Genomic DNA, 288,358 nt, shown 5'->3' on the forward strand with positions numbered 1-288,358 from the left:
TAACTGATACAGATAGTGTGCTCAGGATATGGAAAGAACATTTTTCCAAATTGTTGGTATCCGATAGCAGTGAAGACGGCGAAGATACCACAGATCCAATCCCAGAAGATGGTATTGAATGTATACCGCCCAGCCAAGATGAGGTAAGGACAGCAATAAATCTGCTGAAGAATAATAAGGCAGCAGGAGCCGATGGCTTACCAGCCGAGCTGTTTAAAACCGGAGGCTTCGCGCTGATAAGGTGTATGCATCAGCTAGTTAGCACCATCTGGCAGGAAGAACGCGTACCCGACGATTGGAACGTGAGCATCCTATGTCCAGTCCACAAGAAGGGTGATAAGACTGTGTGCTCCAATTACAGGGGCATAAGTCTGCTCCCTATTGCATATAAGATAGTATCTGGCATATTGTGTGAGAGACTAAAGCCTATGGTCAATGAAATTATTGGACCCTACCAGTGCGGCTTTAGACCTGGCAAATCCACCATTGACCAGATATTTACCTTGAGACAAATCCTGGAAAAGACCCAAGAAATGCAGATCGACACCTTCCATCTTTTCGTCGATTATAAAGCAGCATTCGACAGCCCTATACGTTCAAAGGTGTTCCAAGCCATGTCTGGTTTTGGTATTCCTGCAAAGCTCATTCGGCTTTGTAGAATGACATTAACTGAGACGAGATCCTCAGTTAAAATAGGAAAGAACCTCTCCGAAGAGTTTATTACCAAAAGAGGTTTCAGACAAGGAGACGGCCTGTCGTGTGATCTATTCAACATCCTGCTGGAAAAGGTCATACGAGACGCGAAGGTCAAAAGAAATGGAACGATATACACGAACAGCCATATGTTACTGGCTTATGCCGACGACATTGACATCATGGGTCGATCGGTAAAGGAAGTAACTGACACCTTTGCAAAAGTCGAAAGAGAATCTGCTAAAGTTGGTCTGGCAGTAAACGGCGAAAAAACCAAGTTGATGGTATCAACGCGTAATATGTCCACAAACCCCGCACCATCTGTGAATGTTGGTACCTACAATTTTGAGGTAGTAAAGGACTTCGTCTACCTCGGCACCGCCATAAACACAACAAATAACATCAGTTGTGAAATACGAAGAAGAATAGTGTTGGCTAACAGATGCTACTTTGGGCTGAGTAAGCAGTTTAGGAATAAAGCCACCTCTCGTCAAACAAAAGTAACACTTTACAAAACACTGATACTACCCGTGCTAATGTATGGTTCCGAAGCATGGGTACTTGCTCAAGCAGATAAGGCAGTGCTTGGTGTGTTCGAGAGAAAAATTCTTCGAAAGATCTACGGGCCAATCTGTGTTGACGGCGAATATCGGCGTCGTGTGAACAACGAGCTGTATCAACTATACAATGACATCAATGTAGTTGAACGAATCGAGATACAACGATTGCGATGGCTAGGCCATGTTATAAGAATGAGTGATGATGAACCCGCAAAAAAGGCGTATAAATACGGGCCGCATGGTGGTTCTCGCAGATCTGGAAGGCCAAAGCTTCGTTGGAGCGAACAAGTGAAACGAGATATCAGAAAGTTACATATCCCAGATTGGGAAAATACAGCAGCAAACAGAGAGGATTGGAGATTTTTTCTTAGTTCGGCTTATGGAACAAATGTTCTGTAAAAGGCCAGCTAAGTAAGTAAGTAAGTAAGTAATTTTTATAACTACAACAAAGCAGATTGGAACAAATATCGGCAATGTCTATCTACAACCTACATAACAATCCCGTCCTTGAGGAAATTGATGCCAAAATAAATAGTTTTTCGCAAATCATAAAATCTGCATGTTGAATAAAGTGTTCCAAAGAAAAGACCTAATTATTCCATAAACACAATACCACTTTTTATTAAAATATTAATTCAACACAGGAATGTATCGGGTATGTTCTGAGACACACTTCACCTCTCACTTCACTCCTCCAACATTTTGTTCAACCAATTAACTAATATTTTTGTCTTGGCGCTATGAGTCATTAGGGTATTTAAAAAGAAGAGTACACCCTAGTCCGTCCATAAAATACTCGAAAAATAAGCGTAAATGGGGTGAACAAAATGCTTGAGGCGTGAAGTGAGAGGTGCAGTGTGTCTCAGAACATACCCGTATATTCCCGAAACTTTAAACGGTTTCGTTAACCAGATGATCGCCGTCAAATGAACAGGCTTAATTCGGCAATCCTGTTGTGTAAAGTTGTGATTTTGTGCGCTCTACGTTTAACTTACTTGAATTACAATTTTTAATTATTTTAATCAGAGTTAAATTGTGATAAATTGTGTTTAAATCGTAGATAAGTATACCTAATTTAAGCGTACTTGTTCGTGCATTTGTTTATCAAGTGAAAAGTAATAAATTATTGCCTTCTTTAAATTCCATCTAATTGGAAAGTTCTCTTCTTCTTATTTTTCCGTAATTGATATCTTGTAATTTCTCTCTCTTTTGTGTTACATTTCTGTGTTATTTATATAAAACAGAGTTGCCATCCCATAATTTTCTGTTTTCAATAAGACATTGAATACTGGCATCGGATCTTCTACCAACTTCATTTTTGCTTTAAACTTTTAATAATTTAAAATTTATTGCTTCTACGATAATTGCATGAATCCAACTGATTCCGACGGAACCATTGAGTGTTGGCTATACCTCAATCACTCGCATGCTACATGTGCCGGGATTGATAAAAAATTTCTGACTCTCTCAACCACGATTTCAACGGACTCAGATAGTGTTGTGTAAAATGTAGAAATATTGATATTGAATTTTATAATTTTGCTAAAGATCTATCAATTGAAATATCTGAAATAAATAAGGAAATCTGGGGGGTTACTCTGTATTGCGATGCGAATGCAAGTTCGATGCGAAAGTTAAATGCGATAAGTGTACAATTTGGTACTCTGTATCATTAACGTAAACGCTTTCGCAAAACAAATAGAAAATAAGGCAACCCTGGCACTACAAAGTAAAAAAAACGAAGAATGACAAAACGAAATGTCAAAAAATTGTAAATAAAAACATTTTATACAACATTTTTGAGCGGTACGTCTGTTTTTAAAACATTTATTAACAAAAATAATAATAATAATTCGGTAGCGTTATGGTTTGAGGAAAATGAACCTGAAGAACGAATTACAAGAAGAATTTTAAGAGATCGATCCAATATACTCTCCCTAAATGACCGCGGGTAAGAAAATAGAAGTACGAATTATGTGACAAATGTTTTCAAATATTTAATTTTTATAGATCTATACAAAATTTTCGTCTCAATAAAGATGCGTTTATGTATGTATTAAACTCTATTAAAGACGACCTCGTCATTCAAAAAAGATCCACAGCAATTCCAAGCGCAATAAAAGTGGCCGCTGCTTTGAAATTGCTTGGACAAGGTGGTTATCAACACCAAATCGGCCAAGACCATCTTTTGGGATTATCACAGCAATCTATGTCGCGTTGACTAAAAGAAGTTTGCGAGGTGATCGAGCGAATACTTTGTCCCAAGCACATACAATTTGAGGTAACGGCGGAAGAGGAAATTGAAATAAAAAGAGGGGTTTTCCATACATGTGGTATTCCTGGGGTGATTGGGGCAGTTGATGGCACCCACATAGAAATGATTAGACCGGCCAGGAACGAACACCTATACTTCAACAGAAAATTAAAGCATAGCATGAACGCTATGGTGGTATGTGAGTTTTTATGTATAAATGCGGCTTACTAAATATTATTTTCCCTTTTTGGTAGATATGTGATCACAAAATGAGAGTTACATTTATAGATTGCCGGTATGGCGGTGCTAGCCATGACTCACATATTTGGGCCCTTTCCAACGCAAAGCAAAAATTAAAAGAACGCTTCGAAAGAGGAGAAAAGGAGTTTTGGCTCCTTGGTAATAAACTTAAAACGAGTTTAAATGCGTTTTTTTACTTATTTTTTAATCATTTAAAAGGTGATTCGGGCTACCCACTGGAACCCTGGCTACTTACCCCATACAGGAACGCGACGGAAAATTCGCCCGAGAGTCGTTTTAATAAAAAGTTTTGCAAAGGAAGGTCCATAATTGAGAGAGTGTTTGGTGTTTTGAAAGGCAGATTTCGGTGTCTGTTAGCAGCCAGAGAATTGCATTACGTACCAGAAAGAGTGGTCCAAATAATGAACGTTTGCTCCGCCCTGCATAATATTTGCGTAGATTTTAATTCACAACTGGCAACACACGAAATTATTGAGACAGAAAGTCTTAATGAAATTGAAATGTCTGTTTATAGCAATACGAACAACAGCGAAGAAACAAATATTGCTAAGGAAATAAGGAATAATATTAGAAAAAATTTGATTTAAAAAAATAACATTTATTTATAAAAAACAAATAAAATAGGAATTCATTTCATTGTAGTGTAATAAAAAATAAAAAAAAAAAAACATATAATCTAAAATGATAAAGCTTCTATATGGCGATTTTGAGATCTTCAAATTCATTAATCAGTCGTTCTTAAACTAGCTTGCCTTATAGGCATATTATAAAAAATATCGTCACATATCACAAAGTTTTACTTAATTCTAATTCTAAAATTTTCTTTTTTAATTCTAACTTTTCTATTGCATTTTTTTGTTTTTGCAGTTTGTATTTCTTTTTGTATTCAAATTTTTCCTTACAAAAAGCAAGTTCTTTTTCTTTTAATTCAAAAATTTTTCTATTATATCTTACTAGTTCCTTCAAGGAACACTTAATATCGCCCAAAAGTTTGGTGGATTCTTGGTGAAATATCCCTTGGGTTTCCACTTGTGTCCTTAAAAGGCTATCACGTTCGTTTTGTTGTGACAGCCGTGAACGTTTGGCAGACTGTAAGCTTTCATTCAAGCAGTTATGTTTGGCCGCTGGCGCTGGTTCATTTTCGTTTTGGGGCGATAACAAAACCTCTTCTATAAGATCATTGATATCTGAGACAACTTGGCTAGTATTTGCACTTGTTCCGAAGCACGTTGATGATGGCAGTCCGTTAACGGCTTCTTCCATATGAAGAAGATTTATAATTTGTTCCTCCATAGAGGAAAGCGGGCAATACTGTGAGACACCACCACCCGTGCTGGAAATACTCATTTTGTTTCTGCGCATCTTAACCTTTGTATGATTTCTTAGGTCAGACCAAACCTGTAAATATGTACATATAGTTAGTTTCACATTTTATATACAAAATATAAAACATTACCTTTTTCCAACCAGCGATATCTCTTACAGGAGGTCCATTTGCATTGAGGTCATCAGCCAGTTTTGTCCACAAATTGTTGGCGCATTGTTTCGCATTTGCACTCTGCAACTGTCCCTTGGCCAAATCGCTGTGTTGGACCATAAAGTCTACCAAAGTTTGGAACTGACGTTGCTGTGTCTGTAACTATTTTGGCTTTTCCCTAAAAGAATAAACAATTTAGATACGAATATAAAAATTTAATTGTGCTTACTTACATGTTTGTTACTTTGCAATTGCTATTTTGTTTGCGCAAGATTTTTGCGATTAACGAACGAGTTTGACGTACGTTTTCGTATTACAGAGTGCGGTGATGCCAGATTTGCGAAAAGTAGATGCGAAAGGAGATACGAAAACGAATTAGAGAGTACCAATTACTCGATTCGGTACAATTTTTCTTACGCATCGCAATACAGAGTAACCCCCTGGAATGCGTATTTACGAATGTCTCGTTTTAGTTCGATTTTTGAAAAATATCCAAATTTGGATGGATTTTTGCCATCTCCCGTCGTATCCCAACTGAAACGTAAAAGGCATACAAAGAGGACTTCAAACAGATCGAAATCTTCTGATACACCTAACGTTTCAGTGGGTGGGTTATTGTCCCCCTTATATCTGCTAACTTCGTTACGGAATACGGGAGGACGAAAACCGACACCGCCACTGTGTCAGACCCAGCTCTGCCAACTACGGCAACTAACAAAGAAATGGTCAGGGGCTCTGTTAATCCTCCGAGTGCAGCGAGTAATTCCACTCCGACTCTGAGGAGTAGGAAAGCCCTAAAAGATTCAACATCGAATACTGGGACCAATTCTGTTCTCACTAATAAAGATGTTGAATCTGGACAAACAGAGTTAGTTCCGCCACCCTCGGCTGCCATCGTTGAAGTTTCTGTGGGTTCTGCTAATCCTTTTAGTAAAAAAGCCCAAAAAATTCTACATCTTCTACGAATGCAGCGAGCTCATCGGCTCCCACTCTTAGGAATGTTAAATTTGCTCAAGCTTCTAAAAACGCACGCCCTCTGGCACCTGTTCTGACACAAACTCCGCGAACCATCCATAAGCCGTTGTCAGTAGTTCCCACCATGAAAACGGTTTTTGCTGCCAGGTTTGCGCCAGATACGACGATTATATTTGACTTAATCGTATTAAAAGATTTTTGGCCTCCTAAAACATTTGTTAAAGAATTTGTTGAAAAATCACAGAATTTAGTACACTTACCTCATAGACCGGAGCCGACTTCAAAAAACTAAAAAAACTCAATTTTATTTTGCTATCAGAACGTAAGGGGCTATATACAAAATTGTCCCGACTGTTCACCGATAGTTTCGATCCGATCTACGGAACGATCAGGATCTACGTTAGATTACTCCAATTATTCCGTTGCTAGATCTAAATACACCATTGAGTCCCACAAGTCATATAAAGCTTATATTGATAGTATTAAGATAAATATTAAATCTGATCCAAAATCATTTTAAGACATTGTTAATTTAAAACGGAAAAGTACTCGAAGACCTTACTTATTAAAATATAATAACGAAGAATTTGTTAGTGATCATGATATCGCTGAGTGTTTTGCAAATTTCTTTGCCTCAACATTCTCATATAACAACAGTTCCTTGAATATTCCATATCCATATCAGTTATCTAACATGGATAATATTTATATGTCGCTTCTCTCAATGGAAGATTTCTCAAAAGGTTTAAGTTGCCTCATACCTACAAAAAGCCCTGGTCCCGATGGAATCACCAGCATAATTCTTAAAAACTGTCACAACTCCATAGCTATTCCATTATCTCTTCTTTTCAATCACTCCTTAAATCTTGGTTATTTTCCCACATTTTGGAAAAGGTCTTATTTCGTAGCTCTTCATAAATCTGGCAGTTTATCAGACGTATCCAAATATAGAGGAATTGCAAAACTGAGTGCAATTCCAAAACTATTTGAGAAACATCTTTGTGTTTATTTCAGCTTTAGTCCATATTTTGTTGTAATTCAATTGTTTGAATAACAACAAAATATTTTAAAGTGGATATGAAATTGATTAGTTGCGGGCGAAGTGTAGGGAATACTATAGTTTCAGTTGTCACCAAACAACTTCATCAGTTCCCTTTTTCGCCGACTCTGTATCGATAAACAGGTCAATAAAGCCATCTAGCAAATTAAATAAAATGAGAATTTTGCTGTATGGCCCTAAAGCTGTTTACCCTACAATTTGAGTCGAACTAAAGAATTTCATATCCACCACTGTTTTTATGTCGTCTTTGCTTCGCAAAGAATACGAACATAGGAGTGTTGCTTCAATAAGCGGGGGAAAAAACAACAAGAAAGTTGTTTTTGCATTACGCATTGGTCAACAAGGCAGTGCTGATGCCTATTATTGTTGTTTGCGTTTTTTATTGTTGAACTGCAGAATTTTACATCTTTGTGTTTATTTCAGCTTTAGTCCATATTTTGTTGTAATTCAATTGTTTGAATAACAACAAAATATTTTAAAGTGGATATGAAATTGATTAGTTGCGGGCGAAGGGTAGGGAATACTATAGTTTCAGTTGTCACCAAACAACTTCATCAGTTCCCTTTTTTATTACTGATGTAATTTCCCATAAAGTCCAAAACACATTAAGCCCTTATCAACATGGTTTTCGTGGTGGACTATCCACTGTCACGAATTTAGTTCAATATACCTCAGAGGTCATTAAAGGTTTTAGTCAGAAAAAGCAAACTGACACGATCTATACCGACTTCAGTAAAGCATTCGATAGAGTTAACACCACAAATTACTAATTTACAAATTAAATTGCATCGTATTCAGTAAAAACTTATTATCTTGGGTCTCATCTTATCTGTAAGATAGATCACAAGTGGTTTTATTCGAGGATTGTTATTCTAAATTAATAAATGTTCCATCAGGCGTTCCTCAAGGGAGTCATCTGGGTCCTGTACTGTTTCTATTGTTTGTAAACGATTTACCAACGTCAAAGTACTTATGTATGCAGACGATGTTAAAATTTTTATAACTCACAAATCTCAAGAACATCTCAACTACTTCAAGAGGATTTAAATAGCTTCTCCCGGTGGTGTGATATTAATGAAATGGATTTAAATTTAATGGATCCCAAACTAGATTTTAAAAATCATGTAATATCGATGGCTAATAAAACTCATGGAGTTCTAGGATTCATCTAGTAGATACTATCGTTTCTGTCATATTAATGTTCATCGCACAAATTATGCATCTGGAGAACCAGAATGTGCGATGATTTTAATTCCTTATATTTTATTGTAGACTTAGGCTTAGATATAAATATTACACTGTGCAACATTTTCGAGGTAATTTTGTGCAAACAATTTCATATGCGGTTCTTATGAAAGTACAGACGCAATAGACAAAAACCCTCTTTGGATTTTGTTTTGTTAGATCGGGTTCGGATTTTATGGCCCTATCTAAACATGGCTATATATTGACTTTTTAAAGAAAATCGGGGCTATATCTTTGAAACCAATGCGAATCTTTCCATGACATCCGCAGCAAACTTGTAAATAAGAACAAGAAGAATATATTTGGAAACATAATGAATACGAATAACCCCATTTATTGTCTCAAATTTTATAATATATCTAAAATTTCAGTGATTTGTATATGTATCGCAGCGTATCTCCAAAACCGTTAAATTTTCCTTAATGTTATCTTTAGGAAAAATATTCACTGGAAAGTAATACACAACTCTTCTGAACATATCATTGTTGTAAAATTCCTCTATCGCGTTGTTTGTAGCATATTATTCAACGACAATTTGATAAATATATCAACAATACATTGAAATTTCAAATATGAGAATAAACAGCCTGTGTGAACGTTGTTTGAAATATGTTTTGTAGAAAGTATGATATGAAATACCGCCTAAACAACATGAAATAAGTGTTTTACAGTTTCAGAATGTTCTGAAGAATTGCTAAGGACATTATTTGGAAAGTTGTTGCGAAAGACTATTTGGTTCAACTCTCAATAGTTTGGCAGTTACTGACCATAATTCCAGAAATTATGTAATCTTTCCTATATTTTTATCAATTTTGATGCGCTATATGCGGTTTTTTGTAGTTCGTATCTCGGTCATATAAGATCTACTACTTCAGGACTACAATATTGCTGAAGACCGCAAAGCAAAATTCTTATTAGTTGCTGAGATAATGCACGAATAAATTAAAAAAGGGTCGTTTTAGTCCGGTATAGATGAGGCCATAAAATCCAAACCCGATCTAAAAACACGAAACCCAACTAGGGGTTTTGTAGTCTTAATATGTACTTTCAGAAAATGCCCACTAGAAGTTGTTTGCATTTTCAGTGTTGCACAGTGTTATTAAATCTAGAATAATTTCGTATCTAAACGAGTAGATTATGCCTAATGTTAGTACAGGCTGTTGAAGAATATTCTGTAGCTAGTATTCAATGCTCACTTTTACCCGTCATGCTCCGGATCACGATGTGTTCGCGATCCCTACGTAATGGGGTGGTCGCCCCCACGGTCGGAAGGGGTGGGAAAGAGTGGCGTGGGAACGTTCGAAACAAAAAAATAAATAAACGTATAAACGAAGAATTGGCAAAGCATAGAAGTAAGTCCTGGAATGAAATGTTATCAACATTAGACAAGGGCTCGAAACCGTTTTGGAATATTACTAAAGATAAAAAACAAATTCCTACCATCATATATAATACGTCTCATTTTTCATCTAAAGGCAAATATAATGCTCTGGCTGAACATTTTCACAGAAACTTTTCTCTGATAAATCACATGAGTGATGCCAGTGAAGTTAATAAAGGAGTTTCAGAATTATTTCCCCTCAACAATTTGGATTTAGAAAGGAGCATAACACCATACAACGTTTGTTTAAAATAAGGGATATTGTTCACGATAACTTTTCCTCTGACAAGTCCACAGGTATGGTATTACTTGATATTAAATCGGCTTTTCATTCTGTCTGGCATAATGGGCTAATCTATAAAATGTATAGAAAAACTTTCACATGGAAATCATAAAAATTGTGCAAAGCTTTTTGCACCAAAGATCATTCGTTGTGACAATAGGATCTTCTTACTCTGAAAGAATGTCATTGCTGATTGTCCACAAGGATCTTGTCTATTACCTATTTTGTACAACATCTATGCGTCAGACATTTCAAGACTTCATGGTCGTACAACTTCAATTTTTGCTGATGATACCTCTATTCTTAGTTTAGGTACTCTAGCAAATGATATAATTTCTTGTCTTGAAGCTGCGTTACTGGAGCTAACAGTGGTTGTGTCTTCGACCTTACGTACATACATATTTGGGACCCGGGACCCAAAGACTTGACCACGCTCACCTTGTCATTATATGAAATAAAACGCGAAAAAATGAATTAAACGTAAAGTTTTTTGAACAGTACTAATGTCTGTATAAACGTTTTTATTGCAATAGATTTAAATTTATTTTCAAAACAAAAACGAATACACACAAAATACAAACATAACATCGCAAGACGTCCGTCGCAATCAGAAAAAATTGTTATCAGATGGAGCTCTGTTGTACCTTTTCGTTGTACAATGGGCCTATGTGGGTTATTATTGGTGTAGGGTATAAATACATTGTTGTAATTGGATATAATACTAATGGCACCAGGTATTATCGTAAAGGCACTTGTAGTAGAACCATCGCGTCATCCAACTATTGAGTTTTGTCATATTTTGTGTTATCACATTAATATCAATGGTATTGGGGTTAGTCTGCAATTTTAAAATAATCATAATAAAAAAAACAACTTGTCTTTGTTCTACTTACAAACGGCGGAGGAAACAAGCGTTTCATATTAACTTTGTGGAGGTGTTCCATATGTGCTCTTTTTAATATGTCATATTCGCTTCCTCTGAGGCATGGTAAGCATAAATCACATTCTTGCTTCTTACAAGACTTATCACAGCCATTTGATGCACATTCATTCAAGTTTGTAGAAAGGTTTTGCTCTGTTGTCATCATTTCGTTTGCATCATTCAATCTAAAAAATAGGTAATGTAGAAAACTCGAACATACATAAATTTGTATTTATATGGGGTAAGATATGTGATTAATAAAATATAATACCATTTGTTGAGTACGAGGGCTGCGCGATAAATATCTGGCCTAACAATGAAAACGCGAATAGTTACCATCAAAAATAATTAATTGCTTTCGTAAGTAGTCTCCAGCATGATTTATACACTTTTTCATGCGCTCAAACCAACTGCTGACTCACTTTTTCCACTCCGATTGAGACACCTCCAAAACGTGGGTTTTGAATCGTTGACCACGACTTTTGTTCTTGATATGCTGGAATTAAATGAAGTCATTAGATCCCCAGTCAGAGCTGTACGACGGATGACCCATCAATTCTACGTTTTGTCCGGTCGAACAGGCGCTGGTTTGAATTCATGTGTGAAATCTTGCATTGTCATGACTTTCGATTACTGGTTTGTTTCGGGCTCCTAATCTTAGATCCAAGATGCTTCGTCTGTGACGATGTTATAAACGTCGTTTTTATTCATAATTTCTTTTTTGCTAGATCTACGAGAAAAATCCATTTTTGCGGCCAGGTGTTCATGCCTCTATCTCACGGTATATAACATGGCGATCTTGCATTATCCGTTCAAGCACGGCTTTATGTTTTTCTGGCACAACGGCCGATTTTGGGCGACCCTAACAACCTTCGTTTTTTGGCGAGTGTCGGCCACGATTGAATTCATTAAACCAGTTTTCATAGTGCTATAGGATGGCCCTTTATCGCCCTCTTGCCGTGATTATCCACATAGTTATCCAGATAGTTTTCGTGCAGCCCTCGTATTATATTTTACTACATTTGTTTCAAACACGTAAAAGAAAAGGAGGTAGACCCTTACTCACTTTTGTTTGCCGACATAGAATATCATGTCTATGTTTTTATTAATTTATTTCTCAAATCCTATTATTTGTAAACTAATTTAGCTTAATCTCAGTTTTGTTTTCGCGAAATGTGAGAAGACTATAGTTGCGGATATAACTACATATCCTCATCAGTAGTGGGATTCTGTAACGTATTTTTTGGTTACCGACAAAAATCGGTAAAATGAAAATGCTTATAATTTCGGTAGTTAACGAAATTTGTCGTTAATTTAGCAACCAAAATAAATAAAGTTGTCGCTAAGTCCTACCGATATCTACAATGTTGTCAACTTTATTTACATTTTTAATATATAATTTTGTATTTTAATTTTACCGAGTTTTGTCGGTAACCAAAAAATGCGTTAGGGAATCCCACTACAGTTCTCTTAATTTTTTAAACAAAAAACTCATCCCCGTTTTTATATCGAACCGAACGCAAGAATAAGTGTGACTGATTTTATTTTAATGAAAATTTCCCAAAAAATCTCTAATGAAAATATGTGGTAATGTCTAAAACTATAGTTGTCTATGCCTTTCCAGAAAGAAAAACAATATAATGTGTATCTCTAATTTAAAAAAAACTTGAATGAGAAACCTTTTTATATCCTACTATCTGAAACTGGCGCACTTCGCTACCCCAATAAAACTTAATACATTTGAATTACGTTATATGACATTAATATTTAGACTAACCAGTTAGTTATTTTGGATTTTAATACATCAATATAGGAGAGATAAAAGCTTCGTTCCAGAACTAAAAAGTTTTTACACATTTCTCCCCAAAATTCGTTCCCGTACACCAAAAAAGTTGCAAAATGTTCACTTCTCTTTGAACAAAAATGGCGCTGAATAGCTTTCTCTTTAGAAACTTTTTACACGACAAATTTGGGCGAGCAAAAATGTGCAACATGTTTGCCGCTTCTGATTGGTTGATTCGCCGACTTTGACATTTGTTCCAGTTTTTTAACGTTTCTGCCATTTTTCCGTTCCCGTACATTTTGGAAAAATGTGTATGTGGGTCTCATATTCGACAGTTTGCTCTTTATGATCTGCTTATTGCTGCCAGTAATATGGAACTTCATGGTAGAATAAGAAAAGGTAGCAGCAATACACAGCTGACTGAACTGGGTTGTAACGTTAGTGTCAAATTTCATATGACATTTTATACATTTATTTCTATTTCGATGTACATTAGGGACATATATTTTTTGAGAAAAAAAAATATATCACTCGGAAAAAACCATTTCCCAGAAAGACTTCTTCATATCAATGATATGTAACCTCCTCCAAGTTCGAACGATAAGCCGCGCAGTAAATCCACGCTTGTAGAGGCGATACAACGTTTGTTAATATGTGAGGTATTTTGTTAAAATTAAAAAAAATAAAGCCCTAATAAACATGTGCTTCTTTGATTTCTAAAACAAAACATTGAAACAGCTTCTCCTTTTTCTATGAATTTCCAGCGACCCCAAACTTTTCTGCAAGAATTCTACTTTCTGCGAGAATTTATGCGTTTAGTGGAATGATGTGGAAACATAAAAATTGAAAATGTAACGAATTTTCATTCATGTTTTCCAAAATATTGAACCAAATGTGAAAAATTATTAGTTTTTTAAATTCCAATAATTAATAGACATTTCCTTGTTTTGTTTACAAATACAACTGGCAGTAACGTTACCAACAAAAACAAATTTCTTTGTGGTTGTTGTTCGAGTTGTATTTGTTGTAGTATTAACTTTACCTTATATTTGTTCTACCATGATGGAACTTATTGCAGAGTTTAAAGTGCAATTAGAAAGAAAATTTCAGTTATCACAATTTGGAGAACTGAGGTACTTTTTGGGAATAAAGGTGGAAAAGACCGCATCAAAAATAACGTTATCTCAAGAAGCGAACGTAAGCCGAATATTGGAAAAATTCTCTATGCAAGATTGCAATCCCGTAAAAACGCCAATGGACAAAGGTTTGAAATTACAAGTTAACACAAGTGAAACAGTATGTGATAAACCATACAGAGAATTACATGGAAGTATGATGTACGTTATGCTTTGTGTAAGGCCAAATATTTGCTACCATGTCGGTTACATGGGACGTTTCCAACAAAATCCTTCGGAAGCCCATTGGCAAGCAACTAAAAGGGACATTTAAACCGAAATTGTATTATGAAAAGAAAACTGATGAACCTCACCCCTTGGAAGGATTTGGAGACGCAAATTGGGCCGGTGACGAAGTTGATAGAAAGTCAGTAAGTGGTTACTTTTTTAAAGTATTCGGATGTACCGTATCCTGCCCAAGTGAATATGTCGCATTGAGTTTGGAAGTCTCAGAAGCAATTTGGTTACGTGGCTTACTTCAAGATTTTAATATTGTTCAAAATGCTCCTGTGATAATTTACGAAGACAATCGGGGATGTATATTCATGGCATCAAATGCCGAGACAAAGAAATTAAAGCACAAAGACATCAAGGATCATTTCCTAAGAGATTACACCGATAAAGGAATTGTCAATATAGAACCTATCGGAACATGTGATCAATTAGCCGACATCTTCACGAAATACCTGGATAATAATTGATTTAAAAAACTATCAGAATGCATTGGCTTATATGATTGAGAAGGGGTGTTGTAGAAAAGCAATCATAGTTGTTATTATTTAGTTGGCCATGTTAATAATAATAATAATTGCAGGCTATGTATTTAACTAGGCGTTTACACTAGACAGTTTGTCTTCAAATACAACTCTGATTTACTAACACATACATGCATTTGTCGTTTGTCTCCCAGCTGTCCATAATTTTTTCACAGACAGAAGGAAAGATAAATTTTTGTAATTTTTGTAAAAATAAGTGATATAATAATTGAATATGTTGAAAACAAAATAATATGAACAAAAACAAAATATGTGAACGGAAAACAAAAAAAAAAATCGATGATTTTCATTCAAAATTTTACAACTGTTTTTGCACTTGTCGGGACGCCTATGTCACACAGGCAAGTTGTGGGATTTTGACAATCAATACATGTACTTAACTGTCCTGTCATTTGTAAACGCAGGGTTAATGTTATATATACTAATATGTTTGTTCGTTTACTCAAAATTTGTACAAATTGTTACTGGATGTTGTTCGTTTACTCTACAGTACAATGCAAAAGACCTTAGCCGATTACAAGAAGTTACTGAACTTGTACAAATTTGTACAAATTGTTGAGTAAACGAACACACCTAATGTTTCATGAAATATGTATTCAGTCTTCTCTCTGTTTTTCTTGTCAATAAATATTCTTCATTATTAAACTTTCTTGTTTGAACCAACGAAGTCAAAGTTATCAAACTTATACAGGGGCTATAGGAAAAAATGAACCCAGATTGGTTTTGGATTAATATTCATGTATTGTCATCCAAATCTTAAAGTGTGAAAAAGTTTTATTTCGATTGGTAAAATGCAACTGTGTTAAAAATCAGTTAGGTGCTGGCAGCCACTCCACTCGGAGACCTTGAGGTCCATTGTGATCATCCTGACTATTGAAATGTGTGTGTTGTAGAGATGATGTTGTTGTGATGTGATGAGGTGTATGATGGGTTATTTGTTTGTGGATGAAGAATGTGGCTATGTATATTGTTGAAGAGGTGTACCGGTTGTGGGTTTGATGATGGTATTGAAAAGGTGTAAGATTCGATGTCGGCTATGGATGAGGTGATTGTGGATGCGGCTATATGGTGATGTGTGCATTGTGTGACTGATGGGTATATAGTGATTTGTGCAAGAAAAATAAGTTGTGATGCATGTTTTGAATGGTGCTGTGTGCCTGCAGATGATGATACAAGGCTGTTGATGATGATGAAGTGTGCTGTGTGGGAGGAGATGGTGGATTAAGTTGGAAAGATGGGAAAGGAGGGAAGTAGAAAGTGATAAGACAAGAAAGAAAAATAAGAAGAATGAGTAGTTGCAGAGGAGAATAACAGATTGTTTTAAGAAGAGTGATTGATTAGGAAATATTTTCTAGACTGTTCTAAGCCTATACTGACCCACCCCAGAGCCACTTTAGATTCTCGCAGTAAACTACCAGGACAGTAGGGTCAATAGAGGAGAAGTAAGAGAGAGAGTCAATCACATGTACACCAAATAGTCTATGTCTTTTGACCATCAGTCTGGGATATCTACATAGAAGGTGCTCGATTGTCTCCGTTTCCTCCTCCTCCTCATCAATGTTGTTATCATCCCACTTACATGTCATAGATCTTATTCTACAGTGGCCAGTTATGACCCCTGTAGCGATTCTGATTTCCGACTTGAAAAGTGAGAGAAGGGATGCAGTTCTACGCCCTGAGATTGCCGGCCAGATTGACTTCGATACCTTGCAACCAGAATTCCAAATTCTTACGGTTTTCTCTACGTAGAACTGGCAGAGTTTGCCAAGGAAGTAGCAGAGCGGTGGCTTGACATAGTCCTCCACCATAAGGTCAGAGGACTGGGAGCCTCGCCTTGCTAAATTCATCAACAATGGCATTCCCTTCAATATTGCAGTGCCCTGGGACCCAACAAAGGTTAACGCTTACATTACAAGCTCCTGTAAAAAGAAGTGAAGCAGATCTTTGCACAGTAGATTGCTTAGCCAAATTGGACTTGCTATACAGGGCCTGCCACCAAACGAGACATCCATAGGTCAAAATGGGAGATACCACTGTCATATACAACCAGCTCTTACCTATAGAGTTCTTACAGGAGTAGAGTGCAACTATACCCCTCTTAGTGCGCTTCTTTGTGTTCTTTTCCATCTGAGAAGATGATCAAGAACCACTCCCAGGTATTTCGCCTCAGTAGAGAGCTGCAGTCCATCCAGTGTTGACGGTACGAACTCGGCGGTTTTTCTTTTTCTGGTAAAAAGCACCAGCTCTGTCTTTGCCGGATTCACACCAAGGCCGTTGATGTGAGCCCAGCGTGAGAGTTTGGCAAGTGCTCCTTGCATTAATTCGGTCAATGTGTAACGTGACAAATTGATCACATACATAAAACCAACGACAGCGCTGCCCCACTACCACAACAACATTACAACCGGCCAACGAAGAACAGCAAAGCCCCACTACCCAACAGCGTCACAACCTGCCAATCCATACTAACTGTTGGGTTCGCTTGCGTTTCAGTGGGATGTGTGTGTTACAGTGCAATTTTAGGCAAGCGACAGCATAGCAACTGCAGAGTAATTCTCAAATGCTCTGTGCGACTGTACACACTAATATTCCACTTTCGTTGGCGAAAGACAGGCTTGCTACTGCAGGGAGCCAGCCATACGGGCTTGAGTACAGTTGTGTGTTCGTGGTCCGCCAACCGACACGGGAGTGTAGAGAGGTTGGGAAGTATTTTTGAGAGCTACCCCTTTGCGCGGTGGCTAATACATTCACTCCACCTCCGGGTGTTGTTCCACTCCACCTTCGGGTGTTATGCCACTCCACCTCCGGGTGTTGTTCCACTCCACCTTCGGGTGTTGTTCCACTCCACCTTCGGGTGTTGTTCCACTCTACTTCGGGTGTTGTTCCACTCCACCTTCGGGTGTTGTTCCACTCCACCTCCGGTTGTTGTTCAACTCCACCTTCGGGTGTTGTTCCACTCCACCTCCGGGTGTTGTTCCACTCCACCTTCGGGTGTTAGTTAACTAAGAACTAACACTCACTTACGACGACCCGAACAACCGAGCCGAGTGCTGAATCACCGAGTGGCCGAACACCAAACACGGAATCACCGAGTGGCCGAACACATACGAACTCCGAGAGCCCGAACATCTACAGCACGAATCACCGAGTGGCCGAACACATACGAACTCCGAGCTCCCGAACATCAACAACACGAATCACCGAGTGGCCGAACCCTGAACACCGAATCAACGAGTGGCCGAACCTCTACAACACGAATCACCGAGTGGCCGAACCCCGAACACGGAATCACCGAGTGGGCGACCAAATACGAACGCCGAGTGGCCGAAAATCTACAACACGAATCACCGAGTTCCCGATTATCTTCAAATCACCTACTACAGAACAACGAATCATCGAGTTCCCGATTATCTTCAAATCGCCTACAACCGAACAGCGAATCACCGAGTTCCCGATTACCTGCAGATCGCCTACTACCGAACGGCGAATCACATCATCATCAAATCAATCGCTGAATCCAAGTTGCCGATCCCCCAGCCAATTATCCTCCTTTAAACATCAGTAGATTATAAATTAGTTTTACATCAATAAATATCCGATTTAACCCCCAGGAAAGGGAGATTACTCGTCTTATTATTCCGTAAGGTTTAGTGGGTCCTTATGGCGACCCTGGACACGACTAAGTCTACCCCAGCCTACGACAAAACCACGTTACAAATGTAGACAAAAATGTCCCACTAATCAGGATAACTACATCATCCGCGTAAGCAACTACCTTAGTTCCTAGTTTGTCGAATTCCGTGAGTATCCCATTAATCACCAGTAGCCAGAGTAAGGGAGATAAAATTCCCCCTGAGGAGTGCCTCTGGTAACAGATCTCCTAATGGAGCTCTCCCCAATATTAGAATTGATTAGCCTGCTTCCAAGCATGCTATCAATCCAGTTTATTAGGATAGAGGGAACACCCAGTAATTCTAGAGAAGAATGGATGGACTCGAGTTTCACATTGGTAAAGGCGCCCTCTATATCCAGAAAGGCTGAAATTCGAATCATCCAGATTCTTCCCTGTGTATCCTACGACACTATGTAGCGTTGTTTCGGTCGATTTCCCTTTAATGTAAGCATGTTGTGAATTGCTTATAAGGTCTTGGCCTATGAAAGTTCTTATTTCTAAATCAAATAACCTTTCTAAAGTCTTCAAAAGGAAGGAGGAGAGACTAATCGGCCTGTAGTCTTTCGGCAACGAGTGACTTGGTTTCCCAGCTTTGGGAATGTAGGTCACTTTTACCTCCTTCCACAACGCCGGAATGTACGATAGTCGTAGACATGGCCTAAAAATCTTCTGTAGAACGAATATCAAGATTGCAGGTGCGTTCTGGATCATCGCTGGAATGATACCATCCGGTCCAGAAGATATGTAAGGCTGAAAAGTACTAATGGCCCATGAGATTCTATGATAGACTTACTAGTCTGTCAACAAGTGCCAACTCCTCTGGGGTGTGGGTCCTTCTCGTGTCCATACAAGATGTACCCGAGCTGGCGTCCTCACTCCCAGGAAAGCGGGTTCCTGTCAGCAGATCTAAAGTCTCTAGAGCGGAGTTAGTCCGGGTGCAGTCATCCCGCTTGATGCTCCCAATGGGTTTAGGATCCTTTGAAATCACATTACGGAACCTAGCTGCTGCACTAACACCCTCTATAGACTCGCTGAAGCTAATCCACGAACTTCTCTTAGCCTTCCTGATTCACTTTTATACCTGTTGAAGCTTTCTCTATAGAGATCCCAGTCGACATCAACTTTAGTGTTATTAGCTTTATTATAAGCTTTCCGGCTGATCTTCCTAAGTTTGGCTAACTCTTTGTTCCACGAAACTGGTTGAGTTCTCCTATCAGGATAAGAAAATGGGCAAGACTTCTCATAGCAACCCCGAAGGACATGAGTGAGAACTTCAACTTGTCCATCAATTTCCCCCGTTGTACGTGGCTCAGAGAGTTTGCACAATCTCGAGGAAACTAAAAAGTTGTAGTTTCCCCAATTTGTCCTCCTTGGGTTCCGATGAGGCAGTTGCCGTTTACACCCATAACAGACTCGAAAATGTATCGCTCTGTGGTCCGAAAAGGAACACTCCTCGGATACTCTCCAGTCTACTATGGATGTATCTTCCATATTTGTAAGGGTTAAGTCAATGACTTCCTCCCTTACCCTATTGTGGAAGTTGGCAGTATTATCCCTATTACATACTCGAAGATTATTAGCTAAAATAAAATCGAATTAGACTCACCTCTCGCATTGGTGTCACTGCTTCCCCAGTGGAAGTGGTGAGCATTCGCATTGCAGCCCATCACTAATCTGCAATTGCCCGTCATCTCCTCCACTAGTTTGCGCACCAATTCGTTTGGTGGGTCGGGGCTTCCTACGACATGTAGACCGAGGCTAGTACTAAACCCCTACCGGTATCTTCGTCCAGCCTCACTACAGTCGTATCAGCATAACTGTAATTGTAGAGTTGAATAAGATTTAGACTTTTCTTGGCTAAAATACAGGTTCTTTCTTGCGAAGAATAGTGAGAAGCGCTTATCGTTTAGCCCAGAAACCCTATTTTTATATAAATAGGGTTCCTAGACCAAAGCGATATCTATTTCAGAGTCTGTGAGGGAGAGGAGTTCGGCAGTCGCAGCCTTGCAATGATGCAGAACCTTACTTCGACTTCGGGATCCGGAGCCGAAGTCCACCAGAACCGAAGTACAGCACTCCCCCACAGTCTCTAATGTAGTTTGCGCTCTCGCTATCTATGGTGAATCTCATCACCTTCTTTAAAGAAGTTTTGCAACCTCCAGTGGTCGATGAAGAGACCTCTATTTTGTTTCCTGATCATCTTTATCACATCCTCTACGTCGGAGTCTGGATTAAGCACCCATGTTGTGGCTACGATCCTTCAAGGTATCTCTTCCACAGGAACCGCGGCCAACCTGCAGCCCTCCCAGAGTTCACCAGCGCCCTCAATCGTTTGGATGAGGAAGTCCTTCGATTCCTCGTCCTGACTTTGATGCCCCTGTGGACGACTGCCCTGCCAAAGCCGGTCTTCCTAAGAAGACGTTCCACCGTGAGCCAGTGTGCATCGCTGATCCTCCCATCCCAGATCAGCTCTGTCGATGATCGCCACTCGGATATCATCCGAAGCGATCATCTTATCGGAACCCGCTGACACCGGTGTCCGTTCGACAGAAGGTTGAGGGGGTTTCCAACCTTGGTCGGCCTTCCCCGGTTGAGCCTTCTCTACCTTCTTTTGAACGGTCACCTTTGCGAAAGACTCCATATGGTTGTTCGGCCGATGTTCCACCACCCTTTTAGCAACAGGATGGGGATCTTCAGAGGACCTAAACCTGTTAACGCATTACTGCGCAGACGTCCTTGAAGATCCGCTCTGTTTTGGGCACCGAGGTCGATGGGCCATCGCTCGAACCAGCCACATGGCTCTTCGTAGTGCCAGTCCTGTTCCACGCTCCACCCTTCTTACCTCCAGAAGAGTGAGATCCATCAATTGCAGACGGTTTTGCAATGGTCTGTTGACCAGTCCTTTGCACAATCGTCGCCCCTGATCGCTCTCCGCCCTTCTTTTCCCCTACAGGTCCGACAGCAGCCACCGACAAAGCAGTCGAGATAGGCGGTACCTTTAGCGGCTGATTAGTTTGCGGCTGCGTCCTTCCCTGCGCCAGCTTCGAAACGACAGGATTCACACCAGTGATTCCCGAGCGTTTCGACTTGTTAGGGCCGATGAGGTCGAGCTACCTGGTCCTAACGCAGTCATCAAAGATGTCCGCAAAGAACTCGAGCAACTCGGCACCATCGGTTTTGCTGTTTTCCCTGTAGAGGATGCTTTTGTCACAGCCGCTGAGCTGGAAACAGCATCCTTTACATGGGTCGGAATCCGGTCAATTGAAAGGAAGAGCTTCTCAATGTGAGGATATTTCCGTTCGAAACGCCCCACAAATTGAATCTTCAGTCCAATTTACCTGAACTCCGCCTGAGTTACCTCAGTTGGGTTTCTGCCAATAAATTTTGTGGAGTAGAACGCGGCACTCCTTCCTTAGCCTGGCCCTTTTTCTCTTGGCTGAAGTGGACATGGGAGAGGCCGTCGTCGTTTCCTCCTCCACGGCCTCTTCCACCAAGGCATCTTGCCTGCACAAGGAAGGCTTGTCGGATCCGACCGACGCTTCAGCCCCTGAGGGAGCAGGTTCCTCGACTGCAAGGTTGGAGCTCTCCAGGGCACATGAGGAAACTTCTTTGGCCGACTGAGGTGGGATAATTTTAATATCCATCTCATCGTCCTCCCAGCTCTCCCAGTCCCATGGAGGGGGCTCTCCTGACTGAGTCGGAGGGTCTCACTATCCCTCAGGAGGTCGAGCAACTCCCTGCTCTGCTGGTTTATGGCGTCACTAACTTTGTCCGGTGTCGTCTTGTTGTAGTCCCCGCCCAAGGATTGGGTCGTACTAGCACGAGGTGCATCATTGTCCATTTTCATTGCAGTGGTCGATAATGAGGGTGAATCGGAATTGGGACTTTTTAAACTTTCAAAATTTTCATCCATAAGAAAAAGACTTTATGGGGGATCTGAGGCCAATCATGGCATAGCCCTCCACTACTATGACTAGGGCTACAATACTCGCTGAGGCGCCCAGGTATCAATCGAGGCTCCGTTCTAATACAGTTGGTACCCTAACTGCAAACCTTGGAACACCGATGGGCACGAGGACGCTTAACACCCCGGTGTTAGGGGATCTTCCTTGAGGTGGAAGATCAGTAACCTGGAATAACCTTTGGTCGTACACAGCTTCCTATAAGTCAGGACAATGTACTTGGAAGCAGAATATGCATTAGAAGTACGTTGCCTAGACAAAAGGAGAAAAAGCACACTTAAGCCCCCACATCGCTTCAAGATGAGTTACTAGATTTGAACTGAACAGACAGACAACAAAGAAAGTTAAATAAAACACTGTAAAAACGGCTTTCACAAAATGAGAGCTTTGCCTATGATTATCGAGTTTGCATTATTGCAGCAAGGTAAAGCTGTGTACTGTCAGTTTTGAATGACAGCTTTGCTCACAGTGTGACCTTCCACCAGACACCGAAACTATCCGTAATTATGTATGGATCTGAAGCAAGTACCCTTGCGAAAGCAGATGAGGCAGAACTTGGTGTGTTTGAGAGAAAAATTCTCCGAAAGATTTGTGGAGCTTTTGAAAGTATTTCTCAAGGTAGGGCCAAAACTCCGATGAAAATACAAAGTTGAAGCTGATATAACAAAACAAGACATCCAAAACTGAAAACGTAAAGTTGAAGATCGGCGCGTTTAGAAATTTATTCTACATAGTTCGGCTTATAGAACATAACGTTATGTGTAAGGCAGTCGGAAATCGATAAAAACTGACATTTAAAACTGACTGACTTTACTGACCGCTTAAAGAGGGCATTAGTGGGAAGTTTTCACACCGTGATTGATAGGTACAATTCCCATTTTATCTCGAAAATTTTCAAGGAAGATTTACATCCTTTAAAAGCCCTAAACGAACAATTTCAGTTGGTTTAATTCGAAGGTGAGGAAAAACCATCAAAATACCTGTATTCCATATATGTACATAATATGGCCAATCTTCCTGAAAATTGCTACTAACATTAAATAGCTTATAAAATCGAGTTGCAACATTGTTTTCCTTAAGCGCCCCATACACTATCAAATTTTAATGTCAACATTTGTAGTAATATGTGTACATTTTTTAAAATATGCGAATGTGTGTGTATTTTATGGATTGAGGAAAATCAAAATAGTTTTGATTTTCAAAAGGAAACCCAATCAATCCGATGAATATGGTTTATTTTCAAAATTGTCAAAAAGAAATTTTGAAAAAAGAAAACATTAGTACTGTTCCAGTACTGCAAGAATCTACTAATTTTTACTATTTTTTTCGATAACATAAAGGAAAAATTGTTATCGTAGTAAAAAGTAGGAGCTTCTTGCAGGTTCTGGAACACAGCAATTGTGTTTGGAAAGAAATAAAAAAATTTAAGTTTATTTGTTTTTGAGAGGCAAATTTGAAGATTTCGATTGCAGATTGAAGGCTGATTGAATGCTTTGCTACACACTTATCAAGCACACACGTACAGAAGGAGTTCATCGGATGGACAAGCCAATTTGATAGTGTATGGCCCGCTTTAAAGTTTTTTTGAGTTTTTTGTTAATATATGCTTTGTTCCAGAACCTGCAATAAACTACTATTTTTTACTACGATAACATTGTTTCCTTTATGTTATCGGAAAAAATAGTAAAAATTAGTAGATTCTTGCAGTTCTGGAACAGACCAATAGTTATAAGGTTTATTTCATTCAATTTTGACTTAACGTGAAAAATCTTCAATTTAGACAATAAAATCGTCATTTTTCAATTTTGGGTCAAAAGATCGTCAAAATGACGCTAAATCGTCAAATTCGGCAACACTGTATGTATGTCCTATTTCTATGAGATTTAAAATGTGTGACGAAATTTAGTCAAGAAAAAGATGTGCCAAATTATATCGAAATCGGATCAGATTTGGATATAGGTTCCATATATATTTTCGACCGATTTCATGTATTTGATGCACCAAACACCCTGTATATGTGTGATATCAATGAAATTGGAGGTTTGTGATGGAATTTGGTCTAAAAATAAATGTGCCAAATTATATCGAAATCGGTTCAGATTTTAATATAGCTCCCGATTTCGTGTATGTGAGCACCAAACACGCTATGTACATACATATGTCTAATTTCAATAAAATTTGGAAAACGTAGCGGAATTTGCTGTATAAAAAAATGCAAAATTGTATTGAAATCGATTAAATTCTGGATATAGCTACTATATATTTTCAACCGTTTTTATGTATTTGATGCAGCAGAAATGCTATATATGCCCTATTTAAATGAAATTTGGAATGTGGGACGAAATTTCGCCTAGAAAGAGATGTGTCATATTATATAGAAATCGGTTCATATTTTACCCCAAGTTTTTGTAACTTATTTTTGTTCGTTCGTCTATATTCGTAATAACACTGTGCAACACTGGAAATGCAAACAACTTTATATGGGCATTATCTGAAAGTACATATTGAGACTACAAAAACCTTAATTGGGTTTTGTGTTCTTAGATCGGGTTTAGATTTTATGGCCTCATCTAAACCGACCTAAAATGAGCCTTTTTTCAGTGATCGGACCTTTACCTCCGAAACTAATAAGAACTCTGCTTTGCAGTCTTCGGCAATATTGTAGCTATTAAGTAGTAGAACGTATGTGTCAAACATATGAACTAGGAAAAGCTGCATCTAGCGCATCAAATTCGTTAAAAAATAGAAAAGTTTACATAATTTCTGAAATTCCGGTCAGTAGCAACTAATCTGTTGGGAGATAAACTATGTAATCATTCTAAAAATATTCCAAATAATGTGACCATCAATTCTTCAGAACATTCTGAAACTCTAAAATGGTTATTTCACGTTGTTTAAGGGGTATTTCATAACATAGCTGTTTCAAAACTTATTTCAAACAATGTTCACACAGGCTGTTTATTCTCATGTTGGGGATTTCAATGAGTTATTGAAATATTTACCAAATTGTTGTTGAAAAATTTGCTATAAACAAGGCGATAGAGGCATTTTACAATGATGCAATGTTCTGAAGAGTTGTGCATTACATTCCAGAGAATATTTTCTCCAAGGTAACTTAGAGAAAAATTTAACAGTTTGGGAGATACGCTGAGAAATATACACAAATTAAAGAATTTTTAGATATATTATAAAATTTGAGACAATAAGTGCAGTTTTTCGAGTTCACTAGTCCTCCAGATATTTTCTTTTTGCTCTTATCTACAAGTTTGCTGCAGATGTCAAAACAAGATTCGTACTGGTTACAGAGATACAGCCCCGATTTGTTTTAAAAATTCGATATTTAACCATGTTTAGATGATGCCATAAAAACCGAACCCGATCTAAGAAAACAAAACCCAAATATGGTTTTTGCCTATTGGTCCTCTACTTTCATAAAATTCTGGACAGAAGTTGTTTGCACGCGATTGGCTCAAAAATGTTGCACAGTGTAATTTAGGTATTCATAGCTCAGCCCCCAGATGACATACATATCTAATTTTTAGTATACCCGTTCCATATATCGTTAAGGATTCCTCATTTAAAAATCAGCGCTCTACATTTGCGCTAAAGCGAATAAATCGATCTACAAAATTTGACAACTCGTGTGAGAAGAATAAAATTTTTTACAAAAACTGGGGGTTAATAATGCTTCCATATATATGTAGTTCTGTGCCTCGATTCACTATCACAATTTATCGACACTCATGTTGTTTAAATTTGTTAACCATATTTTTATCGACTTTGGTATTCTGAAACATTTTAAACAACTTTACTCATTGTTATTTGAAATTTTGTCGATAAATAAACGGCAATAAATTTTGTGTTGTTAAATTGCCGCCGATTTATTGTTATTGAAGATGGCATTTGAATAAGTTATATATGTTCTTAGGAACAATTTTATGAGAGAACCGGCAATAAGCAGGACATTGTTTCGCGACTTGGACAATCGCTTATAACGACATACTGATAATAACGGCGAAATTGAAACGTCAAAATTTCTGTCCGGCCTATATTATTTAAACGAATATGAACTACAGAGATTATCGCTTTTACCGACCGAATTTCATGGATTTTTGACCGTTATTATAGACGAAGTCTACTGTAGGTTAACAACCAAAATGAAACAGAAGCATGTTTTGCGTTTTAAAATGTATATTTATTAATGCAATTATTCTGGTGCTTTCATCGCAACTTTAGGTTAAACCAAGATCTATGTATGTATGTGAACATGTATGTATATTGCAATTAACATGAAACATATACTATCTGCATTTAACCATGAACCTTTGACCGTAACTCTTCTATTACTTCATGGCGTCGCGATCATTATTTCTGAACTTTTTCTGCTTTCGCCAATTCGGTACCAATTTGAGGCGCCATTCTACAAAAAGACCTTTGTACGTAAGCAGTTCTTGTTTCATTGCAAAGCATTTACACTTACGTGGGCATTCACTCCAACAGTAGTTTTATAAAAACTGCGGAATTTGCGTGGGATATACGTTTTTATATTTTTCATTTCTTCGTTTTTATATTTTCTTTATTTTTGACAACTTCAATTTCCAGAGATACCATTTTAAAATATTTATTTTCGATAGTCTTTTAACATAAGTTACTGAATAACACCATCGTTAGTGCAAACCCCGAAACCTGCGATAAAAATAACAACTCGACTGTCGTTAAAAAGTTACAGAATAGGCCCACTGGGCGATTTCATAAAATAATATATAACATTAATATTTCATAAAATGAATAAAATATATAATTTCTGGTACAATATTCAAGGCAAAGACTTCGAAGTCAGTAGTTAAATTAATGTTAACACTATGTGATGTAATTTTAGCAAATATACTGATATAGGTATGTATTTGTGAATGTTATATTTACCTCTGGGCTATGGGATTCTTTTTTACTTCATTGAGGTTTCAATATTTTCCCCTCCGCATACATCTAAAAAATAATTCCTATCGTTTGTGATTTTTTTTTTTTTGTATTAGCCAATTCTGTTTCGTTGTCTTGATTCTTTGGCTCGAAAGATTCATCTTCCTGAGGTTCCCAATTGTAGGAACTTTCCAAGCTAAAGTCAGGGTCGCTCATATCTAATATATAAACCGGTGTGTGTATTTAATACAAGTAACAATTTTATTACAAAATCAACAAATGAGTGGTACGATGATCTGTTCCAGAACCTGCAAGAATTTACAAATTCTTACTGCGATAACAATTCTTGCCAACAATTTTTTTCTGGAACAGACATATTATTTTTGATTTTTGCCTATTACAATTTGTAAATAGGTTTGAATCGTATCCTGCCTAGAAATGTGTATTTTTATAGACTAAAGTTACTATTGATATTTGATTGTTGACCAATTTCAATACTTTATAAGTAGATGTTTGACGGGCTTTTTTAGTCAGTGTTTATTTATTTATTAATTATGTGTCGTGTAGTCTAGTTTTTAATAATAATAAGTAAAAATAATAATTATATTTAAATGAAGTAAGTTAAAATTGTGCAAATTTCAGAACAAGAAATTAAATGTAACCTCTTTTTTGTCATCAGATATCCAAAATAAACACAAGCTCTTGAAAAGGTTGGAAAAAAGCCAACGAAACGTTGAGCACAATATGAAATAAAATTCGTTTTATTGTCATAACTAAACACTGACCAAAAAAGCCCGTCAAACATCTACTTATAAAGTTACTATTGTTTCTTTAATTTTTAGCATTATTATAACATTCTTTGCGACAATGTTGTATCCACACAATGTGAAGATCACACAGAAGTCATTTTTTTAAACAAAAATCGGAAAAAATAATCGTTATTTACATTTCTGTTTAAAATCAAGAAGATAGATAAATAAACTCTTCCAATACTCCTTTTGGGAAAGCAACAGAATCTTTCAAACCAAGGAATTCAAGACAAGGAAACAGATTGGGTTATTACAAAATTTAAAATTTAAGGAGGGGGAGATGTAGAAGGAGTAGTTTACTTCTTTTAGTATTATATAATACAACCTCAATTAAGTAAAAGAGAACTCAAAAAGAATTCTAGAAAGCAAATATAACTATAACTTTTATTCACGAATACATACCGATATATTCGTTATAACTACATCACTTAGTATTAACAAATAAATTTAAAACATCCAAAAATCAATATTCGTCGCTTGTTTCTTTTAATAACAACTAAAGGTTTCATTTAATTTGGAAAACGTTTCCTTTCAATGAGAAAAGGTTTCATTTCAATTGAAAAATGTTTCATTTCAGTTGGAAAAGGTTTCATTTCCGTTGGAAAATGTTTCATTTCCGCTTTAAAAGGATTCATTTAATATGGAAAAGCCTTCATTTAATTTGGAAAAGGTTTCATTTAATCTGGAAATGGGAGGGGGTGGCATATCTAAATCGATATTGGAGAACAAATTGTCAATACAAGTAGGAGTTATCCAAAGAGTAATTTACGGTGCACAATAGGCGGAAAAAAATTAAAATTAAATAATTTACAACTATCCTCAATCTTAAGGTACTCAAACTTAGTGTTATTCGACCCCCCTGGGGAGTTATACTTAAGAGAACGTGAGGGAAAGCTGAATTTCGGTTCAGGATGGGTTCGGTTTCGACTGAGTCCACCTCACGAAAAACAGTAAGGGTAGGGAAGCGGCAAAGGTTGCGCATACTGCAGATTAATCTGCACCATTGCAAGGCCGCTGCCGCTGAACTGCTCTTGTCCCTCACGAACTCTGAAGTAGACATTGTCTTAGTCCAGGAGCCTTATATCTATAAAAATAAGGTTTCTGGACTAAACAATGCCAACTTCGACATCTTTGCCGCGTCCGAGGGGGACAAGGTAAGGACTTGTATAGTAGGTAAAAAGAGTTTAAATCTAATCTTTCTATCTAATTACAGTAACGGTGACATATGCACGGTCAGGATGGAGCATGGAGAAAGCAAGGCCACGCTGCTGTCATCGATATATATGCCTTTTGAGGCCCCAGACCCACCCAACCAGTGTGTCCGACGTCTGCTTGACGAGATGATGGGTACCTGTAACGTAATCCTGGGTTGCGACGCAAACGCTCACCATTTCCAGTGGGGCAGCAAGGACACCAACAAGAGGGGTGAGTCCATATTCGATTTTATTTTATCTTATAATTTACGGATATGTAATAGGGGTAGTGATCCAACGTTTAAAATTAGGAACAGGGAAGAGGTCATTGACCTAACCCTTTCTACTTTAGATGACTCTGTCCTGAGGAATTGGAGGGTATCTAAAGAATGTTCCTTTTCGGACCATATGAAGATATTCTTTGATGTCTCTCTGGACAGAGGTCGCCAAATTCCTTATAGAAACCCACGAAGGACAAACTGGGACAAATACACGGAACTAACGAACTCGCAACTGACTCCTAATATTAGTACGGAAACAGTTGATGACCTCAATGGAACCGTAAATAATCTCACTGATGTTCTTCTTCGTTGCCATAAGGAGTCCTGTCCACTAACATATCCTGGGAGGAAATCTCAGCCGGTGTGGTGGAGCAAGGAGCTTGGCGAACTTAGGAAAAACACTAGACGACTGTATAACAGGGCGCAGGAGACTAAACTCGATAATGATTGGGACTCCTATAAAGTGAGTTTCAATAAATATAAGAGTGAAATCAAGCGGGCAAAGAAAACATCTTGGGTTAACTTCTGTGAGTCGGTAGAAGGAGTTAACGACGCAGCTAGGTTTCGACGACTACTCTCCAAGGACCCCAAATTCATTGGAAGTATCAAGAAACAAGATGGTGCGTGGACAGACTCCGCTACTGAGACTCTTGATCTCCTTGCGGAGACCCACTTCCCAGGCTGCAAGGATGAGGATACTGTCAACAATGAGCGTGACGACTTCCGAGTTCAAGAGCCTTTGGATTTGGTACTCATTGACAGGGTGGTCAACAGAAGTAGAATTAAGTGGGCGGTCAGCACTTTCAAGCCTTACAAGTCTCCTGGGCCGGATGGCATAACGCCGGCGATGCTACAATTTGCATCACCGATCTTATACCAAATCCTGGAAGAGATTTTTAGGGCGTGTTTGACTTTCTCATTTATACCGGGGCTGTGGAAGGAGGTAAAGGTAACTTACATTCCCAAAGCGGGAAAACCTAGTCACTCTGCACCTAAAGACTACAGACCCATAAGTTTATCATCATTTCTCCTTAAGACACTCGAAAGACTGATCGACCTGGAGATAAGGAGTCATGTAGACACCGTCTCTATAAGCAACTCACAGCACGCCTATGTTAAAGGTAAATATGTTGAGTCTGCCTTGCATGAGGTGGTCGGCTTCATTGAGAAAAACATGGAAGACTCAAATTTTACCTTGGCTGCCTTTCTAGACATAGAAGGAGCTTTTAACAATGTAAAACTTGAGTCCATCAATCTCTCACTGAAGAAAGTTAATGCACCTGTAGTGCGATTCTGTAACTTTTTTTAATAACGAACCGACATCGGTAGTTAACAAAAATATTCGGTTGAGTTAACGAATGTGCTATTCTGTAACTTTATGTTAACGATTGTAGAAATGTGGGACTTCGGTGGATTCCTAATTTTTCAATGTACCTATTAGGTCTAAATAGCTCAACTCGAAAGAGAATTAATTCAAATATCACTCTAAAAATGACCTTCGCCTTAATAAGGCAAAACAAAAAAATGATTTCAGCATGAGCCAGGCTGGTTCTAAGCCACCATCAACTTGTCATTCCGATGACAAATATTGATGATCAAAATCTTCTGATACAGAAGAACAAATAAAATAAAGGTGGAAAAAAGCTGCCTTAGTATTTGTAATAAAGCATTGAAAAATAGGGTTACCAGCCAAGTCGGACTATAGGAAAGGTTTGGAATTAAATGACTAACATTAAAATAAATAAATAATTCGAATATACAAATTTCGAATGATTTGTGATATAAATGCTAGTCTCCAAGCTTAGCCTTCGTCCACCCACTAAAAAACACCATTCAATATGCCTGATGATCGGTCTAACCACCCGTGAAACGTAGCATAGTGGTTGAATGTGTGGGACTTCGGTGGATTCCTAATTTTTCAATGTACCTATTAGGTCTAAATAGCTCAACTCGAAAGAGAATTAATTCAAATATCACTCTAAAAATGACCTTCGCCTTAATAAGGCAAAACAAAAAAATGATTTCAGCATGAGCCAGGCTGGGATTCGAACCTGGGACCCCAACAACCAAGTGACACGGTTGCAGGCGTCTTAGCGTTCTAAGCCACCATCAACTTGTCATTCCGATGGCAAATATTGATGATCAAAATCTTCTGATACAGAAGAACAAATAAAATAAAGGTGGAAAAAAGCTGCCTTAGTATTTGTAATAAAGCATTGAAAAATAGGGTTACCAGCCAAGTCGGACTATAGGAAAGGTTTGGAATTAAATGACTAACATTAAAATAAATAAATAATTCGAATATACAAATTTCGAATGATTTGTGATATAAATGCTAGTCTCCAAGCTTAGCCTTCGTCCACCCACTAAAAAACACCATTCAATATGCCTGATGATCGGTCTAACCACCCGTGAAACGTAGCATAGTGGTTGAATGTGTGGGACTTCGGTGGATTCCTAATTTTTCAATGTACCTATTAGGTCTAAATAGCTCAACTCGAAAGAGAATTAATTCAAATATCACTCTAAAAATGACCATCGCCTTAATAAGGCAAAACAAAAAAAAAAAAATTGTAGAAATCGTTTGCATATACCGACGAATATCGATGGAAAGACAAATTGTCAAATATTATATTTTGATATTTATTAATGTATTTTTGAATTAAAAATATTGTTTCTTCGCAAATACAGGCAAAAAACGCGTAAGGGAGGAAGAAAGGTCCACTTTTTGAAGAAATGCGTCTAACATAAGTATCTGCAAGTATTCCAACAATGCGTAACACAAGTCTATTTCAACTTCTAAAGCGTCAAGTGTGTATGTATGCATGTACTTCTAGGAGGTAAATAAATCTCATAGATTTTCGTGGTTTTGTTCCAGGATATGAATAAACGTGTCATTCGCATCCACGTATTAGCTCGGCAAGGCATTATAAGTTTGAAGTGGGCAGGACAGTGTAATCAGAATCATTGGTCAAAACGTAACTTTGAAGTTAATTGTATTTTTATGAATGTACAGATAAATAAATTTTTAACACCGCAAAAATAAAACGAAGAGTTATTTTTGCCATATGAATATTTAGCTTTGAAATTTGACATGACTTAAACCCCTACAATGATGTACGTGGATCCACGTTACCGTCATTTGAGTTTATATATTCACATATTCAATTCACGCCCACATCATAGCGTAGTGTATAATAAGTTCGGAAATCCTAACATATACGACATTTTTAGCATTTTGATTATTAGTGATGCTGAGTTTAAATCTATAAGATTATCACAGAACAAAGTAGGTTATAGTAATACTATTCACGTGTTGGACTCAATGCTAAATTAAAGCCAACGAAAGCTTCCTAGAAAGATAGTGTTAAGGACATTGGTATAGGCCTTGAGTTCTTTTGAAGATTTAGGTAACGGTTTTCCTCTTTAATAATAAGGAAAGGGTAGCATGGGGCAGCTTCGCCACTGTTGCGCTTTCGTCAGCGCCGATTTAATTGATGCTACATGTAGATCCTCTAAGGGAAAGTTATGAGTTAATCGAAGATCTACAACTTTCTCTTTGATGATCTTTATGCAGCTTCAATAAAATCGGCGCCGGCGAAAGCACAACAGTGGCCAAGCTTCCCCCTGTTATCCTACATAGTTAACCCTTATGTAAATGCCTTAAGAAGATTTTTCTCAATACGGCGGAATATACCTTGTGTACCGCCTTTATTGACATAGCATATGTTCATATAAAACGCCGTTGTTAAAAGAATTCAGCAAAATATTGCAATAATGTACTGTCGTTAAGACTTAACAACTACTTTTTTTTGGTTGTTAACTTAACAATAATTTTCGGTAATTAACGACAAAATTTACCACAAAAATCGTAAAAATTGGTATACAGAATAGGACTTACCGAAAATTATCGTTAACTACCGACATTCGTCGTTAATTCTGTCGTTAAGGAGTTACAGAATCGCACTACTGAACCCCTAACGTGCTGGATTAATAATATGCTTCAAAGCAGAATTATAAATTCTAGCATTGGGGAGGTAAAAATAAGGAAAACAGTGACTAGAGGCATCCCTCAAGGAGGTGTGCTCTCGCCATTACTGTGGCTCCTTGTTATAAACAATATTTTGATGGAGCTGGACAATCAAGGTATCAAAGTTGTTGCTTATGCTGATGACGTGGTACTGCTGGTTTCCGGTAAATTTCCGTCAACCATTTCGGAGCTTATGCAGGGAGCATTATCGACTCTATCACGCTGGGCCAAGGCTAATGGTCTTGGGGTTAACCCAACGAAGACGGAACTGGTAATGTTCACAAGAAAGCGTAAGCTCGGCGCCTTTGTTCCACCAACACTGGATGGGGTGCAGCTCCAACTCTCCCCCGAAGCAAAGTACCTTGGCACAATCCTTGACACAATCCTTGAATGATTGCACTTTATTCATGTAAGAATTCCATTGGGAAAAGCTGGGGACTAACTCCTTCGATTATACGCTGGCTGTATAATACAGTGGTTAGACCCATCCTATGGTTCTCTCGTTTGGTGGCACTCATTGCGTCAAAAGTCAACATCCACTAAGCTTGATAAGGTACAAAGAGCCGCCGCAACTCTTATTACTGGAACTACCAGGAGCACGCCACAGGCTGCACTGAACGCAATGCTGAACTTAAGACCACTGAGTATCAGCATTAAGTGTCAGGCAACCAGGAGTGCCCTGCGGCTTCATGAACAGGGTCTTTGGCGGGGTCGTACCTATGGGCATGGGTGTATCCTGAATGAATCAGGTATTTTTGTGAACCATTGTGGCAAAATAAGTGACTATATATCACCAGTCTTGAGATTTGACGATATAGAAGTCATTATAACTAGTAGAGACGACTGGAACCGCAGTAACCCCCCTCTGGGCGGTCTGGCTATATATACAGACGGCTCCAAGATGGAGGAAGGTACCGGTGCCGGTGTCTACTGTGAAAGTTTATCACTTGAACGCACTTACAGGCTAGACAGCAACTGTAGTGTGTTCCAGGCTGAAATCTTCGCGATTTGGAAGGCGGCGGAATTGATTAAAAATCTGGATGCAGAAATCTTGGAACCGGTGACTATCTATGTAGATAGTCAAGCGGCTCTTAAAGCCATCAAATCCTGCAACATCAAATCCGACGTCGTCCTCAAGTGTAGAACAGCTCTGTATGCGCTAACTAACGGCTTTCGGCTATGTTGGGTAACTGGACATCGTGACTACCAGGGTAATGAAAAAGCAGATGAATTAGCTAGACGAGGATCACAGTCCGCTGATCTAGCTATCACTGACTCTATCAAACCACCCATCTGTCACTTTTTCCAAAAAGTCGAAGCGTTCTCTGACGAAAGAGCCAGTGAATTGTGGCACAATGAACCTGCATTGTGGCAAGATCCATATGGCCGTCTCTGTCAGCCAAAAGAACGAATTTGCTGTTGAACCTGAGCAAAGCGGAAGTGAAGGTAACGACGGGAGTCATCACTGGACACTGCTATGTCAGGGCCTTTACCATTAAATGGGATAGGGATGTTAATGACTACTGCAGACTCTGTGAGGATGAGGAGGAGTCGGAGTCGATCGAACACCTCCTGTGTCGTTGTCCAGCCCTGGCTCGTAGACGACACAGACTAGTGGGTGTTCGTTTTCCGCCGTCTCTAACCTTCTACTCAACTGTGGAACCTGCTGTAATCTGCAACATCGTTAAAAATCTAAAGTGGCTGGGACAGCGCAACCTAAACGCGTAACGCTTTGTTTTTTCGATGATTCTGCCTACCTTGTTTCTTATTTGTTTCTTAATTCTTTTTTATTCCTATTTATCTATTTATTCTATTATTTCTATTTATCTCTCTTATCTATCTTTATCTCTCTCTCCACTTTTCTAAAGGATGATCACAATGGACCGTAAGGTCTCCGAGTGGCGCAGTCACAATTAGTGGCTGCACATCCTCTAACCTAACCTAAGTCCCAATTTACATTGGGCGAGTTTACTTGCGGCAATTGTCATTTTGTAGGAGAGAGAGGTGAGGCATATGGTAACCCTTTGCCTCTCAGCACCCTCTCTCACCCACAAACTGACAATTGCCGCAAGTAAACTCACCTAATGTAAATTGGGACTAACCTAACCTAGTGTTATTCCTAATATTTAAATAATGGTAACCTTTAAAGTTAATATAATTATTGTCATTTCTTTACCCTGCGTTTACAAATGACAGGACAGTTGACTTCATGTATTGATTGTCAAAATCCCACAACTTGCCTGTGTGACGTAGGCGTCCCGACAACTGCAAAAACAGTTGTAAAATTTTGAATGAAAATCATCGATTTATATTTGTTTTCCGTTCTCATATTTTGTTTTTGTTCATGTTCTTTTGTTTTTCAACACATTTCAATTATTATCTCACTTATTTTTACAAAAATGCCAAAAATGTGTCTTCCTTACTGTCTGTGAAAAAATGATGGACAGCTGAGAGACAAACGACAAATGTATGTATGTGTTAGTAAATCAGAGTTGTATTTGAAGACAAACTGTCCGGTGTAAACGCCTAGTTATATTTTAATTTCAAGCTTCTACGTTTAAAAATGCTCCATACTATAAATTTCATATAACCCACATTATTTGAAAATGAACCAGCAGTAGTGATTACTGTAGTCTTTGATATTTGCAGCAATTATAATGACAGAGGGAGGGTTTATTGCGCTCATTACGGAAATGTATAATTTCTATGGGGGTCAGATCCGGTTATTTGACCTGAAAGTCCAGATCAATATTCGGGTTAGACCCAGTTCTACTGAACCGATTACTACAAAGTGGGTATCATTTGAAGCTTATGGAAATACCTATCACATGAAGCTAATCGATTCACCACATAATGCACTTACGCGTCTTATTTCTCCATATGTGTAATTTGACTCTTAGATCACTTCTCGAGCGATTTTTCCTCAATACATTGCACACAACGTTGTAAGCTGCAACGTCGTCTCATAAAGTTACTATTTCCTCGAACTTTTCTCAGTGTATGTCCATTGTCATTAAATTGCGTGCAGTTGCTGTTGCGTGGACTGCAGGAAGTCTGGTATTATGATGACGACTACAACACACTGGGTGTTCACATAGTTCCATGGACGAGTCAGAGCGACCACTGATGTGCTAGTCAGACTGGGAATTGAACCCTTACATTGCTAGTCTAAAGTCCGCTTAACTGCGTAGGCCAATAAGTCTGTTGTAAATTGATTATAATATTTCATTTGTACTACACCATTTTCACATGTACATAATTCGAATAATTTCAGTTGTAATTCGCAACATTTTACTTGTAATTTGAATTTCGAATTATTGCATTTGTAATTTGAGAATTTCATTTGAAATTTGAATTATTTCATTTGTAATTCGAGATTTTCATTTGATATTCAATTTCAATTTAATTTCAATTTATTCTTTTGTAATTCGAGTTATATCATTTGAAATTTGAATTTTTTCATTTGTAATTTTAATTTTTTCATTTGTAATTCGAATTATTTAATTTGAAATTCGATTTTTTTCATTTGTAATTTGAACTTTTTTCATTTGAAAAAAACTTCGATTTACAAATAGAAAAATTCAAATTACAAATGGAAAAATTCGAATTACAAATGAAATAATTCGAATTACAAATGAAAAACTTTATTGTTGTAAAATAATTTCAGGTCAATCTCGGGTTTTGTTGTTTTTAAATTTTTAAAACAACAAGTTTTATTTAAAGTTGGATGTAGTTAAAATTGATTTAATTTCGGGAAAGGCAAAGAATACTAGTTTCGTCCAACACCACATGGACTCATCAGTTCTCTTAGTTCTTTGTATTGAAACAAAGAACTCTTCCCCAATTTTATGACGACCAGAGCTCAAGAATAAACGTAACCGATGAATTCGGTTAAGTGCGAATTCATCAGAAACATTTAAAAAATCTCGTAGCATTGCGAAGAAACGCATAACAAATTTTGATGGTTTGTTGTAAACAACAACAAACTGTATTTTTAGATTCACTTGTATTGTTGTAAAATAATTTCAGATTAATCTCGGGGTTTGTCGTTTTTAAATTTTTAAAACAACAAGTTTTATTTAAAGTGGTGTGTAGTTAAAATTGATTTAATTTCGGGAAAGATTAAGCTGAAATTATTTTACAACAATAAAATAATACACATCTCAATAAAACTGACAAAAGTGAATCTACAAATGAAAAATTATAATATCAAATGGAATTCTCAAGTTACAAATGAAATAATTCGAAATTCAATTGGAATTCTCAAACTACAAGTGAAATGTTTCGAATTTCAATTGAAATAATCAAATTACAACATGTGAAAATGCACAATGGTCTCAAATCAAAATTTTCTGGCCATTTTGTATTGAAATTAATTAATATTTATAATGTATGTGTACAAACAGCAATTCTTACGTTTTATCGACCAAAGTGACCAAAAAGTGCCAAAATTTGTAGAACAGGGTGGTCCCGTTGTGTGGGGTCTAAACCAAAATATTGACCTATGATGTTAATAATTTTTGGTACGAAGGATTCATATCTTCCAAGAGGTCGACATACCAACTTTCAGCCGAATCGGCCCTAAAGTGTCACTAAAATCCACAAAATATCTTAAATCGGACGGTACTTTTATGTACGGGCAATGACAAAAAATGGACCTATTTTCAAAAAAATTATACATACTTGTTTTCTACACTCTGAAACCCTTAAATATGAAATAGAACGGTTTTTACCGTTCTATTTCCATTGGATACTACGCAAAGTCACAACAGGTATTTACAAAAAAATTTTCCCATCTTAAAATATAAAAATCCACTTTATTTTAACTGTGGCAAATTTGATCAAGATTTGACTTCTGAATTTATTAGTACAGACCCCCTGCTAGCTTCCAAATTCGATTTGTAGGTGGAAATATTTGGACATTTTTTAAAAGTTTAAATGTATATAAAAAATATTTGTAAAAAATATTTTTCAACATATATAAAAACATTGATTTTATTACGCTAATTTAACAAATTTCTTCGTTCCTTTTGTAACAGCTTCCCGATTTATAATAAATTTGGTCTCACTTCTTGTATTTATGCAGCGACACAATACAACAAAAATTTTTATTGTGTAAAAATAAAAATTCTGTTTTATTTTTACATAAAAAAGTGTCAACACTTTGGTACTGCGCCCATCAACGGAATCTAACGGTATTTACAAAAACTGATTATTTTCGGTTGACTTGATGTGTTTTTAATTATTCTGAGCAAAAACCAGTTAACATTTTGAAACCTCAAAAAAATAGTTTGACCAAAAAAATCCTGCTTGAAACCATAGTGAAATGGTGTAGTTTCTTAAAATGTATACCCAAGAAATTGTGGGTCAGGCCTTTTGGCATTTCAGAAAAAAGATAATACCGAAAGACGTAACCCAAACAGCTTCAGAAATTCTGAAAAAATTAACATGCATTTCTTATCTATCTTAAGATATGATGCAAAAATTTGAGATATTTTATAAAACAGTTTTCATTTTAAAACGTTTTTTGCTTCAGGTGACGATTTGTAGCCTCGGTCAACCTATTACCACTATAAGCATGTTCATTAATGACATTGTGGAATCTGTAAATGTTGGGAATTGTAATCTGTTTATGTATGCGGATGATGTCCACATTTTGCTGAGAGGACCATGACTGCAGGATTTGGAAGTTGTTGCAAGTTTGGTGTTACATTCTCTTTCTTCGTGGATTTGCTCTAATGGACTAATCATTAACTGGAATAAAACCAAAGCTATATTGTTCAACAATTCTGTTTATGACTCTTCCTTTCGGATATCTGTTAACTCTGTTACCGTAAAGATTGTTAACAGTATGAAGTGCTTGGGTGTTGTTATTGATAACAAATTAGACTTTAAATTACATATTGATTTACTTTTGCCTCGTGTTAGATTCCAGTTGCGAAGGTTGTACAGTCTCGAAGCTTATTTGCCGTTCCCTGTTAGGAAAAAAGTTGCAGTGGCTTTGCTTATGTCACATGTTAACTATTGCTTGGAGGTTATCTGGTACTTCATCCGTTCAAATCCAACGCATTGCAAGAGTTGTCAATTCTATTTTGCGATTTGTATATGGTCTTCGTCGCAAGCATGTATCGCAATTTGTTGATCATTTTCTGGGATTACCGTTTCTGAAGTACATTAAATTTCGTGTACTTCTATTGCATTATAGTCTTATGACTGGTGTTTCCTCGTGTCTCCGTGGAAATTTTTTATATAGTAGTTCCTCTCGTAATCCCCAGATAACTTACCCTAGATTCACATCATTGATTGGTGAGAGGTCGTTTGTTGTAAGGGTCGCTAGGTTGTGGAACCAGCTCCCTCTGTCCTTACGAAAATTTACTTTTCCTACATATTTATACAAAAGAAAGTGGTTTGAGTTTCTGCAGGCTAGTTCCTAAATGATTTTCTTGTGCTTTTTGCGTATTGCTTGATATGGGTTTCCCTTTTTTTATTATTGTCATTTTTCTTTGAGGCTGGGGAGCCTTTTATATTTTATATGAACTTTTATGCTTTTTGAAGTAGTGGCTAGGTCTGTTCTATTATATAGACAGGATAATAGCATCTTCTTGAAAGGATTAATACTTCCTATTCTTACTGATTTTTCTATACTCTGGTTTAGATACATATGTGAGGGTAGGTTTAGTTTATATATCCTTGTTTCCTTTTATGGGGTTGCATATTGTTCATTTTTTTTTTATTGTTTAGTTTTAATGCTTAAAAACTCTTGTTTTGAGGGTATATGTAGTAAGTTAATATAAGCTATTGGCCATGTTGGCTTATTTATATTACTATGTGAATTTAATAAAATGAAAATGAAATGAAAAGCACACACGAACCATAATGATCACCACTAACTTTAAAGGCTCCCCTTTAAATAATGAATCAAATATCCAAAATTGAATATTGGCGTCATATTGGGGATACTTATCTTCTATGTCTACCCGCGTAATATTTTCCTAATACTGTAATTGTTTGAAAGGCAATCTCATACTACTTTGAATAATTCCACAGAAATAGTAATTAACTAGCACGATATAAAGCATTTTTGTCGAATGTTGGAATTAAAAATATTTTAAATATTTGATGTTATTAAACGCAGACATACATGATTCCACTTACCTGCAATCATTTGTCATTTTTATTGGAGTCCCGATCCCAACCAAATTTAACACGTTATAGAGTATCTGTTCGTATAGAACTGAATTTGGCTTGAAGTGCGCTGACGAAAGATTTGGGGACATATTTGCTTCCATTAAAAATACTTTTAAATTTTCATCCACTATGAGGTCAAAGCGCATTAAATCGAAAAAGTTTTGCGTTTTGTACGAACGTAGTATATTTACAATGTCGCTTTCTTTTTCCAGAACAGTACGTCGTACTATATCCTCAACTTGTGTCCAAATCCTGCTGGGGTCCATCTGCTGATCTCTGACATAAGCATCGAAAGCCGCTCTCATGCTACCGCCGAATTGTTTGTAGTATTTGATCAAAGAAGGTACTTTCCATGTTGGTAAATAATCATCACCAACAACGTATTTATCAATATTTGACTCATTAAATGGATGATACTTAACGGGGCAATAACGAAATAAAATGTCTGCATTGTACATATACATCCTTAGGGGATTAATAGACGTGATAACTACATAAACACCTATGTCAAATTTATAGCCATCAACTAAGAACGGATTTTGGATATATTCCTGGACTAAAGAGTTATTCGAGTTCAAATTGATTTCTTCTGGAGAGCGTATAACTATATGACGATGTTCATTGTGTTTTTCGACAAAGCGAGTTGATGGATTTCTTTGGGAGTATTCCAAAAATTCTTTCTTCTGTGAAGGTAATCGAAAGGCACGGGGAAGAAATGGTAGTGCAGACGTTGATAAGTCGACTTTATTCGTTAGGAATCCACAACCAGGAAAGTGATTTACTACTTGAAATTTCTCCAAATTCTTCATGCGTTCTGGCATCTTTAAGAAAGGATAATCATGTGCCCATAGTAATTGCCACTTGTTGTCTAAGTTTACTCTAGTATAGCCCAGGCTCGCCAAAACGTTGACGACATGTCTCAGGTGATCTTCATTCCTGCTTTTACCATAAATAGCGTAAGTTCTGTATGTGCAGATGTTTGTACTTGTATTTGTAATTTTCAATTTATTTTCACAAAATGTTTTACCATTTATTGGCAAAACTTCTATGATAATTGAAGTAAGTACTGAAACTATTAAACATATAAGCACAGAGGCACCTCCAGTTAAAACAGGTTTTTGTTTAGTTTCCTATAACAATGTAAATGCACACAAGTAGTAGAAGTGAAAGTTTAAATGTACGTCTACATACAAATACAACGATGTCTGTCTTACCAGTTCTTTTTTCAGTTCCTCCTTTTGCAAATCTTTTTCCATTTCATTTATTGAGTTTTATATATCGATATATGTATATCTTTTTTTCTTATTATGATTATTAAAATAATATTGCAAAATACAAATAACTAGGAATGTAAATATACCGCCCTATATTCAAACTGCGCTTTTGCAATGTAATAACGTTGTGTGTAGGGATTCACACACCAATTTTAATCGACATCTTAAGGGGTGTTTACACTATCCACAGTACAATTACTTATGGTCTGTTCCAGTACTGCACATTTCTACACATTTTTACTATTTTTTTCGATAACATAAAGGAAAAATCGGTTATCGAAGTAAAAATGTGTAGAAATGTGTAGTACTGGAACAAACCATTAGGTAAATGCCTCAGCCCAGCTGATCGAATCTAAAACGTTAAAAAACTAGGAATTCGCTATGAAAAATCAAAACAAAAAACCATATGATTCGAGCTCTGTTCCTTTACGTGCCTGTGGTTACCATTTTTAACCAGCAAAGCCATGGTAGAATAAGAAAAGGTAGCAGCAATACACAGCTGACTGAACTGGGTTGTAACGTTAGTGTCAAATTTCTTATGACATTTTATACATTTATTTCTTTGTCGATGTACATTAGGGACATATATTTTTTGAGAAAAAAAAAATATATCATTCGGAAAAAACCATTTCCCAGAAAGACTTCTTCATATCAATGATATGTAACCTCCTCCAAGTTCGAACGATAGGCCGCGCAGTAAATCCCCGCTTGTAGAGGGGATACAACGTTTGTTAATGGGTGAGGTATTTTGTTAAAATTTAAAAAAAATAAAGCCCTAATAAACATGTGCTTCTTTGATTTCTAAAACAAAACATTGAAACAGCTTCTCCTTTTTCTATGAATTTCCAGCGACCCCAAACTTCTCTGCAAGAATTCTACTTTCTGCGAGAATTTATGCATTTAGTGGAATGATGTGGAAACATACAAATTGAAAATGTAACGAATTTTCATTCATGTTTTCCAAAATATTGAACCAAATGCATGGTACAATTACTTAGGTAGAAACATCGGCGAATTGCTACAACAAAGCAACTTTTTTTGTAATGTAAACTGCATGGTACAATTACTTAGGTAGAAACATCGGCGAATTGCTACAACAAAGCAACTTTTTTTGTAATGTAAACTGTCAAAATTTTCGCCAAATGGTTTCTTGTTGTCTCTTTTTATCGCTTGTGTTTGTACAGTGAAGTGAACATATGCCATCTCTTACTTACCGAATCATATGGGTTTTGTTTTGATTTTTCACGGCGAATTTCTAGTTTTTTGACGTTTTAGATTCGATCAGCTGGGCTGAGGCATCTACCTAAGTAATTGTACCATGGTAAACTGTCAAAATTTTCGCCAAATGGTTTCTTGTTGTTTCTTTTTTTCGCTTGTGTTTGTACAGTGAAGTGAACACATACTATCTCTTACTTACCGAATCATATGGTTTTTTGTTTTGATTTTTCATAGCGAATTCCTAGTTTTTTGACGTTTTAGATTCGATCAGCTGGGCTGAGGCATCTACCTAAGTAATTGTACCATGACCAAATGTGAAAAATTATTAGTTTTTTAAATTCTAATAATTTATGGCCTGTTCCCGTACTTTATAAAGTGGTAAAAGTCGTAAAAGTTGTAAAAGTCGTAAACGATTTTCATATAAATTTTGTGTACGGGAACGCAAAATGTGTAAAAGTGGTAAAAATTGTAAAAACTTTTTTTTTCTGGAACAGAGCTTTATAGACATTTCATTGTTTTGTTTACAAATACCATGGTATAAGTAAAGAGGTAGATTTAAATGAAAAAAATCTATAGAACCCTAGTTTTTCCTGAATTCATAAAACTTCAAAATTAGTAAACAAAAAGGCAACAAGTGGGTTTGTTTACAAAATACCAATTTTGAGCATTTTATAAAAACGCGAAAAATGTATGAAGGGCCAAGGTTTCTCCACATAATCGAGTTGTGGATATGATAAAATGATTGTTTCAATAATAAGCTGAAGGATTTCTTCCATAAAAATGCTCTAAAAACAATTTTGAAAATCATTGAATTCGATTGTTTTTAAAATTGTTGGCATATTATTCAAACATCACACACACATACAAAGATTGTGTATATTGTTTTGAAGTTTTAGGAACAGTCGAAAGAAAAAAAAAAATAAATTGACAGGAAGCTTTAGCTAACCTTTATTATTAAACCATGACAAATACAACTGGCACATGGTACAATAAGAAAGGTAGATGCATCGGCGAACTGCTACAACAAAGCAACTTTTTTTGTAATGTAAACTGTCAAAATTTTGGCCAAATGGTCTCTTGTTGTCTCTTTTTATCGCTTGTGTTTGTATATAAAGTGTAGACATGCTATCTCTTACTTACCGAATCATATGGTTTTTTGTTTTGATTTTTCATGGCGAATTCATAGTTTTTTGACGTTTTAGATTCGATCAGCTGGGCTGAGGCATCTACCTTTCTAATTGTACTATGAACTGGCAGTAACGTTACAAACAAAAACAAATTCCTTTGTGGTTGTTGTTCGAGTTGTATTTGTTGTAGTATTAACTTTACCTTATATTTGTTCTACCATGCAGCAAAGCGTTCCTTTACTTTAAAAAGCATACAATTTATATGAGAGCTGGGGCTGGATTCTTGTTCTATGAACATTTGAAATGAAAAATATTTCCTTTATAATGTTTTTCATTTGACAGTTTTTTCCTTTATAAAAGTTTTCACTTCACATTTTCATAGAAACAGAATTGAGCCCCAGTTTACCACTTTTACCATTTTTTGCCACTGTTACCATTTTTAAAACTAAAGGAACAGACCATCGGTAAGTAAGAGCATGATACAATTCATGGTATTTACAATTAGAAAGGTAGATGCCTCAGCCCAGCTGATCGAATCTAAAACGTCAAAAAACTATGAATTCGCCATGAAAAATCAAAACAAAAAACCATGGTACAATAAGAAAGGTAGATGCATCGGCGAATTGCTACAACAAAGCAACTTTTTTTTGTAATGTAAACTGTCAAAATTTTCGCCAAATGGTCTCTTGTTGTCTCTTTTTATCGCTTGTGTTTGTCTATAAAGTGTAGACATGTTATCTCTTACTTACCGAATCATATGGTTTTTTGTTTTGATTTTTCATGGCGAATTCATAGTTTTTTGGCGTTTTAGATTCGATCAGCTGGGCTGAGGCATCTACCTTTCTAATTGTACCATGCAAAAAACCATATGATTCGGTAAGTAAGAGATAGCATGTCTACACTTTATAGACAAACACAAGCGATAAAAAGAGACAACAAGAGACCATTTGGCGAAAATTTTGACAGTTTACATTACAAAAAAAGTTGCTTTGTTGTAGCAATTCGCCGATGCATCTACCTTTCTTATTGTACCATGGCCCAGCTGATCGAATCTAAAACGTCAAAAAACTAGGAATTCGCCATGAAAAATCAAAACAAAAAAAAACATATGATTCGGTAAGTCTGTGTTTAGACACACAAATTTCTCGGGAAAGTAAATTGAGTTTTTGGGAGAGAGCGGAGAGGAAAGAGCTCCTCAATACTCTTTCCTACCCCCTATTGCCTAAAATTGAATTTACTTTCCCGTGTGTCTAAACACGGACTAAGTAGGAGATAGCAAATGTTCATTTTATAGCCAAATACATGGTACAATTAGAAAGGTAGATGCCTCAGCCCAGCTGAGGCCTTCCCATCACCAGTTCAGCTTTCGACATGGACTCCAACTCCACTCCATTAAAAATGTCCGTCTCGTGAATTTCCGCAAAAATATTCGCAACTTAAGTTGTTATTTCTTTATTTTATACACTCTTGTTTATCTTTTGAAGAAATGTGTAGGGATCAACCAACTGTTTTTTTTTCTGTAGGGATCTCTACAGCAACTGCTTATAAAAAGTATCGAACGGAGTGACTTTTTCATAACTCTGTTGGACTACATCGAAAGATGTTGTGAAATCATAACTCCAATTGCACAACTTCCGAAATTTTTTGCTGGGTTATTTTATAACAAATTCTCCGAAATGTATACACTCTTGTTTGTCTTTTGAAGAAATGTGTAGGGATCAACCAACTGGTTTTTATCTGTAGGGATCTCTAGAGCAACTGCTTATAAAATTTATCGAACGGAGTGCATTTTTCATAACTCTGTTGGACTATATCGAAATATGTTGTGAAATCATAACTCCAATTGCACAACTTCCAAAATTTTTTGCTGGGTATGAATGAATGAACAAGAGAGTGCTCAGCTAGGATGCACTCCATTTTGCTTCCACAGCACACAGCTGGGATGAAGTCCATTTTCGATCCAAATCACTGCATTTAATGCAGAATAAATAAAATGTATTTCTTATTTGTTTAAAACAATAACATTAAGAACTTTATTACATAAACATAAATTATACAAATTCTCCGTTAAATTTAATCGCGACCGAGTCATATAAGTCTGGCAACTTTGCAACGGTATAGACGTCATTTTCGGTGAACAAATTTTTACTGTAATAAAAATTAGTTTTTGCATTTAAAAACATAACAGTTTATTCAAAGAATATTGAAAATATAAACAAGAACTAAGCCTTTATTTGTGAGTGTTGAAGAATGCCAGGAAAACAAAGAAAAAGCTTAAACAATATCAAAAAGAAAAAAGTCGTTTGTTTACTTTGTAAAACAGAAATCTTGAAGAATGATGATTGCTTGCAGTGCGATGGGTGTAAGAAAAGTCTCCACTGTCAATGCACATTGCTGAATAAGGTGGAGAGCGATAAACTATTGGACGATAATTCTCTCCCATTTAAATGCCAATTCTGTGTACCAGCGAATGACGACAAAGCAGGTATGAAAGCGTTGTTGTTGGAAATGAGAGACATAAAACAAACGATGAGTTTCATGTCTACCCAATATGATGACATTTTACAAGGTGTTAAAAGAAATACAAAAACAATCAAGATGTTGAAAAGAGAAAATGCGAATTTGAGAGAAGACGTAAAGAAATTGCAATCAACTGTGTCTTTTTTGAACGACATTCGTGTTCAAAAAGATTGTGTTATAAATGGTATTTCAGCGGATGAGAACACAAAGCCATTGGATGTTGTTGTTGATGTTGCGAGTAAAATTGGAGCTCAAATTAGAACTGATGATATAGAGGAGGCCTATTTTTTGAAGAAGAGAGGCGAAACTAGTGCTAATGCTGTTGTTGTAAAATTTGTAAACAAAAGAATTAAAGCAAAATTGATGCAGGAAAAGAAGAAACTTAGAGAGCATGCCGAAACGAAGGCAATATACATAAATGACTTTGTATCTAAAGATACGCTCGAAGTTTTTAATCATGCAAAATCACTTCGATCAGTTGGTTACAAATTTGTTTACACTAGTGGAGGAAGAGTATTTGTACGAAAAGAGGAGAAATCAAATAAATTAGAATAAATACGCTCAATGATGTTGATGATCTTTTAAAGCAAACGGTGACTAAAGGCAAAACCGTTCGTAAATTAATTGAAGTTGACATTAGCGATGATAGCGATGATGATAATGATAATGAAGATGATGTCGAGGATGAAGAAAATGATGATGAAGATGGTTTTCACTCACCAAATTAAGTAGTTTTTTTTGCATAAATACATTTTGCATTAGTTTTTCTTTATTTTTATAATGGATTCTCATTATTTTAATAATATTGATTTATATAATATACCTCTATTGGCAATAAAGTAGAAAGGAGTTTCAATATTGTTTCTGTAAACGTAAGAAGTGTGTCGTCTATAGAGAAGTTTAACAAATTTAAAAATGAAATTCCGATGCTTGGAAAGTTGCCAGATATCATAGCCATTCAAGAGACTTGGTTCAGCAGCCAATTTTTGAATTTGTACCATATTGACGGTTATAACGTTATTAATTGTGAAAGATCAGATGGATATGGTGGAACCTCGATTTATATAAATTCTTCTTTAAAATACAGAACGTTATATACTCAAAGTGCAGATAATGTGGAGGTTATTGCTGTTGAATTACCTGATATTTGTTTCCGGAATTCAAAACTAATTTTCTCATCGATTTATAGATCGCCAAGATGTAAGGTGGATACATTCCTGAGAAAAATGGAAATGGTGATGCAGTATTTCAATACTGGGTTTAATATAATGGTTGGTGATATGAACATAGATTTATTTAGAAGAACAAAATACCAGAAAAACTTGGTTGATAAATTCAATTCATATGACATGCAATCTTGTCATAGTCTCGTTACTCGTCCTGTATCTAAAAAATGTTTGGATTGGGTCTTTAGCAACAAAGGCAATAATGTTGTTGTTTACAGCATTGAAAGTTCCTTGTCGGACCACAATATTTTGAGCTGCTTCATTAATATGGAGGTGCAGCATATTAGTTCCATAGAAACCATAAAAAGGGTAGACTACGCAAGGTTTGAAGTGTTTTTGGACCAAAACCTACATCTTTTGTCAAATATAGCGGATTCATCTGAATTATGCAAAACATTAGTTGATGTTCTGCAGACAGGTCTTAATCAGAGCACTGAATCTATTATAAAGACTGTAAATAGACGGCAGAATATGGCTCCCTGGTTAACAGATGAACTCATATCTCTAATCAATTATAAACACAAATTGCTTTATCTGAGGCGAAAGCATAGAAACGATTTAAATATTACTAATCGATTAAAGCGGGTAAGCAACGTTATTAAAACTTGCAATAGAACGTTAAGGGATAATTACTACAAAAACAACATTAAATCATGTAACGGAGATAGCAGAAAGGTCTGGCATTTTTTGAATAAAGAAATGGGTAGAAATAAGAAGCCTTTGGAGGAGATCGTTGATGAAGATGGCAACACTTTGACGCAAGATATTGACAAATCGAACAAACTGAATCTTCATTTTATTACTTCAGTAGAGCAATTGAGTAATGAAATGCAGCATCAACCAAATGATAACATTAATATGTTTGGAACACTAACAATGGCAACCAGTCAGTTTCGTCTAATCGAAGTTGACAGGAATCGGATTTTAGAAGAACTTAATGCTTTGAATCCAAAGAAAAGTTGCGGCTCAGATAATGTAAAACCTAAGATGTTGTTGATAAGGAAAAACGAGGTTGCCGATATATTACTAAAAATCTTCAATAATATGATAAAGTCTGGGAAATATCCGGATATTCTTAAAGTCCACAAAATAGTTCCAGTACCCAAAAAATCCAATTCAAGAAATATTAATAATTTTCGACCAGTTGCAGTCTTGTCAGTGCTAGATAAGGTATTTGAAAGGATTATTTGTGAACAAATAACGGCATATGTGGAGCAGAAGAAGATATTATTTGAAAACCAGTTTGGCTTTAGAAAAGCTTCCGGTACGGATGAAGCTGTATTTAATATTATTGAATACATATGCGGTGGTATTGACTCTGGATGCAAAGGAGTTGCAGGAGTATTCTTTGATTTTACCAAGGCATTCGATCTGGTTGATCATGACACCTTGATTAAAAAGTTGCATTTTATTGGTTTTAAGCCGGAAACCTTGCTGTTTTTCCAGAATTTTTTAAGAAACAGATACCAATATGTCAAAGTTGGTAATGCCCAAAGTTCACGTGTGCCGGTTAAATATAGTGTTCCGCAAGGAAGTGTGTTGGGCCCTCTGTTATTTAAAATTTATATAAATGATTTGAAAAATATGCCTTTCTTTGGAAAACTTGTTGTGTTCGCTGATGATGTAAGCCTGTTCTACAAATATAAAGATGAAAAAGTTCTTCGAACGCAAATAGAGTATGATGCAGCGTTACTGGCAGAATATGGAAGGTTGAACCACCTTTTATTGAATTCATCCAAAACTAAATTTATGCGATTTAAACTTCATGCATAGGATAGTATGTTAGTGTACATAAATGGAGTCTCCATTACTGAATCGAAGTCTATAACATATTTGGGTCTGACTATGGAGAATAACATGTTTTGGAACTCTCATATAGAAAAATCAAAAGTCTATTCAGCCACAGGAATTCTTCGGAAATTTAGTCGACAATTGAGTTCAGAAAGTCTGCTAATGATATATCAAGCGTTAATACATTCCCACCTTACATATCTGCCTGGAATATATGCAAGTAAAAACACTGGATATTTGAAGGACTTGCAAAGAGCGCAGAATACTGCACTGAAGGTAGCTTTACACCTACCCAACAGATACCCCACATCTACGTTATACAGGGAGAAAGCCAAATCAATTTTGCCAGTACGTGGCTTGTACAAGATGCACGTTTTGAAATACGTCTTTAAATCCATTACATTGAATAACTCTAGATCAATATCATTCCCTGCTAATTTTCAGAGAACTTCACGAATTACACGTCAATCTAGACAGTTGCATATAGCGAGGTGCCGTTTTGAGACAACAAAACAAAGAATTGGTTATGCTGGACCAAGTGAATATAACAAGCTGCCAGTAGAAGTAAAGAATGTTATGCGTATTTCTTCTTTTAAAAATAAATTGAAACACTATTTACTATCTGATATCGATTCACTTCTAACGTAAATTGCATTAATTTCCTCTCCTTTTTTTCTCTTATAATGTACATTAAAAACTGTATATAATAAGTAATATTAAGGTTGTCAGTTTTGCCCCTACAATGCCTTATGGCGCTGGGGCATTTATATTAACACTTGAATAAATAAATGATTGAGAAAAAAAAAAAAAAGTGTTCACTTCCTCTTCTCTGCATTTTATGTCATTACAATTAATTTTGCTTCATCACCCAAAGGGTTTTTTTATACACATTGTCCCCCCACTCCAGCTCAGATTTCGAAATTTACTCCATCTACACTCCAAAACTAATTTCCGTCTCGTGAATTACCGCAATGTTCGCAACTTTAGTTTGTATTTCTTTATTTTTTAAATAAATTCTTAAGCGCTCAGCATGCGATGCGTTGAGCGTCGCGGTACAACAACCACATGAAAAAAGTGTAAGTGATGCCTTGTTTTTGGCTGACGCATTAAATGGTCTGTTCCTTTACTTTTGAAAATGGTAAAACCGGCAAAAGTAGTAAAAGATGTAAACTGCGTCCATATGAATTGTATGGTGTCTGAAGTAAAGGAACACTTTTCGAGTAAAAAGTGGTAAAACTTGAAAATTCTTGAACGTAAAGGAACAGAGCTAAAGTTAAACATAATTTAATGGGTACTTTACAGGTATGTTTTTTACATATGAGTTGTTACTTCTCCCATACAAAATGTATATGCAAAGTGACAACTCATATGTAAAAAAACATATCGTGTAAAGTACCCATAAGTGTTTTGGGACAACGCGTGTCCCAACGTCTCACTAAACGGACCGTATGTGCCGATGGCTTTAGAATTTTAGACACTCTTTTTTATATTTGGAAAAAAAAGACTGCGACGTCAAAGATGTCAATATTATAAGATAGGAAAAGTCAATTGTGAAAAATTAACTGTAGGTGGAGTTAACCTCTGTTGCTACGACATCATAGCAACATTCTGTTAAACGAAAACTGTTATTCATTGGAATATTGACAAGAAAAACATTAAAACTCAAGTTTGACGGCATTCGCTTTTGATTTTTTCATTGAATGAACAATAAAAAAGAAAAGAAATAAATTTCAGCCACAAAACACGACGTCAATGTTTTCTGCCGCGAGAAATGGGAATCAAAAACGATTGGCATTGCTGTTATCAATTCCAGTGAGTTGTGTAGCCATCTGTAACCAAAATGTGGAACTATTAGCATATGTTTTTGGAAAATGCATTTCTTCTAGTCTTTATTGCTATACGTCTTTGGCGACGTCTTCTGTAGGGATCAACAAATTGGCTTGTACCTGTAGGGATCTTTAAGCGAGTGCTTCTAAAATGAATCGAACGGAGTGCATTTTTCATAAATCCGTGTGGACTGCATTCAAAGATGCTGTGAAATCATAACTCTGCATTGCACTACTTCCGAACTTTATTGCTGGGACTATAATGCTTGGTTTACATTTACGAAATCCACTCCATTTCAACTGTCAATTCCATAGCTCTAACGTCAAATGAAATCTCATCTGGATTTCATTTGACGTTTAACCTATGGATTTGACAGTTGAAATCGAGTGGATTTCGTAAATGTAAAGCAAGCATAAGCGTACTGTAATGTTGATTGGGACTGTGGTTTTACGTTTTACGCTTATAATGTAATACGTTATACGCTTGCAATTAAAACAACTCGTCCTACTATTTCTTACGACTCTGTCGTAACACTGGGTTGTTCCATCACTGATGAAATTCTCCAACATTTTTGTCTTTTTTGTTTTGTTTGCGCTTCAGTTGTTTCAGTTTTGCTTGATATCTCTTGGCGGTCGGTTTGAAGGTCGTGTTGGGTCTGGTTTATTGTAGTGTCCGCGTTTACAACGAAAATAATTTATTATTTGTGGAAACAGGAAGTCACAAGTTTGACAATATGTGCAAATGCTTGGGTCAAAATATTGCATGCTGGTGTGTTTATAGTATTTCATATGATTTATGCCGTCTTGTTCAATTTATTTGTAATAGTGGACAATGAAATATGAAGGAGTTTAACTTCTCCAGTAGTTGACAACTACAGTGGCTCACATTAGCTCTGTTCCTTTAGAGGTAGTTTACACTATCTATCAATGTCATATGACTCGAAATAAAAACATTCCATATCTACCCACCCAGGCAATGTATAGACGTAATTTTATTACATTTTTGCTGGCGTGGACGCACAAAATAAATGGGGTAAGGAAAATCCCCAATATTGCACATATTAGCGACTATATAATGATGGAAAATTTCATGTCATATGACATTTACATATAGTGTAAACTACCCCTTACGCGCAGGAATCTTCAAGTTTTACCACTTTTTACTCGAAAAGTGTTCCTTTACTTTAGACACCATATAATTCATATGGAAACAGTTTGCAACTTTTACTACTTTTGCCGGTTTTACCATTTTCAAAAGTAAAGGAACAGACCAATTGAAAGTCGGGCAAACTATGTGAAAAATTGTACACCTCACAAAAAAGTTTTTTTAACGTTCTCGGAAATAGTTTTTAAAATTAAATAAAGCAACTTGCGTGCGCTTTCCTTAACATTTGCTTTCAAAATGTCGAGATAAATGTTTTTATCCATTATACCTTCTATAAAATGAAGGTTTCCGACACCTGAAGCTGACATGCAGCCCCACACCATCAATGATAAGATTTAGCTCTGTTCCTTTACGTTCAAGAATCTTCAAGTTTTACCACTTTTTACTCGAAAAGCGTTCCTTTACTTCCACCACCATACAATTCATATGGGAGCAGTTTGCTACTTTTGCCGGTTTTACCATTTTCAGAAGTAAAGGAACAGACCATTATGTACATACAGTGACACAGAAAAGTATACATACACCCTACAAAAATGCAGTTTTGGCTAAATCGTTGGGTTTTTTACAGCAACAACTGCACTGTGTGGCTCCTTGGTGACAAAATAACCATAATTACACAAATTTATTTTAATCTAATACTTATATTTCATACAATTAAAGAAATTCAATTTTCACAGCACAGAAAAGTATACATACACCCCAAGAAAATACGAGTATTATCGTAAAATTTATGGAATTAGTAGCAAAATTTATACATTTTTTAGTTCTGGCGTATGTCTCTGGATGTCTGAGATATATTTTAGAGAAAAGAAAATAATTTTTGGGGGTCAAATGCGGTTATTTAGGGTCAAATTTCTTATATACCTTGTTAAAGCTGACCCTTGCTTAATTTTTTGCGTTTTTAGCTGTTGTACTATATAAAAAGCACAAAATTCGTATCAGATGGCAAATCTGGAGACCATAGAAGGCTTTGAAGTTGTTTTTGTTCGAAATATACCTTCCTGAACGTCGATAAACGTACGTTTTCCCTCAGATTTCTCAGGAAGTGAATAGATTCCGCAGAATTCTTGGTGCAAATTACATATAGATGGCCTTGAATTGCCTTGTAATATTGTCGGATACAATCCTTGGGCATCAATTGACTCAGAAATGTACAATTATACGAAACGTTTCGCGCCTATTGTAACGGTAATGATCATAATACGAAAACGACATTGTTCACAGTACAAATTTCATGCTTTTTTGCTAGTGCTTATATTTTGTTGCTTTAGAAGCTTTGAGAACAGGTTTGTAACAAAATGTCACATTTCTGATTCAACTAATGCCCAAGGATTGTATCAGACCCTAATACAAGGCAATTCAATGCATTTTGTTTGTAATTTGCGCCAGGAATTCCTAGGAATATATTAACTTCCTGAAAAATTTGAGGAAAAACGCGCATTAATCGACGTCCAGGAAGGAATATTTTGCTCAATAACAACTCCAAAGCTTTCTTGGGTCTCAAGATTTGCAATCTGAAACTAATTTTGTGTTTTTTATAAAGTACAATAGCTAAAACCGCAAAAAATTAAGCAAGGGTCAGCTTTAACGAGGTATATAAGAAATTTGACCCTAAATAACGGCATTTGACCCCCAAAATTTATTTTGTTTTCTCTAAAATATATCTCAGACACCCAGAGACATTCGCCAGAACTAAAAAATGTATAAATTTTGCTACTAATTCCATAAATTTTACGATAATACTCGTATTTCCTTGGGGTGTATGTATACTTTTCTGTGCTGTGAAAATTGAATTTCTTTAATTGTATGAAATATTGGTATTAGATTAAAATAAATTTGTGTAATTATGGTTATTTTGTCACCAAGGAGCCACATAGTGCAGTTGTTGCTGTAAAAAACCCAACGATTTAGCCAAAACTGCATTTTTGTAGGGTGTATGTATACTTTTCTGTGTCACTGTACATATGGTATGTTCCAGTACAGCAAAAATCTACTAATTTTTACTATTTTTTCCGATAACATAAAGGAAAAATTGTTATTTATTTATTTATTTATTTCATTTTATGCAATATAAGCCTATAGGCCGATTAAAGTTCAATTGCATTTTGAACTACTATATGGTAATTACAATTCATATAACTTAAAGTTTAAAAACTAAAATATAAAATATATATACAGTCTGTTTAAAAAAAGTAATAAACTACTCCGATGCATAAATTTGACAATGTGTATGTGACAGATTGAGAACTACTCCAATAACATTTTTTAGATAAAACTCTCTGGATAAGTATATGACAGGTTGAGAACTACTCCAAGTTATCATAGTAAAAATTAGTAGATTCTTGCAGGTTCGGGAACAGACCAATAAATATGCTGGATAAGGCCGACAACTCATTGCAGAATTTAATTCTAAGCTTTAGAAGAAAAAAAAATTGGGTTGTAGCAAAATTCAAAATTTTGGGAAAGACATAAACTAATGTCTGTAATAAGTTGGCGGCTTTCAAGGCTTTCACCTTTGGAAAGGTTCCAAGAACGGTTACGCGGTTAATTGTTCCCTTATAAAATGAAAAGTGTTTCCAACACCCGCTAGTTACAATCAACTTACTCATTCCACATAAAATATATTGTAGTTTTATTTAAATTAGTATTTTAAATTGTGGTTATGCTTTATATGTGGTTATAACTAGAAAAATAGCTTGTATATTTAGACTAGCATCTGAAATGTTGTTCCGTGATATTAGGTCTGTACAATAAATCAAAAGTTTGTACAAACTTTTACAAAATGCTGTTCGATAACAAATTTGCAAGTAGTTGCAAGAACTTGCAAATATTTTTTACATGCGTGGTTATCGAACAGGCCTATTAAAAACTAAACTTTATTTGAAAGTATTTTGCGTGCATCCCATACAAAATAATTGCTCTGTTCCAGAACCTGCAAGAAGCTACTATTTTTTACTACGATAACATTTGCTCTGTTCCAGAACCCGCAAGAAGCTACTATTTTTTACTACGATAACATTTTTTCCTTTATGTTATCGAGAAATATAGTACAAAATAGTAGATTCTTGCAGTACTGGAACAGACCAATTTTTTCCTTTATGTTATCGGAAAAAATAGTAAAAATTAGTAGATTCTTGCAGTACTGGAACAGACCAAATAATTTTTACCCCCATTATTAGGTGTGTACGATAACTTTCCCAGTGACCTCTCTCAGTGAATTTTACTCTCTCAGGCATGAAAAATTGCAGAAAGTTATCGAACAACATTTTGCAAAAACTTGCAAGTCAGCTGTTTCCGAAAATGTATGAAATTTGTTTTTGTTTCTTTTGATATTATAAACCAAACTGAACAAAAACATAAATTTTAAAATTGCAGTTTACTTATTTAATACTTTAATCCTATCCACAACACTTTAGAATCTAAAAAAATGTGCAATTGTAAAATTTTCTTGGTCAAAAATGTTAACATTTCGAGTTGTTTACATTGAACAGGTGATTAAAAGTCAGCTGATCAGACTTGCAAATTTTTGTTGGACAAATTTTCCCAGCAAAAATTTGCAAGTCCTCAGTCACAAAACTCCAAAAATCTCTCCAAACTCGCTCTCTTTTGCTGGATAATTTTGTTATCGAACAGCATTCAGTAAAAATTTGTACGAATTTGTACAAATTTTTGGGTTATCGTACGGACCTATTATAAGTCTCCTTTTTTTATTGTTTGTATTTACCGAACAAATTTATAGCGTTCCGGTTAACTTAAAGTTAAAAGTGATGATTGAATTTCAAGGAGGAGCATCAAGTCATTAAATTTCAATGTGAAAATTATTTTTAATGCCTCCAAATTAGTTTACACTGCACTCCGGTTAACTACCTTTCATAAAATTCCAAAAAATTGGCGTAGTTATGCGGGAAAGGCAGTTACGAAAATCTAGCATATCTACCTCATGTGGGTATTTACAAAAATCTCATCTCAACCTTACAAAAAATGACAACAATTAGAAAACAATAAGTCAAAAAATAAAACCAAGTCTAAGAGTATAATGTAAGTTATATTATCAATGAGAAATTTATTTATATGTGATCATAACACCATAACATAACACTGGACGTCTTCATCACAATTCACGTAGTCATCGAAATCGATTGTCTCAGAAATATACCATTACTGGTAATAAACCGAGAAAAGTATTAATAAATGTTCTTTTTGGGAAAATATTTGTAGGTAAATATCCGAATTGGGTACTTATAGAAAAGTAATTAACCGGGACAGTTTGAACTCATTTATATGAAAAACTTTTGGGGATTTAGATTATGAGGCAATTGAACGGGAAAGGCAGTTAATCAGGGAGGTAAATAACCGGGGCGAAGTGTATTTTGCATTTTCAAATCCATCAGATAGTAAAATAACAAATGTAATAATGGCATGGCCCTTAGCTACAATTGTTATTGAAATAAGTCATATTGTATTCATTAATTAATATTATTGGGTGCCACCGTGGTGCAATGGTATGCACAACCGCCTTGCACGCAGAAGGTCGTTGGTTCGATTCCCCAGGCAACATCAGAATGTTCAACGGTGGCAAAATACCCCTCAGTAATGTTGGCGAGTAAGACACGCCGTTCGGACTCGGCGATAAACAGTAGATCCCATATCATGAAGCTAATATGAATCGAATTGTGGAACAATTGTTATATATAATTAATATTATTATTTGGGTTGTTACAGAACTGCAAGAATCTAAAGGGATAAAGGGAAAATTGTATCGTAGTAAAAATGAGTAGATTCTTGCAGGTTCATATTATTTATATATAATGTATTTAATTGGAATGATATTATCCTCTATTATAATAAATCCCAAAAAGTGTGTAAAGTCCAAAAAAAAACTATCACATATGGAAATTAAATTCCTACTGGAGAAGCTGGAAATACAGTATGTTTGGGTACTATATTCTATACCATCCAGCTCCATGGATGGATGAGGAACCCATACTGAAGTAATCATCCCACAAGGAATTTCAGCAACGCTAATAAGAAATCGACAGACTCCTTATTCTCACAAGATGGCCCTCGATTTGCCGCCTAAACTTAGAGTAAATTTTAGATAGATGTTAAGATTAAAATTGCCAATTAAGCACAATTGGAATAAGTTAACACGTGCTACTGGGGCCTCGAAGTTATGAAAATCTCGTCTCTCTCGGCGACCCATATCTGTGGAACGGTTAAAGCTATTGGCGCATATTATGCATTAAATTAAAGGCTATTCTGTTCATTTTATATTCAAAAGCAAAATACGTAAGTATTACTGAATTCGAGATAGAAAGCCAGTGTCCCGAAAAACGTGACTAAGTATGCCTTAGGGCGAAAATGGAGTCTATCTGGGTTCAACCGACTACTTGGAGAACGCATTGTTTTAGTTGTTCGTCCTTTGTAATTAATTCGTTGTAATCTGTGGTGAGCTCGACGCGGAGTTAATGTTTAATCTCTTGAGCAACAAGAAGTCCCACTTTTAATTACGCCAGGTAGACAGACCTTCTTAGGAATTTCGACAATTGTTCTTTTGTAAGTTTGGGTCGAATATTTCCGGAGAAGTTTCCATCTTCGCTTTGTTGAGATTTTTGTCGCCATTTGACTCTTTACGGTGTTTTGTACTGTCGCATCAAACAATGCCAATCCACCAAAATCAGGACTAAGACACCACAGGTGATTTATCATTTTGTTATTTAATTTTTATGATACTTGTTTGTCTATGTTTTCGTATTTCACTAGATTTTCAATGAGGTCTAGGTGTTGTTTTGATGCTAAGCGCTTCCTAGAATCTGAAGAACCATCTGTCCCAAAAATAATCCAGCGCGGCTTCAACAGGAACTCCTAACCATGAAATTGTCATTGCTGCTGGACCCCTGTAAAGTGCCCTATAGAAACGTTAGTCGTATCATTTTAGCTACAGTAGAAGCTCTCGGAGAGGACCCAACAACTATAAGATTTAAAAGCTTTATTCGTTTATTTCGGAGAACAAACAGTGAAAAATACTCGCAACAACTTCAATAAATGGTTAAGATACTCCAAAACAAGGTTATTTGCGCGCACTGGCATGAAAAACTATTACCAGGTATTCCCAAAACAGAGCAGAAAGAACTGTTTGCAGTTCTGGTATCATCTGGTATGGGGGTAAAGAACGACTCCTGGGCGTTCCTGAAACTGACAGTAGTTCAGGGGAGAAACAAGACCTAGCACTGTAAGAATGCCTAGAATAATGGGATCTTACCAGCTTGAACAGATGTTAGGTCGAGAGCTTCTGTACCACCGTACAAACTTGTTAGAAAATTGTTGAGAGGGATTTTTGACTGCAAGTTTGGAAGCACATCCGGACATCAAGCAAACATATTCACGTGATTTCTATAAGAATAGTCTGCTATTGACAAATCCAAGTTCGACGTAGGTGAGAATGTTTTAAAACTACTTCTCAGCTGACTTCCCAAGAAAAAGAGGCCGTAGAAGCACTTTGTGTTTTCATCTTTCGAGCCTGGTTTAACGCACCAGAACGTGTTTTATTTTGTTTATTTATTTTAGAGCACTGAGTGTTAAAAATGAGAGTGTGGGTTATTGATTATACAAAACGTATAATGAACAAGATAATGTTTATATAGATTGGGTAAACATAATCAATAGGTTGGAAAGGGTTATAGACAATAGATTGAGTTTAATACAAAAAATAGTGAAAACGATATTCAGAAATATTTTTTAGGTCCAAAATAAGACCTAAACCGAATTGAAGATTTATTGAAATACGAAACAAATATCAGAACAAAATGATAAATTATCTGTGGAATCTTAGTCCTGAACTTGTTGGCCTGGTATTGTTTGGTCTGATAGTTCAAACCACCGTAAAGAGCCAAATGCGATAAAAATCTTAATAAAGCAATCAAAAGAAGATGGAAAAAAAACCAAACTAACATAGGAACAACTGCCGAAATTCCTAGAAAAAGTCAACCAGACGTAATTACAAGGTATACTTACTTGTTGTTAAGAGATTAAGCATTAACTCCGATTTTCTTGAAAAAGATCCTGCAACTTGGCCACAGAGCATCAATAACCAGGAGGGGTAAAGGATGGTAAACAACTTGAAGTTGTGAACGACATATTAGAGCAAGGAGTCGAGTTTATCACAAAGTAGTCATCTTTACCCAGATGGCTCCAAAACCACAATATGTCAGTCCCTTAAATAAATTTAAATATGAACAAAATGTAAAAGACATTAGTTTTTATTCACAAAAATTGATAATATGGGAAGAAATAACAAATAATTAAAAAAATTAAGTTACAATGTATAAATGCACTTAAAACTAGAAAAAAAAATTAATGACGGATTCTCTTAAATAAAACGCTTGCCGTTTAATATTGTCATAATTTTTAATTCAAATTCAAGCGTTTTATTTGAGGGATTTCATCATTAAAAATTATTTTCTAGTTTCAAGTGCATTTGTAAATAATATACTGTTACTTAATTTTTTTAATTATTTTTTACTTTTCAGCAATTAATTTTTTTTTTTGAGCACTGAGAACCTCAAAAAAAAAAATTATAGCCAATTTAGGCCGAAAATGTAGATAAAAACTTTAAAATACCTGAAATTGTGTTGTACCGTTATATAGGGGCTATACCAAAACCTTGACCTGAGTCCAACAGTTTTGGTGAGGAAGTTTCTGTACCATTGGGAACTCCAAATGCCAAGTTATAGTCAATTCGGCCTAAAAAATAAGATAGAATCCTTAAAATACTTTAAATCGGGTGGTACCGCTATATGGAGGCTCTAAGAAAAATGGACCCATATTGGTTTTGCTTTCATATTCATGTATTGTCATCCAAGTCTGAAAAAAGTGCAAAATTTTAGTTCGATTGGTCAACTGCAACTGTGTGGAAAATAAGTTACTAGATTTGAACTAAGCAGACACCAAAGCAAGTTAAATAAAACACTGGCATTATTATCTCGAATTCAGTGATGCTTACGTATTTTGTTGTTCGGCAAGAAATATTAAGAATAGTATGACATTTAATTAATTTGCAAAAAGCTTTAACAGATATGGGTGGCTGATGTCGTCAAAAATCATGATTTTCATAATTTCGATGCCCCAGTGGCATGTGTTCATAATCCAATTGTGCTCAAACTTTAACAATCTTAAAATCTAACCAAACTAAACGCTTTAGGGGGCGCCGCATAAAAAATCCGACGTCGATGTTTTCCTTTTGAGTTAAAACCAGACTAGTGCAACAAATTGAGATAAAGAAAATATTGAATTTTACATAAAATACACTGTGCAACAAAATTCAATTTTTTTCAAAATGATGGGAAAAATCGAGTAGATTATGAAAGTAGAGCTAAAAATATGAGACACGTGTATCGGCGTTTTAAAAGTTTACGTCGGAAAGTAACCGAAATAGGCGGGGCAAGTTCCGCCCATTTTTAATTTTTTCGAAATATTCGAGTTAAGATGTCTTTGAATCCTTACATTTTAGGTATATAGTGTCTTTGGCAACTTTACAGAGGAGTATGTGGGCAATATTTTTGTTAAAAATTTTAACCCTCATGCGGTTCCTCAAAGGGGTCTTTTTTGTCCTTTTTTCAAAAATCTTTCAAAAACTCCTTAAAAATGTGATTGTATCAAATCCAAATATTCTACAAAATTGTTCGCCATAAAATTTTACTATAGGTCTCAGAATACACCAAATCTGTAACTCTTGTCTAATCGCCAGAAATCTCTAAAAATGAAAAACACGTTTTAGGGTTAAAGTCGGACTTCATCTGAGTTTATTCAAAATTGTCCCACAAAACATAATTTTAGAGAGATGATGTCAGAGACAGAAATATTCTTCGTCAAATTTCACTAAGGGTCACCAAAGAAATAAAATGTCTATATATATTTTATATCATGAAAATATCAGTATCAATTTTGCTGAAAAAAACATGAAAATATTTCCCATTTTTTTGATGAAAAATTTTTCCTTCTTTTTTTGAGTTGGTACATGGAAGTAATATGAAACTTGGTTATAGGTGAAATGTGTCAAAGGATGAAAAATTCTACACAAAATTTCACTATGAGTTTTAAAATAAACTATATATCTATGTATACTATTTCCTTAACAAAATAGATTACAAATGTATATATATTAGGATGAAATTATATGTTTTAATTTTGGACTGTTAATTTTACATAATTCCATACTGGATCAAAATCTAGCAAAATCCTTTACTTTTTGGGAATATTGTTAAAGAAAGAAATGTTCCAAATGAAATTTCGTTATGGGTCTCTGAATAAAAGAAATCTGTAACCATAGCATATAACATTCTTAGCAGCACTTGTTTTTGGTATATATGTTTTAGGGCCATATTTCCCAATTTTCATATCGATTGTCGTTGTGATTGGATACTGTAAATATCATATTGATGGTTTTTCGTTGTGATTTCATACAGAAGATGTTTTACGTTCCATTCATAATGCTTTTGAAATATTTGTGGTGCATATATATTTGGAATATAAAAAATCCACCTTGGACCTGCCCAAATTGCGTATTTATAGTACTTTCAACTTAAATTCCGTAGTTTGGATAAGCCATTGGTTGCTTATATTGTAACTGAAAATACATTAGAGGTCTACGGCTATGGTCAAGTGAAAATATAGGTGTCATATGGGCTCTCACATGCACAATTTGGTGTGGTCCAAAAAACAACAATGATGGGGCTAACTCCTACTTTGGTGGCATTTACGGAATTAACACTAGCATTTGACATAAATAGCTGTATCGTGAATGACCATAACGAACCCAGTTACGATATAGTCATTTATGTCAATTTCTAAGGTTTATTCCGTAAATTCCACCAAAGTAGGAGTTAGCCCCATCATTGTTGTTTTTTGGACCACACCAAATTGTGCATGTCGGAGCCCATATGACACGTATATTTTCACTTGACCATAGCCGTAGACCTCTAATGTATTTTCACTTACAATATAAGCAACCAATGGCTTATCCAAACTACGGAATTTAAGTTGAAAGTACTAAAAATACGCAATTTGGGCAGGTCCAATGTGGGTTTTTTATATTCCAAATATATACGCACCACAAATATTTCAAAAACATTATGAATGGAACGCACAACATCTTCTGTATGAATTCACAACGAAAAACCATCAATATGATATTTACAGTATCCAATCACAACGACAATCGATATGAAAATTGGGAAATATGGCCCTAAAACATATATACCAAAAACAAGTGCTGCTAAGAATGTTATATGCTATGGTTACAGATTTCTTTTATTCAGAGACCCATAACTAAATTTCATTTGGAACATTTCTTTCTTTAACAATATTCCCAAAAAGTAAAGGATTTTGCTAGATTTTGATCCAGTATGGAATTATGTAAAATTAAAAGTCAAAAATTAAAACATATAATTTCATCCTAATATATATAAATTTGGAATCTAATTTTTTTAAGGAAATAGTATAGCTAGATATATGGTTTATTTTAAAACTCATAGTGAAATTTTGTGTAGAATTTTTCATCTTTTGACACTTTTCACCTATATCCAAGTTTCATATTACTTTCATGTATAAACTCGAAAAAAGAAGGAACAATTTTTCATCAAAAAGATTGGGAAATATTTTCATGTTTTTTCAGCAAAATTGATACTGATATTTTTATGATGTATAATGTAAATAGGCATTTAATTTCTTTGGTGACCTATAGTAAAATTTGACGGAGAATATTTTTGTCTTTGACGTCATCGCTCTAAAATTATGTTTTGTGGGACAATTTTGAATAAACTCAGATGAAGTCCGACTTTAACCCTAAAACGTGTTTTTCATTTTTAGAGATTTCTGGCGATTAGACAAGAGTTACAGATTTGGTGTATTCTGAGACCTATAGTAAAATTTTATGGCGAACAATTTTGTAGAATATTTGGATTTGATACAATCACATTTTTAAGGAGTTTTTGAAAGATTTTTGAAAAAAGGACAAAAAAGACCCCTTTGATGAACCGCATGAGGGTTAAAATTTTTAACAAAAATATTGCCCACATACTCCTCTGTAAAGTTGCCAAAGACACTATATACCTAAAATGCAAGGATTCAAAGACATCTTAACTCGAATATTTCGAAAAAATTAAAAATGGGCGGAACTTGCCCCGCCTATTTCGGTTACTTTCCGACGTAAACTTTTAAAACGCCGATACAAGTGTCTCATATTTTTAGCTCTACTTTCATAATCTATTCGATTTTCCTCGTCATTTTTTCTGTTGTCGCACAGTGATATTTGACAATTTAACAAATTTTATATTTTTAATAGGCTAATAATAAAAAATTCTATTACAATATACATACATATGTATAACCATATTTTTATATCTTACACGCACTGTGGTAAGGGGTCTCAATAGCATAATAATCTGCTAGATAAGCGCCAACAATCTTAATTTAGGACACTTTAAAGTTTTTGATGATTTTTTTTTCAACTTTAATTGTCAATTTTACGACTTATGACGATTTTCGGCCAAAAACGCAAAAAATATGCAAAAAAAAAATACAAAATATGAACCTGTTATTGAATTCAGATTTCTTTGAATGAATTTTGATCCAATCAGAACCTTCGTATCTTTATTATTAAAATGTATGCAAATATGCAAAATCCGATGCCTAGTAATTACTGTAAATATAGAAATAGGATATAGGGGAAGTACCCGGCCCCCTCCGAAATTCAAAAAAAATTTGTAACCCATTTTAACCGGGGCCATCCCTGTACATTCCCTGACAATTTCAGAAAAATTGGTTCAGTAGTTTTAGTAGAAAAGATAAAAATTAAAAATTAAAAAAGAGGGCGTAAAAGTGGGCTTGGTCAAATTTTCTTTGCATAAAAACCTAAGTCGGTCCAGCCGTTCTTAACTGATGACATTACCAACGAACGACATTTGATTTTAATTTATAAAGATTGACGAACCAGTACCATTAGAGTGTAACATGTCGAGCCTTAATATTCGGTTTTGAATGTACCAAGTGGGTAGACAAGTCATTCAGAAACACAACTTTGGTAATTCTCTACGTTTGCAAACATTTTGTTGTCCAACTATATGTCAACCGCTGTATCTGATATAAAAATACAGACAATACACTAAAAATTACTTCGCCGCATTGCACCTTTTCGCTTCTGAAATATTTCGTAAAATAAATACAATTGTTGTTACGCAAGATATTAAAAGCTAAGGCAAGAAGTCTTGAAAGATAAACTGAATAGCTTATCGTCGTCCGAAAATAAGATAAAATGTTTACTTTATTTAGATGTAGATGGAAAATACACAAATATATGTACATAAAAACAATTGAATTAACAAATACGTATATTGTTTTATATCATCATTTGTTGATCTTGGCCTTTTGATGGATCGAAAATTAAAATTTAATAATCATGTAATTTCTATTGTTAATAAAGCGCATGGAGTTTTAGGATTTATAAAAAGATGGGCCAAAGAATTTTCAGATCCCTATATAACAAAACAACTATTTACGTCACTTGTAAGACCTATATTAGAATATGGTTCTGTTGTATGGGACCCTCAATACGCAATGTATTCTGATAAAATTGAATCAGTGCAGAAACAATTTTTGCTTTTTGCACTGAGAGGTTTACATTGGAATAGCGATTTTGTCTTGCCTTCATATACAAGCAGGTTAAAATTAATTCGATTACCTACATTAAAGAGTAGACGCACAATGTTAAACACTATGATGGTGCATAAAATTTTAATGGGTAATATTCCCTCGGATTTCTTAATATCATCTATTAGAATAAATGTTCCTTGTAGAACAATTAGAAACTATCAACCTTTATTTAGAGATTTCCACCGCACGAATTGCTCTATGGGAGATCCTATTAACAAAATGTGTGTAGATTTTAATTCCATGTATTGTAATGTAGACTTTGGCATGAGCCTTGACCTTATAAAATCTAACATAATTTTATTTTTAAATGAATAGTATATAAAAATGTATTAGTAAGTAACTAACTAGCTGATGAAGTAAATTCTGTAGCTGGTTTTCAATTTCCCTCTCATACCCCATCATGATGCGGATCATGGTGTGTACGCGATCCCTACGTAAAAGGGAGGTCGCCCCCTCGGTCGGCAGGGGTGGGAAAGTGAGGCGTGGGAACGTTCGAAAAAAAAAAAAAAAAATATTACACTAGGTGAACCCGTAGCGCTTCGCAAGTAATATTATTTATATATACATACATATATGCATTTTTATTACACTATTATTTTTGTGTCACCAGTTACTGTGGATTTTACATACATAATAGAGAGATAAATGCGTTCTGTCTGTCCCGGTTCAGTGGTTGTGTAGGTAGCTAGTATACCCTGTAGGGACTGAAACTGATTTAAAATTAATTTAAAACTAGCTTTTTTGTAAATATATCTGACTTTTTATCGATTATTTTCCCTTATGCCAACTGACTTCTTTTACAAGACGAGGAGCACATAAGTAGTCTGTATTGTCCATCGCTAGATTACTTTTCGACTGATTATAAATTAACTTTTTTAGACTATTTGTAGTCAGTTTAAATCAGCGATGCTCGCCCTCATATTCAAAAGTGTAAACAAACCACCCGTATTCTCTCTTTATTTTTGAGGTGTCATTGTTTAGCAATGGAAAGAGTATATTACCACTACTAGTACATCAACTTTTCTGCGCACCAATGGTTTAAATCAGCGTCGCCCATAATATTTCCATCAATACTAAAGCAGGTGTCTATGCATGGGTGAAAAACAACAACCACATGATGTTCATCGTTTATTTATGTACACGTACACTGTACGTGAGAGAGAGAAGCAAATGCAAAAACAACTCAGTGAGCGCCTCACTATACTGCCTTTGCAAAGAAGCGCGTCCCTGGTTTAAATGATAATGTGAAAAATAAACAATTTTTGTTTTTGTGTGCTTTTATGACTTGGACTTTTCATATTCTCTCTCTCTCTCTCTCTCTTTCTGTTAGGTTTTGTTAGAGAGAAGAAGAGGCTAATTTGTATATTTCCTTCGTGTTCCTTTTTTATACCAGAACAATATGAATACTATGTACGAATATGTTCAGTCCATCAACACTGGCTTCTATTATTGGATGCTGCATTTATATCAAAGTTATTAAGAAAATGTAAATGTGAATTATTTAAATAATTTCACCTTTTTTCTGCATGCACAAATACTTTGCAGAAGGTACATGTTCTTGTTTTCAAAGTGGTTGATCTCAACCAATTTTTTCTGCTCAAAGTGGTTGATCTCTAGATGACTTATCAACAAGTTTATAGTCAGTTTAAAAATAATCGATTTATTATTAATTATTTTATCAACTGGTTGATAAAAGTCCGACAGGGTATGGTATTTTTGTATATTGTGTCTACCCTTAACCCCCCGTTTACACATGCAAGTAACTTGCAGACAGTTGTGTATACATATTATAGTCGAAACTTCAATTTTTTCGAACTGACACTTGCATGTGTAAACGTTCGGAAAAAATATGAAGTTACTTTCAAAGCACTTACATTGATTACTGACAAGGAAAATTTGTCGGCAGTGAGGTTGTTAGTTGGTGTGGCAGTGAATATGTGTGAGTGTATTGGTATTTTTCGAACTGTCACTTGCATGTGTAAACGGGGGGTAAGTATGTAAGTAGTGACATTTATTTTTATAATTTACTCTTAGGATAAATCCTTATATTATTGCTACTCCAATAATAATTCAGCCTTTTTTTCTTTTATGGCAACATGTTGGTGCTACTCCATGATTTCTTTATGGGAACGTGTTACTCATGAAGTATGATATACATGTAACATCTGTAGCCTTAGTTTCTGCTTTCACCTTATAACTATACGCGCACCTTAATTAATGATAAAACAACATCTCAAAACGTTGAAAGGTTTCTTGCGCTTCCGAAGTGGAAAAAATCATTTTCTGTTCATGTAAAGTTTAAAGTTTAAATGTGTTCTTCTTTGACACAGCGGTGCCGAAGTTTTTCGGCAATTTACACACATACGACCCGAATGCATAGAATGAGCGTACGAAAAAGAGATAATGCTTTGATTTGTTTTTGTTTTGTAGCGTGCGTGCATAAAAACACACTAACACACAGTCATAAGTTGCCAATAGTTTGAATACATTCACATTTTGGGCTGTTCTCTTTTTGGTCACGTTTACATTGTAAACACCTTCGAAACGAAAATCTATGCGAACCACAAGCCATACGAAATAACACGTAGAAGCACACTTTTCCATGTACTTCAGCCAAGATCACCCATATATGTACATACGTTAACGTGACTGCAACAACGACATATGTTCTCTTTATTCTCATCTGTCGTGGTTTAGCAAAGGAAAGACTCGCTCAGAGAAACTAATGCACAAAATATTTTGAACACCGATGTTTATGTATTTCGAAACGACTGTCTTTTATAGAAAGAGAATGTCAAAATCACTCACTTGCTTTGTAGTTATCGAGTAGAATGTAAACTCGCGAATAACACTGAAATCTTAAATCAAATTTATGCAACACATTGTTGAAACAAAATAAAATAAAATGTACATTTAAATTAGTAGTTTTTCGCATAGTATATGTAACGGCAGTCGCACGATAGTTTTCGAAATACATGAACGCCTTTTTAGACGGAAGTGAGTGACTGCTTTCCTTTCGTAGTTTTCGTGCGACATACATCAACAGGCTGTTAATTTTTAGACATGGCAAAGGGGTTTAATCGGCCCATACACTATTAAATTGGCTTGTCCAGCCGATGAACTCCTTCTGTACGTGTGTGCTTGATAAGTGTGTAACAAAGAATTCAATCCGCCTTCAATCTGCAACCCAAATCTTCAAATTTACCTCTAAAAATGAATGAACTTAAAATTTGTTTATTTCTTTACAAACACACATTGTTCTGTTTTTTTTTTTCAAAATTGCTTTTTGGCCAATGTTCTATTTGAGAAATACTATCACGGTTTGTGTTTGAGTAATAAAACTACAACCGTCTCGTTGGGTTGTAAATTCTATTCTAATTTTATTCATGATAAAATGAATCTTAAGAACTAAGTTACAAAATAATTCTTAGCCTATCTTCTCTTATTCTATGCTCTTATCACTACAAGAACCTGCTCCCTTGCTGAGTGCATTATCACTTGGTCGATGCCTTTATTATCAATGCACCCCAGCCGTTCATATAAACTGCTATCTCTTATGCTCTACTTATCTAAAATACATAGATTTTTATTGCCTAATGCACTTAAATATTTTATGATCAAACGTATTAATAGAAAATGTTGCTGCTGGAAAAACTGACTGATTAAAATATTTTCCAATATTACACGAGTTCCCCAACAGCACAACCATTACTAAATCATGTACAAATAATTTGTACAGTTTGTATGGTTGGTTAGCTACCAACATCATTTTGTTATGATGCCTTCGTTGAAAATCAACGACACATAACAGTGGAAAAGATTTGATTTGTTTCGCAAACACTTTCGTCGGAGTTGTGTGAGGCTGTCAAAGAAAAACTTCTCATAGAAGTTTTTTCTTTGTTCAGCTTTATACTTCGAGCTGATGATTGATGTTTGGGTACAAAACGTTTTTTGTTAATGAAGTTATTGAAAAATAACTTCGGGGGAGAATATCCACAAACAAGAAACAAGGGAACTGATGACATCCAGTGGCGTGGATCAAAATTAGTCTTCCCTGCCTTACCCCTTGGCGAATAATGCCAAAGTTTTTCCACTAATAAATTAGTTGTTTTAAAATAATAAAACAACAACAATGGTATTAAGCCAGACAATTTTGAAAAAACAAAATTGTATCAGCTTTCCCAATAAAAACGATGCCACCAATGTTCTATTTGCAAAACTATTTTGATTTTCATCAATCCATAAAATTCACACAATATTGACATCAAACTTTGATAGTATATGGGCCGCTTTACGCCAACACTGAAGAAGGCCTGCTGAGCTTCAAAGTAGAATTATTTTGTACTACATGACTGATATCTAAACAATTTGACGGTCAAAAAAATTTAATTTTTGATCCATCAAAATGCCAAGATCAACAAATGATTCTACAGTTGATAATTGAAAATCATTAATATTGTATTGCCTTATTAAAGAAGAAGATCTGGAATAACACATATGCTTACATTTGTTTAAGTTTAAATCCATAAAATTGATTTTGCACCATTGAAAAAGACTATTTAGATCACTCTGGAGAAGATCAGATTGCTTCTCCGAGTTATGAGAAATGAACAACTTGATATCATCAGCGTACATCAGCAATCTAGAATGCGCTATCGAATTTGGCAAGTCGTTTATAAATAACAGAAATAGAACCGGTCCGAGGTGACTTCCTTGAGGAACACCCGATGGGACGTCAATCGATTTCGAGACACATCCATCAAACAAAACTGTCTGTGATCTATTTTGTAAATAAGAAGATATCCATTTCACTAAATTAGTATTAAAACCAATAGAATGTAATTTATACAACAAAAGCTTGTGGTTGACCCTATCAAAAGCTTTGCTGAAATCTATATATATTGTGTCAGTTTGACTGCGTTGAGTAAATCCAAAGACCACTACGAAAACCATGCTGATATGGACTTAGCATGGGTTGGATTTTATGGGAAATTATTGTAGTAATCAATTTTAATTAATTGTAGTAATCAATTATAAAATTAATTTTAAGTCGTGGAAAGTTAGTGACCAAATGAAGTGGTATTACATGATGTCATAACAATGTAATAAAGTCGGACCTCAATTACCCGCGATGGTAGGGACCGGAGGCATTACGGATAATCGATTTTCCTGGATAATGGAGGCAATGTATTATGCAGTTTTTGAACATATTTTTGAGTAAAAATGGCACAGTATAGAGCAATAATAATAAACTATGCAATTTTAGTTATATTTGTTCAGGTAATCTACCGAATTTTAGAAGGATACATCATAATCATTATCAGATTCATCTGAATTGACTTTGCCCCATGGTTTTTGTAATACCATAAATACAAAACTTGTGTAATACGGAAGAATTTCCACTTTACTTTTGTTTACCTTTTGTTTGCTTAATCAAATTTTTTGGAAAGTGTGCTTTTACTCCCGGATAAAAAAGATTATAACGAAAAATATAGGAAATGGAAAAAATAACAACATTTCTTTTCTATCCCGGATAATGGAGCTTCCCGGATATTCGAGGTTCAACTGTATACATATACACATAGCCCAGAAAGTCTGCGTTCACCTTACTACTTTTCAAAAACGATGCTAAAACTTTAATAAATAGGTAAATGAGATCAGTTTTTCTTTCATAAATATGTTATTGTGACTCTTTACTACCAGAATAAAAAGAAAAATTCCAGAAAATATATTATTACAACTGCTAAATTAGAGCCCCAAAAAGTCTGCGTTCACTTTGTATGTTGCAATAATATCGTTAGTTTTTTTTTTGAATTTTTTTGCAGTTTTCTCCCATTTTTAATCAATATTGTCACAACTGGTCATTCTGTGAGGTCGTTTGCACACTTAACTTAAAAAAGTAAAGTATTTCAAGAATGGAAAACAAGGGCAAAGAAATTGGCATCGATAAAAGGACAATTCTAGGTAAATAATGGAAAAAGCTATCGAAATATTGGCGAAACTGTAGGTAGAACATATAAGTCTATACATAGAGTGATAATTAACTATAAACAAATCGGAATTTTGAAGTCAAAGCCCAGATCTGGACGGTCAAAGCTCAGTTTTGACGGTCAAAAATATTATCAGATCGGGAGGAGAGTAACATAACTAATATAGTTTAAACAAACAGTCCGATAATTACTTCGAAAATTGTTGAAAATGTGAAAATGGCATCCAAAAAAAGTATTTGTGCACAAACCTCCAGAAAAATACTGCATAAAGCTGGATATCACGGTATAGTCGCACGGCGAAAGCCGTACATATCACTAGTGAACAGGCAGAAGCATATTGAATTTGCTAATGAATACATAAACAAGCCTCCAGTATTCCGGAATCAAGTCATATTTTCGGACGAAAGCATGTTCTATATATTTGCAACAAAAGGACTTCAAACTGTTTGGAGAAAACTCGAACAGCGCCTGAAAAACAAAATCTTGTTTTACACTGTAAACAATGGCGAGGGTGCTGTTTTGATTTGGGGGTGTGTAGCAGATTCTGGAGTGGGCCAACTTGTATTTTATGAATCGACAATGGACAAGTATGGTTACCTAAACATCATGAAGCGCAATTTGAACCAAAATGCGGAAGAACTTGGCTTAGCTACGAAATTTTGGTTGCAACAACATAACGTTTCGAAGCATACTGCTGAGATTGTAAGGTTTTGGCTTCTATATAATGCCCAGATCTGGGTTTTGACGTAAAAATTCTGGTTTGTTTATAGTTAATTATCACTCTATGTATAGACTAATATGTTCTACCTACAGGTTCGCCAATATTTCGATAGCTTTTTCCATAATTTACCTAGAATTTTCCTTTTATCGATGCCAATTTCTTTGCCCTATGTTTTCCATTCTTGAAATAAATTACTTTTTTAAGTTAAGTGTGCAAGCGACCTCACAGAATGACCAGTTGTGACAGTATTGATTAAAATGGGAGAAAACTTCAAAAAAATTCAAAAATACTAACGGTATTATTGCAACATACAAGATGAACGCAGACTTTTTGGGGCTCTAATTTAGTTGTTGTAACACTTTTTTATCGTTATCTTCGCAATAATAATATATTTTCTGGAATTTTTCTTTTTATTCTGGTACTAAAGAGGGCCAATAACATATTTATGAAAGAAAAACTGATCTCATTTACCTATTTATTAAAGTTTTAGCATTATTTTTGAAAAGTAGTAAGGTGAACGCAGACTTTTTGGACTATGTGTACATATATTATGTTGTGTGTACATAAGAGAGTATTCTAATTTCATCAAACACAAAATAGAAATCTATCCATTTTTCAAATGTTTCTTATATTCTTCTAATAAGCTGAAAGGATATGATCATCGCCAAAACATTTTTGTCCCAAAAGCATTTTTATCGTTTGTAGTCATAGAACAATATCAAGTGAAAGGACAAAACAACAATTAATATTCATATCCAAACTGAAAGACTTGACAACCAAACGTGTTTGGGAGGGGAAAGAACATAAATATTTGGCGCCAACATTCTAACAAAAAATATTTTACTGCTTGAAGGGGGTGGGTTAAATTTCCTTCTGTATATTATCATGGAGCGAATATGTCGATATAATGTTCGTAATGAATTCATGCATGAACTGAATGAAATGAAAAATACCAAGCTTACGATTATTTCCTTTGATGGAAATGTTTTATAGCCTTTCTATTTTCCCCAATTACTCATTGTTTTTCTCCACCCTAACAATATATTGAAAGTTGTTTGGTTTTAAGGGAGGATTTATTCAAACATACATATGCATGTTTGAATGAAATACCAGAAATAGTTCCTTTTTATTTTATGACATCATTCTGTATATTTTCCAAATCATGAAGTACTTAAAGATACATTCCTACATTTGCACAAACATTAAAAACATGAGATGCTAGCTGAGCAGATCTTCCCTTCTATTCAAGTCATCTATTAGAGTTTAAATGACTGGTGATGTCATAACAATGGAGTGAATATACATTACAAAAATTAAGTTTAGGCTAAATCGTTGGGTTTTGTATAGCAACAAATGTACTGTGGGGTTTCTTGGGGACAAAATAACCATAACTACACAAATTTATTTTAATATAATGCATATATTTATTACACTTAAAGAAATTCAATTTTCAGAACACATAAAAGTATACGTACGCCTTAAAACTATTTGCATTTTAGTTACGCAAGGCATATTTATATAAGCTGACAATCAGCTGTATTCTTACTTTTTGTTGTAAATTTAGTTTTCAAAATGTAATAGGGTACTTATCGTCACCTGAAATGTCCAAAGACGTAACCCTCAAAGGGTTAGGTTGAGGGTTACGTCTTTGGGCATTTCAGGTGACGTTATGCAATTCGAAATTTGCTACCATAAAATACTGCTTTTTATCCTAAGATAGTTCTGAATGCTTTATATTTATATTTTGATTAAAATTTTTTCTATTTTAGAGGATTTTCAAAATGTTTTTTTGTTTTTCCTGAGAAAATATTTGGAACGACCCTATTAGCTTTGCGGCGTGGTGACCATGTTTCGCAGTTTGTTGTTAAATTTCTGGGCTTGTCCTTTGACAAGTATGTTGAATATCGCCTTCTTTTATGCCACTATAGGATAATGAATGACGTCAACTCTCCCCTCTTTAATAAGTTTGTGTTTAGTCGATACATTAGGAATCCTCAATTGTCATTTCCTATATTTTCGTCGTGGATAGGAGAGCATTGTTTTGTTGTTAGGGTTGCAAGATTTTGGAATCAGTTACCTCTTGACATACGTAGTTTTGCTTTCTCCACCTTTGTTTTTAAGAGAAGGTGTTTTGAGCATCTCTCTAATAGATTAATGTAGATTAATGTTTGTTTACTAGTCACTAGTTACAGGGTATACATATATATTTGTGATTTTTATGGCTGGGGAGCCATACTTATATTGTTTTTTTATGGGTTTGATTCCTGTAGACCTTCTATGTTCACTCTAGTGATTGAGTGAAACACAGCATTTATTCGTGTAGGGACCTCCCTTGCTCATCTCCCCTCCACTTTTCTTAACAATTGTTAAGTGAAGTGCAGTGTTTAGTGGTTATAAATAGGGAGTCTTTTTATATTCGTATTTCCATGAATTCCTTTGATAGTCATTAATCATAGTATGCATAGTATTTATGTATATATTTTTATTTATGTACGTATATATACATATATATTTTTAATTTTAATTCTTAACTTCTAACCCAGTGTTTACACATGCCAGTGACAGTTCGAAAAATTCAATACATACACAATATTTTACTACCACAATTACATTTTTTGAATTGTCGACTCCACTGGCACTAGATTTTTCATGCCAGCAAAATTTTGAACTGGCTGCTAGTGATATGTCGAAAATGAAAAAAGAGTTGCCGAGACTATTTTTTAATACATGTACATTTTTGTTCCTTTTAAGAATACAAAGATTTTATGCATATTTTCAAAAAGGTTATGAAATACAAATAATACATCTCGGTAGCCGCAATATATTAGTGGTAAATAAAGAAATAATTTTGATGTTTTTCATAAAAAATATAAGTTGACAAATAATTTCCCCTCTGGGATTATACAATATTGAAAAGACGGCCATACCAGATTAAATATGTTTATGATTGAAAACAATCTTTTTAAAACGAAATAAAATAAAAATAATAAAATATGTTGTGAATTGTGTTTTAAATCTGAAATATAATCCAATTTTGTGTGTTATATGAGGCTTAAAAGAAAATTGAACTTGCACTGGCATGTGTAAACACAAAAGGAAACTGCATTCCAGTCGAAAACTTTTTCGGCATTTTCGAGTATAATACATGTACTCAATTGGCACCAATTTACTGGCAGGTGTAACTGCAGCGTAAGTTCTTGAATGTTTGGATATTGTAGTAAGATAATATAAGTTATTGGCCATGTTTGCTTTTTTATATTACAATTTATGAATAAATGAAATGAAACGACACTATTATTCAATATTTTCTTTGACAATTAATTTTCAGTAACAACAATGTTGTTTTTGTAAATTTGTTAGTTGTTGTAATTCATGCACATTACCTTATATAAATTTGCCTTTGATACATTTGCATTAAGTAGAAAATATTAACAGTATTGGGTTGTCATCACATATTTATATATATTGAAATATACCACAGTCATCGTTTATTTTACAATAATTTCATTTGTTTTATTGTTGTAATACCCTAGGCAGAGTTAATTTGCATTAAAAATTCCTTAGTCTTATGCCAGACTATGAAAATTAGCATTAACATGAAAATGAGTTTATAGGTAAGAGGTGTGAAGGGGGTGAAATTCTGTACACAAGGTTCGGTAATCTTTTTGTTTAAATTCGTAACTCTAAAACCAATGAAAATATCAAAATTTTCATATGATTTCATATATGTGTGTAGACGTCGATGGAAATTTGGAAGAAAATGGCAAAACGTTTTCAATGATTTTTATAGTCTGGCATAAGACTTAACTTGAATTAATTTTTCACCCTGGCAGAAAATAGTTTCTGCATTTATGAAACAGCTGTTTGTTTGTACCCAGTAGACCATTTCATAAAGTTTTACAAAAGTTTGCCAAAATATGCGAAACAAATATACTTTCTACCATTGACTTTCTCATCACGATAAATCAAAAATAAATTTAATTTATTCTCGATATTTTTGAGTCTTTTTAATATTATAAAACTGTCGCAAACCTCTAAAGAAATATTTGAAGAAGATGTAATCGATAGAATTGGTATGGTGGGTAAAAAAATGTTTGCGAAAATAAAAATTAAAAAAAATGTACAGAAGGCGCGAAAAACGATTAGCTGCTTGCTATTCGCGACTACTTTTTTGAAGGAAACGTGAAAATTGCTGATTTGTTTTCCTTTCTTTTATTTTCATAAACAAGGGCATTTGACTTGACAAAAGACAATTGATTTTCAACAGCATTACCATATTGAAATTGCTAAATTCAATATAAAAGCAGTTTGATTTTGTGCCTTAACAGCTATACCCAATTTAAGTCGTGACGTACAAAAAATATTCACCTACCTACCACAACAACGCTCTCTGAGCGTCCGTCTTACCCAAATACGTTGAATCCAAAATCCCATTTTAAACACAAAAACCGCGACTGAAACTTTATTAAATGTTTTCATTCGTAAAACAAACATTTTTCCTTTCCAATAAATTATATTTCATGTTTTGTTGGGCTTTTGTTTTCAAAATACAAAACACACACATACATACATACAATAACATATCGTACGTTCTGTCAAAGTTAAAAATGTTCAACTTACAAAAAGTATACGCTCGACGTATTTCGGTAGTTCTCATAAGAATACATGTGTTCTACTTTTTTCACCACACACGCCCTGGGAATACGGTCGTATTTAGGCATAGCTGTTAAACTGTAGATAATGGTCAAATTAATTTGAATTAAGCCTGTTAATGCATGTTAAGATTGCCGTCTGTCTAGGCTATAACAAAAACAAAAGAAATTTAAACAATATCGAAGTTGTCAAAAGTTACAGAATGTACATGTAAAAGTGATTATTCATGCCACCAATTTTACATTTTTACCACAGCGTGACACCCTAAACTTTTAACAGGGCATTTTTATCAATCGCAACCGAGTTAACATCATCAGCTCACTATTTATTCCAAGCTCAACTGATCTTGCATCATCAATATTCTTCAGCGTACGAAAACATACATTATGGTACCGTACCATAACGTTTTGTCCCGTACGTGGCATGAAAAGTTACACTACGATAAGGTACCGTGCATGTACAAAAGTCCATATTTACATTAGGCAATTTTCCTTGCGGCAATTGTCAGTTTGTCGGTGAGAGAGGGTGTTGATAGGCAAAGAGGTACCATATACCTCACCTCCCTCTCCATCAAACTGACAATTGCCGCAAGGAAAATTGCATAACATAAGTATGGACTAAACTTTAACAAAATTTTTAGTGTTTGTGTACGTACGTTATATAGGTTGCGTGTACATCATTATATACCCTAAAAAAACAAATAGAGGTTGTGTACACCTGAGTGGTGTTTTTAAAGAAATATTAAATATGAATGGTATGAGGAAAAATACAACCATAAAAATAAGAGTGAGTATGTTATAAATAAAATACAAATGTAGCTATATTTATATTTAACCAGTAAATATGAAAACATTTATTTATTTTATAAAAATTAACGAATATTTTGTTGGATTTAGTTTGGCTAAAGGTCGAATAAAACAATGTTTATTTTATTGTTTCTAATATTTCGAATGTCATCGACAGTCATCTTCAGGGATATTCCATGAAAAAACATCTTTTTTAAGCTTTGCTTTGGTTCTACTAAATAAACTATTGACGGTATTGTTACATTTTTGTGCTAATTGATATTTGTCCTTATTATAAATATTAGAGTTACAAAATCGTTCTGATAGTCCAGGAATATACGTTATCGGTTTATAAAGTTTTGGACTTTCTGGTTCTTTTGGTGATGTCTGCTTGTGCTACGTATGTTGAATTAAATCAGCTATTGTTTTCTGTGGAAAGTCGTTTTTCGCCAGTATCTTGAATATTTTCTCTTCATTCTTTTGATGATATCGCTGGTCACTTATATTGAATACCCTATTTATGAAGTTCAATGCCATGTTTATTATAGTTCGTCATGGGCGTTTTGAATAAAAATTTAGCCAAACTAAATCCAACAAAATATTACAACAACAGGTAAACAACATAAAAACAACATTAACGAATATATAAAAGTTTAACATGTGAAAACATATATAACAGATTATATAAAATAAATAAAAAATTTGACAGGAGAAAGCTCAACTCTTTCATAATTGAAATCCCCATTCACTTTTACCACTAATATATGTTCAAGATTTGTTGCTGACATGCGATTGTGCTGATCAGATAAAATGTACTTCATAGTAGAAAATAAACATTCCACGATTACTTCGGTTGACGATACTGCCTGTACAATATTAGCAATCTCGCTGATGATGGTTTTCTGTGAGTTCCAAAATACTATTACATTTTCATTTAGTAGCAATCTTGATTGCCACTCATAATTGTCAAATCAGCTTCTAAATAGGGTAGATTAGATTAACTCGGAATTTCTGTGGGAGGATCTATAATTCGCAGATAATCGGAAAAAGATTTCACTGCGTGTGGTCTGCTTGGTGATGGGGTTCCCTCTAATATTGGGCGGCTTGTATTGTGTTCTGAAACATAAAAGATGTATTATATAAAAATATGTATTGTTTGGGTTTACTTAAGCAAGCTTACCTTCTGTTGAATTCATGAGTCAAGCATACTTTGATCAGTGGATCCAAGAACACTGCTGCTCGATGTGATGTTAAAATCAATTGATTCAATTGTGTTCATGAGTTTATATAACGATAGTATGTAGCTCTTCGCTCTTTGTTTTTGTTTGCATGTCAAGCATATTTTGATTAGTGGATCCAAGAACACTGCTGCTCGATGTGATGTTAAAATCAATTGATTCAATTGTGTCAATAGCTATTCGGCAATCGGTAACATCGTCAACTTCTTCGAAATCCACGGCATCATTATTTATCGACAATTGCATTTCAGAGTTCAGAATTCGTACAGTTTTGAGCATATTTGATTGTAATCGTTAAAATATTACGTATATCAACATCATATTCATTTAGAACATCAAATATAACTGTTTTTAAATAGCCAACGTTTTAGCAACGATTTTACTATGTTTAATGTTTTGAACATTAATACCCAGCATACCCAGCCTTGATGCGACATCCATCTTAAGGGAAAATAATCTTAATGGATCGTTTGAGATTTCCTTGCCATTTTTTTAATTATTTTCACTCAAAGTTTAAACATGCACTAAATAGCATTTGCGGGGTTACTTTCGCATACAGTTAGACAACAAATGTATTGCAAAGACCAACATTGTAAAAATTTTCATATTAATTGTTCGTTTGTGACAACAAATGATGTAAAAAATAAACGGGTTTTTTGTGCAAATCTGTTTCTATATGTCTCCAAAACAATATTCCGTCAAAATATGCAAAGTTTTTTTGCGATTTATAAAAATACGATCAAAAATAAGAATTAACCACCATTTGGGGGTGACTATAAAAGTATTGCAAAAATTACCAAATCGACGGTTTCTTGGAAAATTACAAAAGGTGTGTTCCTTAATGCGTTGTCTATCCAGTACTGGTTCCCCAATTTTTATTAAATCTTGATCTTTCATTGGAAGAATTTTTTCGACTTTTTTTCATAAATTGGACCCAAAAAATTTATAAGTGTTGATATCAGGATTTTGGCCCGAGGTATTTATCTGTTTAGTGTTGTTATATTACATCAGCAACTTACACAAATAAGATTAATATATCATGATCTGGCCTTTGGAATGGTGGCAGTTGAACATGTTTGAGATTTTTGAATCCCTTTTACTGACTTTCAGAATAATGACTTTTAAATATTCCCTAATGATGCCAGTGGGGATGTCTTCCCAATCATTATTATGCCCTTGAACCTGATTTCGCATACTTTTTTCTTTGGTAAAGAATATACTACCCAAAAATGCGGTATTCCAGATTTATTTGATTTGGTGCACTTTTTGGGATTTATTATGATAGCAGAGTATAATATATATCCATTTAGTAAAAATGAAGTCATTCCAATAATATTGAGAGACGAATTAGAGCTTCGCTGTAGGTCGTTTCAAAATACTACACTGAGGGTCTATTTTTCCCTATAGTTTTCAGAGGTATTTTTGTATTTCCCAAGTCAAAATCGGACTGTTTTGCATTGGTCCATTATCCGACAATACATATTGAGTCAAATATTCATTCTTTGCATACTTGCCTGTGGCCAATTCGGCATTGTTTAATGTTAATATGGTTTCATACGTTTTTTATCTGTCTGAAGACCCTCCATGACTGTTTTTATTATCACTGAATTTAATCACATTCAATACTGTTAGTCCATTTATAGCCGCCAAAGTCATAAAAATGCATAATGACTATAAAAGTTTGCAAAAATGATTAGATTTATAGTACTGCTTTTCTCGTTGCAATGCATTTGTTGTCACCTCAAAGTGGTGGGTAATTCTTATTTTTGTCCGTATATGTTATAAATTGCAAATAAACTTTGTATATTTTGACGGAATATTGTTTTGAGGACCCATATCAAGAGTTTTGCACACAAACCGTATAGTTTTTACATAATTTGTTGCCATAAACGAACAATTAATATAACATTTTTTACAATTTTGGCCTTTGCAAAATACATTTGTTGTCTAACTGTATATAATTTGCAAAAAATGAATTTTCTTAAAAAATGAAGCTACCTGCACAAGTAAGGTAAAAACCAATATTGTGGTTTACAATTTTTAACTCATAATTTTTATGATATCAGAAAAAATGGCCAGGTGCTTTATGGTTTTAGTGTGCGAGGAATTGTTACATATACAACAATTTCCACCTAGTTCTGACTTTCTGACTTTTCAAAACCAAAAATTCTGCCTGTATAATAAACTCTAAAACTATAGCAAACCCAAAGAACGGATGTCGCATTCACCGCTAGGTATCAGACCTAAAGTACCTCAACGGTAATTCATAATTTGGAAAAACACAAAAAGTAGCAAAAAGTAATTCTTATTGTGGTTTAGCATTTATTTTTATTCTGAAATCATCGTCAAGATATTTAATTATATATGTGCAAGATGATGTTGATAATCAAAACAATTACTTCCAACTGTTCTCCGATGCTTTCTTGACTTTGCTGAAATAAATATTGAAAATGACCCACCTGGTTTCACAATTTTTAATACTCTTCGTATGAAATAATTGACAATATTCGTGATTTATATATTTGTGTTCTTTTTTTGCAGCTGCTTAAATTGCGCAGTGGGCGTTCTATTATCTATTATAAGTACATTCCTTGTCGTAGTAATAATAGTTGGCGTAGTTGTATACTTTGTATACTACCATGACGGGGACCACAGCGATGATATCAAAGACAACTTTGAGAAACTAAAGGACGCAGTTTCGGACAAATACGATGAAGCTTCAAAGTTACTCAGTAAGAAGTGTTTAATATTCTATAAAGCTATAATTTTAATATATGCCACTTATATTTTTACAGAGAACTAATGGAGAAATATCATTAAATGGACCGGTTTTAAGTCTGACAAAATATTTTTCGTATGAATGTTTTCTATTTAAAGAAAAATATTTATTTTGTATTTTTTAATATTTGTATTATTATATACTCTCAGCCTATGAGTATTCTTTTTGGCCCTATATACGATATAATTTACAAATGTACATTACTATACATATGTACATTATATTAACAAAATGTTCAATATATAATCCCCTACGTTAAACAATAAATAAAAATTATATATTTCATCTATGACTTGTGACTATTATTATGTATTTATAGAGGAAAAAATGAATGGTCAAGGTTCAAGATTGACGCAGTAAATTGTAATATATTTATTATTATACGAGTACTTTTTGTGTATTTAGTTAATCAACAAAATCAAAATTTCAACTTATCGACGACTTTTATTAATTCAGTATTAACATAAATATTAACGGTTCCATCTTATAAAATTTTTTTTTATAAATCGTAGCCTTTTTGCTGTTTTCGTTCGTCTTTCGTAACATTAGGTCTGTTCGATAAGTTCGCAAGTAAAACGTACTTGCAAGTACTCAGCATGTTCTCAGTAACTTCTCTCAATGAATTTTACTCTCTAGAAGCTAAAAATTTGCAGAATGTTATCGAACACCAATTTGCCATCATTTGCAAGAAGTCAGCTGATTTGGCAAAGATGAAGTTTGGCGGAAAAGATTTAATTTAACAATGAAAGTTGTTAACGAAAATTATTTGATTTTCCACTGAAAATTAAATAAATATGAGCAACAAAAGGAAAGGATCTAGTGTGTTCTACAGAGACGTCTACATGGATGCACCGCTTTTTGCTGGGATTTGACACCTTTAAAATAAAAACATATGCTCTGTTCCAGAACCTGCAAGAACAGTCTTCACAAACTTCAAAATTAGTTATTTTACTTACCACCTCGTTTTCCATAATTTATTTAGTTATTTCCTCCTTCTTTCTTCCCTTTTTATCTTGTAATTGTAATTATTTTAATAAACAAATGTTTGTTTATGTTTTTGCCAAGAAAATCAAAGTCCGCCATAAAATATTCGAATTTAAATCAAATTAACCCCCAGTTTTTGTAACTTATTCACAAACTTCAAAATTAGTTATTTTACTTACCATCTCGTTTTCCATAATTTATTTAGTTATTTCCTCCTTTTTTCTTCCCTTTTTATCTTGTAATTGTAATTATTTTAATAAACAAATGTTTGTTTATGTTTGTGCCAAGAAAATCAAAGTCCGCCATAAAATATTCGAATTTGAATCAAATCAACCCCCAGTTTTTGTAACTTATTTTTATTCGTTTGTCTATATTCGTAATAATTTAGGCATTCATAGCTCAGCCCCCAGATGACATACACATCTAATTTTTAGTATACCCGTTCCATATATCGTTAAGGATTCCTCATTTAAAAATCAGCGCTCTACATTTGCTCTAAAGCGAGTAAGTCCCAATTTACATTAGGCGAGTTTACTTGCGGCAATTGTCAGTTTGTTGGTGAGAGAGGGTGCTGAGAGGCAAAGGGTTACCATATGCCTCACCTCTCTCTCCTACAAAATGACAATTGCCGCAAGTAAACTCGCCCAATGTAAATTGGGACAAAATCGATCTACAAAATTTGACAGTTCGTGTGAAAAGAATAAAAATTTTTACAAAAACTGGGGGTAAATTAAATTTACAAGTTTGCTATCGAACAGCATTTTGTAAAAGTTTGTACAAACTTTTGGGTTATCGAACAGACCTATATTTAAAAAATTACATATTGTTGGGGTATTTTTGCTTTGGCGGCAATCGAATTTCGCATCTATCTTTTGCTGCCAAAAAGTGGCAGTTATCCGACTCCCCTTCCGTTCAAAGAATTGGCTCTAAAATATTATGCCTCATCCGAATCGACAAAAAACTTCCCTGATTATTCTCCCTTATTACGGTTGGCGTAGACGTTCAAGTGACGAAGTCGTTGTCGTAGTCGTAAGTTACATTTTTTATGTGATGAAAAATGATATACAACGACTATTTTTGACTTTTACAGCATGTTATATCCTTAACATATCGAAAGAAATACATTCGTAATTCCCAGAACGGATTTCTTGTTTTAAATACATATAACATTTATTTATTTTTTTTTTTTTGATACGACAAATCAGTATTATCAGGCATGTCACAGAAACCCATTCCGATCGAAAGTGGAATTGATTCCGAATTTAGCTTCTTCAGAAACCGAAAAACGAAAATTTTTTTCGGATTGAAACCACTTTTGGTTTCTTAAGTGGCATTGTATTTTTTTGGAAACATTTCACTTTAAAAGACTCTAAAAACACATGGTAGAACAAGAAAAGGTAGCAGCAATACACAGCTGACTGAACTTGGTTGTAGCGTTAGTGTCAAATTTCATATGACATTTTATACATTTATTTCTATTTCGATGTACATTAGGGACATATACTTTTTGAGAAAAAAAAAAAATATATCATTCGGAAAAAACCATTTCCCAGAAAGACTTTTTCATATCAATGATATGTAACCTCCTCCAAGTTCGAACGATAAGCCGCGCAGTAAATCCCCGCTTGTAGAGGCGATACAACGTTTGTTAATATGTGAGGTATTTTGTTAAAATTTAAAAAATAAAGACCTAATAAACATGTGCTTCTTTGATTTCTAAAACAAAACATTGAAACAGCTTCTCCTTTTTCTATGAATTTCCAGCGACCCCAAACTTTTCTGCAAGAATTCTACTTTCTGCGAGAATTTATGCATTTAGTGGAATGATGTGGAAACATAAAAATTAAAAATGTAACGAATTTTCATTCATGTTTTCCAAAATATTCAACCAAATGTGAAAAATTATTAGTTTTTTAAATTCCAATAATTTATAGACATTTCCTTGTTTTGTTTACAAATACAACTGGCAGTAACGTTACAAACAAAAACAAATTCCTTTGTGGTGTTGTTCGAGTTGTATTTGTTGTAGTATTAACTTTACCTTATATTTGTTCTACCATGCTAAAAACACTTAAAAATAATAAAAAAATATTGTTTTATTAACAAAACCAAATTTAAATTCATATTTAAGCCGAAAAAACATCAAACAAAAGTTATAATTTTATTTAAAAAATTCGCAAATTTTCATTATTTCTCAATTAACGAAACCAATTGTTAAGAAAGTATTGCCACACAATTTTTTCATGAAGACCACTAAAAAATCTGGCATTCCGAATGATAAAAAGCAAAGATACAAAACAAAAATAACTCAAACAAGATATTTGTTCGGTGTTATGTTGATTACTTTGCGCCTCGATTACCGAAACAATAGAAAAATTGAAATTTCAATAAAAACTAACTTTCTTTTCGCGCACACAAACTTTCTTTAAACAGAATATTTTGAAAATTACCCCTTCCACAGCGTTTTCTGATCATAGCTTTGTTCCCGTATTTTTTAATAGTAAAACTCGGAATGGAGAGAAAGAGAGAAAAATTGTTCTCACACAAAAGTTTTTTTCAAAAAGTTCGGAAACGCAAGAATGGAAAAAACGTCAAAAAAGCTGGAACAAACGTCAAAGTCGTCGTACCAGCCAATCAGACGCCGGCATGTTACTATTTTTTACACGCTCAAATTTGCCGAGTAAAAAGTTTTTAAAGAGAGCGTCATTCAGCGCCATTTTTGTTTAAAGAGAAGTGAACATTTTACAACTTTTTTGTGTACGGGAACGGGTTTTCGTGTAAAATGTGTAAAAGTCGTAAAATTGTAAGAACTTTTTAGTTCTGGAACAAACCTCATATGTTTTTGTTTTGTTTCTTTTGATTCCTCTAATCATTCCTGGTTGAGTAATTGGAGCGAACAGAAGTGAGTGTGCATAAGTATACAAGTGAAGTGAAGAAAGAATTTGTGGAGCAAAAATTGTTTTTGGCAAACCAAGGGCTATTGAAGGGCTATTTGATGCGGAGCTTAAGCATTTATTGGTAAATTGAGTTTACCATTGGAATTAATTTAATAACACTTTTGGAAAAGTTGATTAAATATTGTTGAAAGTTGAGTGTGGCTCTGTTTGAAAACTGTGAGGTTAGAGGAATCATGGCGACTACACCTCACACAGACGACCAGGTTATGGATGCCGAAATGGCTGATGGTGTGTGTAAGAAGAAAATGGCGAGGCGAGTCATTGGGTTACGTGGTTTACGTGACAAATTGAATGTGGCAAGCAATATGGGCAATGGAAATTCAATAGAGATTAACAATGGTGTGAGTGTGAAAAGGGTTATTGAGGAAAATGGCGATATTGACAAAGCAGTTCCTGACTGTGGCGCTGAAAATGCAAATGCTGAAGCAAATCAAGGCATGAAGAAGAGACGGTTTAACGAAGAAGTGGTTTTATACACCGAGGAGTACAAGGGTAAGTTTATGGTGTTGGTCGACACCAGCGATGTGGAAAACATTAAAAACAAGCGTGTGGGAAACGGTCTATATTTTATCGAGAAAATTAAGGATATTAAATCCAAAGAATTAAAAAAGATTGAGCGTGTTGAAGCCATAGGTGTTACCTTGTATAAGGTAATATTTGAGGACATGGTTTCAGCAAACAGTTTTGTTCAAAATGAAGAAATAAAAGAAAAGAAAATGCGTGTGTTCATCCCTAAAAACTTCGTCGAGACGTTCGGAGTTATCAGAAATGTTCCGGTATCCTTTTCTGAGGAAGAACTGTTAACAGGAATTGTCTCTGAAAGGAAGGTGGCATCAGTAAGACGGTTTGTGAGGAAGGCTGAGGATGGAGCGGAGCCCAAACCAACTGAGACTGTTAAGGTGGGGTTCTATGGAGACGATCATCCCTCTTGGATAGTTTTCAACCATACTGTTTTGGTAGTCGACACCTACTATCCTGCCATTAGACAATGTTATAACTGTGGAAGGTTGGGCCACACGAAAATGGGCTGTCGGTCTAACACCAGATGTCTTAAGTGTGGAGAATGTGGTTGTGATGGAAAATGCAATGAAAGGAAGTGTATCCTGTGTGATGGCAAAGACCATACCTGTAGGGACAGCAAAAAGTGTCCGAAGTGGGAAAAGGAGATGGAGACGAATAAAATAATGACCCGCAAGAAGCTATCTAAAAAGGAAGTTTATGATATGTATAATAGACAAAAACGTTGTGATATTGTGTGGGATGACAACAACTTCCCTTCTCTACCTGCAGGAAAAAAGGACTCAGGTGGTGTTAATCAGAAGGCTAATGAGAAAACTATTGATGATGATGTTAATCTAATGGTGACGCCATACACATATAGATCAATTGCAAAAAAACCAAAGAAAGCGTATGTGCATAGACCTGGGGTCCAAATGCAATGCAGGATGTTTGGTGAAACAGTGCCGGAGGGACCTGTTTTTCCGAGAGAGGACCAAAAAACGACTGAACTTGAAAAAGTAACCAGAGAACTTCTTAAATTTATTACTGACTTCTTTAAGAAGTCAGAAAATCAAGTAGCAATGGATGCCATGAATCATTTTCACAGAAGAATTGAAAGATGTGGAGTAATGCTGGAAGAAGCTGAGGTGGGAGAAGGTGATAACTCTCATGATGGAGTCAATAAAGATTTTTCAATATAATATCCAATCCCTGAAGAAGAATAAGAATTTCATAGAATTCTATGTGAATAAATTTGATTACGATGTGGTTATTCTGTCCGAGATTTTCTCAGAGGACAGAAAATGTAGTAACAAATTGATAAATTTTAATCTTATTCAAAAATTTAGAGCTGATGGCTATGAGGGAGTTGCTATTGGGCTCAAAAAATATATTAAAATCAAAAGGATTGCCTATGATACGGTTCACGACATCATTATTATCAAAACGACGAATTTATATCGTAACCTAACCTTTGCATCAGTGTATTTTCCACCCTCGACCGAATTTTCGGTATTTAGGGAAGAGGTGGCTAGACTTTTTAGTGTACTGGAGAACATGGAAAATGTAATTGTATGTGGCGACTTTAATGCCCGTAATCAAAGCTGGGGTGACCATGTTACATCGAGAAAAGGAAAAGAGATAGAAATGATTGCTCTGGAGTCAGGGCTATCTTGTGTTAACAATGGTAAAGAAACTTTTAGAAGGACTTTGGACTCCCAGGGATCAGTTCCGGATCTATCGTTTGTAGGCAATGGAATCGCTGTGAAATGGGATGTACTGGAAGGAAATTTTGGAGGCAGTCACCATCTACCAATTTCCATGGAGGTTGAGATGAATAGAGTTAGAAGAGAAACTTTTTTACACAAGAAGAAGCTGATCAAAGCCTTAGGCAACCTGGAGTTGGAGCCTAATGTACATTCTATTGAAGAAGTGATGAAAGAAGAAGTTGCAGCAGCTACCAGTGAGTTGAAGAATGGTAGAGTGCCAAAATATTGGTGGAAGGACGAGCTGACGGTATTTCACAGAAGGCAATTAGCTGCTGTGAAGAAGGCCAGAAAATATCCTAGCTATGATAACTTGGAAAAGGCTAGAGTGGAGGTTGAAAATTGGAAGAAAATGGTTGAAAAGGCGAAAGCTGAAAGCTTCCAAAAGAAAATTGAAGATGTTAACAAGAATGCCAATACGAGGGAGGCATGGAAATTTCTGAACAATGTTCGCAAAAGGGATTCCGGTGTAGTGAACATATGGAATAGTGACAACAACCAGGCGTATTTGCTGCATCTGAAAAACCAGGTCCCAGATAGTGGTGAGCAGTATGTATGTGAAACAGAGGTCTCGGAAAGTGAAGATGTTATAAATTTTGAATTTGAACATTTTGAAAAGATTTTGGAGGAGAAAAAGAGAGGCTCTGCGGGTGGAGATGATAAGATCACCTACGAAATGCTAAGAGCGCTTCCTGGAATTTCTAAAAGGGCAGTGTTAACTGCGTTGTATGATGCTTTCATTGACAACTCAATTAAAGATAGTTGGAGAATCATTAAAGTGGTTCCAATTCCAAAACCGAATAAAGATTTGAATCTGATTGCCAACTACAGACCAATCTCTTTAATTTCTGTATTTCTTAAATGCATCAATCTGATGTTGAAGGACATGATAAATGATGTTTTAGAAAGAAACAATATCATTCCGGCTAGAAGCTTTGCATACCGCAAAGGGTTATCTACGGCGTCGTGTTTAAATGAATTTTTACACAGGGTAGCCCTTCTGAAGGAAAATAACTACAAAGTCCTTGTACTATCGCTTGATATTAACAACGCATACAATTGCGTGAGAGTTGATCTTATGGCGAAGATACTAAAAGAGCATGGCGTGAATGCAATGATATGTAATTGGATAATAAACTTTCTATCAAAAAGAATACTGAGATTGGGTACTGAGGAAATTGAGGTGACGAATGGGATTCCGCAGGGTAGCTGTCTGTCCCCTTTGCTTTTCAACCTATACACAGCAAAGCTGCATAATTTGGAAGATAGCAAGACGATGATATTTCAGTATGCAGATGACTTCCTGATTATGACTTATGATAAAGACTTCGATACTGCCAGGGATCACCTACAGTACAAGGTGAGAGCCTTCAAAAGGATGTGTGAAGACATGAACTTGTCCTTCAACCCCTCTAAATCGAACTCCGTGTATTTTGCAAAAAATAGCATTAAGCAAATCTCTCTTTGTGTGGATGGACAGTGTATTGAACAAGTCAAAAAGTTGAAGTTCCTGGGCAGGATTGTTACTAATTCCATGACTGTGAGAGATCACTATGATTTCATCAGTGAGGAAGTGAAAAAGAGAGTCAATCTTTTGAAGTGTCTTACTTCAATAAAGGGTGGTATGCATCCTAACTTGGCTTTGAATACATATAAGAGTTTTGTAAGATCCAAGATAGAATATAGCCGAACTACCACGGCAAACTCTCCAGAATATGTTAACAAGAAAATAGAGAGGCTGCAAAATGAAATGATAAGGAGAAGCCTGGGGGTCCCAAGATCTACGCCCATCCATACAAGATATGTACTTGCCGGAGAACTCCCACCCAAGTATAGAGCTAAATTACTGACTGCAAAAGAAATAATGAGAAACATGGTGAACAATGAAATTTTGTATGATATTATTGCTGATAATCCCCAAGTGAAATCCAGCTACAGCGCTATTTTTCATGAATTTGCCGACATTTTTCGAAATATTAAAATGCTTCCTTTTCAGCGGGATGAGAATCTTGTGATAAGGAAAAATCTTCTGCCGTGCACTAAGAAACATATGACGGTGGAAATGCTTCGAGCTACCTTTAACTGCGAGCTTAACTACTACAGACGAAACAACTTCATTGGTTTTGCGACTGATGCGTCGGTTGGACACTCCTCCACAGGGTGTGGAGTGTTTAACATAACTCATAACCAGAAATTTCTCTTCAAGTTGGACATAAACATAGCGATCATGAATACTCACGTAGGGAGCTTCTCACGAGTGAGTTGCAGCTCACTTCTCACGTCTCGACCTATCACAAATGACAAGGGAGGAGCGAAAAAAGTGAAGAGGGGTTCACAAGTTTGAAAATTGAAAATAGTGCCGCATTTTGTGAACCCTTGAAAATATAATTTGCGTTGCCATATCGTTATTTTATTTACAAATAATTTTGCAATAACTAAATTCGTAATTTTTTTTATAAAACATTACTTCATTTTAAATTAAATTAATATTTCTAAAACGAAAAATAATTTTTATCAACAATCCACTTTAAAAATACGTGGTAATTGATAAAAAATATTAAATGTTTGATATGTGGCAATATCTGTAACAGCTGTTTTTGTTTTGTTTTGACAGATACATACATACATATGTAAAAATTGTTTATTTACGCCCGAAGAATTTCTGCAATTTGCAAAAAAGTGAACAAAAGCCGTTTAAAGGTCATTAAATGGCAAAAAGAAATGAAAATGTTTAATATTGGATTTTGAATGATGTGCGAAACGACAAACGCTGAGGAATACAAAGAAAACCAAGCAAAATTTTGTGGAAGTCGTTCCATGCGATGCCAATATCTCACTGGATCTTTTGTATTAGTTCAAATGAAGTTGTGAAAGATCCCATTTTCAGCATTTGGAAGGAATTTCAAGAATTGTAAATAAATACAATACGTGAAACATCCGACCTTTTCTCCAGCAATAGGACCAATCATATGAATGCTAAGTACAATTCGCGAAATTCGGATCCTATTCAACATTTGAACCAATTTCATGGATTTTAAATACAATTTCTCAATTTTCAAGAAGGTTAACCCTGCAAAAGGCTATATAATATAAACATGCCCTTTTTTATGAATTTAATCCTTCCTATTGTGGCTTGTTCGTGGAATATGCCATGCCAAGGTGGTTGTTAAGATACCATTCCACTGGGTTATTGAAGATGCCATCCAAAATGATTTGGATCTTTTAGGGGTCACAGTCTTGTAAAAAGAATGGGCGAAGGTGGTAAAAAGGTGACATATAACTTGCACTCATGCTTGAATAGAATCTTTGGCATCGAATATTTTGCTGGGAACCTTAGCGAACAAAGAACAATACAAAGGCACTTAAGATATGTCACTTATCATCTTGAGTGGCCGCAAAGTTTGGAAGTACCTACAAAAAAATTTTAGAAAGGTGTTGCTCCTGATAGGATCCTCTTCCATTCCTGTTTTCATCATATGATTCTGAACCGCTTCCCATATCTGAAAAATTCTGGCCAACTTCAACTCCACCTCCAAATTACGCCAAACTCGATTGAGGTCTTCCTTGCTTCATTGATACACGGATGAACATGTATAGTTGCCAAAAGAATTTCTAATTGTTTTTTATTTGTTACCTTTAACGTAAAACACAAATAAATACAATTGATTATCATTGCAAAAGATTCGTTTCTTGTCGATTTTTTCTATAAAAAATGTCCATAGTTACATTTTTTGTTCAACTCACCTTGATTTCTGTGGTGAGAGAAAATTGCCTCACATTCTCACTTTTTTGACATTGTTATGTTAACCGTTTACATTGATGGTTTAAACCGAGAGAATGTAAACGTACTCTAGGTGGCGGCGTAAGGAACGCCGTTAAATAAATTTGGTCAACAAAATTTGACAGTTCATTTCGACATAGGTGGCAACATTGTGTGCAAATGGCGCCATCCCGACCTACGACAACTTCACTGACCATTTGCATTTTTTCTTTCTCCTCATTCTCATTGCAACAAAAGAACAGCAAAGTGCCGGTTGAAGAAAAGGAAGTTTTTTTCATTTAATTGTGTGACGCCATTAAGGAAAGTAATTTTTTTTGTGAAATTGGCACATAATAATCTTCATTAAATTAAATGAAAGATAAAACAAACTTCAACATTTTTGGCAACGGCAAATAAATTTTTCGGTAAGACAAAACAAAAAAGAAACCACACCAAAGAGAAAAAAACGCAAATTAATAAATTCCTTTATTAATTTTAGATCGCACATTGGAGGGCAACGGTAGAAGCCACATGTTAGAAATTTCTAGCAAACCTGCCGCCATCTTATAAGACAGTTTTTGCACAATTCCCTTCAAACCTACCAACCCTCCATGTGTTTGCTAATGGGAATAAAACCACTGCTTTTCCCAATACAATTTTGTTTGTGCTACTTTGGGCAACTTCCACCTAGCCCCAAATTATAAACTTTTGCCGAATGTTTCGATTTGTTGAAAGCCACCCATACCCTTGTGGTTTTTCATTCCATGAGCCATGATGCTGTAGATGATTCTGGAAAGCCGTAAGCTAACGAAGAATCGCTTGAGAGGAAATTCTATCGGATTTTGTGCAACGAATTACATTGTACATCAGTGCGCAAATATACATAACCTGGAAATTAGAAACCAAGGGCCTGTTAAAACTTTTGCCGAGTATCGCCACCAACAATTTTTTTGAAGGGTACCACCTTGCCAAACCAAACCCCTACTACAACAACACACATCGTGCGGCAGTTTACAACTCCAGCCGTGAACTTTTTGGAATACTCCTGTAAGGAAAACATTTAAAGAAACGAGAAAGAATTACACGTTTTACGAACAGGAACCATCTGTAAGTAGACCATATGTAGATGTGTGAGAATAGTAAGGTGTTTAGAATCCAGTACGTTCCAAACTCGTGCACTAGGTGTCCATATTTGCCAGCCACAGGCCGGGAAATATTGGGCCCTAGCTTTTTCCATAACGTTCGACGGACAGCCGATCAATTTTACTGTATTTTCTATGCAGTCGATGGCGAATTGCAAAAAGTGCAACATAATGCATATGTATATGTGTATCTTAGAATCTGTGTGAGATTTGTTATTGTCATTCGGGTTAACGGTGTGTCGCCTGTGCCTAACGGTAAATGCTCAACGTGTACAGTCACGTTATAACTTTTATTTGTTGCACATACCGATTAGAAAATTTTAAAGACATAACGAGCAATCATTTGTTTGAATCATTTTTGAATTGGATTCCTTTAACCTTAACCAAAAACAGACCAATGAGATTTAGAAACTATACCAATATAACTCTTATTGGAAAGATGTAACATTAGGGTTTGAATCGTTTCAAATTCTCATTAACTGGATTCTGGACAATTAAAGTAAAATTGCTTTGAGGTATAATTGGAAAATCTAAATTATAATAAAATCAGAAAGAATTCGACTTGTAAATATAATTTGGTTTAATTTCCCAATTATGATCGCCTTGCTTAACAAATAAATCTCTGAACGTATTTTACACTACAAAATATAAACTTTAAATCGATTAACCTTCGACACCAATATATTGATTAACACCTTCCCTATTTAAGGGATGAAATTAAATAGAATTTTGTGTTTACATTTACGATCAGGATTTATTGTCATAAAGTGAGAAATTCAGATCGATGTATAGTCAGCGTTTATACGAGGGAGTATGACCTTATATGAATTTGGTGATTTTAAATATTCCATATAAATTGATATAATTTATGACCCACTGCTTGTCGAATTTGAACTGATTTCAATCAGGAGATTTTAATTATTGAATTAAAATGCGGTTGGATTTTCTAATTATAAGAAGAAGATTTAACTCATTTCAGATTTCGGCAACCTGTCCTAAGGTTCTAAACTGATTTAGGTTTTAGTATTTGAAGCAAAAGTTACGAATTTAAACTTCGTTCATCATTATCTAAATTAGTTTTTATTCCATATTGGAAGATAACCTTAACCGATTTCTAATCCGAATCAAGATTCAATCCGTGTTTTCATTCCAAATCCAAATCCCTTTGGTACCGTTTACATTATTAATTACGATTTCCAACAAACAAATGGTAGCTTCTTTTAATTATTTCGCATCGGCGACGGCCGTTGATCTGATTCTATATATACTTATAAAAATAATTTTATGTAAACTTTTTTTAATTGTATAACTATCAAGTTCATAAAAGCCCTTAAATTTATGAAAATGCGTAGACTTATAAGAACATATAAGTTGATACAAACCCTATACATTTATTAAAACTTAGAAATTTATAATAAACTTATAAATTTATAAAAACTTATAAATTTATAAAAACTCTATGATTGTATAAAATCTATATTTCATTCTGAATACTCGAATTACCTCGATTTTACCTTGAATTAATAATTCTCCACCCCCTATTGTTACCCCCGCCCCCATTTGACCACTTGTATATTAGGGTCAATATATTATTTTCCCGATACTGTTACCCCACAAACCTTTTTATTATAGTTTAAAAATAGTATTATCATACAGGTCTATCCCATCTTATTATAAAGCACTTCGTTTCTATTACGATTGAATTATTCTGAACTTATTGAGCTCAATAGGGACACACGCTTTTGAATTTTGGATATTACTCTTTGATTATACCTGCCACATTGGCATTGAAAAGTTGGGACCGACCTTGCTTATTATACATTGTTAATTGTTACTTCTTTTAAAATTATTGGTGTGTTAGTTAATATACCTAATGAATTATTATGCCCGCACTAGCTTTATTTTAAAATCTAAGAATAATTATAAGGCTTGTCTAAGGCTATAAAATATCTATGAATAAATTTGTAAATGAAATTCTCTGAGAAAGAATTTTACAAAATGTCATTCTAAAGGAACTTTTAAAGGTAATGTAGAAGGGAGGGTACAGCCAAGTAGTGGTATTCTTGGGAGTCCTCATCATCGATGAGACTCATTGGGGATTTTGTAGAAAATCCATTGGGAGGGCATGGTATCCCAACAAACACCTTGGGTACCCATATCAACAACAACAACATCATATCATTTTTTTTGAAATAAAGCATCCTGTTTGTGATTGTGAATTAATAATGAATCAATTTTGTTAATGGCTAGTCAGGAGTGGCCACTGAGCTAGACCGAATTTCTTCAATGGCAAGTGTATACCAGCGACATCTTGGTATGCCTCATTCCCCTTTACACTCCGACATAGTTACATAACAACATTTATGATAGCTACTTTTCTCACGAACGTGAGTTTTGTTCTCCCTTATGATGTTTATAATAAGGGAGGAGGCGAGAGTGAGAAAACTCACGGTGAGATGATGTTCATGATTGGGCTGAAAATCTTCGTCAACATTCGGCGAACTTTATGCTATCAGAAAGGCGCTAGATATTGCGACAGAGGATGGCTATGACAGATGTGTCATATTCACAGACAGCCTTGCGGCCTGTAAGGCTCTTGGCTCTGAGAAAATGGACAACTTCTTAGTAGCAGAATGTCACCAGAAAATAAGAGAATCGTGCATAGAGAAGTGTCACGTGGTTTGGACCCCAGGTCATAGTGGCATCAGCTTCAATGAAGAAGTGGATTATTTGGCGAAGCAAGCTGTGGAATTAGGTGCTCCTGTGGATTTTAACCTCACTCCTGCAGAGGCTCTGAATCAAATTGTTTGCAGGATTAAAAGTAACTGAAATGATGAGTTCGTTAAACTTTCCCAGGACAAGGGAAACCCCTTTTATGAAATTTGTGACAATGTTTTTGATAAACCCTGGTTTAAGAACTTGAGGCTAAGCCCGGCCGATACTGAATTGTACAACAGGCTGTTAGTGGGGCATACGTATAACAAAGTATTCCTTCATCGTATTGGAGCATGTGACTCCAATCTATGCGAAAAATGTGATGTACCTGAAAGTGTTGAACACTCCTTTTTTAGTTGCACAAAACACGCAATATTAAGAAACAGATATCCCCGTATTTTCTCCCAACACCATAAACTTAGTACCCTTCTGCGAACTAAGAATGTCGATTTGATTAGAGACATCATTGGTTTTATTAAAGAAACCAACCTGAATCTATGATCCTTAGAATCCTCTCCTTTCCTGTGATACCATACGATTATACCCTATCTGTGATACCTAAATCCCTAACCCATCTGTGATATTAATTTTAAGTTTTAAACCTGATTTGAACAAATACTTATTATACTTTCCAATCCCCTTCCCCAGTTTTGGCCTTTTATCTTTTCTCAACAGCCACCTGGAAGTACTATACATGGATTTTTGTCCCTTCGATTTGAAGTTTGGATATTTGCCCATTTAAACGTCGTTGGAGCGAAAGATTGCAGTTTTATCCTGTTCATAGACGGACGTACGATATTTAACCTGCACTTATCACACTTGCTCATCGGATGCTCAACCAGGAGTTCGTGAGTCGGTTAAAGTTTTTTGTTAATTTTTTATGTTTACTATATAATAATTCACGTTGTGATCTCGTTACTAAAGTACTATATGTACTTTTTTCTTTTTGTGTTCCTACTGTTTACAACAGTTTTCGAAATTGTGCTGCACTTTTTGGAACGTTTAAAATTCATGTGGAAGGCAGCTGATCTTATTTGATGCGTTATTGGCCACATCACGATATTTATATTTTACTTCTGGATTAATAACTACCTGTGGAATACAACCTGGCTTTTGAATCTAAGGATCGCCAATTTTTTCTTGTCTCTTCGTGACCTGAGGAGGCGCTCGATAGTTCAAAAAAAAAAAAAAAAGATTCCTCTAATGTTGCCATATTTATACTAAATAATACGATTTTCGAAATTCACCAAATCGGTCGAAATCTGAAGAAGCTAAAACAAAAACGATCGAAATAAAATTACGGAGTTGAAACCATTCCGATCGGAATCTGTGACAATCCTGTTTGTTTTTGTTTTTCGAACGCACACGCAATGAATTAGGTAAAGCCTTTAATTGATAAATTGAGTGCAAATTCAATGTGGCACATGGGTTCCATCTCCATCTAGGGATACGCAGTAAAATGCAATAATCGGTTTTTCGATTATACGGTTTTCATAAAAAACTTACTCGATTTTCGATTAGTCGTTTATTTGAGAGTGTACTAACCCAGCAAAAAGTTTGCATCCGCGAATGCAGTTAAATCACTAGAACAATTGCCGCTGGAGTACATCTTTTCCTATGAATTTTACAAGAGAGCGCGCAGCTAGGATGCACTCCATTTTGCTTCCACGGAACACAGCTAGGATGCACTCCATTTTCGATCCAAAACACAGCCTTTGATGTAGTGTTTTGGATTGAATTTAAATGCAGTCTAAAGATGTTATAAAATGCAAGCCATTGCAAATATCCCAAAATAAATAAAATACATTGCTTATTCTTGTAAAACAAGAATATTAACTTTATTACATTAACACAAATTATAAAAACACTCCATTAAATTTGATCGCAACTAAGTTTACTTCCTCTACTCTGCTTTTTATGACATCGAAATTGATATTGCTTCATCATCCAAATGGTTTTTCATTTTTCCTCCTACTTCAGTTCAGATTTCCAAAAAACTCCAACTCCACTTCAAAAATAATTTGCGTCTCGTGAATTACAGCAATTTTCTTAACTTTATGGGTCTATCTTGTATTGCCACTAAACTTGAGTTGCGTTGTCAGTTGTCTGCGCGACTGAGACGAAATGTTGTACCATTAATGTCAACGCAACTGGGTGGTCGATAAACATGTTATCGATCAATGTTTTGTCAAACTTGTGACCTCTATTCTCCAAAAAAAAAAAAAAAAACATTTTAAAAATAAGTGCGCTTTGGATAACTTTTGTGTATTCTGGACAATATTTTAATATTTTGGCTGAGTTTTCGAGCAAATTTGGAAAACAACCCAAGATTGGAATATAACCTGCCCATTGAATCTTCGGATCGTCAAGTTTTATTTGCTGTCCCAAAAATGATAAGTTCGGTGGAATTATTTTTTGATGATGAAGAAAATGTACAGGACATTGCATCTATTAGAAGAAATTTGAGGGACAAGTCGAATCCATTGGAATTGCCATCTGCACTGTAAGCTGATGATCATGTGGAAAGATCTGTATAATCAGTAAATTATTTCAAATTACGCCTTAAATATTTTCGATTGCCAAAGGATGCCGTAGTTTAGGTTGTGGAAACGTTAAAGGATGACTTCAAAGTAAGTTAAGGTAGAATTAGACCTGACATAACCATAAAGCCATATGAATCAGCTGATTCAACCAAACCTATGGAAATCAATGTATTCGATTAGTAGTAACATAACATAATGCCATAGCCATAACCATAAGAAACCAATTGGGTTTTGGTTTTCTATGGTTATGGCGTTATGGCTATGTCACGTCTAATTCTACCTTTACAGATCAACAGCAATACCCCCACTTTTAAAAGTGTGCGCAGCGTTGCGATTCTTGGAGGAGGGAAGTTTCCAAAAGTCCCATGGCAATGATTTCAACAATTGCATGGCTCAATCTACATCAGGAGGAGGCATTGTGACTCACAAGAGAGCCCATGTGCTCTAAGTGAGCGTAAATTTGTTATCGCTCACAGCCTGTGTAGATGCTAACAGGTTGTGAACAACAACAAATTTACGCTCATTGAGAGCACAAGAGAGACCCACAAATTTTCTCTGCCTCACTCTGATCTACATTGTCGAAAGTATTGAAGAAAGTTGTCCACTTGATAGAGGACAAATTGTGCCAAAATTGGATCGTTTCGAAGTTGACAGAGGAGGAAAAAAGGCAAAATAACCATTTTTATTCAAAAACGAAATTCCCTGGTTTAGTTGGCTATATAGATGGAGGATGTTCGTCATTTGTACTTAAACTGTCACCAAATTCATTTGCAAAAGATTTGCTGCTGTCCGCTCCAAAGGAGATAAATTCACTTATTGCGATGGACCACCATATTGATACACAAAATTAATTAATGATGCAAAGAATCAATAATTGTTAATAAAATGTTTATTTTTCCTTCTATTTTACTTCTTGTTTCTTCGAAAATGTTCACTGCAACTGAAAATTTGTGGTTGCTGAAAAACAGCCGCTTCGTCAACTGAGATTCGCAACTTCAGTTGAGTGTTGCCATACGTGGATCAATTTTGACAACTAGCAACGCCACTCAACGATAATTGTTATCGATGATCGACCCCTTAGTTTCTATTTCTTTATTTTTTATAAAACAAATTCTTAGAATTTTAACACTCTTTCTTGTGTTCAGAAAAAAAGGCTGCGACTGTAGGGATCAAAAAATTGGCTTGCATGGCTAGGATCTTTAAGCGAGTACTTCCAAAATGTATCGAGCGCAGTGCATTTTCATAACTCCGTGTGGACTGCATCGAAAGATGTATTGAAATCATAACTCTGCATTGCACTACTTCCAAATTTTGTTGCTGGGAAAAGTCGAGTTTCAATTATTCGTTAACCGAGGAAAACTGATCATAATCGAATATAATGGACCATTTTCGTTGATGCAATCTGTGATGTACATATGTACAAAAACTACACAACTAAGACTAATAGTCGTCCACGACTAATGGTCGACTACGAATAATAGTTGACTCCGACTTTCGAAAGTCGATTAAGAATAATCGGTTATGGGTACTTTACACGATATGTTTTTTGCATATGAGTTGTCACTTCTCCCATACAAAATGTATATGCAAAGTGACAACTCATATGTAAAAAACATATCATGTAAAGTACCCATTATACGGTTTTCGCACAGTCAATAGTCGACTACGATTTTTAGAGATTTTACTGCTAATAACCGATAAGTCGATTAACCGAAATCGGTTTTTCGTATCCCTAGTTCCATCTATACAGCCGACAACACCAGGGAATTTCGTTTTTGAAAAAAAAATATTTTGTCTTTTTTCCTCCTCCCTCAACTTCGAAACGATCCAATTTGTCCTCTATCAAGTGGACAACTTCCTTCAATATGTTCGACAATGTACATATGTATGTACATATGTATATTGAGCCATGCAATTGTTGTAATTAGAGTTGTGTAATTCCGGAACGAACTAGTTCCAAGGAACTATTCCGAATGAGGAACTACTGGAACTATATCCAGATCTTTCTTTTATATAGTTCCTTTAGTTCATATATGTAGTTCATTTTGTATTACCTCACCTAGATCTTTTTCGTTGCGTTAGTTTTTCTTAGGTCATGTTTATATTCATGATACAATGATACAAGGTAACCTCACGTTCACAGCTCACAGAGTTGTATTCGCTTTGCCGTCCCTTCATTGACAAAATGATTTTGACCAACTTTGTATGTATGTATATGTTAAAATATACATGTCAGGTTTATTTACATTTTAAATTCCAATTCAATTTAATTAATTTTTTTTAATTTAACATTTTCAGACAGTACGTCTAGCTGGCTGGAGAAAAACTCTCAAACGGATCAGCCGATGTGGTCCAAATGTTGGTCCGCGTAATATTTTTTCCAATCAATTTCACATTAGCTGCCGTGACATAAAGCATGCATTTTGTTGCGGATTTATAATTTTACAGGTGTTAAAACATCTGGTTCCAGCTTCACATAAAGGCTAAATGTGTATACCCTCAGCCTTTAGGCTGAGAAAAAAGCGTTTTTGGACAAAATACTTTTCAGACGATTTGAAGTTGATTTGTCCATGTCCGTCCGTCTGTCTGGCTGGTCCGCACGATAACTCTTGAACGGATTGGTTAAAATTTTGGGAATCGTAATATTTTGTCTTCGTTAAGGTTCGAAGATGAACCATATCGGCCCACTTATTCCGGTACCACTACAACAAAATCTCAGACATTATAGTCCAAAAATAGCATTTCTTTCGGGCCTAGATAAGGTGTGACTATATCGTTTCATTTCTTCGAATACCTCCACACAAAATTTTTCCTTAAATGCAGTTTATTTGATATTGCACATGAAACGGATCGCCTTATTTTATTGTGGCGCACCAAATGTGTGTTGACCTTAACATGTTTGACGTCATACGCTACGTCAAACATTAAGACGTACCTAGTGGCAACAATGTTATTGACATCACAGACATTTTTGCATTCACTAACACATATGTGTATGTGAATGTCAAATTGGATCTGCACATCACAGTGATCATTTAATAAAAACTAGCAAACAGAGCGGACGCAAAAGAAAAGAAAAAAAATAAATAATTGATATTAAAATATATCACCACAAGGACAAATAATTTTTGAAGTCCACGACATAACCTTCCATAAAGGTAATTGCAGACTTTAGTGATCAGTGATACATTACAACAGGACCTCGGCTAACAAAGCAAAGTTTTAACTCGATTGTTTTTGCATTTGCATTTCTATGCATGGTAAGACATCTCCACATAAAACCGGTGTTTCCTGAATGTGAACAAAATGTTTTTCTTTATTTTTTTTCAAAATGTGTAGCGACATCCAAAAACATTCATGTGTGGACAGTGCCTACAAAAACATTTATTTGATTTGTGGAATTATTAATGAATTTGAGGAAAGTGTACCCTGGATGTTATAATGCACACAATCATCCGAGTGCCAAAATGACCTTGAAGCTAATTTTGGAATGTTGATGGCGAGTTCCATATTCAAGTGCAAAGAATCCAAATCCTTCCCAGCATTAAATCATACTCCTCAACATAACCATACAAACAATTTATGCGGTGATGTATTAATGAAATTAAAATGTAGTGATTTGTGGAAATTTAGAATATTATAATGTGGAAATTTTAGACATCATAAAACTTTTACAAAATAGTTTCGTTCCACTTAAAATTTTGCCATTTCCATAAAAATTAACCTGCTGCAAATAACGGTTCATAAACGACATATTTACATATTGTTAAATATGTAATACATATGTATGTATACATAATTTTTTTTTGAGTTTATTGAATTTAGCTTTTCCTGAATTTCTTGCTTTCTGTACATAACGGTACTTAGTTGACCTTCATGTGCATACATAAATAGACATACATTTTTTCTATTCTTTTTGTAAACAACATCCCGTTAGGAATTTAAGAATAGTTTAATGTTTTTGTAAAAGAAGATGAGTGTCAAATATTAGAACACAACCCAGCAAACATTTTTAGATCTGACCCAAATATAATATTTTAATGGGTAATTTTTCTGAGTGCTAGATTATTGAGCTCAATCATCAGGCTTTCTAATTAGACTTCTTGGTTAGTGCCGTTGCACAAAATGGGGTTTTTGTTATAAACAAAAAATATTTTGACATTTAGCCTTTTTCTTAGTTTTTCCTTTTTTCTATTTTTTTATGTTTAATTAATTTAATAATTAATGCAAATATGCAATTAATTTTTCATTTTTAATTTCAATTAATTTTTTCTTAAATATAATTATGAATTATGTTTGATAAATCTGAATTTGTTATGAATATGAAATGCTAAATTGACTTCGCATTTAAAAGGAATGTTGGGTAACCAAAGCTTTTAGGATTTGAAGGTCACATTAAGGGACATTGCTAAATTAAAGGTACATACAATGTCATAGGCGACAGGGTGGGACAAGTGTACCTCGGTATGACATTAGACCTCGTCATACCACAAATGGTCACAGGTAAGGTGCATCAATGACTCACAATTGACCTTGTGCAATATAATTTAAAACCAACTCTACTTTTTAATAAACGTTTGGTTTCCGTGGCATGGAATGTTTATTTTAATATGTTCGCGCGCTGAAGAATAACGGGTTGAGAACTTACCTCCTGAATGAGCTAGCCAGGCAAATTTGTTATCTTACCATGCCCAAACCGACCTCGTATATTTTTCATACATTTTTATTCGATTTTATGCTTTGATTTTATTCAGCGGATAGCCGGCGCGTAACATATATGGCGCCCAACGAAATACATTTTGTGTATTTTGACCTTTTGATTTTAAATTATTTTTGCACCTTTTTCGAAAAATCTGTTCTTTTGAACAAATTTAAAAATTTTGAGTCATTGATTGGATCTTATTAAAGATTGATCTAATTGAATCATATACAGGTGATTTCTATTGGAACATTTTAGTGACATATTTGTTCTTCTTTCTATTCATGGATATTTTTGTCATTTTTATAAGACCTTTTTACTGGGACCTGTATATACTTGGTAAAACTGACTATGAAATGGCATAAATGGAAATAAATAGAACTATTCAGATTTCTATTTTAAAATGCCTAGATCTTTTCTATCTTTTGATGAGGAACTTAGAGTCCAAACTGACGACTACGAGTAGTTCAGTTGTTGTTGCATAAGGGAATCATTTTTAGGTAAATCGATTTTGTCTTGACTTTTCCTTCAGACTTTTGTCTGGTCTTTTATAAGATATTGGACAATAGACGCTGGTCAATGTTAGGACATAAGGCTAAAGCATTAGAATAATAAAAATAGATCAGCAGATTTCTGAATATAAATTATTTTATCTTTGAGTCATCAATTAATTTCTTCATTTGGGAGATAGTGATGAGCCAAAGACATATAGAATAGACAGTATACTTCGGTATCTATGCAATTCTTTTGAGTGTGACGTGAAGACTTATTAGTATAGCTACTCAACATTCCTTGAAATTTTATGAAATATTTTCGATCTTTTTGAAAACTTTAATACATTTAAAGTTATTTTCTGACATTTTTTCCAAAATATGAGCAAACGTGTTACATGATCGACTTCCAGTACATCAAGTAATCGTTCAGTAAATACAACAACTTCCAGTACTAGAGGTTCTCCAACTACTAGGATTTACAATAGAACTAGTAGTGCAGGACTTTTCAGTACAAAAGCAAATTCTAAAAATATTTTAAATACTTCTGCTACTTCCACTAGATGTCGAGGTAAACCATTATTTTTATCTATTAAGTCAACAGATACTGATTCGTCTGAAGACATAATTGATCCACCAAATATGGCGTCAGAAGAAAATAACGAGGGATCTGGTAGACCTCCTCCACCATTGACAAAGCGCCCTGATAATCAGGACCTTGACTCACAGTCACTCCTTTTATATTTCCGAGAAGTTATGAGGGAAACTCAGGAAGAATTTAGGAGAGAAATTAGCTCGATTCGACAGACAATAAGCCAACCTACGGGTTCTAGAGCGACTTCTGAGAACAGAATTGATGGGGACTTACCTTCTCCAAATACGAGCATACCTTCAAACTTTTCTTCTGGATTTTCGAAAAATCTTAAAGATTGGAATATCACATACAATGGTACAGGTAGTGTTTCCGACTTTTTATTTAAAATAGATACCCTTACGGAAAGGTCTCAATGCCCATATGATCATTTAATGGCAAATTTTCAAGTTTTCCTGAATGGAAAAGCTGATGAGTGGTACTGGATGTACACAAAACAGAATCCAGGTTTGACCTACCCTCAGCTCAAAGCTGCCATGACCCGCGAATTTGGAAATCTTGAAAGTGATCATGAGGTAATTATAAGGATGTCTACTCGTAAGCAACATTCTAAAGAAAGTTATGATGACTTTCATTCAGTAATAGTCCAAATGAACCAACGACTTGGTCAACCATTACCTGATGCTTCAGTAATAGACATTATTAAGAAAAATGTGAATACCGACCTTAAGATTATGCTTTTCATAGCTAGCCCAAAGGATTTAAGTGAGCTTAGGGACATTGCTAGGAAGGCCGAAAAGGTACTTCAAGAAAATAAATCCCAAATTACTTTACCACGACCTAGACATGTTAATGAGATTTCGGTTGAAAATATTTCCGACGATTCTGATGAAGAACCCGATCCACAGATTGAAGCTTTGAGGGTAACCAGACCTCAAAATAAGCGAGATTATTCTGGCATTAAATGTTGGAATTGCCTTCAAATGGGGCATAGTTATATTTACTGTCCTGATGAATCGAGACATATTTTTTGTTTCAAATGTGGAAATAGGGGAGTAACCACACTTAAGTGTACGAATACACATAATTTAAACTTCCGTCGGAGCGAGAAGTTAACCGGGGACCCTCGTTCCCAAAATTAATTCCCGAATCGAATTTTACCTCGGAAGGAAATATTCTACAGGGACATTTCTCTTCCGATCAATTACCAGAATGGACTAACAAATTAATAATTCAGCCTTCGTGGCAGATCTTAAAATGCAGAGAAAGGTACAAAAAGAGAAAAATATTTAGAAAAGCTATTGAATCGTCATTTTTATCTACTTCTGATGATGGTAGACCATATGCCAGGATTACAATTTTTGATTATGACCTTCTATGTTTGCTAGACTCTGGGGCAAATGTATCTGTTTTAGGAAAGGGTAGCTTAGACTTTGTAAAGAAAAACAATATTAAATTGGAAAGATTTAGATCTAAAATTTCAACAGCAAATGGTACGAAGAATGAAGTTCTTGGTTTCTGTTCACTTCCAGTGATATTTAAAGGTGTGAAGAAAAATATTGTCTTTTATATAGTCCCAACATTATCTCAAGAGGGATATCTTGGAGTGGACTTTTGGAGAGCATATGCTCTTGCTCCAAAGATCACCCCCGACATTTCGAGTTTGGAGATAAAAGAAAATAAAGACGCTGTATTTCACGACCTCACCCCAGAACAAAAACTTGAACTCGATACCAGAATTTTAGACTTCCCATCTTTCGAAAAGTTAGGGCTTGGATGCACAAAACTTATTGAGCATCATATTGACACTGGAGATGCAACTCCTGTCAAATCCAAGCATTACCCCCTTTCGCCCCCTAGACAAGCAGAAGTTTACGAGGAGCTAGATCGACTTTTAGACCTCGGTGTAATAGAGGAATCAAACTCTCCTTGGTGTAGTCCCATAGTTACAGTTAGGAAGCCTGGGAAAATAAGACTTTGTCTTGATTGTAGGAAGTTGAATTCCTTAACTAAAAAGGATTCCTACCCACTTCCTCATATTAACGGCTTATTGAGTCGTCTTCAAGACACTCATTATATAACTGGGATAGACCTTAAAGACGCTTATTTCAAATAAAATTGTCTGAGACCTCCAAAGAAAAGACAGCCTTTGCAGTACCAGGGCGACCTCTTTATCAATATAAAGTAATGCCTTTCGGTGTCTGCAATGGACCTCAGACTATGAGCCGTCTTATGGACAAAACTATACCTTCAAGGATAAGAGACCGAGTCTTTATTTATTTAGACGACCTCCTCGTATGTAGTCCTGACTTTGAAAGCCATATGACCTTATTAGCCGAAGTAGCTCAGTGCCTAAAATCAGCTGGCCTTACAATTAATGTGAAAAAGAGCAACTTTTGTCAACGAGAGATAAAATATCTTGGTTATAGGATAGGAGGTGGAATTTTGAAAGTTGACCCCGACAAAGTCGAGGCTATTGTTAACTTTCCTCTCCCAAAGACCCCACGCCAAGTTAGACGTTTTGTTGGCATGGCTAATTGGTATCGTGCATTCATCGATAATTTTTCTGACCTTTCCGGACCTCTCACCGATTGCCTTCAAAAGTCAAATAAACCGTTTAAGCTCACACCAGAAGCCATTGACTCTTTCTCTAAATTAAAAGCGGCCTTGTCAAGCGCGCCCGTACTGGCTCAGCCAGACTTTAATAGAGAATTTGTAGTTCAGTGTGATGCGTCACGAGTAGGGGTAGGCGGTGTTCTCTATCAAGTCGATGATGACGGAAAAGAACACCCAATTGCTTTTGTGTCCCAAAAGCTGAATAAGGCTCAACGCAATTATACAGTGACAGAGCTTGAATGCCTTGCAGCCATCACTTGTGTACAGCGATTCAGACCTTATATTGAAGGACTTCCTTTCAAAATTGTGACCGACCACTCAAGCCTCAAATGGCTCATGAGTCAAAAGGACCTCTCTGGTAGACTTGCTAGATGGAGCCTCAAGCTCCAAGGTTTTGATTTTAAGATGGAGCATAGGAAGGGTACGTTAAACGTAGTTCCAGACACTTTATCAAGATTCGATGTCGATGAACTCGACCTTAATTTAGCTCCACCTGACATAGACCTCACGTCACCCGAATTTGACAGCCCTGATTATTCGAAATTGAAAAATAACATTCTGGAAAATAAAGAATCATTACCTGACCTTCGTGTTTCTAATAATGTGATCCACAAAAGAGTTAAATTTCGTGATGGAGAAGAAACCGAAGAGAGTCTTTGGAGGATATGGCTACCCCAGACCTTGACCCATGACATTATTAATAAAGCCCATGAAGAAGGTTGTCATGGTGGATACCACAAAACACTCTATAGGCTTAGACAAAAATTCTTTTGGCCACGAATGGCTCGTGATGTTAAAGACTTTATCAGAAAATGTGATGATTGTAAGATGATTAAACCGAATAATCGAATCTCTAGACCTCCAATGGGTGAACAATTTATAACTTTCAGACCTTTCCAAAGGTTATACTGCGACTTCTTGGGCCCTTACCCATGTAGTAAGTCGAAAAATTGTCAGTTGTTCATAGTGGTTGATCATCTTACTAAATTTATTTTTCTTAAACCTATGAGGTCGGCTACTTCTATAAACGTCATTGACTTTTTCCAGAATGACCTCTTTTGCACTTTCGGTGTTCCACAATATGTCCACAGTGACAATGGTAGACAGTTTGTCTCCAAAGAGATGCAAGACTTCTTCTCACTTTATGGAATCACCCACATAACAACAGGTTTTTACTCTCCGCAGGCGAATGCCTCCGAAAGAGCAAATAGAGAGATTATTTCGAAGATTAGACTTTTCCTTAAAAATGACTCTGACCATACAAATTGGGATAGAGACATTTATAAAATTTTATCGGTACTACGCAGTGATTATCATTCTGCCATTCAGACTTCACCATATTTTGCAGCATTTGGTCAAAATATGATTTTGCATGGTTCGACATATTCAATTTTAAATCAATTAAATATGATAAACGATGATACCAGAGTTCAAAATGCAGACCGACTACAAAATATACGTGATAAAATCCGAAAGAATCTTGACCTAGCTCATGAGAAAGCTGCCAAGACCTATAATACTAGAGTCAGACCGATTAATTTTGTTGAAGGACAGGAAGTCTTTAGGGTAAATCACTCACAAAGTGATTTTAAAAATGCTATTAATGCGAAATTTAATCCAAAATATGTCAAATGCCGAATTCGGAAGAAAATAGGTAATGCCCTATATGACATTGAAGACCTTAAGGGAAATTACATAGGTAAATACCATGCTTCGGATCTTCGAGCATAGCATAGCCATATTTCTGACTTTAGTAGAGCCCGGCTTCGTGGGTCGAGCCACACGTTTTTTCGGCTATCCTGCCTGTTCGTTCTACGATCATATATCTAGAGACGAAGCAGTTTTGAAACGGATCGCCTTATTTTATTGTGGCGCACCAAATGTGTGTTGACCTTAACATGTTTGACGTCATACGCTACGTCAAACATTAAGACGTACCTAGTGGCAACAATGTTATTGACATCACAGACATTTTTGCATTCACTAACACATATGTGTATGTGAATGTCAAATTGGATCTGCACATCACAGTGATCATTTAATAAAAACTAGCAAACAGAGCGGACGCAAAAGAAAAGAAAAAAAATAAATAATTGATATTAAAATATATCACCACAAGGACAAATAATTTTTTAAGTCCACGACATAACCTTCCATAAAGGTAATTGCAGACTTTAGTGATCAGTGATACATTACAACAGGACCTCGGCTAACAAAGCAAAGTTTTAACTCGATTGTTTTTGCATTTGCATTTCTATGCATGGTAAGACATCTCCACATAAAACCGGTGTTTCCTGAATGTGAACAAAATGTTTTTCTTTATTTTTTTTTCAAAATGTGTAGCGACATCCAAAAACATTCATGTGTGGACAGTGCCTACAAAAACATTTATTGGATTTGTGGAATTATTAATGAATTTGAGGAAAGTGTACCCTGGATGTTATAATGCACACAATCATCCGAGTGCCAAAATGACCTTGCAGCTAATTTTGGAATGTTGATGGCGAGTTCCATATTCAAGTGCAAAGAATCCAAATCCTTCCCAGCATTAAATCATACTCCTCAACATAGCCATACAAACAATTTATGCGGTGATGTATTAATGAAATTAAAATGTAGTGATTTGTGGAAATTTAGAATATTATAATGTGGAAATTTTAGACATCATAAAACTTTTACAAAATAGTTTCGTTCCACTTAAAATTTTGCCATTTCCATAAAAATTAAACTGCTGCAAATAACGGTTCATAAACGACATATTTACATATTGTTAAATATGTAATACATATGTATGTATACATAATTTTTTTTTTTTGAGTTTATTGAATTTTGCTTTTCCTGAATTTCTTGCTTTCTGTACATAACGGTACTTAGTTGACCTTCATGTGCATACATAAATAGACATACATTTTTTCTATTCTTTTTGTAAACAACATCCCGTTAGGAATTTAAGAATAGTTTAATGTTTTTGTAAAAGAAGATGAGTGTCAAATATTAGAACACCACCCAGCAAACATTTTTAGATCTGACCCAAATATTTTAATGGGTAATTTTTCTGAGTGCTAGATTATTGAGCTCAATCATCAGGCTTTCTAATTAGACTTCTTGGTTAGTGCCGTTGCACAAAATGGGGTTTTTGTTATAAACAAAAAATATTTTGACATTTAGCCTTTTTCTTAGTTTTTCCTTTTTTCTATTTTTTTATGTTTAATTAATTTAATAATTAATGCAAATATGCAATTAATTTTTCATTTTTAATTTCAATTAATTTTTTCTTAAATATTATTATGAATTATGTTTAATAAATCTGAATTTGTTATGAATATGAAATGCTAAATTGACTTCGCATTTAAAAGGAATGTTGGGTAACCAAAGCTTTTAGGATTTGAAGGTCACATTAAGGGACATTGCTAAATTAAAGGTACATACAATGTCATAGGCGACAGGGTGGGACAAGTGTACCTCGGTATGACATTAGACCTCGTCATACCACAAATGGTCACAGGTAAGGTGCATCAATGACTCACAATTGACCTTGTGCAATATAATTTAAAATCAACTCTACTTTTTAATAAACGTTTGGTTTCCGTGGCATGGAATGTTTATTTTAATATGTTCGCGCGCTGAAGAATAACGGGTTGAGAACTTACCTCCTGAATGAGCTAGCCAGGCAAATTTGTTATCTTACCATGCCCAAACCGACCTCGTATATTTTTCATACATTTTTATTCGATTTTATGCTTTGATTTTATTCAGCGGATAGCCGGCGCGTAACACACATCGTGATATTTCCTTCAAACATGGGGTAAAAAATCCTGCAAGGAAATGACTCCAAGATGGAATAGGGCGTGTCGAGAATTTAATAGCACGTAGTCACTGTAATCATGACTACAACATTATATTATTTTTCCCCGAGGAAAACAACACTTCCCACTTTCTTTCCGCGCCCAGTACTTTCAGTTGGTAAACGTATAAATTAGAGCTTTTGGACCACTACGTCAGAAAGCATGGACTTACACACGAAAAACTACACTTAAACACAAATGGTGAACTTTTGTGAGGGAGGTACAATAAGAAGAGGGTCCATATGGGTCATTTTAGAAGTTAAACTCAATTTGGACAAAATATTATCCATAGTTTGGATCAAATTGTTTGCTTTATTCGTTCAAGAGATATATCGTGTACCATTTAAGTGACATTTTTAACTTTTGGGTGAGGTACCGGAAGGTGTGGACCAATATTGTCCATCATCGAACTTATACTAAGTATAGACAAATTGTCTGAAACGGATTTCGTTCAAACATACCTGGGGTCTAAAAGATTTATTTCGATGGGCACATTTTGCCCATAAAGACTGAGGGTATAAAAAGCGGAAGACTATGCCTGACATCCGAAATATCAGTTGCTTTGTTGCTATTCCATAAAGTCGCAGTTGTGCATTTGAAACGCAGATTAGATTTTGCAACGATGTGCATTTTAAAATACTTTTAAATGCACGAGAAATAACTGAAACAATGCAGTTTTATGACGTTTCGGAAATTGAATTTTAATAAGGATAATGACTTATGAGATAAATCTGTGGCTGTCCTTGCCCCAATAACACGATCTTTTTATTTTTTCCACCTCTTCAACCGATTCGGTACAAATTTCGGCCTTTGTTCAAACTTAGTTTAAGTTAGAAAATGGACAGTACCGATTCTCAACTTCCGGTACTTGCCCCCAATATTTAAAAAATGTCACTAAAATGGTTTGCACCTTATCTCTTGAACGGGGCAAATAATTTGGTCCAAACTTTGGATCTCCTAATATTATGGTCACATTTATTTTAACTTCTAAAATGGTCCAAATGGGTCCTCTTCTTAGTATAGCTCCCCCACAAAAGTTCACCATTTATGTTTTAGTGCAGTTTAGGATCTGTTCGAAAATCCTTTGGAAATGTATACCGATGCTGTTCGTAGTTTTCCGTCGACAAGTCTAAGTCGGCAAGTTCAAATGTCCAAAAAGGGCCACAAAATTCTGAAAAGACCCTAAATACATTCGATCTGTGCCTAGATGACAGTATCAATTCACATAGGCTGTTGGTATATGTGGTTGGCAAAGCCGACTGATACAGATAGACCCAGAGCCAGATTGAGCAGAAGAACATACAATAATAAACACTGTTACAACAACAACTTTTTTACTCGATTTTATACATTTTATTCATAAAAAAATACGGATACCGAAGAAAACCTTCATCCTTGTAGTATACGACGGGACCAGGACGTAGAGCGGCGACGGTCGCTGGCCCAGATCTTCATGGGCCTGTGGAAGGCAATAGCTTGCTAGGTCTTTGTACTTTATCAGAATTGACCAAAGGGAATTCAGAGAGCCAAATGATGTGGCCCGTAGAGACCTAGGCTTTGGTTTGCATTGACCTCCAGGTGTCTAGGGCAGAAAACCTTGGTAGGAACAAACATGAGACCACCACGGCACATGTTATGAAAATCGTTCTGTCCAGAGCTATGAGTACCACCCCACGGACACAGGAATATGCGAAATAGCGCGACCAGTAGGCCAAAATTCCTGTAACAATTATTCTGTAGCCAATTATTCTGTAGCTAGGTCTAAGTATACGCTAGAATCTCGTAGATCATATAATGAGTACCTTAACAAGATTAAAGAAAATTTTAAGTCCAATCCTAAGTTCTTCTATGACTTTGTTAATTTAAAAAGAAAAACACCTTCTAAGCCCTCCCCCGCCGGGGATAACAATCTTGGCGCGATGCGGGGGCTTGACGCCACAATCTGCTCATTCAATTTCCTTAGTGTTGAACTGGGGGTTGTGACTGACCAAAGGTTATCCACTCCTTGTCGAAGACCTACACAATACACTGAAATCCTACAGTGTACTTTTGGGGTGAGTGACATATATTTGGTACTGATCTCCTACCAAAATAATTCGAGATCCCCTAACACCGGGGTGTTAAGCGACCACGTGCCTATCGGTGTTCAAGGTTTGCAGTCAGGGTACCGACTGTATTATAACGGAGCCTCGTTGATACCTGGGCACCTCAACGAGTAGCAGGCTTAGTTGTCAAGTTCCAATCATGGTAGTGGAGGGCTATGCCATGGTTGTACTCAGTTCCCCCATCTAAAAATCTTTCTATGGATGATAACACTAAAAATAAAACAACAAAAACCCAAACCCCTTTGATAACGACCCCTGCTATGACCACGGACACTGCTGCACCTAGTGCAATTAACTTAAATTTGGGCGGGGACGACTGTTCCACACCGACCCTGGACAGAGTTAGCGACTCAATAAACTCGCAGAGCAGGGAATTGCTCAATCTCCTGAGGGAAAGTGCGTCCCTTCACTTGAGTCGGGAAAGTTCTCCCATAAGCAACTGGGAGGACATCCCCCTGTCTGATGATGAGATGGATACTACGGTCATCCCATCTCAGAAGGACAAGGAGATGTCCCCCTCAGCTGCTTCTGGGAGCACAAAACCGGATGGGAAGGGAGTAACTCCGTCAGGGGATGTTACGTCGGTAGCGACCGATAGACCCGCTCTTCCCAGGCAGGACGCCTTGGTGGATGAGGCTATGGATGAGGAGAATGGAAATTCTCTCACCTCCCCATCCATCAAGAGTAGTAAGGCCCGGGAAAGAAAAGATAAACATGGCTACAAAAGAGCAGTTAACTACTGCTCTAGATTTGTAGACAAGTCTCCAGGTGAGGTCTCCACGGCGGAATTCCGGGAGATTAGGTTGAAGCTTCGCTTCTTGAGGCGTATTGAGAGGAAGTACCCTCATTTTGAGAAGCTTCCACTCCCAATCGACCGGATTCCGAGGCCGGATTCGGAGGTAGGCGCCAGCCCAACGACTGGCTTGACTTCCCCGGAACCAGCCGCAGTACAAAAACCAGCAGTGCCGGCCTGTTCGGACCCTTTGCGGACCCCTAATGTGTCTGCGGTAGGGGAAGACACCCGGACCACACTGGCCCCACCGACACGGTCCTCGAAGTCGGAGAAGCGAATTGGGAATTCACGGGAGGAGTTGCCACATCAGCCTTCAGCTACTGTGACAACCCCGCCGGTGAATGCCACAAGAGCTGCTGGGGAAGACATAGGCGGGAAATGTTCCAAGGTCGCTGATTTGCGGAAGCCTGTTGAACAGGCATCTGCGGTATCAGTGACGAGGAACAAATCCAGCACCTCGGGGAATAATAAAATTGGCCCGAAAGGGAATATCGGCTCTGCTGGAGGTCGGACGATTGATGGGACTGACGGCCCTTCAACCTCAAAGCTGGCTAGCGGTCAGAAGACTACTTCTTCATTACCACCTGGTATGAAGAGAGTGAGGTCTTCTGAGGATCCGCATCCAGATGCTAAGAGGCTGGGTGGTCGCCAGTCCGACAATCGACCGGCATCATATGCTAAAATGGCCGCCCGACAGACGGTTAAGGGAGTTCAGCCAGGGAGGGCCTGTAAAGGCAGCCCGGGCCAAAAACTTCCTAAACCTGCTGGAGAGAAGCCATATGAGCCACACAGGCCTGCAAGAATGACGGCCCCAGATGACCTTCTGGTGGCAATCATTGATAGAACTGACCCTGAAGGTAGGATCAGTGATGATCACTGGTTGCTGGTGGAAGGTCTTCTGAGGAATGTCATTACTTCCGATGATGTGGATGAGAGGAAGACCGGCTTTGGCAGGGCATCCGTATACAAGGGTGTCAAAGTTATCAACTGTAAGGATGAGGAATCGCGTGATTTCCTCACCCATACAGTTAATAACTCTGGCGCTCTGTGGGACGGCTGCAGGCTGGCTGCGATTCCCATCGCCGAGATCCCATCAAGGGTAGCGGCTACAACATGGGTGCCACCTCCTGCTTCGGATGTGGCACTATTCACCAGGAAAAGAAATATTGCCGAATTTGTGCCGCCAACGCTGGATGGAGTGCGATTGGACCTCTCTACGGAGGCGAAATACCTGGGAGTGATCCTGGACCATCGGCTAAGATGGAATAGGAACACGGAGGAGCGCACCAAGAGGGGTTTAATCGCGCTTTATTCCTGCAAGAACTCCATAGGCAAGAGCTGGGGCCTCAGACCATATGTAATACACTGGCTGTATAGGACAGTGGTCAGTCCCATTCTGACCTATGGTTGTCTCGTTTGGTGGCATGCCCTAGGTAATAATTCCAATCTGTCCAAACTAGCTACTGTGCAAAGAGCTGCGTCAGTACTCATTACTGGAGCAGCAAGAAGCACCCCTCAGGCCGCATTGAATGCCATACTGAACGTCCAACCTTTGGACATACTTGTACAGTATCGAGCTTCACGATCTGCCTTGAGGCTTAAAGAGCTAAATCTGTGGCGTGGTTCACATTTTGGACATGCTAGTGTTCTACAGCGGACTTGTAGCCAGATTGGACTAAGAGCCAGGGGAGATGAGACTGACTACATCTCATCAAGCCTGGACTTTGACACAGCTGACGTACTAATCCCCGACAGGAGTGAGTGGACACGAGGCAGACCACTTCCCGATAGCCTGTCGATCTTCACCGATGGATCGAAGATGGAGGAAGGCACGGGATCTGGTGTGTTCTGTGAAGAATTAGACATCAGGAACTCATATAAGCTTAATGACAACTGTAGTGTTTTTCAGGCAGAAGTTTTTGCGGTTTTGAAAGCCTTGGAATTAATAGTGGGAATGACGGACCTTATAGATAAGGCAGTCACTGTTTACGTGGACAGTCAGGCTGCCCTAAAAGCGTTAGGGTCATACAGTATTAAATCCAGGATTGTTCAAAGATGCAGGTCTCTCTTAAAAACATGTAACATAGTTGTTAGGTTTTGTTGGGTTCCAGGGCATTGCAATGTTGAGGGAAACGAGATAGTTGATGAACTGGCTAGAAGAGGATCCCAATCCTCGGACCTCACGGTAGAGGATAGTGTCAAGCCACCTCTCTGCTTCTTCCTCGACAAACTCAGTAAGCTCTACGCAGAGGAAACCGTTAAAGTTTGGCAGGATGTGCCTGGTTGTAAGGTATCTAAGTCAATCTGGCCGGTTATCTCATGGCGTAGAACTTCGTCCCTCCTCTCGCTGTGCAAATCAGAAATCAGAACCGCTGTGGGGGTAATAACCGGTCACTGCGGAATAAGATCCATGACTTGCAAGTGGGATGGCAACAACATTGAGTACTGTAGGTTATGTGAGGATGAGGAGGAAACGGAGACAATCGAGCACCTTCTATGCAGATGTCCTAGACTGATGGTCAAAAGACATAGACTATTTGGTGAACATGTGATTGAATCTCTTTCCTACTTCGCCTCTATTGACCCCACAGTGTTGGTGGTTTACTGCAAGAGCCTTAAGATGCTCTGGGGCAGGCCAACACAGACCTAAAACCGTTAGTAACTAAATCGTAGTTAGCTACTAAACCATCTTCCCTCTTTAAATAACCTGACTTCTCCAATACAGTCACTAATCATTCTAATTATTCTTACTCTTCTCTCTCTCTTCCGCTTCCCTTCCTGTCCAACCTTTCCAACCTAATCACTTTCCTCCCACACAGCACATCACACCAACAGACACACATCATCATCCACAGCTCTATCCACAACAGGCACCTCATCACTTGTCATCCACATCACCAATACCTAACACATCTCCTTGTCATCACCTGAATGCACAAAATCACCATATAACCAGCAGCTACACATCACCACCATCTATGAGCACAGCACATCAACAGACTTATATCATCACCCACAGTCACACAGCATCACATAGCTCTATCCACAACAGGCACCCCATCACTTGCCCTCAACACCACCTTTATTTTCACATCAGTTACATATCATCACCACCTACAACTCAACCAACATCAACACACACAGCCATATCCAGCATCTACAATCAAATAGCCCAAACCACACAACACACATCACACATCAATACAACATCTTCCACCTCTACAACACACATAATTTAATAGTTTGGATGATCACAATGGACCTCAAGGTCTCCGAGTGGAGTAGCTGTCAACATGGCAGCTGCACATCCTGAACCTAACCTAACCTAAGCCCTCTTTATTGAAATTCAATAATCAAGAATTTACTAAAAACACAGATATTGCTGAATGTTTTGCCGAATTTTTTGCTACAACTTATTCAAGTGCATCTTGCCAAATTAGAGATACATATCCTTATAAATTATCTCAGATTGATGAAATTTACATGCCTTTCTTACAATACCAAGACGTTTCCAAAAGTCTGCGATGTTTAAAACCCATTAAAAGTCCAGGTCCGGATGGAATACCTAGTTTAATTCTGAAGCATTGTTCAGTTGCATTGTCAACCCCTTTAACTCTATTGTTTAACTATTCCCTTAAATTCGGTCATTTCCCCGCAATATGGAAAAAGTCTTATATTGTACCTTTACATAAGTCAGGCAGTCTGACTAATGTATCCAATTATAGAGGAATTGCAAAATTAAGTGCAATTCCTAAATTGTTCGAAAAATTAATTACTTCTGTAATTTCCCATAAAATTCAACCCATGCTAAGTCCATATCAGCATGGTTTTCGTAGTGGTCTTTCGACCATAACAAACCTTATAGAATTCACATCGAATGTAATAAAAGGATTTGCTCGGCATAATCAAACTGACACAATATATACAGGCTTTTGTTGTATAAATTAGATTATATGGGCTTTAATACTAATTTAGTAAGATGGATATCTTCTTATTTACAAAATAGATCACAAACAGTTTTGTTTGATGGATGTGTCTCAAAATCGATTGACGTGCCATCGGGTGTTCCGCAAGGAAGTCACCTCGGACCGGTTCTCTTTCTTTTATTTATAAATGACTTGCCAAACTCAATAATGCATTCTAGATTGCTAATGTACGCTGATGATGTCAAGCTATTCATTACTCATAAATCGGAAAAGCAAGCTGATCTTCTCCAGAGTGATTTAAATAGCCTTTTTCAATGGTGTAAAATCAACTGTATGGACTTAAACTTAAAAAAATTTAAACATATGTGTTTTTCCAGATCTTCTTCTTTAATAACGCAATACAATATTAACGGTTCTCAATTATTAACTGTAGCATCATTTGTTGATCTTGGCCTTTTGATGGATCGAAAATTAAAATTTAATAATCATGTAATTTCTATTGTTAATAAAGCGCATGGAGTTTTAGGATTTATAAAAAGATGGGCCAAAGAATTTTCAGATCCCTATATAACAAAACAACTATTTACGTCACTTGTAAGACCTATATTAGAATATGGTTCTGTTGTATGGGACCCTCAATACGCAATGTATTCTGATAAAATTGAATCAGTGCAGAAACAATTTTTGCTTTTTGCACTGAGAGGTTTACATTGGAATAGCGATTTTGTCTTGCCTTCATATACAAGCAGGTTAAAATTAATTCGATTACCTACATTAAAAAGTTGACGCACAATGTTAAACACTATGATGGTGCATAAAATTTTAATGGGTAATATTCCCTCGGATTTCTTAATATCATCTATTAGAATAAATGTTCCTTGTAGAACAATTAGAAACTATCAACCCTTATTTAGAGATTTCCGCCGCACGAATTACTCTATGGGAGATCCTATTAACAAAATATGTGTAGATTTTAATTCCATGTATTGTAATGTAGACTTTGGCATGAGCCTTGACCTTATAAAATCTAACATAATTTTATTTATAAATGAATAGTATATAAAAATGTATTAGTAAGTAACTAACTAGCTGATGAAGTAAATTCTGTAGCTGGTTTTCAATTTCCCTCTCATACCCCATCATGATGCGGATCATGGTGTGTACGCGATCCCTACGTAAAAGGGAGGTCGCCCCCTCGGTCGGCAGGGGTGGGAAAGTGAGGCGTGGGAACGTTCGAAAAAAAAAACAAGGAGCACACATTCAATATATGAATATAAACCCACTTATCATCGCTCCAACCCAATTACTTACCGGCGTGTTTGCTATAAGCGTTATATAAACACGCATCAATTGGTTGTTGTTGGTGCATAGATTAGATGCTGGGTTGACGACATCACTGCTGCCAAATAAATGCTCGTTTCCTCGATTTGTGCATTGTTCACTGGACCAGTGGCCTTACGTTGTCTAAGTTCTGCAATAACACGAAAAACATTCAAGTCAAAACGTTTTCACGTTGTATTTCACAAACCAATTTCGAGAAATAGAAAATCAAAATATTTATCTGCTTTTTACCGAACTTTAACATAATTGTGGTATATCCACATTGACCGCGATGTCCGTTTGTTTTGTGGGCAGTTATTTTCTTGATGATTTTTGATAAAATTACGAAAATATTTTTTTCTGTTCTATAAAATTATGTACACAAATATTAAAAGAACGTAAACAAACCATATGTTGTTATTGTTGTACACAACAACAACAACTTTCATATTGTTTCGAACGCATGGTTGTATTTGACAGCTCAAGGACGGTTTTTTGAAATGAGATTACCTTCTTATTCTGCCATGGTTTATATTATAGCCTTTTGCAGGGTTAACCTTCTTTATGAGGATTTATTTGAAATATAAGCAATGGAATTGACATTTGAAACCCAGTGGGTTTGTTAAATCTGGTTATATAAACGTACTATTATTTTACATTGGCAAATAAAGTCCAATTTACGTATGCACATTAATGGTCTGTTCCTTTACTTTTGAAAATGGTAAAACTGGCAAAAGTAGCAAAAGTTGTAATCTACTTCCATATGAATTGTATAGTGTCTGAAGTAAAGGAACGCTTTTCGAGTAAAAAGTTGTAAAACTTGAAGATTCTTGCACGTAAAGGAACAGGGCTTAAATGATTTCGTTTTACGAAATCCTAGAATCAAATGAAGTGTATTTACATCTGTTTTTGCGTCATTTGCTTACGCACACAATCGCACATACACACTTATACAATAACACAAACACACGCACACAATATATTTATTCAGAGAAATTGGAATTTCACAACACAAATGTGTATGAAATAACAATTAATTCCAAAAACAAAAAACATAATTTTTGCAAGTTTTTTAAACATTTATTTTCACTTTTGTCATCGTTTGAGTATTTTTGTTTTCCCAGTTGGAAGTTGTCTGCTATGTGTCTTCAAAATTGTCTCCAATCCATTGAAGGCGGCTCGACGACAGCCCTTTGCGATCATCGACGACATTTTCACATAAATGTCGCAAAACTCGTTCACGATAAGTTGAGCGACAAGGTCAGTGAAGTTGTCTTCATTGACGATAGAATGAATATTAACTTGTACCAAGGCACATTGCAAGACATTTTCGTTCAGAATGTCACACGTCGCACATGTAAGAGTGACACAGTTGGTAACACTGTCTTGTTTAAAGACAATTTTAAAAATTTTCGTTGATGAAATGGTCATCGCAGATTCAATTTCCTACTGGGTTTCTACAACACACACAAACAAACAAAGACATCATAAAACAGTTGCATTTTTTGGTAGTTTATGGCGAGAAAGCTGGGTTGCATATAATAGTATGGTGTTTTCGTGCGTTGTTTAGAATAAATGACGCAGCTATCGTCATTTATTTTTGTATGGTAAATGACGCAAAATGTTGCCTGTTTTAGCAAATAAATGACGAAACAGCTCCAAATGACGAAAAAGTTGCTAATGTAAATTGGATATAAACATAAATGACATGCACCTAACATCGCTGCAATTCATTTATTATTATTATGTCTATTCCACCAAACAAGGAAAACAAAAGGAACGATATATTTCGCTCTCGGAACTATTTTCAAACGAATGACACAGAAAAAACGTTGAAAGAGAAGGATTCATGGAACTATATCGCTCTCGGAACTATTTGGAACTAAGAAAAGAGAAAGAACGATGAAAGATTCATTGAACTATATCGCTCTCGGAACTATATTAAGGAGCTAGTTCCTTTTGGGAAAAGGAACTAGAAAGATCGATCCGCTCAGGGAACTAGATTGCCCAACTCTAGTTGTAATCATTGCCATGGGACTTTTGGAAACTTCCCTCCACAAAAAATCGAAAATATGCCTTAAACCTAAAATAATTTACGTATTCCACAGATTATTCCAACATGAGCTTCAACTTACAGTGCAGATGGCAGTTCCAATGGGTTCGACATGTCCCTCAAATTTCTTCTAATAGATGTCATGTCCTGCACATTTTCTTCATCATCAAAAAATAATTCCACTGAACTTATCATTTTAAAATAGTTTTTTGGCGAATTGTGCCTTTTGGATTAATATAGAGTTCAGAAGTTTGGAAAACACACCGATAACACGTTTATCGACAACCCAGTTGGGTTGACATCAATAATACAACATTTCATCTCAGTTGTGCTGACAATTGACAACGCAACTCAAGTTTAGTGGCAATGAATGATTATTCATTTTTTAAAAAGTACTGGAACAGAAAATCGAAAAAACGTCAAAAAAAACTGGAACAAATGCCAAAATCGGCCTAATAGCCAATCACGCTCAAATTTGTGGTGTAGAAAGTTTTTAAAAAGAGCGTCATTTAGCGCCATTTTTGTTTACAGAGCAGCATGGCTCAATTACCAGGTAGATGCATCAGCCAACAACTACAACAAAAACCAGTTCATTACTGTGAAATGACAAAAATGTTTTCCAAAAATAAAGGCATATATTAGCTGTGTTCCTTTACTTACCTGAGGTTACCATTTTTAACACAAAAAGTGGTAAAACTGGCAGCAATTTTTAGGAGAGTGAGAGAGGAGAGAGAGCACATATGCCTTTCTCTTCTACCACAGGCTACCCGACAAATTTCTGCTGGTAAAAAATGGTAGAACTGACACAAGAAAAAGTCGAACGCTAACAAAACTAAATTAAAAACTGAAATGAAAGATGAAAATTGTTTTTTTGTTTCTTTTTGACATTGCTACCACATCTACCATTTTTCCGTTCCCTTACTTTTCTTGTAAAAATGTTCATGAGAGAGCAAATTTGAGCAATTTTGACACTTTTCTCTTTTACCACTTTTATCATTAAAAAAGGAACAAAGATATTAATAAACGCATTATTACAAAAATCCACCAAAGATATACAATTTTTCGTTTAAATTTTTGTTTTTATTTTGTGTTTTCAATTACAACAGCTTGTTGACAGCTTGCAGTACATCAGCTGATGCGCGTACCTGTATGATTGTGCCATGAAGAGCAGTGAACATTTTACAAGTTTTTTGTATACGGGAACGGTTTTTCGGGTAAAATGTGTAAAAGTGGTAAAAATTGTAAAAAATTGTAAACACCAAATGCTGCGCCATATTAGCAAAAGTACCGAATATTTGCAGCTTTGCCTGCTAAAATTTCTTCGAAATATGTTTAACAACAATGAACAACGGCAACATGTAGCAACAAATTTCACAAAAATATTGCTATCGATGCTGATGCTATTTTATATTATCGCTATAATAAAAGAGCATCTGACACGCATACTCATATTTTGAAGCACACATGATCAACACATATCGGAAAAGAGAATAAGCAACAAAGTTTCAACGGCTTAGACCCCTGTTAGACTATACACTTATAACATGTTTAAGAGCATTATCTCGATTTATTTGACATAAAATAAATAAATAAAATAAAAAAATAAAATAAAACTTTTTAGTTCTGGAACAAAGCTATAGTAAATTTGAAGGCTATTTGATCAAAATTGGCCGAGTTATACCAAAATCGGCGAAGAATATATATGGAGCTATATCCAAATCTTAATTTGAAGGCTATTTGATCGAAATTGACCGAGTTATACCAAAATCGGCGAAAGATATATATGGGGGCTATATCCAAATCTGAAAAGATTTTTGTGAAAATCTGTAAATTTACTCCGGGTCCTAAGAAAATAACACATATTGAATGTGAAGGCTATTCGATCAAAATTTACCGAGTTATAGCAAAATCGATGAAAGGTATATATGGGGGCTATATCCAAATCTGAACCGATATGGACAATAGTTTCAATTTTTCATTCCTATGCCATCATAGGTACTTGTGCAAAATTTCGTCAATCTAGGTTGACTCCTAGTTTTGTCCATTTTTTAATGGAGGCGGCAACACCGTTCGTACTCTTCAATAAACTGTAGGTTCCTTATCATTGAGCTAATATGAATCGGGGTTCACTTCCGGTATATTATTATTATATAATGTAAGTAATAGCTCTGGCTACAGAGGCTTTAAGCTAAATATATATTTTATATTTCCATATTTGGTAAAAACTTTTCACATTTATCGGCAGCACAATAACATGGAGTGCCACCACCTAAATGCGTTGGCGAAGAATCCTTTCGCCCTTCATTATAATGGAAACAAAGCTCTTCTCCGGACTTAATGGGGCGCTTAGTAAAAATACCTGTAAGAAAATTAATAAACAAAATTAAAATCGCAATATACATACATGAATAAATTTATGGTACAATAAAGGTAGAACAGATCCGGGAAAATTAATGTAATGCAACCATGAATCCCGCTTAATAACTATAATGCTAATACAATAATATACTTTAAATTTATTTAAAAAATAATTTTCATATTTTTCAAACCCCAGCCAGAATTTTCCGAAAATTTTAATCAAATATCAGTCTTTTTTATCCTCCTGCGCGATTGAAAAGCTGGAATATGAGCGCAATGTACATGATGCACATCCGATTTTCCAACGCAGCGAATCAATCCCTTTTATTTATTGTACAGTTTGTGAAATTATATTTGGCGACCACGATGTAGCATCTGTTGAATATTAGGGTGCAAAAACAGTGAAATGGTCGTAATTTCCACGAAGTTCATTTACATTTTATGCGCATCCGATTTCGATGATCACCTTTAAAAAATACATCATTTGATGTCGTTTCATTGCGATCCATCAAAAACCGTGGATGTAGCATCGCACTTACTTTTTAGAAAAAATCAATTGTATCTCCGGATTTGCTATAGTTTTTAAGTATCTGTTTTCGCATATTTTAAGCAGGCGTATTGCTCTATTTAGTTGAGTAGAAATGACAGGTCCAAAACGCTTTTAAATACCCGATATTTTCAAAAACATCTGTTGCAGATTTTCAAAATTTGAGCGGTATCATATCCGCCGATATAGTGGATGGATTTAGACGCGCCGTGTCTTATTAGACGTTAGAAACCTACATTTACGCGGGTTTCCACGGAAATCGAATGACGTTTGTAAATTTTAAAACAAAAAACAGGATTTTTACAAAAAATTTACGCACAAAACTTTAGGCTTTGAGCGCAGATTGGTGTGATACTATGAAGGCTACACGCTCATGTTATAAATTAAAAAATACGAAATCGCGAGTACTGCAATCGAATAATATGCTTTTAGATAAATCCAGCTGCCAGTCCCGATAAGAACAAAAATTCAAAAAATCCCATTTTCAGTCTCCAAAATGTCAGCATCCGTTTGAGGTACATACAGTGGGTATATTAAAAAATCATACATTAGAAACCTCATCTCTGAAGTGTATTCTTTAACATCTTCTTTGAGCATTAAGCTCTACATTGTGCTGTAAAGCCACTAATTGAAAATTAATACAAAAAACTTGTTTCCTTCAACGCTTTTTTCCTATTAATTTTTTTTTAACATTAACACGACCAAAGCTTCCGTTCAAATTATCTTAAAAAATCCCTCGGTGAATCGGTTTATTTTACTGAAATGAGTTCAAAAGCTGTGGTATATAACAACTGTTCGCGAGTTACAATACCCCATACCTCAGTTTCAACATAAGTTAATTTTCTACAAAAAGCTTGATATATGAAAGATACATGCTCTGTTCCAGAACCTGCAAGAAGCTACTACTTTTTACTACGATAACATTTTTTTCCTTTATGTTATCGGAAAAATTAGTAGATTCATACAGTACTGGAACAGACCAGCATATAGTCTGAATATATTTCAGGTATTCCTAAAGGTATTTTATAGCTATTCAAGCAGGCGGTAGAAGACTTTGCAAATTCGTTTTTTGCTAGAGAATCAGAGACAATCTGACAAAGACAATGACATGTGTAAGTCATGTCCATAGTGCGAATTTCACATTATTCTATTACATTATCAATGTTTCTCTTGATTAAAACAGAATTAATAGTTTTCACTACCGAAATTACATTTTCACGTTTGTTTTTCAGTCGTTTTGTTGTTGGTCAAACTTAAAAAACGTTCCCCTCAGTAACGGTGACTCGTTATCGGCGATCATTATCGATCGCTTTACGTAATACAAATTTTAAATTTGGTCGCAGAGACAACTGGCAACGCGACTCGACACTTGTCGCAATATGGAGTAGACCCATTATTTTACCTAAAACTTACACTCAAACCTCGTAAGTGGTTTAAGGCTATCTCTTGACATTTGATGTTATTTCTGAAAGTATGTACGTATTTCCGGGACAAAAGTTTATATATCGTTGAAAGGTGCGGAAGGAAAGACAAATGCAAGATTGGAACAAATTGAATACTCTTCCACCTGACGGAAAAAAATTTAAATTTTTTTTTAAATTGTAAGTTTTTTCTAAGTAGCCGGCCTTCGGCCGGGGATTTAAGACTTTCTCCTATGGACAGGAGCCAATTTAGGGCACGAAAACAACATTTTTTTTTAATTTAAAAATTTTTCTTACTTTAACAAGGGAATTTTCGGAACTTAAGAGGCCCATATCTCGGGAAGTATGGACTTCCCCCCGGAAAAGTTTATATATTTGTGATCAGGACAACAAGATCTACCTGTGGTAATTTTACCAGATTTTTCCGCCAGGTGGAAGAGTATTCTATTTATGCCGCAAGATTATACACATGTCAAATGAATAAGGTAGTGGCATCAACATACATATTTTAAGGAACAAATTGAACACTTTCCCAGATAACGGAAAATTTTATGACTGGTTCATATTTCTTTTTGCCCTGATAATGTTCTTAGGGTGTAAGTTCATATTTCCAGAGATTATGGGGCTTCGAAGTTCCGGAAATTCCCTTGTTTATAACATCGTCATTTTGCGGATTGTGATAATGAACGGATAATAATAATATGGATACCATTGTAAGCCTTACGTCCTTCGGACGGGTTTTTAAGATTTTCTCGTATCGACGTGTGTAAATCTCAGGGCCGTTATCAAAATTTTCTATTAAATTGTAAATATTTTCCAAGTAGTCGGCCTTTAAAGATGTGCATTTTCGGAAGTCCATTGGCTCATATCTCTGGAAATAGTATGAAGTTACCACAAAGAACTTTATATTTTCGTAATCAGGACAAAAAGATCTACCTGTGGTAAAAATATCAGATTTTTATACCAGCTGGGAGAGTATTCAATTTATGTCCAGACCACTTGTATTTTGCATTTATGTGTTTACCTACATATTTTTGGTATTGGGGAATCAATGCGAACACTATATATCTGACAATTGGGATCGCAGCTGTGATTTAAATATCTTCCAATATTTCCTTTTTTGGACGGATCTACAAATATCGAAGAGTCTTCATTCTTTCCTTGCATATTATTTGTGTCCTTTATATTTTCCTTCAAACAGAGCACGTAGTTCATCCTTTTATTTCTTTCATTTTCACGAGCCCGAATCTTAGCTTCATCTTTGGTTAGAAGTTCACCGGCGTATTCACAAACAAATGCCCCTCTGGCTATATCCTTTGTAGTTATGACTCCATAAGAATTATACCTTTGCAGAAATATTATTTCTAAATGCTTTCTTGGACCGTATTGTACTAATCTATTGTGACAACTTTCGGTTTTGCAAGTACAAAGTTCTGAGCACTCGTATATTAAATCGCTGGGATAGCCTTCTCGAATAACGAGCTCTCTTGATTCTAGATCCAGTTTATATGCCCCATGTGTGCACAAACTTGTATTACATTCTTTTCCACAAACACATCGATTTAATAGAAGCGTATTATACAGATCTACCAATTGAGTGAGGACTCAAATTGTGTAATGTTTCTTCGCTTAGAACATTTTCCAATAAATATTCAATTTCCGGGTTTATATGTTCATAACCATCGTTAAAACATTTGTTTTCCATTTGTTCACAAAATAATCAACTAGAGATGTGCTTGCTTTGATATGATTTGCGATTCACTCGATTTCAACTGTCAATTCCATTGCTCAAACGTCAATCGATATCTCATCTTAAGCCTTTAAGGGTTGTTTACACCATCTATCAATGTCGTATGAGATGTCAAATTTTCTACCTGCGAATGTTGTACACATAGTGTGACCACTATGAAAATTTTCATCTATCAAAATGATTTGGCAACTCATATGTAAATTTTTCATTTAGGGAGCGCTCTATTTGATACGGCATTCTCGTATGTAAACATAAATTTATCAGCTGTTTTATGGCATTATCAAAAAAAATTGAAAAACAAAATCTTTTAAAAAAGAAAATTGAAAGTTATTTATATTTAAGTAGTTAGAAAAGTAAATAAAGGGTGTTTATAGTGTTATTTTCAGATCGATTGGTCGAAAGGAGCAGTGTTGGAAATTATTGCTTTGTGGCAAAACATGAATGCCTCTATAACCCCAAAAACCTATTCTACCACAACAAACATGCTAGATATTCATTTTCCTTCAAATTTTTAACTCAACAATAAATGTAAACAGTGACAAAAACAGTTTGTTTTTATATTTATAGGTTATGTCATACGAAAATAACACATGTAGGTATGAACGCACAAATTGAAAGTTCTATGGATGACGTCAATTTTGACAAACACAGAGAATGTCGAATGGGTGAAAGAAATGACAGCTCATATGACATTGATAGATGGTGTAAACAGCCCTTTACCTAATTAACTGCGTGTTGCGTGTGCGTTCAAAAATACAAAAACAAAATACATGTATTTCAAATTGACGTATTTTGTTTTTGTTTTTTTGAACGAACACGCAACACGCAGTTAATTAGGTAAAGGCTTAAGATGAGATATCGATTGAGGCTTGAAATCCATTGGATTTCATTTGACGTTTAACCCAAGCCACATTTATATAAGGTAGAAGTGACAATCAGCTGTAATTTTACTTTTTTTTTGTAAATTTGGTATTCAAACTTTAAATAGGCTCTACTCATGAAATTTGGAACTTCGAAATTTGCTACCATAAAATACTTCTTTTCATCGTAAACGTGTAATAACAATGACCTAAGACAGTTCTGTATGCTTTATATTTACATTTTGATTCAAATTTTTTCTATTATAGAGGATTTTCAAAATGTATTTATGTTTTTCCTGAGAAAATTTTTAGAACGACCCCATTATTCAATATTTTCTTTGACATTAAATTTTCAATAACAACAATCATGGTAGAATAAGAAAAGGTAGCAGCAATACACAGCTGACTGAACTGGGTTGTAACGTTAGTGTCAAATTTCATATGACATTTTATACATTTATTTCTATTTCGATGTACATTAGGGACATATATTTTTGAGAAAAAAAAATATATCACTCGGAAAAAACCATTTCAAAGAAAGACTTCTTCATATCAATGATATGTAACCTCCTCCAAGTTCGAACGATAAGCCGCGCAGTAAATCCCCGCTTGTAGAGGCGATACAACGTTTGTTAATATGTGAGGTATTTTGTTAAAATTTAAAAAAATAAAGCCCTAATAAACATGTGCTTCTTTGATTTCTAAAACAAAACATTGAAACAGCTTCTCCTTTTTTCTATGAATTTCCAGCGACCCCAAACTTTTCTGAAAGAATTCTTCTTTCTGCATTTCATTTAGTGGAATGATGTGGAAACATAAAAATTTAAAATGTAACGAATTTTCATTCATGTTTTCCAAAATATTCAACCAAATGTGAAAAATTATTAGTTTTTTAAATTCCAATAATTTATAGACATTTCCTTGTTTTGTTTACAAATACAACTGGCAGTAACGTTACAAACAAAAACAAATTCCTTTGTGGTTGTTGTTCGAGTTGTATTAGTTGTAGTATTAACTTTACCTTATATTTGTTCTACCATGAACAACAATGTTGTTTTTGTGAACTTGTTAGTTGTTGTAATTTATGCGTATACCTTATATAAATTTGCCATGGTTTAACTAAGTCACGGTCCACACTAGAGCGATTTCAATGAAATAATTTAATGCAGCAAAATTTGAAGGAAGGTGTTCTTTGCGATGTCGTGATTTCATGGCATCTTTTGTACTGGTTCAAAGGAAGTCGTGAAAGGTCCGATCTTTTGATTAGCATTTGAACCCACGCTAATGCTAAGTTTACATTTACGAAATCCACTCGATTTCAACTGTCAATTCCATAGCTTAAACGTCAAATGAAATCTCATCTGGATTTCATTTGACGTTTAACCTATGGATTTGACAGTTGAAATCGAGTGGATTTCGTAAATGTAAACCAAGCATAAGGGTGACGTGAAAGATCCGATCTTTTCATCAGCATTTGACCCATGCAAAAGAAGTCGTGAAAGATCCGATGTTTTAATCAGCATTTGAACCATTCCATCGATCCAATAGAGATGAATTTTGTGTTTTTATTTTTACACATTTTCTAAATACATATATAATATTAATTATTTACAATAGCCTTGATGTTGTCGGAGACTCGAAATCACAACCAACGTTGTGAAAACTCTCGTCGTAATTATGTCATTGCAAAGGGTTGGTGAAAATGACATGCCAAAGCATTGGCTAAAATGACATGTCAAAGCATTGGTGTAAATGACGTGCTTTGGATCCAAAAATGAATAGCATTTCAACCCTTAGTCGATGGTCAGACTAGCAAGGTTTCTTGAAACCAATTTCGGTAAAGTTTCTTTTCAAGTTTCGTTAGCGTCCACACACGTTAACGTGAAATTTAAAATTTTTGCATGTCCTCTTTATTTTACCATTCGCGTTTGTTGTGTTTCTCATACCAATAAAAACAAAAAAAAGACATAAATAAACCAAAAAAAACAACATAAAATAATTAACATTAATAATTAAATTAATATTAATAGTTAAATTTTCACTATTTCATTAATTAAATGTTTTTATTAAATCTTTTTATGTTTGTTTTGTTGTTAACGTTTGCTTGAGAAAATAAAAATGAAAGAAAATGGAATGGAACCTTGCAACGAAAAACAAGAAGAGGCAACATAACAAACACAGAAAACCATGTACATGGGTTTCACTACTTCATACCCCTCGCCTATAAACTTGACGTCGCCATGTTGAAATCGTGCTAGTCTGACCATCGACTTAGATCACACGCTACCACCATAAAGCCAAATAAAAGGGTGCAAAAAATTGTTAATGGGTACTTTACACGGTATGTTTTTTACATATGAGTTGTCACTTTTCCCGTACAAAATGTATATGCAAAGTGACAACTCATATGTAAAAAACATATCGTGTAAAGTACCCATAAGATCCAAATCCAAATGTGTAGTCTGACTACATTCGTCTGTAATGTTTCTGTTTCTTTGTATCTTATACCATGGTGTAAGAAAGAAGGTCATGGTATAAGTAAAGAGGTAGATTTAAATGAAAAAAATCTATAGAACCCTTGTTTTTCTTGAATTCCTAAAACTTCAAAATAAAAGTAACAAGTGGGTTTGTTTACAATTCATTTTTTGGTCATTTTATAAAAAACGCGAAAAATGAATGGATAGTTAAGTTTTCTCCACATAATCGAGTTGTGAATATGATAAACTGATTGCTTCAATGCAAATCTCACCAATTTCTTCCTACTTTAATTTTAAAAATCATTGAATTCGATAGTTTTTAAAATTGTTTGGCATATTATTCAAACACCACACACACATACACAGTTTGTTTATATTGTTTTGAAGTTTTAGGCATACTCGAATGAAAAAATTTAAATTGACATAAAGCTTTGGCTAACCTTTCTTATTAAACCATGAAGAAGGTGATACAATAATAGCAACCTATGTCTTCATTTGCTGTCAAAACATATTTTTAATCAAAAATAAATAACAAATATTTCGCTTCTATAAAAAATATCTGTGTACAACATCTTTGTTTAAGCTTCGCGAATAATATTTTACCGTTTTCTTCTAAATTTTGTGGATATTTAGCGCAAAAAAAAAATTTGACAGCAAATGAAGACTACAACCTAACGTCAACTAATAGATCACCTTGTTAAATTCGCCTTGTCTTATACGTTGTATTCTGCAGCAATGCTGTTTATAATTATGGGGGCAAAATCAGGATAAAAAGATCTACCTGTGGTAAAAATATCAGATTTTTATACCAGCTGGGAGAGTATTCAATTTATGTCCAGACCACTTGTATTTTGCATTTATGTGTTTACCTACATATTTTTGGCATTGGGGAATCAATGCGCACACTATATAAAATGACATGTCAAAGCATTGGTGTAAATGACATGCTTTGGATCCAAAAATGAATAGCATTTCAACCCTTAGATCACACCGCTACCACCATAAAGCCAAATAAAATGGTGCAAAAAAATTGGTAAAGATCCAAATCCAAATTTGTAGTCTGACTACGTTCGTCTGTAATGTTTCTGTTTCTTTGTATCTTATACGTTGTATTCTGCAGCAATGCTGTTTATAATTATGGGCAAATGGCCATGTGACATCAACATGCCCTTCTGCGAAGAACACGTTTATTAAACGGACGACGCCTTGGTTAATTCATTACTCGATTGATCCGATTGGATTTATTTTATTTACGACTTTTCGTTGTTTAGTATGAAAATATAGTTAAATTATTTAAATCGCATATATTTATTTATTTTTATTTATTTATGCTCATATAAAAACCTAGCCCATAGGGCCATGATCGGTTTGAAAAACCACTATACATTTACTACTCTGAAAAACTTAAATTTAACAATATTTTGTTTCTTATAATAATAAAGCTAATAAAAGAATAAATATAAAATATCAGCCATGCATTGTAGTTCCATAAAAAATTAACATAAGAAACCATGGTTTCTGCATGCATGCATGCATTTTATGTTACATTTCTATTGAAATGCTCATATAACATTCGTTTGTAACAATTTAAAGAGGAATCAAACACCTTTTGCTCTGGTGAAAAAGTGTTAAACAAACGAGAAACACTTACAAAAAAAGACTTCTCCAACAATGGAGTCAAACACGGCACAAGCATTTGTTTGTTCCTCTCCGATCTGGAGAATGTAAAAAGGTCTAATATAGTAGAAGGTGTCTGCATTTTATATACCTTATAGAAGAATAGCATTGATCTAAAACTCACAAAATTATCAAATTAGCAACCAAGGAACTCTTTAACATACAGAGAAATATGATCACGACATCTAACATGATAAACATAGCGCAAAACTTTATTGAACAGAAGTTTTAACTTTCGTAAGACAAAACCACGGCTACCCCCTAAAACCTCAATACCATACACAAAATGTGGCATTATGAGTGCATGAACCAATTGAATTCTTATGTTCTTAGGCAGAACTAAATCCAAACAATATAATACCCCGGTTACACTATTGAAGGTTAACCCACTGGGTTTAGTAGATCCAGTGGGTTAATCTTTGCTGGTTACACTTAGCTTTTCGAGGATATAAACTGTCAGCTGATGTTTGTTTACGTATACATACAAAATAACTAAGAAAGTCGTGTTTTACACTTTTACAATTTCTCGTATGAGATATCGTCCCCTCTTTGCTCATATTGGTATATTTTACACACAGGGATACATTTTTGTATCATGGTATCAAGCGTACTTTTGTTAAAAAAGTGTCTAATGTAAAAAAATAAATAACTTTATGATTTTCAAATAACTTTAGATTAATTAACTCCATAAAATCTCATGCGACCAATCGTAAACGTGTAAAACACGACTAACTCTGTTGCAAAAACAGTTGCAACTTTTGGTACTTTTTGAGTAGAGTTGGATTTTTTTGCACAAATACCGAATACAACACTGTATTTTTGGTGGATTTGTGCCGGATTTAAAATAAACCCAGTCATGAGAGGATTTAATTTTTGTATGGCAAATCTGGTCAGATTTGACCAGATTAAGCAATAAATCCTCATGAAGTGGGTTAACCCGGCAAAAAGCTGTAGTGTAACCGTGCTATAACTTCCTTAAAATAAAGTTTACCTTGGACACTAAAGAATTAACTTGCACGTCGAACACTAAAGCACTATCAAGAAACAAACCAATACACTTCATGGAGCTTACAACATTTATAGATGTACTATAAATGGAAACATTTATGAATCATCCTGCATGTTCCCGAAGAACATCACTTTAGTTTTTTGTGTATTAATTGAGAGTCCATTGCGAGACAACCAATTAACTAAAATACTAACATTAAAATCAATCGACGACTGCAAAACATCCATAAACACATACTCTCCCTTGAACAAAAGCTCCCTTGAACATCAGCAAACGCAAACGACATACAACTCCTACTACTAATGCTTGGTTTACATTTACGAAATCCACTCGATTTCAACTGTCAATTCCATAGCTCAAACGTCAAATGAAATCTCATCTTGATTTCATTTGACGTTTAACCTATGGATTTGACAGTTGAAATCGAGTGGATTTCGTAATTGTAAACCAAGCATAACACAACTCAGCAAATCATTAACATACATCACACCACTACTCACTATAAAGTAATGGTGTTAAAGCATGGTACAACAAGAAAGGTAATTTCATGCTACCGTATGATTAAAATTTTTTTCAAATTTTGAATTTGAAGTACATTCATTGTCAAAGTGAATTTGACAGAAAATATTTATGTACATATGTATGTATGTGTGTACATGTTTACAAATGTCAGTATTTATTAAACTTTCATTTGATTTTTTTTTTTATTAAATAAGAAAACGGCTTAAAAATGAGCTTTCTTTGTACATCTACGATATTAATCAAACTGTTAAAAGATTCCTTATTGCTGTGATGATTCGAACAAGGTCTATGCTGCGCAAAATCGACAGGGAGGCAAGCTCCGAGATATTGGTGCTATTTCGTTAACGTGGTGCTTCACCAATAACACGGCAGCGGATTCATTGAATTGACCAGAAACCAAAAGCGTTTCGGCCAGCAGGCGCCTATGCTGCTACAACAACAATGGTGACTCGGAAGTAGCAAGTCGCTGCCCGCAGCTTTTGGGTGTTGACGAACAAACACTTTATAAAGCTATAGGATGGTCTGTGGTATGCTATGTGACGCCAGTGTCGTATGCGAATATACGCGCTGAACAGTGGAAGAACTTTACAACTTGCCAGGTGGCTCCTCATGACACAAGTGGACCATATTCACGAGGAGACGAAGAAGGATCGCAACAATATGTCGATACACTGAGTACTTGCTTGGGTGTTGCCAACATATAGTGGGCACACTGATGTAGTTGCGCAGGCAGTACAGAGGTACAGTGGTTTTAGCCCAGTTAAGACAGATGATTTGAAATTGATGAGGATTGGGCCCACACTCAATTTGCATTTGTTTAATTGCCCCGGTAAATCAACTGACTCCAGAGCAGTTTGCAGAACCAAATAACAGAAATATACGAACGAACATATTTGCAACAACAAACGTGACCAAAATATAAATAAGTATAATAGATTTAAAAAGAGTAACATTTTTAATGTCTCAAGAAGCATTTATTAATAAAAATTATAAAAACCATAAAAATTAAGATCTTTTTCATCTTTAAGGCGCGGTATGGGAATTGTATTTTTCAATTCAGTGTATTCTTAAAATAACAGTTCATTTCGATATGACTTTCGTTGGATGAAATTATTCCGCCATAGGAATAAACAACTTCAATATACTTGGACCATAAATGATTCTTTATCAGCAGTCCAGGATTTACGTGTTGTTCAGCGGTATCCATTGGGCCGTATTTAATCATTTGTTCGGATATCGATGCTTATTAGCTATTTTGGATGTCAAGATTTGAACTGATAAAAACATGATTTTGTTCATCTAGCTTGATGGTGATGTTCTTGTCTGCAATCATTCTTTTCCCCTGTAGATACAATAGCGCAGTTAGATTAAAAAAACAGTAGGACTTTTTGTGTCAATGGAGAATACCTGATGGTGAAATAACGAACGTGGGACCAGCCAGATGTGGGAATGGTTCTGAATGTATTTGTTGCTACTTCTGCTGCGTATTGTTCACCGGCAATTGTTACTACTGCTGTGGAGGTCTATAATTCGTTGCCAATTGTCAATATATTTTCATAATTTTATTGATTTCTGTTGGATTTTTCGAAACATAATGATACGGCATCATTCGTAGTTGTTAGTATAGAATTTCTACACGTTGCGCACGCGAGATGAATGGTCAGGAAGTTATATAAATAAAATATCAAGAGCATGAATAAATTATATTAGTTTTGCTTTTTTTAATTTTCAGAAAAAATTTTTATGTATTTGTATGTACTTCAAGAAATAAACAAACATGTTTTGTTTTTGTTATGATATGTCATGCCGTATTATTGTTATTCTGTATTTGACACGCTGCCGTACAGACGTACAGGGTTGTATTTATCTAAATTTGACAGATGCGACTACCTTTTATCATTCTACCATGGTGTTAAAGTAAGACTTTCCCGAAATGTAAAGACCCATATCTCGGGAAGTATGTACTTCCCCCGGAAAAGATATATATCGTTGTGATCAGGGTCCCAAGGACTACCTACGTTGAAAATTTCAGCCCGATCCGAGAGGTGCCCCTAAACGAGGCTTAAGCCGCCTTTTGTTAAAAAATTTAGGAACATATCCTTTGTCAACAGAAATTCAGAAAAATCTTGTTAAGCACATGGCCATTTGATAATTTTATGTTTAATTATTTTCACTTCCTTATCCCGTAGGTTTTTATCACATACGCTCTGTTCCTTTACCCGCAAGAATCTTCAAGTTTTACCACTTTTTACTCGAAAAGCGTTCCTTTACTTTAGACACCGTACAATTCATATGGGAGCAGTTTACAACTTTTACTACTTTTGCTGGTTTTACTATTTTCAAAAGTAAAGGAACAGACCAAGTGTAAACACCCCTTGTAATTGTGCCATGATTATAGCTGTGTTCCAGAACTAAAAAGTTTTTACAATTTTTACGACTTTTACACATTTTACTCCAAAAGCCGTTCCCGTACACAAAAAAGTTGTAAAATGTTCACTTCTCTTTAAACAAAAATGACGCTGAATGACGCTCTCTTTAAAAACTTTTTACACGACAAATTTGGGCGAGTAAAAAATAGTAACATGGTTGCCGGCGTCTGATTGGCTGATACGCCGACTTTGACATTTTTTCCAGTTTTTTTGACGTATTTTCCATTTTCCGTTCCCGAACTATTTCAAAAAACTTGTGTGTGACAACAAATTTTTCGCAGTTCCCTCTTTTACGAGTTTCACTATTAAAAAGTACGGGAACGAAGCTTATACATATGTCAAGGCACATTTACTAGGCCAAGGTAAATTTATAGAAGGTATGTGCAGGAATTACAACAACTAAAGGCCTGCGTACATAAGCCGCTCGGCTTTCTTGCTTAATTCATTTCTGGTAAAAGACCAAAGACCAAGTTCGACCTAATTGAAATGCGGTTCTGACATTTCTTTATTCCTTTACCAGAAATGAATTAAGTAAGAAAGCCGAGCGGCTTATGTACGCAGGCCTTAACAAATTTACAAAAACAACATTGTTGGTATTGAAAATTAATTGTCAAAGGAAATATTGAATAATAGGGTCGTTCCAAAAATTTTCTCAGGAAAAACATAAATACATTTTGAAAATCCTTCAAAATAGAACAAATTTGAATGACAATGCAAATATAAAGCATTCAGAACTGTCGTATGTCATTTTTATTATACGTTTAGAAAGAAAAACAGTATTTTATGGTAGCAAATGTCGAAGTTTCAAATTTCATGAGTAGACCCTATTACATTTTGAAAACTAAATTTACAAAAAAGTAAGAATACAGCTGATTGTCACTTCTACCTTGTATAAATATGCCTTGTACTAGGCGTTTACACCAGACAGTTTGTCTTCAAATACAACTCTGATTTACTAACAAATACACACATTTATCGGTTGTCTTCCAGTTGTCCATCATTTTTTCACAGACAGTCGGTTAACAAATTTTTGACATTTTTGTGAAAAAGAAGTGAGATGATAATTGAAATGTGTTGAAAACAAAAGAATATGTATTAAAAACAAAATATGTGAACGGATAACGAAAAGATATTGATGATTTTCATTCATAATTTTACAACTACGTCACACAGGCAAGTTGAGGGTTTTTGACAATCAATATTGAACTCAACTGTCCTGTCATGTGTAAACGCAGGGTTATTATATAAGGTAGAAGTGACAATCAGCTGTAATTTTACTTTTTTGTTAATTTGGTATTCAAACTGACCTACGAAAATTCTGAATGCTTAATATTTACACTTGGCACAAATTTGTTCTATTTTTTTTTCTACGTTGTTCGATTAGAAATACTCTCTGAACGACGAATAAGTATGTCCCATCCCTAACAAATGAGAGAATTTATCGAAAAAATTAATTATGACATGTCTAAATTCAGAATTAAAAAATTTGTTGAAAACACAAAAATTTTTAGAAAAAAGGAAAAAGATGAATGAAAATTAATGAACTAAACATTTTATATAGATGCAGAAGAAAGATGGTTGTGTTTCCTTCTTAATTTCACACACATTTCTTGTCCATTGGTTCAAAATCGCGTAAAAAATCATAAACAAAAATTAAACAACAACCTGAAAGTCTGTATACACAAATATTGTTTTGACATGTTTCTCTCTCTTTAATTTTGAAAATAGAAACATATAAAAATATATTGAAAATACAAAATTATTCAGAATTTATGAACAAAATGAATGAAATGTGTGTAGTTAAATATAGAAGATACATTTGAAGGAAAGTCTATTGCTTGTTATGTTTCCCCCCTTCAAATTGTGTCTGCCCCGGCTAAAATGTTTGGGCCGTGGTCCATTAACCCTATGACACTTGAGGGCATAACCAGTATAAAAAAACTGCAAAAAAATGGACTATACACACTTAACAACACGAACCAATAACCATCGTTTATCGGGGATCCAGACACTGGCCCCCTTCATAACCCACCCAACCGAATGCTCTTCTGAGCCCCATTTAGCTGAGCACCAACGTCGTATATAACCCAAGGTCGTTACATATCCCTCCTTATCCCTTTTCCCCTTCCCTTAAACACAGACTAACACATCATTTTCAATACTAATCTTAACCTTTATTACATATGTATAAAAATATTTAAACCTATAAGTAGATAATACATTCTAATAAATCCAGGTTTCTTATTTTCTCTTTCTTTTTACAGATCTCTATACAACATGAATGTTAAAACCTTAAAAAAACAATTTAATATAATTAATGAATAAATAAAATTACTTTATACGATTCCCGTTTTCTTTTTTCTCCTTTGTTTTAAATTCAAATTGGAAACTTTACGACAATGAAACTTTAAGGTGTTTCGGATCTAACCTGGGACTTCCCATGTCCTATTTCAGAAAAACCTCACCAGTTAGAGCTCTTCCTAGCAGTTCTTTCCTACGGACTACTTTGCCTTCTTTAAATGTAGATCACTAACACTTCAAATTTCACTATCGAAATGGAAAAATAACCAAAAATTATATATGTCTAAAAAAATAATTATAATGAAGTAACAAATATATATATAATGAACTAATAAATATAAATAATAATATAACAATACTTAAAACTAACAGAAATTTAACTAGGACAACACACAGATGCACAACAAAACACAAATTCGCCGCTATCAAGTAACTCCTAAAAATATGCTATAACTTAGCTGTGTTACCGGTTTCAATCCACACGACTCTCTGCAAGTGGAACCCTAGTGGGAATTGGGATGTAGCTAATAATGGCTCTCTCCGAGTTCCACTTCATCCACACCAGGTGTCCCTGAAACAAGGGTACGCACCAAAATCAAACGTACAACGTACGGAAGCGCTTTTAGCAAACGGATACGCTCCGACAAATTTCAAATTCTATAGCTCAATGGGTTTTGGCCAAGACACTTCGTACTAAAAGAAAAATTTCACGTTACACCAAATCACAAGATCTCTTCTACCCATACACTTACATTTTAAAACTATTGTGCACACTTTTTCACGAAACAAATTTTAAAATTCCAAAATAACTCCAAAAATCACTTATTTATTTTAATTGAAATTGCCTTTAGAATAAAAGCACAATTACAAACGTTCGGCAATCAAAGTATATACCGTCTCAATGCAAAAAATGTACATGAAGCAAATTTAAATAATCACTTTAAAGAGTTACTGCTTCCTGTGTGACTTTTGAACAATTAACCTACATAAAAATATGTAAATGCTTGGCTAGTCCCTACATATTGGTCGCTCTTTTTAACTCATTTTACTACAAAATCATACTCTCACGTACCCTTTGGCAAGTTTCTCCATTACCAACAAATGTCCATGCTTGAACAACGGTCCAAGTTCATCGATCGCATGGCCTTGAAAATTTACTTACGCCGCTCATTTTATGAGTGCGTAATTCTCTTACCGTGCGCTCTTCCATACAACTCTGAAACCTCGAATTGCAATTCCCATCCCTGGCCTGTCAAACTAACAAGTTCCACAACCAGCTGTTTTCATACCACCACCTGGCACTGGTGGTATCAACACGCATTTAGAAAATTCTGAGACAAATTACCAACAATAAAACAAAATAGAAAGAATTGATATTCCCCTGGGAATATATATACGAACAAAAGACAATATGCCCTCTCGAGATAACATATTTATTCGCATCGACTTGCGGGCGCTTCTGCAATATATTAAAAAGTCATACTACCACTATCAAAAGTACGCCTCTCAACTGTAATGTGTCAAAATTCTGACCTGTGTATTCCCACGAAATCAAGACCGGAATTCCAGGTACTGTCCGTAACTGTGACCAACTATTGATATGCATTGCACCACACTCCTTCTAGGCTCTTACCTATACGCTAACTGCTGTCGCAGAGAAATTCTAGATCGGCACAACGGCGAGCCACGTAGGAAAAGCTGTGTGTCTTCCATATGCCCCCCAGTGTAATCTCCTATCCCGAACGTTTCCAAGCAAATCTACTTAATCTATAAGGTAATCTACCAAGCATAGTCTGTGCTGTTATGGTAACTGGGCATATCAACCTTCACCATGCCTAGCTGAAAGCCCAATGTTAAACATCACGTATACCCCATATCTTGCCTGCATCTAGCCTCGATTATCCTACGCATCCTGGAACGGTTATAGACAACTTGGAGTGCGTACAGAGTATACATCCCACCTGTTTTCACGGTGTCAAATTAGTCAACTCCCAAGCAACCAGACCATTCGTATGTGTATGTATGCCAGCCGTACAGTCGACTCCGGTTAACTGTGACTCGCTTAACTGAACTAGTTGGATAATTAATAAACTAATCCAAAATTTTGCTCCTGTTTCAGAATAAAGGTGGTGACTGTACAGGCGATGGCTTCCTTACCATCCTGTCTGTCCGTTGCCTATGAAAAATGCTTCGTAAAAGATCCATCACAGGGTTAGGAGTTTTGTCAACGACTCTCTTGACCACCCCCCTCTTTTTATACCGCAGACCACTTGTTAATTCCGTCCCATTATTGACACCCTCAACAAAACTCTGCGGTTTCCAAGGGAACAAATGAAACCACAGTGTGAGGGATTCCATGCGTGCCAACCTATTAAATGGTACTTCTTTTACAATCTGCCTTACAATCCAATGTCCACTTCCTAGACAGTTTATTCTACACTTAAAAACAATACGCAAAAACTTTGCCATGATCTGGCGCATAACTGCTTCTCAATATTAAATTTCATCAAACAATACGATAGCCCAAAGGGCAAAGGCGACATTCGCTAAGTTCCTACTACTATTCTCTTCGCTACAATATTATTTAATTTATAGTTTTCTTTTAACTTATCCATACATTCGATTACCCCGTAGTGTCCAATCCTCAGGGTTGTCACATCATTTAATGTTCTATTCACACACATTCTCTAAACTAGGACTATAAACTGATTCCTTGTTTCACAATATATTTCCATCCTAAAACTAGGTCTACGATCTACGCGAAAATAAGAGAACTTATCAATAAAAAATAAGCACAGATAGCCATCGTTTTCCCCTCCCTACAAGGAAATGTCCTCGGATTTGTCATGTAAAGCACATTGTACCTGATGCGCCCAACGTAGGCTACACCCACCATTAAGTTTTAGTTTTTATTTTTTTTTTTTACACACTTTAGAGCACGCCTTTGGAAAAGTATCAACTGAGATTAACAAGAGTTAGCCGGGCACCAAAACAAAATATTTAAGATGGGAACTTGGTCTTAAGGTTACAGGGATTTACTTCTATATAAAATATCACAGCTGTTTTAGAGATGCATTACTCTATCACAGAAGGAACACTAAACAATGGACATGCAATAAGGCAAATAATTTAAATAAATAATTACGGACCAACACACAACTTACTCTAATATTGCACTTAGTAAATAAAATTGCACATTAGAGTAACCGAATGGGTACTTGCCTTACTTTAGCTATTGCTTAATGTCTTTAGAGTGATAGACACCAATGGGATCACCCTTTAATGTTTCCAACCGATACATATTGTTCCCAAGGACCTCCGCTATCCTACATTTGGTGAATTTTCTACAGAACTTCGCATTCCTGTTGTCCTGAAACTTGCTCAGGACAAAATTTCTCTTAAACACTTCCTGACCCGGACTAAACCGAACTATTCTCGCCCTCCTATTATAACGCAGCGCACTTCTTTCGTACGCCTTGTGCAGGTTTTGTTTAATAATGTCTCTAATTATACTAACTCTATCATCTTTGTCTAACATTAGCAGCTCTCCATCACTTAATGCTTTTAGTTTCCTGGCGAGTTTGTAATCTCTGCCACAGGTGAACATGTTATGCCCAAAAAGAGCAAAAAATGGTGTCACACCTGTGGCTGAGTGGACAGAGGTTCTTAAAGCCAATTCGATTTTTCCCATGTTCAAGTCCCAATTGGTGTGATCATTGTCTAGGTAAGAGCGGATAGCATTTAATACGCTTTGGTTAACTCTCTCAGCTGCATTCGACTGAGGCGAGTAAAAAGCTGTTTTCAAATGGGTGATGTTATACTCATCCACTAACTTTTGAAAATCTTTCGATACAAATTGTTTGCCATTGTCTGTATGTATGACTTCCGGCACACCAAACTGTTGGAAAACATTTTCAACTAAAAAGGTTATCACATTCTTACTAGTGGCCTCTCTCATGGGTTTTAGAAAAACGAATTTTGTCAGATGATCAACCACCACTAATACATATGCGTTTCCTTTCCGGGACCTGGGATACTTCCCCAGAAAGTCTACGTACAGCTTCTGAAATGGGCGGTCAGTTTGGACTTCATCCCCTATTTGTGGCATTAGGTGCTGATTGGAGCTTTTGCACTCCTTACAAATATCGCAATTTTTGATAAAATTGCGAACGTGTACTGACATGTTCGGCCAGTAGTACCTTAGCCGAAGGCGACCCAAAGTTTTTTTAATCCCACCATGGGATTTATCTTCGGGTTCATGAGCCATCTTAATAAGAGATGTCGTCAGATTTTCAGGCACCCATACCTTCCACTCAAATTCATCCAATTCCATTTCGCTTCGGGGAGCTGTTCGCTTGTAAACAAAACCATGTTCCACTTTTACATCTGGAAATTTCTCTTTGTTTTCTAGCACTACCTTAATCAATTCCAAATAGTCTTCAGACTCAAACTCGATGGTATCGAATCCTACAACATCCTCGGGCATTAGTATTTCTTCCACCGATCTTGACAGTGTATCTGCTACTATATTTTCCGAACCTTTTTTATGCTCGATTTGGAAATCGAACATTTGTAGCTGTAGTGCCCATCTCGCCAACCTACCATCTCGCAAAGACATCAACCACTTGAGGCTCGCGTGGTCCGTTATGATGGTAAAGGGCATCAGCTCAACATACGGCCTAAACCGTTTGACAGCCATTATAGCCGCCAAGCATTCTTTTTCGGTTACACTATAGTTGGACTGTGCATTATTTAACTTTTGGGAAAAAAAAGCTATAGGTCGCTCGTTCCCGCTATCATCTTTTTGGAACAGCACCGCTCCAACACCCACATTTGACGCATCGCATTGAATGAAAAAGCGCCTTTTGAAGTCTGGATGGACCAGAACTGGGGCATGAGTCAGTGCATACTTGACCTTATTAAAACTGTCCAACGCCTCTTTATTCATCTCGAATCTTTTGTCCTTTTTTATTAAATTGGTCAGTGGGGCCGTCAGTTCAGAGAAGTTCCTAATGAACCTACGATACCAACCGGCAACTCCAATGAAACTTCTTATTTCCCTTACATTTCTAGGTACTGGTATTTTACGGATTGCCTCAACTTTGGATGGATCTGGTCTCATTACCCCACCGCCTACTATGAATCCCAGGTAGTGTAACTCTTTATGGCAAAATTTCGATTTCTTTAACCCTATTGTGAGGTTTGCTTGTTTTAAGCACTGGGCCACTTTTTCTAGTAGATCCATGTGAGATTCAAAGTCGGAAGAAATGACCAGTAAGTCATCCAGGTATACAAAAATGTTTGTCTTAAGCTCCTCTGGAATGACTTTGTCCATAAGCCTACAAAGTCTCTGCGCCGCATTACACAGACCGAACGGCATCACCACATACTGGTAAAGAGGCCGTCCTGGTACTGTGAATGCGGTGTAGGGTCTTGAGTTTGGATCTAGTTCTATCTGCCAAAAAGCAAACTTGAGGTCCACACTACTTATAAAATAGGTGTCCTCAAGTCTGCTCAAAATACCCTCAATATTTTGGATTGGGTAGGCATCTTTGATAGTACGTTCATTTAATTTTCTGGCATCTAAGCACAGGCGATTTTTTCCTGGCTTCCTAACAAGGGTACATCTGTTGCTCCATGGGCTAGAACATTCCTCAATAACCCCAAGCCTCAACATTTCATCCACCTCAGCGTAAATTAGACTCTGTACCGCTGGAGAGACCGGATAATATCGCTCTTTAACTGGCTGAGCACCTTCAACTAAATCTATCCTATGCTTTTCTATATGAGTCCTACCCAAACCATGCTCCTCATAAGATTTAAAGCAACTTCTGACCTGATTCAATCTTAAACGCATCTCTTCTGTCAGTTCATGTTCTGTATCTTCATTTAATAGGGCGGGATAGCCTTCTAGAACATCTTGACTAATCTCGTTTATTCCAAATATGTTCGGAGCGATCCTAAACGTTTTAAAGAAATCCACCCCTAAATAAGCAGACTGAACCAAATCGGGACATAAATAAAAATCCATTTCCTTTTCTTCTTCTTCATATTTTACTGGGACCGTAATTTTTCCTACTATCGAAAACTGGTTTCCCCCCGCCGTCCCTATGGATGTATAAAAAGGTTTAATTTTTGCCTGTATATTTTCGACGATTTGGTCACAGTCTTTGCCTAAAACGCTCACGGAGGCGCCGGAATCTAAAAGCCCCTTTACACTTACATCTTGAATTTTAAAATTTATATATGCCCTGTTATCTAATGTACTTAGCTGTATAGAAGCACAGTTTAATACCGATCTCTTTACTAAGTTACACATTTGTTTCTTATTTTTAAACTTATTCCTAGTTTTTCTAATCCTGTTTATTTTGGCATTACTTATGATCCTATATTGATCCTCAACTGCAATACTTTTCATTTGTTTCCCATCTTTATTAGGCCCTAGTATACCAGTATTCTTAATGCCTTTACCTTCCTCACCAAAAATCCTGTCCCTAGTTTTCTCATATTTCTCTAACCGTTCTTCATAATTTAATAAGTTTGATTGTTTTGGATTTTTATTAATAACCTCACTTTCTGTCTCTTTATTTCTTTTCAGAATACAGATTCGTTTTGTGGGCGTAATTGACACAACAGTCTTACAATCCCCTACTATTGGTCGGGAGCAGAAGCAGAGCGTGTCTCGCCCGACTTCGGCACGCCCTTCAGACCATTTCCCAGACATTTCGGACAGGACGGGCTGGTAAATCCTGGACAGCCGCATCTGTAGCAGAAGAGGTTACGCTGTGGAACTGGACACTCGAAATACGTATGTCCGGAGGCTTGGCAGTTCCAACAGGTAAGGGTAACCTGTCTTCTTTCCGTTGCTCGGTTTTGATTCACCTCTTCCACTATCATTAGGTCATCACGGGTTTGATCACCAAGCTGTTCATCGAGATAAACTTCGTTGACAGGAAATTGGCGTCGCGTTTGCTGAGGAGGTCTGTTTGGCGGTAGGGAATATTTTTCCTTTTTCAAATAATTTTTTTCTAGTTCCTTGCATTCGTCTCTCATTTGGTCAATTGTGTAAATTTTCATGGCATATATAATGTGGGACAGCTCTGGACGCAAGTTCCTCTTTACGATCCTTATCATGTCCGGTTCTGGCAATGGTGTTCTCAACTTTGCCCTAAGTTTTTTTACTGCATGAAAGTAATCATCAATTGACTCTCCTGCTTTTTGTCTCCTTTCTTCTAAATCCCTAAGGTACTCATATTGGCTGCGATTAGATTTATATTGCTGTATTAAAGCATCTTTTAAATCGGTCCAATTGTTTATGTTTTGGTTTGCTATTAACACCCAAAACCACTCTTTGGCATCTCCTTTCAATAGTAGTTGGAAATCCCTAATCACCTCACTCCACGGGCACCCGTAAACACGCTGAAGATGTTCTATTCTAAATATAAAATCCTCTACATCTAAACCTTCTGGTTTGCCATCGAAGGAGATATTCCATTTGTCCACCACGATGGGGTATTTGTTCCCTGTTTGTTGTTTGTTTACAGGTCTACAATTATCCTCCCGTATTCGTGGTTCGAGATTATCGAAATCTAACCTTCGTTGAACAACATATTCACTGCAATGCTTTGCCTTTGTGGGCGCCCTATATACCGGATCTTGACCGCCTTCTGAGCCGAGACTACAATTTTCCAAATCAGAATCATTTTGTCTACTCCCTACATTTAATTTAGCAATTTCCTTCTTTATGTGCTCAAATCCTGCCTGTATGCTTCGTTGGATCCTATCTTCTATTCTTTCCTCTAACTGACTCCTATATGTATTGTTGGAATCTTTGATCAATGACGTTATCATAGCGGCATACTCTTCCTGGCTGTTCTTAGGTCTATTTCCGGAAACTGGAAATGTTGGTGGTGGCCTTGTGAAATCAAGAAGAGGACTCTGCCTACTAGTTGGGTTTTCAGTATCTAATGGCATTTGGATACCGCCAAATGGACCTTGCAGGCCCGGTGGTTGACTACAACCTGCTTGGTTACTACTTATCGTGTTACTGCCAGTTGGGTTACTACCTACCGGGATACTGCCAGTTGGATTATTAACTGTGCCAGCTGAAGCATTAGGAGAGCGTTCAAGCGGCATTCTGCTGGTAATAGAAATTCTCAAGATTTGCGGTACAATTTATCTACTAGTGTATTATGATGCAATAATTAATCAGTTGTTGGAAAGTTTATGAGCGACAATATGGGCAACATATAGTTTTAGGCCAATTGGTACACAATACTTTCAAAATATATAATTACAAACACTAATATCAACATTGGAGAAGGTTCAAAGGGATAATTCATTCGCGGGATATGTCCTTTTTAGGTTGGTGCTTATACGTTGGTTATTAGTTCATATTCTATACTACACAATTATATTAACACACACACGAACATCCAGAACAATTTTAAACTGGGATCCGTATTACAGATTTAAGGATAACAGATAGAGCAATCGGTTATTAGTTATTAACCGAGTCCCAATTTGTTTCCTATAACATATGGCTTCGTTTGTGTAACAGACTTGAAAGGAACAATTATAAATGCTCGTATAAGTTTCCCCTTCAAGTCCACTCGTCCTTTCAATCTAGGACGGATTGTTACCAAAACAAAATTTTACTATTTATACCACCAAAGTTACTATGCAACCATGGCTCTTATTTATTTTTTTGGGCGCCATTACTGTTATGTTTCCCCCCTTCAAATTGTGTCTGCCCCGGCTAAAATGTTTGGGCCGTGGTCCATTAACCCTATGACACTTGAGGGCATAACCAGTATAAAAAAAACTGCAAAAAAATGGACTATACACACTTAACAACACGAACCAATAACCATCGTTTATCGGGGATCCAGACACTGGCCCCCTTCATAACCCACCCAACCGAATGCTCTTCTGAGCCCCATTTAGCTGAGCACCAACGTCGTATATAACCCAAGGTCGTTACATATCCCTCCTTATCCCTTTTCCCCTTCCCTTAAACACAGACTAACACATCATTTTCAATACTAATCTTAACCTTTATTACATATGTATAAAAATATTTAAACCTATAAGTAGATAATACATTCTAATAAATCCAGTTTTCTTATTTTCTCTTTCTTTTTACAGATCTCTATACAACATGAATGTTAAAACCTTAAAAAAACAATTTAATATAATTAATGAATAAATAAAATTACTTTATACGATTCCCGTTTTCTTTTTTCTCCTTTGTTTTACCTTCAAATTGGAAACTTTACGACAATGAATCTTTAAGGTGTTTCGGATCTAACCTGGGACTTCCCATGTCCTATTTCAGAAAAACCTCACCAGTTAGAGCTCTTCCTAGCAGTTCTTTCCTACGGACTACTTTGCCTTCTTTAAATGTAGATCACTAACACTTCAAATTTCACTATCGAAATGGAAAAATAACCAAAAATTATATATGTCTAAAAAAATAATTATAATGAAGTAACAAATATATATATAATGAACTAATAAATATAAATAATAATATAACAATACTTAAAACTAACAGAAATTTAACTAGGACAACACACAGATGCACAACAAAACACAAATTCGCCGCTATCAAGTAACTCCTTAAAATATGCTATAACTTAGCTGTGTTACCGGTTTCAATCCACACGACTCTCTGCAAGTGGAACCCTAGTGGGAATTGGGATGTAGCTAATAATGGCTCTCTCCGAGTTCCACTTCATCCACACCAGGTGTCCCTGAAACAAGGGTACGCACCAAAATCAAACGTACAACGTACGGAAGCGCTTTTAGCAAACGGATACGCTCCGACAAATTTCAAATTCTATAGCTCAATGGGTTTTGGCCAAGACACTTCGTACTAAAAGAAAAATTTCACGTTACACCAAATCACAAGATCTCTTCTACCCATACACTTACATTTTAAAACTATTGTGCACACTTTTTCACGAAACAAATTTTAAAATTCCAAAATAACTCCAAAAATCACTTATTTATTTTAATTGAAATTGCCTTTAGAATAAAAGCACAATTACAAACGTTCGGCAATCAAAGTATATACCGTCTCAATGCAAAAAATGTACATGAAGCAAATTTAAATAATCACTTTAAAGAGTTACTGCTTCCTGTGTGACTTTTGAACAATTAACCTACATAAAAATATGTAAATGCTTGGCTAGTCCCTACATATTGGTCGCTCTTTTTAACTCATTTTACTACAAAATCATACTCTCACGTACCCTTTGGCAAGTTTCTCCATTACCAACAAAATGTCCATGCTTGAACAACGGTCCAAGTTCATCGATCGCATGGCCTTGAAAATTTACTTACGCCGCTCATTTTATGAGTGCGTAATTCTCTTACCGTGCGCTCTTCCATACAACTCTGAAACCTCGAATTGCAATTCCCATCCCTGGCCTGTCAAACTAACAAGTTCCACAACCAGCTGTTTTCATACCACCACCTGGCACTGGTGGTATCAACACGCATTTAGAAAATTCTGAGACAAATTACCAACAATAAAACAAAATAGAAAGAATTGATATTCCCCTGGGAATATATATACGAACAAAAGACAATATGCCCTCTCGAGATAACATATTTATTCGCATCGACTTGCGGGCGCTTCTGCAATATATTAAAAAGTCATACTACCACTATCAAAAGTACGCCTCTCAACTGTAATGTGTCAAAATTCTGACCTGTGTATTCCCACGAAATCAAGACCGGAATTCCAGGTACTGTCCGTAACTGTGACCAACTATTGATATGCATTGCACCACACTCCTTCTAGGCTCTTACCTATACGCTAACTGCTGTCGCAGAGAAATTCTAGATCGGCACAACGGCGAGCCACGTAGGAAAAGCTGTGTGTCTTCCATATGCCCCCCAGTGTAATCTCCTATCCCGAACGTTTCCAAGCAAATCTACTTAATCTATAAGGTAATCTACCAAGCATAGTCTGTGCTGTTATGGTAACTGGGCATATCAACCTTCACCATGCCTAGCTGAAAGCCCAATGTTAAACATCACGTATACCCCATATCTTGCCTGCATCTAGCCTCGATTATCCTACGCATCCTGGAACGGTTATAGACAACTTGGAGTGCGTACAGAGTATACATCCCACCTGTTTTCACGGTGTCAAATTAGTCAACTCCCAAGCAACCAGACCATTCGTATGTGTATGTATGCCAGCCGTACAGTCGACTCCGGTTAACTGTGACTCGCTTAACTGAACTAGTTGGATAATTAATAAACTAATCCAAAATTTTGCTCCTGTTTCAGAATAAAGGTGGTGACTGTACAGGCGATGGCTTCCTTACCATCCTGTCTGTCCGTTGCCTATGAAAAATGCTTCGTAAAAGATCCATCACAGGGTTAGGAGTTTTGTCAACGACTCTCTTGACCACCCCCCTCTTTTTATACCGCAGACCACTTGTTAATTCCGTCCCATTATTGACACCCTCAACATGCTTTTCCTACTCATTTAATGTATATTTTAAGTGTTTTCGGTTCAAATTTTCGTGAAAACAAGGAAACAAAAATGAAGGAAATTTTGTTTATGTTTCTGTTAATTACGAATGGTGTCGTGGAAACGGGTAAATTCGTGTACGTCGTTCGACAGGCGAACAATGTAATTGAAACGCTCGTGTGAACATGACATTAGCAACGAAAGTTAGCAACGATAACAAGTTATCGAAAAATACAGGGTGACACAGAACGCCCAAAATTAGCATTTAATACGTTTTTTTCAACTGTGGGGACGAAAAATAGCTACGAATATAAAAATTTAATTTATTTATTAATTAAAAAATAAGCTCCAATGTATAAACGTACACAAGAAACTATAAATAAAAGGAAAGAAGGAGTCCTCACGAGCATTTTGGCATACTCCATATGTTCCAGGTCAGTTTTTTGTAGAACAAAGTTTCCAATTTTCTGGTTTCCGTGGTCAACACAGAAAATTGGCTCTGGAAGCCACAATATAAAAACGTACACAAAAGTCTCAACGGAATATGAAAGAGGGAGTCCTTATGAGCATTTTGGCATACTCCATATGTTCCATGTCAGTTTTTTGTAGAACAAAATTTCCAATTTTATGGTTTCCAACTGGTGGTCAGGACAGAAAATTGGCTCTGGAAGCCACAATATAAAAACGTACACAAAGTCTCAACGGAATATGAAAGAGGGAGTCCTTATGAGCATTTTGGCATACTCCATATGTTCCAGGTTAGTTTTTTGTGGAACAAAGTTTTCAATTTTCTGGTTTCCAACTGGTGGTCAGGACAGAAAATTGGCTCTGGAAGCCACAATATAAAAACGTACACAAAAGTCTCAACGGAATATGAAAGAAGGAGTCCTTATGAGCATTTTGGCATACTGCATATGTTCCAGGTCAGTTTTTTGTAGAACAAAGTTTCCAATTTTCTGGTTTCCAACTGGTGGTCAGGACAGAAAATTGGCTCTGGAAGCCACAATATAAAAACGTACACAAAAGTCTCAACGGCATATGAAAGAGGGAGTCCTTATGAGCATTTTGGCATACTCCATATGTTCCAGGTCAGTTTTTTGTAGAACAAAGTTTCCAATTTTCTGGTTTCCAACTGGTGGTCAGGACAGAAAATTGGCTCTGGAAGCCACAATATAAAAACGTACACAAAAGTCTCAACGGAATATGAAAGAGGGAGTCCTTATGAGCATTTTAGCATACTCCATATGTTTCAGGTCAGTTTTTTGTAGAACAAAGTTTCCAATTTTCTGGTTTCCAACTGGTGGTCAGGACTGAAAATTGGCTCTGGAAGCCACAATATAAAAACGTACACAAAAGTCTCAACGGAATATGAAAGAGGGAGTCCTTATGAGCATTTTGGCATACTCCATATGTTCCAGGTCAGTTTTTTGTAGATCAAAATTTCCAATTTTCTGGTTTCCAACTGGTGGTCAACACAGAAAATTGACTCTGGAAGCCATAATATAAAAACGTACACAAAAGTCTCAACGGAATATGAAAGAGGGAGTCCTTATGAGCATTTTGGCATACTCCATATGTTCCAGGTCAGTTTTTTTGTAGATCAAAATTTCCAATTTTCTGGTTTCCAACTGGTGGTCAACACAGAAAATTGACTCTGGAAGCCACAATATAAAAACGTACACAAAATTCTCAACGGAATATGAAAGAGGGAGTCCTTATAAGCATTTTGGCATACTCCATATGTTCCAGGTCAGTTTTTTGTAGAACAAAGTTTCAAATTTTCTGGTTTCCAACTGGTGGTCAGAACAGAAAATTGGCTCTGGAAGCCACAATATAAAAACGTATACAAAAGTCTCAACGGAATATGAAAGAGGGAGTCCTTATGAGCATTTCGGCATACTCCATATGTTCCAGGTCAGTTTTTTGTAGAACAAAGTTTCCAATTTTCTGGTTTCCAACTGGTGGTCAGGACAGAAAATTGGCTCTGGAAGCCACAATATAAAAACGTACACAAAAGTCTCAACGGAATATGAAAGAGGGAGTCCTTATGAGCATTTTGGCATACTCCATATGTTCCAGGTTAGTTTTTTGTGGAACAAAGATTTCAATTTTCTGGTTTCCAACTGGTGGTCAGGACAGAAAATTGGCTGTGGAAGCCACAATATAAAAACGTACACAAAAGTCTCAACGGAATATGAAAGAGGGAGTCCTTATGAGCATTTTGGAATACTCCATATGTTTCAGGTCAGTTTTTTGTAGAACAAAGTTTCCAATTTTCTGGTTTCCAACTGGTGGTCAGGACTGAAAATTGGCTCTGGAAGCCACAATATAAAAACGTACACAAAAGTCTCAACGGAATATGAAAGAGGGAGTCCTTATGAGAATTTTGGCATACTCCATATGTTCCAGGTCAGTTTTTTGTAGAACAAAGTTTCCAATTTTCTGGTTTCCAACTGGTGGTCAACACAGAAAATTGACTCTGGAAGCCATAATATAAAAACGTACACAAAAGTCTCAACGGAATATGAAAGAGGGAGTCCTTATGAGCATTTTGGCATACTCCATATGTTCCAGGTCAGTTTTTTTGTAGATCAAAATTTCCAATTTTCTGGTTTCCAACTGGTGGTCAACACAGAAAATTGACTCTGGAAGCCATAATATAAAAACGTACACAAAAGTCTCAACGGAATATGAAAGAGGGAGTCCTTATGAGTATTTTGGCATACTCCATATGTTCCAGGTCAGTTTTTTGGAGAACAAAGTTTCCAATTTTCTGGTTTCCAACTGGTGGTCAAAATTTGCGCCAAATTCTTCTTCTTCGCCATCCACTTTGTGCTGTTAACTTCTTATTGATAATGTGCATACACAATTTGCGACAAAACAACGCACTTTCTTCTATTCTTGTATTCTAATCCCTCTTTTATAGAAATTGTTGAGTTCGAGACGCAAAACAACTTTTTTAGTCGCCCTCTTCCAAATAAAACACTTTGAAATAATTTCACTTAAAATGTTTATTAATAATAAAGGGACTGTGGCGCTTTAAAAACAATTTGTTCACTGCGTATTCAAATTCGAACTAATTATTACCATCTCTTCGTTGCCCTTTGAAGCTACTTGTTTTCGTCCATTAGACATTGCCGTTATTAAACAATAACAACATACATACTTATTACTTTATGCATGTATGTATATACACATAGGCAAAGGGCGACATAAATAAAGGGCAACAAAGAGATAAATAGAGATCAATGCAAAAGTGTATTGACTACATGAAATTCAAGGTTGCGATCGTATTTAATAAAACAACATAAATAAGAAGAAAGGTAAATAAACAGTGGCGGCGGTAACATTCCCCCCTTCGTAAGCGAACTAGGGCCTCTTGAGCTTACTGTCATCCTTCTTAATACCGACGTCCAGGACTGCTATTTTGGTTACTGGTCTTTCGTACTCGCTGGAACTGGTTCTAACATTGACGCTTCGAACTTGACCATCTTTTGCTGCAAATAACTCGGTTACCATACCTTTGGGCCACTTGTTGCGAGGTAGTGTATCGTCAACTATAATTACGACATCTCCGACAGTTGGTGGTGGAACTTTTTCGAACCACTTGCTTCTTCGTACCAACATCGGTCCATATTCACGTACCCATCTTCTCCAGAAGTTATTTGCAAATTGTTGGGTTTGATGCCATCGTTGTCTTAGATCGTAGTCGTATTCACAAAGAGGTTTCTGCCCTGCTGCCGAGCCCAATAATAAATGATTAGGTGTTAGTGCGTCGTCTTCAACAGTATCCAGGGCCACAAATGTTAACGGGCGAGAATTAATGATAAACTCAACTTCATATAGGGCACATCGCAGGGTTTCGTCGTTAAATTTAAAGGCTGGACACATTGAGTACAGGATGGATTTAACTGAACGTATTAAACGTTCCCATGCACCGCCCATATGCGGAGCCGCTGGAGGGTTGAATCTCCACTTGATAAAATCATATTTGGAACACATCTTCATGAACTCTAAATGCTGTCTTTCCTCTTGGAGCATTCTTTCAACAGACTTAAAATTTGTTCCGTTGTCGGTAAAAATTTCTCTGGGAGAGCCACGACGACTTATGAAATTTTGAATGCACATTATGCAGGAACTGGTGTCAAGACTATGAGCCACTTCGATGTGAATAGCACGTACCGTTAAACATGTAAACAGAACACCCCATCTCTTTTCTTTGTGCCTGCCGACTGTGACATATAATGGGCCAAAGAAGTCAATTCCGACGTAAGTAAATGGACGTTCAAAACTGGATACTCGGGCTGACGGTAATGCTGCCATTTGAGGTGGACATGGTGTTGCTGCTAAATTTTTGCATTCTTGACACTTTCTTCGTACACTCTTATAAAGTGCTCTTAATCTGGGGATGTAGAATTCGGATTTAATATTTGACATCACTGCTTCATGCATACAGTGATGAAATTTTTGGTGGAAAAATTGAACCACTAAAAATGTTACGTGATGGCCATTGGGTAAAATTATTGCATTGTTGCAACTTAACATCTCAGCTCTTCCTGAGACACGTAAAACTTCATTTTCGTCTAAATAGATATTCATTGGCTTCAATTTGCTGCTTTTTCCTATTGGCTTGTTATTCTTGAGGCACCATATTTCATCAGGAAAACTGCTCTTCTGGGAATTTTTGTACAAAATAAGTTTGGCTTTCTGGACACATTCGAATCTCCCATTTTCTGGTAATTTGCAGCTACGAACCACGGACTTTAACTTCTCCATATAAAGTAGAAATAGCGACAGCGCTTTATAAAGTCGTCTCCAGCATGAAAAATACTCAACATTTATGGTGAACGTATGTGATTTCGAAATATGCAACAGACAATTACGTACCTCTTCATTGGTTTGTGCTAATACAGGACTTTTCGGCCAAGAACATTCATCTTCTTCAAGGAACTTAGGACCATGGAACCACAAATCTTCATTACAGGACCCAATTTTCGTCGCAAAATCAGCTGGATTCAATTTTGAGGGCACCCAATTCCACTTCTTCTTCTTCACTTTGCACACTGTCGATAAAATCATCCATGTAGTGATACGACTCAACCGCCTTAACTGCTCTGGGATAATTTTCACGAAAGTCGTCTGCGTTCTTGTTGCGCACAAAATGAGCAATACATGGGGCACAGCTGATTCCAAATGTTAACGCTTTCATCACATAAACACTGATTTGGTTTACCTCGCCATTTTCGAACCACAAGAAACGTTGAGCGTGCATGTCTTCATCTCTGACGTTGATTCTATGAAACATCTCAGCAATATCACCACAGACTGCAACTTGACCAACTCGGAATTCGATTAAAACATTGAAGAGTGACGTAAGCAAATCAGGACCACATAGCAAATAATCGTTGAGTGATTTATTATTGGATTTGGCTGCTGCATCCCAAACTAGCCGAACTTTTCCAGGCTTATTTGGGTTAAGAGCCACAAAAATTGGAAGATACCAGGTGCGACCGGGATAACTATTCATTTCGGAGTCCAAAACTTTCCTTGCGTATCCTTTTGAGAGAAGCTTGTCGATTTCCATCTGCATAGTCTGCTTTAATTCAGGATTTTTCTTAAACTTCCTCATGAGACACTTTAGTCGATGAACTGCGACATTGTAGCTATCAGGTAATTGAGGATCACTATCTTTCCACAGTAGACTCACTTCAAATTGTTGATTTTTCTTTACGCAGTTGTTTTCTAAAATCTGCATGGCCTTTTGATTTTCAGTAGACAGTATATTTTTAGGTTGAGACACATCCAGGGAAAAATATTCTTTTACTTCATCATGTAAGATTTCATAACGGTGTTCACATTCACAAGTATGTATATTCAGCGAAGCTCTTTCACCAACATCTGTGCCACTACCTTGAAGTGTCCATCCAAGTCGAGTCTTCGTTGCAATAAATTGATTATAACCACCTTCACGAATTTTCATTGGGACAGCCACACGCCAATTATTAACTCCAATTAAAATCAATGGCTTTGCGTTGACATATGACTCGACTGGCAATCCTTTTAAATGTGGATTATATTTCACAACATCTTCAAATTTTAATGTTTGCTTGGGCAGTTCAAGATTCTCCACTGTTCTCACATCGTGCAGCATAAAACGAGAATCACCTTTGACACCAGACACTTCAATATTAATTTTCACCGAGTCATCTTCAGAACGAGTTGTGTTGCCTGTCCAACGTAATTCCAGAGGTTCCTTCTTGCCCTTAATTCCAAGCTTATTAAAGAATTCTTTCTCCATAAGGGTCACAGAAGAACCTTCATCCAAAAGAGCAAACGTTGTCACTGAGCCACCATCATAAAAAACTCGAATCGGCAAAATTCTAAAACATGTCTTCTCTTTATCACTGTCACGATGAGAATTTACACTTCGGCTTTGTTCGGTTGGCACGAAATTACTAGCACTCGCATTCAATGAGGATTGATGATTATGTAACAATGGATGATGCTTTGCTTTACAACCACCGATTTCACACAATTTATTGGAAAAACACTTTCTGCGATGTGAATTTAGGCACTGGCGACACAATTTGTTTTCTTTCACTATCTTCCATTTAGCTTCCAAATTTAGGGATTGAAACTCACCACAACTCTGGATTTTATGAGCTTCACTTTTGCACGAAAAACAAGTTGGTTTCCTTGGGCCACTATCCTGATGTGTATTCACTGATGCTCCTTTCTTGCTTGTTATTGGAGACACGACTTGGCTGGCAGCAGCGGCTATGTTGTAAATCCAATCACTAAACACTTTCACTATAGGAACATTAGAATCCTTTTGATGCATAGCCCAACTTAATTTGTGGTTATTCGGCAATTTGTCCACTAATGTCTTCACTAACATCGAATTATTTAAATGAGCCTTCATATCGCACGCTTCCATTGTAGAACAAATATTTTTAATTGTTAAAGCATATTCAATTATGCTATCCAGTCTGTCCTTCAATGGTGGAATCTTCACGGCTTTATCGATCATGCCATCTAAAATATGCTCAGGACGACCGAAACACATTTCCAACGTCTGGATAATTTCACCCACCATCGAAGGAATTAACAATTTACTTTTCACCAACTCTTTAGCACGACCACGGAGACACGACTGCAAACGCATTAAATTTTCACCATCAGTGTAACCAGCAATCTCGGTACTATTTTTGAAATTACTGATGAACAACGGCCAATCCTCTGGGTTTCCATCAAAATTCGGCAAATCCTTGGAACCACGTCAGAATTACCGAAATTCTCAAAATGGCGGTCTTTATGAAAATTTTTATTAACACTGTTTGAATATGTCGATGTTGTTTTTGTCAGTGGCATAACTGTCGTTTGAGACATAGTTGTTGGTACTGACGACACTGTACTGGAGCCATGTTTACTTGTACTTGGATTATGTGCCTTTTTATATGCACCTTTTCCAAGAACGGGATCCATTTCTTTTTGTTGTTGTTTTTGTGATGTGCCAGTTTGCGCCATATTGGCTGGTGATGATGAAGCCTGCCTCCCGGCGGAGAAATCAGCGGTATTATTTACGGCTGGCATATGCTCCGATCCATCACACTCGTTACTTTGGGCCACAGATTGGTCACCACAGCACGAACAACTCCAGCTTACATTTTCAATGTTGCTATCCACTTTAACACACTCGAAATGGAACCACTTGTCACAAGAATCGCATTGCACCATACGATCGGTGTCTTTTAAATCGCATTTGTTGCAATTAAAATCGGTTTCTGACATGTCGTCAAATTGTTGAAACACGATATAAAATTATTGTTATTTTATTGAGAAAATATTTTTTTATTTTTCAGAAAATAATTCCTTTTTTTATGTGCGACACTCTTCCCACGGTTCTTTGATGCTATTCACGGCTTTTAAATTTATTGTTTTGTGACACAAAATCTCTTGTACACTTCCTGTAAATTTATTACCGAAACCGCGGTAGTTGTAACAAGCTCGCGAAATTATTTTTATTTTTGTTCTAATGAACTCTCACTAAATTGTTTTTAAAGAGTTAAATTGTTTTTAAAGAATGTTGAGTTCGAGACGCAAAACAACTTTTTTAGTCGCCCTCTTCCAAATAAAACACTTTGAAATAATTTCACTTAAAATGTTTATTAATAATAAAGGGACTGTGGCGCTTTAAAAACAATTTGTTCACTGCGTATTCAAATTCGAACTAATTATTACCATCTCTTCGTTGCCCTTTGAAGCTACTTGTTTTCGTCCATTAGACATTGCCGTTATTAAACAATAACAACATACATACTTATTACTTTATGCATGTATGTATATACACATAGGCAAAGGGCGACATAAATAAAGGGCAACAAAGAGATAAATAGAGATCAATGCAAAAGTGTATTGACTACATGAAATTCAAGGTTGCGATCGTATTTAATAAAACAACATAAATAAGAAGAAAGGTAAATAAACAGTGGCGGCGGTAACAGAAATAATATACATATATTTATAAAATGGAAATAAATTAGTGAACGTTTTAGCATGTGGCATAAGTCGTGTTTACATTAGAACTTTTGCAGGATTTACTAAATGCAGTGCAATGTAAAACCGAAAGCACAATAAACAAAAAAGTTTTGCGTCATTTAAGGCTTGTATTTTTGGTGAAAATATAAAAAGTCATGGTATAAGTAAAGAGGTAGATTGAAATGAAAAAAATCTATAGAACCCTTGTTTTTCTTGAATTCCTAAAACGTCAAAATAAAAGCAACAAGTGGGTTTGTTTACAATGCATTTTTTGAGCATTTTATAAAAAACGCGAAAAATGAATGAAGAGTTAAGTTTTCTCCACATAGTCGAGTTGTGAATATGATAAACTGATTGTTTCAATGCAAATCTCCCCAATTTCTTCCATACAAATGGTTTAAAAACAATTTTAAAAATCATTGAATTCTAATGTTTTTAAAATTGTTTGGCATATTATTCAAACACCACACACACATACACAGTTTGTTTATATTGTTTTGAAGTTTTAGGCATACTCGAATGAAAAAAAATTTAAATTGACATAAAGCTTTGGCTAACCTTTCTTATTAAACCATGTAAAAAGTTAATTTTTCACCTAAATGCAAGGTCTATAGCAAGAAATCGGAATTCGCATTCAAAATAGTTTATATTCTTCTAATAGTTTGTTTGTAATTAAATTATGAAAAATGTACTAAAATGCCTTTATAGCAGGGTCACATTAGAGTTTTTTGCCGGGTTAACCCACTTTATGAAGACTTATTTGACCTTTGCGCTATCGAGTTGACATTTGAAACCATTTAAATCCTGTTAAGTGTAACCGGGTATGTAGCATACAACTGTTGCCAAAAGAGATCGATGTTACACAGGCAATACTCAAAGCACCAGCACGCACTTTCACTCCGGCCTTCGCACTCGTCGTTGGGGGGGGGGGTGCAGTGTGCTCCAATTGCCAATTATCTCAATATGCCAAGAACAAATTCATCTCATTAGTATGCGTGCTATTTAAAGACATCATGAAAAGGGGAAACGGATAGAGAATCCGACAGGAAACGGACAAAGTAGAAAGAAGTAAAACGGAAACAGAGGTGAGTTTCCATAGTGAAAATAAGAAAGAGTCAGCCATGATGGAAGTTTTCCAACATCAGAGAGCTGTTAGGAGAAAAAAAGGAAAAGGGAAACCAAAACAAGTGACTTGGACAACGAGCTGTTCTGTTGTCAACTATGCCCTCCCATCCATGGTCGAAACAATCCATTTTCATATGATTTCAGTTATGACCCCTATAGCGCCAAATACAAGCTTACCCTTATGGAATCAAACAGATGGGTTTTGAAATTTACTCACAACTCATATTGATATATTTTAACAGAGAAATTCAATTACATAAATATCCAGAAGTGGATCGCAAAACTTGTCTTATAGATATGATCGCACCATGATCTAATAATTGTTTTAAGAACAATGAAAAGGAAGAAGATGAGGCAACCATCTCAAAAAAACTTAATATAGATAATATCTGCTTAATATATAAATTATATTTAAGAAATAGTAATAATATGAGAATAATAATATTTTAAACCCAAGTGGGTATATAAAAAAAATTGATATTACAGAAAAGAAAGTAAATATAAAACTTAAAAGTGAAAGATAGAGTAAATTAAGTGAAATCTATCTCCATGCAACAGAGTTAATTGGAGAAAGATCCCAATTCGTGTACATTTAGTTTCCGTATGTGCAAAGTTCGAGGATCTCAAAAAAAAAAAAAACATCTGATATTCGGGCATCAAAACATAGGCTTGACTTAGAGTGACTAACATTTCTTAAATAAATCTCTAAAAAAAGGTAGATTAAACTATTTATAAGACTTAATCACAATGGTTACTGTGCAATAATTTGATTCACAAACTAATGCGAAAGGGAAACAAAATGTTGGTCACTCTGATGATGATGATGATGATAATCCGAATACCAGATCAAAACAAAAAAAAAAAAAAAGGAAAAATAAATAAAGTCACTCACTTCGTTATAGCTGGTTCACTGTCCATCGATGAAAGCGCTTTCAATGAGAACGGAGAACGGCCACTTGCACTGTTGATATGAGAAATTTTGTGATGAGTTAATGTTGATCCATACGGCAATGCTAGATGAGACGAAACTGAGTTAAATCAGGAGAACTCCCAAAAAGAGTGGATGTTTTCAGGGTACAGATGAGAGATTGGTGTCAACATTAAATGCGGTAATTTGTTACGCAGCTAACAGAGGTATGTTGTTAGCACTATCTCAACACTTATTAATGTAACAACAGCCCTATGCCTGCAAGATCACCAATCAACATAATTCTTGTAAATCATACACTTAATGATCATCACTAAACTTAATTGTCAATTTTCTGTACCTGGACTGTTGATGGCGTTACTATGTTGATTAGCGATCTGTACACGAATCAACGGGACTTTTTTTGTCTCCTCTCCATCCACCCTTCCTGGATATTATATTAAATCTTTTGCACTTTGGTTGATCTCTTCTTTAAAATTTGTAACAACAATGAAAAAATAAAATGGAAGGTAATAATCTACATGCGCACTATGATATAAATCTTGTGAAGTTAACCTCAATTTTAAGCAAACTTAATTATTGTATTATCGACTTATAATTTTCTCACAATTTTGATAATTCTACAGCGGGTATTATAGGTTTCACTGCTTCCAAAGTATTTTTATTCGTTTATAGGCACGTCTTCACCAAACTCTTCATTATAGTTTACATTCCACGTAAAAACCGGGGAAGTCCACATCAATAATTCATAATTTACCGGGAGGAATTCCCGAATTATAATTTTATAAGGACCAAATTCAAATAGGCACTGATTAGATTTTTGCAATCACAACTCCTCCACGATATGCGTTTCTTCCCATCAAGTATAAAACCCGTTTGCGTTCTACTTTGGCAAATCATACGTGTTCATACTGCGACGATCGACAAAAACTGATTTGATGCGGTCCAACAAACAGGAGGTGTGACAAAAATTGAGAGAGAGGCGAAAGCTATTGATTATGTGCGTTGCTTTTCACCCAAAAGCTTTGATCACCACAAATAAACCTAAGCCAGATAAATTAATGATTAGAAGATGAATTCAAAAGAAAAGAGTAGCAATCATTACCATCAATGTTTCAGCATTAAACATCAAAAATAATTGGATAATGTACGATTGGTTATTCAAAGGCAGAATTGTTGTGTGTGCATCCAAAAATCTAAGAACATTTGTTAACCTTAGTTGAAATATTCTCATTGCAATATATTCCCGTAAAATCAAAGTACTCACATCAGTGCTTGATGACTTCAAGCCAAAAGAAAATACATATATATTATATATGTTTTTAAATCAAATAAAGTTAACACTTCGTTTTTTTAAGGTTAGAAATACACAACAACTTCGGCATTTATAGAAAATTTAATCTTTTAACAACGAACACTAATGGATGATGCAGCAAAAATGGCCGAACTCCTATAGATTCGGGCACTTGTCACCTCGGTAGGATCCCCAAGCTAGGTTTCCATTCCAATAAGAAAAGAAAACTATCAAGATGAAAATGCAGGGAAAACGTCAACAATGTGATAGGTAATTTCCTCCATCAAATGCTAAAAACACATAGATGGCGTTGTCTTCCATGTTATTTAAGGAAACGGAAATGTTAAATTCAAAAACACCCTAAGCTACTGGTGCAAGCGCCACTACAAATTCCCCCTGCCAAAATCAAAGTTGGGGGTAAAAGGCACCCAACCTGATTCCGCTTGCAGCCAGATTTATCACTGACGAATGTCCTTGCCGTGGAAGACCCCTACCAGATTGCCTCTCAGGTACTCGAGTTCATAATAACTGTTTCCCAGCTTTCGTCTGATGCGGGCTTTGAGAAATGTTGGAGCTATCTTGGCGTTATAGCCCTGTTCGAAATTGCTCTGTTTAAAGTTTCGACGGAACACTTCTTGGCCCTCATGGTATGTCACCTCTCTGGACCGAAGATTGTAATTCCGCTCATTCCTTTCAAACTGCCTGTTCATAATATCCCTGGCCTTATTAGCCATAATAGCCAAGGAATCGTTTCTGCTAAAACTTACAGTTCTATCCTCCAGTAGCTGCAGCTGCCGCAGAACCGGATATGTTGACGCATTAGTTATCATATGTTGTCCAAACGCTAGAAAATAAGGCGAAGTCCCAACTGCTGAATGAACGGTAGATCTTAATGCACAGGCAACACTACTCAGCAGACTATCCCAATCCTTCGGATCCGGAGATACATAGGACTTTATTGCAGCCAAAATCGACCTATTTACCCGTTCGGAGGCATTGGCCTGAGGCGCATGTACCGCCATGAAAATATGATTTATGTTATACCTCCTCATAAGCTGACTGAAAGCATCCGACCGGAACTGGGACCCATTGTCCGAAACAATCGTCTCCGGGACCCCATAGGTATGAAATAACTCTGATTCTAAATAACTAACTACAACCTCCGAAGTAAACTTTTTTATTGCCTTCAAGAAAGGAAATTTACTAAAATGGTCCAGTACCACAAATATCCCCACATTACCAGATCTAGATCTAGGATAAGGACCGAGAAAATCTATATAGATCTTCTGGAAAAAACCGTTGCGATTCAGTGGTCTTACCTAAGGGTGGTCTTAAGGGTTGATTCGGATGTTTACTTGCCTTACACACTTCGCAGTCGTTTATGAAATCCCTAACATCCACTACCATATTCGGCCAATAATAAAACTTACGAATCTTGTACAAAGTTTTGTTGAATTTAAGTCCACAAATAACCCACTATTAACTTCCAAAACAGACTGATTATCCAAACTCAATGCGGAAAGATCACCAGAATTCACTCTGGAAAGGGCGTCCGGAACAATATTTAAACTGCCACTACGATGTTCGATCTTGAATTTATAACATTGAAGCTTTAATGCCCACCGAGCTAACGGAGTGCTGAGATCGTTTTGGGACATGAGCCACTTCAATGACGCATGGTCAGTGATAACCGTGAACTCATGTCCTTCTACGTATGCTCTGAATTTTTTAATGCTAAGCATTGCTACCAAGCATTCTTGTTCGGTGACTGAGTAGTTGCGTTGGGCTTGATTGAGTTTCTTCGACATAAAGGCGATTGGAAACTCTTCACCCTCCGCATCCTTCTGCACCAATACTCCTCCTATCCCCGTTCTACTCGCATCACAATGTATATAAAAAGGCTTTGTGAAGTCTGGACTATGTAGAACCGGAGCGGTGCTCTAGTGGGACTTTAAGGCTTCAAACGAATTCTGAGCTTCCTCAGTCCAAACGAATTTACGTTTTACTTTAGTAAGATCGGACAAAGGAGTGTCAATCGACGCATAATCTCTTATGAATTTGCGATACCAGCCTGTCATCCCCAGAAATCTACGCACTTGTTTTACAGTCTGAGGAACTGGAAAATCCGTTATTGCGGAAACTTTCTCAGGATCCGTACGAATGACTCCATTTCCGACTAAATAGCCTAAATACTTAACTTCCGATACGCAAAAGTTACTTTTCTCTACGTTAATAGTTAATTCTGATTCCTTTATCCTTCGAGCTACAAGCTTAAGAACCTCGAGATGCCTTTCAAATGAATCCGAAATGATCAACAGATCGTCGAGGTAAACAAACACCTCCGTCCTGAGAGTCGGTGGTATCACTTTATCCATTAGCCTGGACATGGTTTGCGGAGCATTGCATAATCCAAAGGGCATAACGGTGTAGTGATACAACGGCCTCCCAGGAACGGTGAATGCCGTCTTCTCTCGAGATTCCGGGTCTAAGGGGATTTGCCAAAAGGCATCCTTGAGGTCTAAAGCCGTAATGTACTGTGCTTTTGGTAGACGACTCAATATCCCATCGATATGAGGCAAAGGATATGCGTCACCTACCGTCACAGCATTTAATTTCCGGCTGTCTAGACAAAGTCTGTTCTTGCCAGGCTTCCTGTGCAAGACTACCGGCGAAGACCACGCACTATTCGATTCCTCTATAACACATAAATCTAGCATCCTATCTAATTCAACATAAATTAATTTACGTTTTACTTTAGTAAGATCGGACAAAGGAGTGTCAATCGACGCATAATCTCTTATGAATTTGCGATACCAGCCTGTCATCCCCAGAAATCTACGCACTTGTTTTACAGTCTGAGGAACTGGAAAATCCGTTATTGCGGAAACTTTCTCAGGATCCGTACGAATGACTCCATTTCCGACTAAATAGCCTAAATACTTAACTTCCGATACGCAAAAGTTACTTTTCTCTACGTTAATAGTTAATTCTGATTCCTTTATCCTTCGAGCTACAAGCTTAAGAACCTCGAGATGCCTTTCAAATGAATCCGAAATGATCAACAGATCGTCGAGGTAAACAAACACCTCCGTCCTGAGAGTCGGTGGTATCACTTTATCCATTAGCCTGGACATGGTTTGCGGAGCATTGCATAATCCAAAGGGCATAACGGTGTAGTGATACAACGGCCTCCCAGGAACGGTGAATGCCGTCTTCTCTCGAGATTCCGGGTCTAAGGGGATTTGCCAAAAGGCATCCTTGAGGTCTAAAGCCGTAATGTACTGTGCTTTTGGTAGACGACTCAATATCCCATCGATATGAGGCAAAGGATATGCGTCACCTACCGTCACAGCATTTAATTTCCGGCTGTCTAGACAAAGTCTGTTCTTGCCAGGCTTCCTGTGCAAGACTACCGGCGAAGACCACGCACTATTCGATTCCTCTATAACACATAAATCTAGCATCCTATCTAATTCAACATAAATTAATTTACGTTTTACTTTAGTAAGATCGGACAAAGGAGTGTCAATCGACGCATAATCTCTTATGAATTTGCGATACCAGCCTGTCATCCCCAGAAATCTACGCACTTGTTTTACAGTCTGAGGAACTGGAAAATCCGTTATTGCGGAAACTTTCTCAGGATCCGTACGAATGACTCCATTTCCGACTAAATAGCCTAAATACTTAACTTCCGATACGCAAAAGTTACTTTTCTCTACGTTAATAGTTAATTCTGATTCCTTTATCCTTCGAGCTACAAGCTTAAGAACCTCGAGATGCCTTTCAAATGAATCCGAAATGATCAACAGATCGTCGAGGTAAACAAACACCTCCGTCCTGAGAGTCGGTGGTATCACTTTATCCATTAGCCTGGACATGGTTTGCGGAGCATTGCATAATCCAAAGGGCATAACGGTGTAGTGATACAACGGCCTCCCAGGAACGGTGAATGCCGTCTTCTCTCGAGATTCCGGGTCTAAGGGGATTTGCCAAAAGGCATCCTTGAGGTCTAAAGCCGTAATGTACTGTGCTTTTGGTAGACGACTCAATATCCCATCGATATGAGGCAAAGGATATGCGTCACCTACCGTCACAGCATTTAATTTCCGGCTGTCTAGACAAAGTCTGTTCTTGCCAGGCTTCCTGTGCAAGACTACCGGCGAAGACCACGCACTATTCGATTCCTCTATAACACATAAATCTAGCATCCTATCTAATTCAACATAAATTAATTTACGTTTTACTTTAGTAAGATCGGACAAAGGAGTGTCAATCGACGCATAATCTCTTATGAATTTGCGATACCAGCCTGTCATCCCCAGAAATCTACGCACTTGTTTTACAGTCTGAGGAACTGGAAAATCCGTTATTGCGGAAACTTTCTCAGGATCCGTACGAATGACTCCATTTCCGACTAAATAGCCTAAATACTTAACTTCCGATACGCAAAAGTTACTTTTCTCTACGTTAATAGTTAATTCTGATTCCTTTATCCTTCGAGCTACAAGCTTAAGAACCTCGAGATGCCTTTCAAATGAATCCGAAATGATCAACAGATCGTCGAGGTAAACAAACACCTCCGTCCTGAGAGTCGGTGGTATCACTTTATCCATTAGCCTGGACATGGTTTGCGGAGCATTGCATAATCCAAAGGGCATAACGGTGTAGTGATACAACGGCCTCCCAGGAACGGTGAATGCCGTCTTCTCTCGAGATTCCGGGTCTAAGGGGATTTGCCAAAAGGCATCCTTGAGGTCTAAAGCCGTAATGTACTGTGCTTTTGGTAGACGACTCAATATCCCATCGATATGAGGCAAAGGATATGCGTCACCTACCGTCACAGCATTTAATTTCCGGCTGTCTAGACAAAGTCTGTTCTTGCCAGGCTTCCTGTGCAAGACTACCGGCGAAGACCACGCACTATTCGATTCCTCTATAACACATAAATCTAGCATCCTATCTAATTCAACATAAATTAATTTCTCTACTGCAGGGGATACTGGGAAGTGTCGCTGTTTAATAGGTTTCGCGGACCCAGTGTTAATGGAATGCTGAATAATGTTCGTTTTACCTAAACCCTGTTTGGAAAACGAAGGAAACAACTCAATGACCTGACCCAAAAGATGTCGCTGAATGTCTGATACCTGTATTTTCGGAGCGATTTCCGAGAGGACATGTTGTCTGACACATAATCCCTTGTTATTAACCCTGCGGGTAGCAGATCGAACAACCTCCAGAAACCTATCCCTAAAAATAAATCTCTTTCCAAACTAGGTATAATAAATATCGTAATGGGCCTCTCTATTCCTTTAAACACAACATTAGTCTCAACAAATCCCTCTACTTTCTGACTAGTTCCATCAGCGGTTTTAATACATGAGTTCAATCTTTTATATGGGTCACCAGATTTCAAGTAATTTTCCGCAGTTTTCGAACCTATGCAGCTTAGGGAGGCGCCGGTGTCCAACAACCCTAAAATCTTTCTACCAAAGAGGACCACTTCCGCATACGGCCTCACATCAGAAGGTTTGTCAAGGACAGAGCAAACAAAATTTCGTCGAAATCTCCGAACTTTCCCCCAAAATTCACGCACCCTACTCGCTGATCTGCTCGACTTCTTCCCGCCGTTAAAAATTCTGTTCCTGACATCATAGTATTCTTTCAAACGAATGTGAAATGGTTTAGTGATCCTTATCTTGGCATTAGCTCTAGGATCCACTTGTACATCATTCAGAGTCAAGTCACAATCCAAACATCCTGCCTGCTTATCTTCTACAACTTCCTTTCGCCTCTTCAATATCCTTAATTCCTTTCCAAATCCTTCACACTTCCTTGTATTGGTGCACTCTTCTGTGCACCCATCCGATCGTTTTTTGGGTGACACTTTGCACAATTGGGCTTGTATACGTTAGGAGTTCCGCAGCCATAGCAAAACACAGTCCTGTCGGAAAGGCAGTCCTGATATCTGTGCCCCGTTTGACGACAGTTCCAGCAAATTAGGCTAAGTGCAGCCACTTCGTCATTCAGACCATCTTGCAACCCTAGACCTTCCTCAGATTCTACACCTTCTAGTTCCGATACCCGCTTCGGTCCTGTCAATGGCTTCACAAATGGCATGACATGCTTCCTCCGCATGTCCTGCATAAAAATCTCCCTCTTTCTACAAATATTCCTAAGTTCTGACAGTGTATTGATCTTGATATTAAGAATCTCGTGTTGGATCTCCTGTAAAAGGTTCCTGCGCAAAGTCTCTACGAGCATATTCTCTGACAAAGGCTCCTTTAACCTGTCTGTCAACTCAACAACCGACTCATAAAAACAATCGAAGCTTTCCCCTCGGTTTTGTTTCCTATCCCTGATCATTTCCCTCAGATCGATGTCTGTCCTTGAATCGCTGTATTGCTGTTTCAACGCAATACACAACGCATTCCAGGAAACCAATGGCACAGATCTATGATACCGCCAAAACCAATCGGCCGCCTTACCTTCGAATAAAGAGCTTGCATTTCGGCACAAGAGCTCAAAATCTCCATGCAGCGTTTGCAGGGTCAATGCTTCGACTCTATATATAAAATTTTCAATGGACAGACTATTCGAGTTGCCAGTGAACTTTAATTTCCAATTGGCAATAATATGGAGTACCTTATCTGGCCTTGAGTTTAGATCGGATGCAGAACTGTTATTTGAAACTACTGTTCTAGAAGTTGAAGGTCCGGACAGGCTTGTATTATTGGTTGCTTGACCACCAGGAGTATTTAAAGGAATCCCCAGCATTTCTCGAAATGTCCTTTCCTCTACCGATGGTAAGAGAGCCAGATTGAGAGTTCAAATTCATAAGTGAGAATCTTGTATCTATGCTACTTTCAACTAACCTGGCTATCCGGTCACTTAGAGTAGCCAATAACTTATCCTGCTGAGATGCAACCGCTGACGAAATCATGCCCTGTATATCATCAGGACAAGCTGTGGCATTTGCGTCATCATTTGCCGCAGAATCTGTTTGATTTTCAGAATTACTTGATGCGGTTGGCTGAGGGGTATGACCCTTTGCCTGTGATCTTGTTGTCATACTCGATGGACCCGGGCCCTCACTTAACACACGAGCATTACACACTGGGCAATAAGGCCGAGTCTTCATGCTCTGAGATAAACATGCCTTATGGAAGCAGTGACCACAATTTGTTTTCTGAAGATGCGACTTATGCACTATAAGGGTAGCACAAGCTCCACAAGTTACCTGAACCTCGCCACTAGCTTCAAGTGGTACACCAACCTTAGAAGTCTCTTGTGACATGTCGACCTCAAAACACCCAAAGAAGGGGAAAACTCAAACAATATCAAAACCCAAATGAACGATTGTTGCTAAAACCAACAAGTACCAGGTCCGCTTGAAAATTAGCAAAAAATCAAGAAGTATGGTTTCTGAAACGTAATACACTGAGGATCAAAACCCTATAGAATCAACTTTTCAGCTAATACTAAACGGGATTGTGCAACAGAATACCAAATGAATCAAGTTATCCCCCAAAATACACAAGGAAAATAACCGCTATTAAAACTCGAATAAACGACAAAATTAAAATACGAAAAGAAAATTTATATGTTTGGTAAGTTTAAAACCCCCATGTACAAAGTGTACAACAAATTCCGCACTATCCAATCCGAAATTGTATCCTTCTTAACGTTTCAAAGTTGGATGATTATATAAAAATTTGCAAAGAAAAATTATGTCCTATTTGCTAACGTACATATGTTCTTCGGTGGAAGAAAAACAACAAGAAACAATCACTTCTTGTTTAGACAGTATACTACAATATGTTATATCCAATATTAGTAAGATATTTGGTGTTTTCAAAATGCATAAAGCCAAACAAAATTGGTATAACACAACTATATTCTGTACCCCATCTGTTCGAATCCCTAAGAATTGGGCAAAGCTTGTATTTGATTTATCATTCGTTATGGTTTCAAAAAGAATTAATAGTAAAAAAAATAGATTGAAAGATAAATGTAATATTCCATGGTATAAACGTTCGTACGCTATAAATCCAAAAGAGTAAGAATAGTGTTATTAAGTTAAATCCTTTTGCTCGTGGTCAGTTCTAGCTTAGTAACATCCAGAAACTGAATTCCTAATCAAACACGGCTATAACCGAACAACACTAATTATAAGACACACAGAGTAGAAACAAATATGACAACTGGTTGGCTTAGGATTAAAAATGACCATAACCAATATCCAGGTTATCATACTGTATCTCGGGAAAAAAATATTGAAAATGGAAATTGAAGAAGAAAAACAAAAAAATCAAAGCCAAACTATAGTTAGCATAAAGCCAGGTGACATTATAAACATAAAGTTTCTGATAAATTTAGTTTGGGCTCTACGTATGGGCGCCATTTAATTTATTCTGTAGCATACAGCTGTTGCCAAAAGAGATCGATGTTACACAGGCAATACTCAAAGCACCAGCAGGCACTTTCACTCCGGCCTTCGCACTCGTCGTTGGGGGGGGGTTCAGTGTGCTCCAATTGCCAATTATCTCAATATGCCAAGAACAAATTCATCTCATTAGTATGCGTGCTATTTAAAGACATCATGAAAAGGGGAAACGGATAGAGAATCCGACAGGAAACGGACAAAGTAGAAAGAAGTAAAACGGAAACAGAGGTGAGTTTCCATAGTGAAAATAAGAAAGAGTCAGCCATGATGGAAGTTTTCCAACATCAGAGAGCTGTTAGGAGAAAAAAAGGAAAAGGGAAACCAAAACAAGTGACTTGGACAACGAGCTGTTCTGTTGTCAACTATGCCCTCCCATCCATGGTCGAAACAATCCATTTTCATATGATTTCAGTTATGACCCCTATAGCGCCAAATACAAGCTTACCCTTATGGAATCAAACAGATGGGGTTTGAAATTTACTCACAACTCATATTGATATATTTTAACAGAGAAATTCAATTACATAAATATCCAGAAGTGGATCGCAAAACTTGTCTTATAGATATGATCGCACCATGATCTAATAATTGTTTTAAGAACAATGAAAAGGAAGAAGATGAGGCAACCATCTCAAAAAAACTTAATATAGATAATATCTGCTTAATATATAAATTATATTTAAGAAATAGTAATAATATGAGAATAATAATATTTTAAACCCAAGTGGGTATATAAAAAAAATTGATATTAAAGAAAAGAAAGTAAATATAAAACTTAAAAGTGAAAGATAGAGTAAATTGAGTGAAATCTATCTCCATGCAACAGAGTTAATTGGAGAAAGATCCCAATTCGTGTACATTTAGTTTCCGTATGTGCAAAGTTCGAGGATCTCAAAAAAAAAACATCTGATATTCGGCATCAAAACATAGGCTTGACTTAGGGTGACTAACATTTCTTAAATAAATCTCTAAAAAAGGTAGATTAAACTATTTATACGACTTAATCACAATGGTTACTGTGCAATAATTTGATTCACAAACTAAAGGGAAACAAAATGTTGGTCACTCTGATGATGATGATGATAATCCGAATACCAGATCAAAACAAACAAAAAAGGAAAAATAAATAAAGTCACTCACTTCGTTATAGCTGGTTCACTGTCCATCGATGAAAGCGCTTTCAATGAGAACGGAGAACGGCCACTTGCACTGTTGATATTAGAAATTTTGTGATGAGTTAATGTTGATCCATACGGCAATGCTAGATGAGACGAAACTGAGTTAAATCAGGAGAACTCCCAAAAAGAGTGGATGTTTTCAGGGTACAGATGAGAGATTGGTGTCAACATTAAATGCGGTAATTTGTTACGCAGCTAACAGAGGTATGTTGTTAGCACTATCTCAACACTTATTAATGTAACAACAGCCCTATGCCTGCAAGATCACCAATCAACATAATTCTTGTAAATCATACACTTAATGATCATCACTAAACTTAATTGTCAATTTTCTGTACCTGGACTGTTGATGGCGTTACTATGTTGATTAGCGATCTGTACACGAATCAACGGGACTTTTTTTGTCTCCTCTCCATCCACCCTTCCTGGATATTATATTAAATATTTTGCACTTTGGTTGATCTCTTCTTTAAAATTTGTAACAACAATGAAAAAAAAAATGGAAGGTAATAATCTACATGCGCACTATGATATAAATCTTGTGAAGTTAACCTCAATTTTAAGCAAACTTAATTATTGTATTATCGACTTATAATTTTCTCACAATTTTGATAATTCTACAGCGGGTATTATAGGTTTCACTGCTTCCAAAGTATTTTTATTCGTTTATAGGCACGTCTTCACCAAACTCTTCATTATAGTTTACATTCCACGTAAAAACCGGGGAAGTCCACATCAATAATTCATAATTTACCGGGAGGAATTCCCGAATTATAATTTTATAAGGACCAAATTCAAATAGGCACTGATTAGATTTTTGCAATCACAACTCCTCCACGATATGCGTTTCTTCCCATCAAGTATAAAACCCGTTTGCGTTCTACTTTGGCAAATCATACGTGTTCATACTGCGACGATCGACAAAAACTGATTTGATGCGGTCCAACAAACAGGAGGTGTGACAAAAATTGAGAGAGAGGCGAAAGCTATTGATTATGTGCGTTGCTTTTCACCCAAAAGCTTTGATCACCACAAATAAACCTAAGCCAGATAAATTAATGATTAGAAGATGAATTCAAAAGAAAAGAGTAGCAATCATTACCATCAATGTTTCAGCATTAAACATCAAAAATAATTGGATAATGTACGATTGGTTATTCAAAGGCAGAATTGTTGTGTGTGCATCCAAAAATCTAAGAACATTTGTTAACCTTAGTTGAAATATTCTCATTGCAATATATTCCCGTAAAATCAAAGTACTCACATCAGTGCTTGATGACTTCAAGCCAAAAGAAAATACATATATATTATATATGTTTTTAAATCAAATAAAGTTAACACTTCGTTTTTTTAAGGTTAGAATACACAACAACTTCGGCATTTATAGAAAATTTAATCTTTTAACAACGAACACTAATGGATGATGCAGCAAAAATGGCCGAACTCCTATAGATTCGGGCACTTGTCACCTCGGTAGGATCCCCAAGCTAGGTTTCCATTCCAATAAGAAAAGAAAACTATCAAGATGAAAATGCAGGGAAAACGTCAACAATGTGATAGGTAATTTCCTCCATCAAATGCTAAAAACACATAGATGGCGTTGTCTTCCATGTTATTTAAGGAAACGGAAATGTTAAATTCAAAAACACCCTAAGCTACTGGTGCAAGCGCCACTACAGGTATTAGATTGAACTGTAAAACGCGTTTTACTAATGCAGGTGTTTTGGACATTTAAAGGCTTTTTACATTTAAGACGTTTTATAAAACATGCATCATTTAAGTTGTCAGTTCCATACAATAACTGTGAAATAAATCACGTAAACTCCCAAAACACCTGTTTTAAGTGCAAGTGTAAAAGGCGTTTTGCGTCATTTATTTGAAAGATATGCTTCTTATACTACGTTTACATTTACGAAATCCACTCGACTTCAACTGTCATTTCCTTTGGGTATACGTCAAATGAAAACTCATCTGTGTATACGTCAAATGAAAACTCATCTGAAATCGATTGGATTTCATTTGACGTTTGAGCAATGAAATTGACAGTTGACTGGATTTCGTAAATGTAAACGTAGTATAAGAAGCATATCTTTCAAATAAATGACTCAAAACGCCTTTTACACTTGCACTTAAAACAGGTGTTTTGGAAGTTAACGTCATTTATTTCACAGTTATTGTATCGAACTGACAACTTAAATGATGCATGTTTTATAAAACGTCTTAAATGTAAAAAGCCTTTAAATTTCCAAAACACCTGCATTAAAAGTGTAAAACGCGTTTTACAGTTCAAGCTACGACTATGTTTACATTTACGAAATCCACTCGATTTCAACTGTCAATTCCTTTGCGTATACGTCAAATGAAAACTCATCTGAAATCCATTGGATTTCATTTGACGTTTAAGCAATGGAAGCAAATGTAAACTTATACTATGTTTACATTTACGAAATCCACTCGATTTCAAATGTCAGTTTAGTGATGATCATTAAGTGTATGATTTACAAGAATTATGTTGATTGGTGATCTTGCAGGCATAGGGCTGTTGTTACATTAATAAGTGTTGAGATAGTGCTAACAACATACCTCTGTTAGCTGCGTAACAAATTACCGCATTTAATGTTGACACCAATCTCTCATCTGTACCCTGAAAACATCCACTCTTTTTGGGAGTTCTCCTGATTTAACTCAGTTTCGTCTCATCTAGCATTGCCGTATGGATCAACATTAACTCATCACAAAATTTCTAATATCAACAGTGCAAGTGGCCGTTCTCCGTTCTCATTTTTCCTTTTTTTTTTTGTTTTGATCTGGTATTCGGATTATCATCATCATCATCAGAGTGACCAACATTTTGTTTCCCTTTCGCATTAGTTTGTGAATCAAATTATTGCACAGTAACCATTGTGATTAAGTCTTATAAATAGTTTAATCTACCTTTTTTTAGAAATTTATTTAAGAAATGTTAGTCACCCTAAGTCAAGCCTATGTTTTGATGCCCGAATATCAGATGTTTTTTTTTTTGAGATCCTCGAACTTTGCACATACGGAAACTAAATGTACACGAATTGGGATCTTTCTCCAATTACTCTGTTGCATGGAGATAGATTTCACTTAATTTACTCTATCTTTCACTTTTAAGTTTTATATTTACTTTCTTTTCTGTAATATCAATTTTTTTATATACCCACTTGGGTTTAAAATATTATTATTCTCATATTATTACTATTTCTTAAATATAATTTATATATTAAGCAGATATTATCTATATTAAGTTTTTTTGAGATGGTTGCCTCATCTTCTTCCTTTTCATTGTTCTTAAAACAATTATTAGATCATGGTGCGATCATATGTATCTATAAGACAAGTTTTGCGATCCACTTCTGGATATTTATGTAATTGAATTTCTCTGTTAAAATATATCAATATGAGTTGTGAGTAAATTTCAAAACCCATCTGTTTGATTCCATAAGGGTAAGCTTGTATTTGGCGCTATAGGGGTCATAACTGAAATCATATGAAAATGGATTGTTTCGACCATGGATGGGAGGGCATAGTTGACAACAGAACAGCTCGTTGTCCAAGTCACTTGTTTTGGTTTCCCTTTTCCTTTTTTTCTCCTAACAGCTCTCTGATGTTGGAAAACTTCCATCATGGCTGACTCTTTCTTATTTTCACTATGGAAACTCACCTCTGTTTCCGTTTTACTTCTTTTTACTTTGTCCGTTTCCTGTCGGATTCTCTATCCGTTTCCCTTTTCATGATGTCTTTAAATAGCACGCATACTAATGAGATGAATTTGTTCTTGGCATATTGAGATAATTGGCAATTGGAGCACACTGGACCCCCCCCCCCCCCCAACGACGAGTGCGAAGGCCGGAGTGAAAGTGCGTGCTGGTGCTTTGAGTATTGCCTGTGTAACATCGATCTCTTTTGGCAACAGTTGTATGCTACATACCCGGTTACACTTAACAGGTTTTAAATGGTTTCAAATGTCAACTCGATAGCGCAAAGGTCAAATAAGTCTTCATAAAGTGGGTTAACCCGGCAAAAAAACTCTAATGTGACCCTGCTATAAAGGCATTTTAGTACATTTTTCATAATTTAATTACAAACAAACTATTAGAAGAATATAAACTATTTTGAATGCGAATTCCGATTTCTTGCTATAGACCTTGTATTTAGGTGAAAAATTAACTTTTTATCTTTTCACCAAAATACAAGCCTTAAATGACGCAAAACTTTTTTGTTTATTGTGCTTTCGGTTTTACATTGCACTGCATTTAGTAAATCCTGCAAAAGTTCTAATGTAAACACGACTTATGCCACATGCTAAAACGTTCACTAATTTATTTCCATTTTTTAAATATATGTATATTATTTCTATAAAAGAGGGATTAGAATACAAGAATAGAAGAAAGTGCGTTGTTTTGTCGCAAATTGTGTATGCACATTATCAATAAGAAGTTAACAGCACAAAGTGGATGGCGAAGAAGAAGAATTTGGCGCAAATTTTGACCACCAGTTGGAAACCAGAAAATTGGAAACTTTGTTCTCCAAAAAACTGACCTGGAACATATGGAGTATGCCAAAATGCTCATAAGGACTCCCTCTTTCATATTCCGTTGAGACTTTTGTGTACGTTTTTATATTATGGCTTCCAGAGTCAATTTTCTGTGTTGACCACCAGTTGGAAACCAGAAAATTGGAAATTTTGATCTACAAAAAACTGACCTGGAACATATGGAGTATGCCAAAATGCTCATAAGGACTCCCTCTTTCATATTCCGTTGAGACTTTTGTGTACGTTTTTATATTGTGGCTTCCAGAGCCAACCAGCCAACAGTTGGAAACCAGAAAATTGGAAACTTTGTTCTACAAAAAACTGACCTGAAACATATGGAGTATGCCAAAATGCTCATAAGGACTCCCTCTTTCATATTCCGTTGAGACTTTTGTGTACGTTTTTATATTGTGGCTTCCAGAGCCAATTTTCTGTCCTGACCACCAGTTGGAAACCAGAAAATTGGAAACTTTGTTCTCCAAAAAACTGACCTGGAACATATGGAGTATGCCAAAATGCTCATAAGTACTCCCTCTTTCCGTTGAGACTTTTGTGTACGTTTTTATATTGTGGCTTCCAGAGCCAATTTTCTGTCCTGATCACCAGTTGGAAACCAGAAAATTGGAAACTTTGTTCTCCAAAAAACTGACCTGGAACATATGGAGTATGCCAAAATGCTCATAAGGACTCCCTCTTTCCGTTGAGACTTTTGTGTACGTTTTTATATTGTGGCTTCCCGAGCCAATTTTCTGTCCTGACCACCAGTTGGAAACCAGAAAATTGGAAACTTTGTTCTACAAAAAACTGACCTTGAACATATGGAGTATGCCAAAATGCTCATAAGGACTCCCTCTTTCATATTCCGTTGAGACTTTTGTGTACGTTTTTATATTGTGGCTTCCAGAGCCAATTTTCAGTCCTGACCACCAGTTGGAAACCAGAAAATTGGAAACTTTGTTCTACAAAAAACTGACCTGAAACATATGGAGTATGCCAAAATGCTCATAAGGACTCCCTCTTTCATATTCCGTTGAGACTTTTGTGTACGTTTTTATATTGTGGCTTCCAGAGCCAATTTTCTGTCCTGACCACCAGTTGGAAACCAGAAAATTGGAAACTTTGTTCTCCAAAAAACTGACCTGGAACATATGGAGTATGCCAAAATGCTCATAAGTACTCCCTCTTTCCGTTGAGACTTTTGTGTACGTTTTTATATTGTGGCTTCCCGAGCCAATTTTCTGTCCTGACCACCAGTTGGAAACCAGAAAATTGGAAACTTTGTTCTACAAAAAACTGACCTGGAACATATGGATTATGCCAAAATGCTCATAAGGACTCCCTCTTTCATATTCCGTTGAGACTTTTGTGTACGTTTTTATATTGTGGCTTCCAAAGCCAATTTTCTGTCCTGACCACCAGTTGGAAACCAGAAAATTGGAAACTTTGTTCTACAAAAAACTGACCTGGAACATATGGAGTATGCCAAAATGCTCGTAAGGACTCCCTCTTTCATTTGGCGTTGAGACTTTTGTGTACGTTTTTATATTGTGGCTTCCAGAGCCAATTTTCTGTCCTGATCACCAGTTGGAAACCAGAAAATTGGAAACTTTGTTCTCCAAAAAACTGACCTGGAACATATGGAGTATGCCAAAATGCTCATAAGGACTCCCTCTTTCCGTTGAGACTTTTGTGTACGTTTTTATATTGTGGCTTCCCGAGCCAATTTTCTGTCCTGACCACCAGTTGGAAACCAGAAAATTGGAAACTTTGTTCTACAAAAAACTGACCTTGAACATATGGAGTATGCCAAAATGCTCATAAGGACTCCCTCTTTCATATTCCGTTGAGACTTTTGTGTACGTTTTTATATTGTGGCTTCCAGAGCCAATTTTCTGTCCTGACCACCAGTTGGAAACCAGAAAATTGAAAACTTTGTTCCACAAAAAACTGACCTGGAACATATGGAGTATGCCAAAATGCTCGTGAGGACTCCTTCTTTCCTTTTATTTATAGTTTCTTGTGTACGTTTATACATTGGAGCTTATTTTTTAATTTATAAATAAATTAAATTTTTATATTCGTAGGTATTTTTCGTCCCCACAGTTGAAAAAACGTATTAAATGCAAATTTTGGGCGTTCTGTGTCACCCTGTATTTTTCGATAACTTTTGTTATCGTTGCTAACTTTCGTTGCTAATTTCACGCAGGTAAAAAAATCAATATTGATTGTATCGGTAGTGATATCAATATTTTACCATCTCTAGTGGACATTTTATTATTCCCATAGAACGCGTCAAAATGGTAACTACCATTGCAGAGCTCTGTAAAGAGGATTTAAATGGAATTTCCTCGGCGGAAGGCACAAAAACAAGCATTGTGAGGATTCTGGAACAGATAAGGCGATTTCAGGATCGCATACGAAAACATATCGAAGATAACTACGTTGACTTTATACCTAATCATACCACTTCTGACGTGTATATTGATGAAGGAGAATCATTGTTGAGGGAAACCGAACATTTGCTCAAAAATGTTGAAAGTGACGCTCGATTGGCGCTTAACAGCGCGAACGTAGAATTAACACAATGTTTGGAAGAGTTACGTGAAGTTGCAATGGGGCTTAAGTTGTCTTATCGCTTACTAAAAATAGACCAATATTTTCAATGTTTGGAAGAGGCCAATGCAACTAAGGATTATCTGGAGGCTTTAAATTTATTGGGGAAACTTAAGAGCTTAATATGCTGTGAAAGCTCATCCGATGTGGATATATTATTTCAGAAATGTGATTGCTACGATACAATTAAAGTAAGGTATCACATACAGGCAAATATTCTGCAGCAAAATTTGCAGCAAAAGTTTGAAAACTTAGTAAAATTTTCAGAAAAAACATTTCCCTCTGCAAAGAGTGTGAATCTACAAGTCTCGAAGGATGTATCGCAGTTGCAGGACACAGTTCTAGCGCTTTTTGAGGTATGTAGGCATATTATTTACATATATAACAATAAAACTCATAAATTCATAACAATAGGCCCGTTACAACCCTATGAAATTGTGCGATTTCCTTTTGGAGAACTGTATAGTGCCGATAATAACGAAACCAGTTTCCGTGGATTATTCTACTGAAAAGGATGATTATTTTCAGATAAATATATCGTATTCCGTTAAAGCCGCCAACATAAGTCTTCGACCTCCATACAAACAAGTGTTCACGCACATTAAATCACATTTTGAATGTCTGGAAAATATTAACATTAAGGTTTCGGCGAATCGATATGTGTTTAGTATAATTGGAAGCCATATAAGAGATAAATTTATGAAGCTTTTGATAGAAGAATGTTTGATGCATTCCATTCCAGAGACAATGGATGAGTATCGAGAGTCGACTCTGCTCGATGATCTTCAACTGTTTCAACAAATGTTGAAAGATATATACTTTTTAGACTCACACAAGAATAATGAATTTACAGCATTTTCTGCAAAGTTCAATATAATTTTTCAAGAAAGATTCTCAGTGAAAATAATGGAGAGTGCACGAGGGATAATGCAAAAAGATTTGCAGGATATGATTACTATTTCAGATGGAAATACCGGAGATGAAGTAAAAAATAATATATTGCTGTTTCCGCAATGTATGATTTCGAAAGGTACCTTGGTAAGACACTTCAAAGTAGTTAAAATTACATATAACACCCATATTTTCTTGTATAGGAATTGACGAAGTTAATGGAGCGAATATTGAGACAGCCTTCTAATCCGTGCCGAGAAATTAATGAAAGTGATAATGAACCGAACTTATTTCTGTCCATAATATCGACTATTCTCACTACGTATTGTTCGGATGTCCCGAAAATTTACGATAAGTTATTAGAAAGCATACCTCAGCAGTCAGCGCTATTCTACAATAACTGCATGTTTTTGGCTCACTGGGTTACCAAAAATGCGGATGTGGGTATTCCGGCACATCCAGTACTTGTAAAAACGTTACAGTCGACTGGCTTGCGCATATTTAAAGCCCAGGAGGATACGCAACGGAGTATTGTTTTGGATATAATGAATAATTTAGGTAAGTCAACTAAACGCAAGCGTTAAAACATGTTATCTTCTTAATTAATTTTTAGACATTTCCGATACACATTCGATTGGTCCAATACCTTTAAAGTTGGTTCGCCAATGTTTACGTCAAATGGAGCTGTTGAAAAATGTGTGGTTAAATGTTTTGCCAGAATCAGTATATAATAAATCATTTGGCTCCATTTTGAACGAGTTCTTCCAATATATTATCCGCAGAATTTTAACTCTTGAAGATATATCTGCTACAGTGGCCAGTGAACTGAGCGAACTCATTAATGTCACTTTGGAGAAGGCACCAGATTTGTTCAAGGTAAGTTAATCATAAGAAAAGAAATATCGTATTATTACGCCATTAATTTTCAAACACGGAAGTGGGATCTATAGATCTGTCCGCACATATGATGTAGAAATGTGACACTTCTTTACAGTTTGTATCTGCAGCGCAAGTTTTTTGTTATCAATTTTTTACAAAAATATGATAGTTAAAAATTATATTAAAATATTTGAAAATTTTTTAGTGGGTCGTCCTTAAAAGTACTTACCATATGCCTTGCAAGAAAAGGTCGTAAGTTTCTGTATAAAATATTTCTAATTTATTTGAACAAAGATATATAATTGGATGTCTTTGCCCCTACGACTTTTTTCTTGTATATTTATTTATTTACAATTATACTAATAGTTAATATAAGGATAATTACATTTATTTTCAGGAGGGTTGGCATTTTTATTTGGGATGATGACTTCTATTTTGTTTTCCCAGAAGTCAGTCTTAATCCCATAGTCGTTGTTTTAATATTTTATTAAAACAACTTTAATTTATTAGTGGGAAAAATTGGCGAGGTTTACCAAGGGGTAAAGCAGGGAAGACTATAGTTTCGGATTGCGCCACAGATCTTCATCAGTTCCGTTGATTCTTTTTTTTCAACAAGAAACTTTTTATACCCAAGTGTCAATTGCTCGCTCAAATAGGTACTTGTCCAAAGAAACACTCTGATTGAGAATTACTTGGCACGACCTAAACTCGAACAACCGCAGTTGCAGACAAAATTTAATTTAATTTTTAATTTATTTTATTAAAAACAAAAAATATTTCGGACATCTTTGATGATCATCCTCAGCGACTGACTTAAAAAAAACAAGAACATTTGTTTTATAACAATGTAAAAAAAGTAGAAAATTGTAATTACATTGATATTTTCCTTTTTCTGTTTAACACAACAATTTCATCTTCCACTCGTCACGAATTGCAAATATCCGCTTCAGTATATCTGTGCACAGTGTTCTGTATCCGTCTTATATTCAATATATATATATTCAATATCTTTTTTGCAATCTTGTGCTTTAAATCATTTTTTTAATTTTTTTATGGTCCACTAAATACTCAACATTTTTCTTTATGAGACAATGTAAAATTTATGTGCTGCGTATACATATGAATGTGGGTGTACCCGTACTTCGTGATTTGCTTGAAAATTTTTTTAGTATGAACGATTTGGTGGTCATATTCATGTGTGAACGCAGTTGTTATTGAAGTAGTTCAAATTCTTCCATTGCTTGCATTAAATGCTTCATTTTAGAAATTTCACTAAAATCAAAATATTTCATAAATTATAATTTTATTATTTATTTCTATTTATTTTATTTTATATTAAAGCTCTGTAATTTTGTTATGGAGTAGTTTAACATCCCTTTCATTTCCTGGAGTATAATAATTCAATCAATCAAAATGTTTTATATTCAATATAGATTAATTATAATTCTACCTATATTTTTATACATAGTAATTGAGTTTTGGAGTAGTATTGTTATCCCTCCATTAAATTACTTAATTTTAAATTATCATGGCATTATATTGTAGTGTACAGCCTTAAGGTCGAAAGAGAATTGAAATAAATTAAAAATTCTATTTTCAATGGGAACATTTATAATGTGCAACATTTCTAGAATATACCTTCTTTTGTAATTAGACTCCTGTGTCAAAATGTCCACCTCCTTAAAATTTGGTGTATCCCCATTTATAGCGCAATGCGCTTCTAGAACTGTTTTTTGATGTAAAAGTCTGCTTTTAGGCCTTTTGATCTTGTGACCACTTATCCTCGTTTTAGCTTTGTCCTCGTAGTACCAACATAAACCTTTGGGCATATATTGGAATTGTTACCATTGCACTTGATTTTGTAAACCAGTGCGATTGAAAAAGTTGTTACTTTTTAGTGCGATTTGATATTTGTCTTGCTCATACAGATTTGAGTTTGAAAATCGCTCAGAGAAGCCAGGTACATATGTAGATTTTTTTGTAAATTTTCTCAATTTTTGGTTCAATATTGCCATTTTCGTTGTTTTTTTACATTTTTTATTAGTTCGTCAACGGTTTTATTCAGGGCTTCGGAGTCGGAGTTGGAGTCTGGAGTCGGAGTCTAGCAAATTTTGCTGGAGTCGGAGCCGGAGTCGTGAAAAAAAGCTCGACTCCGACTCCGGGCAACAATCTGTTCTACATTTATCAAAATTTGTCAAATCAATTTAGTTTATTTAAATGATCATAGTTTAAAAAACCTCTTAATGTCTATTTTGACTACAAAATGCATATCGGAAGCATTTTTGGGTCAATTGATTGGAATAATGTTTGCATGCTCCAAATATACTTGGGTAAGATCTTTTAGAAGATTTACAGGTCATTTTAAGGAATACTCATTGGTCTTCTCTTGTTTTTTTTATTAGAAGTCATTTATATCTGCTCTAAAAGAACCTGTTGGACTTCTTTGAAAGACCTTGTAGTACTTTAAGGGAAATCATACGAAAGACTTACCACGGTGCCCCTTAACCAAATTTAAATGGAAGGAGCTTACACCTGAGAAGTTTTCGCGAATTCTGAAACTGCAATAGCCGGAGGGCTTTTTAAATAAATCGCGGTCAAACTTCACACTTATAGGGTTTTTTTTTTTTAAATTTTCACGATTTTGCTTTAAAACCACAAGTCCTATGGAAATAATGTAAAGAAAATGTTGTAGCAGTGAAAATTTTCTCTGCACTGACTAGTGTTGGGCAATCTCGTTCATTGAGCGGATCGATCTTTTTCATTCCGTTCACCAAAAAGATCCGGGTCGTTTACTTCGTTCGTTGGCTCTTTTTCGTTCAACAATACATTTGACTGTATTATTTTCTTTTGAAGTCGTTCGTTCTCTGCTGCATATGACTACGTCGTTCTTTTCACCGAATCGTTCTTTTGAAAATGTTCGTTCACGAATGACACAACTGTTGTGTTACGTGCTTGTTGTGTGCTAATGGGGGTGGTTTTGTTTCTGAACGTAGTGGTGGTGGTTTTGATATGAAAGAACCAGATGAACGAATGATGCAAAAGAAAGATATGACCGAGATGTGCTACTGAATGAGGTGAGTTACTGAGCGAGAGTAGCTCTCTGAATCATTGTTTGTTTTGTGTGGAAATTTGTGCTGCTTGCGCTAACACAGCGTTTGTTTAGAGTTTAACTCCAAAACCAATGCTGCTAATTTTGTAAGTAGCAATGACTCGTCCATCGGGTATCTAAATGAACGATATAAAAGTATGAACTGGATACGGATCCGTTCGTTCTTTTTACGGAATCGTTCCTTTGAGCCGGTTCGTTCATGAACGACGCAACTCTAGCACTGACTGTATCGCCTCTTTATAAAAATATGTCATGACTACAATTTACCAACATAAACTTATATATCTCAAAAATAGTAGAACTCAGGAAATTATTGCAAAAGTCAGTATTGTAGAGAATTTCCACAGCTATATGATTTTCTCCAGACCCATTTCGATAAGACTTGCCGTTCCCAAGCAAAATGTTGAAAACCTAATAATAAAAACCTAAAAATGTGACCTAAACTTCTATATCTCAAAAATGGTAAAACCTACGAAATTGTAAAGGTCAATCCTCTAGTCAGTTTTTGCACAATCAATATATTCTTTAGCCCTATTTCGATAGGACTTACCGTTTTCAAGCAAAATCGTGAAATCATAAAAAACCCTAAAAATGTGAACTTCAAGTAACCTTAACCACGAAAGTGTATGTTAAGGGGAAATAGGATATTTTGGTCTTCTATCACGATGCGGTGTTAAAATATCGTTAATTTTCCATAACTCAAAAAATTACAAAGAGTGTTACCGGACAGTAATTATGTTAATTTGATATTTCGATTTTCATGTTGAAGTGCTTGTTACCAAGGCAAATTTATACAAGGTAAATGCATGAATTACAACAACTAACAAATTTACAAAAACAACATTGTTGTTATTGAAAATTAATTGCCAAAGAAAATATTGAATAATAGGGTCGTTACAAAAAATTTTCTTAGGAAAAACATAAATATATTTTGAAAATCCTCTAAAATAGAACTCTCGTAGGTAATTTTTATTACACGTTTATGATGAAAAGCAGTATTTTATGGTAGTAAATTTCGAATAGACCCTATTACATTTTGAAAACTAAATTTACAAAAAAGTAAGGATACAGTTGATTGTCACTTCTACCTTATATAAATATGCCTGGTTTGTTATTTTGTATTCTGTATTGTCAACGAAAAAAAAAACGAACAACTATGTTTTGGTATCCTCCCAATGTAATGTATCTTGAAAGTTCAAACTGAAATGACTGTAATTTGTGAATTTTATTTTCGGAGTCGACTCCGGAGTTGGAGTCGGAGTCGAGAAAAAAATTGGACTGGAGTCGGAGTCTGCCCAAAAATGGCTCGATTCCGAAGCCTTGGTTTTATTAGGAAAATCGTTCATCCTAAGAATTTTTCGGACAATTTTTAGATTTTTATGGTGGAATTTCTCGTCACTGATACACTTCGAATAAAAAAATTGACCTGGCAACCCTGTGCCATGCAAGAGTAAAATATTTACAGCCGCTGACTATTTTTGCATTTTTAATATAACTAAAAGTTATTCTGAACTTAATTTGCGTTAATAATATCTATTACTGTATCCAGTGCCTGATAAACATCATGTTTTTTGTTTGTCGTCAACAAGCTCTATAAACTCATTGATCAAAAATTGTTGTGCACTAAAGCCGCTTTGCTGTCTTCGCTTTGTGTATTTTCTTTGCATCAATATGGCTCCGTCTACAACAGCTGTCTGTCCTGTATGCAGCGAGAGAGTGACAAAAACAACTGGTGGTGTTTCTTGTTATATCTGCGATAATTGGTACCATCGAAATCAATGTTCTGGTGTTGCAGATGCTTTGTTTAATCTTTTGGCTAAGAATAAAACATTGAAATGGAGGTGTAAAGAATGTTCAGCCCTTACCATTGTTGATGATAACAAAATTTGGGAGGCGATTGACAAGTTAACTTCCAAGCTCAATGATCTTATTTCAACTCTGCCAGTCAACATTAAAAATGAAATCGATTGCAGTTTGCTGACAATTAAGCAGGAAATTGATAACAGTTTATCTGTTATAAAAGACGTCGTCGAGAATGAAAGAAAAATAAACAACGATTTTCGTACTTTGGTTCATCGTAAACTTGAGACATTTGATGCTGAAGCCCACAGGTCTAGGCAACAGCGTTGCAGAAACGATATATTGGTTCATGGTCTGCCCTCGACTTCTGAACCACTGCAAATGGCCATGAATATCGCCAAGGCTATTGGGGCTGATTTGTGTGTTGGTGATCTTGATAGCTGCTTTTGGCTTGGGAAATCCAAGAAAATGATGTTGCTAAAGTTTTGTTCTGCAATAAAAAGGGACGAAATAATGAAGAAATATTTGGCAAAGAAAAACCTCAAACTCAATCAATTAGTGCCTACGGATATAGATTCAAGAATTTATCTCAATGATAATCTGGCTCCTGCAGCGAGAAAAGTTAAGTATCTCTGTCGTGACCTTATGAGGAAGAAGGAAATTAAAAGTTACCGTTTGGTGCCTTCAGTACCGGCTGCTAAAGTATTGCTTAATAGTGGAGAAACCCGGTTCTGTAAGTTGAGTGACCTCTCGACACTCATCACTGGCCATGATGATGGTGATGTGATACATCGCAGATTGGGCCGGAGGAGTACTGCTCATGTTTCAGGGCCAACGGACACTCCAACTTTTGGGACACCTCATGTTGGTTGATAAGTATATATTGTTATGGTAGGGTGGGTGGGTTAGCTTATAGGGGTGTAGTTCATGACGCGACGTTCATGCTCATGCGCTTCATCCCTATAATCCTGCACTGTTTACTGTCAATATAGTCTCGTTATGGATGGGTGGGTGGGTTAGTAATCGGATAAGACAGCAAATGCTGTCGATTCCGATTATAGCAAATTTAAGTAGATTTTTATTCTTGACACTTTTTAGTATAGTCAGCATTTTCAATGGCAATCAATATGTTACATTTTGTATTGTTTTTATCATTTTTACTAGCGCACATTTTTTTGATATGGTTTGATGATTTCGGCTAGCTCAATCGGTGATATTGTCAGTGACGACTCTTACATTAAGAGGTTTTGTTCGCGTCGCGGTTACCTAAACATCGGCTTCTTCAATGCTCAGTCCTTAAAGCCCAGTAATTTGTCAACCAAGTTCGACGAGATAAGTAGACTATTATGCAGTGGACATTTAAACATTATCGGCATTACCGAGACTTGGTTAAAGTCTTATGTTCCCAGCAAAGCCGTTAATATCCCCGGGTATAAGTTTTTCCGAAATGACAGATCTGGAATGCGCGGCGGGGGTGTAGGTTTTTATGTATCAAATTGCCTTAAGGCTAAAATTCTATTATCTGTGTCTGATCCTACATTCTGTGAATTACTATTTCTTAAAATTACTTCTGATAGCTTTACTCTCGTCGTTGGGATAGTGTACTTGCCCAGAGGAGATATAGATGCCTTGGAGGACCATATTGGAGACATAATTATAAGATATCCTAACGTGATAATTCTTGGTGATTTTAACTGTGATATAACTAATGTTAGGAAATACTCGTTGCTTAAGCTTTTGCTTACTAGGTGTAATTTATCTGTTCTTCATAATAATAAGCCGACGCACTTTGATTTTTTTCGAAATACCACCACACTTATAGATTATGCTCTAGTTAGTAATCCGTCACAAGTTTTACGTAGCAGTCAATTTTATTTCCCTGCTCTAAACTCATGCCATTCTTTTATGTTATTGCAATATAACATTCATGTTCGCAGTGAATCTGTCTATAAAACTTATCGTGATTATAGTTCCATTAATGTCGATCATTTATTTGCAGATATTTCTTCCATGAACTTTGGTCAAATCTACACCTCTAATGACTCTGATGTACAAATATCTATCTTAAACAATATCTTAATTGAGCTTTATGACAAGCATATTCCTGAAAAAACTAGAATAATTAACTACATCACTCCCCCTTGGTTTAATAATATAGAGGTTAGGCAAGCCACTATTAATAGAGATTTGGCATATCGTGCTGTATTGGAAAACAACTGTGACATAAACCGTAATATTTATAAAAGGTATAGATCTATAGCCCGGCACACCTTGAGGCGGGTGAAACGTTCGTATGGTATGCGATTTTTTGATGGCGTTTCTGACTCTAAAGGACTGTGGTCTAGAATTAGGTCAACTGGTGGACTTGATTCTAACAACAACTGTGATAATTTCTGTGATATTGATCCTGATTTATTAAATAATTATTTTACATCCGTTTCGTCTTCATCTGTTCCTGATCTTAGCTCTTTCTCTGACTCTCGTCATGGCAGTCTATATCTTCGAAATGTCGACCTCGTCGAGTTACACAGTGCAATATTTAGAATTAAGTCCAATGCCATGGGCACTGATAGTATACCTATTCGTTTTATTAAAATTGTTTTTCCGTATATACAGCATCACCTCTTGCATGTTTTTAATACAATTTTAATGACTAACAAATTTCCTACGGCTTGGAAGCTAGCAAGAGTTACTCCCATTCGCAAGAAAGGTACCTCTGGACTTAGTTGTTCAGATTATCGCCCTATTTCTATTCTCCCAGCGTTGTCCAAAGTTTTTGAACTGCTAATTAAAGATCAGTTGATGGAGCATCTAAATCGATATTCCCTGATAGATCCCCGTCAATCTGGATTTAGAAAACATCATAGTACTACATCACTCATGATAAAGCTTACAGATGACATAAGGCGGAGTCTTGATCGCAAAAATCCTACAATACTAGCTTCTCTGGATCTAAGTAAGGCATTTGACTCCGTTGATCACGGCGTACTTTGCTCTAAACTTTACCATCAATTCAATGTGTCCAGCTCAACTTGCAAACTCTTCTTATCGTTCCTTTCCGAACGCACTCAATATGTGCAGTCTAATGTTCGTCTGTCGGGACTTTGTCCAATACGTGCAGGGGTTCCACAGGGATCTATTCTGGGCCCATTACTGTTTATGTTGTATGTGAATGATGTGTGTCATTCTGTCCAAAGTGCTGATATAGCGATTTATGCCGACGATCTTCAAATATATCATACGTGTTCTGGTACTGTTGATGATTGTTTATCTGAGCTAGATGGCGATATCGGTCGCATCTGTGAGTGGGCAACCACCAATAAATTAACCATTAACATTAATAAAACTAAATTTATGGTCTTCAATAACTCGCGTAATTTCGATACTTTCAGCATATCTGTTCAAAATAATGTTATTAATTCCTCCAATTTGTTCTCTTCTCTTGGGTTCACACTCGACAATGGTCTTCGGTTCTCTTCGCACATATCTCACATTTGCTCAAAATTGAATTTAATTCTAAAAAAGCTCTACAGTCTTAATGTTATCTTGCCAACACAAATTAAGTATATGTTAGCGCATGCGTTGCTTATGCCTCATATGCTTTATGGTGTTGAGGTAATATTGGGTACCACCAGGAATAATATAAACAAACTTATATCCTGCTATCATAAAATATTAAAATTTGTGTATGGTAGACGCTGCAGAAATAATTATTCTCAGTTTTCCTTTCTGTTTTTAGGCACATCGTTTGAACGGTTCCTTGAACTGCGATGCCTCTGTTTCTTTTTTAATTTAATTAAACATGGACAACCTTCATATCTCCTGCCGTTTTTCCAGTTTCTGTCGTCTTCTAGAAACTCTCAAGTTCAAATAAATTACTTTACCACAAGGATTTTCGAGAATTCCTTTTCTATCCGAATTGCTAGATTGTGGAACTCGTTGCCACCCAATATGAAAACGTTTTCAATTTCTCAACAAACTTTTAAAAAAAGATTAATTACGTATCTCAATGAACTGTCTTAAAAATAAATTTTTCTCTCTTTGTCGTTATTGGCAATTTGTCACTTTTTGTTTTATTAATCGCTTCAGCTTTGTTACTATTTGTCAAAAAAATGTGCGTTAGGGTTAGGGTTTTAATTAATTTTAGGCGTTATTATATGTATGTATGTATTTTTTTTTTGTAACAATTTATTGTACTTCTGCCCCCCATACCATTGCTATCGAAAACGATATCGTTTTCGAATGTTTCTCGAGAGTTTTGCGGATATTTTGTTCGAGAACGACACACGAGAATGAATTAAAAACGATTCACTCGTCGCTCAGTTTGTGGCAGGAAATTCTTCGATTTCGAATATCGTTAATAATATTATTAGCGAATGATTGACGATAGTGGCGAAAAACATTTTTTGTGGAGTTTCTTGATGTTTCTGTTATGTACCTTTTCCGTTTTTATTTCTTTATGTTTGCGACGCGATATTTAACTGTTGATAAACATTGTTGTCTTGTGTTTGGCAACCTACCCATATGTTGTCTTTATCAACACTTATTGTCTATATTATACGTAGCATTTATATCGAAATTATTTGAAAAAAGCAAATGGGAATTTTTTACAAACAACGTAAATTTTTTTTTTTGAAACAAAAAAATTTTCAAAGTAAAAAATGTTTCTCGAAACAATTTTTCTTGTGAAGAAAAAACATTCGCCAAATGTTCGAAAACGATATCGTTTTTAAACTTTTGACGAACAAAAGAACAACGTGCTTGTGTACACCCGAAAAACAATTGCCAATTCTTCGAATGTGATATCGTTTTCGAAAGTTGTGTCGAACATTCGAATAATATCCGCAATTGGTATGAGGGGTGGGAACACATAGCCTATACAGACAGGCTCAGTTTGAAAATAAATAAATAAATAAATAAAAAAAATGTGAAAAACAACAAAAATATCAAAATACCAAAAATTGAGAAAATTTACAAAAAATCTACATATGTACCTTTCTTCTCTGAGCGATTTTCAAACTCAAATCTGTATGACAAAGACAAATATCACATCGCACTAAAATGTAACAACACTAATAACAACTTTTTCAGTCGCACTAAATCTAAAATACCTCCTTAGTAAATATCAAAGTTTACAAAATCAAGTGCAATGGTGACAATTCCAATATATGCCCAAAGGTTTATTTTTGTACTACGAGGACAAAGCTAAAAACGAGGATAAGTGGTCACAATTCTTATCAGAAGGCAAAAATCAGACCTTTAGAGCAAAAAGCAGCTCTAGCAGAGCATTGCGCTTTAACTGGGCATATACCAAATTTTAAGAAGGTGGTCATTTTGACACAGGAGTCTAATTACAAAAGAAGGTATATGCTAGAAATGTTGCACATTGTAAATGTTCTCATTGAAAATAGAATGAACTATAAGACGGATATAGAACACAGTGCACAGATATACCGAACCCTTCTTTAGTTGATATTTGCAATTCGTGACGAGTGGAAGATGAAATTCTGATGTTAAACAGAAAAAGAAAAATATCAATGTTCTTGTTTTTTTTTAAGTCAATCCCTGGGATGATAATCAAAGATGATCGAAATATTGGAAATATAAAAATAATAAGAATAAAAACAAAAAAAAAACCATTTGTTTTTAATTTTTAATATGACCTCAAGCCAAGTTAAAGCCAAAGAAAATAGAGTCCAAATGTCAAAAATAACTTCACAACATTAAAACACGGAAGGCACGCCGAAAAATCACAACATAAACATGCAGCTTTATAAAAATATTAAACAAAAATATAATAAAGAAACGCAGAACATCGTTAAACAATGCACCAAATGTAACAGGCGATTAGCACGTATACAATCAACGACGACTTTATTTATAAAGTGTAAGGAATCAGGTATAATACCCAATTTCATTTTGAATACAACAAAGAATACGTGCAATATATTTAAAACTAACACTCATATTTAATTTTCACATGAAAATAGGTGTGTTCGTTTACTCAATAATTTGTACAAATTTGTACAAGTCCAGTAACTTGTAGACGACTAATGTTTTTTGCATTGCATAACAAAACAGACATTAAACAATACCAACGATCGTCTTCATAACCTCTTAGATGGAGAAGATTTATCCCTACTTGGTTTGGTTTGGTTTTAGGACGCGCAGCTACCGTTGTTGGCAGCTACTTCACTCGGAGACCTTGAGGTCCATTGTGATCATCCTTAAAGAAACTGTGTGTTGTGGTTGGGTTATGTGTGATGATGATAGGTGCTGGACTATGCGGATTTGTTGTGAAGTTGAGTATGTAGGTGATGCTGTGATGATGGATGTGAGTTTATAGGTTGTTGCTGAAGTTGTGATGGTGGATGTAGGTTAGGTTAGGTTTAGGATGCGTGACTGCCATGCCGGCAGCCACTCCACTCGGAGACCTTGAGCTCCACTGTGATCATCCAGACTATTGTTGTTGTTGGTGATTGATGGTGCGGTTGTTGGTGATTGATGGTATGGTTGTTGTGAAGTAGTTAAGTTTCTGTGTTGTGATGATTAGATGTATCCGGTTATTGTGTTTGAATATATGGTGATTGTGTGCATGATGATGATGATGTTTATTGATGGTTGTTGGTGATTGATGGTATGGTTGTTGTGATGTAGTTAAGTTTCTGTGTTGTGATGATTAGATGTATCCGGTTATTGTGTTTGAATATATGGTGATTGTGTGCATGATGATGATGATGTTTATTGATGGTAGGTATATTAATTTGGTTTGCCAAGAGCAGTGTTGGTGATGTGGGGGTTCCAATGCTATGTGTTGGGAGATGGTTGGTTAGGTAGGAGGTTTGGATAGGAGGGAGGAAAGGAAATGTACAGAATAGATGAGAGGAGGAGGAAGAAAATAAAGTAATTAGTAATAGTCAAAAGGAGGGTGAAGAGTAAATCAAAGTAAAGGAAAATATAGATATAGATATATGTATATTCATGTAAATATAGATATACTACATGCGGATGCAAATTAAGTCTGCACTGACCTGCCCCAGAGCCACTTGAGGCTCTTGCAGAAAGCTACCAGAATTTTTGGGTTGACGGAAGAGAAGTAGGAAAGAGATTCAATCACATGTACACCAAAAAATAAATGCCTTTTGACAGTTAGTCTAGGACATTTACATAGAAGGTGCTCAATTGTCTCCGTTTTCTCCTCATCCTCACATAGCCTACAGTACTCAATGCTGTTGCCATCCCACTTGCATGTCATAGATCTAATGCCACAGTGGCCAGTTATGACTCCTGTGGCGGTCCTGATCTCCGACTTGCAAAGTGAGAGAAGGGACGCAGTTCTACGCCTCGAGATTGCCGGCCAGATTGACTTTGATACCTTACAGCCAGGTACGTCCTGCCATATCCTTTCGGTTTTCTCTGCGTAGAACTGGCTAAGCTTGCCGAGGAAGTAACAAAGCGGTGGTTTAACGTAGTCCTCCACCACGAGGTTAGAGGACTGGGAGCCACGTCTTGCTAGTTCGTCAACAATCTCGTTTCCCTCAACATTACAGTGCCCTGGTACCCAGCATAGCCTAACGCGTAAATTACATGTTTTTAATAAGGACCTACAGTTTTGAACAATCCTAGATTTAATAGTGTACGACCTTAGCGCCTTAAGGGCGGCCTGACTATCTACGTAGATCGTAACTGCCCTACCTGTTTCGTCCGTCAGTCCTACTATTAATTCTAAGGCCTTCAATACTGCAAAGACCTCCGCTTGAAAAACACTGCAATTCGTATTAAGCTTATAAGAGCGTGTAACGTTCAGCTCCTCGCAGTACACCCCCGCACCAGTACCTTCGACCATCTTAGAGCCATCAGTAAAGATGGAGAGGCTATCGGGTAGTGGCCTGCCATGCTCCCATTCACTTCTGTCAGGGATATAGACCTCCGCTGCGTCAAAGTCCAGCGAAGGCGAGATGTAGTCTGTTACAGACCCCCCGTCACGTAATTCGATCTGACTGCTAAGATGTAAAATGCTAGCATGTCCAGACCCTGAAGAACGCCATAGATTAAGTTCCTTGAGCCTCAAGGCACTACGGGATGCTAGATACTGAACAGAAACATCCAGAGGCTGGATGTTCAGTATTGCACTCAGTGCTGCTTGAGGGGTGCTCTTCATTGCCCCCGTAATAAGTACTGAAGCAGATCTTTGCACACTAGCTAATCTAGATAGATTTGACTTACTATTCAGGGCCTGCCACCAAACAAGACACCCATAGGTCAAAATGGGGCATACCACTGTCGAGAACAACCAATGTACGACATTTGGTCTCAGACCCCAACTCTTACCTATCGAGTTCTTGCAAGAATAGAGTGCAATTAGACCCCTTTTAGCGCGCTCCTCTGTGTTCCTTTTCCATCTAAGCTGATGGTCAAGAATAACACCCAGGTATTTCGCCTCTGTAGAGAGAGTCAACTGCACTCCATCCAGTGCTGGTGGTACGAACTCGCTGATCTTCCTTTTCCTAGTAAAGAGCACCAGCTCTGTCTTAGCCGGATTCACACCCAGTCCATTGTTGTGAGCCCAGCGTGAGAGTTTAGCAAGTGCCCTTTGCATTAAATCAGATAATGTGGTTAAGAATTTCCCGCTAATCAGGATTACCACATCATCCGCATAGGCAACTACCTTTGTTCCTAGATTTTCGAATTCCATGAGTATCCCATTTATCACCAGTAGCCAGAGCAAGGGGGATAAGACTCCCCCTTGAGGTGTGCCCCTGGTGACAGATCTCCTAATAGAGCTCTCCCCAATATTAGAATTGATAAGTCTGCTTCTAAGCATGCTATCAATCCATTCTATCAAGATAGAGGGGACACCCAGAGATTCTAGAGCGAGATGAATGGATTCGAGCTTCACGTTATTAAAAGCACCCTCTATGTCCAGAAAGGCAGCCAGGGTGAAGTTCGAATCCCCCATATTCTTCTCTATATAACCTACGACACAATGTAGCGCTGTTTCTGTTGATTTACCTTTAATATAAGCATGTTGCGAATTGCTTATAAGGTCACTGCTGAAGAAAGTTCTAATTTCTAAGTCTAACAACCTTTCCAAAGTCTTTAAGAGAAAGGAGGAAAGACTAATCGGCCTATAGTCTTTAGGCAGCGAGTGACTTGGTTTCCCAGCTTTGGGAATATAGGTCACTGTCACCTCTTTCCATAGTGCCGGAATGTGCGATAGTAGTAAACATGCCTTAAAAATCTTCTGAAGGATGGTTATCAGCACAGCCGGTGCATTCTGAAGCATCGCTGGAATGACACCATCAGGTCCAGGCGACTTATATGGCTGAAAAGTACTTATCGCCCATGAGATTTTGGGATAGCTTATTAATCTGTTGACAAGGGCCACCTCCTCGGGCGTGCGGTTCCTGCTTTCATACACACCCGGTGCACTCGAGCTGGCATCCTCACTCCCAGGGAAGTGTGTTCCTGTCAGCAGATCTAAAGTCTCCAGAGCGGAGTTAGTCCAGGTACCGTCATCCCGTTTGATGCTCCCGAAGGGTTTTGGGTCCTTCGAGATCACCTTACGGAATCTTGCCGCTGCATTAACCCCTTCTATCGACTCACTGAAGCTTTTCCACGAGTCCCTTTTAGCTTTCCTGATTTCACTCTTATACCGATTGAAACTCTCTTTATAGAGGTTCCAGTCGGTATCAGACTTTGTTCTGTTAGCTTTATTATATGCTTTCCTACAACTTTTCCTAAGCTTAGCCAGCTCCTTATTCCACCAAACTGGTTGTGTTCTCCTACCAGGATAAGTTAATGGGCAGGACTTCTCATAGCAACGCAGGAGGACACGCGTGAGATCTTCAACTTGGCCATCTATTTCCTCCGCTGTACGTGGTTCGGGGAACTCGCACAACCTCGGGGAAACAAGGGAGTTGTAGATTTCCCAGCTTGTTCTCCTTGGATTCCTATGAGGTGGTTGCCTTTTACCTCCATAATGCACTCGAAAGTGTATCGCCCTGTGATCTGAAAAAGAACACTCATTCGATACTCTCTAGTCCATTATGGAAGTATCTTCCATATTTGTAAGAGTGATGTCTAAGACCTCCTCCCTTACCCTATTATGAAAGGTGGCAGTGTCACCCCTGTTGCATACTCTCAGATTATTAACTAAAATAAAATCGAATATGGACTCACCCCTCGTATTGGTATCTCTGCTTCCCCAGTGAAAGTGGTGAGCATTTGCATCACAGCCCATTACCAATCTGCAACTGCCCGCCGTCTCCTCCACAAGTTTGCGCACCAATTCGCTAGGTGGGTCGGGTGCCTCATACGGCATATAGACTGAGGCCAAGACTAAAGCCCTACCGGTAACCTCGTCCAGTCTCACCACAGTCGTATCACCATCACTGTAATTGTAGAGTTGAATAAGATTTAAACTTTTTCTAGCTACAATACAAGTTCTTACTTTATCTCCATTATTCGCGTGGAATAGTGGAAAGTGCTTATTGTTTAGCCCAGAAACCCTATTTTTATATAAATAGGGTTCCTGGACCAAAGCAATATCCACAGCAGAGTCTGTGAGGGAGAGAAGGAGTTCAGCAGCTGCGGCCTTACAGTGGTGCAGATTAATCTGCAACACCTTGAGACCATGTTGCTGAACAACCTTACTGTGACCCCGAGAACCGGAACCGAAGTCCACCGGAACCGAAGTACAGCACTCCCCTACAGTCTCTGATGTACTCAGCACTTTCATTGCCTATGGTGAAACGCATCACCATGCCGTCTCTCTCCCTGAAGCGCTTCAAAAGCCTCCAGCCGTCTACCGAAAGACCTCTGTTTTGCTTCCGCAACATCTTAACTACTCCCTCTGCTTCAGAGTCAGGAGGCGGCACACACGTAGTGGCCACAATCCTCCTGGGAATCTCCTCAACAGGAACAGCAGCTAGCTTACAGCCTTCCCAGAGGTTACCAGAATCCCCTATTAGTTGGACGAGGAAGTCTCTTGACTCCTCATCCTGACAATAGAGAATTCTGATTCCCCTTTGGATGACTGCTCTGCCGAAGCAGTCATCTTCTTCTCTATATAACCTACGACACAATGTAGCGCCGTTTCTGTTGATTTACCTTTAATATAAGCATGTTGCGAATTGCTTATAAGGTCACTGCTGAAAAAAGTTCTAATTTCTAAGTCTAACAACCTTTCCAAAGTCTTTAAGAGAAAGGAGGAAAGACTAATCGGCCTATAGTCTTTAGGCAGCGAGTGACTTGGTTTCCCAGCTTTGGGAATATAGGTCACTGTCACCTCTTTCCATAGTGCCGGAATGTGCGATAGTAGTAAACATGCCTTAAAAATCTTCTGAAGTATGGTTATCAGCGCAGCCGGTGCATTCTGAAGCATCGCTGGAATGACACCATCAGGTCCAGGCGACTTATATGGCTGAAAAGTACTTATCGCCCATGAGATTTTGGGATAGCTTATTAATCTGTTGACAAGAGCCACCTCCTCGGGCGTGCGGTTCCTGCTTTCATACACACCCGGTGCACTCGAGCTGGCATCCTCACTCCCAGGGAAGTGTGTTCCTGTCAGCAGATCTAAAGTCTCCAGAGCGGAGTTAGTCCAGGTACCGTCATCCCGTTTGATGCTCCCGAAGGGTTTTGGGTCCTTCGAGATCACCTTACGGAATCTTGCCGCTGCATTAACCCCTTCTATCGACTCACTGAAGCTTTTCCACGAGTCCCTTTTAGCTTTCCTGATTTCACTCTTATACCGATTGAAACTCTCTTTATAGAGGTTCCAGTCGGTATCAGACTTTGTTCTGTTAGCTTTATTATATGCTTTCCTACAACTTTTCCTAAGCTTGGCCAGCTCCTTATTCCACCAAACTGGTTGTGTTCTCCTACCAGGATAAGTTAATGGGCAGGACTTCTCATAGCAACACAGGAGGACACGCGTGAGATCTTCAACTTGGCCATCTATTTCCTCCGTTGTACGTGGTTCGGGGAACTCGCACAACCTCGGGGAAACAAGGGAGCTGTAGATTTCGCAGCTTGTTCTCCTTGGATTCCTATGAGGTGGTTGCACTCGAAAGTGTATCGCCCTGTGATCTGAAAAAGAACACTCATTCGATACTCTCCAGTCCATTATGGAAGTATCTTCCATATTTGTAAGAGTGATGTCTAAGACCTCCTCCCTTACCCTATTATGAAAGGTGGCAGTGTCACCCCTGTTGCATACTCTCAGATTATTAACTAAAATAAAATCGAATATGGACTCACCCCTCGTATTGGTATCTCTGCTTCCCCAGTGAAAGTGGTGAGCATTTGCATCACAGCCCATCACCAATCTGCAACTGCCCGACGTCTCCTCCACAAGTTTGCGCACCAATTCGCTAGGTGGGTCGGGTGCCTCATACGGCATATAGACTGAGGCCAAGACTAAAGCCCTACCGGTAACCTCGTCCAGTCTCACCACAGTCGTATCACCATCACTGTAATTGTAGAGTTGAATAAGATTTAAACTTTTTCTAGCTACAATACAAGTTCTTACTTTATCTCCATTATTCGCGTGGAATAGTGAAAAGTGCTTATTGTTTAGCCCAGAAACCCTATTTTTATATAAATAGGGTTCCTGGACCAAAGCAATATCCACAGCAGAGTCTGTGAGGGAGAGAAGGAGTTCAGCAGCTGCGGCCTTACAGTGGTGCAGATTAATCTGCAACACCTTGAGACCATGTTGCTGAACAACCTTACTGTGACCCCGAGAACCGGGACCGAAGTCCACCGGAACCGAAGTACAGCACTCCCCTACAGTCTCTGATGTACTCAGCACTTTCACTGCCTATGGTGAAACGCATCACCATGCCGTCTCTCTCCCCGAAGCGCTTCAAAAGCCTCCAGCCGTCTACCGAAAGACCTCTGTTTTGCTTCCGCAACATCTTAACTACTCCCTCTGCTTCAGAGTCAGGAGGCGGCACCCACGTAGTGGCCACAATCCTCCTGGGAATCTCCTCAACAGGGACAGCAGCTAGCTTACAGCCTTCCCAGAGGTTACCAGAATCCCCTATTAGTTGGACGAGGAAGTCTCTTGACTCCTCATCCAGACAATAGAGAATTCTGATTCCCCTTTGGATGACTGCTCTGCCGAAGCCGGTCTTGCTGGCGTCAACCTCATCAGAGGTGATAGCCTCTCTCAACAGGCGTTCCACTGCAATCCAGGGCGAATCGCTGATCCTCCCATCCAGATCAGCCTTGTCAATTATCGCCACCCGGAGATTCTCCGGGGCGATCACGCCTTCCCGGTTTACTGACATCGGGGCCTTGTCCTTGGAAGACCGTGGGTATGACTTACCTGGGTCGGCTTTACTAGCCTTCCCAGGTTGAGCCCCCTGAGACCTCCCCTGACCGGTCGTCCCATGTGAGAGAGTTCCCATGTGGTTGCTCGGACGACGATCCACCACCCTCTTAGCAACAGGGTGCGGATCCTCAGAAGATCGGACCCTCTTGACGCATTCCTGCGCAGATGTCTTCGAGTATCCGCTCTGTTTTGAGGTCGATGGTCCGTCATCCGCTGCAACCCCATGGCCACTCCCACTGCCAGCACCTATCTTTACATCAGAAGAATGAGCTCCAGTAGGTGTCGACGACCTTACAGTTGTCTGTTGTCCAGTCAACTGTAAGTACGTCGCCCCTACTGGATCTACACCCTTCTTTACCCCGGCGGGTTCAGTGGCAGACACTGGCAAGACAGTCGGCATAGGCGGTACCTTTGACGGTTGTCTAACTGGTGGCTGCACTTTACCCTGCACCAACTTCGAAACGGAAGGGATCACACCAGTGTTTCCCTTACGTTCCGTAGTCTTTGGGGCCAGTGGAGTCGACCTGTCTAATCCTGCCGCGGTCGTCGCAGACGCTCGCAAGGGATTAGAGCAGATTGACAGCACTGGTTTTGTGGTTCTCCCCATAGAGGTTGCCTTTTTCTCAGCCGCTGAGCTGGAAACTGCAGCCTCCACAGGGGTCGGGATCTGGTCAATTGGCAGGGAGATCCTTTCAAAGTGAGGGTATTTCTTTTCAAAACGCCTCACAAATCTGATCTTCAGGCCAATTTCCCTAAATTCCGACGGGGTCACCTCGGATGGGTCCTTGCCAATAAATCTACGACAGTAGTAGATGGCTCTCCGGTAGTTATACCTGTCCTTCTTCTGCCGAGATTTATTGGCTTTGGTAGAGGGAGACATGGGGGAGGCCGTCGACGTATCCTCCTCCACAGCATCCTCAACCAAGGCGTCTTGCCTGTTCAGGGTTGGTTTGTCGGAACCGACCGACAGTTTAGCCCCTGAAGGAGAGGGAGCCTCGACCGTTAGGTTAGAGCTCTCCAAAGCACGAGAGAGAGTAGCGGTGGATGATTGAGATGGGATAATTGTAATATCCATCTCATCATCCTCCCAACTCTCCCAGTCCCATGGAGGGGGGCTCTCCTGACTGAGTCGGAGACTCTCACTGTCCCCCAGGAGCTCGAGCAATTCCCTGCTCTGCTTATTGATGGCGTCGTTCACACTGTCCACTGTCGGTTTGTTGACGTCCCCGCCCAGGGGTTGGGTGTTCGCACGAGGTGCGGCATTGTCCGGGTTCGAAGCAAGGGTCGGTAATGTTGATGGTTCGGGATTGTTGTTGTTTGGGGTTTTGTTAATAATTGAGTTTTCCATGAGATATTGACAGTAATGGGGGAGCTGAGTACAGCCATGGCATAGCCCTCCACTACCATGACTGGGGCACTAACTACTCGCTGAGGTGCCCAGGTATCAAGCGAGGCTCCGTTCGAATACAGTTGGTACCCTAACTGCAAACCTTTGGAACACCGATGAGCACGAGGTCGCATAACACCCCGGTGTTAGGGGATCTCACCATTATTTTGGTAGGAGATCGCTACCAAATATTTATGATTGTAGAGTTGTTTTGATGGGTTGGATATGATGATGGTGGATGCTGATTTATAAGATGGGTGTTGAAAGTGGTGACTGCTTTATTTGTTGATGTAAAGTGGTTTGATGTGATGGGTGCGATGAGTAATGTATATGGATGCGCGGCTGCTGTGATTGTGACAAAGATGATGATGTAGTGGATGTGATGTGGGTGTGTTGCCGCTGAGGTTGTTGTTCAGTGTTGAGCCGATTTCTATCCCCCTGTGTGAAGGAGAAAGAAAAAATTGGTACAAGTAGATGGGGTCTATGTCGGAGAAGAAAGTCAGAGTATTTATCTCATATCTACCGAAGAATCGATGTCTCCTCGTGAGGCACCTACATAGTAGATGTTCGACCGTCTCTGTTTCTTCTGGATCTTGACATAGCCTACAGTAGTCTACACTACTGTTGCCCCATCTAGAAGTTAGGGACCTGACCATGTTGTGACCGGTAATGAGACCTACAGTGATCTTTATCCCTAACTTATTTAGTGAGAAAAGAGAGTTGGTTCTATGCTGAGATAGCTGGGCCAGATTGCCTTGGATACCTTACAGCCAGTTTCCATTTGCCATCTTTGCCCCGCTTTCTCGAGGAAGTAACCTCGAAGTTTCCGGATGTAATAGCACTTTGGTGGTCTGATAGATAACTCGACTGGTAAGTCAGTCGACTGAGAGCCACCCCGTGCTAGTTCATCCGCCTCTTCGTTTCCCTTTATATCACTGTGTCCTGGAACCCAGCAAAGATCAACGAAGTCACGTACTTCAAGCAGAGCGTTTTTGCAATCGAGGATAGCTTTTGAGTTTATTGTCCATGACTTGAGAGCCTTAAGGGCCGCTTGACTATCGACAAAAATAGTCACCGGTCCTTTCAGGACATTCCCAAGTTCTTTGATCATCTCCGCTGCTTTCCTAATTGCAAATATCTCTGCCTGAAAGACGCTGCAGTTATCGTTGAGTTTGAAGGATTGCTTAATTTGTGGGTTTTCGCAGAAGACCCCGGCACCTGTGCCATCCTCCATCTTTGAACCGTCTGTGTAGATGGCCAGACCGCCAAGAGGAGGGCTACCACTAGACCAGGCATCTCTGCTTGGGATTATTACGTTAATTTGGTTGAAATTGAGTGCAGTGGGTATATAATCACTGATGTGATCGGGTCCACTGGACTCAAGTAAATCGGTGAAGGGGAAGAGGACCTTTGCATGTCCAAATCGTGAACACTGCCACATACCTGCCTCTCTAAGCCTGAAAGCCGTTCTCACCGCCTGAAAGTTGATAGTGATGTCCAGAGGTTGGAGATCCAGTATCACATTCAGGGCGGCTTGAGGTGTACTTCTAATGGCACCAGAGATTAGCAGAGATGCGGCTCTTTGAACACTAGATAATTTGGACAGAAGTGCACTGTTCCCGAGTCCATGCCACCAGACAAGCCCTCCATAGGTAAGAATTGGGAGAACCACGGTATCATACAACCAGTGTATGATCTTTGGTTTGAGACCCCAGCTTTTACCAATGGAGTTCTTACAGGAATAGAGTGCCATAAAACCTCTCTTAACCCTCTCCTCAGTATTCCTTTTCCAATTTAAGCGTGGATCCAGGATAACACCGAGGTATTTGGCTTCCGATGAGAGTTTTAGGGCAACACCATCCAGCTCTGGTAACGGGAAATCGGGAATTTTGCGCTTCTTCGTGTAGAGTACGAGCTCGGTCTTCGTTGGATTCACACCAAGTCCATTGGTGCGAGCCCAGCGAGACAGCTGCACTAAAGCACTTCGCATAAGGTCTGATATAGTCGACAAGAATTTGCCGCTTATGAGGATAACAGCGAATTATGAATTGATTCCAGCTTCACATTGTTGAAGGCTCCCTCTATATCGAGGAAGGCTGCAAGTGTGAAGCACGAACCCTCCATATTCCTCTATCCCTACTTAAGGAGAGTGAGAATGTAACACAACGAACGCAGAACAAAAAACAAAAGTTGATTCACATTAACAAACTTAATTCATTTAAACGACAACAAAATCGTGAGCTAAACATACAACAGAACAGACAGTGGTTTGCAAATACAACAAAAACTGACGTACCCCTAATGTTGAATGGCTACTCTCACTCGGGCCCAAATTCTCACTACCAACTACAAAAACGACGTTCCCCTTGTTTAACGTCATAGCAGAAGGAGAAGAGTGTGATTAAACGATAAAAAGTAAAGAGTAACAAGAAAATGCGAGGATTAATTTAATAACGCTCTTTAACGATTATATGAGAAACAGAAAATTAGATTAGAGACAGATTTACATTAAAAACGGTGGCGGAAACGACAAAATTCTTGAAAGAAAATAAACATATATATATAATTGTTCCACAACATCCCATAGGGACAAGGGAGACTTCTCTCATATCAATGAGTGCACCCCGATTCATATTAGCTCAATGATATGGGACCTACAGTTTATCGCCGAGTCCGAACGGCGTGTCTAAGACACCACTTTTGTAGAGAAGTTTTACATGGCTGAAATACTCAGGAAATGTCGCCAACATTACTGAGGGGTATTTTGCCACCGTTGAAAAGTGTTTTGATGTTGCCTGGCCGGGGAATCGAACCCACGACCTTATGTGTGCAAGGCGGGTGTGCATACCATTGCACCACGGTGGCACCCAAATAAACATAAACAAAATAAACATCTGCTCATGCTTAATTCGGATAAAGGTGGAAAGACGGTAGCAATGCTAAAAAGCGAATATGAAGATAAAATGAATCAAATACTTATGGACATGTGTACGTACATGGAACAAATTAGTATTAAAACTTTTTGAATCCAACCTAATTAATGGGTCGGAAAACGATAAACTAATAAACAGAACATCAGTACCCCCTAAAATATATGAACCTTCCAAAGGAAAGCACTCCGCTCCGACCAAGTACATAGCAACTACATATATTAAAAGTTCTAACGAAAGAGTCAAAATATAACATAAAGGACCAAGTTGATTTCAAAACAAGGATAGCAAATCAACAAAATGAAGACAATGAGATACTAATATAATTTGATGTCATACCCTTATTTCCAAGTGTGCCTGTTAATCTCACAATAAATACAATAAGAGAAAAGTGGACGATTATCGAGAATTACACAAATATCCCCATGAACCTTTTCATCGACATTCTTCCAGTATACATTAAGGACTCTGTTTATTTTTTATATAATAAAAAGATATATGAGCAGCAAAAATGGATGCCAATGGGATCACTAATTTCGCCCACAGTTGCAGATATCGGCATGGAAAAATTACTTAAGAGAGTATGAACAAATTGACTATCAAACCACGACTACTTACTAAATATGTCGACATTTTTTGCATCGTAAAGAAAAATGAAATTGACAACACCTTCAATACACTCAACGGATACAATAAACAACTGCGTTTCACTATGGAATACGAATCCAATAAACAACTCCCATACCTTGACTCAATCCCATACCTACTGCGTCCGTTAGAATAATCAATTACGCATAAAAATCAATACTGCAACAAATGTTATTCGAAGATTCTTAGGATGAACGATTTTCCTATTAAAACCATTGACGAACTAATAAAAAACTAATAAACAGAACATCAGTTCCCCCTAAAATATATGAACCTTCCAAAGGAAAGCACTCCGCTCCGACCAATTTGCTCATTCATAAACCCGCCCACTTATGAATTATCCAAGTACATGGCAACTACATATACTAAAAGCTCTAAGTGAAGAGTCAAAATTTAACATAAAGGACGCAGTTGATTTCAAAACAAGGATAGCAAATCAACAAAATGAAGACAATGAGATACTAATATAATTTGATGTCATACCCTTATTTCCAAGTGTGCCTGTTAATCTCGCAATTACGAGTATTTGCTCGTGAAAAAGATTTCGACACGATAAAAAAACGGCATGACGAGATTCGATCGAAATCGTTGATCGAACGTTTCGAGAGTAACCGGTAATCGAACTATGAAACCCTATGTGTATTATGAAGGTAGATGTAAAAATGGTGTTTGTTTGAAAGCAAGAACTAAAACAAAATTATGAATGAAAAATTTAAATATTTGTGGAATTTGTTGAACAATACATTGAATAATAATTTCGGAATGAAGTTGTGCTAAGAAAAAAAGAAAATTATTAATTCTTGCGAAATCTTTTTGACATTGTTGTAACAGATTGTCAATACATCTATCTTAATAATCCTCTCACAAAATAAATGAGATCGAGTTTGGTGGGTGTTTTGCATTAGCCTCTCTGAGAGAATATTTCCTTTGGTAAACAACGGGGGATATGTTTAAAATGAACTTCACTTATAAAATAAAGGCTATTAATATTAAATATTTTTTCTGTTTTGCTTATTTTTCATCTTATTTTTTAGCGACTGCACTACACTAGAGTTGTGTAGTTCCGGAACGAACTAGTTCCAAAGAACTATTCCGGACAAGGAACTATTGGAACTATATCCGGCTCTTTCATTTATATAGTTCCTTTAGTTCATATAGTTCCAGCCGTGCATATAATTCCTTTCATATATATACAGACTTATCATGGATTTTCACTAGTGAAAAATTTCGCAAGTGAAACAATTTTCCCTTTCACCTTTTCGCCTTATCGTGATCCATGGGGGAGATGGAAAAAAGGCGAAAAAGAGATAAACAATAAAGATAAAACCTTAGATAACTTTTAGTGTTGCCATGCTGTAGTTTTCTGTGGGCTGTTTGGGGATGTTCGTGGGACATACACATTTTTTGCTTTCCCATAAAAAAATTAAGCGATAACAACAAATTTGGCAACTCTACACAGTAAATCTGTGTGGTGCTTTCATGTGTGTGTGCGCGCATTTTTTGTTTACTTTGCATTCGAGCCTATTCATGTGGAAATAAAAATTGAGTTTCATAGAAAAATACCTATTTTATCAATAATTAAATGCATTAAAATTGTAGCATTGTATTTAAGAAGCGTGTTTAAAGTCATTTTTGTTTTAAATATTGCAAAATATGATGTTTTTATTAATATTTTTGCCCAATTCCCCATCAATTTATTTGCGAATTTTTTCACAAACATTTTTCGCTCTCCCTTTCGATTGTGATAGCTATTTTTCACACTTGGCGGATTTTTTCCCTTCCGACCTTCTCCATGATAAGCCGAAGGGGGAAAGGGAAAAAATTCACGGGGAATTGCCGTTCATGATAAGGCTGATAATTTATTTTCTTTCTTCGATCTATCACGTTTGGTTCCTTCATCATTCAGATGCGGCCTCATTGTTAAATAAATGTAAATTACATTCTCGTTACATTGCTGCAATTTATTTATTTTTGTGTCAATTCTTCCACCAAAAAATGAAAACAAAAAGAAAGAGAAAGATGCGTTAAACTACTTCATTCTCGGAACTATTTGGAATGAAGGAAATAAAAAGAACATGGAACGAGAAAGATGCATTGAACTATATCGCTCTCGGAACTATTTAGAACTATGGAACTATATTAAGGAACTAGTTCCTTTTGGCAAAAGGAACTAGAAAGATCGATCCGCTCCAGGAACTATATTGCCCAATTCTACACTACACTAATTATTGGTTAATAATTGCATGCATTTTAATTCTAAATTTATCGCAATTTCTATTTACTAATTTATTTACAATTATTTACTAATATAGTTTTTCTTCTATAAAACGACAACAAACAGCAATTTTTACATTTTAAACAAAAAGACAATAAAAAAATCTTTAATTTTTTTTTTGTTTACGATAGGCTATTTGGCCTCGAGAAATTACTCGCAAATTTACGCTCAATTACTCGATAATTTTACTCGATAACGAATGTTGTCATCCCAACTTTGAGTACACGGTTCGAAACAACTCGATATCGAATCACATAATTAGGCCCAAGGTGTCATTTAATGTCAAAATGCCTTCATCATATGGTAGAACCTAAAGAATACTAATTATTATTGTTTAAAAATAAAAAATATATGGAGATAAGCAGCCAACCTGACAACACGTATTAATATATGCTCTGTATAATTTTAGTTAATAATCGTTTGTGAATTCTTTATTATAATATTAAACGGTCGTTGTATTTCATTTGAGTCTACGGAAACCAATAGTCTTCAATCGATCACTTGACAATAGAATGAACTATAAGACGGATACAGAACACTGTGCACAGATATACCGAAGCCTTCTTTAGAAACACCAAAAATATTAGTTGATATTTGCAAATCGTGACGAGTGGAAGATGAAATTGTTGTGTTAATTAAGAGAAAAAGGAAAATATCAATGTAATTAAAATTTTCTACTTTTTTGTTTACATTTTCATAAAACAAATGTTCTTGTTTTTTTTTCAGTCAATCCCTGAGGATGATCATCAAAGATGATCGAAATGTTGGAAAAATAAAAACAAAAAAATCCATTTGTTTTTAATTTTTAATATGACCTCAAGCAAAACCAAAACCAAAGAAATAGAGTCCAAATGTCAACAATAACTTCACAACAAAAAAAAAAAACTAGTTTCGGATCTCGCTCTTGGTAAACATCGCCAATTTTCCCCACTAATAAATTGATGTTGTTTTAGGGGTCGATTACGGATAGCAACCCAACTCCAGTTGCGTTGCCCACAGCAAATTTAGTAATAACATTTTCTATTTCCGCATTAAAATGTATACTTTTTTACAATAAAAGTAATAGCTGAAGGTTCAAAACACTGATATTGATTGAATTTGACAAAAATTTCCGTCTCTTTAATCATTTTAATCAGGGTTTAAAAGCCAGCATCTAAAAACATTAGCATTAGCTGTACACCTCAACTGCTCCACAATATTGACATACACGGCTGACTAAGCAACCAAACGCATATTTATTTTTGTACATTTTTGCTTATTTCGTTTTTTACGCCTAATCTTTTTTGCGTTAGGCATAATCGACAACCACGCTACATATTTAGCAATCGGCTGACCATTCGTAAGAACGAATTAGCATCCGAGGGTGGTTTTTTCATTAGAGTTTCCAACGCAGTAATAAAAAAGGGGAGTAATTACGTGATTCGATTCGATCGAGTATTTGCTCGTGAAAAAACGGCATGACGAGATTCGATCGAAATCGTTGATCGAACGTTTCGAGAGTAACCGGTAATCGATCTATGAAAACCTATGTGTATTATGAAGGTAGATGTAAAAAATGGTGTTTGTTTGAAAGCAAGAACTAAAACAAAATTATGAATGAAAAATTTAAACATTTGTGGAATTTGTTGAACAATACATTGAATAATAATTTCGGAATGAAGCTGTGCTAAGAAAAAAAGAAAATTATTAATTCTTGCGAAATCTTTTTGCCATTGTTGTAAGAGATTGCCAATACATCTACCTTAATAATCCTCTTACAAAATAAATGAGAGAGAGTTTGGTGGGTGTTTTGCATTAGCCTCTCTGAGAGAATATTTCCTTTGGTAAACAACGGGGGATATGTTTAAAATGTACTTCACTTATAAAATAAAGGCTATTAATATTAAATATTTTTTCTGTTTTGCTTATTTTTCATCTTATTTTTAGCGACTGCACTACACTAATTATTGGTTAATAATTGCATGCATTTTAATTCTAAATTTATCGCAATTTCTAAAAACGATTGCAAAGGACTTTTTCCAATTTCTCTTGTTATATTGTGTAAAAAAATGCTGCCAATTATTTACTAATATAGTTTTTTTTTTTTTTTTTTTTTTTTTTTTTTGTTCGAACGTTCCCACGCCTCACTTTCCCACCCCTGCCGACCGAGGGGGCGACCTCCCTTTTACGTAGGGATCGCGTACACACCATGATCCGCATCATGATGGGGTATGAGAGGGAAATTGAAAACCAGCTACAGAATTTACTTCATCAGCTAGTTAGTTACTAATACATTTTTATATACTATTCATTTAAAAATAAAATTATGTTAGATTTTATAAGGTCAAGGCTCATGCCAAAGTCTACATTACAATACATGGAATTAAAATCTACACACATTTTGTTAATAGGATCTCCCATAGAGTAATTCGTGCGGTGGAAATCTCTAAATAAGGGTTGATAGTTTCTAATTGTTCTACAAGGAACATTTATTCTAATAGATGATATTAAGAAATCCGAGGGAATATTACCCATTAAAATTTTATGCACCATCATAGTGTTTAACATTGTGCGTCTACTTTTTAATGTAGGTAATCGAATTAATTTTAACCTGCTTGTATATGAAGGCAAGACAAAATCGCTATTCCAATGTAAACCTCTCAGTGCAAAAAGTAAAAATTGTTTCTGCACTGATTCAATTTTATCAGAATACACTGCGTATTGAGGGTCCCATACAACAGAACCATATTCTAATATAGGTCTTACAAGTGACGTAAATAGTTGTTTTGTTATATAGGGATCTGAAAATTCTTTGGCCCATCTTTTTATAAATCCTAAAACTCCATGCGCTTTATTAACAATAGAAATTACATGATTATTAAATTTTAATTTTCGATCCATCAAAAGGCCAAGATCAACAAATGATGCTACAGTTAATAATTGAGAACCGTTAATATTGTATTGCCTTATTAAAGAAGAAGATCTGGAAAAACACATATGTTTACATTTTTTTAAGTTTAAGTCCATACAGTTGATTTTACACCATTGAAAAAGGCTATTTAAATCACTCTGGAGAAGATCAGCTTGCTTTTCCGATTTATGAGTAATGAATAGCTTGACATCATCAGCGTACATTAGCAATCTAGAATGCATTATTGAGTTTGGCAAGTCATTTATGAATAAAAGAAAGAGAACCGGTCCGAGGTGACTTCCTTGCGGAACACCCGATGGCACGTCAATCGATTTTGAGACACATCCATCAAACAAAACTGTTTGTGATCTATTTTGTAAATAAGAAGATATCCATCTTACTAAATTAGTATTAAAGCCCATATAATCTAATTTATACAACAAAAGCCTATGGTTAACCCTATCAAATGCTTTGCTGAAATCTGTATATATTGTGTCAGTTTGATTATGCCGAACAAATCCTTTTATTACATTCGATGTGAATTCTATAAGGTTTGTTATGGTCGAAAGACCACTACGAAAACCATGCTGATATGGACTTAGCATGGGTTGAATTTTATGGGAAATTACAGAAGTAATTAATTTTTCGAACAATTTAGGAATTGCACTTAATTTTGCAATTCCTCTATAATTGGATACATTAGTCAGACTGCCTGACTTATGTAAAGGTACAATATAAGACTTTTTCCATATTGCGGGGAAATGACCGAATTTAAGGGAATAGTTAAACAATAGAGTTAAAGGAGTTGACAATGCAACTGAACAATGCTTCAGAATTAAACTAGGTATTCCATCGGGACCTGGACTTTTAATGGGTTTTAAACATCGCAGACTTTTGGAAACGTCTTGGTATTGTAAGAAAGGCATGTAAATTTCATCAATCTGAGATAATTTATAAGGATATGTATCTCTAATTTGGCAAGATGCATTTGAATAAGTTGTAGCAAAAAATTCTGCAAAACATTCAGCAATGTCTGTGTTTTTAGTAAATTCTTGATTATTGAATTTCAATAAAGAGGGTTTAGAAGGTGTTTTTCTTTTTAAATTAACAAAGTCATAGAAGGACTTAGGATTGGACTTAAAATTTTCTTTAATCTTGTTAAGGTACTCATTATATGATCTACGAGATTCTAGCGTATACTTAGACCTAGCTACAGAATAATTGGCGTAGTCAATTGAAGAACCTGACTTTTTATATTTACGAAAAAGTTTATTTTTGGAATTTTTTATAGTTGATAACTCAGGAGTAATCCATGGAAATTTATAAGAATTTGTGACTTTAATAGTTGGAATACATTCAAGCATAAATTTATTTATGATTTCATAGAATTTGTTAATTTTAATATCAAGATCAATATCACTGCTGCAAAGACATACCGATGTCCAGTTAACAGAAGAAATAAGAGAATTGAGTTTCCGAAAATCTGTTTTTTATAATTAAGGACAGTTTTTAACACTTTGGACTGATTTTCCCCAAAGGAATGATTATGGGTCATGGTTATACATAATGAGGGATGATGAATATCTTCAGGAATAGAAATTGGTGGAATGCTAATTATTTCAAAATATTGAGTAACATTTACAAATGCTAAATCAAGGATTCTATCGTAACTATTCAGTATATCGTTTATTTGATGAAGATTGAGGTCACAAAATCGACTAACAATTTCGAATGTATCTTGATTAGCATTCGCCCGGGATGTTAGTGGTGTTAGAGCTTCAGAATCTGGTAATAAGAGCCATTTAACAGAGGGCATATTAAAATCGCCCAGAACCAAAATTCGATCGGTTTCATTCATATTTCCAACGATTGAACTGATTGCGGATATATGTTTTTTATATATGTCAAGTTGAGAAGAAGGAGGAATATAGGAACAAGTTATAAATAATTTAAAATTGCCTAGTTCAATGGATATACTTAAAAATTCAATATCAGGAATATTATTTATTTCAATTAAATTAGTGGAATAAGAGGAGTCAACTGCAATAAGGACTCCACCACCTTTTTTAGCAACACGATCATTTCTGAATATTTGATATTTCGGACATAAAACTTCACTATTTAATACAGCTTTTTTTAACCAAGTTTCAGATAAAACAATTGCATCATAATTAAAACCGAAGCTATCAGTATATAAGCGAGTTAATTTTGTATTTAAACCCCTTACATTCTGATAGCATATAGAAATAGAATTTTTTAGTTTTTTGAAACTGTAGCTGTTCGCGGAGGCAAATGTGCTAACTTGTCGTTTCTTTCCACAAATTCTTTTATAAAAGCATTTACAGGCCAAAATTCTCTCGATATAATTTGATTAAATATTGACTGATTAGTAACAATCCTGAAAGAAGATCTACTTTCCGAAAATGCTGAACGAAGCTTGTAACATTTAAGAAAGTAATCTCCTTGAATACTTGATCTTATATAATCATAAATTTCGTCAGCCGTCGTTTCGGGAGGGAACCTTGACGCAAATACCATTTTCATAGCTGGAGGCATAGATAATGATCTTTGCACAGGTTGTTGGGTATGGCCTACATTGGCAGATGAGCCCCTTGAAGAGACAACAGGCAAGGATGTTGCCAACTCCTGAATACCTTGAGCAGATTGTGAGGTCTTTTCAAGACTAGCACCACCAGTACTCATTAACTCAGGAGTTGCTACAACCTCCTTTAACTGCTTGCTTACTTCCAAAGGCTTATCCAACACAACATTGGCGTATAACTGAGCACGACCAGATTCAGTTGTATCAGAAATATTAACTGGATCCGATTGTACTACAGTATCCCGAGAAACACTAGGTTTACGACTAGAAACAGTTTTACCTGTACTCTTTTTCGTCGACCTTTTGCGTTTCTGCCCGATAACCGATGGTGACGATGCAAATTCGTCCAAATCCGGATATTTGCTAAACAAATTTGAAACTTTATCAAAACGGGAACAAATTATGGAAAGTTCCCCTTTAATTGAAACTAGTTCGGAATGTAGATTCTTTGCAAAATTGTAAAAATCAGCAGAGATTTTTCTACAATTGGGACAGCACCAACGAATTCCATCATTTTCTTTAATTATGTCAGTAACTATTACTCTCATACGAGCACACTTACAATGCCATTGATCTAAACAAAACCAACATGTAACACAAACTTCACTATCATCACGAATATTACATATTTCGTATGAACAGACCATGTTAACTATATTTCAGTTTACTAATAAGTTAAAATTTTTTGGAGATTTTGTAGCTGAATTTCTTAATCCTTTAATTAAAAAAAAGCAATCTTTGGCAACTCTGTTTTGATATGATAACCACGCTGTTACAACAACACAATAAGCTAATGTAACAGAATATATGCACAAAACGAAATAGCCAATTAGACAAATTCAACACAAAAAAGCAGCTTATTAGCACAAATGTAATTAATAACACTTCACCAATTAGCACAATATTTAGACAATAAGTTATTTAATAATTTTAATAAACTTTTGATAACGTATACACGCTAATTTAATTAAAAATTGAATTTTTTTTTAAAAAATGCACAGAGCACACAAAAATTTGACACTACAGCGAACAGGGTTGCCAACTGAATGGTTAATAATTGCATGCATTTTAATTCTAAATTTATCGCAATTTCTAAAAACGATTGCAAAGGACTTTTCCCAATTTCTCTTGTTATATTGTGTAAAAAAATGCTGCCAATTATTTACTAATATAGTTTTTCTTCTATAAAACGACAACAAACAGCAATTTTTACATTTTAAACTAAAAGACAATAAAAAAATCTTTAATTTTTTTTGTTTACGATAGGCAATTTGGCCTCGAGAAATTACTCGCAAATTTACGCTCAATTACTCGATAATTTTACTCGATAACGAATGTTGTCATCCCAACTCGATATCGAATCACATAATTAGGCCCAAGGTGTCATTTAATGTCAAAATGCCTTCATCATATGGTAGAACCTAAAGAATACTAATTATTATTGTTTAAAAATAAAAAAATATATGGGGGTTTCTGAGTGAAATCGGAAACTTTTTCAAGATGAGGTTTTTGATTTCTTTTATTTTTTGCTGTGGTGATGCTGCCCATTAGCAAAACATTTTAGTATATTCTCAGATTTTTTTGACTAACGGTTCCAGAGATATCGCGCCTTGAAAAAGTCAAATTCTGTAAAAACTACATGTAAAGAAATACTCATAACTTCTTTAATATTGGTCCAATTTGAAAAAATCTTTTTTTGTATGTTTTGTTGTTTTATCGGCTATTTAATACAAAAAGCAAAAATTTCACAGTGGGCTTGGTAGCTATTTTTGCGATTTAATATTTAAAATCAATTTTTAAAGATGTTCTACCCCTTCGATTTTCTTTAATTTTGTTTGTATTAAACTACGTTCAATTACAAAAATTTTAAGTCCTATGTGGTAATGGGATTCGGACGATTACTATTTTTCTGATTTTTTCAATTTTTCAATACAAATTTTCCTTTATACCCGTGTGAAACATTTGTTATTTTACCAAAACAATACAAAATACATTTCTAAACATTTGTTACGTTGTTTTATTTAGGATTTTATCTTAAACATCTTAAAAACTTCTTCATGTTGCGACTTTAAGACTGGTTTTGTAATTAGTGTACCAGCATTAGAGGGCATTACTGAATGGCGTTTTTCAAAATAGAAAAATTACGCACTTTTTAAGATGTTTAAGATAAATTCCTAAATAAAACAACAAAACAAATGTTTAAAAATGTAAATGTAAAATAAAAAAAAAAACAATAAGGGTATTCAGGTTAAAACCCAAAATGCAAACTCATCAGAAATTAAGAATAATTCTCCTATTGAACACAACAATAACTACATAAACACTGAATCATTACTGTACCCAGAACATGATCCTGGTCCGTTTTTCGTCATGCTTTCTTTAACTAACTATAAGTGAAAACCGCTTACACCTGAGAAGTTTTTGCGGATTTTGAAAAAGTAATGTTCATAGGTGAGAAAAATCCAAAAACATAAAAAAATCTGCTACTTTTGGGCTATTTGGTCTACTTTTGTGAATGAATAAAAAGTTAATTTAAATTCATTATTTTTCCCAACGTTTCGTCGGCTTGTTTCCGACTTCTTCAGGGGATATTTTATTTGAATTTCCTGTTAACAAAGTTTTGTTTCATTACAAATTTTTTCCAATGCATACAAGTTTAAGTTTTTAACTTACGATTAATCATTATTAATTCACTTATAATTATAAAAAACTGGACTTCACGAACACACATTTTGTATAATCAATAAATAAATAATAAATAATCAAATGTAAAATTAAATTAAAACTAGTATCACAGAGGTGGTGCTTTAAGCTATTGCAACGGAGTATTGAAGTTTTGTGTTGTCCTTATCTTCTTTAGTGTTTATTGACATTTTTATTCTCTCTTGGATTCGCAAACTCTCCAATGTATATCGTTTGTTTTCTATTTTTTCTCTATCCAATATTCTGACATTTGCAAAGTCAGCTGAGTGGCCACTCTCATTGATGTGTTGCGCCAATGCTGTGTTGTCTTTTCCTTTCTTTATGTCTGTTTCGTGTTCATTCAATCTAATGCCTAATCTCCGTTTTAAAACCGAAAAAGCAAAGAGAGAAATAGAACGAACCGAATACAACTTCCAACTAAAACTTCTCAATGCAGAAATAAAAGAAACACACAGCAACATTAGAGAATGTAAGAAAGAAATAGAGAAAATAGAAAATTTAAATAATACACTGAACGAAACAGAGGTAAAACAATTTAAGAATGAGCAACGGAATAGGGCAATTAATATTAGAAAAAACACAAAGGAGACACACTTATCCAAATTACAAAAATTAAAAGACAACAAATTTAATAAACTAAACTTGAGACTAAATGAGGATTGGTTTGTAAACCGTACACATATTGAATTTACGAAGGAAATGAAGTGGCTTTTATCTATGGGGAAAAAATTTTCACTTCCAGTTCACAGGAAAAATTTCAAACCAGTACCATTAATAGCTGATATGGAACAATGGGTCCAAACATTGAAAAATGACAATGAGAAAGAAATAACAAGGGCAAAAATAGCAGGAAGAATAGCAAATCATCGCAGAAGTCTTACAAATACAGAAATGGAGATGTTCATAATGGGCATACATGACATAACTAAAGAATTTTTAAATAAACACAAAGATGAAATAATGGTAACGACTGCAGATAAAGGGAATAAAACAGTAATAATGTACAAAGAGGAATACAAGAATAAAATGGAAAACTTACTCGAGGACAAAACAACATATAAACAAATCAGATCGGATCCGACTACCAAATTGCAGACATTGAATAACAACTTGGTTTCAGATTTATTCAAAAACAACTTTATTTCAAAATTTGAGAAAAAGAAACTGACGAGTATAGCAGCTGAAGCGCCAGAACTGTATGGTCTGCCCAAAATACACAAAACTGGGATACCACTCAGACCAATCGCATCATCAATGAAAGTTCCCTGTTATAACATGTCCAAACTACTGGGAAAAATTCTTCAAAATCTAGTCTCAACATCATATAACATAAAAAACGCCACTGAATTGAAAAATAAATTACAGATGATAACTTTGGATAAGGACGATATTCTAATTTCATTTGACGTGGTATCACTTTTTACGAATATACCGATATATTTGGCAATCAAAAATACGATGGAAAAATGGGAAATACTACAAAACCACACAACGATTCCAAAACATAAATTCCTGAAGATTCTTCAATTCTGCTTAAACGATAACAATTACTTCCAGTATGATAACAAATTTTACCATCAAACATATGGTATGCCAATGGGCAACCCTTTATCGCCAACTATTGCCAATATAGTACTTGACAAACTTCTTGACGACGTAATAGAGGAACTTAGAAAAATGGACATTGAAATAAAACACATTTCAAAGTATGTTGACGATATTTTTGCGATAGTAAATAAAAACCAGTTGGAAACAATTCTTGATAAGCTTAATGCATACCACAACAAATTGCAGTTTACCGTTGAGAAGGAAGAAAACGGAGCTATCCCATATCTTGACATGAAAATACTAAGAAAAAACGACAAAATCATAACAAACTGGTATGCAAAACCCACATCGTCAGGTCTAATTATAAACTACAACTCGACACAAACATACAGCATGAAAATAAATACAGCAACAAATTTAGCAAAAACGGTCTTTACATTAAGCGACAAAATATTTCACAAAGAAAACACAAAAATCTTAAAAGATATATTAAGAAAAAACAATTTCCCAACACCAATCATAAAAAATATCATATCAAAAAGTACCAAAGGAAATATAACACAATTTGACAAAGAAAAACAAAATTACCTCAGCATACCATTTATCCCAAAGTTAACAGAAAACAGAACAATAAGAAATATGATAAACCCAACAAAAACATCCATTGCATACAAATCCAACGAGACGTTGAAAACTATTTTTGCAAGAAAAACGAAAAAGAGAGACAAACTTCAAGAGAATGATGTTGTCTATGAGATAACTTGCAAGGGAAATGAACGAGAACAGTGCAATAAGGTTTATGTGGGGACAACGAAACGGAGATTAGGCATTAGATTGAACGAACACGAAACAGACATAAAGAAAGGAAAAGACAACACAGCATTGGCGCAACACATCAATGAGAGTGGCCACTCAGCTGACTTTGCAAATGTCAGAATATTGGATAGGGAAAAAATAGAAAACAAACGATATACATTGGAGAGTTTGCGAATCCAAGAGAGAATAAAAATGTCAATGAACACTAAAGAAGATAAGGACAACACAAAACTTCAATACTCCGTTGCAATAGCTTGAAGCACCACCTCTGTGATACTAGTTTTAATTTAATTTTACATTTGATTATTTATTATATATTTATTGATTATACAAAATATGTGTTCGTGAAGTCCAGTTTTTTATAATTATAAGTGAATTAATAATGATTAATTGTAAGTTAAAAACTTAAACTTGTATGCATTGGAAAAAATTTGTAATGAAACAAAACTTTGTTAACAGGAAATTCAAATAAAATATCCCCTGAAGAAGTCGGAAACAAGCCGACGAAACGTTGGGAAAAATAATGAATTTAAATTAACTTTTTATTCATTCACAAAAGTCGACCAAATAGCCCAAAAGTAGCAGATAGTACATAATTACCATTGGTCAACAACAACAAATACATAAAAAAAAACGTTGGAGCGCTTTTTAAATATATCGCGGGCAAAATTCACAATTTTGGGATTTTAGGTTTTCACGATTTTGCTTGGTCCTATCGAAATGAGACTAAAGAAAATGTTGTAGCAGTGAAAATTTTGTACAAGATTCACGGGCATAATATTTTCGTAGGTTTTACCGTTTTTGAGATATAGAAGTTCAGATCAATCATTCAGATTTTTTTCTCAGGCCCTCAGGATTTTGCTTGAAAACCGCAAGGCCTATCGGAATGGGACTAAAAAAATATTGTAGCTGTGAAAATTCTCTACTCACTATCAAATCAAAAACATGAATATATAATAAAATAATATATATCCAATAGAAAGTGTCTTTAAGAAAACATTGATGAATCGTTCACGACACTTCCAATTCGTTCACGACTCCTTGCAGACAGCCCTTTGGGATCGTTGACGACTTTTTCACACAAGTGTCCAGTATTCATGCACGACAACTTGGGCGACAAGGTAAGCGAAGCTGTCGTCGACGACGACTTCGAAGACAAAACCCTTATTTCGTTGACGACAGCTTTACAGACAATGTCTTGCTATTTGTCGTTAACGACCCTACTAAAGACTCATTTTGTTGTCGTGTGTCAAATTTTTATTTTTATTACATTAAAAATACACCATTTTATAAATGTTATCTTACATTAATAATGATTCGTTCCTGAATATTCTCCGATCCACATATTTTGGAATTTATCCGCGCTTCAATTTCTCATCTCAACCTATGGAGTGGCGACATCCTTTATATATGGATTCTGTAAAAAGAAAACATTATGAATGAATGCTGACAATAACCACTAAAATAATCTATAATCTTACCATATATGACTGCCGCATCTTTTAATACCGCTGGGATTTTCGGAGTTTTCCATGACTTCACTACATATATGTATTAAAAGAATAAATTATTTTTAAAGTTCCTTAATATAATTTTTCTCACTTACCGCTCTTTGGTTAAAGCACACTGATTAGTATTGACGTGATTTCAGATATTATCTTACAATTATTCCAAAATGAATATTGTATATTTGAATCAATATGTGAACAATCATTTCATAGCACGCTTTTTTCAACATTTTTGAGTTTGTTGGCACGACACTTTGCAAGATATGTGTTGTATCCTTCATTATCTTTATCGAAATCCCTATCTGTTATACTTATATTTTACTGTAATCAATGTTTGTCTTTATACACTCATTTACCAATACCTGTTTTATTGTAAACCGTAATCTTAGGCTTTACATAACCATTGTTAAATATCAGTTTCCCTTCTTGTTATAACCATCAACAGTGTCACACGTATTATTTCCTTTAGTTTATAATGTTTTATTAATAAAGTGATTTCAATATTAAACAATGATCGACCACGCGTCTTCTTATTTAATTATGTCATAGTACAGACGTAACAATTGGCGACGAGGATGGGATAGAAAAAAATCAATTTAAATTTCAACATTTCAAATTATCACGCTAATAACAATTGGCGATGAGGATCAAATAGAAAAATCAATTCAATTTTCAAAAATAAGATGATCAAGCCAACAACTATTGCAACGAGGATGGATTACGAAAAAAATTCAAGCAGAATTTCAGCTGTCGAATTATCAAGACAAAAAAAATTACAAGACAACAATTGGTAAATTTACGTCAACTCATAAATAACAATTGGTACGAGGTAAACTAGTGCAAAATAACATTTTCCAACAATACAAAAAGATCAAGAAAATAATCAATTTCAAAATGGCCGACGAACAAATGAAAAAGTTACTTGAAGCCATAACCTCTGCTGCATTGGCACAGCAGCAAGCTACATACAGTACGAGCATCAACATCATTTCAAATTTCAAACCATTTAATCCAAAAGTGGAAACATTTCAATCGTACAAAGAAAGGCTAGAAATTCATTTGCAAATAAAAAACGTTTTCGACAACAAGGAACTTTGTGCAAAGCTACTCTTACAATACATTGGCACGGAAAATTATTCAGCCATTTCAACATTGGCCGCACCAAAAACTGTTTCGGAACTGAAGTATGAAGAAATTATTGCACTCCTCGATCAACATTATAGTCAAAAAATGAACATTCTTGTGGAGCAACACAGGTTTTTATCAGAAGTGCAAAACGAAAATCAATCAATTGCCGAATTTGTGACAACATTGCAAAAAAGAGCCGCTACGTGCGAATTTGTATGTATGTGTAAGAAGTCTGTCACTGATCTATTTTCCAGGGCACAATTCATCAGAGGTCTACGTGACAACAACATTCGAGAGCAATTACAGCAAAAGCCGGACGAATCATTTCAACAACAAACATACAAAACGTCACATATAGAATCATTCTCATCGAACGAATATGGTGTAAACAAAATTATTGACATTTACAACAAAACAGAAATAGCGTCACCAGAAGTGAAAAAATTTAATACAAAAGTGTTGATAAATGGGCGCAAGCAAGCCTTCGAGGTCGATTCAGGAGCAGGTTGTACATTAATTCCAGTCAGCGAGTTCAAAAAATTGAAATTACAAATTCCAATCGAAAAATCAACAATTTCTTTCCGGTCGTACACTGGTGATACTTTTGTGCCAATTGGAGTGGTAAAAGTGCAAGTCTCGTACAAAGGTAAACAATCAAATGAGGAAATGTATAACGTTCCAGAAAAATATACACCATTATTGGGCAGAGTGTGGATAAGACATCTAAAAATTGATTTCAACGAATTAGACCAAAATGGATGTGAGGAAAGTGCAAAACCAGTTTTTATAAAGGAAGTACAATTTCCTTTTACTCTACGCGAGAAATGTGAAAAAGAAAATCAAGTGCATCTAACAACAAAAAATCCAGAATACCTGAAGTATGAACAAGATCAAAAACTCAAAAACGTTTTAAATTCAATTCGGTTCAAAAAGCCTAAAGAAAATAAAAAAGCTGTGTTTCATCAAATTAGCGTGGGAGAAGGAGTACGCATAAAATGGTATATACAAAACAAAGAAATATCAAAGTTCGGAGTCGTTCAGAAAAAAGTAGAAAGTTGCAATTATATCGTTCAATTGGATAATGGATATTTAATCAAATGCCACATCAATCAAATATACACAAATATATGCCACAACAGATCAAGAATACTTCTAACATTCAGTATTCCAATAACAAACGTACAAAAATGGAACAAATCTTAATACATCGTCATCCAAATCCCACTTCGACTGAAAACTCATCACATCAACAGTCATCTGTGCCCAACATTTACTGAAGATAAGCAGTCATATATGTCCTCATTAGCTCAAACGACACGAACGAATCAAGAACAACATTCACCAATGCCTAAACCACTTAGAAGAACTGCCCGTATCAGAAGACCACTCCACATATAGGCGGCCATGCCTTTTATTAGCGTGGGAGATTGTTGTATCCTTCATTATCTTTATCGAAATCCCTATCTGTTATACTTGGGCCTAATTATGTGATTCGATTCGATTGTGAATTTACTCGTGAATAAGTTTTCGACACGAGGAAAAAACGGCATGATAAGACTCAATCGAAATCGTTGATCGAATGTTTCGAGAGTAACCGGTAATCGAACTATGTGTTCTTCAGGGAATGTTATGAAGGTAGATGTCAAAAAAATGTGTTTATTTCAAAGCAAAAACTAAAAAACAAAATTATGGATGAAAAATGTAAATATTTGTGGAATTTTTTGAACAATACATTGAATAATAATTTCGGAATGAAGTTGTGCTAAGAAAATATGAAAATTAGTAATGTTTGCAAAATTGTTTTGACATTCTTGTTACAGTTTGCTAATACATCTACCTTAATAATTCTCTCACAAAATAAATGAGAGAATTTGGTCGGTGTTTTGACTTAGCCTCTCTGAGAGAGTATTTCCTTTGGTAAAAAACGGGGGATGAACTGTTTAAAATGCACTTTATTAAAAGTTGTTCACCTATAAAATGAAGGCTATTAATTTTAAATAATTTTTTGTTTTGCAGAAATTCATATTTTTTCAACTTGTATTTTAACGACTGCAAACACTAATTTTTGGTTAATGATAGCATGCATATGTATTTATTTTAATTCTAATTTTATCACAATTTCTCAAAACGACTGAAAAGGACTTTTCCCAATTTCTCTTGTTATTTTGTGTAAAAAATGCTCACAATTATTTACTAATATCATTTTTCCTCTATAAACTGTCAATAAACAACAATTTTTTACATTTTAAACAAAAATACAATAAGAAATCTTTCATTTCGTTTATTTACGATAGGCCATTTTGCTACGAGAAATTACTCGCAAATTTATGCTCAATTTCTCGATAATTTTACTCAATAACGAATGTTGTCATCCCAACTTTGAGTACTCGGGTCGAAACAACTCGATATCGAATCACGTAATTAGGCCCCTTGTATTTTACTGTCATCAATGTTTGTCATTATACACTCATTTATCAATATCTGTTTTATTGTAAACCGTAATCTTATTCCGGGCATACACTATGGGCATGCAGGACAGCATTTGTAATAGTATTAGTAAATTTTGAAGTTTTTGTCAATGTATTTGGGAGTAGTTTTGGCAGGATTGAAATCAAAATAGTTTTGATTTTGTAAATGAACCCCTTTCAATCCGATGAATTTTGTTTATTTTCCAAGTAACCAACAAATAATTTTTGAAAACAACAAATATTATTTGTGAGGAAATTAAAAAAATTGGAAAACTTCAACCCAAAATCGAGTTTTGGAGGAAAATTCGTCATTCTTGGAATATGGATTGAAGGAATGCCACACACTATTCAATAACACACGTACACAAGGGTTCATTTGGCAGTGCAGTTTGGCAGTATAGTGTATGCCCCGCATTAGGCTTTACATAACCATTGTTCAATATCAGTTTCCCTTCTTGTTATAACCATCAACAGTGTCACACGTATTATTTCCTTTAGTTTATAATGTTTTATTAATAAAGTGATTTCAATATTAAACAATGATCGACCACGCGTCTTCTTATTTAGTTATGTCATAGTACAGACATAACAATATGGTCATGCATAGCGTCGTGCACGACTATTTCGGTAATTTCGTCAACGAATCGTCGACGAAAATGTCGTCGATGACTTGATTTTCTATTGGGTATGTACAGTTAGGCAAGAAATGTATTGCAAAAACCAAAATTGTAGAATATTTCATATTACTTGTTCGTTTATGGCAACAAGTTATGTAAAAACTATACGGTTTTTTGTGCAAATTTCTTGCTATAGGTCCTTACAAGAATATTCCGTCAAAACATGCAAAGGTTATTTGCGATTTATAACAAATACGGTCAAAAATAAGAATTAACTACTATTTGGGGGTGACAATAAAAGTATTGCAAAAATTACCAAATCGATGGTTTCTTCGAGAATTACCAAAGATGTGTTCTTTAATGAGTTGCCTATCCACTTTGGACATTCATTTGAGCATTAATGAGCTTAGTTAAACCAAAAAATAAGGCTTGGTATGTTCCACTCTAAGGATACTGGTTCCCAATTTTTAGTAAATCTTGATCCTTCGTTGCATGATGTTTTTGGAGCTTTTCTTAAATTGGACCCAAACATTTTATGAGGGTTGATATCAGGATGTTGGTCCGATGCATTTAAGAGTTTTGTGTCGTTATATTACATCGGCAATTTACACAAATAAGATTAACATGTAATTATGTGGCCTTTGGAATGGTGGTAGTAGACTTTGTTTGAGCATTCGGGATCGATTTTTCTGACTTTCAGACTAATGACTATTAAATATTTCTTAATAATGTCAGTAGGAATGCCTTCCCAATCATTACTATATCCGTGAACCCAATTTTGCATACTATTTTCCATGTTAAAGAATATAGTACGCAAATATTCGGTATTCCAGCTTCTCCAGTAGCGGTTTAATTTCCATATTTGATGGGTTTTATTGGATTTGGCGCAATTTTTTGGATTTATTATGATAGCAGAGGATAATATCTATTAACTTAGCAAAAATTAAACCATATCAATACCATTGGGAGACGAAATAGTGCTCTGTCGTAGGTCGTTCCAAAATACTACACTGGTGTAAATTTTTTCCATATACTTTCCAGAGGTATTTCGATTTTCTCAAAGCCAAAATCGGACTGTTTTGCATTGTTCCATTATCCTACAACACATATTGAGTCAAATATTCATTCTTTGCCTACTTGCCTGTGGCCTATTCGTCATGGTTTATTGTTGATATGGTCGCATGCGTTTTTTACCTGTCTGAAGACCCTCCAGGACGGCATTTTTTATCACTGAACTTTATTACATTCAATACTGTTATTCTATTATTAGCCGCAAAAGTCATAAAAATGCATAATGACCGCAAAAATTTGCAAAAATTTTATAGTTTTATAGTACTGATTTTCCCTTTGCAATACTTTTATTGTCACCCCCAAGTAGTAGTTAATTCTTATTTTTGACCGTATTTGTTATAAGTCGCAAATAATCTTTGCATATTTTGACGGAATATTGTTGTAAGGACCTATAGCAAGATATTTGCACAAAAAACCGTATAGTTTTTACATAATTTGTTGCCATAAACGAACAATTAATATGAAATTTTCTACAATTTTGGTTTTGCAATACTTTTCTTGCCTAACTGTATATAGTTTTATGTCTTTTATCAAATTTTGTATTCATTAGTTGTGATTGTATGTGTAAATTTATTAAAAAATGTGGAATGTGTGTGTGAATTTTCTTTTTCATTTTCAAAATGAACCAAATCAATCCGATGAATAGGGTTTATTTTCAGAATTGTCAAAGGGCTATTTTGGGAAATAAAAAAATATGTATTGCGAAGAATTAAAAAACAATTAAATTCATTCGCATTTTTGAGGAAAATTTGAAGATTTCGATTGCAGACTGAAAGCTGATTAAACCCTTTGCTTTACAATTATCAAGCACACACGTACAGAAGGAGTTCATCGGATTGACCATCAATTTGATAGTGAGTGTCCTGCTTAAACCCCGTCTTTTAACAGTACATCCTAATAATTATGCGACCTCCTGAACATCCACAACTTCCTAAGTCCCAATTTACATTAGGCAAGTTTACTTGCGGCATGTCCCTGTTTGTAGGAGAGACACGGAAAGGGTATCGGCAATTTTCAGGCAATTCCTTTTATATTTTTCGTATTTGACATTATTTTCATTGTTTTGAAAACAAAACTTGTCGGAACAGAATTGCCTTTTATAAACGCAAAAGGCAAGTTTTAAAAGGAACTAGAACAATTGCCGCAAGTAAACTCTCCTAATGTAAATCTGGACTAGCCGGCATTCGGAAAGTCAGTCTGATGATGGAAGTGTCGTCTAAATAAGTTACAATCATAAGGTCTGTTCGATAACAAATTTGTACAAACTTTACAAAATGCTGTTCAATAACAAACTTGTATAGTAAAAGTGAAATGAGAGGCAGTTGCAAGTACTTACAAATACTTTTTACTTGCGAAGTTATCGAACAGACATATAATATGGGTAACGTTGGCTGCCAGTGTTGAACATATCTCGACATAGAAACTAGTTTCTGATATAAAATTCATTCATACAGGAAAACATATTGTCCGTTGTACATTATAATAACTTTATTTTCTTATGTATAACTATCTTTTTAGGAGAAACATGAAGTTCTACAAATATCTTCTTGGATGAAATTACAACAGTTGCAAATGATCCTTAATGCTTCATTACAAGAAATTATAGACCAATGGTGTGATGGAGCTGGAATTTTGACTGCCAATTATAAAGCCGAAGAATTGCGCCATTTAATTCGTGCTCTTTTTCAAAACACAGATCGCCGAGCAAAAGCACTGTCAAGGATTGTTTAAACTAGAAAATTAAAAAAAAAAAATATTACCAATTAAATAAAATGCTATGTATATGATTAAAATATATTATAATAAAACATGCCCTTTCTTAAAGTTTAATTATAACTTGATGCTACAAAAATACTTATTTGTACAACTGTCTCCTAGATTAGCCATAAATACCTAAAATAAAACATTACAGACATAAAAAGAACGAATGAAAATATTAATACTTACCCAAGATAAATCATTAAAATTATTCTAAAAAGGATTAGTTCTTTCGGAATATTTTATTTTTAACCCAGATATGCCTGCCGATTGCTTGATTGTGGTCATTTTGAAAGTATTTTTATAATATTTTAGAAGCAAATGAGAAATAAAAGCAGTATGTTTATATCTTTTTATAAATTTATTTAGAAAAAGTGATTTTTGAGGCTCATGGATTTATTTTATAACATTTCACATGTAGTCCAAAGTCACATCTTCGGCATCTAATTAAGTTTTTTTTTTTTTTTTTTTGATAGCAGGCTCCACATCGTGTTTGATTTTCGTATGAAATTGGTTGGCACCTTCGAAGAACTGGAACTCTAAACTCAGTACACATCTACACCACTAGGTGTAGATGTGTACTAAGATATCAAAAAAATTAACCGTACTTTGATAAACGTGACATATCAAGGTAGCAAAAATGTTGTGTTCACTATATATAGGTCATTGGGCATATTTCATTCATATTCATTTTTTCATAATCTAACATGTATCCAAAGCCTTCATGCCAATTAATGAGAATACAATATGCATAACAATTTGATGGAACTACTCTAACAAAGTGACATGTCAAACATGCACATATTATAATTAAATATACATTATTGAGTATATAGAAATAATTGACAGAATATAACGAATTATTAAATTATATTCATGTAAAAAGTGCACTGAGAAAATATTGGAAAAAAATAACAACTCATCATTCAAGGTGATATCAAGTTTTTTATAAAATGTGGTCGGGGTAATATTGAAATTTTTTAATTCATAAGGTAAAACGTTATACAAACGCGCAAAACGAACTAGAAATGAGTCGTTTAAGAGATGCCCAGCAAAATTTGACGGAAGGGGTTCTTTGCGATGACGTGATTTCATGTCATCTTTTGCATTGGTTCAAAGGAAGTCGTGAAAGATCCGATCTTTTCATTAGGATTTGAACCAATGCAAAGGAAGTCGTGAAAGATCCGATCTTTTCATCAGCATTTGTACCGATTCCATCGATCCAATAGAGATGATGTTTGTGTTTTTATTTACACACCTGTTTATTTTCATTTTGGTATGTTCCAGTACTGCAAAAATCTACTAATTTTTACTATTTTTTCCGATAGCATAAAGGAAAAATTGTTATCGTAGTAAAAATAAGTAGATTCTTGCTGTTTCTGGAACAGACCAAAGTTGTTAGAACTGTCGTCGTGATGTTGTCTTACATTTCCTGCATATCAAACAACTAAAACTTCTAAAAAATTGGTATTATATGAAGTCCCAACCATCGAGCTAATAATAGAATCGGACTGCACACATTGATATTTTAAAAGTTCTCTTGTCTGTTCTAAATCTGACATAGAATGAAATCAATCAAATCTCGCTTCTTGGAATTTGAAAAAAAAAGTCCGAAACGAAAAGGAACAACAATCTGAAAATAAAGAAGAAACTACTTTTGGAAAGAAACAATTAAAAATAAATTAATTAAGCATAAATGGTATTTTCCATAAAAAATCTCTCCTCCCCGTTCGTTACATTTTGTTCTTAGAGATCCCTAAAGCAAGCCGGGTTGTAGATCCCTACATATTTCCGTCACTAAACAAAAGAGTATAAATTACCAAAATGTTGTTATAAAATAACAAAATTATAAAATAAAAGTAATTTACGAAATAAAAATACTTAAAGGAGTGCATTTGGAGTCTATGTTGAAATCTGAACTGGTGATGGGAAGATAATTGAAAAAACCTTTTGTAAGATGAAAGAATATCAGTTGCGGAGAACGGAGGAAGTAATCTTTTGCGTTGCAGCGGTGGTGATTACATTGCAATTTTGGATGTAAACTTTTGAAAAACTAAACTGATAAATTAATTGTAGCTATTTCATGAATTCGTTTGAATTAATAAAGAGTTTGGTTTTTCATGAAAACCATATTTCAATACAGCATTTCCATTTTCCAAACAAGACATGAAAATTTCATGCCAAGGGGTTGGTGAAAATGACATGCCAAAGCATTGGTTAAAATGACATGTCAAAGCATGGGTGAAAATGACGTGTCAAAGCATTGGTGAAAATGACATGTCAAATCATTGGTGGAAATGACATGCCAAAGCATTGGTGGAAATGACATGTCAACGCATTGGTTAAAATGACATGCTTAGGATCCAGAAAAGAACGTCATCTTTTGGGGTCCACGCTCATATAAAATTCATCGATGAAGATGCTAAAAAGATGACATGCTAGATCACTTGCACCCATGATTGAATGTCATCTTTGGCATCGAACATTTTGCTGGGTGGGTATTTAAAGTTGATTTCGCCTGATAGAAGAGCAAAAGACAAATTCTCTAAGAAGAAAATATGGGCATTGGTGCTTAATGGTTTTGAAAAAACTAAGCAACAGTCGAGAGTCTACAAAGGATGTGAAAGAACACCCGAAAAATTCAATCACATATGAAGTAAAATGAACACGGGTCTTCAACCTAAAAACAAAACGAATAATTCGGTTTACTGTCAACCGAATGAGATTCATATTACTCGAACTGGAGCCGGAATAGACTTCTATACAGTATAGAAACGTTGGTAATACTAATGCATGGACCAAACGCTTCCTAATTATAATGATGTGACCATCAAAACTCAACTTATTATCAAGGACCACTCCCAAACATAGCAACTCGGACACAAACTTAATATTCCTTTGCTTTACAATTATCAAGCACACACGTACAGAAGGAGTTCATCGGATTGACCATCAATTTGATAGTGAGTGTCCTGCTTAAACCCCGTCTTTTAACAGTACATCCTAATAATTATGCGACCTCCTGAACATCCACAACTTCCTAAGTCCCAATTTACATTAGGCAAGTTTACTTGCGGCATGTCCCTGTTTGTAGGAGAGACACGGAAAGGGTATGGAAATGGAAAAAATTGCTCGTATCGGCAATTTTCAGGCAATTCCTTTTATATTTTTCGTATTTGACATTATTTTCATTGTTTTGAAAACAAAACTTGTCGGAACAGAATTGCCTTTTATAAACGCAAAAGGCAAGTTTTAAAAGGAACTAGAACAATTGCCGCAAGTAAACTCTCCTAATGTAAATCTGGACTAGCCGGCATTCGGAAAGTCAGTCTGATGATGGAAGTGTCGTCTAAATAAGTTACAATCATAAGGTCTGTTCGATAACAAATTTGTACAAACTTTACAAAATGCTTTTCAATAACAAACTTGTATAGTAAAAGTGAAATGAGAGGCAGTTGCAAGTACTTACAAATACTTTTTACTTGCGAAGTTATCGAACAGACATATAATATGGGTAACGTTGGCTGCCAGTGTTGAACATATCTCGACATAGAAACTAGTTTCTGATATAAAATTCATTCATACAGGAAAACATATTGTCCGTTGTACATTATAATAACTTTATTTTCTTATGTATAACTATCTTTTTAGGAGAAACATGAAGTTCTACAAATATCTTCTTGGATGAAATTACAACAGTTGCAAATGATCCTTAATGCTTCATTACAAGAAATTATAGACCAATGGTGTGATGGAGCTGGAATTTTGACTGCCAATTATAAAGCCGAAGAACTGCGCCATTTAATTCGTGCTCTTTTTCAAAATACAGATCGCCGAGCAAAAGCACTGTCAAAGATTGTTTAAACTAGAAAATTAAAAAAAAAAAAATTATTACCAATTAAATAAAAATGCTATGTATATGATTAAAATATATTATAATAAAACATGCCCTTTCTTAAAGTTTAATTATAACTTGATGCTACAAAAATACTTATTTGTACAACTGTCTCCTAGATTAGCCATAAATACCTAAAATAAAACATTACAGACATAAAAAGAACGAATGAAAATATTAATACTTACCCAAGATAAATCATTAAAATTATTCTAAAAAGGATTAGTTCTTTCGGAATATTTTATTTTTAACCCAGATATGCCTGCCGATTGCTTGATTGTGCTCATTTTGAAAGTATTTTTATAATATTTTAGAAGCAAATGAGAAATAAAAGCAGTATGTTTATAGCTTTTTATAAATTTATTTAGAAAAAGTGATTTTTGAGGCTCATGGATTTATTTTATAACATTTCACATGTAGTCCAAAGTCACATCTTCGGCATCTAATTAAGTTTTTTTTTTTTTTTTGATAGCAGGCTCCACATCGTGTTTGATTTTCGTATGAAATTGGTTGGCACTCTTCGCAGTACACCCCCGCTCCAGTACCTTCATCCATGTTTGAACCATCAATAAAGATAGAAAGGCTATCGGGTAGTGGTCGGCCATGCTCCCATTCACTTCTATCAGTGATTATTTCCTTCGTTACATCAAAGTCCAGTGAAGGCGAAATATAGTCGGTTTCACTCCCCCCGTTGCCTAGTCCGGTCTGACTGCTTAACTGTTGTAAAATGCTAGCATGTCCAGACGCTGAAGAACGCCACAGGCTTAGCTCCTTGAGCCTCAAGGCAATACAGGATGCTTGATACTGAACCGGAATATCCAGGAGTTGGATGTTCAGTACCGCATTCAATGCTGCCTGAGGTGTGCTCTTTACTGCTCCAGTAATAAGAAGTGTTGCAGATCATTGCACAGTAGCTAACCTGGACAAATTGAACTTGCTGTTCAGGGCGTGCCACCAAACAAGACATCCATAGGTCAAAAAGTGGCAGACAGTACAGCCATGAGGTCTTAAACCTCAACTTGGAGTTCTTACAGGAGTAGAGTGCAACTAGACCTCTCTTAGTGCGCTCCTCTGTGTTCCTTTTCCATTTAAGCCGATGGTCAAGGACCACTCCCAGGTATTGCGCCCCAGTAGAGAGATTCAGCTGCACACCATCCAGTGTTGGTGGTACGAACTCGACGGTTTTCCTTTTCCTGGTGAATAGCACCAACTCTGTCTTTGCCGGATTCACACCAAGATCATTGATGTGAGCCCAGCGTGAGAATTTAGCAAGTGCTCCTTGCATTAGTTCGGACAACGCAGACAGAAATTTCCCACTAATCAGGATTACTACGTCATCCGCGTAAGCAACTACCCTAGTTCCTAGTCTGTTGAATTCCATGAGTACCCCATTAACACCAGTAGCCAGAGTAAGGCTCCCCCCTAAGGAGTGCCTCTGGTGACAGATCTCCTTATGGAGCTCTCCCCAATATTGATTAGCCTGCTTCCAAGCATGCTGTCAATCCACTTTATTAGTATAGAGCGGACACCCATAATTCTAGAACAGGATGGATGGATTCGAGTTTCACGTTGTTAAAGGCGCCCTCTATATCCAGAAAGGCAGCCAGAGTGAAATTCGATTCATCCAGATTCTTCTCTATGTACCCTACGACACTATGCAGCGCTGTTTCTGTCGATTTCCCGTTAATCGAAGCATGTTGTGAATTGCTTATAAGGTCTTGGCTAATGAAAGTTCTTATTTCTAAATCTAATAACCTTTCTAAAGTGTCTAAAAGGAAAGAGGAGATACTAATCGGCCTGTAGTCTTTCGGCAATGAGTGACTTGGTTTCCCAGCTTTGGGAATGTAGGTCACTGTTACCTCCTTCCAAAGCGCTGGAATGTGCGATAGTCGTAGACATGCCCTAAGGATCTTCTGAAGAACAGTTACCAGAACAGTCGGTGCGTTCTGAAGCATCGTTGGAATGATACCATCAGGTTCAGGAGATTTGTAGTGCTGAAAAGTACTGATCGCCCATGAGATTCTGTGATAGATTACTAGTCCGTCAACAAGTGCCATCTCCTCTGGGGTATGGGTCCTACTCGTGTCCACACTGGGTGTACCCTAATTGGCGTCCTCACTCCCAAGAAAATTGGTTCTTGTCAGCAGATCTAAAGCCTCTAGAGCGGAAGCTATCCTCCCAGGATAGTGATGAGCATTCGCATCACAGCCCATCACTAACCTGCAATTGCCCGTCGTCTCCTCCACTAGTTTGCGCACCAATTCGTGGGTCGGATGCTTCATACGGAATGTAGACCGAGGCTAGTACCAAAGCCCTACCGGTGTCTTCGTCTAGCCTCACTACAGTCGTATCGCTATAACTGTAGTTGTAGAGTTGAATAAGATTTAGACTTTTCTTGGGTACAATACAGGTTCTTACCTTCTCACCATTATTTGCGCTTATCGCTTAGTCCAGAAACCCTATTTTAATACAAATAGGTTCCTGGACCAAAGCGATATCTATTTCAGAGTCTGTGAGGAAGAGAAGAAGTTCGGCAGCCGCGGCCTTACAGTGATGCAGGTTAATCTGCACCACTCGAAGGTCATGCTGCCGAACTACCTTACTGTGACTTCGGGATCCGGAACCAAAGTCCACCAGATCCGAAGTACAGCACTCCCCCACAGTCTCTAATATAATTCGCGCTCTCGCTATCTTTGGTGAATCTCTCTCCTTCCCTAAAGAAGTTGAGCAGCCTCCAACTGTCGATGACGAGACCTCTATTTTGTTTCCTGATCATCTTCATCACCTCCTCTACGTCCGGGTCTGGAGGAGGCACCCATGTTGTGGCTACGATCCTTCGAGGTATCTCTTCTACAGAAACCGCGGCCTGTCCACAGCCGTCCCAGAGTTCACCAGTGCCCTCAATCGTCTGGATGATAAAGTCCTTCGATTCCTCATCCTGGCAATAGAGGACTTTGATGCCACTGTGGACGACTGCCCTGCCAAAACCGGTCTTCCTGGCATCTACTTCGTCGGAAGTAATGGTCTTCCTATGAAGACGTTCCACCGTGATTTTTTCTGTTTTTTTATTTTTCTTATCTATGAACATTGCTGCTTCAGAATCCGCGAAATCTTCCCATGTGTAAGCGGTTTTCATCAAAAGTTAGTTAAGGCGCACTGAGCATGATATTGTTTTATAAGGAGGCGATACAGTCAGTGCATTGTCTCCATTTAAACTTCTATATCTCAACAACCGTAAAACCTACGAAAATGTCATATTCACAGCTACAACATTTTCTTTAGGACCATTTACATAGGACTCACGGATTCCAAGCAAAATCGTGAAAACCTAAAGAACCCCTAAAAATGTGAACTTAAATCGCGATTTATTTGAAAATCACTTCGGCGATTTTTTTGTTTCTTGATATTTTTTCATCTATGAGTATTGTAGTTTCAGAATCTGCAAAAACTTCCCAGATGTAAGTACCTTCCATTTAAATTTGGTTAATGCACACCGTGATAACGGTACTTCCAGGTTTTTATTAATTTCAAGATTTTGTCTATATTTTCAATGTGAATTCGCTGTAACTAGACATTTTGTGTTCTTTGGTGGTATTAAACATCTTGTGTAGGTCCATGGTTGATAGAGGTGCATATTTTGGTATATCCCCCATAAGACGTACCTCCCGTTTTTTTCACAATTTCACGTTTTTGGCAATATTTTCCAACTGAATTGCTGCAATTTTGATATTTCGAGTTTATAATCTGTATCAAACATTCTTGCCGAAATTCATCAATATATGTCCACATTTTGGTATAGTCCTATATCATGTTAGCTCCCGATATTTGCCATATTTAAGTATTTGGCCTAAATTTTCTACAAAAAAAGTTTGTAAGAATCATGACTTTTTTGAATTTTATCTTGACAAGGTAACTGGTAACAAGTATCAACAATATGAGGCACAGAATATTCTTACTAGGATGGTTAACATATGGACCAAGGGCGTACCAGATTATATTAGATGTAAATAATGTCCTATAGGTCTCAAACAGTGAACATCTGGAAACTACGATGTTTTATGAGATTTTTTTAGTCGCGAGGATGGGTTGGCATCTATTACAATAAATACTAGCTACAGGATATCTCGATTAGGAGAGTTCCCAAATCGACTAAAAATGTACCAGGATATATAAACAGTAAACAAGACCACACAGGTGGTCCTGCTTGCCAATTTAACCATTTTACGTTGTTTAGTAGAGTTATGCCAAAGGAACTATATGGAACTATCTCGTTTACTTCGCAGTTCCAATGGCCCACATTTTTTTCTTTGAACAAACTGCGTATACTTACTATCACACGTTATATTTCATGATGTTACTCATACGTTTTGGAACTAGTACAAGGAACTAGGAACTAGATTACCCAACTCTATTGTTTAGTTTTCTGTGTGGAGCTTAAATCTTGGACAGGCCTTCGCCTTTTTACTTCCGACGACAGATAATTCTTGAAGTGGCATGTGTGTTTCAAAAATAATAATATAAAAGCCAATTTGCATGATGTTTATCATTTTTTGTTATCTTGTTTTGTATCCAGATTTTTGAAATTCCCTTGCAGAGATAGTGTATACGATCTGACAACTTAGAGAAATCATATCCCGCAACATCCACCTGAAGGTTTGCTGTAATTTCTTCGAATACCACCCGTCCCATGCTGGCATTTACAAAGTTTTTGAACACCATATTTCAAAAACACACAAAAGTAAAAAACAAACATTCATACTGTAATCTTAAAAACATAATTTTTTATAAAATAAGATCGAAACGCCGTGGGGGATAGCTAGATCCTCTATCGGGACCCTCTCATTGGCGAATTGGGGAAGCTCAATTTGTCTTTATGACAAGTGGGGTACCGAGGAAATAAAATACTCGGGGGTGACCAAAAACTAGCCTAAGGTGCGGCAGCTGGTTCCTTAGTACCTTTGGTGGGCGGAAGCTGAACCAGCTAGAATGCCACCACTGGAAATCGGTAGGCGTAACCAAAGTTTAAAACGGCTTCCTGTGAACAGCGTCTGAACTCCTGTGGAGCAGCTGCAACTACAGATGGAAAACTACAAACCCTTCAGAAGGAAACGGGAAACCACTAAAGTAAAATCCCTTGCAAATCATATAATAATAATTAATATGGAAACAACAGAAGAAACATGGCCCTCAGTCTCCGGCAATAAGAGGGTGCTAAGAATCCCCGGAGCTAAAACAAAAAAGGTATTAAAAATAGGAACGTAGAATGTTAGAAACTTATACGAAGCTGGAAAGCTCAATAACACTATAAGCGAAATGAGCAGACTAAATATAGACATTCTCGGGACTGAAAGCGGAGATTTTAGATCGGAAAATACTCGAGTATTTCACTCAGGAAATCAAAAAGGAAAGCACAGATAGGGTGTGGCAATAATAGTAAAGAGTTATATTGCAGAATATGTAACAGGATTCATCCCACATTCTGACAGAACAATGATGATAAAAATTAATACAAAACCTATTAATATGAGCATTATCCAAGTTTACGCTCCCACATCGGACTCAAGTAATGACGAAGTCGAGGAATTCTATGCAGAAATCGAAGAGTTACTAAAAAACACCAAATCTCATGAAATTACTATTATACAAGGAGATTTTAACGCAAAGGTGGGAAGAGATGAAGTAAATGGAGTCACTGGAAAATTTGGACAAGAAAACGCAATGTTGGAGGGGATAGACTGTACAAATACAATGTTTCAATTACATCCCAGAAGACTTTATACGTGGAGATGTCCTCATGATAACCCAGAAAACATCATAAGAAATCAAATTGATTACATAATTATCAAAAAACGATACTCTTCATGTGTGATGAAGAGCTCAACTTGCCCCGGTGCGGACGTCCCATCTGCCCATAACTTTCTACTTTCTAAAATCAGGATCAAAATAGCAATTACCCGAAAAAAGAAGAGAACACCCAGACTAAACCTGCATATGATGAAGGATCCAACTGTTAAATGCGAAATTAAAGCAGAGATTAACTCCAAACTTGAAGGAGTAAACAAGGAGGATGTGGAAAATATATGGCATAATCTCAAAACAAAGATAAACTCCACCACGAATATGTGCCTACAAAACTCTCCTGCATCGATAGAAGATGAATGGGTGACTGAGGAAATAAAACAATTACGAATCCTAAGAAGCCAACAGAAAAATAGAAATTTCGAAAGAAATTGAACCTCTACAGAACCTACACGATGACTTCAACCTTCATAAGAAGTTAAAGGAAGCAGCAGGAGTATATAAAAAAACAGAGCCAGCCACTCTGTTAGATGAAAATAACAAAGCTATATTTGAATTAGCAGAGAAAAAACGAATATGGAGAGAATATGTAGCAAAATTATCCACTGATGCCTTACGAAGAAACAGAAGACAATCTGACTGGAAACCCATTAACAAAGTGCGAAGTAGAGCAGCCAATAAAAACACTCAAAGATATGAAAGCAACAGGACCTGACGATATTCCAGCTGAAGTATTAAAACTTATAGAGTATGAAAATGTGGAACTACTCGTAATACTCTTTAACCACGTATATGACACGGGGAAATATCCACCAGACTGGCTCATTTCAAAATTCATACCAATACCAAAGAAGAACAATGCAAAAAAATGTGAAGAATATAGACTGATTAGTATCATGAGTCACGCACTAAATCTTTTTCTAAGAGTAATCCATAGCCGAATATATCCCCAATGTGAAAAGTATATGGGCACATCACAGTTCGGATTTAAACAAGGAAAGGGGACTCGAGAAGCACTGCTTAGCTTACAGGTACTAATTCAGAAAAGCCTAGAAGTACAAAAGTATATATTTATATGTTTCGTTGACTACGAAAAAGCTTTCGAAACAGTTCGTCACGATAAACTAATAGAAATTTTGAAAACGATTAACATAAGCGACAAGGAAATACGATGTATACGAAATTTATATTGGAAACAGGCGGCATACATCGATACATATAAATGGAGAAATGACGGAAAAAGTAACGATTTCAAAGGGGTACAACAAGGATGTATCCTTTCGCCGTTGTTATTTAATATATACTCCCAACGAATATTTATGGAGGCTATAGAGCACCAACGAATAGGAGTACAAATACATGCGATACAACAATATTCGCAAGCACCATATCCGGTCTACAAAAACTTATTGACAAACTCACAGATGTAAGTGAATCGTATGGATTGAAAATCAACAAAAAGGAAACAAAATACATGACCATCAGCCGAAAAAAAATACGTATAACAACAGTACGTTGAAAATACAAAACACCGTAATAGAAAAAGTAAAAAACTATAAATATTTAGGAGCTACCATAAATGAACAATGGGATGTTTCGAAAGAAATAACTTGTCGTATAAAAATGGCAAGGGATGCATTTTACAGATACAACAAGATACTGACAAGTTATGACATCGGTATACAAACTAAAACCAGATTCATCAAATGCTACATCTGGTCTGTTTTATTATATGCATCAGAAACATGGACAATAAAGGCGATAGATGAAAGAAAACTGGAATCATTTGAAATTTGGATATACCGAAAAATACCTAAAATACCGTGGACAGATCGCATAAGAAATGACGAGGTACTAAGAAGAATAAATCAAGATCGCCAACTCCTTAAAACAGTTAAAACCAGAAAAGTGTCATACCTGGGACATATCATGAGAAATGATAAATATATTCTTCTGCAAAAAATTATCAAAGGATCAGTTGATGGAAGACCATGCAGAGGAAAAAAAGAAGTTTCTTGGCTGAAAAATATTCTGACATGGACCGGACATCAAAATGAAAGATGTTTATTGAATGCCGCCAAAAACAGATATCTATATTTATAAAAATCCATTTTTGTTAAACATAAGAAAAATTGTATGTCAACAAACAATCTGTAATTATTATATGATCGCATATATCCGAAACACGGATGCGCAAATAAAGAAGAAGAAGAATATCGAAACAAAATGCAAAACAATAACACCGATTGCTTGAAAACATCCAAAAACCCTATACTAAAAATTCACTAAACTCCGAGTATACTACTCAGTATAATGAAAACTGAATACCGCTCGGCAACTTTCGGCAGACGAGATATTTCTTTTCTAATTCTGGACACTTCCGCGAACATTTAAATATAAATAACGTGAGGATCCAAGGCACTAAAAATCTATTTATTTTCACAATATTAAATAAAAACTCTCACAAAACTACATTTCAAAAGAGATAAATTTTACTACAAAATAAAGATACAACTTTATGATGTTATCAATTAAAAACAATAACAATACCATTAAATTTAACTTCCATTTCTTACTATTGTAATTTTACACATTACTTTTTTGTGATATAACTTGTAACTTGTCACTACGTTAAAGGAAATTCCAATGTCTCAATTTCTTCAAATAGAAATGCTCACTTCTGTGGCTCTGCTTTAGCAAGTGCCGTTAGAAGTTGTAAAAAGAAAGCCGGAATATTAAAATTTGATGTGTCTACGATAGACTTGAATAGTTAAAATCATAATTGGTAGACATCGATTTTCGTATTTTTGTCGCGGGCTGGGACCACAGTGCAGTGGTTCCCGAGCGTTTCGTCGTGTTAGGGGCCGATAAGGTTGAGATGCCTGGTCCCTTCGCAGTCAACAGAGATGTCCGCAAAGGACCCGATCCCTGTAACGGATGCCTTTACAACAGCCGCTGGGCTGGAAACTGCTTCCTTTACAGGGGTCGGAATCTGTTCAATTGGAAGGAAGAGCTTCTCAATGTGAGGATATTTCCGTTCGAAACGCCTCACAAATTAAATCTTCAGTCCAATTCCCCTAAATTCCACCTCAGTGGGGTTTCTGCCAATAAATCTTGAGCAGTAATAGGCGGCCCTACGGTAATATTACCTGTCCTTCCTTTGCCTGGCCCTTTTTGTCTTGGCTGAAGGGGACATAGGGGTGGTCGTCGCTTCCTCCTCCACGGTCTCTTCCACCAAGGCATCTTGCCTGCACAAGGAAGGCTTGTCGGATCCGACCAACGCTTCAGCTCCTGAGGAAGCAGGATCCTCGACTGTAAGGTTGGAACTTTACAGGGCGCCTGAGGAAACTTCTTTGGACGACTGAGATGGGATAAATGTAATATCCATCTCATCGTCCTCTTCCAGTCCCATGGAGGTGGGCTCTCCTGGCTCATTCGAATTCCCTGTTCTGTTGTTGTATGGCGTAGCTGACTTTGTCCAATGTCGTCATACTGTCGTCCCCGTCCAAGGATTGGGTCGTTCTAGCACAAGGTGCTTCGTTGTCCGTTTTCGTTGCTATGGTCAATATCGAGAGTATATCGGAGTTGGGGGTTTTTAAAGTTTCCAATTTATCATCCATGAAAAACAGAGTTAATGGGGGAGATGAGGACAATCATGGCATAGCCCTCCACTACCATGACTAGGGCTGTAATATTCGCTGAGGCGCCCAGGTATCAATCGAGGCTCCGTTCTAATACAGTTGGTACCCTAACTGCAAACCTTGGGAACACCGATGGGCACGAGGTCGCTTAACACCCCGGTGTTAGGGGATCTTCCTTGGGGTGGAAGATCAGTAACCTGGAATAACCTTTAGTCGCGCACAGCTTCCTATAAGTCAGGGCAATATACTTGAAATGCAGAATATGCATTAAAAATACATTGCCTAGACAAAGAGAGAAGTTCCGCACTTAAGCCCTCACATCGCTTCAAGATTGTTATCCCCGGTGACGATATTCACCGTTGACGAAGATTGGCCCGTAGATCTTTCGAACAAATGTTTTTGGGGTGACCCAATTATTTCGTTCACCATAGGCTATAGTAGTTCGCACAATAACCCTGCCACTACCTTATAAGCATTAGGGAGCACCCTATAATTAGAGTACACAGTCTTATTGTTATTCTTCAGCCGGTTTATTGATTTCTTGCCTCATTTTGACCGGGCGGTATATGTACATTAAATAACATCTTCAGGGATTGGATTTATGGTATCTTTTGTCGGCTTCGCTACTATTGGATACCAACAGTTTGGAAAAATGTTCTTTCCATACCCTCAGCATACTAACTGTATCTGTTACCAAATTACCTTGTTGGTCTCTGCAGGAGGATGCGCCTGCACCAAAGCCACCAGTTTAACGTTTTACTCTTTGGTAGAATTTCCTGACTTCATTCTGGCTCCTGTACATTTCGATTTTTTCACACTCCCGGTTTTCCATTCCTCTCTTTTTCCTGCGGAGAATACGTTTCTCCTCTCTCCTTTTCTCCCGATACCTCTATCTGATTGTAGAGTAGCCCTGTATGCATTTTTTCTTCGGTATTCAGCAATTAAGCTGAGTGGAATTATGCTGTAGCTATCTGTTGTGATTGTAGTACTTTATTTGCTACGTTTAGTCGGGTACGTACCTTTACTGCAACAAGGTGATGGTCCGAGTTTATGTTTGCTCCTCGGAACGATCGTATCACAACGAGATTAATTGAATTTCTTGTTTTCTGTTATGAAGACAGCCAGGTGCCCTTATGAATATCGAGATGCTTAAATCTGGTACTGCTAACTTCCATTTTTTTGTTTTTGCCGCTGCAAATTCTATCGGCCTCATTCCATTATCAGGTGTTTCACAATTTTCACGGGCAGGACAACGGTCATATGTTTCTTCAATCTTTGGTCTGTTCGTCCTTGTCTTCAGTGGGAGAATTTTGTTTTTATCAGTATTTCATTCACTGGGTTGAAGCTGGATGTTTTACCCTCCGACCAATTACAAATCCGCAACCAAACTCGTGCGCCTCCTTTAGGTGTTGTTGTTACGCCTTTCCCAATCCATCGTATTTTCTGTATGGCAATACAGGAATGCCCCTTGTACTTTTTAAGTACTTCTGCCAAAACGTAAACTGCAGTTTATCTTTACAGAGTGCGAACATTTCATGTACAGGTTCGCAGATAATAATTCTTAAAAGTGGTAGATGGGTTTGTTTTTCATTTCCTTTGTTTTCTCGTAGTATGTTGCTTTTTGGAGGGATGGGTTAATAGACCCACGCCCAACCCAAGTTTTTAAAGCTGAAAACACATCCAACGTTTGAGTTACGTTTTGTGTAATTTCTGGTAGATGAATCAAAGAGAAAGTGCTGCCAAGTATAAATTTTTCTTTATTCTCCTACCAGAAATGGCACAAAACTTTACTCAAACGTTGGATGCGTTCTTATGGGTGAACGCGCGGCACGTGTCAGCTCGCTACCTGTTCGCACAGAAAGTTTATTTTATTTGTGCCCGCAAAAATAAAACACTATAGGTTTTAATTTCAGATTCACAACTTTATTCAAGTAATGTTGCTCTATCGAATGCCGGTTATAAGTCAACTAAAACAACATTATTTTCTAATCCCTTTTGTAGGGCCACAACATAACAGGAACAAATTGAAATGAAACACAAAGCAATAATGGACAACAAGAAAACAAATCGATCAATAAATGAACGATCGAAAAGAACGACAAGCAAAACAAATGACAGCAAAGGGCCACAGTTGCAAATATGTATGCACATATGTACATACATACAGAACAGTTTCAAACAACATTGTTGTTGTTGCCCTTCAAACATAAAGAAGAAAACGAATAACAAGCAAATGCATAAACTTAAAGTATGCAATGTTGTTGTTGTTTTCTATGACGAACAAATGTGCCCAACGTACCTATGTACGTTAGGGTGAGACGACCATACAGAACATTAAGGTGGGCCGAACAAAATATTAAATTAAATACTTTAAATAAAATAATAAAATGAAAGGCCCAAACGACACAAATGACAAACAACAACAATAATACAAAACACACAATAGTATTCTGCTCCAACATCCTCCGCCCGTTGAAGCCTATAGGTTCATAAAACATGTGGTAAAGGAGCGATTTTGTCGATTGGGCGACCCCAGGACCCCATTCTTCGTATTCGATTATTCGGTACAGGCGAGACTGCCAACGACTTCTAGTTGTTTGGTAATAAGTTTCCGAAACGACGTTATTCGTGTTTCACATGGATTGAGAGCGCTTGATGGCCATTCGTCCAATATTAGCTGTGACGGTTGATAGATATTAACATTTGACAGACCAAACATGGTAACAGCAACACAACGCAGTTGCACGACTGAAATGAACTTTTCAAGAGCTAGTTCTTGTGGAAGCATGGGGGCAATATCAATGGATTTCGAATAACTCTTCTTTGGACATCTGTTGATGACATAAAAAACAAAAAATATTAATCGAATACATTTCAAATAAGTTAAATGCTTATCCATAATGACAGGAAATGTGTTACTTCCACAAATAGTAGTTTCAGAGTGGGCAACAACTACAATTGGATTACTTCATGCTTGTACACGTTTCCAAAACATGTTCCTCGCTCTTTCACGGAGTTTTGTGACACGATTAGTCACAAACCAGTTCAGGGTAGACGAATTGAGCTTGAGCCAATGAAGTAATATTTTGGAATTAGTCCAAAATCGCAACGGTGAGACGAAATTTCCTGTTTTGTATTTTAAGTTGAGCCACGGTTTACTGAGGAAAACGACAGTACGACGAATTAAAGATTTAACTTTGCTGGCATCAGATTTCAAAAACTTCAACATCCACGAAAATTGTACATTTTTGGATACGAACGACAAAGTAGTATTTGTGACATCGGGCAACTCGAAGCGATAAAGGAAGGCATCTTGCAGAGTTTTCCAGGACAGACCTATGGGTTTGATAATGTTGTTGTCCGATGTTTTTATGACGGTGTTTGTATCATCATCCGAAGCGAGCGACGCATGGTTGCAATTCCATTTAGCCAATTCAAAACCATGCCATTTCAAGATTTGGATTAACTCGTCCCTTTTGAGGGCTAGAGCTTCGATATTATCGGCGCCAGTTAGTACGTCATCGATGTAAAGATCTTGTCTTTAGACCTCCGAACCACTAGGATGAAATATGCTATCTTTATCTGTAATGAGAAACGAACGATATGCGAAAAATGGGGCGGCAGATAAGCCATTATTAACAGTGTTAAGTTGGGATACCTTTATATAATCATCTGTGTTATCTCTCCACAAAACTATTCGAAACCTTGTATCTTGTTCATCAATGAGAAACTGCAGATATATTTTTGAGACATCTGCAGTGAGAGCGTATTTGTGTAAACGAAACTAAAATAGTGTGGTGATCTGATCCTGCTGAATTGTTGGAACGACCATGAATATACCATTCAACGAATGATTCGACGAAGTGCGAGCGAAAGCATCAAATATGACTCGAAGTTTTGTAGAACTATATTGAGATTGATGGGATATTATATAATGCGAATTATTCAACGATAGAGTGTAGGGTGACATGTATCCGAGCGACACATATTCTTGTATGATTGCTTCATACATCGATTTCAAAGTTGAATCACGTTCAAGTCGACTTTCGAGCGACAAAAAACGTCTACGAGATATATCAAATGAGTTACCAATATAATTGAGTAATTTCTTGAATGGAAGACGACCTTGTACTCTTCCATAAGAATCAAAACTACTATTTGCGACGAAATGCTCTTTAAAAGCTTGCTCTTCTTCAGTATATGTTGTAGGAGATTTGGAATACTCCTCAACTTTCCAGAAATGTTTCAAAGTTCCATCAAAATTTTGCTTTTCAAGTGTACTTACAGTTAAGTTACATGCAAACGACGACGAATTAGAACGACTGGGCGACGCACCACCAACTATCCATCCGAAAACAGTATTTGTGAGACATGGCACTCCATTTCCCAATGAAATTCTGTCATCCAACAACAAATCAAAGAAGATTTCAGCACTCAGCAGCACATCGATAGGTTCTGGCTTGTAGAACAATGGATCAGCTAATTCTATGTTTTGGGGAATCTTCCACTGCGAAGTATTGATTAATTCACCAGGTTGACGAGACGAAATGTTTTTAGTAACAGCAAATGTCGAGGACCACACGAAAGAACAACTTCTTGATTTGAATGTGGTGTCAACAGAAAACTTTATTCCCGTTCGAATTTCTCCAATTCCAGAGATTTCTTGGGAAAATGGTCTAAATTTAAGCTTCAGCCTTTTTGCTGTTTCCTCCGAAATAAAATTCAACTCAGAATAGGAGTCTAACAATGCTCTTACCGTCTGAAAGTTTCCACAGTTATCCTTCATGAGAATCACTGCTGTCGGAATTATTGCTCTTTTAAACGAACGAGCCACTAACGAAATTGGATTTGAGCTGATTGATGGTTGTGGTGAATTACTATTCGAATTTGAAGTACTGGGTTGTTCTGGGGTACTAAAAATATGCAAAATCGTGTGATGTGCAGAATCACAAACTCTGCATCGAGATTTTGAGGAACACTTCGAGACCATATGCCCTTTTCGAAGGCAGTTAATACAGTGTCCATTACGTTTTACGAAATTAAAACGTTCCGAAACAACGATGGTAGCGAACGACGAGCAAGTTGAGAGGTTATGTTCACTTGAGTTACAATATGAACAATTCGAATTTGAGTTGACAAAAGTATGAGACCGATTGAATTTATGAGAGTTATGTTTGTTTGGAATGACTTTTTCAGGAAATTCAGTTCTCTTTCTATGACTTTCTAAGAATTGACATCGACGACTTAAAAGTTCATAGCACAAATCCCATGAGGGCAACGATTTAAAATCTTGTTTCTCATCATAATTGTCTTTTGTTTCAATGTCCACTTTTGTTAGAACCATATGCACTAAAATTGCATTCATGACATCTGCCTCTGATCCGAGCGACAATAACGAACCACGAACAGCAGATACGGTATCAATAATATGGCGTAATGAGACACTATCACTTGTTTGCATTTTAGGAACATTGAACAACGATTCGATATGTTCTAAGAATATGAGCACTTTATTGTCATATCTTTCTTGAAGTCTTTGTAATGCCTTTTCATAATTCTCTTCACAAACTTGAAATGGTTGCACAACAGCTAAAGCTTGACCCGAAAGACAGTTCAACAAGTAGTTGAATTTTTCAATCAAACTTATTGTTGGGTTATCATGCACGATATTGTTAAACGCTGTGATAAATCTTTGGTATTCACTATATTTTCCATTAAAATTGGGCAACATAAGTGAAGGCAAACGAGAATTTGAGCAACAATCCATTGAAGCGCTCATAAAACTAGATTCCCTTGACACTGAACCACGATTTTTCTTTATTAACTTCAATATTTTTGATTTGGCAACAATAAATGTTTCTTCTAAATCCATACGAGAATTGTCACTAGAATTAATAGCTTCGATTTGAGTTTGTATTTCACACAATTGTTTAAAGTACGACTCTAAAATGTCCAAGCGACATTCTAAAATAGTTGTGTCCATTTTTGAACCATCTTTTTCTATTTTCTTTTGAATGTTTGTAATATTCTTCTTTATCGAGCTACGTTGTAATTTAAGAGATGCTAGTTCCGAACTACTAGCCCTCTCTTCCACAAATTCAGTACCGTCTTTAGGCATTTTCAATAATTTAAGAGAAACAAACAACTAAGCAACTAGAGAATTTGGCTTCTATTTTCAAATAATAGCGCCAAAAAATCAAAATTCACAAAATAATCACTCAAGATGGTGTCTATTTGCTAATGTGTTGAGATGAGCTACTTAAATATCAAAGTATTTGATTTCCCAATATTTTCCAGCAGAAAACACTTGTTTATATGTGTAACGAACAACGATATTTCTATGTATGTTTGTGTCACCAATTTATTTATCAATTACGTAACACCAAATTTTTTCGAGCCACAAAACAACTTTCTGTTAAAGAATTTAATAATTCCTTTCAAAAAACAAAAACTAATTAACGGCGGCAGCAATTAAAATTAATCGACGAAAAGTTTTAAATAAAGTCGAAAAGTTTGTATTATTTGTGTTGTAACACCGAATGTGTATAACAACAACAAGAACGACAACGAAGAAATGCACGTCACTTTGAAATGCATATACTTTATTTAAATGTTCAATTAATTATTTCGAATAATTAATATACTTTAATTTTAAATGCTACCGTCCTGTCACGGTCGCCAAAATGTTCGCACAGAAAGTTTATTTTATTTGTGCCCGCAAAAATAAAACACTGTAGGTTTTAATTTCAGATTCACAATTTTATTCAAGTAATGTTGCTCTATCGAATGCCGGTTATAAGTCAACTAAAACAACATTATTTTCTAATCCCTTTTGTAGGGCCACAACATAACAGGAACAAATTGAAATGAAACACAAAACAATAATGGACAACAAGAAAACAAATCGATCAATAAATGAACGATCGAAAAGAACGACAAGCAAAACAAATGACAGCAAAGGGCCACAGTTGCAAATATGTATGCACATATGTACATACATACAGAACAGTTTCAAACAACATTGTTGTTGTTGCCCTTCAAACATAAAGAAGAAAACGAATAACAAGCAAATGCATAAACTTAAAGTATGCAATGTTGTTGTTGTTTTCTATGACGAACAAAAGTGCCCAACGCATGGTATAAGTAAAGAGGTAGATTTAAATGAAAAAAATCTATAGAACCCTTGTTTTTCTTGAATTCCTAAAACTTCAAAATAAAAGCAACAAGTGGGTTTGTTTACAATGCATTTTTTGAGCATTTTATAAAAAACGCGAAAAATGAATGAAGAGTTAAGTTTTCTCCACATAATCGGGTTGTGAATATGATAAACTGATTGTTTCAATGCAAATCTCACCAATTTCTTCCATACAAATGGTCTAAAAACAATTTTAAAAATCATTGAATTCGATTGTTTTTAAAATTGTTTGGCATATTATTCAAACACCACACATACATACACAGTTTGTTTATATTGTTTTGAAGTTTTAGGCATACTCGAATGAAAAAATTTAAATTGACATAAAGCTTTGGCTAACCTTTCTTATTAAACCATGGCCCAACGCATGGTACAATTATTACAGGTAAAAGCAAGTGCCACCTGATTTGATTTTGCCGTAATACTAGTGTCAAAGTCAATCTGAAGTTTTGATATTTTTGCTTTTGTTTCTTTGTCAAATTACTTATTTTGCTTTTTTTCTGAATAGGATGAAAATATTTTTGTTACAAACATAAATTTTTTTTAAATTATTGGTAATTGATTAAAATAATAGTTGAACATTGGTGGCTGTATTTGCCTCAGCCTCATAAAATCCAAATTGTTTGAAATTGTAAAAAATGGATGGAAAATCTACTAATCTAATGGTTATACTTTCATCCATAGATGCTACCACATTCCTTTACTCAAGCCTAAAGGAAAACAATGAATCAAGAGTTATGTGCTAACACAGGATTCATCTAAAACTTTATTTTAATTATATTCTACTTCCATAAATAACCATCTCCGTCTACACAGGATGAACAAAATAATCTCCAAATGGCAACAACCAGGTCATGGCAACAATCGGTTTCGGAAATTATGCAGTATTTAATGAAGACTACTTTATACAAGCACTACAAACAAAAGTGACCAATGTGCAGAAGTTAGCATGGATGAAGATAGTGGGTTCCAATCGCCCACAAGACGACACAACTTGGTTCCAGATCCAGAGCATATCTCATGTTAACCTTCTGAAAAGTCTTGGCGTTTACTCGTCTAGTTTCTTTACACTTTCTTACCTTTGCATAGGTCACTCCGACTGGACATATTCCTTTGTTAACTTTATCCTTTTTAACTTTTATTTATTATTTTTTTTGTAAATAAATACGTATATAAAGTTCAGAATTTTCGTCTATTTCGTTTGTTTATGTTTCAAAAAGTAGCTGGGAGTGTCCATTTGTCTGAGCAATGGTGCCGTAATTTGCAATTATTTTTGCTATCCATGATTGGTATTCCTCTATGTCATTGATGGCCATCCTCACACTGCTGAAAATAGTATAACGTTTGTGTATAGAAGTACTCTTCTCTTCCAAGGGCAAAGCAGAAAAGCGGAATGCTTATGTTTTGTCTCGCATCATTGGGTTAATAGACCTGGACTGCATTATGATGTGGTTCTTGTGTTATTTCTTTCTTGTACTTCCAATCACTCTGTTTAAGAACTTTTCTTGACGATTTTAAGTCCTGGGCTTCAGAGATTCCATCTAAACAAATAAATCTTTTTCATTCTGGACATGTTATTAACAGTAAAACCTACCGCTAATACGAATTCCCGCTAAGAAGACAGGGAGAGAAACGTTAAAATTACAAACTACAAAGCGTCTTATTAATTCTCTTTAAACAATTATATTTTAAAAAACTAAAAACAATATTCGTAAAACTTCAAAATATGTTGACATTTCATATTTTTATTTACTTTTTGGATGGAAAGGCTTTGACACTTGTATTACTTCCAACAACAAATCTCTATGTGGTTGTTGTTACGTTTGTTGTACAACAACACTTGCTTTTACCTGTAATAATTGTACCATGGGCCCAACGTACCTATGTACGTTAGGGTGAGACGACCATACAGTACATTAAGGTGGGCCGAACAAAATATTAAATTAAATAACTTTAAATAAAATAATAAAATGAAAGGCCCAACGACACACATGACAAACAACAACAATAATACAAAAAACACAATAGTATTCTGCTCCAACACTACCTTTAACGGGAGTAAGGCTGCTTCCCAGGTGAAACAACAGGGAGGTCAGTGTCCACTTGAAATGAAAAAGGGAGCACGATAAATCCTGGGATTTGCCATGTTAAAGCCTGTCAGGACCTTTGTTTGGAATCTTTCATCCCCTACGTCACCCTTATGCATGCCACTCCTTATGCATGTATTAGTATAATAATTGCTATTGATTTTTTGATATAAATAAATTGTATAATAATATCTTATTTGTGCAGAGTATACAGATATGAGCATGTCAGTGGTGACACAACGTCAATCAATACCCTGGAACAGCTCATTAAGTACGTTGCAGTTATTGTTGGATCGCATTGGTGGTGCGGGTACTGTTCAAGTTTTGGATGAAGACAAACGAATTCGCGCATTCAACTGCGTAGAGCTTACAGTGGATGCAAAAATTATCGTTATGGAATGGCGAGCAACGCCAGTCAATGATATGTTTGCTGATTCCGTACTTGCTTGCATTATGCAGACGGAAATGGGAGGCACCAACATTAACTTGGCGTTTACACCAGACAGTTTGCCTTCAAATACAACTCTGATTTACTAACACATACATACATTTGTCTTTTGTCTCCCAGCTGTCCATCATTTTTTCACAGACAGCCGGGTTAACAAATTTTTGACATTTTCGTAAAAAAGAAGTGATATGATAATTGAAATGTGTTGAAAACAAAAGAACATGAACAAAACAAAATATGTGAACGGAAAACAAGAAGAAATCGATGATTTTCATTCCTTATTTTACAACTGTTTTTGCAGTTGTCTGGACGCCTACGTCACACAGGCAAGTTTTGGCATTTTGACAATCAATATATGAAGTCAACTGTCCTGTCAGTTGTAAACGCAGGGTAAGGGTACAACTGGCCAATCAAAATCAGACCGAACACATTTCAAGGAATGTCTGCTAGAAACATTGCAAGACACCTTCGGAGAAAACTGTATTCCAAAAATGTTCAAAGGAGATATATTACCAGTTAGCGTATCGGGTAAACACGCCGAAGTCAACCTTGAAACATTGGTATGTATATAAATAATTATAGTGAAATTAATGATTATTAATGTTTTAATTTTAAATTTTCGTTATAGGCTGTAACGAGCGTCGACGATGAAAATTTACGCCAAATTGTAAATACTACAGTCCAAAAGTTGTATCAGTCTCTTGTATCTACTACGTAAAACTAATAAACATAGCATTAAAACATGAAGTAAATAACTCGAGTTTTTTTTTACTTTGATGGAGAAAAAGGAAAAAACTGAATAAAACTGTGAAACAAAAATGTTATTTCAAATGTCAACAATTTTCAAAAATATTTTGCCCCCGTGGTGCAATGGTATGCACGCCCGCCTTGCACGCTAAAGGTCGTGGGTTCGATTCCCCGGCCAGTCAACATCAAATTTTCAACGTTGGCGTATTAAGACACGCCGTTGGGACTCAACTGTCAATTCCTTTGCGTATACGTCAAAAAAAACTCATCTTAAATCCATTGGATTTCATTTGACATTCAAGTAGTTGAAATCGAGTGGATTTCGTAAATGTAAACGTACTATAAGAAGGGCTGACTTCAGGAATTCAGCATTTGAATTGCAACTATTGGAAATCTAACAAAGTAGACATGTGTGGAAATATTGACACTCTTAACAAAAAAAGACTTGTCATTTTACTGTTTTATTGAACGCACACATTGCATTACTTAGTTTTCTTTTTGTAAAATACGGGTTTTATTGAAAATAAATTTAATACATATATGGTCTATTCCAGTACTGCAAGAATCTACTATTTTTTTTCGATAAAATAAAGGAAAAAATGTTATCGTAGTAAAAAATAGTAGCTTTTTGCAGGTTCTGGAACAGAGCAAATGATTGTTGCTGATTGTTAAGCTTTCGGTTAACAAACCACGTTTTTTGTGATCTAGGATATATTCGCTAAATTTACATTTTCTTCGCAAAAGAAGAATTCGCAAACTCATCAAGGCTTTATGCCTTTAAAATCATTTAATTGAATTTTATTACATGAATCAACACAGTGTCGTAAATAAAATAATTGGAACAATAGGAAACTTTAGACAAGGGGCTGGATTCTTGTTCTATGAAAATTTGAAATGAAAAATATACAGCCCTATTCTGAACGCATGGGAGTTGGGAATTTTTCCCATTCCCACATTTTCGTTTCTGAATAAAATGTTGTGGGAGTTTTTCCCATCTCCCCTCATTTTGAATGAAGTTCGAATTGGGAATTTGTTCCCAGGGAAAAAGTATGCATTCTCTATCTTGAATTGCGGGAAAAATCTCACAGCAAACAGTGTGGGAGTTTGAAAAAAAAAAGTTTCAAGAAATTTCATATTTTTATGAAATTTCATATTTTAAGACATCTACATGAAAAAATTATTGCGAATATTTATAATCCGCATGTGTTTGCTTAATAAAAGCATACAAAATGTACTGTTAAATATGTCATTAGTAGACTTCCGATTTTGCATATTCTTATATGATGGAAAATTATATACTACGACACTAGTAGTAATTTTTTAGCTTCTTAGATCCATAAAATATCGAAAAAAAAACAACTTCATCATTCCGAGGACGGATTTCTTGGATTAAAAACAGCATTTGTTTTCTTATGTATTGAAATACAAGAAAAAGAGCCATGGTTAATTCTATTAACGCCGCAAAGCAAATAAAAACAAATCAATTAAAAAAAAATAAGGCGATAACTATTAAAATATATTGGAAAATAACTATAATATAAACAATTTTTACAACTGTTATTTATTTTCGTAGTATTACCTTCGAATTTTTATCAGATGACTTTCTATTGAAAATCTGTTAGTCTCCTCAACGACTACGACAACGATCACACAAACGTACATATACATATATGCCAAATTATTGTTTTGATTGAAAAAATTGTGGGGTTCGCTTTTCTGTTGATGCCAGAACCTGCAAGAAGCCACTTCTTTTTACTACGATAACAATTTTTCCTTTATGATATTGGAAAAAATAGTAAAAATTAGTAGATTCTTGCAGTTCTGGAACAGACCATTGATTTAAAGGTGTACAAATGATCTCTTAACAATTCTATTAATTTTTGTTGCCAAAATAATTCTTAAAAACTAATGTTTTTGTTTTTCATAATACCGATGAGGCGTAAAAAATTTGTCAATATAATAAATGTGAATATGTAATAATATGTAATAATACGCAAAAATACGTAAAAATCAAGAAAAATATCAGAAATTATATTTTCGATTTTTTTAATATCCAAAATACGATAGCGATCATTAGGAATAAGTAAAACTAGCGATATACTTGTTAAACCCCTAACTCAAATTATTCCGAATGGAAAGTATTGGTCTATTCCAGAGCTGCAAGAATCAACAAATTGCTACTATTTTTTCCGATAACATAAAGGAAAAAGTGTTATCGTGGTAAAAAATAGTAGCTTCTTGCAGGTTCTGGAACTGAGCATATATTTGCCTAATAATTAAAAAAATTCTTACACCAGTTCCATGGTAGAACAAGAAAAGGTAGCAGCAATACCCAGCTGACTGAACTGGGTTGTAGTGTTAGTGTCAAATTCCATTCGACATTTTATGTATTTATTTCTATGTTCGATGTATATTAGGGATATATATTTTTGAAGAACAAATTTATTCATCAGAAAAAAAACTATTTCCCATAAAGACGGCTTCATATCATTGACATGTAACCTCCTCCAGGTCCGAACGACATGCCGCACACTAAAACACCGCTTATAGAGGCGGTACAATATTTGTTAATATGTGTGGTATTTTGTTAAACTTGAAAAGAAAAAAGCCCTAATAAACATGTGCTTTTTTGTTTTCAAAAGCAAATGATTGAAACAGCTTCTCTTTTTTCAATGAATTACCAGCGACCCAAAACATTTTTGCAAGTATTCTACTTTCTGCGAGAAATTATGCATTTAGTGGAATGATATGGAAACATTCAAATTGAAAATCTAACGAGTTTTCATTCATGTTTTCCAAAATATTCAATCAAATGTGAAAAATTATTAGTTTTTTAAATTCCAATAATTTATAGACATTTCCTTGTTTTGTTTACATTTACGTTGACACTAAGGTTTACAAACAAAAACAAATTCCTTTGTGGTTGTTGTTCGAGTTGTATTTGTTGTAGTATTAACTTTACCTTGTATTTGTTCTACCATGCACCAGTTCGCACATTTTGAAGAAAATGTACTTATTAGTACAACACTACACAACGTTTGACTCCATTCACTTAAAAAATCCATAAATTAATGCACGGTTGTTGAATTAACCTACTTCAAAAACCGTGATTTCAGTGCAAATATGCATTTTGTATTGTAAAACAAAATTACAGCCCCCAAAAGTATGCTATAATAATTTGGTGTAACTAATTTCGAATTTCGATTTTTTCCCCATGTTTTGCTGCTCCCACGTCGTTGAGAATCTGGAAAGCGTGGGAATGGGAAATTTTGCTCCCGTGGGAAACAGCTTCCATGGGAATGCTCAGAATAGGGCTGATTTCCTTTAATTTTTTTTCATTTGACAGGTTTTTCCTTTGTAAAAGTTTTCTTTTCACATTTTCATAGAAACAGAATTGTGCCCAAGGTCTATATCATATCGGGCATAATTATTAAATTGAGATCGAGGCATCGTCCGAAGAAGGGGAACACATTCAGCCCTATTCTGAACATTCCCATTGGAGCTGTTTCCCATGGGATCAAAATTGCCCATTCCCACGATTTCCATATTATCAACGACGTGGGAGCAGCAAAACATGGGAGAAAAAAAATCGAAATTAGTTACACCAAATTATTATAGCATACTTTTGGGGGCTGTAATTTTGTTTTACAATACAAAATGCATTTTTGCATTGAATTCACGGTTTTTGTATTAGCTAAGCAAACAACAACCGTGCATTAATTTATGGATTCTTAAGTCCCGGTCCACATTAGCGTGAATTTCATTAAAAAATTTCATGAAATTAGGTTTCTTAAATCGAATTCCCCACTACAGCAATTTTATGATTTTACTCTACCATGGACGTCGATCTAGAGACGCATAATTTCATATCAAAATTTCAGTGAAATTACTGTAGTGTGGACCGGGACTAAGTGAATAGAGTCAAACGTGCATTTTGTAATTGTTAGGCAAACATACTTTTTGTGTATAAAATAATAAGAAATTTTTAAGTTTTGGTCTGTTCCAGTACTGCAAGAATCGACTAATTTTTACTATTTTTTCCGATAACATAAAGGAAAAAATGTTATCGTAGTAAAAAGTAGTAGCTTCTTGCAGGTTCTGGAACAGAGCAAAAGGAAAACCTGTTATCGTAGTAAAAAATAGTAGCTTCTTGCAGGTTCTGGAACAGAGCATATGTTATCGGAAAAAATAGTAAAAATTAGTTGTTGTTGTAACAGGTTGGCTGCAACCGTATGTTTTTCCCTGTAGATGGAATGTGAAATCTCGATTAGATTTGATTGTGTGCTAGTGTGTTAGGTGTGGAGTGGGTGTGTATTGGGATGTTGGTTGTGTAGGTGAGGGGTATGAGTGTGTGGATTTATGTGTTTGTGTTGGTAAAAATTAGTAGATTCTTGCAGTTCTGGAACAGACCAAAAAACATAATACTAAATAAATTCACTTAAAATAAATGAAAATTTTACTTTTTCGTTTTTATTCGTTTGTAAAAATGCACGGCGACAGCTAATTTGTTGTCACACCTTCTATTATGCTTGGTTCACATTTAAGAAATAAACTCGATTTCAACTGTCAATTCCATTGCTCAAACCTCAAATGAAATCCAATCGATTTCAGATGAGTTTTCATTTGACGTATACGCAAAGGAATTGACAGTTGAAATCAAGGGGATTTCGTAAATGTAAACAAAGTATTACACTGTGCAACATTTTTGAGGTGATCTTGTGCAAACAATTCGAACTGAGGATTTTTTGAAAGTACAGACCCAAACGACAAGAAACCCTAGTTTGGTTTTGTTGTGTCAGATCCAGCTCGGATTTTATGGCCCCATCTAAACATGGTTAAAGACAAGCAAAAAGGTGGAGGTGAAGCCTGCTGCTTCTGGCAGCAAGGTGGAACCTAAAGCTGTTCCGAAGCCGAACCCGAGCCAGAAAGGACTGGAAAAGGATAAGGGGCATAATCCGACACCAAAAGATTCTAGTAAGAGTAGTCAACTGGAGAAGGTGACTGTCCCAAATCCGGATCCTACCCCAACTGACGAGGGTAAAGCGGATGAACAGAAGGTGTCTAAGACCTGCGCAAGCCACTCGGGAGTAACGACGGGTGGATCGACTGGGACACCATCGACTTCGGAGAAGACGAACAAGTCCTCGCAGTCAAAGACTGTGAAGCGGGTTCGCTCTTCAGAAGGCCCACAGCCTTCGCCAAAGAAGACGATGATCTCCCAGACGGTCAACACGGCGGACTCCTATGCTGGTGTCCTTGCTCACAAAGCCAAGGGAAGTAGCACCAGTACTGAGAAGGCGTCCACCTCATCAGGAAAAGCTGCTACCAAGGCCCGTGATCAAGGACGTAGGAAACCCTACGCCAAAACGGCCACGGTGGCAAACGATGACGAGCTCCTAGTTGCAATCATCGACCGAGCTGACCCCTTCGGGAAAATCAGCGAAAGTCACTGGTTGCTCTTCGAGACTCGGCTTCGTTTAGCCATTGTGTCCACTGAGGCGAACCAGGGTGACCGCCAGTTTGGTGCCTTCCTTCATAAGGGAGTTAAAGTTATTAAATGTCTCAACAGGAGCTCGCAAGAGTACCTTAAGAAGACCGTTAATGGCTTTGATGAACTTTGTGTGGGGGCAAAAATTGCTGCGGTGTCTATAGCGGAGATTCCGTCTAGGAAGGTATTCCCAGCATGGGTTCCCCCACCTACCGTGGATAAGGAACTTCTGCAGAGGATGCTGGAGCTCCAGAACCCAGGTCTCCTTACTAAGGATGCTGGAGCTCCAGAACCCAGGTCTCCTTACTAAGGACTGGACTGTAATGAGTCTAACCCCTTGTAAGGAGAATGGAGGGATGGATGTCAAGATGGCGATAGGCTCCTCAGGAGAGGAGTACCTTAAGGTTCCTGAGGGAAAACTGAACTTTGGTTCAGGATGGGTTCGGTTCCGACTGATTCCACCTCGCGAAAATCAGTAGGAGTAGGTAGGCGGCAGGTGCTACGCATTTTGCAGATTAATCTGCATCATTGTAAAGCAGCTGCCGCCGAACTACTCCTGTCCCTCACGAACTTAGAGGTAGACATTGTTCTAGTCCAGGAACCTTATATATACAAAAATTAGGACTCTGGACTGAACAATGCCAACTTCGAGGTCTTCGCATCGTCCGAAGGGGACAAGGTGAGGACCTGTGTGGTAGGTAGGAAGAACCTCAATCTAATCTTTCTATCTAATTATAGTAATGGAGACATGTGCACGGTGCGACTGGAGAACGGCAGAGAGAAGGCCACTCTCCTGTCCTCAATCTACATGCCATATGAGGACCCTGATCCACCAAATCAGGGGTACACAGGCGGCTAAAGGAGAACCTGGGCGTTTGTAACGTAATCCTTGGATTTGACGCCAACGCCCACCATTTTCACTGGGGCAGCAAAGATACAAACACTTACAATCTAAGAATATGTAATAAAGGAAACGACCCTACCTTTAAAATTAGAGACAGGGAGGAGGTCATTGATCTAACCTTGTCAAATTTAGATGATTCTGTCGTCAAGAACTGGAGGGTATCCAACAAATGTTCCTTTTCGGATCACTCGACAGTGACTGGGAATCGTATAAAGCGAGTTTCAACAAATACAAGAGTGAAATCAAGCGCGCCAAAAAGAAGTCATGGGTTTGTTTCTGTGAGTCTGTAGAAGGGGTAAACGACGCTGCCAGATTCCGTAAGATACTCTCGAAGGACAGACTCAGGTCTTGAGACTCTAAACCTTCTAGCTGAGACCCACTTCCCTGACTGCACGGAAGCCAGTAACCTTCACATTGAATGTGAAAACTTCCAAGTCCAAGAGTCAGTGGACGAGAGCCTCATTGATAAGGTTGTAAGCAGAAACAAAATAAAGTGGACAGTAAGTACATTCAAACCCTATAAGTCACCTGGTCCAGATGGAGTAATTCCTGCGATGCTTCATTTTGCCGCACCGCAGATATACCAAATTCTGGAGGAGATCTTTAGGGCCTGTTTGTTTCTTTCCTGCGTACCAGATCTGTGGAAAGAGGTAAAGGTAACTTATATCCCCAAGGCGCGGAAAGCCAGTCACTCTGCACCGAAAGACTACAGACCTATAAGCCTATCCTCCTTTCTCCTCAAGACACTCGAACGACTGATCGATCTGGAGATTAGGAGCTTTGTAGACGCTGCCTCGCTGAGCAACTCGCAGCATGCCTACATGAAAGATAAATCTGTCGAAACTGCTCTTCATGAGGTCGTGGGTTTCATTGAGAGATGGAGAATTCAAACTTTACCTTGGCGGCTTTCCGCCAAACTTGAATCCATTCATCTCTCGCTTAGAGCGGTCAACACCCCGGAAACCCTGATCTGCTGGATAAAGAGGTTGCTGGAGAGCAGGATCATTAATTCCAGCATTGGGTAGTTGACAACAAGGAAGACAGTAACTAGAGGTACTCCCCAGGGAGGTGTACTCTCACCGCTGCTGTGGCTACTTGTGATAAACAATATTTTGGCGGAATTTGACAATCAGGTTGTCGCATCAAGGTTGTCGCATACGCGGATGATGTAGTTTTACAAATAACTGGCAAATTCTTGTCCACAATTTCGGAGCTTATGCAAAGAGCCTTATCAAAGCTGTCCCGTTGGGCCACCACAAATGGCCTTGGTGTAAATCCAACGAAAACAGAACTGGTATTGTTCACCAGAAAGCGTAAGCTCGGCGACTTCATACCACCAACATTGGATGGAGTGCAGTTACATCTATCTCCTGAGGCCAAATACCTAGGTACAATCCTGGATTCTGAATTGAAATGGAAAAGGAACGTCGAGGAACGGACGAAGAGAGGTATGATCGCACTCTATTCATGTAAGAATTCGATTGGGAAAGTTGGGGATTAAATCCAGCTATTATACACTGGTTGTATAATACTGTTGTGAGACCCATCCTATCCTATGGATGTCTTGTCTGGTGGCATGCGCTTCGACATAAATCGAACTCTGGCAACATAGAAAAGTGCAAAGGGCAGACTCGATCCTGATAACTGGAGCTTTTAGAAGTACACCACAAGCAGCTCTGAATGCGATGCTAAACCTCTTGCCCACGAGACTTAGCATCAAAGGTCAAGCAACACGTAGTGCCCTAAGGCTACATGAATTGAATCGTTGGCGTGACAGGACCTATGGTCATGCATGCATTCTTCGGGAGCTAGGGCCAAACCTTAGCTTGAATCAGCAGGGGAAATTCAGCGACTACTTCACCAATCCATAGATTTGATGATTTTGAGGTCGTTATCCCTAGTAGAGATGACTGGATCCGTACTAACCCTCCTCTGGGCGGTCTGGCTTTCTATACAGACGGTTCCAAGATGGAAGAAGGTACCGGAGCTGGCGTCTACTGCGAGAAACTTTGCCTCGAATACTCATATAGGTTGAACAGCGAATGTAGTGTTTTCCAAGCAGAAATCTTCGCGATCAAAATGGCCACAGAGTTGATAAAAAGTCTGGATGCTGAAATCTTTGAACCGGGGACTATCTTCGTTGATAGTCAGCCGGCTCTTAAAGCCGTCAAATCCCCCAATATCAAGTCTGAGGCCGTTCTTGAGTGTAGAACTGCTTTGGCGAACCTTACTAACGCTGTCCGACTCTGCTGGGTACCGGGGCACTGTGACATTCAGGTATGTGATGAAAATCAATTTCGAGCTCAAAACGAGTCAAAAACGACTGTAGGTGTGATGCATGTACATTTTGCGACATCGAATTGTTTTCGATATCGGTTTCATATTCCATTTTGTCCTATGAAAAAATTGATCAAAAAGACGTGTGATGCAATCCGAAAATCGTTTATTTTTCTCGTTTTGAAAACGGTCATATTTTTGTGGTCGATTGAAAAACGATGTAATAAATTTGGATACATTTTTTATGAGAAAAAGTTTGAAATGTAAGTACGGGAATAAATAGATAAATTAACATTTATTTTCCTTATTTTTGGAATATTTTGTTAACAAAATATTTGATATTTTGATAAAAAAACCACAGATCAAAAAATCCACTTTTAACATCTGTGTTTTCTCCAAATTGGTGAAGACACCCGCTTAATATGTTGTTATGCACTGTTTGTAGTTCTCATCATGTATTAGCACAAGAATTTCCTCACTAAAGCTGAAAACAGATACAACGTTTGATTAAAGTTTTGCGTTGGGCGTCGAGAAAAAAACAACAACAACAGGGCGACGACGATACGAAAGTCCAGCGTTTATCTGTTTGTCGGCATATATTTCAAATGAATTTGAATTTTTCGGCATCATGCCCAACAGTGTAAAAACGGCCAAAACGACACAAAACTTTAATCAAACGTTGTATATGTTTTCAGCTTAAAGTTTTGTGTCGTTTTGGCCGTTTTTACACTGTTGGGCATGATGCCGAAAAATTCAAATTCATTTGAAATATATGCCGACAAACAGATAAACGCTGGACTTTGGTATCGTCGTCGCCCTGTTGTTGTTGTTTTTTCTCGACGCCCAACGCAAAACTTTAATCAAACGTTGTATCTGTTTTCAGCTTTAAGCTGTAAACAGATACAACGTTTGGGTAAAGTTTTGTGTCGTTTTGGCCGTTTTTACACTGTTGGGCATGATGCCGAAAAATTCAAATTCATTTGAAATATATGCCGGCAAACACATCAACGCCGGACTTTGGTGTCGGCATCGCCCTGTTGTTGTTGTTTTTTTGTCAACGCCCAACGCAAAACTTTACTCAAACGTTGTATGTGCTTTCAGCTTAAGCTCTCATATATGCTGTTTATATTAGAGCTTTTTGCAGGGTTAACCTTCTTTATAAGGATTTGTTTGAAATATAAGCAATGGAATTGACATTTAAAACCCAGTCGGTTTGTTAAATCCGGTTATATATAAACGGGGTAATATACGCCAATTTAAATAAGAACACACATTAGCTCTGTTCCTTTACGTTCAAGAATCTTCAAGTTTTACCAGTTTTTACTCGAAAAGCGTTCCTTTACTTCAGACACAATACAATTCATATGGGAGCAGTTTAAAACTTTTACTACTTTTGCCGGTTTTGCCATTTTCAAAAGTAAAGGAACAGACCATTTTATTTTCCATTAAATTTTACTTCGGCTTTTGCCTTCGCCACAACAAACAGTCTTTTATGTCGCTTTGTCCCAATTTACATTAGGCGAGTTTATTTGCGGCAATTGTCAGTTTGTAGGTGAGAGAGGGTGCTGAGAGGCAAAGGGTTACCATATGCCTCACCGCTCTCTCCTACAAAATGACAATTGCCGCAAGTAAACTCGCCCAATGTAAATTGGGACTTTCAGCTGGAGATTCGGGATCACTAGTCCGTTTTTAATATGTGGGAATTTAATGAAATTGAAACAACATGGAATTGAAATTCGATGCGGATCCCATCACATCTAAATACAATTCACTCGTTTGGACAAATGTTTTCATACCAAATCGATTCGAAATTCATCACATACCTGATTGTGGGAAACGAGAAGGCAGATGAACTGGCAAGACATGGATCTCAATCAACAAGTCAAGCTATCACTGATTCTATCAAACCACCCATATGTAACGTTTTTCGGAAGGTGGAGACGTTCTTTTAAGAACAAGCCAATGAACTATGGCATAATGAACCAAGGTGCAACGTGTCAAGGGCCATTTGGCCGAATCTTTCAACAAATAGAACAACTTCACTTTTAAGTTTGAGTAAGTCAGAAATGGCAGGATGATGGCGTGGACTATTGCAGGCTCTGTGAAGATGAGGAGGAAACGGAGACGATCGAGCATATTTTATGTCGTTGCCCGATGTTAACTCGAAAGCGGTATAGATTAACAGGAATACGCTTTCCTCCAAGCTTAACCTTCTACTCAAACATGGAACCAACAATCATAAACAACATCATCAAAAATCTGAATTGGCTGGGATGGCGCGACCCATAAGCGTAACTACTTCTCTGACAGTTTTTTCCACCATCGCCAAATAAACCACCCTCTCTTTCTTGACTATATCTTCATTTTTTTTCTTTTTAATAATTCATTTATTACTACTTTCCAAACCACACCCTCTTTTCTTTATTTTTCTCTCTTTTCTCTTCTCTTGTCCTTTCAGGTAATTCTGAACCTCTTTTTTTATGGATGATCACAATGGACCGAAAGGTCTCCGAGTGGCGTAGTCAATATATATATATTGACTAGACATCCCCAAACCTAACCTAAACATGGTTAAATATTGAGTTTTTTAAGAAATTCGGGGCTATATCTCTGAAACCAATGCGAATCTTCTTCTGGCCTCTGAAGCAAATTAGTAGATAAGGACAAGAATAAAATATTTGGAGAAATAATTAACTCGAAAATTTACAATTATTGCTTCAAATTTCAAAATATATGCAAAAATTCCACAATTTTTATACATTTCGCACCGTATCTCCAAACCGTTAATTTTTTCTAAATATTTTCTTTTGGAAAAATGTTATGTCACCCTCGTTGCGCGCGCTAAAAGTCATGTAACGCGTTAACTCTGCTGTACCCTTTTATATTGGCACCACTTTTCTGGCGGGTGGCAACATTGCTGTCAAATGACGTGGCACTCGAACTGCAACCAACGTCACGCTGAGCCGAGGAAAAAACGATCCTTTTTCTTGTGGTTGCAGCAGCAGAGAAGAACGAAAAAATTTTTGCACGTCGAACTTTTTGCATCGCTTTTAAGACAACCACGTTTTTCATCTGTGAAAATTACTCGTGTGTATAATTACTTGATTATGGGATTTTGCAAATTTCGGTGTAGTATTAAAAGAAAATAAACTACCGCAACCACCGAGAAACATTAACACGGGAAAAGAATAAATATAATTAAAATAATATTCCCTCGAGTAAAAAAATAAAAAAGTGCAAGTAGCCGGTCGGACATGTGTTTAACTACCATAAAATACTACATCATGGAATCACGACACGTTATCCTCGTTTCTACTTAAATTACAATAGCCATAAATCGTGCCAGTAATCACTACCGAACACAAAATGTTTGTGCTAAATAAATAGCCCATACACAATAGATTTTGCACCACACGACATAACCTCATCATCACACCACATGTTCCCATAGCCCGGTTAAATCATCCGAGATCACACCAAGCAATAGCCCATTCTCGAGAACGTGTCTATCGAATAAAATAATTACCATCCTGCCACCACCCCGTGTACAGTAATTTGGGTGATAATTCATCACACACAAACACACCGGATTCGCCTATTTTCTCTGCTTAAATGTGCGACACATTCCAAAACTGCCACCATTGCCCCGCTCGTTTGCCCGAAGACAACATCTCATACCGGACATAACAAAATACCTCATGCAATAAGACAATCAATTGGATTCCGTTGAAGCGTGCTCTAGAAACACTGAAATTACCCGTTAAAGCCTGCCAGCAGAGATACTCACAGGGAGCCTTCCATTTTCAACGGCAGTGTACGGTGACGTCACAACTCTACCAGCGGATAAAGTATAAGCTAGTATCATCACCATATCCACCAATACACATAGTTCGCATTCCTTATTCTCCATGCTGTCATATGCCAGAGTTTGGAACACCCAACTATATCGTCTGCAATAGCCCGTGACTTTTCAGCCTCGATCACCACCCGGAACTATTCAGCCCAAACCGATAATCCTCGTAAACCAGTAATCACCATAAGCAACAACCACCATCAGCCAAAATCACCACCTGCCAATAGCCCAAGATTCTCCAGCCGCAGCAATAACTACATCAAATACAGGCTCAAAACTTTTCAACTACAACTGCAAGCTAGTGCCAAATCATATTTCTCCATCACAACAACTCATTCTCTTTCGGTCATCACACAGTATGAATGCTGCAGAACATCTGATCATTAGCAGAACCAAGTAAACAAACTTAATGGAAGGGAAGTTCGTAAGTCGAAGACGGTAGAAACTTAGTTTATTGTTGTCTAGTAGTTTCTATAAATTAATTTTGTCTTTACTTCAAAATGTCGTTTTGCTAATCGATTTTTTTAGTGAAATGGATCTCAATTATTGATATTATTAATTATACAACCTTTGAAATTATTAACTTTAGTAATTATACCATGATTATTATTCTCTTGATTATATCGCCGTTTAATAACCATATTCATCATTCTTTATTGTGATTCGATTCATGGCCTTCAGCCTGTTCGTTGTATCACTGATTTGTCTTGAATATAAATTGAAGCATATTTTTAGGCGTATTATACAAAAACTATTATTTCTTGTTATCTAGTTTTAAACTTTTTGCCCAATTTTAAATTCCATTTAACATCCAATGTTAGTCCCATCTGTTAAGTAACATCAGAACGTTGTTAACAGATCCCATACACAAACGAGCTCGTTAGGAAGGGAAATATTTAACATTATTTAATTCCATGTGCACAATGGCACGAAATTAAACGATGGGAACACCATATGGGTGATTTTTCTCATATCTTTGTTTGAACTGTTCAGCATAGAAATATAAATCAAACGATAAGGCCGTAATATAAATTTGTTTAGTTTTAATTTAAATCAAAATCGATTTAAGCAATGTTAACATAAGGTAGTTTTCAACTGAATATGAATAAACTGTATGAACTCGATGTCTGAAGAGAGATATTTTTAATATGGCGAGATAAGTGCACATTATAAAGAGGTAAAGTAGTAGGAGGGTTCAGCCAATGCAAATATTGGGAGTCATCATCATCGATGAGACTCATTGGGGATTTTGTAGAAAATCCATTGGGAGGGCATGGTATCCCAACAAACACCTTGGGTACCCATATCAACAACAACAACATCATATCATTTTTTTTGAAATAAAGCATCCTGTTTGTGATTGATAATGAATCAATTTTGTTTATGGCTAGTCAGGAGTGGCCACTGAGCTAGACCGAATTTCTTCAATGGCAAGTGTATACCAGCGACATCTTGGTATGCCTCATTCCCCTTTACACTCCGTCGTAGTTACATAACAAAAATATTCCCTGGTATGTAATACACAACTCTTCAAAACATGTCATTGTTGTAAAATGCATCTATACCGTTGTTTTCAGTCTATTTTTCAACGACGATTTAATAAAAATGTCGAAAGTAGTGAAATCCGAAATGCGAGAATAAACTGTTGGTGTGAACTGTGTTTGAAATACATACGTGTTGTAAAAGATATGATGCAAAATACTGCTGAAACAACGTGAAGTAAGCATCTTAGAGTTTCAGAATGTTCTAGAGAATTGTTGAGGACTTTATTTGGAAGATTGCAATTGGTTACTTGGTTCAACTCCCAATAGTTTAGCCGATACTGACCAGAATTTCAACAATTATGTACAATTTCCTATAATTTATAGATTTTGATGCCGTAGATGGAGTTTTTCTTATGTGTTTTTTTTTTTTTTTTTAAAGATAAGTTCTACTAGTTTAGGGCTACAATATTGCTAAAGACAGCAAGGCCAAATTCCTATTCATTTCTGAGATAAAGGCCTGATAAATGCGAAAAAGTGTAGATTTAGCCCGGTTTAGATGAGGCCATAAAATCCGAACTGGATCTGACAGGACAAACCCCTACTAGGGTTTTTGTAGTCTAAATATGTATGCACTTTCAAAAAATGCATACTAGAAGTTGTTTGCATTTTCAGTGTTGCATAGTGTTATTACACCATGGAACTGGTTTTGGTTGTAGTTGTTTCACAATATAACACCCACGACAAGAACGTACAAATCGTTTGAACCAAGGCACATGAAAGAAGGTAGCCGACTCGTATCAGCTGATTGAACATGAAATATCAAATAAAATTGTTGTAATTGTGAAATGTAAACAAACATCTTGTTCTGATTGGCCGAAGCTAAATCGCTGCCATGGTACAATTACTTAGGTAGATGCCTCAGCCCAGCTGATCGAATCTAAAACGTCAAAAAACTAGGAATTCGCTATGAAAAATCAAAACAAACAACCATATGATTCGGTAAGTAAGAGATAGCATGTGCTCACTTCACTGTACAAACACAAGTGATAAAAAGAGACAACAAGAAACCATTCGGCGAAAATTTTGACAGTTTACATTACAAAAAAAGTTGCTTTGTTGTAGCAATTCGCCGATGTTTCTACCTAAGTAATTGTACCATGATCGCTGCAAATTTAAGCGCCAAAGCGAATTGATTCTCTTTACAAATTTTGACGTATTATGTTACGGCAAAAGTTGCTTTGTTGTAGCAATTCGCCGAATCGGCTACCTTCTATATTTGCCTTGGTTTGAACAAAAAGAGCGACATAAACAAAAGGAACGAGATCATGGCCCAATTATAAAGATCCTCTCTCAAAAACAAATAATTTTGATTTGAGCTGTCAAAATTCATATTTGTCATTTGAATTCGCTGTGAGGTAGAGAAATGTCAAACTGTAGAGGAACAGGTAGATGTATATCGAATAAAGAAAACAAATCAACTTTATGTTGTACACGTAAAATGTCAATATTTGTTGTGTTTTGTATTAGAATTTAATTTACAATAACTTATTTTGGCAGTTAAAGATCGATCAGCTGGTATTTTCTGTTACGCCAAACAAAAATAACTGCGTCAACAACTTTTTCTTGGAAAATGTTATGTATGCATCTACCTTTATTGACAATAAAGAAATTCGCTTCAAACCATGGTATAAGTAAAGAGGTAGATTTAAATGAAAAAAATCTATAGAACCCTTGTTTTTCCTGAATTCCTAAAACTTCAAAATTAAAGGGTTGTTTACACCATCTATCAATGTCGTATGAGATGCCAAATTTTCTACCTGCGAATGTTGTACACATAGTGTGACCACTATGAAAATTTTCATCTATCAAAATGATTTGGCAACTCATATGTAAATTTTTCATTTAGGTAGCGCTCTATTTGATACGGCATTCTCGTATGTAAACATAAATTTATCAGCTGTTTTCTGACATTCTCAAACAAAAAATGAAAAACAAAATCTTTTAAAAAAGAAAATGGAAAGGTATGTATATTTAAATATTCAGTAAAGTAAATAAATGGCGTTTATAATGTTATTTTCAGATCGATTGGTCGAAAGAAGCAGTCTTTGAAATTATTGTTTGGTGGCAAAAACATGAATGCCTCTATAACTCCAAACACCAATTCTACCAATTCAGTTTCCTTCAACCAAAATTAAAATTTGCGCAAAATTGCTACTCAACAATAAATGTAAATAATGACAAAAACAGCTGTTTTTATATTTTTAGGTTATGTCATACGAAAATAACACTTGCAGGTATGAACGCACAAATTGAAAGTTGTATGGATGACGTCAATTTTGACAAACATAGAGAATGTCGAATGGGTGAAAGAAATGGCAGCTCATATGACATTGATAGATGGTGTAAACAGCCCTTAAGCAACAAGTGGGTTTGTTTACAACACCAATTATGAGCATTTTATAAAAATCGCGAAAAATGAATGAAGGACCAATGTTTCTCCGCATAATCAAGTTGTGGATATGATAAAATTTTTGTTTCAATGATAACCTGACGAATTATTTCCATACAAATGTTCCAAAAATAATTTTAAAAATCATTGAATTCGATTGTTTTTAAAATTGTTTGACATATTATTCAAACACCACACACACATACACAGTTTGTGTATATTGTTTTGAAGTTTTAGGAATACTCGAATGAAAAAATTTAAATTGACATAAAGCTTTGGCTAACCTTTCTTATTAAACCATGGCTTCAAACATATTCCGTGTCGGCGAAAACAAATTTTTCGCCTTTGTTTATGAATTTTGACATTTCAAATCTTTGTTTTTGTTTGAATTCGCTTGAGAGAGGACCTGTATAATTGGGCCATGCCATGGCCCAATTAAAAAGGTCCTCTCTCAAAAACAAATGATTTTGATTTGAGCTGCCAAAATTCATACTGTCATTTGAATTCGCTGTGAGGTAGAGAAATGTCAAACTGCAGAGGAAAAGGTAGATGTATATCGAAAAAAGGAAACAAATCAGTTAGGTTTTTTATTTCCCGGAAAAATTGTACCAAAGAACCCCTTCTATAAGACCCCTTATTAATATATAATAAAACGATTAGTTATTCATTGTCTTATGACCTTCTAGTGTATTAATGTCAGCATTGTATTAAACAACAAATATCAGGGAAAAATGTTTAAAAAAAGTGCTACAAAACTTTTGGAAATCGAAGAAGACAAGGTGAAAGAATGGCTAGATTCGTTTGATGCAGTTCTAACAGATTGTGATGGTGTCCTCTGGGTCTATGGAGATGTTATACCCGGTTCGGTAGAAGTTATGAACCGCTTTAAAGAACTGGGTAAAAAGATTTTCTTCTGCACAAATAACTCAACGAAAACACGCAAAGAATTGTTAACCAAATCCCATAATATGGGATATAATATCACCGAAGATGAAGTGATCTCAACAGCAAATTCTCTGGCTGCCTATCTGAAAGCACGTAATTTCAATAAGAAAGCTTATGTTATAGGCTCAGAGGGGATTACCAAAGAATTGGATGCCGTGGGTATTGAACACAACAAAGTGGGACCTGAAAATATGCCCGGTTCATTATTGAACTATTTATCAAATCACTTTGAACTGGAGGATAACATTGGTGCTGTGCTGGTTGGATTTGATGAGTATTTTTCTTTTCCAAAAATGACAAAGGCGGCATCATATCTCAGCCGGCCAGATTGTTTGTTTATCGCCACAAATACAGATGAACGTTTTCCCATGCCAAATATGGTTGTTCCGGGAACGGGCAGCTTTGTTCGGGCCATAGAAACATGCGCCGAGCGTAAGGCTACTGTTATAGGCAAGCCAAATGTTGCAATGTGTGAACATCTTATCAAAAATGGCACCATAGTGCCGGAAAGAACTCTCATGATTGGTGATAGATGTAATACTGACATTCTATTGGGTTACAATTGCGGCTTTCAAACACTGCTGGTGGGTAGTGGCATACATCAGTTGAATGATGTTGATTCGTGGAAAGCATCAAATGATCCGGAATTACAAAAACTTATACCAGATGTGTATTTACCCAAACTAGGAGATTTACTAGCCTACATGTGAAAAATATATACAAACTATGTGTATATACCTCATCTTTAGCCAATAGACCCATCTATCTCTTTCATAATAATTTATCTTCTTTTTTTACACAATTATCTTTTAAGCATCATGACAACATATTCTGTAATGCCTAGTTATTGGTTTGGATTAAAAAGTTATCCAAACCATTTGAAGCTTTTATTAATTTGTAGTTTTTGTGTTTGTTACAATGAGATAAAAAATAAAGGTTACTTCAAATTTTGAAAACACAAAAAAAAAAAAAAAAAAAAAAAAAAAAAAAAAAAATGAACTTTATGTTGTACACGTAAAATGTCAACATTTGTTGTGTTTTGTATTAGAATTTAATTTACAATAACTTATTTTGGCAGCTAAAGATCGATCAGTTGGTATTTTCTGTTACGCCAAACAAAAATAACTGCGTCAACAACTTTTTCTCGGAAAATGTTATGTATGCATCTACCTTAATTAACAATAAAGAAATTCGCCTAAAAAATATTCCGTGTCGGCGAAAACAAATTTTTCGCCTTTGTTTATGAATTTTAACATTTCAAATCTTTGTTATTGTTTGAATTCGCTTAAGAGAGGACCTGTATAATTGGGCCATGAACGAGATGAACGAAAGGAACTATATAAACGAACGAATCGGATATCGTTCCAATCGTTTCTGTTTCGGAATAGTATCATTGAACTACGTACGTACATAGTTCGTCGTTCCGGTACTACACAACGCAAAATTCAATATAAATGAAATCGAATATAATGAATTTAATTCGAAATCAAATAAGCCATACTGGACGCTTTCATAGTGCATCGGTGATATTTCTTCATGGGTCTGGTAAAATTACATACATTATTAAAAAATCTGATAAATAACAGATTAATTTTTAGGAGACAATGGAACAAATTTAATGGAATGGATTAATTTTTTATTGGGACGTAATATGACTTTTGATCACATTAAAATCATATATCCAACTGCCCCGTTACAGCCTTATACTCCGAACGGAGGTCAATTATCAAATGTGTGGTTTGATCGTGATTCGATATCAATAAATGCTCCAGAAAACCGTTGTAGTGTGGAAGAAATTTATTGTCCTATTAATAAGATTATTGAGGAAGAAGTTGGAAATGGAATTCCTTTGAATCGCATTATAGTTGGAGGATTTTCGATGGGAGGGGCATTAGCCTTACATACAGGATATCATATAAACACGGAGTTAGCTGGAATATTTGCGTGCTCGTCGTTTTTGAATTATGACTCTGTTGTGTACGATTCCCTTTCAAGACACAATGATAAGACTCATTTACCGGAATTACTTATGTTTCATGGAGACAGAGATCCATTAGTTCCAATGGAGTGGGGCCAGACAACTTTCAATAAATTAACCGAACTTGGCGTAAAAGGCACATTCACAACGTTGTCAAACACTTTTCACGAACTAAAAAAACGAGAATTACTTGACCTAAACAGATGGATACTATCAAAACTCCCTTCACTTGAAAATAATGCTGATGAAGATTCAAAATGCTGACGGCCATAACATTGCTTTCCGATATGTCGATGCCTTACTTCCTCAACCTCGTATCTTAAAAATACAACTTTTCAAGAGAGACAAAAAGTGATTTATCTTTTGATACATCGGTGTTTGGGTAAAAGTGTAAAAGGCAATTATTGGGGAATTAAGTACATCTATGCATATTAGTAGGAATAATATACTAATCTTTTATAGTTTAATCCGGATATGCCGGCGGGCAAACTAATGGAACAATTTTCCAAAATATCGTTATTATGAGAAAAAAATATTTTATATCTTGGATTTTAAGGTCGTACTACATGTAGTACACTCGTCATATACAGTTAGTCAATTAAAGTGCTGCAAAAGATGAATTTTTGATTGCTCGAGTTGGAGTATTCCCCCTTTGGCTCAAGTTCATTTATCACCCTCTATTACAGAGAGTAATGTTTTTTCAAAACGAACTGACAGTGTTGCAAAATTTTACTAATCGCTACCAATATCATGATTTCATCCCGGCGAAGGGAATTATCAATTGGCTTCTCAGTTTTTAAAATGATGCCTTTTTAGCGAAAAACCGAACTCTAAGTGTCTAGTATTCTCAAATGAATGATAATCACACTCACTCCCTTCGCCGGGATGAAATCATGATATTGGTAGCGATCAGTAAAATTTTGCAACACAGTCTCTGCAGAGGCCATCAGCTAATACAATTTATAATAATTAAAGTATTGAAGGGTGTGAACAATTATATTATTGATTTTGTATTAGATATAAAACTGCAAATAGTCTTGATGTTGTCAGTGCTGGGATTTTTAAGCATTTCCATGCCGTTGTTGTTGAGAATACATTGCTGCATTGGTACGAGGCAGGTACACGATTCTAAAATGTGTTGGACGGAGTTTATGTTGTCGCATTTTAAACATTTGTTGCCTATATTTTTATTTTAAAGATGTTGATGTGTGGTGATAGTATGCCCCATTCGTAGACGGGAAAATATCCGAATTTGTTTCTTGTCGACTTTAGTGGGATATACTGGTGGCTTAATTTGGCTATAGTGATAATATTGATAAGTGCATTTATTCATCCAAAAATGTTGAGCAAGCTTTGTAGAAATGCATTTCTTATTTATTTATGCTCATATAAAAACCTAGCCCAAAGGGCCATGATCGGTTCCAAAAACCACATTTACTAGTCTCATAAACTTAAATTTAACAATGTTTTGATTCTTAAAAACAATAAATCTAACAAATGAATATAATGTAAAAGCAAAAGTCTTAAATCAGCCATGCAATTATAGTTCGATAACGAATTAACCTAAGAAACCATGAATTTTATATTACGCTGCTATTAAAATGCTCATACAGCATGCTTGTTCCTCTCCGATCTGGAGAATGTAAAAAGGTCTAATACAGTATTATATGTTCCGATAGACTTTTCGTATTAAAATCTGTTGCAAATATTTCGAATACAAAATGGAAATCCATAAATAAAATACGAAATTGCCTAAGGCCATGTTTATATTATAGCCTTTTGCAGGGTTAACCTTCTTTATGAGGATTTGTTTGACGTATATGTAATGGAATTGACATTTAAAACCCAGTGGGTTTGTTAAATCCGGTTATATATAAACGTACTATAATATCCCACAAGAACTCTATAAAGCTATTTTGGATACCTGGACCTGTTGGAATAAATGGAAATGCAGCTTCAGCCACCGAATATGCCTGCATGGTACCTTTACTAAATAATTCTTTAATTGAGAGTCTGGATCTTAATAAGTAATAATAAGTAGATTGCATCGTTTCTTCAAATTGTCTACCTCAATTTGTTTTTTCTTACATATTTGTTTGGAAGGAAGCAATATGTATGTTGTAAAAATTGTGTTTCTGGTACAGTAATTTCTGGTTACCTGCATTATTCATAGCTGCCTTTTGGCGTTACCTGACCAAAAATCTGTTTATAGGCAACTATTCTCTAGATTTCGTTCAATATATGTTTATGCATCAAAATTTTGGTGATTTTACTTTAATTTGGTTGTAAAATTTACATATATCTGCACAAGAAAAAATTTTAATTTTTTTGCGAACTTAAAACAAGGATACAATTCAACCACTCTGATTTTGTACTGATAAGAAGTGTGCAAAACAAATACAACACAAGAAAAGGTAATGAATTGTAAAAAATTGTAACGTTTTCTCTCCCGAACTTGAAATGCCTCTCACTTTATTATTTCAACATTGCTTATAGCTGCACATCATATGCACGTAAGTAATATTGAAGATATCGGCCTTGTTGGGCAGGTAAGCGAATTTAATGGGCCGATTCCGTACAGCGAGGCGAGTCATGTCGCGTCGTCTATCGTCTCTGCGACAAAATTTAAAAAATGCACTACGTACAGCGATAAAAAATAATCGTCGATAACAAGTTATTTTTATTTTATTTGTTGTCGCCGGAAAATGAACATTACGGCGACAAAATTTGACGTCGTCGTGCGACTTTTGCCATACGTAATGGAAAAATTGCAACTGGCAACGCGACACGACTCGCCTCGCTGTACGGAATCGGCCCATAAGCTTCCTGCATTTTGGGGATTGCTGCACAAGAAGTCGTGCAATTTTTGATTGCGCAGGTAAGCAAAAAATACTGTACTTTGCCAGTGAGTAGTGGTGTACCTCAGGGTGTTGTTTGTGATGTATGTTAATGATTTGCTGAGTTGTGTTAATAGTAAGAGTTGTATGTCGTTTGCATTTGCAGATGATGTACAGCTTTTGTTCAAGGGAGAATATAACTCTATTCCTTTACGTGCAAGAATCTTCAAGTTTTACCACTTTTTACTCGAAAAGCGTTCCTTTACTTCAGACACCATACAATTCATATGGGAGCATTTTACAATTTTTACTACTTTTGTCGGTTTTACCATTTTCAAAAGTAAAGGAACAGACCATATGTGTTTTTGGATGTTTTGCAGTCATCCATTGATTTTAATGTTAATATGTTAGTAAATTGGTTGTCTTGCAATGTTCTTCGGCTACAACCAGGAAGATTCAATAAATGTTTCCATTTATAGTACGTTTATAAATGTTGTAAGCTCCATGAAATGTCTTGGTTTGTTTCTTGATAGTTCTTTAGTGTTTGATGTGCACGTTAATTCTTTAGTGTCCAAGGTATACTTAATACTTAAACTTCTGTTTAATAAAGTTATGCGCTATGCTTTTCATGTTAGATGTCGTGATCATATTTCTCCGTATGTTAAAGAGTTCCTTGGTTGCACATTCAATGTTATTCTTCTATAAGGTATATAAAATGCCATGATGAAATAATGTGGCGTAAAATGACCAGATGATTGGTTTCAATCTGTCAAATTTTTTGTTATTGTGAATAAATTGTATGAAAACGTAAACAAACGTTTTGACATATTGAAGAATTTTTGGCAAAAACAGAGTTGTATTTGTGCTACTTACGTGACCTGTTAAATAGATCTTGATAAAATGCAGACACCTTCTACTGTATTAGACCTTTTTACATTCTCCAGATCGGAGAGGAACAAGCATGCTGTATGAGCATTTTAATAGCAGCGTAATATAAAATTCATGGTTTCTTAGGTTAATTCGTTATCGAACTATAATTGCATGGCTGATTTAAGACTTTTGCTTTTACATTATATTCATTTGTTAGATTTATTGTTTTTAAGAATCAAAACATTGTTAAATTTAAGTTTATGAGACTAGTAAATGTGGTTTTTGGAACCGATCATGGCCCTTTGGGCTAGGTTTTTATATGAGCATAAATAAATAAGAAATGCATTTCTTATTTATTTATGCTCATATAAAAACCTAGCCCAAAGGGCCATGATCGGTTCCAAAAACCACATTTACTAGTCTCATAAACTTAAATTTAACAATGTTTTGATTCTTAAAAACAATAAATCTAACAAATGAATATAATGTAAAAGCAAAAGTCTTAAATCAGCCATGCAATTATAGTTCGATAACGAATTAACCTAAGAAACCATGAATTTTATATTACGCTGCTATTAAAATGCTCATACAGCATGCTTGTTCCTCTCCGATCTGGAGAATGTAAAAAGGTCTAATACAGTAGAAGGTGTCTGCATTTTATCAAGATCTATTTAACAGGTCACGTAAGTAGCACAAATACAACTCTGTTTTTGCCAAAAATTCTTCAATATGTCAAAACGTTTGTTTACGTTTTCATACAATTTATTCACAATAACAAAAAATTTGACAGATTGAAACCAATCATCTGGTCATTTTACGCCACATTATTTCATCATGGCATTTTATATACCTTATAGAAGAATAACATTGAATGTGCAACCAAGGAACTCTTTAACATACGGAGAAATATGATCACGACATCTAACATGAAAAGCATAGCGCATAACTTTATTAAACAGAAGTTTAAGTATTAAGTATACCTTGGACACTAAAGAATTAACGTGCACATCAAACACTAAAGAACTATCAAGAAACAAACCAAGACATTTCATGGAGCTTACAACATTTATAAACGTACTATAAATGGAAACATTTATTGAATCTTCCTGGTTGTAGCCGAAGAACATTGCAAGACAACCAATTTACTAACATATTAACATTAAAATCAATGGATGACTGCAAAACATCCAAAAACACATATGGTCTGTTCCTTTACTTTTGAAAATGGTAAAACCGACAAAAGTAGTAAAAATTGTAAAATGCTCCCATATGAATTGTATGGTGTCTGAAGTAAAGGAACGCTTTTCGAGTAAAAAGTGGTAAAACTTGAAGATTCTTGCACGTAAAGGAATAGAGTTATATTCTCCCTTGAACAAAAGCTGTACATCATCTACAAATGCAAACGACATACAACTCTTACTATTAACACAACTCAGCAAATCATTAACATACATCACAAACAACACCCTGAGGTACACCACTACTCACTGGCAAAGTACAGTATTTTTTGCTTACCTGCGCAATCAAAAATTGCACGACTTCTTGTGCAGCAATCCCCAAAATGCAGGAAGCTTATGGGCCGATTCCGTACAGCGAGGCGAGTCGTGTCGCGTTGCCAGTTGCAATTTTTCCATTACGTATGGCAAAAGTCGCACGACGACGTCAAATTTTGTCGCCGTAATGTTCATTTTCCGGCGACAACAAATAAAATAAAAATAACTTGTTATCGACGATTATTTTTTATCGCTGTACGTAGTGCATTTTTTAAATTTTGTCGCAGAGACGATAGACGACGCGACATGACTCGCCTCGCTGTACGGAATCGGCCCATTAAATTCGCTTACCTGCCCAACAAGGCCGATATCTTCAATATTACTTACGTGCATATGATGTGCAGCTATAAGCAATGTTGAAATAATAAAGTGAGAGGCATTTCAAGTTCGGGAGAGAAAACGTTACAATTTTTTACAATTCATTACCTTTTCTTGTGTTGTATTTGTTTTGCACACTTCTTATCAGTACAAAATCAGAGTGGTTGAATTGTATCCTTGTTTTAAGTTCGCAAAAAAATTAAAATTTTTTCTTGTGCAGATATATGTAAATTTTACAACCAAATTAAAGTAAAATCACCAAAATTTTGATGCATAAACATATATTGAACGAAATCTAGAGAATAGTTGCCTATAAACAGATTTTTGGTCAGGTAACGCCAAAAGGCAGCTATGAATAATGCAGGTAACCAGAAATTACTGTACCAGAAACACAATTTTTACAACATACATATTGCTTCCTTCCAAACAAATATGTAAGAAAAAACAAATTGAGGTAGACAATTTGAAGAAACGATGCAATCTACTTATTATTACTTATTAAGATCCAGACTCTCAATTAAAGAATTATTTAGTAAAGGTACCATGCAGGCATATTCGGTGGCTGAAGCTGCATTTCCATTTATTCCAACAGGTCCAGGTATCCAAAATAGCTTTATAGAGTTCTTGTGGGATATTATAGTACGTTTATATATAACCGGATTTAACAAACCCACTGGGTTTTAAATGTCAATTCCATTACATATACGTCAAACAAATCCTCATAAAGAAGGTTAACCCTGCAAAAGGCTATAATATAAACATGGCCTTAGGCAATTTCGTATTTTATTTATGGATTTCCATTTTGTATTCGAAATATTTGCAACAGATTTTAATACGAAAAGTCTATCGGAACATATAATAGTTGGTAAGTTTGGCTATGTTTATTTCCAGCAATATGCCAGCGGCTTCAGCACTAAAAATAAAGATGTTATTTAATTTTTGTGCAGCCCAGAACTAAACCACGGTCGTCGATGACAGCGTATGCTGTGTTGCTTTGGTCCTTCGAAGCATCTGTGTAAAGTATCTTCCAATCTGCATGATAGCTAAACAAAATTATAAAAATGTTGCGAATACACATCATTGGGTGCATTCTTTTTTTAATTGGAGAGGGAAGTATCGCAGGTTTTATCCAGGAACATCCAAACGGGATGAACATTTTCGTACTTCATGAGTTTTTCCTGGGAATGTATGATATTAAGTCTGTCTGGTTACTTTCCCAGCATGGCACAATCATACAGGTACCCGCATCAGCTCAGCTGATGTACTGTGAGCTGTCAAAAAAGTTGTTGTAATTGAAAACACAAAATTAAACAAAAATTTAAAAGAAAAATTGTGCATTTTTGACGGTTTTTTGTAATAATGTGTTTATTAACAACTGCCTAACAAAGTTTTGTTGAAAAATTGTGTGAATCGCTTTCAGCCCAATCATGAATGAAAATTCCGTGCGGAATTTCTCTATTCTCTCCTATCACAAACAAAAAATCCGCACGGAAAAACATTCCGATGGAGAAAAAGTAGGTATCATGAACGCTCTCAAACATGTGTTTTCCTCCAAAAAAATCTCCCTTGCAAAACTGAAGGGAGATTACAAAAAAAGTTGGTATTTCCCAAAAATGTTGTAAAAAACATGCAAAATAAACAGTTTTGTTGGGTTTTTATACTAAACTCTTCAATTCGCGGTTGGAAATTTATTAAAAAATTAACATATTTCACAAAATAACATTAGTTTGCAAACTCGGTCACTCTCAACTTTTTGTACCGATCAACGAAGGATGCCAGAATTTTGCACATACAAAACACCGCTTCGTTATTGTTGAAAAACACTGGATAAATGCATATGTATTTTCAATTATTTTTATTTCAAAATTCATATTTTTTCAAGTTTTGCCATCTTTTTTATTAAAAAACACTCCTTTTTGATACATTCATGATAGTGGCAGTTCGATAGCACAATGCACTGTTTCCTTGGAATTTTACAATCTTATCATGGTAGAACAAGAAAAGGTAGCAGCAATACCCAGCTGACTGAACTGGGTTGTAGTGTTAGCAGAGTACGTAAAAATACTTTAAATAAAATTTCCAATCGTTTCGTTTCGTATTTTCCATAGGAACAATACAAAACGAAACATAACCCTCGTTGGCCGAGCTCGCTGTTTAGTTTCGTTTTGTTTACATTCGTGAGTACGAACAAAACGAAAAGCGAAAAGTACTCAACTCCACAACAACAGATAGAAAACTAAATAGTACTTAACACATGTGAATAAATCAAAAACGTTTGGTGGTTGATAAAATTCACTGTGGTATGCTGATGCTAACTTATAGGCATGGCACAATCATACAGGTACCCGCGTCAGCCCAGCTGATGTACTGTGAGCTGTCAAAAAAGTTGTTGTAATTGGAAACACAAAATTAAAAAAACAAAAATTTAAAAGAAAAACTGTGAATTTTTGAAGGAATTTTGTTATAATATGTTTATTAATAACTGCCTAACAAAATTTTGTTGAAAAAAATGTGTGAATCGCTTTATTTTTGGAAAACATTTTTGACATTTCACAGTACTGAACTCGTTTTTGTTGTAGTTGTTTGCTGATGCATCTACCTGGTAATTGTGCCATGCTTATAGGGTTGTTAAGCAATCACATGTGTGTGTGTGTCTGAGTGTGTCATTGACCATAACGCACGGCAAACGTTTTCCAAAAATACTTGTCGTTTCGGTGGTGAATGAAACAACTTGGCAAAGCATAGCCGAAGTTACATTTCACCAATCGTACGGTTTCCATCTTTTTACGTTGAAAAGTTTGTGTTTTTGTTTTGGTTGTGAGAATGAAACGATTCAGAGAAGCTGAAAAGTTTGTGGCGTTGTGTGATTGGTACGGGAATCGTTTTGTTTCTTTCCGTTCATTGAGTGTTAGAGCCAAATTTCATATGACATTTTATACATTCATTTCTATTTCGAAGTACATTAGGGACATATATTTTTTGAGAAAAAAAAAATATATCATTCGGAAAAAACCATTTCCCAGAAAGACTTCTTCATATCAATGATATGTAACCTCCTCCAAGTTCGAACGATAAGCCGCGCAGTAAATCACCGCTTGTAGAGGCGATACAACGTTTGTTAATATGTGAGGTATTTTGTTAAAATTTAAAAAAAAATAAAGCCCTAATTAACCTGTGCTTCTTTGATTTCTAAAACAAAACATTGAAACAGCTTCTCCTTTTTCTATAAATTTCCAGCGACCCCAAACTTTTCTGCAAGAATTCTACTTTCTGCGAGAATTTATGCATTTAGTGGAATGATGTGGAACCATAAAAATTGAAAATGTAACGAATTTTCATTCATGTTTTCCAAAATATTCAACAAATTTGAAAAATTATTAGTTTTTTAAATTCCAATAATTTATAGACATTTCCTTGTTTTGTTTACAAATACAACTGGCAGTAACGTTACCAACAAAAACAAATTCCTTTGTGGTTGTTGTTCGAGTTGTATTTGTTGTAGTATTAACTTTACCTTGTATTTGTTCTACCATGCAATCTTATTTGATGATTTTCATAACAAGTAACATATTCTGAATCAAATAAAGTGTAATTTATTTGATTAAATTTGTTTATTTTGTCTAAAAACACAAAAACTTAACAATTTCTCTTTGTTTTCACAACAATTAGGGCACACAAGGTATGAAAACGACCCTTCAGTGCTGCCAAATTCAATGATTATTTTTCCTTAATTATTCATGATAGGAGGAATGTTCTCTCGAGAAAAAACTATTCCGCGAGAACTGCATTCCGCAAGTATATTCATGATTGGGCTGATTATTTTTGGAAAACATTTTTGTCATTTCACAGTACTGAACTCGTTTTTGTTGTAGTTGTTGGCTGATGCATCTACCTGGTAATTGTGTCATGTTTCCCAGCAAGAATTGTCCAGCAAGAACTTTCTCAGAGAGTAAGCGGTTTTTTTTTCTCTTTTGCTAGAAAATTATAAAAAGTAAACAGCCACCTTCCCAGCAAAAACCAGCAAGCAATCAGCTGGCTTGCCAAAACAACAATTTTTCCGCCAATAAAGGAAGCAAACACGTTGTATTTTATTAAAAATAAAAAAGAAAATGAAACAAAAAGTATTTTTGCACTTTACAAATTTGTTCTCCATAAAACAATACAATTAGACTATATTATTTCCACAATAAAATTGTTTTTAATTTTCACAAACATAAATCAACAAAAAACTAAGAACAGATGATTGACTGTTTTCAGGAAGAAGAAGAAGAATTGCAAGTGCTTGCTAGAAGAAATTTGTCCAGCAAGAATTTGCAAACTCTCAGTGAAAGAACTGTCAAAATGTCTCTCTCGAATCGTTCTCTTTTGCTGGTTTTTTCTGTTAACAGACGACTTCCAGCAACAATTGGTACAAGTTGTTACACATTTTAGGGTAACCAGACATACCTATTATGTTTTAAGCACTCGTAGATCACGGAGTTTCCGGTTTTCTTTTTGCTAACAATGCCTTCGAAACATCTTCGTCTATAACAGATGAATTGAAGGAAAGGATTTTGTTTTAAGCACTCGTAGATCACGGAGTTTTCGGTTTTCTTTTTGCTAACAATGCCTTCGAAACATCTTCGTCTATAACAGATGAATTGAAGTGCCTCTGTCTTCCAGACAAGGATGTCCCGATTCAATTTAAATCAGTAAATAAAAAGTATGAAAATATGAATGTTGCTATGAATTGTGTACCACGTCGTATGAACGGGTTAATTCGTGTACGCTATTATGAGAGCGAACAACGTGATTCAAATGCTGGTATGTACATGGCATAATATCATATAATATCAATAGACAAAACTATCTATCGATATTGAATTTTTAGAAAACAATCGATGTTTTCGTAGTGCCATCGATTTTCTTCCAGCTCTAATTCGAAACTGCCAAAGGCGACCTGTGCATCCCTATCTAAACAACCAACCCACTACTGGATTCCGTAACTCACTACCGATGGAATTAACGACAAATGTCGATAGTTAGCGATATTTGTCGGTAAGTGCTATTCTGTATACAAATTCTACCGATTTTTATGTCATATCGAAAATCATCGGTCAGTTACCGACGAAAAAAAAGGAGTCGTTAAGTCTACCGACATAAAAGAATTTTCATATTTTAAACAAAAGTATCAATGAAAATCAAATTTTTAAGAAATGATTTTGGAATATATTTCATGGCAAATAAAAAGGTAAGCTGAGATACATTTCTTTACGCATAAAAAAGAAAACTCTGCGACATGTGGTAGATCCTTTCAATCTAAGTAATAGGAAGCTTATGACGGTTTACAAATTGGAAATGGATACATTTTATAAAGTAATGGATGAAATTGGGGGTCATTTGGTAGCCTCCAGAATTGCGCGAAAAATCTCTGAGAAAATAATAACTATTTTCAGTACGAACAAAATATTTTTAAGGATACATTCCGTAACAGATTCTACCCATATAAAAATATATTGGTGGTTTCTATTAGCATCAACAATAAAAGAAAAGTCGTCATATTCCCTGATAATACGTAGTTCTGAAATAACAGATCAATAAAGCTAAAAACACATACAACGTTTGAGTAAAGCTGAAAACAGATACAACGTTTGATTAAAGTTTCGTGTCGTTTTGGCCGTTTTTACACTGTTGGGCATGATGCCAAAAATTCAAATTCATTTGAAATATATGCCGGCAAACACATCAACGCCGGACTTTTACACCACGTTTACATTAGAACTTGTCGGGTTATGAGAATTTATACGTATACCCAATGGATTTGACAATAAAAATCCACTGGAATAAATAAAAAATAATATAAATATATACTCTGTTCCAGAACCTGCTACTACTTTTTACTACGATAACATTTTTTCCTTTATGTTATCGAAAAAATAGTAAAAATTAGTAGATTTTTGCAGTACTGGAACAGACCAATAGTTATATGTAAACGTACATTTATAGTTTTAACTACGATTTTAATTTTTAGGTTGAATTTTTCTACATGTAATTTAAAACAACATAATCATTATATACAATTGTGATTTAATTAATTTCGTTAGAAATTTGAATTATGTTAATTTCGAATAAGCATTAGCTGTGTCTGGTTACCCTAAAATTTGTAACAATTTGTACCAATTGTTGCTGGAAGTCGTCTGTTAACACAAAAAACCAGCAAAAGAGAGCGATTCGAGAGAGACATTTTGACAGTTCTTTCACTGAGAGCTTGCAAATTCTTGCTGGACAAATTTCTTCTAGCAAGCACTTGCAAGCTCTTCTTCTTCCTGAAAACAATCAATCAGCCGTTTTTAGTTTTTTGTTGATTTATGTTTGTGAACATTAAAAACAATTTTATTGTGGAAATAACATAGTATAATTGTATTGTTTTATGGAGAACAAATTTGTAAAGTGGAAAAATACTTTTTTGTTTTATTTTCTTTTTTATTTTTAATAAAATACAACGTGTTTGCTTCCTTTGTTGGCGGACAAATTGTTCTGTTTTGCCAAGTCGGCTGATTGCTTGCTGGTTTTTGCTGGGAAGTGTCTGTTTACTTTTTACAATTTTCTAGCAAAAGAGAATAAAAACCCCTTACTCTCTGAGAAAGTTCTTGCTGGACAATTCTTGCTGGGAAAGTAAGCAGACAGACTTAATATGTCGTTTAAAGTGTGATTTTTTTTCATTCCATTTTGAAATGACCTGCATCTTCTTTAAAATTCCGTCATTCTAGACCGTGTTTAGACATTCAAACTGGAAAGAAAATTTTTCTTCTCAATTTCTTTTAAAATTTCCTTGTGGTTTAGACACGGAAATCATGTTTGTGTCAATTTTCTAATTTTTCTTATTCTTCTTCACACTTATTTTCTCATTGCGCCGTTCAAAAACAAAGCCAAGGCAAAATTGTAATGAAAAGTAAAAAATGGACGTGAGTGATAAACAATTAATTATTAAAGGAACCCTTGAATTGCATTTTAATTTTGATATTTCCACTTATTTCGAATTGTTTTTGCTTAAAAAATATTTTTTCCTCCAAAAGGTTTTTTTTTTCAATTGTCTTCGCTGTTGTTTGTTTCTCGACAGCGAAAATAAAATGAAAGAAAATGCAAAAACAGATCTGCAGCCAACTTCAGGTTGTATACGAAGAAAAACGTAACAAAACAGAATTTGCCAGTACCATGGTACAATTAAGAAGGTAGATGCCTCAGCCCAGCTGATCGAATCTAAAACGTCAAAAAACTAGGAATTCGCCATGAAAAATCAAAACAAAAAACCATATGATTCGGTAAGTAAGAGATAGCATGTGTTCACTTTATAGACAAATACAAGCGATAAAAACAGACAACAAGAGATAATTTGGCGAAAATTTTGACATTTTACATTACAAAAAAAAGTTGCTTTGCTGTAGCAATTCGCCGTTGTTTCTACCCTTTAATTGTACCATGGCCAGTACAGAGGTGTGTGTACCCCTCCTTATTCCTCTCTACTCCCTAGCCCATAAACTCAATTTTCTTTCCCATCAACTTTCCCTGTATAAACACGGACCTACCGATATTCGTCGGTAAAATTTTTGTAACGATAACATTGGAATACAGAATAGCACTTTCGGTATTTCAACCAAACATTTTCGTTAATTAACGATATCGGTTCGGTAGAAAAAAAAGCTACAGTAGTGGGATTCTGTAACTTTTTTTCTACCGAACCGATATTAGCTCTGTTCCTTAACGTGCAAGAATCTTCAAGTTTTACCACCTTTTTCCTCGAAAAGCGTTCCTTTACCTCAGACACCATACAATTCATATGAGAGTAGTTTACAACTTTTGCTACTTTTGCCGGTTTTACCACTTTCAAAAGTAAAGGAACAGACCAATTGATAATTAACGAAAATTTTCGGTTGAATTTCCGAAAGTGCTATTCTGTAACTCAATGTTATCGTTACAAAAATTTTACCGACGAATATCGGTAGGTCCGTGTTTATACAGGGAAAGTTGATGGGAAAGAAAATTGAGTTTATGGGCTAGGGAGTAGAGAGGAATAAGGAGGGGTACACACACCTCTGTACTGGCCATGATACAATCAAAGGGTAGAAACAACGGCGAATTGCTACAGCAAAGCAACTTTTTTTGTAATGTAAAATGTCAAAATTTTCGCCAAATGATCTCTTGTTGTCTGTTTTTATCGCTTGTATTTGTCTATAAAGTGAACACATGCTATCTCTTACTTACCGAATCATATGGTTTTTTGTTTTGATTTTTCATGGCGAATTCCTAGTTTTTTGACGTTTTAGATTCGATCAGCTGGGCTGAGGTATCTACCTTCTTAATTGTATGGTACTGGCAAATTCTGTTTTGTTACGTTTTTCTTCGTATACAACCTGAAGTTGGCTGCAGATCTGTTTTTGCATTTTCTTTCATTTTATTTTCGCTGTCGAGAAACAAACAACAGCGAAGACAATTGAAAAAAAACCTTTTGGAGGAAAAAATATTTTTTAAGCAAAAACAATTCGAAATAAGTGGAAATATCAAAATTAAAATGCAATTCAAGGGTTCCTTTAATAATTAATTGTTTATCACTCACGTCCATTTTTTACTTTTCATTACAATTTTGCCTTGGCTTTGTTTTTGAACGGCGCAATGAGAAAATAAGTGTGAAGAAGAATAAGAAAAATTAGAAAATTGACACAAACATGATTTCCGTGTCTAAACCACAAGGAAATTTTAAAAGAAATTGAGAAGAAAAATTTTCTTTCCAGTTTGAATGTCTAAACACGGTCTAGAATGACGGAATTTTAAAAAAGACGCACGTCATTTCAAAATGAATTATTCTAATTTTTTGTTATTTTTAGGATAAATGGAAAAAATCACACTTTAAACGAAATAATTCTCATTCAAAGTTAACATAATTCAAATGTCTAATGAAATTATTTAAATCACTATTGGTCTGTTCCTTTACTTTTGAAAATGGTAGATCCGGCAAAAGTAGTAAAAGTTGTAAAATGCCCCCATATGAATTGTATGGTGTCCGAAGTAAAGGAACGCTTTTCGAGTAAAAAGTGGTAAAACTTGAAGATTATTGCACGTAAAGGAACAGAGCTTATTATATAAAAAATGTTTCAAGTTACATGTAGAAAAATTCAAACTAAAAATTCAAAATCGTAGTTATAACAAAGACGTATAGCAATAAAGACCCGAACAAATGCATCTTCCAAAAACATATGCTAATAGTTCCACATTTTGGTTACAGATGGCTACACAACTCACTGGAATTGATAACAGCAATGCCAATCGTTTTTGATCCCCATTTCTCGCGGCAGAAAACATTAACGTCGTGTTTTGTGGCTGAAATTTATTTCTTTTTTTATTGTTCATTCAATGAAAAAATCAAAAGCGAATGCCGTCAAACCTGAGTTTTAATGTTTTTCTTTTCAATATTCCAATGAATAACAGTTTTCGTTTAACAGAATGTTGCTATGATGTCGTAGCAACAGAGGTTAACTCCACCTACAGTTAATTTTTCACAATTGACTTTTCCTATCTTATAATATGTGTGTTCGTTTACTCAAAATTTGTACAAATTGTTGCTGGATGTTGTTCGTTTACTCTACAGTACAATGCAAAAGACCTTAGCCGATTACAAGAAGTTACTGAACTTGTACAAATTTGTACAAATTGTTGAGTAAACGAACACACCTAATATTGACATCTTTGGTTATAACTATGAATGTACGTTTACATACATACATATTACTATTGGTCTGTTCCAGAACTGCTAGAATCTACTAATTTTTACAATTTTTTCGATAAGATAAAGGAAAAAATTTTGTCGTAGTAAAAAATGGTAGCTTCTTGCAGGTTCTGGAAGAGAGCATATATTTATTTTATTTTTTCCAGTGGAATTTCATTGTCAAATCAATTGCGTATACGTATATATTCTCATACCCGGCAAGTTCTAATGTAAACATGGTGTAATATTCGACAAATTGGTTGAATTGCTTTTTTCAGAATTTTTATGATGTGGAGGGCTATAGAGTGAAACGGAAGATGTAGAATTCTACCATTTATGTAATACGTATATTTTGAACAGGAATATTTAAATTGTGTATATTGATCTGTTATGACCACTGTGATATTTTTCTTTCTTTTAAGCTGTGTTCCTTTACTTACCTGAGGATACCATTTTTACCATTTATTACCATTTTTAACCTGCAAAGCGTTCCTTAACCCCGAAAAGTGGCAAAACTGGAAGCAATTTTTAAGAGAGTGAGAGTGGAGGGAGAGCGAAAATGGCTTTCTCTTCTACCACACGCTACCAGCAAAATTTCTGCAGGTAAAAAATGGCAGAACTGAGTTTTCGACTTTTGTTTGACGATTATTTCACAATGAAAAAGAAAATGGACGATAAACAGAAGAAAAAGTCGAAAGCTGACAAAACTAAATTAAAAACTGTGAAATAAAAGACGAAAATTGATTTTTTATGTTTCTTTTTGGCCATGATACAATGATACAAGGTAACCTCACGCTCCGAGCTCATAGAGTTGTATTCGCTTTGCCGTCCCTTCATTGCCAAACTGAGTTTGACAAACTTTGTATGTATATGTAAAACATACATACGTCAGGTTTATTTACATTTCAAATCTGAAACCAATTTAATTTCAAATTTTTAAATTTAAAAGTTTCAGACCATTTGGAGTCGATTTTGCCTTGTCTGTCCGCCCGCCTGCAGGATAACTCTCGAACGGATCTACTGATGCGGTCCAAATAACTGTCCTCATTATAGTTTTCAAAATTTTAATCAATTCCGAGAATGGGGCAGTCCACTTTTTCTGGTAACTCCCACATAAAAGTTCAAAGATTTTCGTGAAAGTCCATGCTTCCAGACATATTTGTCCAAAAGCTTTAAAAATCCTACAGTGCCCAATATAAATGGCTGGTGGTCACAATAATTGAAAAAGTGACAGACATTGGTCCAACCTTTACAATTCGGAATATTCCTCTCAAACATGGTCAAGTCCTTGCTTCCTGACAAAATGCTACGGTGACAAACTAAAATGGCTGTTTGGCAGGAGAACTATCGAAATGACTCCCCAAATTAGATAGTCATGATTACGATGACAAAACATACACATACAGACACGACATATACAGATGTTTTCCTATGAAATATATGTATGCTTTATATTCTTGTAAATTATAAAAAAACATGCATTTTGTATCTATAAAAGAATACAATATTTTCACAAAGTTAAAAGAATTTGAAAAGTTTACATCTTCTTGGGGCAGCAATGTTATTCTTCTTTCTGGATTCAAAGGCCTTTTGTAGCATTATAGCACTGTTGGCAGCAGCGTTGGTGCTTACCAACTTCAACGTTGTTTTTCTTGGCGACAGCTTGGCAATGGTACGCTTGTCAGGAGCACGTCGTCGAAGAACCTCAGCATTAGGAATGAACAAATCCCACGGCAGCGAGAAAAGAGTTTCTTTTCTGCCAGCAGCTGCAAACCCACCAACAAACCTATACTGCTACAAAAATATCAGAATTTAATGTAATGGGTTGACAAACATTAGACAATGGATTGAGACGACAGAAGAGCTTCTTACATGGGTCACGCAGCAACTCGCGATTTTCTTTAGATTTAAGAAGGCGAATGCAGATTCGGTCCAGATGAGGAAACGGACATCATGGTCAGCAGTAGTGGGATTCTGTAACTCATTTTTGCTGTTACCGACAAAAATCGGTAAAATTAAATCGCAAAATTATGACTAAAAACATAAAGAAAAGTTGGCATCACGGTTTGTGTCGGTAGTGGCTAGCGACTACTTTTCATTCATCGTTAACTTACCGAAAAATTTCGTTAATTATCGAAATTATAAGCATTTTAATTTTACCGACAATTATCGATAACAGCAAAAATGAGTTACAGAATCCCACTACAGGGGTCATTTTCAACACACTAATCTTTATAACACTCATAGCTTAAATGCTTTTTGCATCGAATTTGCAATTGCTTTTTGTTTTCGAATAAAGATATGAACTATTCCAAACCAAATCATTGATTTAAAGTACGATCCAGCGTTTTTATGTTTTTTAAACAAAAATTTGTTCATCAGATTCAAACGCCATCAATGATGTGACCCTTAGATTGGTCAAGTACTGGAGCTCCAAAACCAGCGATGACAGAGACAAACGCGACGTTGGCTTAGATTTACCTTACGCTTGCAACGTAGGGGCGAATATGCGATCACGGCACATGTTATTGAAAGCACCCTGACCAGAGCGGTGAGTACCGGTGAGACACGGGGAGTAGGAATAACACCTGTAACAAAAGCACACATTCAGTATATAAATATAAACCCATTCATTTTAGCTGCAACTCAATGACTTACTGGCTTGCTGGTACCACAATTATTACTGCGCATCGATTGGTGATATACTTGATGACATCTTTCATGACTTGTCATTCTTTTCCAGTGGTCTTGCGTGGACTAAACTCTGCAATAACACGAATAACAATAAAAAACATTAAAGTATATTTGACGTTGCATTTCACAATTAACTTCCGAGAAACAGAAAATCCAAATTTCTCTGTGCTTTTTCACGGTTATTTTTGCGATTTTTCACTGAATTTCCGTATATCCACATAGACTGCGTTGTCTGCTTCTTTTGTGCTTACCGTTTTTCTTGATCTTTTCTGAATATAAAGAAAATATTTTATTCTGCGTACACAAATATTTCAAGAAAACGTAAACAAACAGTTTCTTGTTATTGCTGTCATTGACATACAATAACAAAAACAAATTTCATATCGTTTCATGCATGGTTGTATTTGACAGCTCAAGGACGGTTTTTTCAAATGAGATTACCTTCTTATTCTGCCATGCTTTTTGGCATTGCTGCCAGATATACCATTTTTTCGTTCCATGATTGTCTAAGTCTGGAGTTTCCCCCATTGGCTTAACTTCATCACTTTCCTCTTTGCAGAGAAAAATGTTTACAAAACGCACTGACAGCTTCGTTCCTTTACTTTTCTGGTAAAAATGTTCATGAGAGAGCAATTTTGAGCAATTTTGACACTTTTCTCTTTTACCACCCATTAAAAAAGTAAAGGAACAAAGCTAATATCTTTGTAATAGATAAACGATATATTATCGTTTGGTATTTCTCACAACGGATCCTTTAAGTCATTCCAGGAGAAACCGCCAAGAGAGAAAGAATTAAGTAAGATCAACCTTTGTACCTTTATTTGATTATGCAATCATTTCAATTCATTACTATGTAACTTCATTTAATTTATTTTGCAACTTTAATTTTATTTTAGATAATAAAACAAACCAAACAAACAAACGACAACAATCAAACAAACAGATGTACAAGAGACTTTGTAAAAGAACGAAAGGCCAAAGGGTTTGGTTTCATTTCAATCGAGGGCAAAGTTTGTGTTTTATTATAATTCGTCTGCCAAAAACAATAAGTTGGCCATTTGTCATAGTGGAAACTTATTCGAAAATGTTACAGCCGTAACAGTATGGGTAGCAACTGTTACGGAATATATTCTTAAAAATATTTTGTTTGTACTGAAAATAGTTATTATTTTCTCATAGATTTTTACCGCAATTCTGGAGGTTTCCAAATGACCCCCAATTTTATCCATTATTTTATAAAATGTATCCATTTCCAATTTGTCATAACCTTCCTATTACTTAGATTGAAAGGATCCCCTATATGTCGCAGAATTTTCTTTTTTATGCGTAAAGAAATATATCTCAGCTTACAGTTTTATTTGCCATGAAATATATTCCAAAATCATTTCTTAAAAAATATATTTTCATTGATTTTTTTGTTTAAAATATGAAAATTCTTTTATGTCGGTAGACTTAACGACTCCTTTTTTCGTCGGTAACTGACCGATGATTTTCGATAATTACCGACATAAAAATCGGTAAAATTTGTATACAGAATAGCACTTACCGACAAATCTCGCTAACTATCGACATTTGTCGTTAATTCCATCGGTAGAGAGTTACAGAATCGCACTACAGTAGTGGGATTCTGTATCTTTTTTTCTACCGAACCGGTATCGTTAAGTAACGAAAATGTTCGGTTGCATTACCGAAAGTGCTATTCTGTAACTCAATGTTATCGATACAAAAAATTTAGCGACGAATATCAGTAGAATGACGGAATTTTAAAGAAGATGCACGCCATTTCAAAATGAAAAGCCTATAATAAGTATATAAATTATTCTAATTTTTAAACGTTTCTTGTTATTTTTATGAGAAATGGAAAAAATCACATTTTAAACGAAATGATGCTCCTTCAAACATAACATAATCCAAATTTCTAATGAAATTATTTAAATCCCTTTTGTATATATGTATAATGATTATGTTTGAAATTACATATAGAAAAATTCAACATAAAAATTAAAAAAACGTACTTAAATCCATAAATGCACGTTTACATATACACTCAAGCTGAAAGCACATACAACGTTTGAGTAAAGTTTTGTGTTGGGCGTCGAGAAAAAAACAACAACAACAGGGCGACGGCGATACCAAAGTTCAGCGTTTATCTGTTTGTCGGCATATATTTCAAATGAATTTGAATTTTTCGGCATCATGCCCAACTGTGTAAAAACGGCCAAAACGGCACAAAACTTTACCCAAACGTTGTATGTGTTTTCAGCTTCATACCTCGATTTGCGTTAATAATTGGTTCCGACGCAAAGCGAAACAACGCAAGTCGAAACGCATGTTTTTACTAACTTTTTCACAAAATTTAAAGTCAGAAATATAAGTTATTAATACACATGGTATAAGTAAAGAGGTAGACTTAAATGAAAACAATCTATAGAACCCTCGTTTTTCCTGAAATCCTAAAACGTCAAAATTAGTAAACACAAAAGCAACAAGTGGGTTTGCTTACAATACAATTTTTGAGCATTTTATAAAAAACGCGAA

At 36.0% G+C, this 288,358-nt stretch overlaps 10 protein-coding genes and 2 long non-coding RNA genes across 28 annotated transcripts; 8 read left to right on the forward strand and 4 right to left on the reverse strand.

The window, feature by feature from the left end:
* Positions 1-4,350: 4,350 nt before the first annotated feature.
* On the reverse strand, positions 4,351-10,666 carry LOC141387356 (uncharacterized). 3 transcript variants are annotated; one of them, XM_073956956.1, is made up of 3 exons: positions 5,479-10,666; positions 5,225-5,423; positions 4,424-5,166 (listed from the first exon to the last, which is right to left on the reverse strand). In XM_073956956.1, exons 2-3 carry the CDS (start codon positions 5,363-5,365, stop codon positions 4,555-4,557), a joined length of 753 nt encoding a protein of 250 aa, XP_073813057.1. In that variant the 5' UTR covers positions 5,366-5,423; positions 5,479-10,666; the 3' UTR covers positions 4,424-4,554. The 3 variants fall into 3 exon arrangements, with proteins under 3 accessions (XP_073813048.1, XP_073813057.1, XP_073813065.1); XM_073956964.1 differs by having other exon boundaries at positions 5,225-5,242; positions 5,276-8,765; XM_073956947.1 differs by having other exon boundaries at positions 4,351-5,166; positions 5,225-8,755.
* Positions 10,667-10,834: 168 nt separating this feature from the next.
* On the reverse strand, positions 10,835-42,375 carry TTLL15 (tubulin tyrosine ligase-like 15). The gene is made up of 4 exons (XM_073956933.1): positions 42,113-42,375; positions 40,866-42,028; positions 11,083-11,296; positions 10,835-11,027 (listed from the first exon to the last, which is right to left on the reverse strand). The coding sequence occupies exons 1-4, from the start codon at positions 42,152-42,154 to the stop codon at positions 10,911-10,913; spliced, it is 1,536 nt and encodes a 511-aa protein (XP_073813034.1). The 5' UTR covers positions 42,155-42,375; the 3' UTR covers positions 10,835-10,910.
* Positions 42,376-52,482: 10,107 nt separating this feature from the next.
* LOC141387445 (uncharacterized) lies at positions 52,483-82,203 on the forward strand. 2 transcript variants are annotated; one of them, XM_073957162.1, is made up of 3 exons: positions 52,483-52,649; positions 81,682-81,872; positions 81,936-82,199. In XM_073957162.1, the coding sequence occupies exons 1-3, from the start codon at positions 52,615-52,617 to the stop codon at positions 81,941-81,943; spliced, it is 234 nt and encodes a 77-aa protein (XP_073813263.1). In that variant the 5' UTR covers positions 52,483-52,614; the 3' UTR covers positions 81,944-82,199. The 2 variants fall into 2 exon arrangements, with proteins under 2 accessions (XP_073813263.1, XP_073813253.1); XM_073957152.1 differs by lacking the exon at positions 52,483-52,649 and adding an exon at positions 81,260-81,399 and having other exon boundaries at positions 81,936-82,203.
* LOC141387458 (uncharacterized) lies at positions 76,627-82,382 on the reverse strand. 7 transcript variants are annotated; one of them, XR_012408568.1, is made up of 5 exons: positions 82,310-82,382; positions 81,600-81,939; positions 79,083-79,485; positions 77,197-79,018; positions 76,643-76,792 (listed from the first exon to the last, which is right to left on the reverse strand). It is a non-coding gene; the product is annotated as an uncharacterized lncRNA (long non-coding RNA). The 7 variants fall into 7 exon arrangements; XR_012408567.1 differs by having other exon boundaries at positions 82,213-82,379; XR_012408566.1 differs by having other exon boundaries at positions 82,174-82,333.
* Positions 82,383-84,013: 1,631 nt separating this feature from the next.
* Positions 84,014-147,304, forward strand: LOC141387444 (uncharacterized). 3 transcript variants are annotated; one of them, XM_073957132.1, is made up of 10 exons: positions 84,023-86,352; positions 96,390-96,589; positions 96,712-101,544; positions 101,624-108,945; positions 109,026-109,273; positions 138,039-139,644; positions 139,701-140,453; positions 144,674-144,913; positions 144,976-145,067; positions 147,223-147,304. In XM_073957132.1, the coding sequence occupies exons 1-2, from the start codon at positions 86,034-86,036 to the stop codon at positions 96,458-96,460; spliced, it is 390 nt and encodes a 129-aa protein (XP_073813233.1). In that variant the 5' UTR covers positions 84,023-86,033; the 3' UTR covers positions 96,461-96,589; positions 96,712-101,544; positions 101,624-108,945; positions 109,026-109,273; positions 138,039-139,644; positions 139,701-140,453; positions 144,674-144,913; positions 144,976-145,067; positions 147,223-147,304. The 3 variants fall into 3 exon arrangements, 2 of the variants coding, with proteins under 2 accessions (XP_073813222.1, XP_073813233.1); XR_012408563.1 differs by having other exon boundaries at positions 84,014-86,352; positions 96,390-101,544; positions 145,956-147,304; XM_073957121.1 differs by having other exon boundaries at positions 84,022-86,352; positions 96,390-101,544.
* Positions 86,361-93,672, forward strand: LOC141390639 (uncharacterized). The gene is made up of 2 exons (XM_073963586.1): positions 86,361-92,309; positions 92,384-93,672. The coding sequence occupies exon 1, from the start codon at positions 86,361-86,363 to the stop codon at positions 87,558-87,560; it is 1,200 nt and encodes a 399-aa protein (XP_073819687.1). The 3' UTR covers positions 87,561-92,309; positions 92,384-93,672.
* Positions 147,305-148,545: 1,241 nt separating the features above from the next.
* On the forward strand, positions 148,546-224,691 carry LOC141387395 (centromere/kinetochore protein zw10-like). Of its 6 annotated transcripts, none has more exons than XR_012408557.1 (8): positions 148,546-148,829; positions 148,886-149,693; positions 177,923-178,605; positions 178,664-179,287; positions 179,344-179,698; positions 179,754-180,016; positions 205,920-206,170; positions 206,237-206,618. XR_012408557.1 is itself a non-coding variant. In XM_073957023.1 (8 exons), exons 3-8 carry the CDS (start codon positions 149,585-149,587, stop codon positions 224,590-224,592), a joined length of 2,247 nt encoding a protein of 748 aa, XP_073813124.1. In that variant the 5' UTR covers positions 148,547-148,829; positions 148,886-149,276; positions 149,380-149,584; the 3' UTR covers positions 224,593-224,691. The 6 variants fall into 6 exon arrangements, 5 of the variants coding, with proteins under 5 accessions (XP_073813124.1, XP_073813163.1, XP_073813131.1 ...); XM_073957023.1 differs by lacking the exons at positions 205,920-206,170; positions 206,237-206,618 and adding an exon at positions 224,380-224,691 and having other exon boundaries at positions 148,547-148,829; positions 148,886-149,276; positions 149,380-149,693; XM_073957062.1 differs by lacking the exon at positions 205,920-206,170 and having other exon boundaries at positions 148,547-148,829.
* Positions 207,591-211,951, reverse strand: LOC141387436 (uncharacterized). The gene is made up of 2 exons (XM_073957107.1): positions 211,893-211,951; positions 207,591-211,717 (listed from the first exon to the last, which is right to left on the reverse strand). The coding sequence occupies exon 2, from the start codon at positions 211,647-211,649 to the stop codon at positions 210,657-210,659; it is 993 nt and encodes a 330-aa protein (XP_073813208.1). The 5' UTR covers positions 211,650-211,717; positions 211,893-211,951; the 3' UTR covers positions 207,591-210,656.
* A 2,429-nt stretch (positions 224,692-227,120) lies between the features above and the next one.
* LOC141387469 (uncharacterized) lies at positions 227,121-228,591 on the forward strand. The gene is made up of 2 exons (XR_012408572.1): positions 227,121-227,582; positions 228,271-228,591. It is a non-coding gene; the product is annotated as an uncharacterized lncRNA (long non-coding RNA).
* Positions 228,592-247,412: 18,821 nt separating this feature from the next.
* LOC141390866 (cleavage and polyadenylation specificity factor 73-like) lies at positions 247,413-248,439 on the forward strand. Its single transcript, XM_073963807.1, has 3 exons — positions 247,413-247,718; positions 248,076-248,244; positions 248,313-248,439. The coding sequence occupies exons 1-3, from the start codon at positions 247,453-247,455 to the stop codon at positions 248,400-248,402; spliced, it is 525 nt and encodes a 174-aa protein (XP_073819908.1). The 5' UTR covers positions 247,413-247,452; the 3' UTR covers positions 248,403-248,439.
* Positions 248,440-265,465: 17,026 nt separating this feature from the next.
* Positions 265,466-266,820, forward strand: LOC141390867 (glycerol-3-phosphate phosphatase-like). The gene has a single exon (XM_073963808.1). It carries the CDS (start codon positions 265,618-265,620, stop codon positions 266,539-266,541), a length of 924 nt encoding a protein of 307 aa, XP_073819909.1. The 5' UTR covers positions 265,466-265,617; the 3' UTR covers positions 266,542-266,820.
* A 345-nt stretch (positions 266,821-267,165) lies between these two features.
* Positions 267,166-268,160, forward strand: LOC141390868 (lysophospholipase-like protein 1). Its single transcript, XM_073963809.1, has 2 exons — positions 267,166-267,376; positions 267,430-268,160. Exons 1-2 carry the CDS (start codon positions 267,286-267,288, stop codon positions 268,071-268,073), a joined length of 735 nt encoding a protein of 244 aa, XP_073819910.1. The 5' UTR covers positions 267,166-267,285; the 3' UTR covers positions 268,074-268,160.
* Positions 268,161-288,358: the final 20,198 nt, after the last annotated feature.

This window comes from Musca autumnalis, unplaced genomic scaffold (genome assembly GCF_047663935.1).
Source record: "Musca autumnalis isolate F117 unplaced genomic scaffold, ASM4766393v1 scaffold_1, whole genome shotgun sequence".
Lineage (NCBI taxonomy): Eukaryota > Metazoa > Arthropoda > Insecta > Diptera > Muscidae > Musca > Musca autumnalis.

Bases quoted from the DNA above. Each gene is read 5' to 3' on its own strand.
- LOC141387356 (XM_073956947.1), bottom strand. From the start codon at position 5,365: ATGGTCCAACACAGCGATTTGGCCAAGGGACAGTTGCAGAGTGCAAAT. The intron at 5,167-5,224 runs GTAATGTTTTAT...ACATATTTACAG, and splicing joins ATATCGCTGGTTGGAAAAAG to GTTTGGTCTGACCTAAGAAA.
- TTLL15 (XM_073956933.1), bottom strand. From the start codon at position 42,154: ATGGAAAAAGATTTGCAAAAGGAGGAACTGAAAAAAGAACTG. The intron at 42,029-42,112 runs GTAAGACAGACA...ACATTGTTATAG, and splicing joins AGGAACTGAAAAAAGAACTG to GAAACTAAACAAAAACCTGT. The intron at 11,297-40,865 runs GTAAGTGGAATC...CCTATTTTTTAG, and splicing joins AAAATGACAAATGATTGCAG to ATTGAATGATGCAAACGAAA.
- LOC141387445 (XM_073957152.1), top strand. From the start codon at position 81,356: ATGTCGCATTCACCGCTAGGTATCAGACCTAAAGTACCTCAACG. The intron at 81,400-81,681 runs GTAATTCATAAT...CTTTTTTTGCAG, and splicing joins AGACCTAAAGTACCTCAACG to CTGCTTAAATTGCGCAGTGG.
- LOC141387444 (XM_073957121.1), top strand. From the start codon at position 86,034: ATGGCGACTACACCTCACACAGACGACCAGGTTATGGATGCCGAAATG. The intron at 86,353-96,389 runs GTAAGTTTATGG...CCCCTTCCCCAG, and splicing joins ATACACCGAGGAGTACAAGG to TTTTGGCCTTTTATCTTTTC.
- LOC141390639 (XM_073963586.1), top strand. From the start codon at position 86,361: ATGGTGTTGGTCGACACCAGCGATGTGGAAAACATTAAAAACAAGCGT.
- LOC141387395 (XM_073957023.1), top strand. From the start codon at position 149,585: ATGTATATTTTAAGTGTTTTCGGTTCAAATTTTCGTGAAAACAAGGAA. The intron at 149,694-177,922 runs GTAAATTCGTGT...TTATTCCCATAG, and splicing joins GAATGGTGTCGTGGAAACGG to AACGCGTCAAAATGGTAACT. The intron at 178,606-178,663 runs GTATGTAGGCAT...TCATAACAATAG, and splicing joins CAGTTCTAGCGCTTTTTGAG to GCCCGTTACAACCCTATGAA.
- LOC141387436 (XM_073957107.1), bottom strand. From the start codon at position 211,649: ATGGTCTGTTCATACGAAATATGTAATATTCGTGATGATAGTGAAGTT.
- LOC141390866 (XM_073963807.1), top strand. From the start codon at position 247,453: ATGAGCATGTCAGTGGTGACACAACGTCAATCAATACCCTGGAACAGC. The intron at 247,719-248,075 runs TAACTTGGCGTT...GTAAACGCAGGG, and splicing joins GAAATGGGAGGCACCAACAT to TAAGGGTACAACTGGCCAAT. The intron at 248,245-248,312 runs GTATGTATATAA...TTTTCGTTATAG, and splicing joins AAGTCAACCTTGAAACATTG to GCTGTAACGAGCGTCGACGA.
- LOC141390867 (XM_073963808.1), top strand. From the start codon at position 265,618: ATGTTTAAAAAAAGTGCTACAAAACTTTTGGAAATCGAAGAAGACAAG.
- LOC141390868 (XM_073963809.1), top strand. From the start codon at position 267,286: ATGAAATCGAATATAATGAATTTAATTCGAAATCAAATAAGCCATACT. The intron at 267,377-267,429 runs GTAAAATTACAT...ATTAATTTTTAG, and splicing joins GATATTTCTTCATGGGTCTG to GAGACAATGGAACAAATTTA.